Below are 288,358 nucleotides of genomic sequence, written 5' to 3'. Positions count from 1 at the left end.
CATGCATTTCTGGCATTAATCAGGACACGGCTTAGGCCAGTATTTCCTCTAAACCAGATTCAGCTGCACAAGAAAGTGTATGTGTATGTGTGTGTGTATGTGTGTGCGTGTCAGAGGTTCTCACTACCCAAGAAAGTGTGTGTGTGTGCGTGTGTGTGCATGTCAGAGGTTCTCACTACCGAAGAAAGTGTGTGTGTGTGTGTGTGTGTGTCAGAGGTTCTCACTACCCAAGAAAGTGTGTGTGTGTGTGTGTGTGTAGATCAGAGGTTCTCACTACTCCTTCCTCAGGTTTGATTAATTTGCAGAGCAACTCACAGAACTCAGAGAAACATTGTACTTACTAGATTACCAATTTATTATAAAAGAATATAACTCAGGAACAGCCAGATGGAAGAGATGCATAGGACAAGATATGTGATAAGGGGCATAGAGCTTCCTTGCTCTCTGGGAGCACCATTCCCCCGTATCTCCATGTGTTCACCAACCCAGCGATCTAAACCCCATCATTGGGTTTCTTATGGAGGCTTTGTTACATAGACATGATTAATTAATCACTGACAATTGGCAACTGAATCGAACTCCAGCCCCTCTACCCTCCTGGGACTGACTGAAAGTTCCAACACTCTAATCACATGGTTGGGTCCCCTCTCAATCTTAGCGTTCCCCCTTAGTATTAACATAACTCATTCACATAAACTCAGATGTAGTTGAATGAGGTTATGAATATTGAGACAACCTTATTGCTCTTATCACTTAGGAAGTTCCAATGGTTTTAGGAGCTCTATGCCAGAAATGGGAACAAAGACCAAATATATATTTCTTTTTTTTTTTTTTTTTTTTTTTAAGATTTTATTTATTTATTTGACAGAGAGAGAGATAGCGAGAGCAGGAACACAAGCAGGGGGAGTGGGAGAGGGAGAAGCAGGCTTCCCGCCGAGCAGGGAGCCCGATGTGGGACTCGATCCCAGGACCCTGGGATCATGACCTGAGCCGAAGGCAGACGCTTAACGACTGAGCCACCCAGGCGCCCCAAGACCAAATATATATTTCTTATTATAAATCACATTATGACAGTGTGTGTCTATCAAAGGATGGAGAAATTCCAGCAGAAAGGAACTGGGATGACGGCCGATTTCTAAAGACTGGGATAAACTGCATCTGCCTAGGTCAAAGAAATTGTAGACAAAGGAGCCTAAAGGGAACCTTTGAATGTCCAGAGGAAAGACTCCTTAACACAGTCAGCTTTAAGTATCTGTGAGGCCCAGGGAATGAGATCTAGCTTCCTGTGGAAAATCTTTTCCTGCTCCTTTCCTATTCTCTTACATTTCTTTTCCATGTACCCTTGATAGAAACCGGCTAATTAGATGAGAGAACAGGGGGCGCCTGGGTGGCTCAGTTGGTTAAGCGTCTGCCTTGGGTTCGGCACCCCTCCCCCACGTGCTCACTCTTTCTGTCTCAAATAAATAAATAAATAAAATCTATAAAAAATATATTAGAGAACAGGAGAAGGAAGAGGAGAAGCACCATGGGGAGAAAGAGACAACAATGGAGTCTTAGCCTTCATTCCAAGTAAGGCTTCTATTGACAACAGGCTTGAGCTAGTTGAGAGGAGGTTTGCCATTAAGATAAGTTCCAAGTTTGCACTAATAATTTGTATTCGAAATTTCAATTTCTTAACTGAGATTATGTTTGTAATATTTAGGAAAGATATTGTTTATTTAGGTACTCAAGGGAGCAGACACCAAGATTATATACATATATTTGGGCAAATTTCTATGAAGAAGAATTGGAGCCAGAGAAGGCTGGGAGAGGCTTCAGACTTGAAAGCAAGGCCTGTCTCCCTGAAGGAGCCAGGGTGAAGGGTCTCAGCCTGCAGAACATCTCTAAGGAAGTTTTTTTCCAGGCAGATGGAAAATCTTTGAGTCAAAGTCGCCCATTAGGGGAGTCCTATATCCTGCATAAGGATAAGATCCCTGATGAGTGCAGCCTCTGGCTATGAGAAGCCTATGGAACTCAGCTGGTGGATTCAAAAGGACTACAGCTGGCAACTATCAGAAAATTAAGCTGTTGGCCACAGTAAGAGATCTGAATGACATATTTTTATAACCATCAAAGTCACATACTTGCTTGAATTTTCACATGGGCAACAGGAAGTGACTCACACCAAACAGATGTTAAAGGAACGGTGGGAGATAAAATGATAAGGTATTTTTATTCTATCAGGAGGCATATGTAATGCAAATACCTGTAGCCTAGACAGCCCCAAGTCTCCCAGCACCCTGTGGTCACTATTTTATTTAACAGAAAAATGAAATGACTCAAGACCCATTCCACATAATAGCTATGTGGTATTGGTTCTAATGCGTTACCTACTCCCTCTGCTCCGACCCCCCAGTAAAGGAGTAAAGGTCAATTTACTTCGTTAATTTGGTGAAAATGATTTGCTGCATATGTGTTCCTGAGTTATTATATCCTATATGCTGCTATTTGGCTTCCACTCTTGTTTCCTGGAGTTTCTAGGACATGATGATACACAGTAATTTACCAGAGCAATTTCTCTTCAAAAGTTTGAAAGTATGTCTCTGGGAGTTGCTGCTTAATTAGTCAATACAACAGCAGAAAATTCCAGTATTTCTAAATTGGTAGATTTGTTTGGAAAACACAGTCATGGCTAGATAACCAAACTACTTTTTGCCATAGCACATCTATGACTTGATGAAGGAAAATGCAAGAATTCTTCCTTACCCCATGCCATACCATAAAATTGGATCTAGACCACAGGTTTTGGTCAAAGCAGAAGGAAACTTTTTTCTCCCCCTAGTAGTCCCTTTCCTTTGCTTTCCTTCTTGACTGACCTTCCTGTTTTCTTTCAAGCTTCCATCTGCCTTTTAATTAAGAGTCAGAATGAACCTTTGACCTATGAAACCTAAAAGGCTTTTTAATTCTAACTCATTTGTTTCCAGACATGAGATTTTTTTAGTAATGAATGCCATTACTAAAATTTAGTTTCTAAAATTTGTCCCAGGAGACCACATTCTGGAGCCCTTTACTTGAAGAGCAGCTGCAGGGCATTATTTTGTTTCTGGCTCAGCCAATCAGCACCCTACCATGGGCAGCTGGCTCCTTCACCTTTTTTTTTTCTTTCTTTCTTTTTTTTGGCTTTCAAAGCTTTAGTCACTTTAAAACCTTAGAAACACAGTTCTGGTCTGGGGGTGGGCTCAACCTCCAGAGTGGCTCTGATCCTACTCCTTCCCCAGGCAGGACAAACCAGACCTCCTTCTCCCTGGCAATGGATGCAAGCTAGGGGTCAAGGCCTGACTGCGGAGGGGGACTTTGGCCCCCAAAAGCTCACCCCAGAAGGAAAGATTTGGGCCACTATAATGAAGGATTAAAGTCTGGGGCTCCCCAGCTTTCGTTCACCCTGCAAGAGGGGCAGGGAAGTGTCAGAGGCTCTTTGGGGGAGGAGGGAGCAAGCACCCACCTCTCCTAGCTGCAGAGAGCAGTGACAGAGGCCAAGAGGAGCTTATCTGTCACCTCAGGTTCTGTCAGCTCCTTTGAGGTGGCTGGGCTGGGGCAAGAAATGGGAGACAGCTGTCTGCCCTGGTCTCAGGCCAAGATGGGAATAGGGCTACTTCAGGAAGGTGGGAAGTTGGAGTGTTTTTGTTTTAAGGACTATTTTCTTTCACTTCTTAAATATATATATATATATATATTATTTTCTTTCACTTAAATATATATATATGCATATATATATGCATATATATGTGTGTGTATATATGTGTGTGTATATGTGTGTGTGTATATATATATATATATATATATATATATATATGGGAAGGGTGGATCGGTGGGCAGCCTGGCTTCCCAGCATCACTCCCTATCGAAGTTCTGACTCAGCAGGAAGTTGACAGCCAAATTCTCTACCCCCGCCCCGCCCCCCACAAGAGAAGTAGGCCTGGATCACCAGGTTATCTGAGAAGCCCAGGGCCTTCAATCTCCTTATAAATTCTTTCTACTGTGGCTTCACCTAGATGTAGTTTATCTGCAGGGCCTCCTTGCCTATGGACCTACCTCACCTTCCACATCTGAGATGTCTGCCAGCTCCCCAGGGGTCTCATTCAGCATCTGGATGAACTGCTCTTGTTGTTGGCTAATCTGCTGCAAAAGCTGAGGGTTCTTCTGGCCAACAGTTGAATGAGGAGATGGGCATGGATTTTAACTCACTACTGACATTCCACAGCAAAAGCCAACTTCATAAGGTAAAAGGGCATAAATGAGCAATGAGCATTTCTCAAGCAAATATTTTTTTGTTTGCTCACTTACATTGGCAGGTATAGGATAATATTTAATGGGTAATATTTTATTCATACATTGTAATATATATTCTGACCAAACTTTTATGTGGAAGGCATGGATCTAAGCATGGGGGAGGCAGCAGTGAATAAACAAAAACAAAAACAAAAAAGGTCCTGTCTTCCTCTTAGGCTTACATATGATTTGGGAAAAAGAAACAATATTTAAATTACGGGAGAAGTACTTTGATGTTTGATGTTTTGATGATTTTATATATATATACACACATACATACACATACACACATTTATTAACAGATTTATAAAATATTGACACTTTGGACTTTAGGAAACAGGCTTTAATGTCATTTGTTAGATAGGTATTAGAAAAATATACATTTACGTAATAATTAGGAAACTAGATTGTACTATAACACAAGGTAGATAAAGCCATTTTAAATCTTTTTTTTAAAAAAACATTGCATGCTTTTCTGCCATGGGAAAAGCTTATTAAAGCTAAATTAATTCTTAATAACAATATATTGTTTGAAATAAAATACAGAGGCCTTCTTAAGGTTGTTGAACAAGGACACTGCTCATCCACTAAAAAGCAGTAGTCGAGTTAAGGTCAGAGGATCTCTTGATTAGTGAATTTAATGAATATTATTTAGGTGAGTTTATATCTTAAGCTTTGAGTGCACAGAAGGCTCTTCACTCTGTTTTTTTAAGTTAAGTCAGTTTCAATTCAGTTTTCAGAAAACTGACAGTAGATAAAAAACTGACTTCTTGGTAGGTCAGGGATAATGCCTAACATATGACTTGTACATTTTATTTGTAGGCGTCATCTGTTCTTAATTTGCAACTATAAATGTTGACCCTATTTTACTCATTAGAAAATTGTGTTCAAATGAATCTACTCTAAGGGCATGAAATAATGTTGATAATATAAATGTGAGATAGATTTTACCCATCTAGGCCTTCTCTTTAAGTGTGTTCAAATTTAAATGAGGATACCTCAGGATTAAATGAATAACAAGGTAAAAAATGGAGTTCTCCTTTTCTCTCCACAAAGGGACTGAATGGCTGCCTGTACACCACAGACATTTTATTACATTTATTACAAACCTTTACCCATAGACCTTTCCCAGATAAGGCCAGTGTCCACTAGTTCCTCATCTCACTTGGGCATATACTAAGGATATAAAATTTGGTGCAGATTCCCAACTCCTAATGCTTCAAAGTGTAGACCTTTTACCCCATGCAAAAGCCATACTATGGGCCAAAGGGGAAAAACCACCATTATTGCGCAGAGCTGGGGAAGTCCCAAAGTAACAAAAGATGGTGTGACTATTGCAAAATCCATGGACTTAAAGGAGAAATATAAAAACACTGGTGCTAAACTTGTTCCAGATATTGCCAGTAACACAAACGAAGAAGCCGAGGATGGTACCACGACTGCTACTCTGCTGGCATACCCTATTGCTAACGAAGGCTTGGGGAGATTCGCAAAGATGCTAATCCAGTGGAAATCAGACGAGGTGTGAGGTTATCTCTTGATGTTATAATTGCTGAACTTAAGAAGCAGTCTAAACTTAGGACAACCCCTATAGACACTGCTCAGGTTGCAATGATTTCTGCAAGTGGAGATAAAGGAATCGGCAACATCATTTCTGATGCAATGAGGAAGGCTAGAACAAAGGGTGCTGTCAGAACAAAGATGGAAAAATACTAAATGAGGAATTAGAGATTATTGAAGGCATGAAGTTTGATTGAGGTGATATTTCTCCATACTTTTTTTAATACACCAGAAGGTCAGAAATGTGAATTCCAAGATGCCTCTGTTCTATTGAATGAAAAGCAAATTTCTAGCATCCAGTATATTGTATCTGCTTCTCAAGTTGCCAGTGTTCACCATAAGCCCTTGGTCATAATTGCTGAAGACGTTGATGGAGAAGGTTACAACTAATAGGTACATTAGTTTTGAATAGGCTAGAAGTTGATCTTCAGGTTATAGAGGTCAAAGCTCTTGGTTTTGGTGAGAATAGAATGAGATTAAAGACATGGCTATTGCTACTGGTAGCATCATGTTTGGAGAAGGATTGACTCTAAATCTTGAAGATGTTCAGCCTCATGACTGAGGAAAAGTTGGAGAATTCATTGTGACCAAAGATGATGCCATGCTCTTGAAAGGAAAATGTGGGAAGGCTCAAATTGAAAACTGTATTCAATAAATCATCAAGCACTTAGATATCACAACTATTAAATATGAAAAGGAAAAACTAAATGATCATCTGGCAAAACTCCCAGACGGAGGAGCTATGCCAAATTCAGTGGGACAAATGGTGTTGAAATGAATGAAAAGAAAGTTAGAGATGTCCTCAATGCTATGAGCTGCAGTTGAAGAAGGCATAGTTCTCGGAGGGGTTTGTGCTCTGCGCCAGTGCATTCCAGCCTTGGACTTAATAACCCCAGCTAATGAAGATCAAAAATCAATATAGAAATTATTAAAAGAACACTTGAGATCCCTGCAATGACCACTGCTGTATTTGGAGATAAGTGAATATGATGGAAAAAGGAATCATGGATCCAGCTATGGTTGAAAGAACTGTTTTTTTTTTTTTTTTTTTTTTAAAGATTTTATTTACTTGTTTGAGAGAGAGAGAGAGAGAGAGAGCACATGAGAGGGGGGAGAGTCAGAGGGAGAAGCAGACTCCCTGCTGAGTAGGGAGCCCGATGCGGGACTCGATCCTGGGACTCCAGGATCATGACCTGAGCCGAAGGCAGTCGCCCAACCAACTGAGCCACCCAGGCACCTGAAAGAACTGTTTTATTGGATGCTGCTGGAGTAGCCACTCTGTTAACTATCGCAGAAATTGTAGTCACAGAAATTCTCAAAGAAGAGAAGGACCCTGGAATAGGTAGAATGCGTGGAATGGCAGGTGGCATGTTCTAATTTCTAGAATCGTGCTTTCCCATTATTAATGAACTATGAGAGGAAGCTCAGGGCAGTGCTCCTCACCAATAACTTCAGAGAAGTCAATTGAAGGAAATGACTGAAGAAAAGGCTGGCTGATGTTTAAGAAAATCACTATAATCATGAGTTACGGGTTTCAGTTGACAGTAAATAATGGTTTGCTGCTGTCATTGTCCATGCTGACAAATAATTTATCGTGCATTTTTTAATAAAAAAGACATTTGTACATTCCTGATAACTGAATACAAGAGCCATGTTCCAGTGTACTGCTTTCAACTTAAATCACTGAGGCATTTTTACTATATTTAACTATTCTGTTAAAATCAGGATTTAGGGCGCCTGGGTGGCTCAGTTGGTTAAGCGACTGCCTTTGGCTCAGGTCATGATCCTGGAGTCCCTGGATCGAGTCCCACATCGGGCTCCCTGCTCGGCAGGGAGCCTGCTTCTCCCTGACCCTCCCCCCTCTCATGTGCTCTCTCTCTCTCTCATTCTCTCTGTCTCAAATAAATAAATAAAATCTTAAAAAAAAAAAAAAAAAAATCAGGATTTAATACTTGCCATCACTGGATGAGAAGTTAAGAAATGGCCTTCCTGTGGAGAATAACAATAATTGTGTACAAAGCAGAGAAATAGTCAATTATGTGGCAACACTTCAGTAGTAAAAATTTGTTTCCAGTTTAAAAGAAATTTAATTTGATTTGTGAAGAAAATAATATTCAATTTTTGGCATAACCATAAATATTTCCACAATAAATGTGAATTTAATAGTAAATGGAATAGTATTTCTGTTGATTAAAATTGTAGATAACATGGAAATGCAATATATTTTGGTAGGTTAAAAACTGGGCAATTATTTCTGTGTATGGTAACTGATTCTAGCAATTAATATGCCACTCAGATTGATTACTAATGTAAAAAATGAAAACCTTTTCCTCATACTTAGAAATTTTCATGCAGAAATAGAAAAGCCACATATGTACAACCCTCAATACAATTAATCTGCATACACTAAAAATTTTAGACTTTAATTAAACATTTTAATACTTTTAGCACTTTAGGGCTGTTTAATTTCTATTATACCAGTGGAAAAATTAAAACATAGTGTATCAGTCTTAGAAGAACTCAATTACTGAAGCACCAGAATTCCTGCCACAATTCTTTATTCATTTTCATTAATTTTTATGATATTAACCATTTTTCTACCATAACTAGTTAGAAAGCATATCAAGGAAAGCAGTGCTCCAGAACTGAAAAAGACATAATCTTTACCTTCCAGTTTGAAAAACTAGAAAAGGCATACAAAAAAGTTTAATAATAAAGAGCTTCCTAAATGTCTTCTCTGAGAATATAAGGAAGGGAAAGATTGAACCTAACTGAAGGTGAGGAAATGGATTACTCTGGTCCCTTTTGGTGAAAGTGCCAGTCCAACTCAAATGATTTTATGGGAAAAAATATTTTGGCTCATATAATTGCAAAGATAAAAAATCAGACTAAATATAGTTTGCATAAAGATGGATCTAGAAACATAAAAGAAACAATTAAAACTCTCACATCAGATTCCTTCTCTTTGTTTTATTGCCAAACAGCCTATTGCAATGTAATAGAAAACGTGAATTTTGAGGTTTGCTATCTCAAAAAAAAAATCGATACAATTGAAAATTCACATTACAAAGCACACACATATATAGATATAGATATGAAGATATGGAGAATACTTGAGTAGTAGTTGCATGTTGAAGAACTAGTATGTAGATAGTCATATGGGCAGTATGACAGTCTCCAATCTAAAAAAATATTTTGAATATACCTCTCTTTTTGCAAATCAAAAGATTTGCTCATACTCATATTTCCATTTACTCTACTTGCACTGTGTTTTAATCCCATTCTGATATTACTGTTATATCTTCCTACACTCATGTATAAACTGTAATACCGTAAGCTCTTGGTAGTGGAATGGTGAGGGTATAAGCATATTCAGTTTTATTAAATATTGCCAAATAGTTATTCAAGTGGTTGTAACAATTTGCATTTCTAATATTAGTGGATAAGGGATTCTGATATTCTGTATTCATGCCACCACTTGATACTGTTAAGTTTTTTGTTTGTTTTGTTTGCTTGTTTTTTGTGCATGTTTACTTTTGGTCATAATAATAGAATGATAATTCATAATTTCAAGCTTTTGCTGATTACTACTATAATTGGAAGTAACTTTCTATAATTATTTCTATGTATTAATTTTTAATATATAGTCATTGATTTACTGATTACCTTCATATATTTTGGATATTAATTGCTTGCATGCATTCAAAATGTTTTGTCAGTGGCATGCTTTCCCTATCATATTTTGACACAAAGAAGGTTTTAATATAAATAAATAAAATTTATTAGCTTTTCATGATGGTTTATGCTTTTCATCTTCTTAAGAAAACCTCCCTCCCCTGAGATCATCAAGTTATTCTTATATGAATGCCTTTAAAACTTCTGAAGTTTTTCCTTTCACATTAAAAATTTTAATCCAGCAAGGATGATTTTAATGTGGAATTTGATTTAAATTCCCTTTGTCTAGTTAACTAATTTTTGCGTTTGTACTAATCCATCCTTTCTCCATTAATCAGGAGTGTAATTTCTGTCATATATTCAGTGCCAATATATTTGTGCACTCTCTATTTATTCTGTGTTTGAACCAACTCTACACCTTTTGATATCTAATAACTTTAACTAGCAATAAATAATCCAATATTTATCCAAAAAAAATAAGATTAAAGAATAAATGGAGTCTCAGAGAACTTTTGGAAAACATCAAATACAAAAATATGTGTAATGGGAGTCCCAGAGGACTGGAGAAAGAGAAGAGAAGAAACAGAAAAATATTGATTAAAAAATGATTTAAAACTCCCTAATTTGATGAAAAACATCAGTGTACATATCCAAGAAGCTCAATAAACTCCAAATGGGGTAAATACAAAAATCATCCATAGAAATTTATAGTCACACTGTTTAAAGTGAAAATCTTGAATGCAGAGAGAGAAAAATGATTCATCATCTATAGGGAAACATCAATAATATTGAAGCCTATTTCATATCTGAAATATCGGCAGTCAGAAGGCAGTGGAAGAACATATTCAAAGTTCAGAAAGAAAAAAACAAACTCTTCCTAACTTTTCAAGGTGATGGGTATGTTTATTACCTTGATTGTATGATGGTTTCACAGGTGTATGTATGTCAAACATCATAAAATTATATACTTAAATGATGTGCAATTTTTTGTATATCAATTATACCTCAATAAAACTGTTACAATTTTATCTCCAGAAAAATAATACTTCAAATATGAAAGTGAAATAAAAAGCTTCCCAGATAAAGACTGATAATTTCTTGTTAATAGATTTATATTACAAGATAATGCTGCTGTAAACATTGGGGTGCATGTATCCCTTTGAATCAGTATTTTTGTATCCTTTGGGTAAAGACCTAGTAGTGAAACAATTGGTGGATCATAGGGTAGTTCTATTTTTCACTTTTTGAGACACCTCCACGTTGTTTTCCAGAGCGGCTGCACCAGTCTGCATTCTCACCAATAATGCAAGAGGGTTCCCCTCTCTCTGCACCCTTGCCAACACCTATTGTTTTCTGTCTTGTTAATTTCAGCCATTCTGACGGGGGTGAGGTGATATCTCATTGTAGTTTTGATTTGTATTTCCCTAATGATGACTGATGAGCATCTTTTCATATGTCTATTAGCCAAATTATGGAAATAGCCCAAATGTCCTTCGACTGATGAATGGATAAAGAAGTTGTGTTATACACACACACACACACACACACACACACACACACACACACACGGGAAGATTAGTCATCCATAAAACAGAATGAAATCTTGCCATTTGCAATGATGTGGATGGAGCTAGTGAGTATTATACTAAATACAATAAGTCTGTCAGAGAAAGACAAATACTATACAATTTCATTTATATGTGGAATTTAAGAAACAAAACAGATGAACATAGGGGGAAAAAGAGAGAGAGAGAGAGAGAGGCAAGCTAGAAAACAGACTCTTAACTATAGAGAAAAAACAGAGGGTTATGGGAGAAGAGGTAAGCAGGGAGATGGGGTAAACGGATGATGGGTAGTAAGAGGGTACTTGTGATGAGCACTGGGTGTTGTATGCAAGTGATGAATCACTAGATTCTACACCTGAAACTAATGTTACACTGTATGTTAAATAACTGAAATTTAAATAAAAACTTGAAAAAATATTTATACTATAAGAAATCCTAAAGGAAGTTCTTCGGGTTGAAATGAAATAACACCATGCCATTAATAGGAAGATATGAAGAACACCAAAAATGTTAAATACATGAATTACTTACAATTAGGGAAGGTTTCCTAAGGCTAAAAATGGAAGAAGGAAATAATCTGAATGAATGTTAAGGCAACTCTTTGAGGTGATGGTAATATTCTGAAACCAGACTGTCATGATGGTTGCACACCTATACACATTTCCTGAAATCACTGAATTGTAGACTTAAATAGATGAAGGGTCTTTTGGTAACTAAATTATACCTAAATAAAGCTATTTTTAAAAATAAATCAACATAATCTATTTACAGAATAAAGAAGCAATACCAAATGATCATATTAATATATGATTAAAGGCATTTGACATAATTTGATATGCATTAATGATAAAAATCTCTCAGCAATTTAAGAATAGAAGAAAACATCCTTAACCTAGTGAAAAGCATCAACAAAAACTTACACCTAACCTCATACTTAAAAAAAAAAAAAGACTAAACAGTTTTTTCCTTGTAATTTGAAATAAGTCATAGACATCTAGTTTCACTCTTCCTATTTAAGATTTCGCTGGAAGTCTTAGCCAATGCCATAAGTAAAATAAATGATAAAATAAAATGCATACAGATTTAAAAGGAAATTTTAAAACTGTTTATATTCACAAAAAACATGCTTGTTTACATAGAAAATACCAAGAAATGTATCCCACAGTTCCTAGACATAAAAAAAATTGTTAACAGAATACAAAAATCAGCATACAAAATTGGTTATATTTCTTCTATTTATTAGCAAAGACCAATTGAAAGCTGAAATCATTTTTCCTTCATTATCTCCCATGTATACATAAATTATGCATACTTATAAATTTATGTTTGTTTTCTCTTGTTAATCTGTCTTTTGCTACAGGGACCCTACCTGAGAACTTAGAAGGGTAAAAGGAAAATTACTTTTTCCTCTCCTACCATAGCAAATATTTTTCTATTTAGACAGGAAAGATCATATAAGAAGTGTACTTTACATGTGGCTGATATAACTAAATTTATTACTGTTTATTCCAAGAAGTGATAATTATGCTGATCAGAATCCTAGCCAATGAGCCATATTGTATATGAAGATAGGGAATGCATGACCTAGAAGCATGTCCAGAAGCAGAGAAGATATGCTCCAAGTAGGTCACACACATATTTGGCAAACATGAGGGACAGGTTTATCAACCTGGAATTGTCTAGCTAATGTGAATCAATCCAAAATGGATAAACACATGGGCTTGAATTTAATGTGAGCATAGTCGACTAAAATGTTTCAAGTTGAGTAAGGCACAGAGAAAATTCTAAGAATAAAGAACTGGAGATGAAAAAAATGGGTAATAAAAAGGAACACCATAGAAAAAGAAAGGAAAGAGAATTTATTCAAACAACCTTCTTTAAAAATGTGACTATGTCATTACTACAAGTCTCTCCCCAGTTGCTTCACCTGTGAAGCCTAAAGATCTTCATCAAACCTCGATTACACTTTATTTCTGTGCCCTCCTTGTCTGGAATATGTTCGCAGAATGGCACGAAGAGTTCTATGCTTACCAACAGGAACAATCCCCTCCCCACACCCTGCAAAAAATAAAATTTCAAGGGGCCCTGGGTGGCTCAGTCAGTTGAGCATCTGACTCTTGATTTCAGCAGATCATGATCTCAGGGTCTTGAGATAGAGCCCTGCAACCGGCTCTGCACTCAGAGGGGAAGTCTGCTTGAGATTTTCTCTTTCCCTCTCCCTCAGCCCCTCTGCCCCCACGCACATGCACTCTCTCTCAAATAAATAAATAATAAAATCTTATAAAAAAATAAAATTTCAAAATGTGTCATCCTATATTGCAGTTTGCTAGAAAAGCATGTCTTTGCAGATTTGTACTTGTTTTGTTTTGATTTTGTTGTTATTTACATAAATTAGTAATAAGTGAAACAATGATTACAAAAGAACATTTTAAGTGTTTTTAAACGGAATAAACATTTTAAGTAAGCTAGTGACTTTAATTGTCTTATTTATCTATTTTCTTCTTACTTCCTGGGATATTAAATAGTTCTTTCAGCTTACATAATGATTTCTTAAATATATTTAAGAATCAAACCTGATTAATGAAGTTTTTTAAAAAATGTACAATAGCAATTATACTAAATGACAGCATGACAAAGGACATGCAGGGTTTATAAAGGCATTAATTTGAAAGATATGAGTACTAAGATTTATTAGGATGTTATTTTGTATTGATTTAACATATTTCCAATCTTTAAACCAATTTTCTTTCAATCACATTTAGGGTTAAAAGAAACCATCATAAAACATGGGCATATGTGATTATACCATAGTTGAGTAAGAACAATTATTTAAATATTTACATAAATGATTATTTTGAAATATTGAAGTATAGACTTGCAATTATCCCATTTGGTCACAAGCCACATCTGGTTGATTTTTATCTGCTTTGATCACTTGCTATAATTGGTGATAATGATTTTAATTAAATTAAACAGACCATTTCAAAATTTTATGTATACAGTTATAATTCCTCTAATAAAAGTCATAAGCATATGCCTAAATAGTTCATATTTATGAAAAGGTTTTTGAATGTTATAATAATTAAAAAACACCTAGAATCCACCATTGAAAAAATTAATATTTTTCTGAAGTATTTGTAGTTTACCTAGGAGCACAAAGCTAGGTCTTTACTAATTGGAACAAAACTGGAATGAAAACACATTTATTCAAGTGAGAATAAATAAAATAAACTCAACATGATTATTTCAGGATATACAATAGCTAAGGAATAATTTACAATAGAGATGTAATGCTTCTGAAGCTGTTGGCTCATTATTCTGACAAGGAATGAAAAGATAATGGCTGTTGAAAATTCCTTGTACATGTCATTATATTCTAACTTCAAATATTTCAAACCCTTTACAGACTATTGAATCCATTGGTTCATTCACTGAATTCTCTCGCTTTCAAGCTCACAGAGGAATTTTTTTGCACATGCCTATGCCAAATTTTCAAGTCCTTTAATTTGTTGTTCTCTTATGTTGTTTACTGGCATTGACCCTCACTCTTCTAAATACACCCTCAAAATACATTGCTAGAGTAGGTCAATAATTATTAAATAGGAAGAATAAAAAGTGAACACTTTGTGGATCTTTAGAGTAGAAAAGCAAGTGTCTAAAATAAAGGTACAAAAGTATGGGACTGAAAATGTAAGTATCAATGTTGTGAGGAAATTAAAATTTCTACTAGTTCAAATCTGCTGGTTTATAGACCATCATAGTTTTAAAGCAAAATATTTATTGAATAAACACACTTTGAGACTACCTCTGTAAATCAGATCTCAAACTAATTGTCTGAAGACAGGCTTTCCTACAGCCATGTTCCAATGAAAATGAAAAGTAAATACCTCTCTGAAACATACACTCTTAGTGGGACTCCACTGTTGTCTATAATCTGACATCCTTCCATTTCACACATTTTATGTTAGTGTCTACTTTCTTTAAGAATATGAGTTTGAAATCCCTGCAAACCAAACCAACTGATTGAAAAGAAACAAGATCATGCCTGTGCTATGGGAAAAATCACTTTGTTCCCTTATAATCTTGAAGCTTGCTAGTAGTTACAATGACAACTTTAGTTACCTTGTATTTACTACTGACAAGCTACAGGTATTTTTACCTAATTCTCTCATTTATTTTTCATAACAGCATTGTAGATAAAGTGTTTAAATTGTCCTTGTCCAGATTTGGTAGCAAAGGATCAAAGGGATGTGACATTGCCAAGGTCACACAGCTATAATTCAAGATTCTGGATTTCTCAGACCGAACAATAGAATGAAGAAGCTATGATAAAATGATAAACACTCAAAATGATAAACACTAGATAAAATATAATCTCTCTACAGCTGTGTTAAAAATTATTCTTTTCTATGAATATTTATATAACTCATCCCTTATGGAACGGTTTTAATGACTATCAAGACACTGTCTTGGTGGCCAGGTTCAATCACAAATGTAACTAAGTAAGAACTGTTAGGCTTCTGATCAAGGTAGCAATTTGAATTTATACTCTAAACATGTAACCATGGAATACAAAATATTTAAAAAAACATTCAAAATGATATAAATGAGATTAAAAGTTCATACATTTGTCTATAGACAAGAAACAGGAAGGCATTTCCTTTTTTTTTTTTTTTAAAGATTTTATTTATTTATTTGACAGAGAGAGACACAGCAAGAGAGGGAACACAAGCAGGGGGAGTGGGAAAGGGAGAAGCAGGCTTCTTCCCGCAGAGCAGGGAGCCCGATGCGGGGCTCGATCTGAGGACCCTGGGATCATGACCTGAGCCGAAGGCAGACGCTTAACAACTGAGCCACCCAGGTGCCCCCAGGAAGGCATTTTCATGAGTGGAGTTTAAAACGCAGGTTCTGGGGTGCCTGGGTGGCTCAGTCAGTTAAGCATCTGACTCTTGATATCGGCTCAGGTCATGATCTCAGAGTTGTGAGATCAAGCCCCAAGTCAAGCTCCACATTCAGTGGGGAGTCTGCTTCTCTTTCCCTCTGCCCCTCCTCCTGTTTGCTCTATCTAAAAATAAATAAATAAATAAATCTTAAAAACAAAACAAAAAAACCCCACATGTTCTGGGTCCAGGATGAATTCCTGCTGACCAGGAATTCATATTTACATCAATGCAAATCCAAAATTCTGTGATCGCTCTCTCTTTCTCTCTCTCTCTCTCTCTCTCTCACACACACACACACAAACACCCCCATATATATATATATATAATAGTATATATATACTATCATATATCTAGATCTAGGTCTAGATACATCTTTTATCAAGAGTAAAGTAATAGTTGAAGCCAGGTGGACTGATAAGAGGGTAATCTGTTCAAAATCTACTTGTATAAGCTAAAATTGTATCAGGAGTTGGGTTGTTTCTGGTGATATGGATATCTATGTCTCCAGAGACACCAGTAAAAAAATTTCAGTGATAAGACAAACCTAGGACCCACTAATTTTGAAGGTGATGATGGCTAAACCCAAATTGCCTGAGTTTCATGTCAGACACAATCAAAGTTTCTATGTAGGAAGCACTAGAAAAGGGATATATTGAAGTTACATATGTATAATTTCATTATATCATTTATAAATATCAGTTTCCTCTTATTTTTGTCACAATTTTCATCTATTAATAAATACTTCATCTGATTTATTTTTCCATTAAATTATAAATTAACTGAGGTAAAATAATATGTCCCTATATTTCAACATAGTTATTTCATTCTTATTTAAAACAACCAATGAACTAATTTTCAAATACTGCCTAATGACGATTACAATGATGATAATGGTGATAATCATTCAGGAAGCAATACAAAATATAATAAAAGAAAAAGCATTTTAAACAGGATGTGAGTATAAATAGATTTGGTATTTGTTTCTTTGATAGAAGCATATATACTTAGTTTTCCAAAAAGTTGTAATGCATTACAAATAAACACATACAAATATATTCTGTGATCCTTATATGCATAAATAACCTTTTTTTCATTTTTTCATAGCATATGTAAATATATTTTTATATAAATAAAAAAGACATATTCATGACTTCCTCCATATTCTCTTTCATAGGTATGTGAAAGCATTATTTTCCTAGTCAGAATTTAGTCCAATCACAATTATCTGCCTGAACAGAAGCACAGATAACCCCTAAACAAAAGAAATATAAAAGCCACACACATTGACTTTTCAATGTGTTATGAATTATGTTTACAACATTTATAGCTTGCTATTAATGTTACATTTAAGGGGGTGTTAAAAATTATTTTATACTCCTGAAGTGCACACTAAATGATAGAGAGGAAATAAGAAAAAGAAACTGGCTTGTGGTGACAGAAGCCTTCCTGACATTAAATGTATGGCATAAATCATGTCCTTATAAGATAATCAATGAGAAAAACTGGCTGATTATTCTACTGCAGTTTAGTAATTAAGACAGGTGCTTGGAGCCAAGTATTTGATCCCTAGTTTATTTATAAAATGCTTGATTTTGGAATATTCTACAAAAAGAGCTATACCATTATAGTACCTTTCTCACTTACCACAAGGGAGTGGTAAGCATGGTGGAAAGTGCTAATTTTTTCGATGTCATTTTGAGACCAACTCTTTACCCTATGAAATTCCCCCCCTTTTATTTATGACAACTGATTTCATCCAGGCATAAAATTAACAAGATCTTCTTTCAACAAATTCATTTTAATGCCTGAATGAATGAGCCTTACTATGTCCTCAATACTCTGGTAATTTGCATTTACAAGAGGAAATAAAGTAATGTGTACATTTTATATTTAGTAGAATTTTAATCATCGAACAAAAGCAAAGTGAAGAATTTTACCCTGTGGGTAATGTTCAGAGTATGGTGTGGGTAGGATATCCTTACATTATCTTTTTGTTGTTTCAAGCTTTTATTTAAATTATAGTTAGTTAACATATAGTGTATTATTAGTTTTAGGAGTAGAATTTAGTGATTCATCACTTACATACAACACCCTGTGCTCATCACAAGTGCCCTCCTTAAAGCCTATCACCCAATCACCCCATCCCTCCATCCACTTCCCCTCCAACAACCCTCAGTTTGTTCTCTATAGCTAAGAGTCTGTTGTATGGTTCTCTTAAATCTGTTATTATATGAAGGCAACTATTCCATCTGCACATAAAGCAAGAGTTGAAATCATCATATTTCATTTTTCTGTTTCACTAAGTAAAATTATAATGTACTATGTTATTTCTTTTTTCCTTTCTACTCCCCCCTTTTTTTTAAATTTCCCACACTTCAAATCTTGTTTATGAGATCAAAACTATGTCATTATATAGCTTTAGTACTTAGTTAGAGTCTAGTATGAATTTCAGCCACTACACAATTTGAAGTACTTGAAAGAATGCCAGTTGCATGCACTTCATGATAAAGCAAAATCATTGTAAGAAAAGCAAACCTAGGGTTTTACTTCATCCACAAGGTTTTTGAAATTTTTATCGATTTGTTTCTGAACAAGGCTAATAAGACTGCATTTTTTATCTGGCAGTATGTTAGCATCCCAGATAAGCAAGAGGCCTATCCATTTTTAACTTTTATAATAAATTCACCCTGGACTTGAATACATTAAACAACCACTACTAAAGTTACATCACTGTACGTGTAATAAAATGTTACTAAGAGAGGAAGAATATATGCAGTTGATGTGTGAAGCATTATGGAACAGAGATAAAAAACTATCAGGTATTTTTAAGCACTATAGAATCTACCAGTTTTCATTTAAATCCAAGAAAGGAAGGAAACACACACAAACATTCACACATAGGTAAACATTTTTGTATAGGTGTCTCCCACAAAGTTTAAGTTCTCTCACTCTAATTAAAGTCCATAAAATGTCATCCTACCTTAGCATTGAAGAAGGGCTATCACTAATAGAAGGTGAAAGTGATTTCTTGAGATCACCTTCCCATGTGAATAAAGACTTCAGATTGGTATTCAATTCTATCTTTGTCAACCATGCTTCTAGGTGACTTCTACTCTGAGTGTTTTCTTGGCTTAAGCAGAAAAATGGAAATTTTGAGAAAAAAAAAAAAGAAGCTTAGAGCAATGATTTCTAGTAGCTGGGATTTAACAAAAGTAAAACATTCTAAACCCCTTATTTTATAGAAAATGAAATAAAACAGATAGAAAAGTGATTTTTTCCGAATTTGGACATAAAGATTTCCTATCAGAACTTGAAAGAGAGCCAGTTCTCTGCTGCTGAAGTCTCCAAATCTACACTGTGATTAAAACTAAAAAATGAGAGGGGTATGTAGAATCATTGATTTGGCAACTGACAAATGGCCTTCCAGGCACTATAGTGAGCACCATTATTAAATAGAATAAGGTTACACCCTCACTTTAAGTTCCAAACTTCCTCGAAGTGATAAAGTGACAAAGGAAGTTCCAAACCTTCTTCAAGTGATAGCACCAAGAAGTAGAAGGTATTGACTAGATCCAAAATTTAAACATTGATAGTATGAAAGAGAATCTTTCTTTGTACTTTATCTTTTAAAATGTTATATTTCCTAGACACCATTTTGCCCTTTCTTTCATTTTCTTTATATATTCTGCTCTTGACGGTTACTGGAAAACAAGAAATGTCACTTTGTTCAAGGAATTCACAGTTTAATTGGGAGCAAAAGAGTAAACAGATAAATAAAAATTCAAAGCAATTAAAAATATCCAAAGTAATAAAGAGCTCTTAGTGGAGTAAGAAAACTTTCTGTTAGACTACAGACAAAAGGAACTCAGCTCTTAAGGGAATTAAGAAGTCCTCACAGAGGAAGTGATTTGTGAGTTGGGACTTGACCGTTGAATAGAATTTTGCCAGAGATGGAGAGCAAAGTGGGCCGTGAGAGCTATGCTGTTGCTGGAGCTCAATGCTAGAACTGAATGAACCCAACTGGCATGCTAGGTGGCTATTTGTTCACTGGGGCTTTTGTTATCATTAAATCATAAAGCACATTAAATCATAAGTCAACGTGTGACGTCCAAAGATCTCAATGCATATTCCCTGTCCTTCAAGAATAGTTAAGTAGCAAGGAAAGATCCTTGAAGGAGAACAGAGGAAACTATATTCTCTTTTATGCATGATGAGGCATGTTTCTTTCTTTGATGGGTAGAACTTACCTCAGCAATAGAAGTCCCAAGAGGAAATGACTTTCATTCTCCACACTGACAAGGAACCTGTCTTTATTGCCCTCTGCATCACTTAGCACACTGTGGATGTTTAATTAATGAAGCCTCTCTTACTATAGTGAGTAATGTTGAATTCTAACATCCAGGCTTATGTTTCACTGGTCCTACAATGGAAATTTAGAGCTTCTTCTCAAGTGCAGAGTCAAATGACAAGTTGGTAATTCTCTTCCTTCAAATGCAGGGTCAATAACACTTAACAAAAGGTTCTTTCTTTTAAATCATCTCGTTCAGTGGCTCCTAACCTGGTAAGTGTTTCTCATAGCTATAAATTAAAATCTGATTCATTTATACTAGACTGACTACAATTGATGGGTAACTGTGGATTTTAAGAATATTAAACATAAGACTCTCTTAAAATGTTTGTCACAAGAACATTCATGATTTGGCATTTAATCTTAGTCAACAGTGGAACATATTCTACATTTAATAGACTTCCAAAGTTTTTATCCTTGAAAGAAAACATAAAAGTGATTAACACCTTTACAAGAATGTCTAGTATTAAATGAGGTTGGTTCTACCCTAATATTGAGCCATATTAGTGTTCAGAATTTTAAATGAGAATCAATGAAATAAATTTATTCTATACTAGCGTATTTTTCTTACACTGTTGGTGTAAGTTTATAAGAGGTGAATCCTAAGTAGCAAGTCATGGCAATCCTGGACTACAAAAAGGCCCATACGTTCCCATAAAGATTTGAAAGATTCACATATCTGACCTAGAATTAGATTACATTAAATTTTTGTGACTGGTAAAAACACATTTGAGGTAGTTATAATTAATAACAGTACAAACATAGTAAAACATGTATAAATACATACACATATATACCAATTAACAAACACTATATTCTTTCTAGAAAAGACATGCATTATTAACAAATTATAAAGCATTTAAAATATAAACATGTTTCATTGTTGAATTGCAATTGTGGGATATATTTTCTCAGAAAGAAAAAAGGGAATAAAATAATCAATAACAACAAAGAAAACAAAAATAGAAATTTCCAAGTAATATTTATACTGACCCAAAATTTAATATTTTCTTAGCAATATGTAGGCTAATTATAATAATTGAACACAATGAAGCCCAGGTGTTAATTACACTTGGATAGTTTTTCAGATATTGTGACTGCATATAAGAGTCTCCAGGAGAAATGTAGTCTTACTTTTAAACCTTAATCTGATCAATTCACTTAGAATTTCATGTTCTTCTGCCATTCCTTGTATAATGTCAACACTACTGTTTCCCTGAATTTCCTGCCTAAAAGAAGTATGGTTATGGGATGTTTATTCAGTAGTTTTAAAACATTTTTTTATTTAAAAATGATTGTAGATTGGGGTGCCTGGGTGGCTCAGTTGGTTAAGCATCTACCTTCGGCTCAGGTCATGATCACAGGGTCCTGGGATGGAGTCCTGAGTCTGGCTCCCTGCTCAGGAGGGAGTCTGCTTCTTCTTCTCCCTTGGCACCTCCCCCTGCTCCTGCTCTCTCTCTCTCGCTCACTCTCTCTCAAAAAAAATTTTTTTTTAAATGATTGTAGATTTATAGAAAATCTGCAAATACAGTACAGAGAAATCCCATCCATCCTTCACCTAACTTATCCTAAGGTTAGCAACTTACATAACTATAGTACAATGATAAAAATTAAGAAATCAACATTGCTATAATACTGTTAACTAAACTACAGACTCTCTTCAGATTTCACCAGTTTTCAATAATAATTTTTTTCAACTCCAGGATTTAATTCAGGATCTCACATTGCAATTAAATATTCATCTCCTTAAATAGCTAGATGTAATGGCTGAATCACATTGTAGGTGTACATTTCACTCTTTAAGAATTGAAAAGAATGTTTTCCAAAGTGACTGTGCAATGCACATTCCCAACAATAACATACAAGTATTCCATTTCTTCCACATCTCTGCCAACATTTGGTATAGCCAGTCTTCTTAATTTTAGTGATTCTAATTTGTGTCTAGAGGTATCTCACTGTGATTTTAATTTGCATTTCTCTAATGCCTAATGATATTAATCATCTTTTCATGTGCTTATTTGCTATACTTATATCTTCTTTGGTCAAGTGTCTGTTCACTCTAATTTCTGATTGTTCATTGTTGGTATATATCAGTATGCATTCCTGTCTGAAGCAATCATAATTTAAGAAAAAGATATATTAAACAATAGATTTCAAGACACTGGATATTAGGTGACAAAGGATCATGATCTCTGAAAGATGAGAAAGAAACAAATAGCAGGCACTAAGAATGCCCCCGCTTACTCCCTTAACAGAGTCTCTATTCTGCTGCAAATAGGAGGGGACTCCTTGAGTTGAGGAAATAGAGCTAAGAGTTTGGAGAATACAGGCTAGAGTTCCAAGATGGAGTATGGGAGGGGAGAGAGATACACAAAGGGAGGTGTCAGAAATCTGCAGAGGGTGTTTCTGGAGCATTCACCAGAGTGCTAGAAGCACCTGCATGTGAGGAAACTGTCCATGAATGGGGAAGAAACGTGTTTGAAGGCATTATAAAACTTCTAATCATTCACATCAGCCAGGCTGGAAAAAAAATACAATTCATGGGCATTATTTGCCTTATCTGATTTTAATTGTGTTTTCTTTATGATTTGATTTTGTTTCCTTGATTTTTTGGGGGCTGGGGAGAATTGGCTATTCTAATCTTTAATTATTCAGTCTTTTCAAATAATCTTGTCTTACTTTACATGTAATATAATGTCCTTAAAACAGTATATTCCCAACTTCCTCCTTCTCATCATTTGTATAACTGTTGTCATACTTGTCACTTTATATATATGATAAACACACAACACATTATTTTTTAAATTTTTTTAAATTTTTAAAATTTTTTTATTTTATTTTTTTGGAATATTTCTTTTTTTTAACTTATAATGTATAATTTGTTTCAGGGGTACAGGTCTGTGATTCATCAGTCATACAATTCACAGCACTCACCATAGCACATACCCTCCCCAATGTCCATCACCCAGCCACCCCATCCCTACCACCCCCCTCCACTCCAGCAACCCTCAGTTTTTTTCCTGAGATTAAGAGTCTCTTATGGTTTCATCTTGTTTCATTTTTCCCTCCCTTCCCCTATGATCCTCTGTCTTGTTTCTCAAATTCCTCATATCAGTGAGATCATGACACTTGTCTTTCTCTGATTGACTTATTTTGCTTAGCATAATACCCTCTAGTTCATCCACGTCATTGCAAATGGCAAGATTTCATTTTTTTGATGGATGCATAATATTCCATTGTGTGTGTATATATATATATATATACACACACACATACATATATGTGTATATATATATGTTTATATATATATATATATGTATATATATACACCACATCTTCTTTATCCATTCATCTGTTGATGGACATCTAGGCTCTTTCCATAGTTTAGCTATTGTGGACATTGCTGCTATAAACATTGGGGTACAGGTGCCCCTTCGGATCACTACATTTGTATCTTTGGGATAAATACCCAGTAGTGCAATTCCTGGGTCGTAGGGCAGCTCTATTTTCAACTTTTTGAGGAACCTCCATACTGTTTTCCAGAGTGGCTGCACCAGCTTGCATTCCCACCAACAGTGTAGGAGGGTTCCTCGTTCTCCACATCCTTGCCAACATCTGTTGTTTCCTGACTTGTTAATTTTAGCCATTCTGACTGGTGTGAGGTGGTATCTCATTGTGGTTTTGATTTGTATTTCCCTGATTCTGAGTGATGTTGAGCACTTTTTCATGACAACACATTATTAATTTTTTTCAGAGACTGTTAATTATTTTTCTGATCAATCAAAAAGTTGGTAAAAAAGAATTCTGTTTTACATTCATGTATTCCATTTCCAGTGTTCCTTATTTCTTTGTGTAGATTCAAGATTCAGTTTGATACCATATGTCTTCTTCCTAAAGAACTTCCTGTAACATTTATTCCTGCAGTTTTTGTTTGTCTGAAAAATTGTTATTTTATTTTATTTTTTTAAAGATTTTATTTTTATTTATTTGACAGAAAGAGAGAGCACAGGCAGAGGGAATGGGAGACAGAGGAGCAGGGAGCCCTATGTGGGGCTCAATCCCAGGAACCTGAGATCATGACCTGAGCCGAAGGCAGACGCCTAACCGACTGAGCCACGCAGGTGCCCCTGAAAAAATAAAGTGTTTATTTCATCCTTGTTTTTGAAAAATATTATTTCTGGTCATAAAATCCTGAGTTGATTTCTTTTCTTTTGGACTTTGAAGACAGTATTCCAGTTTTCTAACTTGCATGATTTCTCAACTCAACATTTTCACACACTCCTGGCATTTGAAGTTTTTTCCCTACTCTTCCCTTCTAACTTCAATGAGTTTGTTGACCCTTCCCTCCCAAATGAAGTTTTGTTCCAGAGAGGAAATAAGAGAGAAGGGTCCCAGGAATTGTTTAAAAGTGTTTGCTCCTCCGCAGCTGTTTGTTTACTTCCCTTCCTCTAATTCTATACCGCAGTAGAGACTCGTTCTGTTTTCTCAATTTTTTTCCAGTGAGGACTGTGGAGAAAAAGCCTGTAAGAAACTGCAAGATGGTGGACACTCCTCACTGTATTTGCAGCCCCAGAGGCTCTACTCTTTTTTTTTTTTTTAATTTTTTTATTGTTATGTTAATCCCCATACATTACATGATTAGTTTTAGATATAGTGTTCCATGATTCATTGTTTGTGCATAACACCCAGTGCTCCATGCAGAACGTGCCCTCCTCAATACCCATCACCAGGCTAACCCATCCTCCCACCCCCCTCCCCTCTAGAACCCTCAGTTTGTTTTTCAGAGTCCATCGTCTCTCATGGTTCTTCTCCCCCTCCGATTTCCCCCCCTTCATTCTTCCCCTCCTGCTACATTCTTCTTCTTCTTTTTTTCTTTCTTAACATATATTGCATTATTTGTTTCAGAGGTCCAGATCTGAGATTCAACAGTCCTGCACAATTCACAGCGCTTACCAGAGCACATACCCTCCCCAGTGTCCATCACCCAGTCACCCCATCCCTCCCACCCCACCCCCCACTCCAGTCAAACAGAGAAAGACATGTATCATATGACCTCACTGATATGAGGAATTCTTAATCTCAGAGGCTCTACTCTTGCATTTGACCGTCCTTCACCAATATGTCCAAATCCTAGCTGAACTCACAGGGCTGGTGTCTGACTGCGTCTTGCTGAGGTATGTCAGCTAGCACTCTGATGGGTTCAAGATTAAGTTGTGAACTTGCTTTTTACCAGGTTTTTTCCACTGCATGGTTGGGGGTGATGCATGGTGAATCCAGCAGATTGTTTTTAGTCTCACAAAGATCCTTATGTCCCAGGTCTGTCAGGAGTATAAGTCTTTCTGAAACAGGAACCAACACCTTTCCACCTTCATGAATATTCAAGGCATTAATGCACCAAAGAGAATGAGTCTTAAAGGGGTCATGGTGACAGCGAGTTCAAGCATGTCTCAATAACAAGGCCTGTGTTGATAGATGACTCAATGATCAGACTTCCCATCACCACACCCTGTGCTCTCAGTCTCTCAATAAACTAACACTGAAAAATGTCCAATTTAGAAGAGGAAATTAAATTTTGCAGCCCAGAAAAAATTGAATTTTATTTGAAAGAAAAATTTATTTAAGAGAAAGAAAGAATGAGATAGAGAGGGGAGAGAGAGAGAGATTGAGAAAGAGAGAGAGAGAAATTTCATAAATATCCAATTCAGAAATATGAAAAATCTTTCTTACTGCACAAGTAAGGTCTCTCCCTTGGAAAGAATGATGATGCCCAGATACTAAACATGGGGTACAAAATCAACTCCTAGGGGAATTCAAACTCAATCTTAGAATGCTGTACTAGAGTTTGTTAAATTCTTCCCCTCAGTGATCAGGATTTTGGGGGTAATGTTGCAGAACACACTCTCTAGAGGAGGAAAATATTTGTAACTGTGGGAAAAATAGGTACACAAAGATGAAAAAGTTAACAGAGGGTCCCAATATTTACCATATTTTGCCATTTACTTCACTAATGGTGATCAGATAGTATAAAATATGGAAGTAATTTTCAACATACTTCTTGAATCATAGATTGTGAGAAAGGGTTATAAAATTTTAATTTACCTATTGATATTGCAATATAGTATCCAGTACTGAAATACTGTAGAGAAAATAACTTTCAACATTAATGTGCACAGTTGTGTTAAAGAGTAGATTTCTTAAGGGGACAAATGTGTTTGGAGTGTCTTATATCCATTTTTTTTTTTTAATTTCCAGTAGAAATTGGCAACTCTTTGCTCCTACAGTGATATATATTTGTTGAAAAAGGAAAGAATGAATACACGAGTGGATGACTGACATGGAGTGAGATAAGTCAACACATAGCTACAAATGTTATTATTCCTTTCTTGCTTTATTTTCCCTTTGCAGCATAACTTTAGAAAGACTGTATTAGTCAGCTTTTGCTGTGGCTAGAAAATAACCCCCAAATCAACAATAAAAAATTGTTGTATTTCAACAATAAAAAATAATTTCACACTCACAATTCTGTAGGTCAGTTCTGTTCTGTCCTGCTCTGCTCAGCTCTATTGTGTTCAGCTCTGCTCCTCCGGTCGTCCTACTCCGTGACCCAGGAACAGCTTTGAACTGGAGCAAGCTGTTCTCATGGAAGAAGAGGGGAGAAAGAAGACTAACTGAACTGTGTGAGTGCATTTAAATCTTCTATTCATAAATGATATACCTTATATAGGCTCCCATTCTTTTGGTCAAAGCAAGTCACCTGGCTAAGCCAGAAAAAAGGCAAGAGACTATACTGTACTTACAAGTAGACCTGGCAAGAATGAAAATATATAAAAAAAAAAATTAAAAAAAAAAGAAAATATATGATGCTCCTACAGGAAAGAGTGGATTATTGAGGACAGTAATACAAAGATCTTGGTGCATTTTTATGTTATCTGTACCTAGAGATTCTCTAGGGTCAATTTATATGAGTGTCATAATCCTCTGTCATGAAGGACGTAAACACCAGAATATTAATTTCCAAAAATTTTTAGAACCATCTTAACTTTGTGTGAACAAATATTTGCCAGATTTACATATTGTTTGAGTTTTGAGGATGCATTTTAAAAACATATTTGTCTATTAAATAAGAATGCTCCTTTCAGGTATTTCCAATATTCATGGGATATAAATATTTATCATAATTGATCCAGTTGACATATTCAATTGAAGCTCAAAAGCACAAAGTTTTAGGAATATAAATATAAACCTGTAAAAACTTCTTTAAAATAAAAGAAAAAGAGAACATTACCAAGATATATGAAAATGTTTTAACAAATAACAAGTTTTACTGTTAAAATAAGAGCGAAATAAGTCAATCAGAGAAAGACATGTGTCATATGATCTCACTGATATGAGGAATTCCTAATCTCAGGAAACAAACTGAGGGTTGCTGGAATGGTGGGGGGTGGGAGGGATGGGGTGGCTGGGTGATAGACATCGGGGAGGGTATGTGCTATGGTGAGTGCTGTGAATTGTATAAGACTGTTGAATCACAGATCTGTACCTCTGAAACAAATAATACATTATATGTTAAAAAAAAAAAAGAAGATAGCAGGAAGGGAAAAATGAAGTGGGGGAAATCAGAGGGGGAGACGAACCATGAGAGACTATGAACTCTGAGAAACAAACTGAGGGTTCTAGAGGGAAGGGGGTAGGGGGATGGGTTAGCCTGGTGATGGGTATTGAAGAGGGCATGTTCTGCATGGAGCACTGGGTGTTATACGCAAACAATGAATCATGGAACACTACATCAAAAACTAATGATGTAATGTATGGTGATTAACATAACATAATAAAATAAAAAAAATGGAAAAAAACCCACATTTCTGGAAAGTATACCTTAGAGACAGAAGTCTTATTTATTTATTTATCTATTTATTTATTTAGTAGGTTCCACGCCCAGTGTGGGGCTTGAACTCATGACCCTGAGGTCAAGACCTGAGCTGAGATCAAGAGTCGATCCTTAACCAACTTAGCCACCCAGGCACACCAGAAGTCAAACATTTTTAAATATGACTCTCCTTCTCCAACTGTTCCTAGGATACTCAAGTGCATGTTTCTTCTACATAACTTGTAAAATTTAAAGTATTAAATACAAAAGATAATTTATATTAGATTGGTTAAGAGAAAAGTGAGAATTCTTTCTACACATCCTTGAAAAGTGAGAGAAATATAATAGTTAAACAACCTTATATGACAGTATAAAATTAATATTTAAATGAGCATGGCAGTTTATTGCAATTGATTGTGGAGATGGACACAATTCTGTGACTAAATGGAGAGTCACAGAAAGTCTTTTTTTTTAAAAGAATAATTTATTTATTTGAGGCGGGGGGGAGGGACTGAGGGAGAAAGAGAGAGAGAATCTTAAGCAAACTCTCTGTTGAGCATGGAGCCCAATGCGGGGCTTGATCTCTGGACCCTGAGATCATGACTTGACAGGAAATCAAGAGTTGGCTGCTTCTCTGACTGAGCCACACAGGTGCCCTGAGTCACAGAAAATCTCAAGGAGAAACTTTTCTAGTTACATTAATGGAAACATCCAATCTTCTTTAATCAGTGACGGTTTAAATTCTTTATAATAGTGTTAGAACCATGCAAAATTATTTTTAAGATAAAGACAATTTTTATTTAAATAATCCCAATATTTCTATTTAATAAAAAATTATTCATGTCAAGTTATATCAGACTATCTGTAGAGTTTATTAGAATAATTGGACAGAGCAGATTAAATAGTAACAGCTTTTTTTTGTCTCATACAAAAATATTTTTTATTTTGAATATAACCTGTTTAACTAGAAGCAAAATTATTTAAAATGATCTGCTGCTTCTTAGGGAAGTGGACCCTGTTAAATGATAACTATAGGAGCCATGCTTTATAAATTGTGGTACATATGATATTTTTTTAAGAACTGTAGAATAATATGTTTTATGCAAAGGGTGTGGGAAAGTTGGGCAGAAACAGGAGGGACCTAGGACTTAGCAGGGAAAACAAGACTGGGAAGCAAAGACTGATCAAGGGCAAAACTGACACCAAACCCCTACCACCATTCCTAGTCAAAAGTTAGATTTGGGAGAAGAGCCGTGTTAAATGGGCATTTATGAAGTTGTTCGCTCTGAGATATATTATGTTAAACCCTCTTCTGTCTCTCATTACCAATGCAAGTAAATGTATCATATACACTAGTGCTTATGGTATTAATACTGTTTTGATGTGCTGAAAGGACGCTGACTTGATTACTACATAATAGTTGGTTTTGGATGATAGCAGAGTGAACATGTGAAGAAGTCAGATATCTGCTGGATGCAAATTCTAGTATCTGTCTATCTAGAAATTGTTATGTGTGTTTCTTCATATAAAAATAGCACACACAATACCTAGATGAAAATAACTCATGTTCATATGGCACTTGAGAATTGCAAAGTATTTTTATGTATTTAGTTCTCACAGTAACCCTGGGAGTAAATATTTATATTACCTGATTTCACAAGAGTGTTATTATGTATTGTATACAGGACTGGAACCCGGGTCTCCAAAAAAACAAATTCTTACAAATCACTTAAAATAAAGAGCAGTGTTTGAAAAATACATAAGCGTTGATCACTGTATAAATATTTCCAGTGGAGAACATTATACTCAGGCATCTGTCATTCTGACCTTTAAAGAGGTACTAGAAATGTTATGTCTAACCTAAACAGCATATCCAATACATACTGAAGTGTTCAACAAAATCTAAGCTGGGGACAAACAAGGACAATCTGTCAAGCCAGCTGTTCCTAACATTTGACAACACACTCTCCTTCAGAAAAAGAAGCTTGTCTCTGATACTGTTCTCCGCTCACTGGTGATAAATGCCATTATGTTAGTTCTTCACATATTTTGAGGATTTCCACATATCTAATCCAACACAACATGCGGGGTCTCTACTCAACAGAGCAAACACAGCCCTGCCAAGCCACTTTGGTTTAAATGTAATTAGAACTTGAATTTGTAGATGATTTGATATTTATTTATTTATTTATTTATTTATTTAATTTATTTTTTTTATGGGTCAGGGAGAAAGAAAGAAGAAGTAGGGCAAAATGCCACTAGAACAATTTCATACTTTTCTTTTCCCCAACTCCAAGTCATTTATTACTTCTTCTAATATTGTTATTTTCATTTAAGTTGAATGTTCAAAATGCCAGCATTATAATAGGAAAATACTGATTATATTTTGTGTTAGGCTAATCTCTATTAAGATACCTCAAGCCACTTTCTGCCTTTTTTATTAGAGAAAAACGCTAAAGAAATGAAAATATGAAGAGTATGATTACTGTATAATTAATAACTGAATAAAATATAGGACGTGATTAATCCAGAAATTCTTTTAAAATTAGCTTTGGAAAATATATTTTATCAGATTCTAATACAAAATTAGCCTAAGGAGAAACAAAAGAAAAAGGAGTGATCAGGAATGGAGCAGCAATGAAAGGGAATGAGGAAAGAGAAATCAGGATCTGAATCAAGCTGTGAGGAGGTTTGCAGGTAAAGTAAGCAAAACAAATGCTATTAATCTTTTTACATTTGGTAAAGTCCAATTAAAATATAGAGAATATGCAACACATATTTGTTGAAAAGGAAATGAATGCATCGATGAATGACCTTTGGCTTTGTAATGGTATGGCGGAGACTGGTAGTTGCCTTATCCAATCCTCATTTTCCCCTTCTTCTTCATTACTGGGCTTAGGGATGTGCCCTGTTAAAATATATTTGTCGGTACCTCTTAAAATTAGATGTGACCAGCTAACTAAATTCTCACCATGAGACATAAGTAGAAATATTGGGTGATACTTCTAGGAAGATCCAACTGTATTAAGCTTTTACTAGGTTACCCTGAATTAAAACAATGATTTCCCAATCTCAGTGATTTACAACATGACTCACTGTAAATAAAGATTCGTAACTAGCTCATATTATGTTATGTTGGTGTTTCAGCTATTCTTCACACATACTTTATTCAGGGAGCTCATTTAAAGAAGCTTTTCCAATCTGGGACATTCTGTTTTCTTGAAGAAAAAGAGAAATTTCAGAAGCAGCTGATGATTATTAAAGCTTATGTGGCATAAATGACACCCATTCTCATTCTATTGGTCAAAACAAGTGTCATACCCAAACCTAACTCCATGGGTGGGGAAATACACTCTACTTGGCATAAATATGAGAAAAATACATATTTTAAAAGAAAATCTACAGTGGTTTATATTTTATATGAAAGATAAATAATGATTAATGTGAAAACATGAGTTACTGTGTATAATTACAGTTTTGAGTACTGGTTTTCCTCCAGCTTTGAGGATGTGACATTTTCACTTAATTTATACATATTTATGCTTATGTGTGTAAAGAATTAGAAAACACACAAGATTTTATTTATATGATTCTCCTGCATCCCACTCTAGGAAAAAAGTACCTATGGAAACCACATATTGTGAAAGACCTTTGGGCAATGGTAACCAAAAGCATTCTGGCATTCCCCTACATTATAGAAAATGATATAAAGCTAAATGTAATTGTCAAAAACAACCATTTTAGGTAATAAAAGTCACCCAAAGGAAGGCAATAAACTGAGAAATGTTTATTCCTGAAAAACAACAAACATCTGGTGTAAGAAAAGCAAGTATTTGTGGCCATCTTAGCTGGTAAATCTCAACTCAGGTGAAAACTACAGGTGTACCATTTTCAAGCTGATAGGGCAATCCACCGATATTGCTATAAGCAATGGCAGACTCAATTAATCACTGGAGGGGGTGTAGATGGAGTAAAAATCTGCAGCTTTGCTAGCCAAAAAATTATCAATTCAGGTTCTAATGAATAGGAACAACCCATATGATTGTTAGCCTGAAATTATGAACTTGGTTCAGGATGTCTGGAAGTCCAACCAGAAATTAATGGATAGTGGAAATGAGAGAGATATAAAAGGGCTGTGATAAGCTCTCTACATATTCCTCACAGATGTCCAAAGTATTCAAGAGTGGGGATGACTGAAGAGGTACCAGTGGAAGGTGAAAGCCCAGGAAGACCTGAGGACAGGCAGAAACACTGAATATGTTCTTCAGCCACACACAACTGGATGAGCAGCTGGAAAATCCTACTCAAAATGTAAGTTCACATTTACACATAGGTTTCATACATATAATGTGGTACTTTCAAAGAATGTTTAAAAACTGATGACAAAATGCTATTTCAAGCCTCAAGGAAATTTCTGAGTTGTTTGGATAGAAAGACATTTTAATGAGATCCTAATCAGAAACAAGAGAGATAATGAAACAATGCGGAGCTAAATGCTCTGTATAATGATATAAAAATTATCTTTCTGAACTGTAGTCCTGAGTATATCACCAAGCTAAAGGCAGTTCTGAGAGAAGGGAAAACTGATTTAATTTTCTCATCTATTTGAACCCTAGAAGAGGTTGAATACCTAATTTTGGGGTGTTGATAATAGTCACTGGTAGTTGTTTGGGGGGTGTGTGGAATGTGGAGAATTGAATCCTTTTAACATTGAGCATGTTTGGAGAGAGATTAGCCGAAAACCAGCCAAGGAAGAGCAAAACCTAGAGCAGTATCAGTGGTCTCGTTTCAGGACTTTCTCATTGTACTTCCCATGTGCTATGTCTAAGATTTCAGACATGCTATTTCCAACACTAATTAAAGCTTTAAAAAAAATTACCTGTGACAATAGAAATTGACCTAAGGGTCACCTTAACAATGATTTGCTAGGGGATTGGAAGGACATTTAGGATGGATTTCTAAACCATGTAATCTCTCCCTTAGAACTCTTGAACACAAAACAAAACAAAAAGCAAAAAAAGGAAGAAAAAAATAAAAAAAAAAAATACTGTGGATGGAAAGCCCCATAAAAGAATGGAACTGTTGTTGGATAGGACCTTAAGCTTTCATCTGGGTATTAGAGGAATGGATTATATTCTGAAAGATGGAGGACTTGAGAATATTTATGTTTCATTTTGTGATCTTCTCTACCATTATTTTGAACAATGATGTACCATCTGCCTATATGTTAGACTAATCTTTGTCTTTCATATTGACCAGAGAATGCATTTCAGTCTCACCCATGATGGCCAGCGTTGGATAAATGGGTTAAGGCATAAAAGCCAGGTGTTTCCAGCTATTGGATTACCACCATAAAATAAGATGCTAGCTGTTAAAATTATATCCGCATGACAATGCTAGGTGGGTGCATTATTTGAGAGTGATTTTTCAGAAGTAATATCTAAAGATCATGGTATATACTCTGATTTTTAGGGTTCTTTGACGCTACCTTCCAAAGGTGTTTTTCTGAGGTTTTATTACTCTGATAAGCAATTGCACCTGTCATATGGAAAGTACCTGGTGCCAGATTATAATAGTGCCCTCAAGTAAGTGCTTTCTTGTCTACCTCTCACTTTTTCTCTCCTCCTTGTTTCAATCTGCAGGAATCAGAGGTACCAGAGTGAAAAGAGAAATCATGAAACAGTAAGGTAGGAAAAGAATAAAGGAGTTGATCACACATCGCTTTATTTATAATCATTTTTTAAGCCTCATTTAGGCCCAAGGGAGAGATACTTTTAAGTGAATGAGAGGTAAACATTTTGATTTAGATCAGAATGAATTTTTTAATAATTGAGAATGAAGCTTTTAATAACTGAAGCTGCATTGGAAATCTATGGTTTCTGCCTAAATTATTGCTCAGTGACAGAGAGGAAAATTCAAAATATTATTGAAACACAGTATTATAAGAAAAATAATGCTGTTTTATAATCTCATCCCAGGGAATCTTTCTCATTTAGGATAATGATTTTTATAGCACTCTGAATGAACTGTATATTAGATATATCTATCTGCATGTGTATAGTTTTTAACATAATAAGAATATACTAGCATGTAGGCTCCACAGAGCAAGAAATCTGTTTTGTATACTGTTGTACTTATAATACACAGGATACCACTTAGTATATTAATTTTGTTGCAGAAATAAATGTTTTATCTGTGATTCTATAACCTGATTTTTTCCTAGCATTATAATTATGAACAAATATATTACACCAATTATCAATTTGTTGCCTTTCAGCTCCAAATTTACTCTTCAATTTATGCATGATTCTCTCCTGATTGGATCTAAATTGTTACATATGTATATCCATAAAAGAAGAACTCTATAATAATTTTACAACTGTTTAGTATTCCATTAATATATGAATTTAACAATATATGGAAGCAATTTGCTAGTGATAAAAATTCTACTTGTCGTTTTACAACTATGGCATTATAAATGATATATGCTGAATATGCTTTTATATATATATTTGATCACTGGTCATTTGATAGTCTTAAGTTATAAGAATTAAAAGTGCTGGATCAAAAAGCATATTAATTTTTACAACCTGTTCTATGTAATTAACATGTAAGAGGAAAAAATATCTTATAGATAAGCATTTATGAAAAAGGAAGAAATGGGGCACCTGGGTGGCTCAGTCATTAAGCGTCTGCCTTTGGCTCAGGTCATGATCCCAGGGTCCTGGGATCCAGCCCCGCATCGGGCTCCCTGCTCCGAGGGAAGCCTGCTTCTCCCTCTCCCACTCCCCCTGCTTGTGTTCCGTCTCTCTCTGTCAGATAAATAAATAAATAAAATATTAAAAAAAAAAAAAGAAAATCCAAACAAAAATAGTAGTCAGAATTTAATAAGGTGTTATGGATTTTTTGTTGTTGTTGTTTTTCTTACATTATAAACATAAGATAATTATAAGTGCCTTTATCTTCTGTTTTCTTCTTCCTTTTTAAGAGTTGAGCAAAAAGAGGTATTTCAGAGTTTCATTTTGAAAGAAGACTTTTTTCAGTTTGCTTCTAAAGTTATTGAACTTAAAAAACAAAAGATACAACAAAATTTTATGTCTGTCTTGAGTTACTTTCTTAGTTCTGTGCACTGATATATATTAATTCATTTTAGTGGAATGGCTATGTTTTGAGAATTTGCCTAATGATTTACAATCTTACAAGATATTCCTCCCTAGCCTTAGTGAATTCTTTTTTTATAATTTGTTTCTCATAATTGCTACTTTTGCATATTACTAGGTCATACACAGTATGCTAAATATCATCCAATATTCAGTATGGAAAATGACCACATACTGGTAAAATGCACCAAAAATCTTATTCTGAACTTCTTTTTTTTAATTATGAGAGATTTCAAAATTGAACTTTGGCCTCTCTAAGAATTTCATATTATATTGTACTATTCTAAGCATATCCACCTTGAGTTTCTATAAATTAACACTTAACTACACTCTTGTTCACCTCTAATATAACCTTTTTACTTTTCTCTAGATATTTTCACCCATGATTAAATTCTACAAATGTTAGAAGCTGACTATATCTTAATTTTCATAAAGTACTTTTATGTTTATAAAGCTCTATCTTGTCTTATGAATAGAATAAAATTAACCTTGTACATCATAAAAGGCTACATTAGTTAAGACAATTTATGTAGACAAATGAAAAATAGAAAGTATTCTACTATAAAGAAACTAGAAAATTGCAAGACTGCAAATAGGTAATAAAAGGAATTTTAAGTAATTTTCCATCAAAAATAATTTACAAATCCTAGCAAGCAGTTTATTATACTTGCCAAATAGTGGAAATTATATTTTCTATGTCTCATGATTTTGACTTGTTTTAGGAGATCATTTTTTCTAGTTAATTTTTTATTGTGTCAATAATAATTTTTTTTTGTAAATTATTTAGGTTATTTTTTAAAAAATTGTCTTTTTGCAGTAGGCAGCTTCTACATTATCTCCCAATTACCCCCACCTCCTGGTGTTCACACCATAGTGTAATTCATAACCTTGAGTGTGGGTTTAACCTAGTTCTTGATTCTAGCAAATATAATAGAGAAAAAATGAGGTGTCACTTCCAAGACTGTTATAAAAAACTGTGACTTGCATCTTATTCACACTTTCTCTCTTGCTCTTTTTGTGTGTTCACTCTGATGAAGCAAGCTGCCTATTGTGAGGTATGGAAGTCATTGGTTGAAGCAAATCCTCCCCCAATCCAGCCTGAAAATAACCGCAGCTCTGGTGCAAACCCTGATTGCATTTCTGTGAGATACCTTGAGCCAGAGGACCCAGGAAAGGGTTAGGTTCCTGACTCATATAACTGTGTGATAAATATGGCTGTCCTAAGCTGCTAAGTTCTGGGGTAACTTCTATTAGGCAACAGTATATACTCAATGCACTCATCATGTGCTTTGTTCTGTGATTTTTTTTTTTTTTAAGATTTTATTTATTTGACAGAGAGAGAGATAGCGAGAGCAGGAACACAAGCAGGGGGAGTGGGAGAGGGAGAAGCAGGCTTCCTGCCGAGCAGGGAGCCCCATGTGGGACTCGATCCCAGGACCCTGGGATCATGACCTGAGCCGAAGGAAGACGCTTAACGACTGAGCCACCCCAGTGCCCCTTTTCTGTGATCTTGAACAATTTTAAATTAACTTTTTTTTTTTTTTTACCAGACAGTGAAATGAATTATCTCTAAAATTAATCAGTATTGCAATTTACCAGCAAAAATGGCAAGTGTCTGAAATGGAAAAGCGAAAGGCAAAAACAGAAGTATTTTTCCTATCTACTGGGTTTATTAACATTATCCTTGGACTCCATTTCTACATAGGTTCTAGTAACAGGCTATTTAGAAAACAAATACCTTTAGAGAGACCTGTTTAAAAGATTCCAAAAGATCCAATCTCAACCAATATGAGATCTTGTGGAAGCGATGAGATATTTTGAACTTCCTTGTGTTTTTAAGATGTAATGAGAATTATGTTGGCTCATAACACTGACCATACACGATATAGATTGGTTATAAGTGAGTTATACCAGCAAATGGTCTGAATGAATTAAGGGGATCAACTAAAAGATACTTTCTTCTGTCTAGCAGAGGTAACATTCTGTTATTTGTAAATAAAATGGTTATCCTGTACAAAATGTTAGTGGTCTTGGTGGTGGCTTTCAGAATTTTTCAACTGAAATCTAGGGAGAAATAAAAAAATTGAAAGTGGGATAGCAGTTGGGGAATGGAATGTATACTAGTAGAAGAACTGAATAATGAATAGTGAACATAGTTGTGTATGTGTATTTTAAATAAACTTTGAATTGTATTGTATACTCATAAAAGTGCACAAATCGTAAGTGTTCAACTCAATAAATTTTCACAAAGTTAACACACTATCTACACAGCATTCAAATAAAGAAACAAAAACAGTACCCGCAATCTAGAAGCTACTTTTAAACTCTATTCTAGTCACCACATTCCTGGAAGGTTAGCAACACTAATACGGCACATTATTTTTTGCCCACTTTGAAATTTTATGTAATGGAAATATACAGTATGTACTCCTGAGTCTGGCTTTTTCACAATGCTATCTATATTTGTGAGATTTGCTTTTGTTGATGTATATAGCTGTAGTTAATTCATTCTCATTATGGCACAGAATTGCCTTGAATAAATATACCATAATTTATATATCCATTTTGCAGTTAATGGACACTGGTTCCTAGTTTGGGGCAATTACAAACAGTGCTGGAATCAACATTTTTGTTAAGTGTCTTTTGGTATACATTTATATACAATTTTGTTGGTTATAGACTCGGAAGTAGAATTGTTGAGTCATTAGCACGAGAATGTTCTCATTGGTAGATAATACCAAATGGTTTTTCAAAGGGGCTATGTCAATTTACATTCACAGTTTATGCAAGTTTCATTTGTTCCACATACTAAATAACATATAATACTATCCATCTTTTAAATTTTAGTCATGGGGATAGGGGAGGTAGATAATGGTAATTAATTGTGATACTGATGTACGTTTTCAGGTGAAAAATGATGTTGAATATTTTTCATGGTTATTGGCCAAATTTGATATCTACATTTATAAAGTATCCTTTTTAATCCATTTGCCCATTTTAAATTGTGTGTTTCCCTTTTATGGATTTGTTAAAATTTATTATACATTTTGAATATGAGTAATTTTCTGATATAAGCATTGCCCTTTCTTTAAATGTTTGAAATAATTAAACAGTGACAACCTTAGGCCTGAAATTTTCTATTTAAAAATATTTAATTAAAAAATAATTCCCTTGAAAGATACAGGAATATTCAGATTTTTCATATCATCTTGTATTTTTTTTGGAAAGTTGAGATTTCAAGAGATACAACTATTTTATCTACATTGCAAATATTTGCTTAGGGAAAAATAGTTGTAAAAGTATAAAGAAAATAGAGATACTTCTAAATGCAAACTGAGGCCTTATAGTAGTATCAGCAAAATTAAATTGGAGAATGATAAATAAAATAAATTATGGCCAAACTGATCTTAATGAGTAATATAAGAGAAGCCGTTCTAAAGAAATGTTTGTAGCTAAAGCAAACATTCTATACATGTTCAGATTTATAGAGCTCTGGCTAGCTACCCAGAAGTAGTCAAGAGCATCATTAAAAATTCTAAAGTAACGAAATGTCTACAGCCCTCCAAATACCCTGCCTGGCACATGCTAGAGAGGTACTTGAATAAAAATCATAAATGACTGCAAAATCAGTACATGCATTTCAAAGTCTTTTCTTTCCTGGACTTTGGAGGCTCACTTTTGAGCCATTCTTTCTTATCTCTGCCAATGGAGCCAATATACAAAGAGCATGTCCTCTCTAACAAGAATTTAAAGAATCCTTTTTGTGTCTAAGTTAGCTGAGTTGAATGAGAGCTTTTTTTTTTTTTTTTTTTTTTTTGAGAGCTTACATTTGAATAACTTTGGAAGAGCTCTTGGCTGAAAATTTTGGAATTCTGTTATTTTCTCTTAACCTTGAGAATCCTTCAATATATCAAAACAATTAGAGATTTCCAGAAAAAAATTAAAAGTGGGTATCAATTTTTTGTAATTAAGTATTGTTTAAAATTATTAAGAATCCTAAAGTCCCTGAAGTTCAAGAGTGACCATCATATTTGTCTTCTAATATGTTGTAGAAATTTAAAATGTAAGGGCATTAATGGGTCCTATTTTTTAGAAAGACCCGCCTTATTGATCATTCTCAGTAACCACACAGTCTCAGCACTGCTCATCAGATACCCTATGATCAACACTTTCTCCACATGGATGCAGGTTAATTACGTGATAAAATGAGAAAATGGTAGGTCCCTTGCCTGAGAATGCTTATAGAACACTGTGCTTAACTTTGCCCTAAGATCCATGATATTGAATTGTATATAGGAAATTAACTTTTCCCTATTGGTGTAAGTTTAATGAACCGGTGAGAAAGATTTAAAAATTACTTTGTGGTATAGATTTTTCTCAAACTTCATAATCTTTCTTGAAGAAAAGGCATAATTTTTCATACTTCATACATGCATAACCTATACTTCTTTCAAATATGAGAGTACTTAGTTCCAACTAAGGAGCAGAAATGAAAGATGGAGTATTTTCCATCCTTAACACAATTCTGAGGTCAAAGAGAAGAACATTCTTTCAGAAAGTACGCTTGTAATATCGCTAGAGAGTAGAACCATGTTGATTACTATATTTTATATGTACATAGGTATTCATAAATGTAAATTCTATATATGGCTTTGGCCTTTCTGATTTCAACCAGAATCTATGTGTTGAGCTGATTATTATTTTTAAAATTACAAATGATCTTTTAAATTCTCAGAATTTTGCATGTAATTTTTAAAAAGATTTATTTATTTATTTGGAGAGAGAGAGCAGAGGTAGGGGCAGGGAGGGAGAGGGAGAGAGAGAACCTCAAGCAGACTCCCCACTGAGTGTGGAGCCCGATGTAGGGCTCAATCTCATGACCCTGAGATCATGACCTGAGCTGAAACCAAGAGCTGGACACTTAACTGACTGACCTACCCAGGTGCCCTGAGAATTTTGCTTGTAATTTTAACTTAAAAAACTCAGAAAATGGAAATGCCTTGTGATTTACTGACATTATGAATCAATTATTTAAGGAATAAGTCATAATCCTTGGCAAAAGAATATAAAACATATGTCCTGATTCTTGATAATTTTCATTGTTTTTCTCAAATTTTAATTGTGTGAAATTTGATTGCTTTTGATGATTGGCTACATGAAATTAATAGCTGTGTTTTCTGTTTATTTGTTTCCTTTTATTTTAAAATTGGCAATTATTTAATTCCAAAATTGTGTATTTATTATTATTTGCTTAGCAATGGGAAAGTATGAAAGGAAGATAAGACATAGTGCCAGATTTAAAGAATTAAAGGACCCAACAACTTAAATCACAGTTCACATACAGGTAACTATATGTAAAATTAAATTAAAATAATCCATTTTTGTGGGTATAAATATTAGCCTTCAAATAATTCAGAGCAGAAGCAGCAGTGGATCAGTGATGTCTATTTACCTACCTACCTAGCTATCTATCTACCCAGAGAATGACCAGAATATATTAACAGCATATTTAGAAGTGTTTTCTTATGCATACAATATGATATAGATAATACTAACAACATTCTGTCAGTTTCTATTTCAGATATTACCACTAGTTAGGCAATTTCACGCTTCATACAAGGACAAGTAAAAGAGTGCCCAAAATACTTTTCGAATCTTTCTCTGTGCTACAGACATAAAACAGATTCCATAAATTATATCTTGCTTTTATATTTAATCCCCAGATAACCTAAACATGATTATCACATGGCAGGTAGCCAATACACATTTGCTAAATTCTGATTTAATCAATTCGTCACAGTTTGATTGAAATATGGTTTGTAACTACAACAAATTTTCCTTCTTCCTTTTTTAAGACTGAGTATAACTAGTAATCTCTTGGATATGAGGGAAGAATAGAATCAAAAATGTATCAATTCCAATTAAGTATGGCAAAAGTTCATATAATGATTTGTGATTGAAACAAAAAAAAACTTTGAATAAGAATGCACTCGATTGGTTTTCTTGAGAAACATAATATGATCATTATATTAATAAGCTTATTCACAATCTGAATATAAGGCATTCATGTCCCTTCCAATACTGGAAACATTTAGAGAAAAGATTTATAAATGACAAACGCAGGAAACTGTATCAAGGCAGAAGTTGTACTACTGCAAAAAAATGTTTTTCCCTTTCCCTTTATGACTTTCCCTTTATGACTCAGTATGGGTTACACACTTGCTTTCATATTTGATCTCTTATGACAATCCATTGCTGGTAAAAGCCAAAGAACTTATTTCCATGGTAAACAGATTTAGTAGCCATGAGCTCATGAACTGATAAGTATTTTTTCTCTAAACATTCTACTGTATTGTGTAAATGTACAAGGGTTTCCAAGAAGTTAAACATGATTCATTATATCTAAATCTAGACATTAAATACAATTAGATTTACTATATGCAATTAGTTACCTTATACTTATCTTCTTGATGTTTTAAAATCATTTTCATAATCTTTTCATAATCTATTTTAGTCCTGATTTTTAGTACTTTACTCATACTAAATTTAAATGTTTCTTTATAACTTCCCTATGTTTTTAGATAATGTGATTTTTTACTTTTTCTTTGACATTTCATAATCAACTTGTGCTTTATAATGACCAAATTGGGGACAAATTTAATTCAGAGGTATGCATTTTGTAAAATGTTGAAACATTAAAATTTAGGATGTCATTTATAATCCATCAGATGCATTTGGAATAAGGTTTGCCATTTATCTGATTTACATGATAAACGGTGACTGTTATAAACACATTTGATTTAGGGACATGAAGGTGGTGGCCTTATTCTGCATGAATTATGAATTATTTTCTTTAGCTGTATCGTTACAATGGTCATTTACACATGTATTGGGAAGGCACTACAGTGTCAATGAAATAATGGGCTATTAGTTTCTATACTTTTTTAATGAATAATTTTTGGACCAACACCAGCATATTCTTAATTGTGTTAAATTTCAAAGAACATATAATATATATGACATATATATAATAAATAGCATACATTTGAAGAAAATATAGAACATATAATAAATGATCTGTAGGATATCATTTTACATATATATATACACACACCTATATATACATATGTGCATATGAATAATATGTGTGTAAATATGTTATATATACATATAAACATACAGTATATTTTGAGAGCACACCAAAAACAATAAAATACCTAGGAATAAACCTAACCAAAGAAGTGAAAGACCTGTACTCTGAAAACTGTAAAACCATAATGAAAGAAATTAAAGAGGACACAAAGAAATGGAAAAACATTCCATGTTCATGGATTGGAAGAACAAATATTGTTAAAATATCTATACTACCCAAAGCAATCTACACATTTAATGTAATCTCTATAAAAATACCACCAGCATTTTTCACAGAGCTAGAACAAACAATCCTAAAATTTGTATGGAATCACAAAAGATCCCAAAAAGCCAAAGAAATCTTGAAAAAGCAAAGCAAAGCTGGAGGCATCACAATTCTGGACTTCAAGTTATACATATTACAAAGCTTAGTGATCAAGATAGTATGGTATAGGTACAAAAACAGACACATAGATCAAGGGAACAGAATAGAAAACCCAGAAATGGACCCACAACTATATGGTCAATTAATCTTCGACAAAACTGGAAATATCCAATGGAAAAAAGAGAGTCTCTTCAACAAATGGTGTTGGGAAAACTGGACAGCAACATGCAAAAGAATGAAACTGGGCCACTTTCTTACACCATACACAAAAATAAGTTCAAAATGGATAAGAGACCTAAATGTGAGACTTGAAATCCTCTAGGATTTTAATGTCGGCCACAACAACGTCTTACTAGATATGTCTCCGGAGGCAAGGGAAACAAAAGCAAAAGTAAACTATTGAGACTACATCAAAATAAAAAAAACTTCTGCACAGTGAAGGAAATAATCAACACAACTAGAAGGCAACCTACTGAATAGGAGAAGATATTTACAAATGATGTATCTGTTAAAGGGTTAGTATCCAAAATGTATAAAGAACTTATAAAACTCAACACACTCAAAGTGAATAATCCAATTAAAAATAGGCAGAAGATATGAATAGACATTTCTTCAAAGAAGACATCCAGATGTAAAGATGCTCAACATCACTGATCATCAGGGAAATACAAATCAAAACTACAATGTGGTATCACCTCACACCTGTTGGAATGGCTAAAATCAACAATACAAGAAACAATAGGTGCTGAGGATGTGGAGAAAGGGGAACCCTCTTGCACTATTGGTAGGAATGCAAACTAGTGCAGCCACTCTGGAAAACAGTACGAAAACAGTATGGAGGTTCCTTGAAAAGTTAAAAATAGAACCACCCTATGATCCAGCAATTGCACTACTAGATATTTACCCAAAGAAAACAAAAACACTTGCACTGATGAGCACTGGTTGTTGTATGGAAGCACTGAATCACTATATTGTACACCTGAAACTAAATTTACACTGTATGTTAACTAACTGGAATTTAAGTAAAAACTTAAAAAATACATAATGAAATGTGTATGTATATTGTAGCATAAAGCACACTACCAATTCTTCTATCAATTCTTTACTGAAATTAACCACTAAAATATGATCTTCCACAATACCATCTCAGATTTTCCAATAGGTTTTTATACTTTCCCTACTGGGTTTTTAAACCGTCCTTTCTATATTCAGTCTGAAATTTACCTGCACACTTAAGACAATTCTGATTAAGTCTACTTGAATCTAATCATTTATACTTTGAGGATTCAAGTTTGTTTCTGAGTTGCTGGCAGTTGTTTGGGAAGATGATTTAAGTCTTTAGAAATGTCAAGTTCCTTGTGCTTCTGGCTTATGTGGGTGAAAATATTGAGTAGCTTTTTGGAAACATGAACTATAGAGCTCAAGAGAAATAGAAGTATTTGTTGTGTATGTAGTTGTCTGTGGTAGTGGTGCGTGTGACTGAAACATTGGAATTTAATATGGAACCATGCTGAGTAAGTTAGCAGAGTGAAAAGTAAAAAAAAACAAACAAACAAACAAACAGAATTCAAGGAATCACCAATATCGGAAAGATTGGTGATAGAAGCAGAATTTGAGAAACAATGCTTGATACTAATAGAACCAAGAGAAAACCTCACCTCATTGTAGAAGTCAAGACACATGATGTTTCAAAATGAAGGAAACTGAATTGCCTCATTTCTTCTTGTGGTAAAAAAAAATATGTGATCTAAGAAGGGGTTATTAGATTTAGCAATTGGGAGATAGTATTTTTAGTCACTACAGAACAAATTGGAAACCAGATTTTGGTTGATACTAGAATGAAAAGGATTTGAAGAACTTAAGATAGTCAATTTAATCTATTATTTTTACTAGATCTGTCCTGTGTCACAATTCTATAATAATAGTCAAACCATGAAAAACTTAATAACTTTGTACCATAAATTATATGGAGCTCTTTTAATGTGCTAATTTTAATTCCACTTTCACAAATACTCCATGACTTAGGTACTATAATCTTCATTTTATCTATATGAAAAATGGGAAGGTTTAGGAACTTACCCAAAAATTCACAGTGAGGAATGATGGAGATAGGATATGAATTCATGTACATAGTTGGACACCAATGTTTTTGCCTGCTAATGCTTAAAATCATCCTTCCTTAGTATTCTGAATCTCCTCCACTGGGCTCTATTCATCAAAATTTTGAGTTGTGAAAAGTACTGACTCCACCATGTTATTATTTTTTCATGAAAATAGCTCTTTACTCCAGATTTTCCCTACCAAGTCAATATCAATGTCTTCCCTAGTTAATGGTGCCTAAGGTACTTATGTCTACTGAGTGGGAAGCATTCCAGGAATAATTTTAAAAATACTTAGCTTGTCTTCAGCAATTCCCTTCCACCCAAAATACAAAAATACTTAACTTTCTATTATTTTGTGTTCTCACCAACCTTCAGATTATCTATAGTTACTTGCCTGGAACCTTCTCGGTCTGTGCTTTCACTTCTCTTTCATAATTCTCTTTGTTGTTCATGTTCTTAACTCTGCTAGTGGAGCATTTTGAATGTATCTCATTATATCAAGGTCCCAAACTCCTTAAATATCATGCATTGTCTTGAGATATTTTGATGATCATCTATTGTTACAGTTTTCAAAACAGATCTGTTGCAGTAATTCTGACCCAATAATTGGTCTTTCCTCCCTCTATATTCTAATGTGAACTAAGAAAAAGTATGTGGATGCCTGTCAATGACCTTTCTTACACTCGTCTTCAATTACTCTGTTCATCTTTCTCCACACAGTGATACTGGGATTGTTTACCTATTTGCAGAAGCAAAATAAAAAATATATCTTTGCTAATGTTGTTGAGCCTGCTAAACAAGCCACATACCAGCTACCTTCCTCAAGACTAAAAAAAGAAAAATAGAGTTAAAGTGTATGGGGGCATATTTCTTACATAATTATTTATCATATTTTAAATTACTCTTTTGCATTTCACTGGGCTGTCAAGGTGCAGAAGTAAGAGCAACATGGGATGATGATATGCAGTTGGACCTCCCACTGAGATGATAGTTTTTCTGGAGTGGTCTCTACATATCACAAGTTGATAACTGACTTTGGACCTCAGATCTCCAAAAATAGAAAGATGGCTCTGACAAGCATTATGAGCTAAAGTTCAAAGCCTAACAAATTATAAACCAATTTGCCTCCTCAGTTCCAATCAGCTCTCCAACTTCCCATCCATAAAATCAGAACCAACAGATACCTTCCCATAAGGTCCCATGACCAAACATAAATTGTGGTATTGACACAAAACAAATATCAGGTATTCCTAAGACAGTGGGATATGTCATGAAAACCTATACATTTTTACATAAAGCAATTATAGGAATTAGAAAGAAAAGTGAATTCTAATGAATATCTAGAAGAATACAGAAAGGAGATACTCCTACATTGATGACTATCAAGAGTCTGGTAACAGCCGCCTGTTAGCTGTTTCAAATTGTAAGTCCAACAAGCTGTAGGTGCAAATACCAGCTGATTCTAGAAGGCCAGTGGAATATGTACATCCCAGATGTTGGATTTAAACAAGCCCAATCCTTCAAAAGTCTTGCCTCATGCAGGCTCCCAAGAAAGAGAATGTCACTGAAAGAGAAACAGCCAAGACCTAAGTATAGAAGCTGCAGGAAATGAACAACAATATTTTTGTAGACACATGACATGAGGCCCCAACAATGTCATTCATGAAATCTGTTTGTGTGTGTGTGTGTGCACACTTTAAGTGCTTTAAAGAGAAGCACTGATTTCAATTAACTATATAGGCCAGAAGATCTGCAAAAAAAAAAAAAAAAAAAAAATCCTAAATCTTCAAGTCTTTTTTCAAGCTCTCTCAAAGAGATATACCTAATAGGGAAGATTGTATTTGTGATTAATCATTTCAGAGTGAACCATCAAAACTGATGGTTATAAAAAGCTCTATGATCTTGTTTCATGACCTTGAATTAGTAGAATTTATAAGGTTTTTTTGTTTTGCGTCTCATGTCCTATTTTTGTATTTGGTACTGTCATTATTTATACAAATATGTGTATAAATATTAATATATTGTTTACACAAATATATAGAAATATTCCTTTTTTGTCCAGGAAAAATATATATTAATTTGATATTTTAAAAGCAAGTAATATGAGCCTATTATTTACACGGTGATTTTCTCAATCGAGAACATAAAAGCCTATAAAAAAAAAAAACTACATGAAATATTTACCCACCTAGCACAGTACATTCTAATGGGAAGGTACACATGAATACAGAAATGAATGAATGAATGTACACCTAGATGTACAGTCTAGATGCAGACAATAGAGTGATGATGATGGGCCACTCAAACTTATAATGGAGAAGAGTTTAACAAAAACAAGCTATTCACAAAGGGTTTAGGGAAAGGAAGGTACAGTTTGTCAAGGCTAGTGACAACAGAAAGCTGTGACACCTCTAAGCCTGAAATCACAAGGGGGAAGGAGCAGCCTCTGAACCCAGAGACATAGCTGTCCACACTAGAAAGGTAAAGCTTGTGCACAGGAGCCCAGTGAAAGGAGCCTGGGTAACAAATACCCTGATCTTACTTTCTTCCCATTTTCTTAACTTCTGCTAATGCCTTCCACAGGGGACCCAAACTGAAAAGCAGGGAGCAAAGAAAGCACTCAGGACACAGATCAAAGCTGAGACGTGTGGGGAGTGGTTTGGGGGAGAAAAGAAAGTATCTAGTACAATGGTAAAATGCATTTTCAGTGAAAGTTTACTCTTCCACACATCACACAAGTGAGATTATATTTAAAAGTCTGACCACTGGAGGGGCGCCTGGGTGGCTCAGTCATTAAGTGTCTGCCTTCGGCTCAGGTCATGATCCCAGGGTCCTGGGATCGAGTCCCACATCTGGCTCCCTGCTTGGCAGGAAGCCTGCTTCTCCCCCTCCCACTCCCCCCTGCTTGTGTTCCCTCTCTCGCTGTCTGTCTCTCTCTGTTGAAAAATAAATAAAATCTTAAAAAAAAAAGAAATCTGACCACTGGAAATGAAACTGGATAAGGGAAGACAGGACTTTATGTGCCTCTTAGGCAAAGAAGGAGTGAGACAATGGGTAAAGATATTTTTAATGTCTTTTTGATATTTTCTATGTTTACCAAATTCCCCTTATGAAACAAACACTAAGTTTGAAATAAAAGTTGACACATAAAATGGTAAAATTGTGTCTAACTGAGGTTTTATAAATTCACTTTAGTTCCAACATAGTAGAATAAACCATCACTACATTTATCATTTGGCAAATTCATTTTTTTTAAGTAAGGGCTTTTAAAAACCAATCATACATAAATAATTCACAGCATATATCACATTCATAGATTGAAAAGATTTAAGAGAAGAGGAAGTCACATTTTTTCCTATATGCTAAAAAATTTGTTAAATGCTATTATATAAATTATCTTAATATATAAATCAATCTTAGAAGGTAGGTATCTACCTTCTCTATTCATATAAGTGAAAAAAATTAAGTCTACAAATTTGGAAGACTGTTAATGTACTAAGGGAAACAGAATTCCTGACTAAGTTGTATTTAACATATATTTTTGAGAACTTAATATTTTTCAAGTATGGGTCTAAACAGGCAATAATGATTCCAAACGGAAGTAAAACTGTATACAATGATTTTCATCCACTGTGTGCCAAATATTTGAAATGAAAAAAAAAAATGCACAAAGAGGCAGTGAAATACCAGAACATTATCACTGACATTATATGGATAGATTTTTGGGGAAACAACATTTTTGTGAAATCATGTCATTCAATTGAATAACTGACCAAGTACTTTGGAAAACGGATGCAAGAATTGTTTGCAGTAGATTGTAGTATACAGATACTAACGACCACAGGGGGAAAAAGGTTATTTTGAAAAATTTATATGACTTTTTCAGAATTTTTCTACATTGATATCCTACAGATCACTGTATTAAAAAACGTAAAAAAGTATTTTATTTTAAAAAGCCTATTACTTCAATATTTTAATATTCATAATAATGTCTTTTTAGTTTTATTTTATGTGGGTGTTTCATAGATAACACAGAATTGAGTGCATTTTGGACAAAATTATTTGCAGTGATTCTTAAGATCAGAGAATGAGAGTATTTAAGGATGAATTTTAGGAAGATCACGAGTAGTTTAAAACAGTACAAAACCCATGTATATAAATGTGTGTGTTTGTGTGTAAGATTATGTGCATTCTTCCTAAGGAGGTGATTCATAGTTTTTATGACATATTTTAGTGTAAGCCCTGACAGTTGGTTTTTCTTTTATATATTGCAAGTACCTGACTTAAATTTTGATTGCTGGGACATCCACTGCAGGTGCTATCTTGAATAAACACACTGCCAGGCACAGGACTGGATAGAGAGCCAGGGCATCCAACCCCCACTCCCAGGCTCTTTAGGAGACTGACTATTTAGGCCACTTGTTTTTTGTTTTTTGTTTTTCCTCTTCTTGTCCTTTAAATTCCTGCTCTTTTGTTTTAAATTGACCAGGAAAGAATGAGCTGACCAAACCCTATACCCCCATCTTTGACCCCCAAAAAAGCAGAACCCCAGGCCTGCGCTCTCAATCTCTCTCTACTGATGACCTCACTGTGTAGTCCCAGCTATGTCATGTAATTTTTACAACTTGTAATTAATAAACCTTGTCTCTTTCAAATTTCCCTGGTGCTTAATCCTGAGGGGATCTTGCAATCATCATACGAACCACAAAGGCAGTCAAGCCACAACACTTATCGATATAGGCTAAGATCAGCACAAAGCACATATTCAAAAGTTTACAGTATACAAAAGTTTATAGAAAGCAGTAGCTCTGAATTTTGGAAATGTTAGCAACAAAGAACTGCTTTTGCCATATTTGTATTTTAAAATATTTAAAAACAAAAAAAGATACAAATTATAGCAATACATCATGCTGAATGAAGCTCGAGAGTCACTAAACAAAACTAAACCAAAAGTTTAAAGATACAAGATCTAGGCAATCTGAGACCAAATTAACAGTATGAGCAACCCCTGGGTGTACTACCAGAGTAAATGGTAAACGAATGATGCCCTGTTTTTCATAATTGATACGTTCTGTGAATTGCAAAGAGCTGGTGACAGGTTGTAGTTTGAGTTTTAAATCAGTTCATAGTGTACATTTTCTTATAAAATTTAAAAAACTTTAAAAAAATAAAATTTTAAAACTTTGATTAGCTAAATGTAGCAAAACAAAACAAAATATAAACAAAACAAAACAAAACTTGTTCTTATATGTTTTGGGTTTCTTCCCTTCTCTAATATCATAAAATATGTGGATTTCTACTTTTTTCAATTTTTTTGTCTATAGTTCTTTATTCCAACTGGTATTTAATTTAGTATATAGAATAATGGACCCCAGTGTCAACAAATTATTCTATAGTTCATTACAACACATACAGAGTCATCTCAAGTCAACATTTTTCATGTTATTTTTGGTGTAATTTTATTCCACTTTGCTAACACGTTTTTGAGGGGGGAGGAAGGCAGTCTAATATCCCAAGATAACTTGGGGGGAATTAACACACACCAGAGCATCCTGCCCCTACCAAGGATTAGCACACTTTGCTCTTATCCAAGAATCACGTATAGAAAAATTGGGCCCAGCTTCTCTGATCATGTCACACTTTTACAAATTGTGCACCATGGTGTCTTTTAATTAATGTATTAGTTTCCTAGGGCTGCCATAATAAGTTACTTCAAAATTGGTAATTTAAATCAACAGGAATTTATTCTCTGGCAGTGCTGGAGGCTAAAAGTGTAAAGGCAAGGTGTCAGCAAAGTTGGTTCCTTCTGGAGGATCTGCAGGAGAATCTGTTCCATGACTGTCTCCTAGCTTCTGGTGGCTACTGGCCATTCGGGGCATTCCATGGCTTGTAGCTATGTCACTGATCTCTAGCTCCATCATCACGTGGCCATCTTTCCTGTGTGCTTCTGTGTATCCTCTCCTCTTCTTATAAGGACACAAATCACTGGATTTCCAGCCCAATATAATCTGGTATGACCCCATTCTAATTACTTCTACAAAGACTCTATTTTCAAAGAGGTCAAATTCTAAGGTTACAAGTGAATGTGAATTTGTGGGGGATGCTATTCAACCCATTGTAACTAGGAATCGTTTTATGTGGTCAATAATTAAATAGCTTTATTTCTACCATTTGTGCAATTTACAGAATAAAGGACAAAAACCCACTTATTGTTCCCTTCCATTATCTTGTTTTGTAACAGAATTTCAGCATTTAATTTGGTGTCATTTCTTTTATTATTCCCTTTCAAATGTAAGAACTCTGTTTTTTAAACAAGCCAATTATTGCTATGAAATTCATGCTTCAGATAAACCCTAAAGTGACATAACTGCAATATCCATGTTTCTCTTTACCAGATTAATTAAAAAAAAAAACAAACCCACAGAAACCCTGAAGTTATTTTGGGACAGTAAGGCAATAGATTTATATACAAATTTGTAAGGAATATATGAACCTGGATCGGCTTTGTCATCCACTAAAACAATAGCTGTGTTCTGTCTAGGTCTGCGTTTATCATGTGTGAATTCTTTCCAAGAGATATCTTGAGTGATTTTACACATTTATCAAGTGAGAGTATCAGCACCTTGCCTGTCCTCATCTGTTCTCACTCCGATCCCAGGTGTCAATCTAGATATTAATTTGAATACCAGCACATGCTAAAAAATACACTAATCAGTTAATTTGGGAATTTGCTATCTGTGGTGGCTGAAATTTCACTTCAGAAGAACATCAGTGCTTTTTAATTTGGGATACAGTTCAACATGCATCCTGCAAAGTCTCCTCGCTTCTCCAAAGAATGCCCACTTCTTTCAGGAACAGATAATTAGTCACAAATTCTGAGTATATACATAAGAAAATATAACTATGGTTACAATAGGGAAAGAAGACAGGGGGTGTTTTGGCAGCTAGAGAGAGCTTCTCCTGCTCCTCTCTCCCAGTGTGAAGAAGAAGCATAATGAAGTCAGGCCTCCAGCTGTTCCAGGTCCTTAGGACATCAATTAAGCCATGTATTTCTGAAATCTGTTTCCATTCCTCAATTGCATGCATTTTTTGGATACACATTTATCACCCTCTAAATCACATTCCAATTATGCTGAGGAGGATGGAGAGAGCATGAAATCTAAACCCAAGCCCCCTTGCTGGTTAAAAACTAAGTGGCTCTCATACCACTCATGCTGATACTTCTATAAATATTGTACTAATTTAACATTGTTCTGGACCTTCAATTTTGGCAATGACACTTGCCATGTTTCCACTTAAGTGGTATCATTTTCCAGATTCCTCATATGTATTGTACCTAGAGGAAAGGCTTCAATAACACTTTTATAATATAAAATAGGAAGGCAAGATCAAATATTAAAATGGTAATTAATTCTACACTTCAAATTTCATGAAATTGTAATTGCATATTAATAACTACAAGTAGCTTTGGGTCTAATGACAGAATTTAATTTTTATGATGAAGAAAGATTGTTTCCAGAAATAATGTTCTTTTGCACTGTGGTCAAACTAGCATAAGTTACCTTAATAGGCAAGGTGTTTAATCTGTCATTCTAGGCAACTCCAATAGGTATGGCAGAACCTGTATCTTCAAGTAAAGATTGCACACAAAGTCTCATGAGAACACAGCAGTTTGTAATTCCAGAAAATAGTCTTCTGACAATAGACAGCTCTTGTAAAAAAAAATGTAACTGGAAAAATTTATTGGCCTAATTTTTATCCACCGCAGCAATCTAATTTTCACTCCTGCAGTGACCTATTAAATCCAAGGGGAAATATGTAAGTTCCTTTTAAGACAGAGACAGAAGAAAAGACAGAGAGAGGCTTTTTGTTCAAATAAACCAGGAAGCATAACTTGGAAACTTGATACAGTTCAAAGATTGAGGCTAGGCCAAAAGAGTGAAGTTACAACAATAATGGTTTGTTTCTAATTTCTTGAAACCAGATCCCTTTGTACCTCTTCAGTGAGGGCCACTATACCCTCTGGCATATGTACTATAGTCTTCCCTTGGCTCTGGGATCAACCTGGCACCTAGAAAGGCAATCAAGAATTATTCCCAGGGTGCCTGGGTGGCTCAGTTGGTTAAGCATCTGATGCCCCACATTGGGCTCCGTGCTCATCGGGGTATGCTTGAGATTCTCTCTCTCCCTCTGCCCCTCCCCATGCTCATGCTCTCTGTCTCGCTCTCTCTCAAATAAATATATATATTTTTAATTTTATTATGTTATGTTAGTCACCATACAATACATCATTAGTTTTTGATGTAGTGATCCACGATCCATTGTTTTCATATAACACCCAGTGCTCCATGCAGTACGTGCCCTCCTTAATACCCATCACTGGGCTAACCAATCCCCCCCACCCCCCTAAAACCCTGTTTGTTTCTCAGAGTCCATAGTCTTTCATGGTTCATCTCTCCCTCCCATTTCCTTCCCTTCATTTTTCCCTTCCTTGTCCTAATGTCCTCCATGCTATTCCTTATGTTCCACAAATAAGTGAAACCATATGATAATTGACTTTCTCTGCTTATTTCACTTCGCATAATCTCCTCCAGTCCCATCCATGTTGATGTAAAAGTTGGGATGTGGTCCATATATACAATGGAATATTACTCAGCCATCAGAAGGGATGAATACCCAATTATCAAATATTTTTTTAAAAATAATTATTCCTAGTCCTAGAGTTTAACATCTTAACTTTAAGGCATATGGTCATGTAATTGTTACAGACATTATCAGATCTAATAATGGAATTCTTTAATATTCCATTCTATGGTATTATGTTCCACCTTGTGCAAATAGTATAGAGATCCAATTCTGGTCTTGCTCCCTATAAACTGTGTGACTTCAGGAAAATCCCAAGTCGGTTGAATCTTAAGCTTACCATCATTGTAATGAAGCTAGTACTACTTCTTGTGTTCACATACAGAATCAAATGAATGCAGGTGAAAAATCTGTTTTTTTTTTTTTAAAAAAAAGGGTCATATTAAAAGGATAGGAATTTCTATAACTCCAGAGAGCTTATATGCATTCAGCATTTATTCACTCAAAACATGTTGAATACTTAGTATGAGTCAGGCTCTGATTTGTTTGGTGTGGTTAAACGGTAAACAAAACAGGCTAACAGCCTTGTCATTGTGAAGCTTACTTTTTAATTTAGAAGGTAGTGTGACAATAAATAAGGAGAGGTGATTTCAGGGAGTAGTGCTCTGTGAAAAGAAGGAAATGAGAGAATGAGAGGGAACCAGATTAGATAGAGTGCTCATTACTGAAATGAAGACAGTTGGATGGATAGAAAAACAGACATAGATATCTGTACATATATTTCTGTGTATATACATCTTATACATGTACTCTACGTACTGTATAATGCAAGGGGAAGTTCTGTATGCAAAATATTTAGAGGGCCTAAAGATGAGCCCTGGTGTAGTCTAACACTCAAGTTAGCAGAGAAAGAAAAAATAGCTAATATGACAGAAAAAGCTAGTGAGACAGGATGAAATCCTGATTGGGAGGATGAAATCCTTATTGGGAGGATAACAGGGAAATTAAACAGAAATTCTTTAAATTCTTTTTTTTTTTTTTTAATTTATTTAATAGAGAGAGAGAGAGCACAAGCAGGGGGAGCAGCAGAGGGAGAGGGAGAAGCAGGCTTCCCGCTGAGCAGGGAGCCCGATGCGGGGCTCGATCCCAGGACCCTGGGATCATGATCTGAGCTGAAGGCAGATGCTTAACTGACTGAGCCACCCAGGCACCCCCCAAAATTCTTTAAATTCTTAAGAAGAAGTCCTTTCAAAGAAGAGTCTAAGTGATGCTGAAAGGTAGAGTAAATGAGGAGAGTGATATATATTTGGGGTAATTTTTTTTCTATTTCCACTTTTATTGGTATTGTTTTAAATTCATATATCAATTTATAGAGAACTGATATTTTTATATTCAAAACTCCACACTGAATATCCTTATTCCAAAACAGAATGGTTTCTTTTTCATTATTTCAGAAAGCAGTTCATGTTCCCCAATAGTCTTTTAAAGTGTTATTTATATATACATCTCATATTTGAACTTTATTGGCCTCTATTAAAAATGGACTGTTATGCCTATATTCCTACAAACAAAAGTCCTGTTAGTCAATCTGTCAGGTCTCTTTGTTCCAGAATTATGCCTGCAAACTCTTAAGAGTCTGAATTTGCAGTAGGTAAGCTGATTTAGGGACTAATCTGGAGAGCCTCATTAAATATATCACTACATAGAAAGAGATATTTTCCTTGAAACTAGACTCAACCCTCATTTCTGTCCACAAAACATCCTTAAAAATCACTGTGAGTGTCTTGGAAGAGAAGAGAGTGGATAAACTGTGGTCTCTAAAAACAAATGCAACTCAGAAATAAACTTAACAATGGCATCTAGAGATATTTCATGGTGTTTAATGTGAAATAAAGCCCTTTGAATCTGGAAGGCCAAGGATGTTAAGACAGCAGGAAGACAACAGAACAAAAGCACAAAGAACATGCAGTAACAAGCTCCCAGGGTAGTCCTTAACTCAAGTTTTGATAACATATGGAAAAGGCTCAGCTGAGAAGAAAAATATAATAATTTCTAATTGCTACCTGGGAAAACATCATATAGTTTGATTTAAAAAAAACATCTAAAATCAAACTGTTTTATTATTTTTTTGTAATAAATTAAATAAATTGTACTTAGTTTCACATTACATAAACCAGTTTTGTTGGAGTGGCAATATGACCAGATTTGGAAAAAACAAACAAAAAAAGAATAAAAACCACTTTTCTGGCTTTTTTATAGACGGGCAAGGCATTAAGCCTCAGTAATGGCCACTGCATTGTATGTTAAATTTGTTAGGTTGAGTTTTTTAAAATCCTTTAAAAAGTATCCAGGCTCATTTCGGTGGGTCTCTCTCTCTCTCTTTTTTTCTTTTGCACTTCTTCTTCTTTCTATTCCAAATGTAGATATAATGGCTCCAGCTGGGGAAGATAGAAAGGACTACAGAAGCCTCAGCCCTAAATGCCCTTAAAACTGTAGCCAAGAAGGTCTTAACATTCCCCTCAATTGCCTAAACTTTAGACAGATTTCTTCCTGTCTAAAATGTGTAATTGCAAATTATTTCTCTGCCCCTCTAAAATGTATACAAGTCTCTTGACAATTTTATGAGTCTGGGGGGATGTCTTTCTCAAGGAACTGGGAAGCATCTCTTTGAAATATAAATGTGGAAGGAAGATAGCACCCCTATCTCCCAGTCTCTGTGGAAGGATAGTGTTAAGAGTTAGTTGGATAGTTAGGTAGTCAGGGCTAGGGTCCCCAACAAGAAAATATGGAGTCAGGACAGTTAAAATAAAATAGCACTGACATTCTTTTTTGCAGCTTAGACAGGACTGCACTAAAATTCTGCTTTGCAGCCTCTGCAGAAATGACTTCTGCAAAATGTCCTAAAATAAGACAGTTAACCACAAAAGCATTTGGCAATATCATGGGCAAGGGGCAGTTAAGACCTAAGGCCCAGATGTCAGCAAAAAAAGACATTAGGTTAATGTCCATGTGCTGATGGACATTAACCTAATAGGTAGACAGATACGTGACCAAAGCCCTGATTGACACGACTCAGCACACCCTGATTGCTTAAGATAGTTCTGCAAAAGAGCTCATAAAACCCCCTAGACTTAGAAACTCTGAGGACAACCAACCCTCTGGGGCCCTCCTGCCTCTCCAGGAGCTTTATACTATTGCTCAATAAACTTTGCTTTGCTGCTCACCACTCTTTGTCTGGTCTACCTCTTCGGTTCTTAAAAGTAGTGTTACCAAGAACCATAGGCACTAAGGGGACACAAATCTTGTAACAGTAGGAGCCTACCTGCAGTGGGTTTCTTGTTCTAGATAATAAACTGCCTCCTGTCATGAAGATATATAGCCAGCTAACAAACACAGGTAGCCCAAAATCCTTCCACCTAGCTCTTAAAAACTTTCCTGCTTCTGTTTGGGTGGAATTGAGTTCAGTATCTCTCCCCTGTTGTAATACTATGGGAACAAAATTGACTTTTATTTATTCATCTTGTCCAGCAGATTTTTCTTTTTCTTTAATAGTTGCCACCCTGGACCTTGGATGTCTACCCCTGGATTTATTTGTTCTTTGAAAAAAAATTAATCTCAATTTTATTCCAAATACTGTTATTTATGAAAATCTAATCCCTAACTCATATATAATTCTCTAAGAAAGTCAGAAATTTTAAAGCTGAATCATAGCTTATAACCACCTGAAGTTCAGTCTTTCTAAGCACATAAAACTAGAGAGAAAAGAAAAGAAAAAAAGGGAGAGAAAAGAAGAAAATACAATGCGAGTAGTGAACTAAGATTGACAATCAATCCAACTAAAATTATTTTTTAAAAATAGTGGAGGTGGGGGGGCGCCTGGATGGCTCAGTCAGTTAATCAATGTACTCTTGATTTAGGCTCAGGTCAGGATCTCAGAGTCCTGAGATCCACCCCGGCTTATTTGGGCTCTGCACTCAGAGGGTCTGCTTGTCCCTCTCCACCCCCCTCCCCCTGCTCTCTCTCTGTGTCTCATAAATAAATAAATAAATAAATGAAATCTTAATAAAAATAGTGGAGGTAGGGAGGATTAGGCTTTCTACAGTGAAATTTAACTCCTACTACTTCAAAATAATTTAGAAATGTACTTCTTGAGAAAACTAAATTTTTTTGAGGGTTGTCTTGTGTTCTAATAGAGAAAAATACAATTATTTGCCATGTATCATAAAATATTTTAAAAAACTGAAAAAGCAAGTAAGATCATTTAGTTAGTTTTAGTTTGTTTTCTGTTTACATATGCCTATCCAATAAAAGTGCAGAGAATCTTGTGTAAGGAAAACACTAGCACCCAAGTATTAGTCATTCAGAAGGGAAATACAGAAAAGCAATGCCATACCTAATTAAATTAGCTAAGTGTTGCTGTCTGGATTTATCTAGCTAAGTGTTGCTGTCTGTAATTTAATCAGAGCTAAATAAGATCATCGTTTAATTAAAATTGAAACTAATTAATTGTTCCAATTGTTGTTTCTATGAAAGATGCAATTTCTTAACAAAGCCACTGTGATGAAGAGATTCACTTAGAACATTGCCTTAGGACCATTGCTGTGAATTGAAGTCATTCACAATATAATCATCTTCTTACTTCGGATTAACATACAACATTGAAGAGAAAATATTTACTTTAAGTATCAGGCCTTCTAACTATAATATTTTCTAAAACAAGGAAGTTATTTATTTCCTAAAATAACTTCTTGAAGGAATAAAATGGGAACTAAAACAATTACAGAATTTTGATTTAAAAAATTTACTCACCTCCTATTTATTCTTTGATCCAAAATGGTCTGATTTCCACTGTACTGACATTGCTCATAAATATTTTTTTTTTTGTTTTTCCTTTTACAAAATATTTCTGTTAGTTGACTTGACTGATCTTTCTACCTGACTTACCTGATTTCTGTTGCACTACTCTGTCCTGATTTTTCTTCCACAATCTCTGCTTTGTTTAAGCATCATTCATCCTAATCCCCTGAAAGTATGTCACTTCCTATCATTTCTACTTTTAAATAATGTGTTGCATACTGAGGGTGTGGACCAGAGAGGGGTCAGGATTTGGGTGCATGCCTGACATATGCAGCAGTTTGAGCAAAGCCAGGATGACACTTGCTAACATGTTTGGGAATCTACAAGCTGTTCCAGCTAGAAGAAAGCCCAGATTTAGAAACAAAGTTAAAAACAATAGTTTTATTCTTTTATGCCTTTGTTTCCTCTTCAATAAGTTGAAGGAACTGACACTATTTCTATGACCAAAAATAAAACGTACAATTCTTGCTCTATTTTCTTGACCACATCTCATTATCATTTCACTATCCTTTTGCATTCTGAGATCAAGTTTGCCCTTCCACGTCACCCAGATGACAAGGCAACCAAGAGAAATGTGACTTAAGACAGAATTGCCTCACTCTCCACTGTGCATGAATGCTCTAGTCCTGTGTACCTTGGTGGAAATGCGATATTCTTTCTTAAGTTTAGCTCACCAAAGTATCAGTGTCCATAGTGTGGATGAGAAAAATAAGGAGCTTGACTCATGAACCTTAAAGGCACAGTTGGACTATCTTTGTATAATCACTCGTCCCTGGCTGAAAGTGGGGGACTGTTGAAAATTGCTTTCGGCTAAATGTCAGCCTGTCCAAGTGAGATGAGTTTTTTTTTTTTTTCTTTTTTAAACAAAAATATTCAAACATAATATAAAACATCAACATTCTCAAGGTAGAGAATGCTTTAGGATGTAGAAGTCTTTTTCTCCCTCTATGATTTCTATTTAAGCAACTGAGTGTATTCATAGCCCAGGGGGAAGGAAGAAATACACTGCTGTCAGAATTCCAAGAAGGCTTTTGCCCTTAATTCATATGCAGTCTTTGGGCTCACTTCAGCCTTTCAGAGACTCAACAGCTACTCTCTTTTGTTCAGGTTGTGGCTGCCTGAGGGATAGAAGAGTTGCAGCTAAAACATACACCTGAAAATACACCAGAGGAGAACCAACCTAATCTCATTTCTGACACCAAATGGCTTGTGATCTTAGACAATTATACTACCTTTTAGAGCATTTCCTTATCTCTGAATGAAAGAGATGATTAAATCATCTCAAAGACACCTTTCATTGTTTAATATTATTTGCTTTTTATTCTAGAATGCACAGAGAGTGTGTGTGTGTGCTGTAATATTGGCCATACCGGGGAAGTAGCTGGTAATAAAGAAACATACAATTTTTCCTCTGCTTCCAAAGAGTCCATGTTGTAATGGGGGAACAATGAGCAAGATAGGTCTTCCTAGAGATTACTTTTTTTTTTTTTTTAAAGGAGGCGGGAGGGTCAGCGAAGGGGGGAGGGGCAGAGGGAGAGGGAGAATCCAAGCAGGCTCCACACTCAGGCTCAATCTCAGGACCCTGAGATCCTGGCCTGAACCAAAATCAAGAATCAGGCACTTAACTGACTGAGCCACCCAGGTGCTCCCTAGAGGTTACTTTTAAACAGACTTCATATTATATGGTTGGTATATGGTTACACAACCAATGAAGAAAAAATGGGAATACAAAGACAATTATAAAATTTCCTATCCTTAAGCAGTGTATTGCTCAATGGAGGATACAACATGTAAACAGATAAATTCAGTGTGGAGTGACGTCTTCTAGGATACAGGTATACACAAACTGCAGTAACAAACACATGACAGCTATATTACCTAAATTAGAAGGTCTAGGAAGATAGAATCTGAAGCTGCGGTTTGAGTCAAAGCATATTTTTGTAATACCAATTATTTCTTTTTTAAAAAAGATTTTATTTATTCATTTAAGACAGAAAGCACAAACAGGTGGAGAGGCAGAGGGAGAGGGAGAAGCAGATTCCCCGCTGAGCTGGGAGCCTGACGTGGGGCTCGATCCCAGGACCTGGAGATCATGACCTGAGCTGAAGGCAGATGCTTAACCCTCTGAGGCACCCAGGCACCCCCCAATTATTTCTTAAAGAAAAATTCTCTGGAAAATCAGAAACAACTACAAATAACCCCCAAGTATTTGCTAGGCTATTGAACCACAGCTCAGTGAGCTAAAGCAATAGAGTCCAGAAGAGAGACTTGTTTCTCCTTAGTAACCATATAAATACATAGCCAAACATATACATATGTATTTTTATTTAGATATTGAACACATTATCCCACACACTAGGCATAGTGCACAAAAAGCATAAGTCTTTATTAAACTCATAGTTCTGGGGGGGGAGGTACCAATAGAAACCAAGTAAGCAACTAATGAATATAACATTGTAAGTTATGGTTACTGTTATATAGAAATTAAATAAAATGTCCAGATAGAAAATACTGAATGGGCCAAACAACTAATTTTAGCTTGGTGGCCAGCAAATTCTCCCTGACGAGTTTACCCTTAAGCTAAGACTTGAAGGAGGAGTTCTCCATAGATAATAAAAACTGGTATCTGCATCATAGTACACAGGAATGTGTTAATAGGAGTGAAAAAGGGAAGGCAAACATCTAGAACACTGTTTCTCAACTTACTATTCTGGAAGAGATAAAGCACTTCATTGGAGAAATTTTTGTTAAGGATATAACAAAGCAAAACAAATAGCTGAGCATAGTTAAGTGTTTGGTTTATATTCAAATGACTTACCTGTTGATCTATGAAATATCATTTGCTAACTGGTAAGCAGTCCATCCACGGACAAGTCTGCTTGTCTAGACTACACGAGATATAGAAAATAAAATGTGTGAAGGTCTTTAAAGAAGAATTTGGCGTGCTCTCTGAGCAGACAATGACCACCAAGTCCAGTGTGTAGCAAGTTTGATGAGGCAGCAGAGGAGAGCATGAAGGGGTCAGATTTCTCATGACTCAGTTGGACATATTATAAAGTCTGTATTTGTTTTTACATAGAACCAGAAAGCACAGTTTTCAGAGGGGAATTATATGTTCCAATTCATAGTTTTTGTAAAAAAAAAAAATGATTATTTTGTTGACAACCTTCTCTGCACAACTAGCATAGGTTCTTAATTATTTCTGCTGAGGTTTATTCACTTCATTGATCAACTTCATTGATACAGATAACTAAAAATTAACCAATCTTCAAAAGCTTGTGCCCAAAACAGATACCTAATAAAAATATGATATAAACAAATATCACACAGTAATAATCACATATAAGAAGTGAATTTATGAACATATATTTGAGTAAAATTAAAAAAAAATACTTCTGTTTATAGCCCATGTATTCAAGTTTAAGTGAAGAAATTGAGAAAAAATACCTGCAAGAGTATAATCTGCCACATTTGTTCCCAGAGATAATTTCCCTGACCGCTAATTTTTGTGGAAGTGTTTCCATAAGCAATCTCAGACAGAGATACGATTAGAGGAGGAAGCAGAAAATTCGTTGCTGTGCTTCAGCTTTAAAATATTTTTCTGAGAATTTTTCAGGCAATGTCTTGTCACAGGAGAGTTAATCTCAAGCAGTATGTCAATTGAACAATTTAAGCAACTATCAAAGAGAATTAAATAAGCAATAACATTAAATAAGTAAATGCTCATTTAATCATTAAAACTATAAGATAGAACTTCACAAAGTGCTTAGGTATCCAAGTTATTTGCAAAATTCTGAATGAAGGGACAAAAACTTGGAAGAAATCATTTCAATACCTAGCATGTGGGTTTCTTTTTCCTTTTTTTTTTTTAAGATTTTATTTATTTGAGAGAGAGGGACAGAAATAGCAACAGAGATAGTGAGAGAGAGCACAGGCAAGGAGGAGGGACAGAAGGAGAGGGAGAAGCAGGCTCCCCACTGAGCAGGGAGCCGGATGCAGGACTGGATCCCAGCGTCCTGGGATCATGACCTGAGCCAAAGACGCTTAACTGACTGAGCCACCCAGGCACCCCTTGGGTTTCTTTTATTACTATTTTTAAAAATTTTTATTTCAGAGAGAGAGAGGGTGATGGGAAGACAGAGGGAGAGAGAGTTTTAAGCAGACTCTGCTGAGCGCAGAGCCTGAGGCGCGATCCCATGACCTGAGCTGAAACCGAGAGTTGGCCACACAATGGACTGTGCCACGTAGGCACCCCAAGCATGTGGGTTTCTGAAAATGTTGGTCACACCATCCAATCCCACTAAAGAGTATTAATTAAATATAAACAAAGATATAATTATTTTGTAAGTAGACAAATTGTACTTAAACACCTAATTTTACTGACATTTTATTTTTCTTTCAAAAGGTAGAAGGCAGGCAACTGTCACTCGGACATAGATATAATTAATGAGAAAAAACAAATGAGCATTAGAAGACCTGGCAAAAAGTATATGTTGCTAAAATGCATGTTAAATGACTGAATTGATTGGAAATATGGTAGTTACCTGAATCATACACAATGGCAGGTAGCAACTTATAACAGGAGAGGAAGAAAGTACAAAAAGTGTCAGACACACCCTTTAAATGTACCGTGGATTTCTTCTGATATTCAGACCACTGAGTATATCATTTCATATTGAATAATTACAAGAGAAAGAGACTACCATTTATAAATCTTGTAACATTTAAATTTACTTAAACTTTTTGAGACTCACTTTTTTTTATTTATAAAAAAGAAAAGACAATATTTAACTCAAAAGACTGTGGTAAATATATACATATACATACACAGACACACCATTTGTGTGTGTACACACATACACCCACACATACATACTGATCCTAGAAACTTATAAGTTCTTAACAAATAAAAACTACCACTTTCTTAAATTATAAACTCTAAATTAATAAATTTATTTTCTATTTTAATCAGCACTACTTTTGGCTTAAATCTGAAATTAGGTTTTGGCCATAAATTCAGTACTCAATTCCAACTTCTTAATTCATAACACAGTTTGAAGCAGAGATTTTTTTTTTTTTAAAGATTTTATTTATTTATTTGACAGACAGAGACACAGCGAGAGAGGGAACACAAGCTGGGGGAGTGGGAGAGGGAGAAGCAGGCTTCCCGCAGAGCGAGGAGCCCAATGCGGGGCTCGATCCCAGGACCCTGGGACCATGACCTGAGCCGAAGGCAGACGCTTAATGACTGAGCCACCCAGGCGCCCCTGAAGCAGAGATTCTTTTAACCTCCACTGTGGATGGCCAATTCCAAATGACTATTAGTCTACTCCTACCCTTACTTTAGTGGTTTACTTTACTGTTCTCCTGTTCTTTATAATCATATCCAGTCCTGAATGCTGACCCAGTTGATGAGGGACCGGTCAATCTGCTTGTACTTATGAATCCTCTGTCCTCAGGGACTGGCTTTTATCTGTGTTCCCCAGCTACCGGTGAGGCCCTTTTTTAAAGCACAATGTTGACATTTACTAGAAGAGAAGTTGATACTGACCAGAAATTCCTGCTAAAATTGTACCCTAAAATTTTATCTTTTCCTCTCATCTCTCCCTCTAATAGAGTGAATCTAGATTTTTCTTACACAGGAGATATCACTTCTTGTAGTAGAGAATCCTTGTATCATCTTGAAAATAATCCTGTGTAAATATTCAGATATATTTATATAGAACACTTAGGTAGTATTTACAAGGACAATCAAATGGACAGAATTAACTGGATAATAATTAACCGTTTATTTAATCAACATTATTGCCAACCTGTAAATAAGTGACTCTGAAAGAATGACTGATTAGGAGCAGGTTAATGTCAGGTTAATAAAATAAAAATTATAAAATCACTTGTGCAAACAGGTCTAATCTCAACACTGAGCATTAAGTGTTCATTTATACTCCATTTTCTACTGCTACAGAATATATATTACCAAACTTCTACTATGTTGAAAGAACCAATTATGTATTTACAAGTGGACCTGCAATTTTACATTAATAAAAACATAAGTAGTTTTGTAAAGTCTTTATTGTTTTTGGAAGTAATAATCTTTATTATGACAGAAAAGCTTCAGATTTTCTGAGGATTAGGATTCTAATTTATTTATCTCTCTATCAATAATGTTTTGCACAGAGCCTGGCATATAGTTGATATCTCATATAGTCATGTTTTTTGCAGCTTTTTCTGTACTTCAGTACAAATGTATTTCTTATTATGGATATTTTATTTTAAGATTTATTTATTCATTTGAGAGAGAGAGAGAGAGAGAGCACAAGTAGGAGGGGCAGGGAGAGGGAAATAGAATCTCAAGCAGACTCCTTGCTGAGCACAGAGCCCACGGTGGCTAGAGCTCACATGGACCCTGAGATCACGACCTGAGCTAAAACCAAGGGTCAAACTCTTGACTAACTGCACCACCCAGGTGCCCCTTGATATTTTAAAGTGTGAGAAACATGGCATAGAGATATTTATTGAGATTAAACAATGAATTACTAAATTCGTGCACCTTTCCATCACTTAAACCTAGCATACATTTGAAAATGTGTGAAATTTTATTTGAAAAAGTTTTATATTTAAGGTTTCTCAATTCTACATTTTCTAAATTCCAGATTTTTGTCCAGTTACAATAACTAAAACTTGATTTAACATTTATAAAGTACAATTGGGAAAGGGAAAAATAGATTTAATCCCTTTATAGTCTAATAATGACATACTATTTTCATTCTTCTTAACATGCAGGAGTTTCAAGTTGATAAAATTATAGAACATGGTAAAATTATATAGCATACAGCATTGACTAGGAAAAGCATAAAATATGAAAATAAGTAATAGTACAGTAAGTTTCTTGGATTGAATTGAATGGAAAAAGAACAGATAGAGGGTACTTTTCTAATTTCTCAGATGCTTTGGATATTAATCTCTGGCCTGAGAGAACTATCCTTGTTTGTAAGGCTTTGTGCCTCGGTAATCTCTGCTTCTCTTTCCCTTCTTCCGCCCTATATCATAAGTGAGATATGAAGAAATATGGCAGATTTTTATGATAATCTATGCAAGTCAGAAGACAATATTTGGAATATTTGATATTTTTGGAACAGTTTAATATTATTTGAAAAAGATGAAATTAGATACATACCAATGGGAAATGAGCAACAAAATTTAAATAAGTGTATACAGGAGATAAAAATTAAATCATAAAATATTCAATCAAAAATAAGCCTTTCAAAGGGGAAAAAAGATAAAATAACAGAGCTAAAAAGATCATAGATTTTTTTTTAATTTTTTTAAGATTGTAGATTTTAATCTAGTTGTATGAATTATTACATTAAATGTAAACAGTCTTTGGAGTAATTAACCAATGGGACTAAAAAAGAGGTCCTACTTTTATGCTGGCAACAATAAACTCACTTTAGATATGAAAATAGGTCAAAAATAAAATAATGGGAAAAAAATAGTATGGAGACACCAATCTAGAGAAAGCTGACATGGCTGTATTACCATTAGAAAAAATATATACTTCAGAACAAGGAAGATTACACAGGATAAATATTATAAAATGATAAAGTGTTCAATTTACCAAGGAGATATAACAATCCCAAAATTACTTATGGACCGAACAAATGAGTTTCAGAATACATGTGGGAAACAAGTGAAATAATAAAAAGAGAATAGGTAAATCCACAAGTGTAGTGGGAACTCTCAGTAATTGATCACAGAGTATCAGTAAGACTATAGTAGACTCCATCCCACAAAAGCAGAATATATACTTTTCAAAGGCACGTGGGATATTTGCAAAGCTATAAAACAATCAAAGACAAAAGAACAAATTTGAAAGAATTCAAATCATGAAAAGTATATTCTTAGAATGTAATTAACAGAAAGGTATCTGGAAAATTGTTAAATATTTAAAAATTAAACAGTACAACTATGAATAAACTATGAGTTATTAGAAAATAGAAAATTAGGATTGAATAATAATATTTGCATATATATTTAATTTAAGCTTCCAACTTAAAGCACAGAGAAGGAAATAATATAGAAAAGAGCAGAAATCAATAAAATTTAAATAAATTATTAATATATATATTTAAGCCATCAAGTTTGTGGTGATTTGTTATAGCAGCCTTAGGAAACTACTATATAGTGTATTCCAATAATTGATTTTTTCAGGTGCTAAGCCAACTTTATATTCCTTGGGTAAATCTCACTTGTCCATCTTACATAATATTTTTATATATTGTTTTTCTGTTCCCTAGTATTTGTTGAGTATTTGTTTCTATATTCATAAAATATATTGGTCTGTGCTTTTCTTGAATTATCTTTGTCTAATTTTGTATCAGGGTAATACTTGCCTCATGAAATAAGTTGGGAGATATTTCCTCCTCTTCTATTATTTGGAAGAGTTTGTGAAGGATTAGTGTAAATTATTATTTGTATATTTGTTAGAATTCACCAATAGAATCATCTGCACCTGGAATTTTCATTGTGGGTAGTTTTTGTTTTGTTTTGTTTTCCTGTACTTTTATGTCTTTCTAGGAATCTGTCCACTGCATCTAAATTATCTAATTTGTTGGCATTCAACTGCTCATACCATTCTCTTACATTTATTTTTTATTGCTGCAAGGTCAGTAGCAATGTTCCCCCTTTCATTCTTGATTTCAATAATATGAGTCTTTTTTGTTCTTGGTCAGTCTAGCTAAAAGTTTGTCAATTTTGTTGATATTTTCAAAGAACTAATTGTTGAGTTTTTAAATTTTTTTCTATTAGTTATCTATAATTCATTGCTTTATATTCAAATCCTCATTATTTCCTTTCTTGTATTTCCTTTGGGTTTAGTATGTTCCTGTTTTTCAGTGTCTTAGGGTGGAAATTTGGTTATTGATTTAAGACCTTTCTTCTTTTTTTAATGATTTTTTAAAATTTAAATTCAATTAATTAACAGTGTATTATTAGTTTCAGAGGTAGAGTTCAGTGATTCATCAGTTGTAATAACACCCAGTGCTCATACATCATGTGCCCTCCATAATGCCCATCATCTTGTTACCCCATCCTCCCACCCCCTTCCCTCCAGCAATCCTCAGTTTGTTTCCTATGGTTAAAAGCCTCTTTTTATTTGTCTTCCTCTCTGATTACGTCTTGTTTTATTTTTCCCTCCCTTCCTCTATGCTCCTCTGTTTGTTTCTTAAATTCCATACATGAGTGAAATCATATAATTGTCTTTCTCTGATTGACTTATTTCACTTAGCATAATACCCTCTAGTTCCAGCCACATTGTTGCAAATGGCAAGATTTCATTCTTTTTGATTACTGAGCAATATTACATTGTGTGTGTGTGTGTGTGTGTGTGTGTGTGTATACACACCACATCTTTATCCATTCATCTGTCAATGGACATCTGGGCTCTTTCCATAGTTTGGCAGTTTGGCTATTGTGGACATTCCTGCCATAAACATATAAACATTAGGGTGCAGGTGCCCCTTCAGATTACTATATTTGTATCATTAGGGTAAATACCTAGTAGTGCAATTGCTGGGTCATAGGGTAGCTCTATTTTAAACTTTTTGAGGAACCTCCATACTGTTTTCCAGAGTGGCTGCACCACTTTGCATTCCCACCAACAGTATAAGAGGGTTCCCCTCCACATCCTCGCCAGCATCTGTTGTTTCCTGACTTATTAATTTTAGCCATTATGACTGGTGTGAGGTAGTATCTCACTGTGGTTTTGATTTGTATTTCCCTGATACCAAGTGATGGTGAGCATTATTTCATGTGTCTGTTGGCCATCTGTATGTCTTTGGAGAAATGTCTGTTCATAAAAGAAATTAAGGAAGACACAAAGAAATGAAAAAATGTTCCATGTTCATGGAGTGGAAGAACAAATATTGTTAAAACGTCTATGCTTCCCAGAGAAATCTATACATTCAGTGTAATTCCTATCAAAATACCATCAACATTTTTTGCAGAGTTGCAACAAATAATCCTAAAATTTGGATGGAACCAAAGAGCAAAGGAATGTTGAGAAAAGAAAAGCAAAGCTGGTGGCATCATAATTCTGGACTTCAAGCTATATTACAAAGCTGGAACCATCAAGACAGTATGGTACTGGCACAAAAACAGACACATAGATCAAGGGAACAGAACAGTGAACCCAGAAATGGACCCTCAACTCTATGGTCAACTAATCTTCAACAAAGCAGGAAAGAATATCCAATGGAAAAAAGACCGTCTCTTCAACAAATCATGTTGGGAAAATTGGACAGCCACATGCAGAAGAATGAAACTGGACCACTTCCTTACACCCCACACAATAACAGACTCAAATGGATGAAAGACCTAAATGTGAGACACGAATCCATCAAAATCCTAGAGGAAAACACAGGCAGCAACCTATTTGACCTCGGCTGCAGCAACTTCTGGCTAGACATATCTCCAACGGCAAGGGAAACAAAGGCAAAATGAGCTATTAGGATTTCATCAAGATAAAAAGCTTTTGCATGGCAAAGGAAACAGTCGACAAAACCAAAAGACAACCTACAGAATGGGAGAAGATATTTGCAAATGTTTTATCAGATAAAGGGCTAGTATCCAAAATCTACAAAGAACTTATCAAACTGAACAACCAAAGAACAAATAATCCAGTCAAGAAATGGGCAAAAGACCTTTCTTCTTAATCAATGTAGGCATTTACAGCTATGTATTTCCCTCTAAATACTGCTTTAGCTGACTTCCATGGATTTTGGTATATTGTGTCTTTTTGTTAATTTCAAATCCTTTTCTAATTTCCCTTGTGATTTCTTCTTGACACACTGGCATTTATATTATTTAATTTCCACATTTTGAAATTTCCCAGTTCTTCCTGATGTTAATTTCTAATTTTAGTACATTATGGCCAGAGAACACAATTTATATAATTTTATTCCTTTTAAGTTTGTTGAAGCTTTTTTATGTTCTAGCATATCATCTATCCTGGAGAATATTCTGTGTACACTTGTTAAGAAAATATATTCTGCTGTTTTGGGTGTAGTGTTTTACAGATGTCTGTCAGGTCTAGTTGGCTTATAATAATGCAGTTTTAGTATAAGACTGAACTACAAAGTTGTAGAATTTTCCAGAAATATTATCCTGACAAATGTCTCTTCCAATTTTAATGTTTTCTTATAATCAAGGACTGTGTTTTATTCTTCTTTGCCTTCCTAACTATCATAGTAAACACATTTATTAGGTTTAAGGGAATTACTTTTTTTTTATGTCTCCCAATTGCTGGTTAAGTACCTCCACTATAAAATCAAGGACCAAGAAATACATATTAAAATGCAACTACATTATTTAATGATATTGTAACTAGTTGGTATAAGGTTGAACACTCATGGTAAATGATTCTTGTGGCTTATTTCCAAAATCCTTTAATCTTCATGCTTACAGGACCAAAAATTCTTTCATTCATTAAATTGTGAAATATAATTGAAAATATATTTATATTAATTTGCTCTTTAACATAATACAATTAAAACAGTTCATGTACTTTTGATATACTCTAAATTAAATAATAGGCCTACAAAAGCCATTTTCTCATAGTTAAGTTGAAACTATGACATTTATATATCTCTCTGTCCGTTATAGTATGCAGTTCCAATCCCTACTTTTTAAAATAAAAATACTTCAGGAACTGTAAAATTAAACAAGCTACTAGCGATAGCAGAAAGTAAAAGAGCAAAGATAAAAAAAATATATAGTAAAATAGATTGGCAAGTCCCTGTAAAATTGCTGCATGCACAGAACTTCCCAAATTAGAAGTCATGATCTTAGGATAATATATCTGCAACAGCTGACTTAAAGGACATTAGTTCAGAGCTTTATGGATATTTATATCTTCTATAAAAATTATACTTTTTGGAATCAAAAGTCAGTCATCAAAACATACCACAGATGTATTTCCTTTTGAAAAGTGAAACCCAATGATTTAAGACAGAATTTACTTTATTCTTCTTTTAAGCAAGAGAAATTTTCTCAGTAAAAAGGCATTTCCTGAGCCTCTTGAAAATAACTTCTAATTACATAAAATATCTTTCCTAATATATTAAGATCTTAGTGAATTATTATACTATGGACAGTAAATAAGAATATGTAAATATACTTTCACAATATTTCTGAATGACCTAGACTAAATTTTAGGCATTCTAAATAGATATTTTTCCCCTTAATCTTTAAAGTTCAGTTTGTAATGTGAAAGTCACTTTTCATAATAAATATCTGTTGTGCACAGAATAATGGCCTCCCAACAATGTCCATGACCTGATCCTAGCAACCTGAAAATATGTCAACTTATATGGCAAAACAGACTTGCAGATGTGGTTGAGGTTAAAGACCTTGAGATGGGGGAGATTATGAAGGATTATCTGAGTGGACCCAGTTTATCATATGATCCTTAAAAGAAGAAGAAAGAGGCAGAAGAGTGGGTCAGAGAGATAAGACATGAGAACCAAGGCCATGAGGCAAGAAATGTGGGTGGTCTCTAATGCTGGAAACAGCCCTCAAACGAGAGCAGCAAGAAAACAAAGACCTCACCCTGCAGTTGCTAACAATCCGAACAAGCAAGGAAACTGAATTCTGCCAACAACCTGACTGAACAGAGAAACAGATTCTCCCCTAGAGTCTCCAAAATGAAACACAGCCTACCAACACCTTGATTTTTAACCTAGTGAGGCCTGTATTAGACTTCTGTCTGTAAGAACTGTAGATAATAAATTGGTGATTTAAAGATGACAAATAGGGGCACCTGGGTGACTCACTCAGTTAAGCGTCTGCCTTGGGCTCAGGTCATCATCCCAGGGTCCTGGGATCGAGCCCCATGTTGGGCTCCCAGCTCGGCAGGGCATCTGCTTCTCTTCCTCCTCCCTGCCTGTGCTCTCTCTTGTTACCTCTCTCGCTATCTCTCTTCCTCAAATAAATAAATAAAAATCTTAGAAAAAAAATAAAGATGACAAATAGTTAAGGCTCTTCTACAGTGAACTGATGAGTGTTAGATGTAGACATCCTGCTGGTGCTGCTTTAACTTTCTCCTCCTCTCATTGGGAGAATCATTCATGGACAACCTTGGTAGAAGGTTGGAGATTTCAGCTAAATAAAAATTTCTTGAGAATTTGGGATATTTGAAAGTGAGGACTTAAAAGATAGTTGGTATTTGAAGGAAAAACAAAATAATTCAGAAGAGCTGTGTGACTGGTCAAGAACCCTCTAATTTCCTGCATTTCATCCCAGGATCTGGGAGTGAATTTAGAGATTATCCAGCACAGATGCACCAAGCCACTGGGAGGGTAGGGGAATAGTCCAAGAGCCTGAAAGTAATTAGATAGAAGAGTTCATGTCACTCCTAGCTAAGCCTCCTCTCTTTCTCTATAAAACACTGGCTTTCTATGCAACATTGTATATCTTCCTTAAGAAGAGAGGAGAGGTGGGGCGCCTGGGTGGCTCAGTTGGTTAAGCGACTGCCTTCGGCTCAGGTCATGATCCTGGAGTCCCTGGATCGAGTCCCACATCGGGCTCCCTGCTCAGCAAGGAGCCTGCTTCTCCCTCTGACCCTCTCCCCTCTCATGTGCTCTCTCTCTCTCTCATTCTCTCTGTCTCAAATAAATAAATAAAATCTTTAAAAAAATAAAAAAAAAAAAAAAAAAAAAAAAGAAGAGAGGAGAGGAATCAAGGAAAAGATTCTTTATAAAAATTTTATAATAGTCCCTCATTGTAGCTAAAAGGATATAGAAATAGAAAGGTTACAGAGAACACTTCTTTAAAATCATTCATTCTAATAGGACTTTGACAAATGACCTAATATTTCTTTCTCAAAGCTCTCATCTAATTCAGTTGGTATAATCTTTTCTAAATGCATTACCCCAAGTGGTATAACTGACAATGGTTCATAAAGTTCGTGAATTTAATAGTTATAAATTGCTCTATATTTATTTCTTAAGATAAGTTTAAATAAAAGAAGAGTCTAGCATAAAAAATTGTGTGTTTTAAGAGATATTTAATTGTAGTACACTGCTCACTCCCTTAATAAGAAAACCATGCTATCCAATGGCATATTACTTGGAGCTTCAGCTGGGCACAGACCTCAGGGTGGAAAACAGGCTTGACTTAGTGCGTGGTAACATTTGTGTCTTCTAATATCCCTAAAATCTGACAATTGGAATAAACCTGAATTTCTCAGTTTGATGCTAGGAGATTTACTGGAATAAAAGCATATGATGCATGAAAGAAGATGTGGGTGGGGGAAGAGATGTATGCTCATTTCTTAAATTCATATGTGCTGTTGCTGGAAAATATTGAGCCTGAGCATGAACACCAGCAAATAAACCATCCTAAAGGTAAAAGCAAGACAGAGGCTACAATGTTCGCGTCACTACTGATTTTGCTATGTCCGCGTCACTACTGATTTTGCTATGTCCAGGACCCTGCATTATCCAGTTGAGTTACTACTGCACACTTAACCCAGGGTGCTGATTCTTTACAGCTGACAACAGTGGAGGCAGGAACGGTGTAGATTAAAAAGGGATTTTTATTCTACACAGGAAGTCTCACAGTTCTCCACTAACTGCAGGGGAAAAAAACTACCAGCATTAGTATCTCCCAAAGTACAAAGGAAATTTCAAACTCTATTAGTTATCAAAACAAAATTTTCAGCATTCTCACTTTTCAGGTCTTAGGGTATATGTAATGAAGTTTTACTTCTTACTCCACACATACCTTAATGTGAATCAGTTGTGAAGGTGGGAGAGACTCTCTGCTCCATGCAGTCATCTGGGACCTAGTTCCACTCCAGCTAAGGGTTTGGTCATTCTGCGGGGCTTGAGCATGTTCCATTGGAAGCTGCATCCCACAAGCCAGTGATGACAGAGAGAGATTCTTTTGGAAAGTATGAGGGACATTCGAGTGGCCAGCATCTCTTCATGTTTCACTGACTAAAACTTAGTTACTTAGCCCCATATACATGCAAAGACCCTGGCGATGTAGTCTGAAAGTTTCTAAACAGAGATCATGATATTGATAAAGAACTCTCTGTTCCAGTAAATGTCATTAAATTACTCAAATAAGCAAAATTAGCTCACAAAGCGATTCCACAACCAGCAGATATTACTCTCTATTCTCTTGATCTTGCATGTATTTCATTACTACAAATATTCTAAATGACAATGTAATTCCCTGCCATCTACTATTACTAAAACTCGGTATTTGCACTCCTTTTAAAGCCTGTGAAATCAGCTATAATTTTGTTGCCCAATAACTAAAATAGTTGGTGACACCTATAATCCACCTCTAATTCAAATACTATAGGCAGTTACTCCAGGTATCCCTGAAGATTCAGTTGAACAATTATCCTTGATAAGCAGATTTTTAATCAAGGAGATAGGCATAGTTAATTATGCACATAGGCTGTGCTTTAAATGATTCTTATTAACTGTGTGCTTTACCTCCTAGCACACAACCCAGGTGTGACATGGCAGTTCTTCCTTTAACTGATACTTGCTGAGATTACAGTTAGAGGCAGACTTAATCCAATTAACAAAGCCATCCTCATGTGAAAAGTGAAAAACTGCTGACAGTTGCGGAGTCCCATTAGTGATTTTCTATTGCTGTATTCTCTAATTATATCCCTCCACTACCACTCAGGTACCACACAAGGCCAGTAAACAGACAATGAAATACATTTGAATACAAAAAAAGGCTGCTTTCTGATGGAAAAACTGTAATCCCTCAAGGATCTGGGGTACAGTATTAAAGTAGGGATTCCCTTGAAAAAATTGATTTTTTAAATTTCCCCTCTAACTTGCTTGCCTTTTTTTTTTTTTAATGCTTACTATGGGGCGGAGAAAAATGTTATAAGAAAAAAGAATCAATGGAGAATAAAAATCTGAAATAGCGTGGAGTTTTCTAAATTCTACTTGAATGGATTTCACTGTGAGTGCTGGATGCATGTAGTGTAATTTATTCTTAATGGGATTACTAGAGTAATTTTTTTAAGATAAGATGTGCATGTGATAGCTCGTAACAGTGAACATTATGCCCTATTGCTAAAACAAGAAGGGAATTCAAAATGGAAGAGTCGGGTTCCTCGCGTTATGGTCTTTATAACGTGTTTCACATCTGGTACAAAAGCAATATAGATTGCTGGGAAATGAGAGTCCCTGCTTTGTATTTAATATAAAATGCTACTTGTTTGACCTGATTATGTCACAGGTCCCCAAGAAAATGTAATCTATGCATGGTATTTTTTTTTTAAGATCTAAAAATCTGAATTTAATATCTGAAAAATATGTTCAAGAGACACTTCCAAAAAAACTGAGATTGGAGAAAATGGCATGGCTTTTAATGCTTCTCTGAGCCTCCTCTTTTCCTTTCCATTTTCCTTCCAATCTTCCACGGAAGAGAAATGAAAATTATGAGGTATACCTTTCTTTATTTTAATTATGTTTTTTCACTGAAGACTGTAAGCATCCTGGATATACTCATTTTCATATAAACTATGGAGATTATATTCTTCGGTGCAGATAATCGTGAGTTCTGCCCAATGACTATATTTTCTGAGAAATGTCAATATCAAGGTTCAAATAATCAAAATAACAGAAACAGTGGGTGATATTTTGTGAGATGCTAAAAGCAGGGAAGATATAATACATAGATATGGTTTTAGATAGATAATAGATAATGATATGCATATGATCATATATAATAACCTATAATTGTGGATATACTATACCACATATATTTAAATACATAAGTAATAATTACATTTAGATATAATCACATACATTTTAATATATGATATCTAATAATTCATATCTATCTATCCACATCTTAAAACTTGAAAATGAGACTAGCAATCTTCTTGAACTCTCAGAAGACCTTATTATAATATTCAATGAGTCATTGTAACACACTAAGGATTGGTGAGTTGGAATTGATAGAAATTAGGAGACGAGAAATACAGTTAAAGTAAGTGATGAAACTTTCCAAAAATTATTCTGGGTGGTACAATGCTCAAGCATACAAAGAAAGCCACTGTGAAGGCAGTAAGTTAATTTTACAAACATAATATGGGAAATAAAAGTTTTGCCCTTTCTGGGGCTAGTGTGTGTGGTTTAGTTGTTCCATGGATATCTAATTGAATGATCCAGAGAATCACATAAAACTCTTACCTAATCACAGTGCAAAATGCATTGATGTGTGATGTAATTAAAGCAATAAATTCTAAATGTACTCATTAAACAGGAAATGAAAATAAATATGATTTTAGAGTCAAGTCCTTTAAAATCTGAGTCAGTACTAAAGTTTAATCCAGCAAAGTTGCAATAATTATCTCAGCAGTTAAAATTCCATGAAGTTCAAAATATTAATCTGCATTTCCAATGTATCCTCTTGATTGAGGAGAATGCTGCAAAAGTGTTGGTTACCCTTACAGAAACAAAAACAAAACCCAAAACATCACTCATCTATTTCCATATTAAATTTAGTTTTAACTACGTTACTGGTTTACATGAGAATCACAGTATATGGTAGAACTTTGATTTTTATTATAAATAGCAATTCTCATAGGATGATAAAGTTATGTAAATGGTAACACTTTAAATATCATATAGCTGAGAAAATTAGCATGCTTTAATGAAAAAATTCACAATGAGAAAAAAAACCCTTATTTGTAGTATATTTTATCTTATGCCAGTATATTTTTATTCACTGCAAAATGCTCGTTTTGCATGAAATAAAATAATTCCAAGAGATTCCATCCATACAAATACTTACTCTAAAATAAAATTTTCTTCCTATGAGCCAATGGAGGATCAATTTTCCCTCTATCACCTGGTAGATTATTTGACACTACAAGATCTACTTTAAGTATTGCAATGCACATTGAAAGGTTTCTGAGACAGCTCTAGGGTGTGACTGAGAGGAAGTATAGGCCCCAAACTGGATGAAAACTCACACACACACACCCCACACACATATTATTTTCCTACATATATAAAAAATTATGATCATAGAATCATAAAATTTTGGTAAGATATTTAGAAATCTTCTTCCAAAGATTCTCAATTTTTTTTAAACTAACCTCGAGGTATTTATTACTAAATTTATTAATGTATTTAAAACTTTCAAATTGTATTAAAGGAAAGTATAAAGAAAATTTGAGAAACATTTAAGAAACATTTGGGTAAAAAATGAAATTTCATTAAAGGCAAGTCAATGGAAAAATTAAAATATTTGCTTTTGATACTTGTTTGTGATAGGCAGATTTTAAAATAGAATTTAAAAATGTATTCAATAATAGACACTTTAAAAATTATTTAAAAAATGATTTTGAAAGATAACTACTATAATTTTTTTCTGTTTGGATTGAGTAGAAAAAAAAATGTTAGTAATTATCCATCCTTGGCTATGCCTCATTTGGCTGAATACAGATCGACTCACACATTCCTAATTGTTGAGAATTTTACAGCCTATTATTTGATGCCTAGTAAATACAGAAAATACTTTATAATGAAAGGTGAAGATATATTGATGCAACTCCAAAAAAATGTGAAATACGTTGAATATATCAGCTTGAAAGAAATAAAGAAAATAGAAGTCACATCTTGAGTGGAAGGGTGGGGCTATTATTAGGAACCAAAATCTTCACCTTAAGCACTAATCTATGAGTAAAGCCATTCTTGCATTCGTATCTTTACTGATGTTTTTGATGCTACCTGGAGGTCTTACTCCCCTCACTTACCTGCTTGCTAAAATTTACTACTCAACTTGCCTTTGAAGACCCAGATCAAATAGTATTTCTTTGCCTTTTTTCCCCAAAAATCATTGATCCATTTACTCCAGAATTGACCTCTCTTTAATCTATACTCTATAGACCTTTGCCTGTTATTTGATTGTCATATTAGTCACAAAGCATTTTTATTTATTTGTCTTTCTACTTAACTATAACTATAGTTTGAGATCCTCAGGATAGCACATGGTTTTTAGACACAGACAGAATTAAATTGAAAATCCTAGTCAGCCTCTTACCAGCTAGTTGACTTTGGATGAGTATGTTAATGTATAATTTCCTCGTTTGTAGCACTGTGATAATAAAATCAGTTTCACATGGTGGTGGTATTATACTAAGTGAAATAAATCAGACTGAGAAAGACAAATACCATATGATTCCACTTAATGGGATCAAAAAAATGAATAAACAAACAAAAAGCAGAATCAGAACTATAAATAAAGAGAACAAACTGATGGTTGCCAGAGGTGAGAGGGGTGGAGGGTTGGGCAAAATGGGTGAAGGAGAGAGGGAGATACAGGATTTCAGTCATTCCATAACTGAATAGGTATAAAAAGCAGACCAAAGGAATAGTTAAGGGTATTGTAATAACAATGTAATGGGACAGATGGTAGCTACACTTGTGAACATAGCATAATGTATGAACTTGTCACACATCACTAAGTTGTACGCCTGAAACTAATGTAACATTGTGTGTCAGCTATACTCAAAAAAGAAAGGAAGGAAAGAAGGAAGGAAGGAAGGAAGGAAGGAAGAAAAAGAGGCAGATTTAGGAATTATACTACTAAAGTGAACAAGGTACCCAACGGGGGATTTAAAATTAGTGATATAGCCATATGAAAGGGGTGATGAGAGCGGAGGGGACAACAGTTAGCAAAAATCCTTTATGTTACCAAGTCAAGAAATAGTAATAAAAGCATAATATTAAGGGGAAAACGAGGTAACCACTAGACAGATATGTGTAAAAGCTTTTGCCTCTGTCTTAGAGAATGGAGTTGAAAAGGATGGGCAGGGATTTACTGCTTTTCATTATATGCCCATTTTACTATTTGATTTTTTAAAACTATGTATGCATGCATTGTTTGATTAAAAATTAAAACATAAGGGGCACCTGGGTGGCTCAGTCAGTTAAGCATCCAACTCTTGATTTCAACTCAGGTCATGATCTCAGGGTTGTGAGATCAAGCCCTGCCTCAGGTTCCGGGCTTAGAGGGGAGTCTGCTTGAGATTCTCTCCCTTTCCCTCTCCCTCTACCCCTCCCCCCACTCACATTCTCTCTCTCTCTCTCTCTCACTCTCAAATAAATAACTAAATCTTAAAAAATATTAAAACATAAAAAGAGAAAGACAGGATTGCAAAAAGACTCCCAAATCTGAGTACTTCTAAAGCTACAAAATAAAAATTCTTTACATATGGGAAAAAAAAGAGACAGATTTAGATACAATGGGTAAACTGCTTAAGGTGATGCTTGGCATAACATAAATGGGACCACTTCCCGATGCAACTCCCTACACTTATTTGTTCAAACTGAAATGCCCAGAACATCAATCACTTGCTAAGTGCTGAGTATTCTCCTTCATTCTCCTATTTATCTTCAAGTCAGAGCACCAAAGAAGTGTCTGACAAACTGTAAAAAAATAATTGCACTGAATTGAATTATGTGTGAATATTTTTTTTGCTGGTCTAATTTTAATAACTCTTATAAAATAATACGGAAGTTAAAAAGATGAAAAATAAAATGAATAATCATACCATTGTCTTCAAACATCACATGCAAATGCACACACTTTGCATATATACATATGCATACATACAATGACTTTTTTCTGTATCTTTTATTTTATTATAAAAATGGATTATATGTATTATCATTTATAATATGATAAAATATACAGTATCCATAGTATATATATTGTACTATTTGTATATCATACATGTATAATTTTTAAATACACATTTAAATATATAATTAAAATATATAATACTATGTATGCTGTCATATGTATATATACACATTTTAGCTTACAATTTTCACCTTAATACTATATTTCAATCATTCACATGGTTAAATATAGTAAGACACGTTTTTATAATGCCTGAATACTATTGTATCAAGTGATGTACTATCATTTATTTAACCATTCCACTGTTTTGGTGAGATAAATGGATAACTTTGTTAAGGCTTTGTCTCTAAAATTTAACATCCAGATTTGCTCCCCAAATTAATGTTTTCCCTCAATATAGTCATATTTTTTTATGTTTATTTAATGTTTTGTTTGCTTCTCTTTTTTGAGGAAAGTGTGGACTACACTAAAAGCTTAAAGTGTATTTAAGGTGCCTGGGTGGCTCAGTCGATTAAATGTCTGACTCAGGCTCAGGTCATGATCTCAGGGTCCTAATATCGTGCCTGTGTTGAGTTCCATGCTCAGCGAGATGTCTGCTTGAGATCCTCTCTCTCCCACTCCCTCTGTCCTTCCCCCACTGTGCCTATGCTCGCTCTCTCTCTAAAATAAATGTTTAAATGAAATATTTTTTTAAAAAGCTTAAAGTGTATTTAAAACTTAAATACAACCTCTTTTGTTAATCAAAATAGTGTTGATAGAGATACACCGAGCAGATACACACCAGAAATGTCGGATGCATAAAAAGCTATTCTAAGTTTTGAGGAAATTGCTGTAATCACATGCAAAGAAAGAAAGCCAATCAACACACAGTCATCAAATGATTGGTTTACCTACCGAATGTTTTTTGAATTCAAACACCGTAGGTTTGTTACTAATGAAAGGTTACAGCAATAGTATTATTTGAGTTATAGATTCATCCTGTTACCTTATTCAGAGTTTTATAATTTATTTTAGTTTTCCTTTTTTTGTCATTTTTCTTCCTTTTGAATATTCACTTTTAATACATTTTCCTTACTAATTTATGAAATGCTTCACTGAAGGGTTCTAAATAAGAATATCATTAATTGAAATGAGTAACTATAAGTGTATGTACCAACATCCATGGATTTTTATTTCTACTATCAGCATGATATTCTCAGACCAATTTCCTCTTTATTCATCTATTTAAGCCAATATAGACAATGTTTTTCTAGTTTCTATCTGGATAAAATAACACCATAAATAAACTAGGGTGCTTGAAATACATTAATGACAAATCAGACTAAGAACTAAGAGCTTGAAATGTAGTAGCTTACCAAAATTTTGATTTTGTTTTTGTTGTTATAACTGCTAATTTTATTTTAAATAATACAGATGCTAACTAAAGTAGATGCTGTTTTAACAAGGACAATGAAAAAAAAAAATCCTAAAAGAAACCCAAAAAAACAAAAAAATGGAGCATCTGTTAGACATTGTTCATCAGGCAGAGAGGAAACTGATAACAGAGCTGGAAATGTGGAAACCCAAACTCTTTATTGGTAAAAGTTTGAGAGGTTCAAAGTTGAGCAGGTTTCCTTCTATGACTGATGCTGTGTGGGAAAACATTAAGAAACAGAAAGTTGAATCATGCATTTGCTGTAACTGGCTGAGTTCATCCAGGATTAGAGGAAAGAGATGAGCTCAGACAAGACTGAGCAAGTTTCTGAGCAAATAACAAAAGCTAACAGAAAGAAGCCAAAATCTTGGGGCTTCCAATATTTGAAAAACCAACTACTTCTAGGCCTCAAAAGTAAAAGATATGACTGAAAGAAGTTGGATAGTCGAGGCCCATTAAGATCTATACCTGCAGAGTTAGATTAAGAATGGTGCCTTCCTTGTCCAAACCTGGTCTTTCAGGCAGCCTCAAGGTATCCATTTTTTTTTTTTTTTTTTTGAGACAAATAACCAAGGGAGTTAAAAACAGAGAAATAAATGAGTTTTTGGAGTTTCATCTGGAAAGGATTTTTAGTGTGGTTATTGGGTGACTGAGCCAACTAGAAATAAATAGATCTCAAGCCCACTAAGTTTTTAAGGAAATCATGTTGTCAAATAAATTACTGACTTGAAAAAGCCTTGAATATTTGAATCTCAAAAGAACACTTGGATCCCCAAACTTGAAAAAATAGTAAGCCTCTGTAAGAGCGTTCATCAAATATGTCTATGGAGGAAAATAGACAAAGAAAGTCTCTCAGACTGTTGAGCCTAAAACATGGACAATAGAGGGAGGAATTCTCCCTAGAAAGCAGAAGCAAGGGGTTCCCAAAGAACATTACCACTGCCATAAAAGCAGGATCCACCTGAATGAGTCTGTCTTTGAGATATGGTGGATTTTAATAGAACCAGTGTCACTTCCTAATGAAAGTGTTTACTGCGATTATGGTTTCCTGGTACCACCAATGGGCATGAGTATATGTGTGTCTGTAGTGGGGAAGGTAGAGACAGATCAACTGATTTTTCCCTTATAGAACACCAGATGATATGTAGCTGCATTGAAACATGAAGGAAAGAAGTGCACACTGGACTTCTTGATCTTTGAGCTGAATAAAATAACTATATAGGACTGTGGATTATTTGTGAAGATGTTCCGGGTGTAGGAAATATCTGCATGTTGAGTTTTGTTAGCCAGAATGAGAAGCCAGAACACAACGTGTTCTCTACCAAAGATTTATGCTCTTTCTTAGGGTCATCTTGCTGGGGTACAGCTTCCCAGAAAAAGATTACTTTTTTCAACACACTTGTTTCTTGGGGACTTATATGAATAATGTAATCATTCACTAAGAAGAGAAAGCATAGGTGAGGAAGAATATTGGTGTAGAGGGGGAGTGAATCAAAATAGCTGTTTTGGACAGGTTTAATTTGAGATGGCTATTATGTATCTGGGTGGAAATGTCAATGTCAAATATGCAGTTAAAGATACTGTTCTGGAGTTTTACTTATTAAAATCCTTTTGACTTCTTAATGTTTATTAAGGCATATTCCCTAGCCTGATGGTAAGGGAAGTACTAAGGTCATGCTTGGTTTCTTTCTCTATTTGTATAGCTAGTATTAGAACTCTATCATTTTAGAAACCATTTGCCCTAATGGCAAGTGCCATTTTCCAGAAAAGACAGAAACATACATGATAAAGACTCAAGACAATGTAGCCAGGGTGTCTGGATTTATATTTTGTTGTGAAACTTTTTAGTGGTATAACAATAACAGTTACTTCAAAGTTTGTTTCTTCCTATGTAAAATGGCATAAACACTTGTCAACTTGATGTAAGGATTAAATGAGCTAACATATTTAATATGATTTAATATGTTAACATAGAAAGTGCTTGAAATGTCATAAAAATGACATTAATTCTGATAGGTATATTTTTTTAAAAGATTTTATTTATATATTTGAGAGAGAGAAAGAGAGAGAGAGAGAGCATGAATGGAGGGAGGGGAGGAAGAGGAAGAAGCAGACTCAACATGGGGCTCGATCCCAGGACCCTGAGATCATGACCTGAGCCGAAGGCAGATGCTTAACCAACTGAGCCACTCAGGCACCCCTCTGATAGGTATATTGATCACTCCCCTCTCTATTGTGCAAAAATTCAGTACTAAATCACATTGCACACCTCTGAGCAAATGGTTCATGGTTTGAGGAATGGTAGCATTTTATTACAATGCCCAATGAGTTTTCTTTTAAAACCATGATACCAAACTCCTGGCTATATTTTTTAATTTGTAAGTGATATCTCAAAGCCATAATCTTTTAAAAATGAAGTTATTTTTGCTGAATACTTTTCCTTGACAGAAAATAAAATCTGTTTATATTCTACCTATTTACATAATGTTGTGAAATATTTCTACAGTTTAGACCATTAATTTTGATGAAGGGAATAGCAAGAAAAGGGAGCTGCTTGTTTTTGTTTTTGTTTTTGTTTTTTGACACTATTAACTGTCATCAATGTCCTAGCTTTCAATTCAAACTAAAACTCTTTTTCATAGTTATCTTGTGGATACAGGCAAATTTTTACAGTTTATTCTCATTTTCATTTCACAATGTAAGGAGTATAATCTGTGGAATTCTGCCTTAAAATTTAATATCATAACAAATACTTGATTTTTTTTTTTTTTAGCCCATACATTTAACTTCCCTATTACTAGAATGCCTATCATCCGGTAACCTTGCCTACAACTAGTTTCTATGTGGCATATTTCCAATGATGAGAGATTAAAAAATTATTTTCAGGTGTTCTTTGTCTTCCCCAGAAAAAGTTCTCACCACATATAAAAATGGCATGATGACCCATTTAAAATTAGTCCAACTTCCAAAAATAGATTATAAATGATCCATGTATATATAATGCTCCTAAAGTATAATAAGTGGTGCTATTCACTGGGAACATTTTGATACTTCAACATTTGGCAAACAGAGGCAACAGATTTTAAATCTACTTGCTCTTAGAAATAGCAGTTTTGATGATTTTAAATTTGGCTGAATTTGCTAAAGTCACTAAATAAACAAACTATTGAAGATGTATTTCATGCATATAATAAAAATGCAAAATTTCAAAGCAAACAAACAACAAATATATTCCCAGGCAGGTGTTTCCTAAAGTTTATTAAGAGAAGCAGGAATGGTACAGATGCTCTGGGAACATTCAAAGATAAATATACTCCTGCTGCCTCACTTTCAACAGGAAAGAGTCAAGCAAAACTGTCTCGCTTTCTTACTTTGCACTCTAAATCTTTGGTGAACTGGAAATTCTACAAGCATAAATTCTTTCCAATTAATCCTAATACAGATTGCAGTAGGTACCCTACCTCCTCTGTAATGGCAAAACTTCAGTCAAGACTACTTGATCCTTGTCAAAATGAAATAAAAACAAATTAGTGTTGATATTTGGGTAAAGCACAAAAGAAAAAGAAAAAAACAATTTCCTTAATTACAAAGTATTTAACTACTTTAATTAATAAATATGAATATTTCATGTTATACAAGATACAAAGTGGTTGAGTCAAGTAATTTAGATGACAAAGATAGACCTGCACAAGTATGAAGGGTACCCATTGACGAAGTACTTCCAGAGGTGTATGGAACTATAATCCTGGCTGCATAATTATACATGATAACAACTGTTACTTGTTCAAGCCTTGGGATTTACAGAGAACTTTAATACATGTATTTTATTCAATAATTTATTCATATATTCAGCATATATTTACTGAGGTCCTACTATATAAATTTGAAGCTAAGTTGGAAATTAAGATTTGGTGATATTAGCATATAGATGGTTGTTGAAATCAGACAAGTGGTTTAGTACTTCGCAGGAGAGTATGTATTTAAGATGATAAAAAGAGTAGGCCGACCAAGACACTGTGAAAAATGCTAATATTAAAGATTTGGGTAGAGAGATGGAATTGTTGGAAAAGAGGAAAGGTGACAAATGAGTATGGAGTTTCAGACATCAAGGGTATTAAGAGTATGAGAGAGGGGTGAGCATCAAATGATTAAGAAGTTCAGTAGAATAAAGACTAAGTTTGGACTTCACAATTTTAAGCTGGCTGCTGATATTGGCAAAGTACTAATTTGTTGTATTTTATAATTAGATATGGATAATATATGACCAAGAAAGCTAGTAAACCAGCCTTCAAACAATCTGTATATCATCCACAGGACTTAGCTGATTGATTCAGAAATAAGCATGTGATCTAAGTTCCATCCAACAGAGATCTTCTAGGATATTTTCAAAGAGGACCAATGAGAAAATAATTATTCCTATTCTAGTGGTGATGAGAGCCATAGGAGATGTGACATATTGATTTTTTAAATGGCCAGAAACCATCATCCCTCCTAATAATCATAGTTTTTCATTTTCTTTTTTTTTCTTTATTCTTTATTATTTTTTTTTGCAATGTGACTTTTCAATAAGAAAAGAAAGATATTTTACCCTCGTTTGAATTAGGCTGGCCTTATGACTTTCTTTAGCAAATATAATGTGGAAGAATAGATGGTGTGCCATTATGATCCTAGGACTAAAAAGGCCCTGCGCATTTCTACTCCCTTTACTGGATGCCTGTCTCCATGAAAGCAAACCTGGATAGCCTGCTGGATGATGAGAAAGCATGCAGAAGAGAATCAAGCTGCTCTAGGCAACAGCAAACCAACAAAATCTCAGAAGCAGAGTTCAGAACTTGCCTAGCTGACCTATAGCTCACTGAAGATACACGATGATAACCAGCTGAGATTAGAAGAAAAAAAAAAAAACGACTCAAGAACTTCTCAATTAAGTTGAGTAAAATAATTGCTGATGGTCAAAATCACGCTTCGGAATTTTGCCTTTTTATTATGGGCATGAAATACATTCCCAATAGTTTGTTTATTGAGTGAATATGGCTTTTGTTTAGTGCCATAAACTTCAAGAAGATTTTCAGGGGATTCTCAAGTGTTTTTAAGAGTAATACACGGAGAGACATTACCAGTTTGGATCGAGGTTGACCGAGAAGATACAGAATGAGAAACAACCTTGGAGCCCCAGAGTTCTACTGGCAGGAAGCAGACTGAGACAGCTGCTCAGCTGTAAATATTTGGCACTTTTAATATATAAGGAAAGATGATTTAGAGGGTAGAACCAAGAGCCAAGAGAATGGAGATGAGAGTCAGAGTATTTTTCCCAGGCCTTGAGATCTAATCAAGAAACTTTCCTACCTGGATTTCAGAATTGCTATGAACCAAAGACTACTTTGTACCACTCATTTTCCCCCTTTTAAAAGGAATGCCAGTGTTACATATCCAATATAGATGTGTGTGAAAAAAATACAGATGACTTATTTTGTAGGCCTTCAGATAAAAACAAATGGTACATGATGAGTTGTATATAAGGAATTACATAGAAGGAGCTTCATTCATACATGGACATGATCTACATGATGAGATTCTAGATTCTGAGTTAATATTGTAATTTTTATTTCCTTTAGGAAAGTGTGAGGGTATTTTGCACATGTCAGGGATGTGCATTATTGGGGGCCAGAGGACAGATTGTGTCAAGTATCCTCTAAGAAGATCCTCAAAGATTTTGACTTCTTGGCATTCATACCCTGTATGATTGCCTCTCCTAATTTATGGATTAGACCCAGTGACTCACTCTAACAAATAGAATACAGTGAAAGTGGTGGGATGTGAATTTCAAATTAGATAATAAAAATAATATGGATTCTCTCTTGGGTGATCTCTCTCATTCTCTTACTCTCTCTCTCTCTCTCTCTCTCTCTGATCACTCTGGGGATGTCAGCTGCCATACTGTGAAACAGCCTTGTGGAAAAACTCACATAAAGAGAGTTAAGCCTGCTAGTAACCATGTAAATGAACTTGGAAGTAGATACCCCAAAGTTGAGCCTTCAGAGGCAACTGCAGCCTTGGTGGACAGCTTAAATGCAGCTTTCTGATAGACCTTGTACCTGTAGAACCCAACAAGTTATGCCCAGGTTTCTGACACACAGAAACTATAAGATAATAAATGTTTGTTGTTTTCAACCACTAAATTTTGGAATAATTTATTCATTTCAATAGATAACTAATTGCATATTTTATTCCCCCCAATTTTGAAACTAAAAATCATTATTAACAAATGGAAATAAGACTGAAAGAGAATAGTAATGTTAGTTATGAGTGGATAGTCATATATTAACTGCAATCATTATTAGTTTTCTTTCTTGGTATTAAATCTATCTTAAAAATTACCATAAGAATACTCTTTCAGTAATTTTAGACTAAGGTTTTTGTCTCAACCAGAGAGTAATAGAATTCTGATAACTTACATTCCCTTTCCTGTTACTAAATAATGTATTATAACAGTGCTCCCAATATTTCCAGTTGTGAATGTAATAAAATATGCTTAATGCAATTTAAACTCTATGAGCATTTAGATCACATAAATATTGGTTTTTACTCGTCATTGTAACTGATAATTATAGTACATGTAAGTACACCATAATTTCTGTTTGAAAACTGAATGTATGTAACCATTCACTAATAAAAAAGTGTCATGAGAAAAGAACTGCAATTTGGAATTAGCTTCAAGTCAAAATTTTAAAAGTATTTCATCTGAACTGTTGCATATAGTACAGTAACTCTCAGTTTTTTAAAATGAAGGCATATTTATAATGACAATAATTTATGTGATAATAGTTACTCTATTCATTTATTCAGCATGTAACCATGTTCAATATTCAGATAGATTGCTGAATTTCTTAGAGTAACTCCATACTTTTCATGAAACCCAGTGATCCACAGTCAATAGGTCAGCAATCACTGTTCCTTAGAACTCTTTGCAATCAGAAGCATGGAATCCAAAATAAGCTTTACTAAAAATTTTTTTTTAAGATTTTATTTATTTATTTGACAGAGAGAGACCCAGCGAGAGAGAGAACACAAACGGGGAATGGGAGAGAGAGAAGCAGGCTTCCCGCAGAGCTGGGAGCCCAATGCGGGGCTTGATTCCAGGACCTGGGATCATGACCTGAGCCGAAGGCAGACGCTTAATGACTGAGCCACCCAGGCACCCCTAAAATATTTTTCAAGAGTGTTTTTATATTACCTTGAATATGTCATTGAATTTAACTTAAGCTTTGAAGAGATAGTTACATTGATAATCTGGAAGTTCTCCTTCAGTTCTAGACTGAAGTTTTCCTTCACCAGGATACTACCGATAAGAAATGAGGCAGATTTTTTTTCCTACATGTTCCACAGGGTCTTACTTGAACATTATGATTATTACTCCAGCCTTCATTCCATTATGCAGCAGGCATTTAGTTGGGTTAGGATTTATCCTATTCCCAGCTCCTGTATTGGACTCTAAGTCAATAGGAGCATTCTAATCCTATCTCAGAAATTCAGGGAGTCCAAGTCTCAGCCAACCATTTGGAATTTCTCTACTCTACAAGGGAGGCCTATTAGTGCCAAGCTCAATATTTGTTTCTATGAATTTTGAGACACAGAAACTCTCTTTAAACAATGCAGACATGAAACTAGAAATAATAGCAGCCATGTTTCCATGTTGAGGCATGTGATCTTGAGGAACTAAGATGAGCATAGCTAAGATAATCATATATAAATGAAACTAGATGTCTGATCAAACCTGGCCAAAACTCCATTCTATCTCTGAATGTCTTAACCATTGAGACAATAAAACCCATTCATAACTTAAGCCAGTTAGAGTTATCTTTTATAGTATTTGAAAATATTCAAATTGTGAAAGGGTCATTGTGAGAAACAAATGAAAAAGTTTTTTAAACTTTAATACACTATTTGTTAAATAATGTTTACCATGTCATAACTAAAGATAGAAAAGTCTTAGGGAAGGGGCACCTGGGTGGCTCAGTTGGCTGAGCATCTGACTCTTGGTTTTGGCTCAGGTCGTGATCTCATTAATCATGGGAAGGAGCCCCCAGTCAAGCTCTGCGCTCAGTGGGAGTTTGCTTGAGATTCTTTCCCTCTACCCCTCCTCCAACATGCACACATGCTCTCTCTTCCAAATAAGTAAATAAATAAATCTTAAAAAAAAAAAAAAGTCTGAGGGAAAAACAGTTGGCTTATTAGAAGAACTGATCTCTACTAAGCAGTTAATATATGCTAAATATTTTCACCTTCATCTTTTCATTTTAAATTCTTAACAGTCTGTGAATTAGATGTCAATTAACTAATGGTAATAAGTGAAATCTAAAATTAAACTGTTAGTAAGCATCAAAGCTAGGATATAAATGGATATCTTCCTCATTTCAAACTCTATTTACTTTTCACCACACCAGGATCCCACAAAATCAGTGTTACAGATATCTCCCACTGTAGTTACAGGATATGTTTTTATATGCAAATATGTGTATTAGCATATGCATATGTGGGTTGATATATACTTGCTGACACTATGAACATAGAGTATGGCATTAGATTTTTTACTTAAAAAAAGATGACACACATTTTATACATTCACAGAAAAAAGTGGGTGAATAATACGAAGATACACGTAATTTATTAGTCATTTGCTTATGTTTCCAAATAGGATGTTACTGAAAATGAGATAATTTGGTTTAAATATTCTAACTCATATTCCCCCAAAGACTTTATCTCAATAGCTTGACATTCAAAGATATTGATGACTGTACTTGCATATCAAAACCACTTCTACAACTGCTTTAATCAATTTTCCTATATTTATCATTGTCCATTATATCCTCTCTATCTTAAGTCTAGAGAAATAATAATAAGACCCTGCCCTTCACTTTTTTTTCTCACACTTGACATTTCCACATATATTTTGCCATTTATTGTTCATGACATCCTATTGGAGAGTTATGACAAATTTTTACCTTCACTCATTTAACACGTAGGAAACAACAGGCATTGGAAAAAGTCAAGTGTCAAAAGCTAATTACTGATTGCTCCATTATTAGAATGTAATTATAATTATTAAATATGCCCCAGTTTAGGGTTTCTTATATGACAGGAATATTTTGTCCTAGTTTGTTCTTTATAACTCTCTTCTCCCATTATTTGTATAATTTCCCACATCAAGAAGCCACAGTAAGCATGGAGACCACCTCATAGTGGTCCCACTGTTCCATTGGTATAGTTGCATTATTATATATTTATATATATTATATTTGCATAATTACATATTTCCATTAGTATATTTTGGACCCTGTAATATCAAAGAATGAAACAATGTTTGGAGTCACAAACAAAACAAATGAAATAAACACATTTCAAACAGCATGAGTGATATTTTAAACAATTGATGAAATTCAGTTTCCACTCACAGCTAAAATGTAGGATACACATATTTGAAGCCTCTAGAATAAAACAGTTCTCAATTTTAACTATACCATTAGTAACAGCAGTCCGCACTCTTAAGAAAATCCTGAGGGAATTCTTTTGTGGCATCTCTTCAGGGGTAACTTGTTCCATTTTACAAAAGGCCACGGACTTAACTGCATCTTGTTTCTATAATGACTACTTAGTTTTTTAAGAATTGTGACACACTTTCATTAAGTTCATGATGCTTGCGGTTGTCTATAGAATAGTCCCCTCCTAGCCACAGTGTCAGTTACACATGGTCAACCATGGTCCAAAAGCAGATGATCCTCCTTCTGAAATATAGTCAGAAGGTCAATAGTAGCCGAACGCTACTTCACAATGCTTACGTCATTCACTTCACTTCATCTCATCAAGTAGGCATTTCATCATCTCACATCATCATCATTGTAAGAAGCATGAGATGAGTACAGCACAAGAAGATATTTTGATAAAGAGACCACATTCACATAGCTTTTTTTTTTTACAGTATATTGTTATGACAGTTCTACTTTATTATTAGTTACTGTTGTTAATCTCTTACTGTGCCTAATTTACAAATTAAACTATGTCATTGGTATGTATATAGGAAAAACATAGTACATATAGGTTTTGGTACTCTCGGTCCTTTCAGGAATCCACTGGTGATCTTGGAACATATACCCTGTGGATGGGGGGGACTACCATAGCAAGGCAAAGGTTCCAACATCAACATACAAAGAACTTCCTTTCAAGCCTATAATCAAATAGTTGCCAATGATGAATAAACATCCATTATTAAATATGGATGTGGTTTAGGTTTTACTTATGTCTGCTTTTAGAGTACTTGTAATGAATTGCTACTGCCAGGTGCATCCATTAAACAGAGCTCACGCTCTTGAAAGCACAGAGAAGAGTCAGAATTGTTGACAAGAGATGTTTAATAATCCAAGATTATCTTTTTTTAATTCAAAAATTTACTCTCTGTGATATACCAAAATACTTGGCTTACAGATGGATATATTATTTATAAAAGAAAGAAATATTAGGGTTATTACATGTATTCAGATTTTATTGAACTTGCAATAAATTTCTACAAGATCAGAATTTGCCGAAGATTAGACATATGGATTTTCCCATAGAGTATTCCCAAATAAGATTAAAAAATTTTATTAAAATAAGGGAGTAAGTTATGAACTGAGCTGAGATAGAATCTTGGCATGAGGCAGTACGTGGTAGCATTACAGTTTGGAGATAAAATACAGAAGGTGATTTTTTTTTTTAAAGGGTATTATCTAAAAACACAGGAAATCAGTATGGAGCAAAATTTCAGACTGCAATTTATCCAAAGTATAAAGGCCATGTGTGAAAAAGAAAACTTTAAGCAGGACTCACTTATATATTCAAATTAGAAACCCAATTAGAATAAAAGGCAGGCAAATGGTAGAAAAACACTGAACACTTGAGTTTATACCATGACAGAAAATGTGTCACAGTGTAAAAGCAAATGAGAAATACACATAGATATGATTAGCTTTTCTGCAAAAGAATGATGAAAGAGTTGGACATATTCGAAGTGAAATAAATAATGATGGAATTATTTATTAAAAGCATATGATTACTAATTCATAATCAATTATATGTAATAAGTATGTTCCAAGTTCCTTCTAGTTTTCTTAAGTATAAGGTATTATCTTTAATCGTTAAAACAACTTTGTAAGGTAAATGTTAAAATATTTATTCCATGTGGGAAACTGAAGTTCAAAGATGCTTAGTAACAGGTCCAAGGCATTACAGCTAAAAATGAATAAAATACAGTTAACTTTGTTCTCTCTTATCTAATTCATGGTTTAACATTGGTGTCTTCTGTAGCAGACAGCCAACACCAAGGGTGGAACTTAAACTATAATATCAGATTTCCCTTATAATTTGCACTTTCCTCAATATCCCAACTCTTGCCTGCATCCATTGCCTAGAAATATATCAAGGCATTAAATGAAGCAGAACTGCATTTAGCACCATTAATTTCTGGTTTGATGCATGGTATCGAAATATATTTCCTCATTATCAAATTCTAACTCCAGAATTTCTACCAGGAGTAGAATTTCTACTTATAGGAGTAGCTGAGGTTGTAGGTTGTCTTTCTTTGACCTGAAATATGCTTTCTTCCAAACTTTTCTATGACAAATGTTAGGGTCTCTGACACACAGCTCTGATTTTTCAAGGCTGGGTAAACACTCTGCCCTTGTGTGCTTCTCAGACTACTTCACTCCTTCTGAAACCTACTGAACGTACACAATGACTGGCAGTTTCAAAAGGGAGATTTTTGTCCTCATTTCTCACAGGGGATTCTGTCCCTGCATTCTGCCAAGAGATTAGATATTTAAAACTTCCACAGACATCCTTCTTTGATGGCTTTCCATGGTACCTTTCCTCTACCAAGACTTATGTTTTGATTGGTTTAATTACATTAAATTTAGAATCCTCAAAATCTATTTTTTTAATTATATAAGCTAATTTCTCCATTTTTTTTTTTAAAGATTTGTTTATTTGTTTGAGAGAGAGAATGTGTGCGCATGAGCCAGGGTAGAGGCAGTGGGAAAGGGAGAGGGAGAGAATCTCAAGAAGGCTCTGCACTGAGCTCAGAGCCTGACACAGGGCTCCGTCTCAGAACCCTGAGATCATGACCTCAGCCAAAATCAAGAGTCCGACACAATCGACTGAGCCACCCAGGTGCCCCTAATGTCTCCCCTTTTAACTATTTATTGATGTAGAATATCACTGAAGTACATATTGAGAGAACTAAGGTTAAATATAACTGATACCTAAAAATTAAATAGATCTTTTTATAGTATCATTACAATTTTTAAGAGTTCATTTTTACAATGGTTTAAAACACTTGATTAAAACATGATTCTCTTTTATATATTTAAATAGCCATCACTTTTTGTTTATTTATCTGAATAAGTGTTGAGTCATCTGAAGATATTTAAATAAGAATTTACCAGTCAAAAAAAAGTTTCAATGTCAAATTGTTTTTGTCCTCAAAGGTCTATATAATTAAAGTTTAATTCTGTAATATAATGAGCCTAATATTTCCCTTGGATTTTTCTCAAATAGTCCCAAACCATATCTCTGGAGAAGCAGGTTATTTTAAAAATGGAAAAATATGAATTTATTGTTTGTTGGATTCACCCAGTTAAATATCTATGGAATAAAGAATAAAGCCTAATATAGATTAAAGAGTTAATTCACTTATACAAGAGAAACTCTTCTTTCAAATGGTCTTATTGTAAACTTTACTTATTTTATTGGCTTTTATATATAATACAATTAATCTCCAAATATTACAAAAAAATGAAACCTAATATCCTGATAAAAATCACATCGAACATATATTTTCAAACGCCGGGTGTTGTAGAGAATTTAGTTTGAAGATTAAATCATTGTGCAATTTCTCTAAGATTAGAGATCTAAAATGTTTTCTTTCTGAAAATAGAGAAAAAAGTGCTTTACTATTTACCTTTGGGAATACTAGGCATTTCACACAGAGAACATGTATTAAAAAAGACTGAGAGTGTGTTATCTGAACCTTTCCTCTGTGGTCAGATGCTTTTTGCCATAAACTGAAGTGGTTCTACAATTTTGCGTCACTCTAAAAGAATCAAACATGATCATACTTCCATCTATTCCATTTCTTAAAATTAATAGTCTTTTCAGACATTCTTTAAGTTGATATAAGCATTTTAAATTGTTAAATGAGAATGGAAACTAGTTTTCTTTGAAGAACAAACTATAAAAATTATGCTATATTTGGGAAAGAAAATGAAAACTTCTTAACCATACAATATCCTCCATAATATATTAATTACTTAAATTTTAAAGAGATGATGATAATATATAATATCCTATTATGCTTTTAGAGAATTAAGTCATTAAACTGAAACACCGTGTAAACAAGAAGCACCGGGGATCAAACCTGGAATTTGGAGCAAAAGATAGTGTTTGTTAGGAAGACAGAAAATATTTAAGTGAAAATTTTAGCCTGCATGTTACTAATCCCAGTTATTTTTATTTTAACTGATTAATGAAAATTCATACATCACAGGAAAAAATATAACTTGTCACTTTTTCTACCAATATATTGCAATGTTATTCTTTTTTGGCTAGGAAAATAGCAAAGCATTTATATAGTCTCAGGTTATTCTCTGGCTTTTTCTTTTAATTTTTTTAAAGATTTCCCCTATTTCCTAGGGGCAAAATTTTTTAGGATATTTTTCTCCATTTCAACTATGTTTATTTGGTACCTAACACTGTGTTGATATTACAGTGAGGTCTTACTTATTACTAAATAAATAAACAAATAAACCAATACTACCTTCTTTTTCCAAACTATTTAACTGAATCCCAGAGGGGAAAATAGTTAAAAGCAACATTGAATGTAGCAACATTCCTGTCCATGATGAGGATGGTAACATCTTCTTGAGAAGACGGTCTTTTGAATTTCAACATGTGTTACACTGTCAGAATTTTTTCAGAAATAAAAAATGAGGCCCTTTCTACTTGGTCCTCTAGATGGAGATGGTGAAACTGATTCTCTGAATGAGAAATAAACAGTAAAGAGAAAGTTTAGGTCAGCTAGCAACACATTCCTAGTTTTCCTTCTCTGACAATGCAGTGATTTCTTCATTCCTGAAAATTTTCCTGGATATAGAATTCTAGATTGGCAGTTCTTTCCTTTTAGCCAGTTCCTTCTGACTGCAATGGTTTTATGTGAGAAATTTGATGTCATTCAAATTATTTCCCCTGATATGTAAGATATTGTTTCACTGTCAATACTTTCAAACTATTTTTTCTTGGTGTTTAGTTTTCAGAAGTGTGACAAAGGATGTGTCTTGGTGGTTTTTCTTTGAGTTTATTGTTTGGAATTTGTTCATCTTCTTGAATCTGTAAGATTAGGTTGGTTGCTAAATTTCAGAAGTTCTCAGGCCATTATTTATTCAAATGTATTGTCAGCCCCAGCCCTTTCTCCTATTTTTCCAAGACTCTGATGACACAAATGTCAATAACTATGTAGTTATAGTCCCACATGCTCCTGAGACTCTATTGTCTTTTTTCAGTCTATAATCTTACTGTTGTTTAGATTGGGTGATTTCTACTTTTATTTCTTTGCATTCATTGAGTCACTCCTCTGTACCCTTCTTTCTGCTGTTGAGCCAATTGATTGATTCAAAAAAATTCTTTATTACATTTTTCATTTCTAAAATTTCAATTTAGTTCTTATATCTTCTATTTATTTGCTAAGATTTTCCTTTTTTGTTTCAAGCATTTCAATAATAACTCATTAAAACATTTATGATAGATGCTTTGACATTGATAAAAGGTAATTTTAACCTAAATGTCTATCAAAAGATGAATAAATAAGTAATGCTATATGTATAGAGAAGTTTTTTTTTATATTTTATTTATTTGACAGACAGCGAGACAGCGAGAGAGGGAACACAAACAGGGGCAGAGGGAGAGGGAGAAGCAGGCTTCCCAAGGAGCAGGGAGCCTGATGCAGGGCTCAATCCCAGGACCCTGGGATCATGACCTGAGCCGAAGGCAGACGCTTAACGACTGAGCCACCCAGGCACACCATGTATAGAGTAGAATGTTCTTCAGTCTTAAAAAAGTAGATCCTGCCATTTGTGACAACTTGGAAGAACTGGAGGACATTATGTTAAGTGAAATATGCTAAGCGAAAGAAAAAGAAGTGTATGACCTCATATATAAAATCTAAAAATGTCTAATACATAGAAGCAGAGATTTGAATGGTGGGGGATTGGTGGGGGAAATGGGGAGATGTTGGTTAAAGGGTACAAAACTGCAGTCATATAGCATGAATAAGTCTAGAGATCTAATGCACTACATGATGAATATACTTAATAATACTGTATTGAATACTGGAAATTTGCTAAGAGAGTAGACTTCAGGTAATCTCAAAAGAGCGAGAGAGCAAGCAAGAGAGAGAGAGAGAGAGAGAGGAGGAGGGAGGGAGGGAGAGAGAAGGAATAGGTGAAAATTGAAACACTGGCAGTGGATGATGTCATCCAGAGTCAGAAGAAAATGTCCAAAGCAGAAGACCTACTTAAAAAAAAAACAAACAAAAAAACAGGTAGAGAAAGATGAATTAGTTATAGAAATTATTTTTTTGTTTGAAAAAAACTGTATTAGAAACATCAGAGATGCTGGGGCGCCTGGGTGGCTCAGTCGTTAAGCGTCTGCCTTTGGCTCAGGTCATGATCCCGGGGTCCTGGGATCGAGCCCCGCATCAGGCTCCCTGCTCGGCAGGAAGCCTGCTTCTCCCTCTCCCACTCCCCCTGCTTGTGTTCCCTCTCTTAGTGTGTCTCCCTCTCTCTCTGTCAAATAAATAAATAAAATCTTAAAAAAAAAAAATCAAAGATGCTGACACCTGAACAGTATTATTTTAATAAAACGTTCTACTGTAGAAACCTATGTAGATATTCAGACATCAACATGTCCCTTCACATATACGTATTATCTTTTTTTTCTTAATAAAATGAGGAGTTTCTGCACTGTTGAACTGACTCACATATCTTGGATAAAAGCTTTTAACAGACAGCTGGTTTATATAGCAATGTCTTTGAGAATACCCAAAGCACAACCCTTGTAATTGCAGACACATGACTCATGACTTATCAGCACAGTCGATCCATATTTGAACTGGCTCACCAGTGACCCAGAAGCCTATTAGAGCTAAGTCCATATAACAGTGTGTTAACTTCCCTAAAGCTCTTTCAAAATGAAGTGCTGTCCCACAGTCATTAATTTTCACTATTCCTGATTAAATAGTTCTAATGGAAAGTGCATTAAAATTATCAGCTAAAATTAGACTTTGGGAATTCCCACAGATTTTCTTTACATGGTTGTCAACATTCTGTATCATATGGGTTAACTGAAGCTCATCGTCTTTGATTCACTTTAAGGATACAATGATTGCTTTTTGTTCAGTTTTGTTTTCTTTTCTGTAATTCATGCAGGAGCAAAAATAAAAATGACAATTGCCTGCATTCAGTGGGAAAGAGTGTTAGGTGCTTCGTGGCAGACACTCAAAGTGAAAGCCTTTTCCAGCAATGTAAGTCCCTTTCATTTTTGGTTGTGACAGTCTGTGTCTCACATTTAGAATCCAGCAAGTGCAGGACCATTAAATATGCTTTGATTCTCCTTTAAACATCAAGTTTTAAGTTTAAGATTTCTACAACAAAATAGCAGTGCTGTCTTACAATTCTGCACACTTAATAAATATATAAAACATGGAACAAATTAAGATTTATAAGGCACATTTTCTGACTCTTAAATTTAGTAACCTTACATGTTAATCCCAGATGCTAAAATCAAGCAGAGATGCACTGTAAAAGTGGAGATTGAATATATTTCATTGTTACTCACTGTAAAGATTAATAATGAAATTCAAAAGAAGAAACAAAAATTCTTGGAAAAATGAGCATATGCTGTGCATGGCACATGTATATTCCCTTGCCTCATTAAAAAAACTTCAAATAATATTAAATGAAGTACACATATTGAGATACATATTGAGTTTTTTATATGTATATGTCAACAAATATTGAGCAAAATCTTTCTAAAATCTAGTCAATAAATCTACATTAAGCACATATCATGTGCAAGGCATTACTTATTCATTTGATCATTTGCTTGCACATATGATTAGTTTTAAGTAAAAAAATGTCACAGTGTTGTTCACTGCTATGTTTGGTCCCATAAATTAACCGATTGATTGAGTTTTCACTAATTTATTTATGCAAAATTCCTTTCACCCACATCCATGTCTGTTCAAGTCTGACTCAGGATCATTTTCCACTTTCTCCCTTTATAAATCTTTTGCTAGAGTTTCTAAAACTATTGTGTTTGCTATCCCATGAATAAACCACATTCTCTTAGTCATTTGTGTTTTCCATCTCTATTCTCCATGGCTGGTGAGGACTGTACTCTGGTCTCACCCACCTTACCTCTCCACCTACCTAACGTGCTCAGAGTTGATCTTTCTCTAAAGACTTCTCTGAGGAGGTAATGATAACACAGTGTAATTCTGGTAGATTAGTAGTGGCTATAGGTCTTTGCTGAGAAAAATTCTGCATCCTATCTATGTTCAGTGAAATAGAGTTTTGTAAAGTTTTTTTCAGTCTTTGCTTTTAATGCCTGGAGGTCAAAAAGCATCGCTGGAGGGTACATTCACAAAGACTCTGTGATTAAAGGTTAAGACAGTATTTTTCATAGCTTTGAAATAGGAAATTTTAGTTTCTAATCCTGGATATGGAGAATCGTGTGTCCTTAGGCAAGCTAATTTGACTCCTTGTCCATGGTTTCCTCATCCATTAAATCCAGTAATAATACCGACCAAAGAAGTTTAGCCTAAGCACAAATGAGAGAACTCATGTATAAAAAACACTTAGTGCAGTGCTTTGCATGTGGTAAAGTAAAAAAAAAAAAAAAAAAAAAAAAAAAAAAAAAAATATATATATATATATATATATATATATATGTCCACTGACCACTGAGCCACTATCTCTCCTTCCTCTGTGCTATCAGAGCATTTTAAACATAACTCTTAAATATGCATTCCACTCTGCTGTGACTATATATCGAGGCATGGATTTCTACCATTAAACTCTGAACTTCTCTAGAGTAGAGACAACATCTTATTCATTTATATATTTCCAGCATCTATTTCGGTACTGGGAGCGTAGAAACACTCGATAAATCTTAAAGAATTGACTAAATAAAATAACAAAGAAACAACTTATTCCTGAATCTGGTTCAAACCCTCTCTCACTTACAGGATTTTCCCTATGACACATTTTATCCATTTTGTATCTTTCTTCCATCTCAATGGCAGTCCTTATTTTAGATTACCATTGCAACATAAAATTCAATGTACATTTTTCCTTTAGAGGAAAAATTGAGGCGGCAGAAACTTTCACATTATTCATCTTTGCACGTTATTATTTGACATATAGCATACATGCAGTGAGGTAGAAGGCACCGAAACAAGTCAGTGTGGCGCAAAGCAGAATCAGACATGTATTATAATAAGAATATAGAAACCAAGCAAAGTACTCTGGAATAACAAAAGAAGAGGACACTGGTTCCCACTGGAGATCTTAGGGAAACTACACTTAATATATAGCATTTTAAATAAATTTTGAAGCAGGAGTATGGTTTTGATAGACACAAGATATAATTTATTCTCCCATTCTTTTTGTTGAAATGCATTATTATAATAAAAATGTCTTCATATCTAAAGTTTATTTATTTATTATGATTTATATTAAAAATCTTCCTTCCATAAATATGGGCTGATATTTGGATGAAGATAGCAAGAAAAGGATACATGTCCCCTTTCTTTCTCTAAAGTCTTACTCAGAAGTGAATGTCATGGTATGACAGTGAATATAGAAACAACTACATTCTGGTTTGGTTTTATATATCCTATTTAATAGAAATATGGCCATTATTTGAAAAGCAACAATTTCCTCAAAACTATGTTAGACAAATATTTTATTGAAATAAAATGTGCACGGGTGGCTCAGTCGTTAAGCGTCTGCCTTCGGCTCAGGTCATGATCCCAGGGTCCTGGGATCGAGCCCCGCATCGGGCTCCCTGCTCTGCGGGAAGCCTGCTTCTCCCTCTCCCACTCTCCCTGCTTGTGTTCCCTCTCTCGCTGTGTCTCTCTCTGTCAAATAAATAAAATCTTAAAAAAAAAAAAAAAGAAAATATGCAGAATGGAAAATGTATGCATGATATGTATATAGCTTCTTGAATTTTCACAATGAGAACACAAGTGTTTGAAAACTCACATCATAATCCAGAAAATTACCATGAAAACCAGAAACATTTCTTGTGCCCCTGGACTTCATGCTGCTCCAAAAGAACCATTATTCTGAATTCTTTCAGCAAACATTAGCTTTCCTTGGTTTTGAAATTTATATAAATGAAATCATACACTATGTGCTCTTGATTCTGGATTCTGTCACTGAAGATTATAATCTAAAATTCATCTATATTATAGTTGCATGTAGCAGTGATTTGTGAGATTCTTTCATGCTGTTGTGCATCGCAGTGATTAATTTAGATTACTAAACTATATTATATATGAAATATCACAATTTATTTACCCATTCTATTACTGATGGCATTTGGGTTATTTCCGGTTTGGCACTATTACAAATAATGCTGCTATACACAGTTTTATACATCTCTTCTGATGTAAACATATACATATACTATATATATATGTAGGGGTGGAATTGCTACATTAGAAGTTATGCATACATTTAGCTCTACTAGTTTTAAAGTGGTCATGCCAATTTACAAACTTACAAACAATATATGTAATTCCAATCACACTATACCTTCACCAACACTTTATATTCAGTTTTTTTTTCTGTTAGTTTAAATAATTTTGGGGGAGATATATATATACAGTTGTGGTTATGACTAACAATGTTGAATATCTTTTAGTAATTTGTAATTTTAGTATCATCTATTGAAAAGCATTTCCTAGTCATTTTCCCATTTTCCTATTACATAGTCCTTTCTCATTTATATGTAATAATCTTCATATATTAATGGATATGAATCTTTGGTCTGAAATATGTGTTCTAAATATATTCTCTTATTCTCTATTTGAATTTTCACTCTCTTAATTGTGACATATTTTATAAACTCAAGTTCTGAATTTTATTTTTTTTTAAGATTTTATTTGAGAGAGAGAGACAGAGCACAAATAGGGGGAGGGGCAGAGGGAGAGGGAGAAGCAGACTCCCCGCCCGAGCTGGGAGCCTGACAGCATGGGCCTCCATCCCTTGGCCTGGAGATCATGACCGGAGTCGAAGGCAGACACTCATCCATCTGAGCAACCCAGGCGCCCCTCAAGTTCTGAATTTTTAACAAGATCCAATTTGTCAATATTTCCCTTTGTTATCATTTTTGTTTGCTGTCTTATTGTTTTATCTTAAAGAAATTGCTTATCCCAAGGAAAGCAGAAGATATCCTTCTATTATTTCTAATGGAAAATTATTTTCTTTTTCCCTTTAGGCCTATAATTCAATTGGAATCAATTTTTAATGTATGGTAAAGGTAAGAATCAAGGTTCACTTTTCCCCATCTGAATATTGAGTTGATCCAGCATACACAGAGAGGCAATTATTGTTATAAATGAAGTTACTATATAAGTAGATTTGTATCTACTTTTTATTATCTTCCATCTGTCTGCTTCTTAATTCTTATTTCAGGGACACTGTTTTAATTATTGTAAATTGAAAATAAATCCAACAGTGCAAGTCCTTCAACTTTGCTTTTCCTCACAAGTGTCTTTACTTTTCTTGGTACTTTGCATTTCCATATAAGTTTTAGATTAATTTTGTCAATTTCTTTAGGTAAAAACAAACAAATAATCCCTAGGAATTTTATTTTAAATTGCCCTTGATAATTACATATTTGATCATTTTAATGCTACTACAAATATATTCTTTTATTTCATTTTCTAATAACTTGTTGCTGATGTACAGAAATGCAATTTAATTTTGTATATTGGCATTGTATTCAATGATTATGCTAAATTTACTTAATAGTTGTAATAGTTTACATGTATATTCTTTGGATTTTCTATGTAAACAATAATGCTTCATGTTAAGACAGTTTTATTTCTCCTTCTCTTTTTATCATACTTGTATTTATTTTTCTTGCCAGAATAACACAAAACATAGTGATAACAAATAGACTTCTGTAATTTCCTGGGGCAAGATTCCATAATTCTACTTTTTAATATGGTATTTGTTACATATATATTCATTTATTAAATGAAGGATAACCCTTGCTATTCATGGCTATCTAGATTTTTTATATGGCTTATTTTTATTTTCTTTTCTTAAACCATGATTGGGTGCTGAAGTTTACCAAATATATTTTATGCATCAAATACAATTTTTCTCATTAATCTCCTAAGTAGTTAGGTGAATGATTTTCAAACATTTAAAGAAGCTTGCATCCTGGAATCAACTATAGTTGACTTTTATTTGAGGTATTGGTTCTGTAAGTCCTGGATGCCTTGGTAACTCAGAAAGACTGCCACAAGTTCAAGGTTTCTGATTTCTGATGGCCAGAAGTCCCGAGAAAAAAATACCTGCAAATATACAGGTCACTCCAATGTGTTTTGTTCTTCTTGAATCTTGGCCCCTTGAGTACTCCAGAGCTTTCACACATGTGTGTTTTGTTTTGCTTTGTTTTGCTTTGTTTTGTTTTGTTTGGATTTCCACCCTCCTCCCTGCTTTTTTTCTTTTCTTTTTTTTTAATTTTCTAGCATTTATGGTCTAATTATATCCACACTGTTGAAGCTGGAAACAACATCTTTAATAATTTATTTCCATTATAAGAATTTATAAATTCCTGAGACTGGGAAACTTAAAATGTCCCAAATCTAATTTTTGATAGGCACAATGACAATGGAAGATACATTTTGTTCTTAACCATCCCAGGATTTTAAACTTTCTTGAGGGACCAATCACGTAGAAGTATGTGCCATAAAAATCTTTATAGTCAGACACAATAAAGGGAAAGATAAACGTCGCAGAGTCCAGGAAACTGCTTAAACCTGCATCCTATAAAATCTCCTCTTTGGAAATATTTACCATAAAAACAGATCCTCATTTTTGGAGAAAAATCATATGCTGGTCTTTCTAGAAGGTGTCCATGAATGGTTCTGGATTAGGAGAATAGTCAGCCATTGTAGAGTGCCATCATTTATTGATTTCAGAAATAACAGCATCTACTTTATTTTGGGGTCTCTTTTTACACTTTTCATACATCAGTTATAAGACAAATACAAGGGTCTTTTGTAATCATGCATAAATGTAGCATATAAATACAACTGTCATATCTGCATAAAAATTTTAATCAAAAACACAGAATCTGAAATTGATAGAAATCATATTGATCTCTAGTACTTTACATTACATTCATATTAATAATGAATGTGACAGGAGCATCATAAATATGCAAAAAAGCAACACATCAGCCTAAACATCGCCAGTAATTTGTAGACCTACACTCATAGGAAACCACTAATGGAATATAGTGCATTTTCTTTTCTATGAATAGTCAAATGCCATACATAATGTAACAGTGCAACTGCTAATAGCAGACTCAGGAAGGATCATTTAAACTTGTTATTATGGGCAGCACAAACTGATCTTTGAAGTGGCCTACAATAAAATACTTCTCTGCCTTTACCCTGTTCTGATTGTTTGGTTATCTTTTTTCTCAGAGCTTATATTTACAGGAAGCGCAAAAATGATTACTTTGATATTTTGGAGATACTTATCATGCTTTTTCAAATGTAGGAGAATAGTGACCAATTAATACCTAACAAGTCAAAGTAAAAAGTCCCTGAAGCATCTGTTCAACCTTTTTTTATGTCAGACTATTAGAGCATTCTTTCAGAATATCCATTATCATACTACACCCTCATGGCATATATTACCAAAAGAGCCTGTGTGCAAAAGGTCTTACAGAAATGGTAATACTAAAGTCATCTGCAAATAAGTGGGAGCAGGAACTTAGTTGTTGGACTTCACAGGATGACTGACTGCACCTAAACCTAGGATCCATATGGGAAGCTCTAGGAAAATGCTCACTTATAAAGGAATCCTGTTTGACATAAATATCTTGAGGATTCTGCTCAGGCACAGCTTATACTAGTTAACATAATAATGTATAAACTAGATGATCTTAGTATTTTAGCTCTGTTTGGAACCCTGTATAGAATTCTGGAGTTTACCTTTAATTATGGAATGCCATTCCACATCCTATTCTCAAGGCTAAGAAGACTATCTTGAGCATCTATTTGGCCTTGCTATAAGAGCATTACAAAAGAAAACATTAAGTTGTAGAGGATCCCCAATCTAAAGGTTTTAATGCTTTGTATGGGAGATTAATAATGCTTTATTGTATGGTCTTATAGCACAATATAAAATTTTACCCTTAATAAAGACATTTAGTGAATGCCTTTAATATGTAATATCAGAAATCACTGACTAATTTAAAATTCTATAATATATAATATATTCATAAAATGGTTTCAATATTATCAAAATATAAAATATATATTTTAGTATGTAAAGAGATAACGCCCCAAAGTTCAGTCTACTTAATTAAATTATATTAAAATATGCAAAATCCTAAAATCTCTGGATTAGAAACTTATTAAAATACAATCAAATAATATATTGAGATTCACTCCAGATAATCCAACAGATTTTTGTAAGATGTGTTTTTAGAATTTAGGTTTACCTCAAGGATATTTTATATTTTCTGTTGAAGTTTAATTTTAGTACACATAAATTATCTTCACTACATTCCTAATAAATATTTTCTCTGCAAGCTTACTCCCCCGTCAAAAGCAGTACTACATGCCTTCATCAACTCATTTACCCTGCTTTGGTGTTTTTCATTGAACACTTATTACTTGAAATCATATTGTGTTTTTATTTTGTACCTTTATTGTGTGTCTCCATTTCTGAAAGAATGTGAATGCCATGACGGTAGAGATTGCTTCCTGATGTTTGCTTCCATTTTACCAGGACTTAATATAGTCCCTGGTGATAAAACAATATTTTTATGTATATGATAGATGTCATGCTTAAATGACATTTAGTTAGCATCTTTATACATGTTTTTCTGAGCTGGGAAAAAATTTAAGAGTTCAATTAATTACAGAGGAATGCGGTATTTACATTCTATTAATTTGTTTTCTTATAAAGCAGATCATTTCAGTAGTAAAGCAGTGATGTAGGATTCAAAATACTTTTATTCCAGTCTTGGCTCTGCTATCATCTCATTTTAGAAATTTAGTCAAGATACTGAACCAAACAAAATCATTGTTAGCTTCTCCACTCTTAATTTCTTTTTATGTAACTGGAGCCAGACTACTCTTTTTAAAGCAAATTTTATTTTTAAATATGTTTGGAATAGTAGATATAATATGGTATTCTAAAGACTTTTCATTTAATCCAGAAGAAAGCAGCTAAATAGGAAAAACGTGACAAAGAATAGATAATATAGATTTTACAAAGTAAGGTGGTTGATATAAATCAAACCATATTTATCATTACACTAAATGTTATTTTTCTAAACACTGGATAAAAATACAAGAGCCAACTATATGCCACCCATACCTACTTTAAATATAAAGACAAAATGGGTAAAAAGTATGTGCACACACACACAAAAAAGATGGACTATCCAAACACTAATCGCACGAAAGCTGGAGTGGCTAAATATAAAACAAAGTAGACATCGGAGTGAGAATGTATTACCAAGTATAAAGAAGATTTTAGAATAAAAAATGAGGTCAGCTCAAGGCGAAGCGTAATCGTCTAGATGTGCATTCTGAATATAACTGGAAATGTGCATCCTTAAAGTAATAGGTCTTCAAAATGCATGAAGCAAAAACTGACATATGTACATATTAACAATTATATTTAGGATTTAAAATCTCTTCTTTCAAGGTAACTGATAAATAGGTAGAAAAGAAATCATTAATTATAGAGAAGACATGACAAAATATCAACCATATTAACCTAATTTACTTTTATAGAACACAAAACCCAAGGACATCAGAATTTCAAATATTTTCAAATGAAAATGAGACATTGAGAAAGATTCATAATATGCTGGACCATAAAACAAGTCTCTCTAAATTGAAAAGAACTGTAATTATAATTTCTTCATTGACTCTAACAGAATTAAATAGATAAGCAATAATTGAACTGTATATAGACAATTTCCAAATACTTCAAAATTAAATGATATAAATAAATCATGGGTCAAATAAAAAATAAAAATTTATATTAAAGATATTCTGAACTGAATGATTAAATTAAAATGAAAACACAACAGAAAAAAAAAAGATGAATATATTTTGGTATTCTGTGAGATGAAGATAAAGCATGGCCTAGAGGGAATATTTTAGCTTTAAAATCATTAATATTATAATAGAAAGATGTAAAACTAAAGATCTAAGTTTCCATCTAAATTTTATAAAAAGAAACAAGCTGAAACTAAAGCATGTAAAAGAAAAAATAACAATTATATAATAAAAAATAACAAATGGGTAAACAATAGAGAAAATAAATGACACCAAAATTATTTTATTAAAAAATCAATAAAATTGGTAATCCTGTAGCTAGGCCAATCGATATAAAAAGATAAAATACCCATGACTTACTAACAGAAATGAAAGAGGGGCACTGTATAAAGAAGAGTATGAACAGCTTTCTGCCAAAATTTTCAACAATTTAAATGAATTTAACAAATTTCTTCACAAATTACTAAAACTAACAAAAGAAGAGATAGACAATTCAAATTACCCTATATCTGTAAAATGAATTATATTTCAGTAAAAACTTCCCATAACAAGAACAACAAAAATTAACCAACCAACCAAACAAAAAAAAACCCAAGCCCAGATCATGTCACAACTAAATTCTATGACACATGTAAGGAAGAAATAACACCAATTCTAGGCAACTTTTCAGAAAACAGAGAAAGAAGAAATGTCCCTGAGCAGATAATTTTGAGAACAATATTGTCATTTTCCAAAACCAGGTAATAATAATAAAATAAAAGAAGAACTTCAAGGAACTATTACTCAAGATTGTAGATGTAAAAAAAAAAAAACTTAACAAATTAATGGCAAACAAACCAGTGACATTTAAAAAGTATAATTCATGAAATGTCTGATTGAACATTTGAAAATCAATTAATGTTGTTTGGAATATTAACAGAATAAAGAAAAATATAATTATCTCAATACAGAAAAATATTTTTTTAACACAGAAAAATATTTTTAAAAAGTGAATATACATTCATAATAAAAAACCCATGTACAAAAGAACATAAGATTCCAGAAATAGAATCACATATTTTTTTTTTTTTTACAAAAGTAACAATGATAGAGGCAAAGTGTTCAACACATAACATTGTACAAAGTGGATATCCGTATGGATTACGTTTAATGTAACAATAATCGGACAAAGAGTGAACTTATAAAAAAGTAAGTAATTGCTGACCTTTATACCTAACCGAACTATTATTTAAATTAGAAGCACAGGTGGAGATCAAGAGATTTTCAGATCAGCAAAAAATGAGGACTATTTTTGCCAATAGAAACATAATAGAAAATGAATACTTAATTTAATACTTAATATTAATGATGTTAAGCATTAATCATTTTAATGATGTTTCTGCTGGCAGTAATATATATTAAATATGTATATATTTAAATTTCAGAAGTGTTTTAGATTCATAGTAATACTATGAGGATGACAGAGTTCCAATATATCCTACACCCAGTTTGCCTTATTGTTAACATCCTATGATACCATGGTGTATTTTTCACAAATAATGAACCAATATTTATACATTAATAGTAACTAACTTCTAAATTTTATGGATATTTTATTGGTTTTCTCTGATGACATTTTTCTGTTCAGGATCCCATGTACAGTCCTACTGAGAATATTTGAATTGCTGATTTAAAGTTTTTGTTTAGAAATTTCAATGTCTGGGATTCCTGAGAGATAGTGTCCATTGACCGTGCTTTTTTCCCCACGTATAGGCCATATTTTCTTGTTTTATTGGATGTCTTATATTTTTGTTGTTGTTGAAAACTTTTCATTCTAAACAATATATAATGCCTCAACTCTGGAAATTAGATTCACACCCCCTCCCAAAGTTTGTTGCTGTTGATGCTTATTTATTTTTATTGTTGTTGCTACTGTTTGTTTTGTGACTTTTGTGAACTAATTTTGTAAAGTCTGTTTCCTTTGTCACTTGTGGCTACTGAAGTTTCGGCTTAAGTTAGCATAGTAGTCAGTTGATAAGTAGACAAAAAACTTCTTAAGTGCCTTGAACCTGTAGACTCCTAGCTTTTGCTAAGGGACTCTGTTTTCAAAGCTCCTATAGGCATTTATGACTTTACCTTAGTTTTTATCCCTGCTTTCACAGAGCCTTGATGCCAGCCGGAGGGGGGAGAAGTAGGACATCTCAGGTCTTCCCTGTACAAGCACACCAGCCCTGCACAGGTATGTTGCCTTCTAAATTCCCAGAAATACGTCCCAGGTTTTAAAATTCCCCAATGAACATCTCATTCCCCAGCTTTTCCTATTAGGTCATTTGCCAGGCTGTTATCATTGCCTCTTGCAAATGTAATTTAAAAAAAAAAAAAAGTGCCGTTGATTGTTTTATGCAAACACCTTGTGGAAAGGCTATTTGAAGTAAGAAAGCTCTAAGTCAGGTCAAATAAAAGGTAGTCCTATGTGTGTGTGTGAGGGTTTCCAGTCAACTGAAAGACAGATAAAACAATGACAAATATCAGGAGATGGGGCTTTTGGGAAGAAGCAGCTCCAAATACGTTTTGCCTCTCCAGTGGCTACTAGGATGCTGGCTTTCACTGCCATTCTGATTGTGAGGCTGTTGGTTTAAAGGCTACTGTGGAGCTGGAGAGAGGGTGATAGAAGTGAGACCATTTAAAATGCCACAAAGTTCATTGTTTTTACCAAGATTCAGCCAGTTTTCTTGAATCAATGCTCTTCAGATTGTTGCAAACTCTGTGTGAATTTCCAGAGTTCAGGAAAAGTTCATTTTGAAACTATTTTGATCTGCAGCTTTATTCCACTTTTAAGATCAAGGGAATTATTTTTCCAAATGCTAGAAATGCCATATTCTAACAGCCCTCAGGAATCAGCCCTATCTGGGAATTGTCCTTGGGTAAAGAGAGCTATTTTGCCTAAAGTCACACCCAATTCCCAGGGACTGTCTACATTCGATGACTGACAAACGTAAAGATGGTAAGTCTAGCCACCCAGTCCCAAATTGGGACATCTTAAAAGAGCCATCTGAGATCTGGAGCTACTCATATGTTCTGCTGATATTGCTATGCAACTCAAATTTTTCCTCTTTCCAGTTATGCTCCCTTTATTTTTCTCCCAGATAGAGATTTCAAGAATACTCCCTTATAAACTTATTGCTGAATGCTAATCTTCATCTCAGAGTTGGCTCTCTGGTTAACTCAATAACATTTGCTGCACATCCTCTGAGAAGCAAATATAAAGACAAATAAATACGCAAGGGTTTTATTAGGTTAAAGCTTGTGAGAACAAATGGAGAGAGACCCCAAAGAAGCTTGGATAGTCATCAGACTTCAAAGGAAGTCAGACTCCAAGTGAAGGAAAAAGGGAAAGATATAAAGGTAAAAAAGTTTAGACCACAGAGCAGTATTTTGACAAAGTCACTGGTGATTCTGAAATCAGAGTCAGCACTCAGAGGAGTCCTGTTCCTCTCAGGAATTGGCTTGCTTTAATATCTCTGCTTTAAGATACATAGTTTCTACCTTTGTTTAATGCTCACAACAAACCTGTGAGATCAGTGTCCATCAGCACCTCCTTTAACTGAGTACAACCTGTTCCACTGGAATAAACGTTAACTGCCTAAACTTACCCACCCTGTGAGGTACAGAGCACGTGCTAACCAAGGCAGTCTGGTCCCAGGGTTTGTGCCCCTAAGAACCACACTGTCATGACACCGAGCCACTTCACAGACTTGGGATTCCTTGAAGGAAAATGAGACTAGGTCACCTCAAGCAGGACCCTAAGATCCTTCTGGTTATATATGTACATCATTCTCCTAACCTTCCTGTCATGAAACATAAGACCATTGTCAGAATGACTCTGCAATGAGAAAAGGGAAGTTCCAAACTTCTCAAAATTATTAAACACAAGCTTTGAATTGACTAAGTAATCACATACTCTTAATATTGCATGTTAATTAGCATTTTATTTCTGAATGCATACTTGGAAAAGGCAAAGTCATTAAGGCAGAATTCCCATTTTAGACCCCGAACCATCACATGAGGAAAATGAGAGACTACGTGGAAGCTCCTGAAAGTTCTCTACCTTACCAGAAGAGCAGTAAAAAAGAAAATTACCACTTTGTCTCTGAACGAACTGCAGTGGTTAGTGCTATCCTCAGAGATTTTAAAGAAGCTATATTGGGAAGAAAAAACTTGAGGAGCGATTAGGAGGAGAGAAATAACCATGAAAGGAAGTTTAAGTGTTGGATTGACTGAGTGATTAGCCAAAAGATACTGTTTTAACCTGAAACAATGTTTTGTTGTTGTTATTTTATTTTTTTAAAGATTTTATCTATTTGACAGAGAGAGACACAGCAAGAGAGGGGACACAAGCAGAGGGAGAGGGAGAAGCAGGCTTCCTGTGGAGCAGGGAGCCCGATGTGGGGCTCGATCTCAGGACCCTGGGATCATGACCTGAGCTGAAGGCAGACGCTTAACGACTGAGCCACCTAGGCATCCCGCTGTTGTGTGTTTTAAACCAGAAGTGACTCTTCCATTTATTTGGAAAGTTCAAGTGTTTCACAACTTTGCTGTGTCCTTCTTAATCCCCACCCTCTCTGCACAACAAGCTCAAAATTTGGAGCTTCCAGCATGAGAAGCCCAGGTAGAGAAAATAAAAATATATTTGTTGCAACATTTTATTTATGCTTTAAGCAATAATTCCTCTACAACTCCATATCTATATCTCTGTACCTTTATCTCTGTATGTAATATTATCAATCAAATTTCAGCTAAGAAAACTGAGGCTAAGACCTACAAAGTAAAATAAATGCTCCAAAGTTCACAGTTAGTAAAGAAAATAAAACAATGTTTTGCACTCTGTGAATTAACTATAGAGCCTGTGCAGGCACTTGGTAGGCAGTTAAGACTGTTTTCATTCTTTTGGGAATATGAGTATATTAGTAAATTTAGTCAAAGCTTAGGGGCCAGGTATGATGAGAAATTTTATTAAGAACTAAAGCAGAGCTTAGGATTTACTGCTTTTTTGTTTAGAAATATTGTCTACTTCTAAATCTATTTTGAGTCAATATGCACAAATTGTATATACACATTCATATATACCTATATATTATTCAAAGACATAATTAACTTTATTGATAAACAATTTAAGGTACTAGCTAGATTCCATGGGCATCAATTACAATTCTACAAGGATCTAGCACGGATTTACAGTTACAATTAATGGCATGTCAAATTGTTGGAAGAAAGGTATTGATGTTCAATAATAAAGCAATCTGATTCTCAGAAGGCCAGATAGTTTAAACATCTTTAAAAAAATGTCATTTATCTAAGCTGACATGCAAAATGCTCTCATATTTCAAACAGAAATGGTAAAACTATCAAACTAAGTATATTTATCTTTGTGGCTGTGTTTTATGGAGCAAGAAAAATACAGAATAAAGGTGAATATTCCAGTCTATCATCCGAATCTTTGGCTACTCGTTAATAAATATTCAGAAACATTTGATTTGCTTTTATGTGGTGATACAATAGTGTTATACTAATAATTTTCATCCAGGTGTTGTGGTATCACTTGCCATTTGCTACCATCTTATTGTAGCAAGCTGACTTCTAAGATGGCCCCCAGTGACCCCTGCCTCCTGGGATGTGTATGTGTAATTCTTTCCCTCTGGCTGTGGGCTGCACTTAGTCATTTCATTTTAACCAATATAACATGACAAAAATGATGCGATATCACTCCTGTGATTAGGTTACCAAGGATTGTGACTTCTGTTTTTCTAGCATACTCTCTCTTTCTTTCTGGCTTTGATGAAGCAGTTGGCCATGTTGAAGAAACCCATGTGTCAAGGAACCGTTCATGAGCCACTGGCCAGTGAGGAACTAAGCCTCTCAATCCAATGACCCTCAAGTAACTGAACTAACCAACAGTCACATGTGTGAATATGAAAGCAGATTATGCCCCAGAACCATCAGATGACTGTAGTCTTGTGAAAGACCCTGAAGTAGAAGGCCTAGTTTAGCTGGGCCTATTATCCTGACCCACAAAGACTGGGAGATAATAAGTAGGTGTTGTTTTTGTTGTTTTACTGTGATAAAATATACATAATGTTTCTCATTTTAACCATTCTCAAGTGTACATTTGAGTAGAATTATATATATTCATAATGTTGTGCAACCATCACCATTATTTATACCCCAAACTTTTTTCATTGTCTTTCAAGAGAGTTTGTACCCATTAAACACAAATACCCCTTTCCCCTGGGCTCCTAGTAATTATGATTTTACTTTTTGTCTCTGTGAATATGCCTATGCTAGGTACCTTGTATAAATAGAATCATATATTTGCCCTTGTGTCTATGGCTTATATCACTAAGTACAATGATTGCAAGGTCCTTGCTATAGGATATACCAAAATTTTATTCCTTTTTATGGCTGAATAATATTCCAATGAAGTATGTACCACATCTTGTTTTCCATTCATCTGTTGAGGGACCCTTGGATTGTTTCCATCTTTTGGCTATTGGGAATAATGCTACTATGACATTTGTGACAAGCATCTGTTCCAGTCCCTATTTTCAATTATTCAGGATATATATATATCAATGAGTGGAAGTGCTAGGTCATATGGTACACTTCTGTGTTTAATCTTATGTGAAATTGCCAAATCATTTTCCACATGGCTGCAAATTTCATATTCTCAACAGCAATACATGAGAATTCTAATTTCTCCATATCCTTCCCAACACTTGTTATTTTCTGGCATTTCTGATTTGTTTACTTATTATTATTATAGCCATCCTAGTTAGGTGATAAGTGGTATCCCAGTATAGCTTTGATTTGTATTTCTCCTGTAACTACTGATGTTGGGCATCTTTTCATGTACATATTGATTATTTATAAATCTTTGAAGAAATGTCTCCTAAGTCCTTTGTCCATTTCTTTTTTGGTTGCTTGTCTTTTGTCATTGAGTTTTAGGGGTTCTTTATATATTCTGGATATTAATCCTATACTTAATCTGAAAATATTTTCTCTCATTCATTAGGTTGTCCTTTTGCTTTCTTGATAGTAATCTTTGATGCATAAATGTTCTTAATTTTGACAAAGTTCAGTTTATCTATTTTTTTCTTTTGTTGACTGTCCTTCATCTCCATGAAAACACTTCCAAATCAAATATCATGAAGATATTCTCCAGTGTTTTCTTCTAGGGGTTTTATTGTTTTACCACTTACATCTAGGTATTAAGTTAATTTTTGTATTTGTTATAGGTGAGGTTAAACTTTACTCTTTTGCATGTGGATATCTAGTTTTCCCAGCACCATTTGTGAAATAACTGTTCTTCCCCCAATGAATGGTTTTCACACTCTTATTAAAAAAAAGTGACCATTAAGTGAGGGTTTACTTCTGGGCTCTTTAGTCTACTCCACTGTTTTGTATGTCTATCTGTATTCCAGTACCATGCTTTAAAATTATCATAGCTATGTTATAATTTTTGAAACTGTGCAGTGTGAGTCCTCCAATGTCATTCTTCTTTTTCAAGATTGTTTTAGCTAATGAGGGCCACTTGCAATTCCATATGTATTTGGGGACTGGTTTTTCCAAAAAAAAAAAAAAAAATTGTGAGAATTTTGATAGAAACTGTATTAAATCTGTAGATCACTTCGAGTAGTATTGACATCTTAATATTAACTCTTCCAATACATAAACATAGATATCTTCCATTTATTAAGTCTTCTTTAATTTCTTTCAGTAATACTTTGTAGTTTTCAACATATAATTCTTTCACTTCCATGGTTTTATTTATTTATAATTATTTAATTCTCTTAGGTACTAATGTAAATAGAATTTCTTAATTTCCATTTTGGATTGCTTGTTGGTGTATGAAAACAAAAATTACTTTTGTGTGTTGACCTTTTACACTGTAACTTTGCTTAATTTATTTATTGGCTCTATTAGCTCTCTTACAAATTTTTTGGATGTTCTTATATATGGTCATGTAATTTGTGAGTAGAGATAGTTTTGTGTCTACTTGATACAAATACTAATTTCACTTTTAAGATTGAAGTGATTATTTTTCTAAATGCTAGAAATGCTATATTCTAACAGCCCTCAAGTTTCACCCCTATCTGGGAGTTGTCATTGGGTAAAATAAGCTGTTTTGCCTAAAGTCACACACCATTCCCAGGGAACTGTCTACATGCAAAGATTGACAGATGCAAGAGTGTCAAGTGTAGCCACCAGTCCATGTCTCCATGTCTTTATCTCATTGAGCATATTTAAGACAGTTGTTTTAAAGTCTGTCTGGTAAGTCCAAATTCTGGGCTTCCCTAGTAACATTCTCTGCTGATTTGTTTTGTTCCTTTAAATGGGTTATTCTCCCCTCTTTCTTTGTATGCCTTGATATTTTTCATTGGAAACTAGATATGTAAAATCTTATAATATGGTAAATCTGGAACTTACACACTCCTCTTCCCCATGGTTTGCTATTACTTATTTATTTTATTGTTGTAGGGTATCTCTGTGCTGAGCATCAGCCTGAGGTGAAAGCTTAACATCTTTTCAGGTCTTTTTCTGAGCTTGCATCTTTTTATAGGCATGTGTGGTCTTTCCAAATTTTCCCATATATGAGATTGTGTTGGAATATCCAAAAAATAGGTGCAGCAACTTAAATCTCCTGGAACCTGCTTCAGGTGGTAGGACTGCAAAGTGACAGCCCACCTCTATGTGTACACCTCTGCAATCAGAAGCAGTAATGCACAATCTAAACACAGAATCACAAGATTTGGAGAAGTTCCTTATTGTGTACCTTGGCTCCAGCACACTGCACCAGAATCTATGGTCAACATACCCTGATATAAAGCTGGGGGGTGTGTGATAGATAGATGACATCACATTGATTGATAAAATTGACAGAAATTAACTATCCAAGCTCTCCCCTGGAGGCTGAAATGTTCGCATGAACTCCAGAGTGAAAAGTAGTCACTTCAGACTGTTTCTGCTAGTATAACTGTTGTGCAGGTGGAGAGGTGAATTCCTGGTCCTTTTCCCTCCACCACCTTCCCTGAGATTAATCAAAATATATTTTCTTTTTAAGCCATTAACATTTAGAGTAACTTGTTACATAGCAATAAATGCCTAATGCACTTATGAATATAGATTGAAACAGGTTCAACAAGAAGGTACACGAATAATATTATGTTGCTATAAAAATATGCTATCTTTAAGAGCAGATATGTGAGAAATATAATAAGTTCTTAGAAGATATACAGGACCAACAAATGGATTAATATGCAAATAGGAGACATGATCAACATTCCAGCTGCATTAGAAGTCAGTATACATGCTTAGAGCAAAGTCCGTCTCTCCATACACAAAATTAGTATGATCAGTTATCTAATAAAATCTCAGGACAAACCTGGTTCTGGGAAAGAGCAGCATAGGATAGTTGAAATATGATTCCACTTTTATTACATACTACATATTATACTTAAATCTCTCCCACCTAATTGCATAGAAATATTTTTTCTTCAGAAACTTTCAAATATGGTTACAGTTTCTAGAAAAGTTGGACAATATATTTATCTATGCATTTGTTGACTTAATTATATTATTAGGCACTTATGATATATAAGTCACTCTGTTGGTAATGCTGGAAAAATTGGAGTTGACGAATGATGCTGTCCTATAAAAATGTAACTGATAGCTTGGTATATAATATTTGTCCATATTTGTCTAGTAAATTGTTACAAGGGTATTTCTACAAAAAAGACTGTGGGACATCTTCCTACTTACCTTAGGACAATTCCAATATCCTAAAATTACATGGAAGTTGCTAAACAAATAGCAATTTTTAAAATCTCAATTGTTTTCTTATAAAATTATAAAAACATTTACATCAACACTTCACATATATAGAGAAATAATTGCAAGGCATTGTTATGTCTATCTTCTAGGAAATCATTTCCATTATCTTAGTATGTGCATAAACAGTAGCATGGCGATTTTACTGCCAAGTTATAATTATGACTCAACAAGATTTATCAGACTGTTGAATGGTGACTCCCATAACAATGTGAATCAAAGTTCGTATATGGCTCATTTAGGTCTGAGTATGTCCTTTTGTATTCTGTCATTTCATGGAGCATGAGATACAATTGACCATAAAGTTGCTAGATGCTATAATGGAGTATTTCTTGTTTTTCAGCTCTATACTCACCCTCCTAGATTCCTGCACTGTGTTCTATAACGTTGGGGCTATATTCATACTCTTTTACCACTAGATTTTCTGGTAGGAGGCTCATGTGGAATATCTGAAAATTTGAAAAAGGATATAAACTAACTAATTAACTCTCTTTCTCCTGCCTTTTCTTTTTTATGTAGCATCATTAAACTGTGCCTCTCCTTTCAGTAATTCTGTTTTATCCATAGTAATGAGCATCCTTAACACCACTCACTGTTTTTTCATATTCATAACTACAGTCAATTCTCTTCATGCCAATGTCTCACCTTGGAAGAGATGGCTAATATTCTAAAATGTTTTCAAGATTTTACTTATATAGGTTAGAAAGAATCTCAGTAATACTTATTAGATTAGTATTAGTTATCTTTTTTCCCTTTATAATTAATTCAATTTAGTAACCTAAAGAATCTAAAACTAGAATTAATTGAGATACTATTCGATTTTTCCCAATATTATAAGATTTAAAATCAACAATTGAGAGAATGCCCCATAATATAAAAGTCCAGGTAAATTTTCAAAAATAAGGTAACCTCTTCCTTTCTGAGAGATAATTTTTTGGGAAAAATGCCTCCTTATATTTGAACATTTTTTCTTATGAAATTAGTTGAGAACTTCTCACAGAGTATTAATGATAAATAATATCCATGGAGGTTAGTTTAAAATAGATCATGCTTAAAAAAAAAAAAATAGATCATGCTTGGGGCACCTGGGTGGCTCAGGTCATGATCCCGGGGTCCTGGGATTGAACCCTGCATTTCATCTGGCTCTCTGCTCAGTGGGGAGTCTCCTTCTCCCTCTCCCTCTGCCCCTCCCCCTGCTCATGCTCTCTTTCTCCCTCTCTCTCTCAAATAAAATCTTTAAAAAAAGAACAAAACAGATCATGCTTATAATGTATAATAATTATAGATGTTAATAGTGCATACTGCTACAAATATTAAGCAAATGTGAACATGATTAGAATCCTACTGAAAAAAGAAAAAGGGCAACAAATTCAAACACTGAAATATATCAAAAGTGATTACTTATTTAAAAGAAATGAAATGTAATTGTACTTTAAAACTTCTGGTGAATAAACTTTTTGTCCTTCAATGTATATGGAAACAGAAAATTGTTTTTATAAACATCATGTATTTGTCTTGTAATACAAATCTGGTTATAAGGGGAATAAACTGTCTAGATGGAAATGTGTATATAATTGTGGAAGATGGTATATAATGGTTGATGATTATTATTCTTATAATGAAAGATCTGAGTTATGATTAACAATGTCCCAAGATTCTTCTTCTTTTTTTTTTTTGTTAAATTTTTTTTTTTTTTTTTAAGATTTTATTTATTTGCGAGAGAGAGAATGAGAGACAGAGAGCATGAGAGGGAGGAGGGTCAGAGGGAGAAGCAGACTCCCTGCCGAGCAGGGAGCCCGATGTGGGACTCGATCCCGGGACTCCAGGATCATGACCTGAGCCGAAGGCAGTCGCTTAACCAACTGAGCCACCCAGGCACCCCAGCAATGTCCCAAGATTCTTCTGAAAATAGGCTAGTATATGGCAATGAATTTTTAAAGCAAGCATATTTTGGTGATTCTGTAAATTAAATATATTTTTTAGAGCATAATCTGGGTACAAAGTATTTTATTTAGTTTGTTATTAAAAATCTTCACACATACATAACTATTTCAAGTAACAGACATTGGGTTTTAAAGAAATATAAACAAAGTAAAGAAAAAATTTAGCCCAACTTTTTCCACACTTTGAAATATTAGAAATTCTACAGACTGTCATCATTTTATCTAATATATTCCACTGCCCAGGACCTATTTTTATCAAGCCAATTATTGCTAACTTTAGCTACCATCCCTGCTACTACTAATACTGCAGGCCAAGAGAATACATACACAAATGCTTAGAAATGTAAATTTTCAAGAAATCTTAAGATGGCTGGATTTTTAGGACTGTTGGCTTATTTCTTTAATTCCTGCGTGAGACTTACATTATTTTTATGCTTACCATGAATTTTTTTCTTTTTTAATTTTTTTTTATTAACACATAATATATTATTTGTTTCAGGGGTACAGGTCTGTGATTCATCAGTCCTACACAATTCACAGCGCTCACCATAGCACATACCCTCCCCAGTGTCCATCACCCAACCACCCCATCCCTCGCACCCTTAATATTTTCAATAAGAACATATTGAATATATAGGACCATTTCCCCCCTACTATTTAATAAATAAGAACTTATTTTAAAAGCATATAATTGCAGTAGTAGTAAACTTTAAAATCTGCTCTTGGGAAATCCTAACATGCATTTTAATAATCATTTAATGAAGGGGCGCCTGGGTGGCTCAGTTGTTAAGCATCTGCCTTCTGCTCAGGTCATGATCCCAGGGTCCTGGGATCGAGCCCCGCATCAGGCTTCTGCTCAGCGGGAAGCCTGCTTCTCCCTCTCCCACTCCCCCTGCTTGTGTTCCCTCTCTCACTATCTCTCTCTCTGTCAAATAAAAAAAAAAAAAAAAATCTTAAAAAAAAAAATAATCATTTAATGAGCATTTAAATTTGTGTTATAAAATATTTTAGTCAATATCTATTATAGCATATAGTACATTCATCCTACCAGTGTATGATAATTTTTACTGATATAGTTACCAAAGAACAATAAATGAAATCACAAAAATAAGTGTATGATTCCTTTCTCTTTCCCATCACTAAGTATCAAAAGCATTTCCCCCCCAGTCCATATGTCAATCAAAGATAATTATCCCAAAACTTTGTCTCATAGGAAATCTAATTTCTAGTCTTGACTTCACTTTCTTCCCATCCAACTCCTCTAAAGTTTTATTGCTTTATAGATGATAATAAACAGGAAAAAATTAAAAAGACAATATAAAGATAATAAACGTATTGGCAACAAGACAGATCATTTTTCACTGGCTTGATAACAATTGCTTTATCTAGATTTCCAGAGGTCATCCTGACATGAGGTGAATTAGGGACTGATGACTGTCCAATAAGTTGAAGCTATGTGAATTATTAAAAATTTATATAACTTTCTTGTTTCACATGTAAGAACTTTGAAGTCCCCAATCTATCCTAAAAACAAGTAAAACACTGAACAGCCTGAAAAATCAATAGCTCTTCTTGGATCCCTAAGAGAAGGGAAAACATAGGGCAAACCACTGTCCCCAAGATTAAAGAGACTGACAGGCAAATTGAGGGAGTCAGAGCTTATTGGAGCAGACACAAGCAGAAAACATCACAGGAACCAGTGCTGGGATAGGGAAGAATCTAAACTGTAATTGGCAAATTGCTGGAGGCTCAGTGTAGACAACTCTGAGAATTAACATGTACAGGGGTCCCAGTCACAGAAGGATCTCCAGAAATTAAGAGACTTACCCCCAAGAGTTCAACCAGGTTCCCACAGTAAATATTGGAGAAAAATCCCCCTGTGCTTCCATTAGAAGGGGCAAAGAAACTATTTTGAAACACATCAGAGTACACTGTTCTCCTTAAGAAGGAGAACTAGTTTCCTTAGGGGAAACTAGTTAACCAAAGTCTAACCTACTTGAGTATTATCAGAGCCTAATTGACCTGAGGGAAAGGAAATACCCAACTTCAGCCTACTCTAGCCATCTAAGGGTGAAAAAAAAAAATGAGAAACACCTGGGAACTTCACAGTCCAGGGGCATAGGTTTACAGGACACCTAACCACAGGACTATAAAATGCTTCCTTCCCCCACTTCTCCCCACCACATTACTAATTGACAGCATTCCATCATGTCTGGCTATTAAGAAAAATGACAAGGCATACCAATAGGCAAAAGACACAATCTGAAGAGAGAGAGCTAACATCAGAACCAGACATGTCAGGGAAGTTGGAATTATCAGACTGAAAATTTTAAACTATGATTAATATGCTAAGGGCTCTAATGGAAAAAGTACACAGCATGCAAGAACAAATGGGCAATGTAAGCAACAGATGGAAATTCTAAGAACCAAAAATAAATGTGACAGATTAAAAAACAGGTTGCAGAAATTTTCTTTGATGGGAAAAAGAATATAAGGAAAGAATCTGAGATGGAGGATGTATCAATAGAATCTTCTAAAACCAAAAGCAAAGAGAAAAGAACTAAACAAACAAACAAAAAAACAAACAACCAGAATAGAATATCCAATAACTGTGGGACAACTACAAAAGGTATAACATACAAATAATGGGAATCCCAGAAAAAGAGAAAAAGGAACAAAAAGATATTTGAAACATTAGTAACAGAATTTCCACAAATTAATGTCTGACACTGAACCATGTTCCAGGAAGCTCAGAAAATACCAAGCAACATAAATGCCCCCCTCCCAACCACAACAAACAAACAAGCAAACAAAAAACAAAAATAAAAACAAACAATAAAATAAAACTCAGACCACTATGGAATTAAAGTAAAAATCAATAACGGAAATATAACAGGAGAATCCCAAATACTTGGAAATTAAACAACGCACTTCTAAATAACACATGGGTCAAATAAGAAATTTCAAGGGAAATTAAAGAATATTTTGAACTAAATGAAAGTTAAAGGGCAACTTACAAAAATCTGTGGAATGCAACAAAAGCACTGCTTAGAGGGAAATTTATAGTACTGAAGGCATATATTAGAAAAGAAGAAAGATATAAAGTCAATAACCAATGTTTCTACCATAGGAAATTAGAAAAAGAACAAACTGAATCCAAAGTAAGCAGAAAACAAAAAAGATTAGAGTAGAAATCAATGGGGAATATCAATAAAACCAGAAGAGAATGGTTTTTAAAACATCAACAAAATTGATAAACCTCTAGCCAGATTATATAAGGAAAAAAAGAGAAAGGACATAAACTACTAATATTAGAAAGAAGGGGCATCCCAAAGATCTTATGGATATTAAAGGATAAGAGAAAAAATACAATGAACAACTTTATGCCCACAAATTTGAAGACCTAGATCAAGTAGATCATTTACTTGAAAAATAAATTCTGCAAAACTCATACAAGAATAAACAGATAATTTGAATAGCTGTCTATCTATGAAAGAGACTGAACAAATAATTACTAACCTTCCAAAACAGAAAATAGAAAATAATTACTAACCTTCCAAAACCCCAGATAGGTTTGCTGGAAAATTCTACCAAACATTTAATGAAGAAATTGTACCATTTGTCTACAAACTCTTTCAGAGAATACAAAGGATATACTTCCTAGCTTATTCTATGAGGCCAGCCAGGCACTGCAGTAAAATAAAACTACAAACCAGGGGTGGCTCATCTGGTTAAATGTCTGTCTTTGGTTCACGTCCTGATCCCAGGGACCTGAGATGGAGGCCCACGTCAGGCTCCCTGTTCAGCATGGAGTCTGCCTCTCTTTCTTCCTCTGCCTCCACCCCCCTCATGTTCTCTCTCAAATAAAAAAATAAAAATCTTTTTTTTTAAAGAAAACTATAGTCCCATATTACTCATGAACATAGATACAAAAATTCTCAACAAAATATTTAGCAAATTGAATTCAACAATGTAGAAGAAGAATTATATACCATGACCAAATGGGATTCATCCCAGGTTATAAGCCTGTTTCAACAGTCAGAAATCAATTAATGTAATCCATTACATTAACAGACTAAAAAAAATCAATTGATGTAGAAAAACCATTTGACAAAATCCAACACGCATTTATGATAAAAACTCAATTAAAATGGGAATAGAGAGAAACTTCCTCAACATGATAAGCAATAGTTACAAAAAGCCTACAGCTAACATTATCCTTAATGGTGAGAAATGAAGTCTTCCCACTAAAATCAGATACATGGCAAAAATGCCCCTTCTCACTCCTCCTTTACAACATTGTCCTGGAATTTGTAGGTAATGTAATAAAGGAAAAAAATAAAAGGTATATAAATTGAGAAGGAAGAAACAAAGCTGTCTTTCTTCATAGATGATATGTTTGCCTGTATAGAAAAGTCCAAAAGAATCATTAAAAAATTCTAGGAACTAATAAATTATTACACCAAAGATACAGAATACAAGATTGATATACAAAAGTAAATCACCAGCAACAAACAAATAGAATTTGAAATTAAAAATATAATGTCATTTACATTAGCACCCCTCAAAATGAAATATTTATACATATATCTAACAAAATATGTACAAGACCTATATGACAAAAACTACAAAACCCATATGAACGAAATCAAAGAACTAAATAAATGCAGAGAGAGTCCATGTTCATGGATAGAAAAACTCAATATTGTCAAGATGTCAGTTCTTTCCAACTTAATGTATAGATTCAATGCATTCTCAATCACAATTATAGCAAATTATTTTATGGATATCAACAAATTAATTCTAGAGTTTATATGGAGAGGAGAAAGATCCAGAATAAACAACACAATGTTAAAGAAGAATGAAGTTGAAGGCAAGCACTATCTGACTTCAAGACTTACTATAAGTCTACAGTAATAAATATAGTGTGGTAATGGCAAAAGTGTAGAGAAATAGATCAATGGAACAAATAGAGATCCAATAAGTAAACCAAAGTAAATACAGTCAACTCATCTTTGACAAAGGAGTTAGGGCAATAAAATGGGTCAAAGATAATCTTTTCAATAAATGCTGCTGAGACAACTGAACATCTACCTGCAACAACAAAAAAATCTAGACAAAGACCTTACACCTTGCCTAAAAATTAATTAAAATTAGTTAACATGGGAGAAAACTTAGATGACCTTGGTTATAACAATGCCTTTTTAGATAGAACAATAAAGGTATAATCAATGAAAGAAATAGTTGATGAGCTGGGCTTCATTACAATTAAAAACTGCCCTGTGAAAGACAGTATCAAGAGAATGAGAAAAAAAACCCACGGACTTGGAGAAAATATTTGCAAAGGATATACCTGATAAAATACTGTTATCCAAAATATGCAAAGAACTCTTAAAATCAATGATAAGAAAACAAAGAATCTGATTAAAAATGGCCAAAGACCTTAATAGACACTTCTTCAAAGACGATATACAATGGCAAATAAACTTATGAAAAGATGCTCCCCATCATATGTCATCAGGGAAATGCAAATTAAAACAACAATGAACTACCACTATACACCTATTAGAATGGCCAAAATCTGGAACACTGACAACACCAAATGATGGTGAGGACATGGAGCAACAGAAACTACCAAAATTTATTGCTGGTAGAAATACAAAATGGTATAGCCACTTTGGAAGACAATTTAAAATTTCTCACAAAACTGAATATACTCTTACCATGATCTCCAGCAGTTGTGGTCCTTGGCATTTGCCCAAAGATGTTGAAAACGTATGTCTATATACAGGTTTATAGCAGCTTTATTTTTATTTGCCAAAACTTAATAGCAACCAAGATGTCCTTCAGTAGATGAAGGGATAAATAAGCTGTGGTACATTCAGACAATAGAATATTATTTAGTGTTAAAAGAAAAGAGTTATCAAGCCATGAAAAGACAGGGAGGGATCCTAAATACATATTACTACATGAAAGAAGCTAGTCTATAAAGGCTCTATATTGTATGATTCCAACTATATGATATTTTGGAAAGGGCAAAACTATGGAGTCAGTAAAAAGATCAGTAGTTGCTAGGGATTTGAGGGTAAAGAGGGATGAATAGGCAGAGCACAGGGGATTTTTAGGGCACTGAAATTATTCTGTATGATATTATATGGGTGGATATAGTCATTATATATTTGTCCAAACCCATGGAATGTAGAACACAAAACTGAATCATAATGTAATTATGGATTCTTGGTGATCATGATGTGTCAATGTAGGTTCATCAACTGTAACAAAAGTACTGCTCTAGTGGGGTTGTTCATAATGGGGAAGGTTATGCAAATGTATGGGCACGGTGTATATAGGAAATCTCTGTACCTTCCCTTTAATTCTCCTGTGAGCCTTAAACTGCTGTAAAAAAAAACAAAGTCTTTTAAAGATCATCTTAGGCAGTAATCTCTTTGACATTGACCTTAACAACATTTTTGTAGATAAATTCCCTCAGGCGAGGGAAACAAAAGCAAAAATAAACTATTGGTACTATACCAAATTATAAAGCTTTGCACAGCTAAAGAAACTATCAACAAACCCAAAAGCCATCCTACTGAATGGAAGAAGATATTTGAAAATGATATATCCAATGAGAGGTTAATATCCAAAATGTATAGAGAATTTATACAACTCAACACCCAAAACCAAATAATCCACTTAGAAAGGGGCAGAGAACCTGAATAAACATTTTTCCAAAGAAGGCATATGGATGGCCAACAGACCCAAGAATAAGTACTCAACATCACTAATTATCAGGGAAATGCAAATCAAAACCACAATGAGATATCTTTTTATACTGTTGCAATCGCTATACTTTTGCAATCACAAAAGCAAGAAATAACAAATACTGGTGAGGATGTAAAGAAAATAGAACCCTCATACACCACTGGTGAAAATGTAAATTGGTGCAACCACTGTGGAAAACAGTATGGAGGTTCCCCCCCACCAAAAAATTAAAAACAGAAATACCACATGATCTAGTAATCCCACTACTGAGTATATACCCCAAAGAAAAAAAAAAACATTAATTCAAAAAATATATGTACCTTCATGTTTATTGTAGCATTATTTATAATAGCCAAAATATGGAAACAAGTTTCCTTGAACAGACAAAAAATATATATAATGGAATATTAGTCAGCCATAAAAAAGAATGAAATCTTGTCATTTGTGACAGCACAGATGGACCTAGAGGGTATTATGCTAAGTAAAATATGTCAGAGAAAATCAGATACCATATGATTTCATTTATATATGGAATCTAAAAAACAACAAACCAAAAAAACAAACTCTTAAATAGAGAATAAACTGGTGGTTGCCAGAGGAGAGGTGGTATGGAAATGGGTGAAGTAGATAAAATGGATTAAAAGGCACAAGCTTACAGTTATAAAATAAATAAGTCATGGGGATGAAAAGTACAACATAGAGAATACAGTCAATAATATTGTAATAATGTTGTACAGTGACCGATGGTGACTATACTTACCGTGGTGAGCACTGAGGAAGGTATAGAATTGAATCAATATGTTGTACACCTGAAACTAATATAACATTGTATGTTAATTATACTACAATAAAAATACATCTTAAAAGTAAAAACAAAACAAAACAAAACAAGACTCATGAAATTTGGGATGACTACAAGCAGTGACAACAAGATCTTGGGCTGAGGGTGAAGACCCTGAGCACTCTCAGAAGTGTTAATGTGGATCAAGTCCATTCTTATTTTACCGGTTTACACTGTATACTATTACCAAATTGTTAAGTCCCAAAGTATATATGTAATTTTGGACCACCATAGGAAAAAGAAAACCTTTAAATGTACCAGGAAGAAAAGACTGGTTATAAAGTCTGTGGACTTATAGCAGGTATCAGAAGTAAAGAAGAGTGAAAAGAAAGAAGTAAGTCATTTACAAGTTTCCAAATTATACTTTTGAAGAAAGCAAATATGTTACTTCTAGACAAATTATGTTTAGAAAATACATTTCCCCATCTTTAAAATAATGTCTAAATTTTACAGTTGTGCAATTTTATGAATTACATTTCTATGTAAATCATTGCACTTTGTATGTCTAAAAGTCTTACTTTAAAAAAATGACCTTAAAATATTTACATAAATGTTTGTTTGAGTTTACTTATACATCGTTATCTTGTTTGTTAGGAAATCTTGGGCTGGCCACTTTTATTCCTGCATAGTCAATTTTGTTATTTTACAACTTTCAGATTTATTTTCAACTTGTAACCAAGCCACTTATATTGTTCTTACTCAATGCGTGTGTCATCATGGTTCTTAGTTGCAAATTACAGACAGGAATTCAAATTAATATAGTTAAAAGATGGATTACTGGAAGTATAACATGAAGCTCACAGAATCTATGGAAGGCCTATTAAAACAAGCATAGAAAGTGGAAGGGAAGAGAGAAAAGCTGAGGACATAGTGAAATTTTCCAAAGACAGAACACCACTGTTTATGATGGGGCACAGAAGATTGTTACAGCTGGATAACCACCCTCATGAGATACTTAATATAGCACCAATGGGCTTTTTGATTCTAGGGTTACCACCTTCAGTGTATTCAGGATTCTGGCAGTCAAAGCCGTGACTGGTGGAATGAATCCTAAACCATCACTGATTTTTTTGGGTTACTAACCCCAGAGTCAGAATTGGATATTTACTCCAGGCTTACTGTTCCAAGTGATACCATGTGACTGACTTAGCTTTAGTCACATACTGGTGAGCTGGATGCCAAGGTCTGAAGGAAGCAGAGCACAGTGTCCAGTTCCTGGCCAACGTCACAAGTAAAATTTCCCAATGCAGTTTACCACTTTGGCTGCCCAACCTCCATATACATGCTTCTTTGCATAATTAAAACTCTTTCTTCCTAATTTAATGCAACCATTCTGCATTCTGTCCAAAATACATTCACCTATCCACAATCTATTATAACCTATTGCTCATAATTCTGACATGCTCTCAACTCAATATTCTTTGTGTCATAAAATTAAGCATCATAGTACATCTTACACAAGATCAGTGAACACTTAAGCAGAAGACAAGAATAAGTTATATAAATATTCACAGGCTATAGCAATAAAGAAAATAAAGGTAGACTATAGTTTTCATTTCTATAAGTCAGATACCAATTACTTTGTGGTAAATTGGCTTTCTTAATTACCCTTAATTTACCCAAGGTCACAGCTAGTAAGTAGTATTGCCAGGTTCCAGACCAGGTGGTCTAGCTTCAAAGCCCATGTTTTTGGTCTCTAGGTATTACTGTTTCCCAGTCCTACTAGCTTTCAGTCTCTTTTCTGGTTTCTGTAATAAATTATTTTCAGATGCTTATCTGCCTTAGGAACTTCAGGATGACATTTCCTAGTCTTCATTCATCTGTGAAATTTTCCAGTGTTCTCACATTCCTTCCAATTTATCTTTATTTACTAAAATTCAAATGTGAAAAACTGTATTTAGATTTTATGTTTACAGATTGGCAGAGTATGTGATACTCCCCTGCACAATTTTTATCCCTCTGATAGCTTTCTCGCCCTTTCTTTTGAGTTTCCCCTTTGCTTTTCCCTTGGTGAGAAATTGTGCTATTTCTCTTATGGACTTCCAGACCCAAGTGGTGTGTGCAGGGTAAGACTACTTTAAATTTGTCAAGAAAGAGTGTATATGTAATAGAAGACTGATTACAAGAGTAACTGTTTTGACTTGATTTAAATGGAGTGATTCTAGAATCTGATAAGTATAATGCCAATTGTTACTTTTAGAAGTGCTTTATGTTGGTGATGTATCCATTTAGATCTAATTTGTCATGAAATGTTTAGATAAGAATGTTTTAAAATATTTTCTTTCAAGTTCCCTTTTGGTCGATTTTATTCCTCTCCTTTTTCACACTCAATTCCCAAGGCCTGGCATTTCTTCCTTAACCTTTTTCAAATCTGAACTTCCTTTTAATCTGTTATCCTAGATTGGAACTCTATCATCTCTTGACTGTACCATTCTAACGGTTTCCTTTGAGATAGATTATTAGTACTATGAAAATGGGGACTGTCTCTCTCTGGTTCTTCTTTATATCCTAAATGCTGAGCACAATGCCTACATGTAGTAAGGAGGCTTTTAAAATATATCACAGATTGATGAATGAATAATGAAGATTCATTTTCTAATTACTTTTCTCCAATAAATGCCCAATAAATAATCAGACTAATCAACTGCTTACATGGCAGCACTTTTCTGCTAAAAATATATGTATTGGATCACAATTTTCTCACAATAAATTACATTTCTTCCACTAGTTTGAAAACTCATTGAATTTTTTAAATTATCTAGAAAATTAATTCCATCAGATTTACTAGATTTTTCTCTTCACATAGTGGATCAGACATCTGTAGACTCTTCAAGATATCAGAAAAATACCCACCCCATGTGTAAAGAATATAGGAGGTAACAAAATAAGCAAACATTTAGATTAATGGTTACTACTGATGTTCAGAAAATTAATTTCTGGGTATTGCAAAAATCCTTGAAAATTATAATTTTTGATTGCATGGACCTAATTTCCTCTCCCATGTTGCTTTGAAACTTGTCTTTATAAAAGCTTTCCTCTTCTATTTTCTTCTGTATGTATTCCACCATTCTTGAAAGCTACATGTGAGAAAAGTGGTGCAATTCAAGTTGCAATATTAAGGTAGTAAAATATAATAGTTAAGAACATGAACTTTGAAGCCAGACCACATGAGCTTGAATTCTCACTGTGCAACTTTGACACTTTTCTTAATCTCCATGTACCTCATTTTTCTGATCTATAAAGTACGAATATAATAGTACTTACTTCAGGGGGCTCTGTAAGAGTTAAATCGGTACCTGTTACACAGATGATTCTCACATACTATCACTTGTTGTTTTTCATTTTAACCCTGGTTTAGTCTTTATATGCAGAATAAAATAAGCAATAAAATAACAAAATACAGTAAAATTGAAAGGGAAGATTGCCCTTTTTAAAAATATATTTCAGGGGCGCCTGGGTGGCTCAGTTGTTTAGCGTCTGTCTTCGTCTCAGGTCATAATCCCAGGGTCCTGGGATCGAGCCCTGCTTCGGGCTCCCCGCTCTGCAGGAAGCCTGCTTCTCCCTCTCCCACTCCCCCTGCTTGTGTTCCCTCTCTTGCTGTGTCTCTCTCTGTCAAATAAATAAATCTTAAAATATATATATATATTTCAACAAAAACCTTTTTTAATGTATAAAGTACCCAAATTATCACCTAAATGTGTATTGTTCTTAATCAGGAATAACTGAACAGAGCATAAATGTCTAATTCTGGTGTTATTCCCTATTTTCTCTCAATCAACTAACATTAAAGAAGACCAGCATTCCATATAAGTAATAAAGTATGAGTTTAATGTAAGTATGTAATATTAATATATGCATTCTTATATGTACATACTGCTGAAAAATTCTTCAAACCATGAGTTTCTGGGTTTCATTAAATAAACTCAGCAATTGCTTCTTTTTTCATTTAGTAGAGCATCACATTGTGTGACTTGGGCTTTAATGCTTCATGAAAATTTGCCTTGTGTTCCTCTCATAGTTTGAGATTGTATACTAGAGATGATAGGGCAGATAAGCCTTGGAAAAGTTTTCTCTCACTGCATTTGGTCTATTATCTACTGACCAGCAATGCTAATGATAATTTGTTATTCCTATAAAAAGGGAAAGGAAAAAGAGCACACTGAAATACCAGGACCAAAATATTCCTTGCTCTTGATGTCAAAAATCTATTTGAAGGTAGTCTACAAATAGAAAAATCTCAATAGGCAGCAACTCTATGTTTGCTTATATACTATTCAACTGGAAGTAAGTTCCAGGGAGAAAATTCAAGCACCTTGCTTCTTCCAAGCATTATTCATTGTAAATCAACAAACATCTGCCCTAGTCCAAATGTAGGTTCCCCAGTGGACATAATGGACCAGAATTTAGATATTCACTTTTTCCAATATTTGAGGAAATTCAAGATGACTGGGCTTTGGGCAGTGACCTTTTCTTTAAAGCATATATACCATGTTAATGCCATATTATTATCATTTTTTGCTTTGAATCAGCTTCTTCTATGTTGTTTGAAACAAAAATAAAGTTAGAAATATTTTTGATAAAGTAAGATTATGTAATTTTTATGGAATTCTTTGACTATTCTACCTGTAGAGGCAGAGAATTGAGTTTAAATATGCTTCTACAACACTGAGAAGCTGATTCTATTAAACATAAAGTATATTTTTGATAGAGTAAGTCCTAATACTGACACTACCATATTGTTCACATAGAATTTTTGTTCACAAATCACATACAGAATCCAATGCATACATTTCAATAATAATAAGCATTATATTAGGTTAAAAATTTTTATAGAATTTCAGTGAATAAACTTACCTATCAAACTTTCTATGGATGAGTAGTCAAAAGAAGATCAAGGAATTTCCTCAAATTAATATAAATCCCTATGAAAAAAGTGTCAGATAAGAGCATTTCTAGTTTTAGTTTCATGTTCGTTTTGTTAGGACATGCTGACAGAGTCCAGGACATGATGTCAGTTCTGTCTTACAGGAGAAAGGGTAAAGCTATTTTTTTTTTTGCAGAACAATTCAATTCCCTTTTTCTGAAATCCAAAGAACTATTTGAGTATAAAAAAATGGAACATAATCTTGTAAACCTCCTAAAACAAATAATGCGCATGTCATCCAAAACATGAAAACCATAATGTGTTCTAATAAATCATATTATCTATTGATTATCCAACAATGGGCTGTGCCAAGTTAAGATTAAAAGATCATGTTTCTGACTTACAGAAGGAGAAACATAAAAATGTGAAGAAAGGACTAGGGAGATTTTTAAAAATTAATTCTCTTATCCAGCTTAACATTTATTTTTTTTTTAAAGATTTATTTGTCAGAGAGACAGAGAGAGCAAGCACAGGCAAGGGGAGCGGCAGGCAGAGGGAGAAGCAGGCTCCCCACTGAACAAGGAGCCCCATGAGGGACTCGATCCCAGGACCCTGGGATCATGACCTGAGCTGAAGGCAGATACTTAACCGATGGAGCCACCCAAGTGTCCCCAACTTAACATCTATTAAACAACAGTTGCAGGGAAATTTTATTTCTCTATTTCTATCAGAAGGGAACTTTTCTTGATTTTATATGTCTTCATATTAAATTATTTTATATACTCTAGAAATGCCATTCATTTGCATTACTTTGTATCATTTCTGTCTATATGGGCTGGTTTTAGAAATAATAGAAATAACAGCCAAAATGGTTTATATATTTATTAGGTATTTACCACTTGCCATGCTGTGTGCTAGGTGCTGTCCATTCCTATCACTTTATGCTGCCTTTTGAGGAAGGTAAAATCTGTATTTTTCATATACAGAAACAGAAGTATAGAACAAATTTAGCATGTAGAAGAGATCTAATTTGAACCCAGGTAGTTCTGGGACTTATTTTTGGCACAGATTCATGTTTGGTTACATGCCTGAATTATCGTTGTGCTTCTATGGTCTCCTAGGGACTTGTAAGAATGAGGCAATGGGATGCCTGGGTGGCTCAGTTGGTTAAGCGTCTGCCTTTGGCTTGGGTCATGATCTCGGGGTCCTGAGATTGATTTCCACATCAGGCTCTCTGCTCAGCGGGGAGCCTGCTTCTCCCTCTGCCTGCCACTCCCCCTGCTTGTGCTCTCTTTCTCTGACAAATAAATAAATAAAATCTTAAAAAAAAAAAAGAAGAATGAGGTGACACTTCTTGCAAGGCATTCTAGAGGAAGTCAATAAGTACTGAGTTCTTCCTAATACCTACCTAAAAGGTAGTTCCCAGGAAGACTGTATTGTTAATACACAGAATAAAGGCTGTCTTGGAGTGCCTTCACTCCCCAGTATTATTTTTCAACAAAATGACAGGCTGGTTTCATTAGGTGATAGCAAAGGTCTCTGGGTTGTCACCTTTAATCCTTCCCACTGCCCATGCTCCAGTCCAGAACTTAATTCCTTGTTTGAATTTTCCTTTACATATCTCTCTCCAACCTCTTCCCATTCCAATCCAATCCCACCTTATTTGTACTTACTAGATTGTAAAACCCATCATATCACTCTGTGACTTAAAATTTTTACATGATACTTTGCTGCTTAACATAGTTGAAAACTAACCAGCTGGGCAAGTATGACCCTTGGACTGTTTCATTTACCTAAGAGAATATTTGAATTCGAAGTTGAATGTCTTGTGTCTGGGCATACATTCTCCTCTTCCAGAGCTCTTAACATTCTCCAATTGTTTTGTTGTTGTTATTTAGAATCATACATGTATGTTAGCTGCTGGACTCTTGTAGGCAGAAGATTTTCTGATTTTTTAATTAATTAGATAAAATTTATGGTCCAGAAGGTGATATGGTCTCTGAAGTCATATTACCTGGGTTCAAATCCTCGGTTCAAATCAAGGAAGATGAATTTACCATGTGTCTATAATAGTTTTGCTGTGGCAATACAGTGACCCCGGGCAACTAACTGAATCTTTCTGTTTTTCAATCTCTCATCCAACAAATGGAATAATGTTACTTACTACAATGTCACAATATCATTGAGATTTTGCAGCCAAAGAGCTCAACATAGTCCTTGGTTCATAGTATGTGTTCATCAGACAGTCATTAAGTTGTTTATGTTTATACTCCCCCAATTTCAAAGTAGTAAAAGTGATCTCTATCCCTTGATCAATATGAATGTCTTATATTCTAGAAACAGAATACTGTTCATCACACCCAAGCATATTGTTCCGTTTATGGTCATTCTCGTATTTTCATCTGAAATTGCCTTTCCTGCTTTTTCTGCCTAGATTTCTCTTCATTCTGTAAGTTCCAGGTCAAATGTCATCTCTTCTCTGTAGTTTTACCAGAGCCTTCTAGGGAGAATACTTTATCCTTTATTCTCATAATACTTTTGCACACTTCTTATATGCCATTTATCACAATGAAATACAATTAATTATTTATAATAATAGCTAATATTTGTTGAACACCATGTGCCAAGTATTACGCTAAGTACCTTGCATTCATTATTTCAATTTAAGTTTCAAAGTAATCTTCAATGGCATCTATTGTTATCCTCATTTCTCAGATTCATATATTTAATTCAATTAATTTCATCCTATGTGTCAGAAAGAAGTAAATAGCTCAAGTACATACTCTTTGTAAGTGACTGACCTGGGAGTTAACAATATGACAATATGACATCAGGGCACATCTCTTACTCTCTATATGAATAGTAAGTACCACATCCATCCCCAAATCCCCAGAACAAGGATTATTCATCATATTTAAACCTCAGCCATCTAGATGAGCTTCTGACCAGCATAAGCACTCAAATATGTGGTAGATATGTGAATCACTTGATTAACTTGTCTTCAGAGGAGCTGAAATATCTGAAAACCACCAATAAAAGTTTTAGTAAATAAAGGCTCTTTAGCATCCTTGGAAGAAATTTTGAGAAGACCACAGTGAGATATAAGATTATCAGAGAGACCTAAGGATCATATCTAAGTAGTCTTTGTTTCTAATAGAACTAATGTCGACATCAAAACAGAAAGTCAAGAGAAATAGTGATGAGGGTATACTATGGCAACTTTCAAGACAGATGAAATAAAGCCAATTTGACTGAACAGAGCTTATAAAAGCAATCAACTACTACAGCAATTACTATTATTGTAAAACAAGCCATCACAAAATGTTGTATAACCTGTGCTGGATCTTGCTGATCTTGATTGGGCTAACTCATATATGTGTAGAAAGCTGGTGAGTTGAGTAGTTGCTGGTGGAAAATGGCCTTAGTTAATACTAGGTATGAAGGTGCAATGATCTATCTTCAAAGAACTTTGCAAATAGTAGAGTATATGCTATGTAAAGAATCAATTCTAATTCATCACATCACATCAAATATTTACACAATGCTACCAGAGTTAGAAGAAATATTTTCATTATGATGATTGGAGATGATTTCATGGAAATCATTACTACAGATCTTAAAGAGAGGCTAGATTTTTGACAAATGGATATTGTAGCAGATGGAATGACAAATGTAGCTATAATGAGACTACAAAGTGCAAGACATATTCAGGTAATGGCAAATTGTCCAAACTGGGCAGAACACAGACAGGTAATGGGAAGAGCTCAGCTGGGAATGGTAAATTGGGGTTTAGTTTATGCTGAGTTATTTTGGATACATTTGACATTCCTTATGTAGTTTCTTCCTCAGGTATTTTATGTATAATTGTGGAGCAAAAAAAAAAAAAGTTAAAGGAAGAAGCAATTACTCATTTGCTAGTAGAGAGATGGCTCATTAGCAGAATCATGCATAATAAATGGATAGTAGTTGTGTGCCAAATTTCAAAGTAACAATAAAACCTTGCCTAACCTTTTCCTCAAAGTTTTGGATGAAAATGTTTGAACCAAATAGAGCTAAGACTGTTAGGCACTAATAAGAATATATAAGTGCTCTTATTTCATAGAGGTTTTCACTATTAGGAAACATGAGTAATAATATTATAAAAATGCCATGTACTTTCTCCTGTTAAACTTTTCCTTACTGCTGCAAAGTGATTAGTGTTGGGATGTCAGGGACAAAAACTTCTCTGCTGATGGAGCAATTAAATGATGTGGAGCCTGTTTTCACCAGCAAAGGTGATAACTGCATGGAGGAAAGTGACAAAAGCTTAGTCCATATCCATGGAACGCTCTCCAAAACAAAAACATGAGAAACAAGATGCTTTCATTGACACTGACTGCTTTTCATTACTGCCCTATCAGACTTCTGAAATTGATCCCTTTCATGAACTATCATGAAATATAACAACAATAAAAAATAAAAGTTGTTGAGGAATTTTAGTGTAATCAATTCATTCCAGTCTTGCCTTACCTGACACATTGAAATTAACTACTTGAGGTATCATTAAATTCAGCCAACATCTAAATATAAATATTTTTACTCCAAAGTTTCAAATGAGATGGTAGTTTCTATGTTTATTTTATATTTTACTTATATTTTATGAGATATAGCCAAACCCTCTTCAACAAATATTACATGCTAAGGACTTCATGTTTTGTATTTAGCGTACATATTACTTTTTCATTTTTAGGAGCTCTGACTATTCACAACATGAGCTTAAACTTTGTTCTTCATTAAATAAACAGGAAGATTTAACATAGTCCCTGGCTATTCTACACAACTATCCAAAGCAGAATATTAACTTATCATTTACATTTTCTTCCAATTCTTTTTTCAATTTTACCTACAGAAAAGAAATTAAAGAGATCCTTCTTATCCCATTGGACATATTAAGACAACATTACAATATTTTAAAAAGATTCACTTTAACTAGGTGACAGATTTTTGAGACCCATAAGCTTTTTCTGACTATTGGATTATCAATGACCTTTGTCTGAATGACAATAAGAATTTCTAGAAGTCATCAGAAAAATAATTTTATTATTATAGTATTTTTTTCTCTTTTAGGAACCATTGCATAAGTATTACAACCTATTCCCCACAACAGTTTTGTGATTACATTTTTCTAGACTTTTTTTTTTTAAGAGTTTTTATTTATTTATTTGGCAGAGAGAGAGAGAGAGAGAGAAAGAGAGAGAGAGAGCACAAGAGGGGGGCAGCAGAGGGAGAGGGAGAAGCAGGCTCCCCGCTGAGCCCGATGTGGGGCCGAAAGCAGATGCTTAACCAACTAAGCCACCCAGGTGCCCCTCTAGGCTTTCAACATCATTAGAAATGTGTATAGTTAAATACATAAATTTGCTTGAACTTCTATCATTGAAGATTTGAAAATGTCTAATTACTGATTTCAGTAACATAAAAGTTTGTTGAAAAAAACATAAGAGGTTGTTGAACAAAAACTATTAGTATCTTTTATTTCAGGTTTTTCATCGTTATGCAACACATTGCTATTCAGGCCTTTCTCTTATATTATACACATTTATCTATTTATATAATCATTTCCTAATTATGTGCCAGTGAATAATGAATTCTACATTCCTATGATATTTAACTAGAGTTTGAAAAAAATAAATACTGAAATGATTCCTTTCATTTTAATCTATCTATACATTTCTTTCTGTTGATATCACTAAAAATTGTATTCATACACTTAACTCTGTGTTTGGTTCAAAATAGCTTCTGCCTGGTAGAAAGATATCATTGGTCTGAATTTTGATAACTTAATATGTTTGTCAAATAGCACTGGCAATCTGTGTCTATTGTAAATATGTTAATCTCACATGCTGAAAATGATCCAGAACCTTGCAAGGGGAAAACAGCCTAGTAGGTAAAAGCGCAGACTCTAGAACCAGACTCCGTAGGTTTGCCTTCCGCCTCTGCCACTTACTAGTTGTGTAACCTAGGACATGTTACTGATCCTCTCTGTCCCTCAACATGTTTATGAGTAAAAAAATATGTTGTTACATTGTAAGAATTAAAAGAATATGTGTGCATGTACGTGGTATATGTATCTGTGTATATATGCGCATTTATTTATAAACAGTGATATCTAGAATATCTGGCTTCTTAAACCATAGTTTCTATTGTCATTATTCATTGTTGTTTTTTCTTGCATTAACTGCAAACCAAGGATCAATCAGTAGCGCCACTAATTCCTACAAAGTGCTCATATTAAAACTTGAGGGAGAAATCTCTAAAAATTTAAAATTTTGATATGATTGTTTTTAAAAGTGCTCTATCAAATGTAGATTAATGACCATGGGTAAAAATGACAAAAATAATTTCCTTTGAGGCTCGGAGTCTAGAATTAGACATTAAAAGGACAGTGTACCAAGAGGCCTTTCAACCAAGGCAAAGTGAGAGCAACTCTTGCTCAAACTTCAAAGGTATTCATTACATCTTCTGAGATGGAGAGAATAAGGCTTATTTTATTCCTATTTTATTCATGATTAATATGTTGCATTTTCTTTCTGTCAATAAGAATCACAAAATTGAAACAAACTCTCAGTTATAGTGCTGTTTCACGCTTCCAGAGGACACTGTCATTTCCTATGTATTCCTCTGATCCGCTCTGCTTCTAATCTCCATAGCAATAATTAATAGTTTTCCTACTCTTCTCAAAACACTGAATCAGCTTTTTCTCAGTCAGGATCAGTGGATGGCCCTAACCTACCTCACAACAAAATGAAAAGATAACAAATAATTCTTACCTCAGCTTCTGAACACCAAATTCTAATAAGACAATCCCTTCCTCTTTTCCTATTATACTATATCTTCTCACATTCAGTTTTCTTACTTAAACACTATTTATTTAGTGTTAGATAGAAATGTCACTTCTCTTTCCTGGAATAATGATGTGTTTTCTAGATTGATTTCTACTCAGTAGTACCTAAGACTGTTTACAAATTAAACAAAACAAAAATTAAGCAAAACAAAATGTCAACACCACCAAAACAATCAACAGACAACCCCAAAGTACTACCTAATTCCTCTATTCTTCTATCACTTAGCTTTTGTTGCATAATAAACTACCCAGAAACTACTTAGTGTTCTAAAGGAGCAAACACTTATTATTTTAAAATTTTCAAGCTGGACTGGGTGGTTCTTGTCTGGGTTAACTTCTCTGTGGCTGAATGGTCTAGAGGGCCTCATTCAAATATCTCACAATTTGTGGCCTGATTAATCTCATGACTGGGTTCCCTGGTTGCAGTGGCTCATGTCTGTTCTCTCATATTCCATCCAATAGCTTTGCCAGACATTTATAAACTTCATGAATACTAGCACCATCTCGGGAGCTTGATTTCTTCCCATTCCAAGAGATATCTGATGAAGAACTGCTCCATTTTGTGGTTATACCAGAGGATCATAATATTGTTATTTGCACAAATATAATTTGAACAATCATGCTTGATTTTATACCAGATAGCGCTCAAGAAAGATATATGATAAAACAAAAGTCAAACCTCACAAAAAAGCTAAACAAAGGGTGAAGAATTGCCTTAAAATTGAGCCACAGGACACCTACTACTGAAAATTCCAAGACATAGAAATATTTATGATTGATCAGCATTTTTACAACTTATGAAAACCTCTGTGGCAGAACAATTAATACCAGTTATAGAATGCCTTAAGAAGATTTTGCTTTGATTTCTGAATCAAATAAAAGGACTATTACTATCTCAGTAGTAGTATTCCCAAGTGTACACATAATGCCTAAATCCTGCATCCTAATTGCAAGTGTAATTCAGGAAGTTCAGTTAAATGCAGCCAATGCTTTGTAAGGTATATGCCAATTAATCATTTCTCAAATAAATTAGCTAACATTAAGCAATCCAGAGAGAGTAGCTTCTTCCCTTAAAAAATTTAGCATAAAAAGCAATGAACCTCAGGTATATAGATAATTATACTAGAAAAATAATATTTCTATTATAATAGAAAGTAATACCAAGGAAAGAAATAGAACTGCTAAAATAGATATCAGTTCTTTCCCTAGTCTTTTTCAAATTGACATTTCTCTTACAACTTCTTCTTGGAGACCCAGATCCCTGTTGAGTCACCCTCTGTGGTGGGCGTGCCCTTCAATAAATTCATTCTTATAATTTAAATGTACTCTTACCTATCTCTGTCTAAACCTCCCATTTCCTCTTAGCTCAATGTTAAACTAAAGAAATAATATAATCACATTTTAGAGCAATGATAGGATTGTCAAATAGAAATTGAGCAGCAGAAAAAAGGCCTGGGAAGTTTGGGTTGTGCAAGACCGCAGAGTTAAGACCAAATGAGGACTATAGACTAGTGCCTTTCTATTCAACTGCACATTAACTTTGTTGAAGTCCTAATAGTGACCCCCCAAATGTGCTTCCCATCTGGATTTTTGGGCTATTTTTATCTTACCAAGGTCTTCTGGAGTTCAGTATATTTTTAGTAAAAAGTGTCATTCATATTGTACTTTATGAGTCTTTGCTTACTCCAATCACATGTAATAACAGTTGCAGTCACATGAATATGAAATCATCCTCAGGTAATCATTTTAAATACATAAAATAATATATATTTGGCTGCAAATAAAATCAATTATATTAAAATGCAATTGTTAGAACATAAAAAATGTGATATGGTAACACATATTCTTACATGACCTAACAAGAAAATGCATTTAAAATATTAGCAAAATATGAAGTCTATTGGTTAGATAGAATCAGAACATAACACTGTAGTCTTAACCTCCTCCCTCCACATATTGATTAAACAACAAATGAAGTTAGGGAACACGAAAACAGCATAGGAAAATGTGACTTTCTATGAAGTTTGGTGGCTGAATAATGACTATGAACAGAGTTGCTCATTGTTGGCCATCTATGTCACATGAGCTTCTATAGACAAGAAGACAGTGATCACGTGATCACGTTATTTCAAAGTAGAAATGAGTCAATGTTATTTTAATATAACATTGTAACATGATATGTAACATAATATGAATGTATTTAGTATTTATCTCGGTAGCAAGTTTATATATATTTCTATTATTACTATAGTTTGTTGCCTACATTCATATAAAAGGCAATGCTAAAGTAACTTAATAAAAAATAACAATGTAATTTGTTTTCCAAATTCTGATCTAATTCCAGGTGTAAGATGCAGAGCCGTAGTATCTACAAATATCACTATGAGGGTAGGGGCTGCACATTAAGAAGATATTTTTAAAGTAGAACACTAATAGAATCATGGAGTTGAGTGCTTATATTCAGTCAAAGGATTATGCAGCCTTCAGAACGGGTGGTACTTTGAATAACACCAGTTGTTATGCCATTTTATAAGTTAAGTTGAGGCAGAAGGAAATTAAAAGATGATTTGGAATCAAAACTATACATTAAAATTTCAAAGAACATGATAACACACATTTATGTTTTAAATCTAGTTGATCCTTTTTATAATTGTCCCTTCTACTTAATTGTACATGTGTCATTTTCTCACCTCATTCCTCTGCTCAATTCATAATTGTTCTTCTCCATGTTTGCAGATAATGTCAAAAAAAAAAAAAAGTCACACATTTTGCCATCCTTCCAGTTAACTGCAATCGCAGCAGCATAGATGTTCCAAAGCCACACATTTATTCTCCTTGCCCCAGTCTGAGTCAGAAACACATTGCCTCTCACCTGCACTAATGAAATAATCTCCTGCTTTAGTGTCCTGATCTAATTAGACAATTAATTAATTGGAATTAATTCATAGATCTCCCCATTTTAATCTAGCCTACATGGTGCTTATAAATCTCCCTAAAATAAAGATAAGGTTATATTATTCACTACAACATAGCAAAAGCTAAACTCCTTCAATCCCCAAATCAAACTCCTCCATTATATGGCCCAAACTTATTGCCCCTAATCTCTTGAAGCCCCATATGATTCCCCCAAAAGATGTTTTCACTATTTTGATATGTGTTCTGTGATTTCTTCTGTTAAAACATTTCAGTATGTTGATTCCCCTGGTTTGAAATCAACTCACCTATAATCACTTGAAAAAAATAAGCAGATGGTACAAAGCAACTATCTTTGAATGTTTTTACATACATTTGGCAGCACTAGAAAATATATTTAAAGCTAATTAAATTTCAATTATTTAACAAAACTTCACTTAAATCATTCTATTTAATGATCAATTTGACAAATTGCTAATTTTTTTAAAAAACCTACCTTTTAAATGTTTGGGATTTAAAAAAAAATCATTCACTGGAAAATCGTTTTAAAAAGCAAGTGTAATTTAAGTATAATTTAAGTATAATTTTGACTACAATATCATACAAATTGCATACTTAGTATGATTAAAAGCAAGTGAAAATAGAAAAAAGGTAACTCTCATCCAAGTACACAACAATCTTTTCAGTCTTAAGATGGTAAAAGTTTTGATAAACGTAAAAAAAAAAAATTATCTTCAAACAGGTTTTACAAAAAGTCCCAAAGAAAACCTGAACAGATACTAAAACAGAAAAAGGTGATTGAATATAGGTGAAATGTCATTAGGTACCTAGTCAAACATATCATCAAGATAAATAATGGTTGAGTCTACTGGTATCAGGTAATTGTTTTCTGTTAGCTGGTTTTGGGTGGTTGTGCTACTAACAATTTCTGGCCTAGGGTACCTTTGTTTTCTCTCTGAATATTTAAATCCTATTTCCATTTCTTGGTCAGGTACATCTCTTCCATACAGTGGTCCCTGATTCCACGAGCCTGAAGTAATGTTTTCTTCTTGCCTCTATAGTCAGTTTCACTTTGGATACATGAAGTTGTCAGACAAATCACATTGATTCAGTGAGATATCGCCCAGTGTATGAATATGTGAATATGTGAATGTCTCTCAGTTTGTGAACCAATAGATTTTAATCTGTTATAATAGATCTACTTTGAGTCAACCTGTAACAACTACAAATCATTAACCATATTATATGAGAAGAAAGAGGATGAGGACAGTCTGAATTCCATTTTGATGATGTCACCCAAATCTCTTATTTCAATATTATTTTATACCTGTTACATACAATGCATAGTATAAACCACTGAAGGGCAAAGATTGCAGCAGTGTTCATGATTATTGTCACTGGCCAGTTTGACAATCTACTACTCACACACACAAAAAAAACAAAACAAAAAACAAAACACCTCAACTATATTATTCTAGGTGATCGATTCTTTTTCCTGGTAATACTTACATGTATATATTTATACAGATGATGAACTCTACTATTTAAAGGACATGGGATATCTGGATAGCACTGTTAAGTGGTAATTAGTGCCTACCTTTTAAGCATCTTCCTTTCTATACACATCAATGGATAGTTGATTCATCTGGAAATAAAATCAACATAAATCACTAGATTTCATCTAAAGAATATTGTCAACTTGTCTCAAAACTTTTAGAAATAGTTCTCCTCAAGAGCACTGACAGTACTAGGAACACCTAGATCTAAGATTTGATACTCAAGCTACTGTGATGTTTTCATCTGAAGAGCAAAGACCAGCATTTCTGATCTAATAAACCTTCAATTTATTGACCATTCAAACTAGTTAAAGAATAAGCCATGTTCTCTTTGAAAGCCCACCCATAAGCCGGTTCTTTTTATTTGCTTAGTGGCTTGCATTTATGAACTTTCTTAAGTTTTATGGTGGGTATAATTCTAAGACTTTAAATCTGCTGCTGGCCTTTAAATATAAGATTAGTGCGTAGTGAATTGGTTCCATCTAAAAATTACCCAAAAGGGGGAAGATTTTTCTTTTGCTAAATATGATTGTAAGAAAGACAGCTGAGGAAAGGACATTGGTTAATTAATTGATCAACTGATCTTAATCTCAACCACAAGTGGAGTGACCACTAAACTGTTTGGATCTCTGTTTAAAAGGAGGCTGTCAGCTCAAATAACCTTTACATTTCTTGTCAGATTTAACATTTTACCAGGACCTTCATGATCCAGAAGTTCTATCTGTGACTGTATCCGACAGAATTTCTGAGATTCAAATAAAATAAAATTTTATTCATGCCAAGGATATTCTAGCCTTGTCTTCACTGACTGTTTCTGTCATGGGCGTCAGTGGCCCAAATATCAACATCTTTAATATGTGAGCTGCTTTCTGTAGGAATTTGGAAACTTAATATAAATGTCTTTTCTATCTATCTATCTATCATCTATCTATCTATCTATCTATCTATCTATCTATCTATCTATCTATCTATTTATTTAACAGAGAGAGAGAGAGAGAGAGACAGCAAGAGAGGGAACACAGGCAGGCAGAGTGGAAGAGGGAGAAGCAAGCTTCCTGCTGAGCGGGGAACCCAACGTGGGGCTCGGTCCCAGTACCCTGGGACCGTGACCTGAGCCGAAGGCAGGTGCTTAACGACTGAGCCACCCAGGCGCCCCTATAAATGTCTTTTCTTTAACTTCCCCTTCTCCTTCATTGAACTTTGGCATCTGTAACCTGCTAATAACTGCTGGCCCCAGTTACCTTGCCTGTGAAGTATCCGAGAGGGAAAAGGTAAATTGGCTCCCGGTAGAGAAACTTGGCAAATCCACCAGCAATACACTTTTACTCAGATCTCAACTCATACCACAATACTCAGCACTTAATGAATTGATATCACATTTTATGTCTTTCCAGACATCACTTGATGTTTCCTTGGTTGCTGGTGCTTTTAGAGATTTCCCTTGTTGATAATCCTTTTGTGTTGCTACCAAGCCTAATTTGGCTTTTAGCAGAGCCTTTGAATTTTTTATAATAAAGTCATTTACAGATGCCAGTAGATAAATTAGCACCACAAATGCAGCTAAATTGCATAATCGCACCAATTGATTTTGTGTTAGCCTTCAAGATGTATAGATACCTGGTGGCATCTCTGTCAAAAAAAGTAGTGAAAGCCAAAGTGCTTCAGTTTCCAGAAAACAGGGAAAGCATAACAAGGGACCAGAGAAAAACACAATTCTCCAAATGAAACTCCCACCTGTTTATAGATGCTAAGCAGAGTGACATCACCTTGCTATGACATTAGCATACATGTGAAGACTGACATAGACACACACACACACACACAATTAAGGGAATATATGAGCATGTAAGAGTCTATTAGAAATAACTGCCATAATCAACCTTGACTTATTTATGAATTATCAAGGTAAAAATTAATTGATATTTTAGTTAATAAAGATTTGGGTGAATTTTTTTGTTATCTCCCCAAAAGATCTATGCTTCTTAGTATAAATAGAATATTAGAAGATTAGTGGGACTGTTGTTGAATCTTCCCAAATTAACCCAAAGTACACAGTGACTTCTTTTTATAGCTTAACAATTAGACAATTCTATACTATATACTCTGAGATTGGAGCTGTGGAATGGTATGGCTGGCTACTGGAAATGATCACATTTGAAATCTCTTGAAAATAAAAAAAATTGAATTCATAGTCTGTGTTATATAGAGAAAATCATATTATTAGTACTTCTCATACTAGCTTTCCTTTGGGACTATCTGCACTAAATAATCCTAAAGTGTTTTTGAATCTAGTTTCTGGAGTACTTTTAAGTTATAGAATCACTTTCCCTCAGACTAAAATGAATCTGTTTATGGAATTAAAGTGTCATATGTTCAGAAAAGAATACCACAAAAAGATGGAGTAGATGGAAATAAACTAAAAAATAAGCTTTCTACCTAACGTTTAAATATATAATTTTCATCATCAAATCTCTCTTAAAGTTAGTTTAATTCCTTACTATTCTAGAAAAAGCATATATAGTGGAAAGATGAAAAGCTTGGGAGTCACATCAATTTAGGTTTGATTTCCAGCTTTAATATTTTCTTGCTAGTTTACCTTTCAGATTCTCAATTTTCTCATCTACAGGAATGTGATAAGAATGCTCACTTTATATGATTATTGTAAGAATTAGTGTCACAAACTATTTAATAAATGCATAATTTGGGACAAACAAGCACATACAACTGGTGCCATTTTCTATTACTCTATTCCTAAATAAACAAAGCATGCACAGGTGACACTATGTTGTTTTCCTTAGATCACCTTCTGGACTGAAGGACTTATTCTCCTAGCTACTAGAAGTGCTCCTGATGGACAGTCCTCAACTTTTAGACTTCAGCTAAAGCAAGCCACCCTACCCAAGGTCCAGCTCCCCTCCCAATGACAGCCTACATTCAGTAACAGGTTGATGAAAAGTTCATAAAAGCCTAGCCACCTCACTCCAAATACAGCAACTCTGAAGGGCTTTCTCAGCTTCATTCCATGTAGGGAGCGGCCTGATCCCTCATTCTAACTGAGGTGTAACCCAACTTTCCCCTTTTCCATACCTGCTTCCTTAAGTATTCCCCTCAAAAACTCTTGAAGCTAATTTCCATCTGAGTCTGCTATCTAGAGAATGTGAAACCTACAACCTGTTGCAAAGTCTCCTTTTTATATTTTGTATTAGATTTCTTCTGGTTAGAGTTTTCATGGTATGTTTTTCTATCATTATACTTCTAACCTTTCTATATCATTATATTTAAGAAGTGTCTCTCATAAGCAGCATATAATTAAGTTTGTTTTTATCCACTAATGTATTAAGTCCATTTATATTTAAGGTAATTACTGATATATTTGGTTTCATGATTATCTTTTTACTATTTGTTTTTATTTGGTTCTATCAGGCTTTTTGCTTGTTTTGTTATTTTTTTTTTCTTTCTTTTGGGTTAAGTATTATTTATTATCTATTTTTCCACTCTATGAACTTGCCTATTATATATTATTTTCCTATTTTGACATTTTTAACTGTTGATTTTAATCAATAAAGATTATAGTCTTTTGCCACATCCTATACAATGCAAGTCACTTAAAATACTTTCAACCCAGTCTTCTCCCTCTTGCCTTTGTGATCTTATTCTTATATATTTTAGTTCTACATAGTTTTAAACTTCAAAAGGCATTATTATTCTTGTTTTATACAGTCAATACTCATTTGTATTTATCCACATCTGTATTATTCCTTTTTTTCTTCATTTCTGCCTGCATTTACATGTTTTCATGTGGGATCAATTTTTATCTGCCTGAAGAACTCCTTATTAGGTCCTCTCTCCTAATTTATATTCTCTTTTGTTTTTAAAACTATTTTTCAGCTTTATTTTAAAATGTCCTTTTGTTGGATACAGAATTAAAGACTGGCAGTTATTTCCTTTTTGTCCTTTAAAAGACTATTTTGTTATATTTGGGTTCCTTCATTTCTGTTTAAAAGTCAGTTACCATTCTTATTTTCTTTCCTTAAAAATAGTCTTCTTCCCCCCGCCCCTCTGGCTGCATATTTCAGATTTCTCTTCATTATGGTTTTCAGCAATTTTACTATAAGGTCCCTCAATGTAGTCTTCTTCAAATTTATCTTGATTAGAGTTCAAACTCCTTTACTCATTCTTAAATATATGCATTACATAGGTTTTGGAAAATTCTCACCCATTATCTGTTCATATATTGCTTTTTCCCTGTGTACTTTTCTTCTCCACATGGAAATCCAGTCACATGCTGTTTAGCCTATTCTTTAGGTCCTGTACGTACCTTACCCATCTTTTCTGTACTTTCAGTCCTCTTTTTTCCTCTCTGTTAAACCTCCATATTGTAATCTCTAATTAATGAATGGCATTTATATTAAAATTATTTTCTGTTAACTCCAGTATTTAGACTCACCTCTTGTGAGTCTATTTAAGTTATGTGGGTTTCTTTCTGCTTATTTAAGTGCCTCATTTATTTACTTTTTGTATGTCTGATTATATTTACAGAGGGCTAAATATTATAAGCTGTAAGATAATTTAACACTTTGTGTGTATTATTTTCTTCATAGAAAATTTACTTTTGTCGGGTACCTGGGTGGCTCAGTCGTTAAGCGTCTGCCTTCAGCTCAGGTCATGATCCCAGAGTCCTGGGATCGAGTCCCACATCGGGCTCCCTGCTCAGCAAGAAGCCTGCTTCTCCCTCTCCCTCTCCCCCTGCTTGTGTTCCTGCTCTTGCTATCTCTCTGTCAAATAAATAAATAAAATCTTTAAAAAAAAAAAAAAAAAAAGAAAATTTACTTTTGTCTTAATCTATCTTATCTAGTGTAAAGGAAGATCACCTTAATCCATTTCAGATTTGGCTAATTTGAAACTCAGTTTTAATATTGTTCTCTGTATAGTGTATCCTCTTCCTAGAGTGTAGCTTTTAAGGGTCAAAACTGAAAGCCTGGGGTTTTTACTCATTCCCCTCCACTATGATGGGTCTTGAGCAATCATTTTTTGTCTCCCTATTCCCTTTATTATGTAAATGCTCCATTCAGCTTCTACGTTTTTCAGCTTCTCAGCTACAGCTTGATAAATACAATTACCTTGAGGGAAAGAGAGGATCAGGATGTCGGGCTCCTTGCCTGAAATTTCCCTTCTAGCCAGGATCTTGGTCCCTCAAGCCTTGACCATCTTAGTAGTTTTCCAGTGTCTTCAAAGAGATCTTTCTTTTGTTTTGTTTTTATATTTTATTAAAATTTCCTAGGTGTTCTCAGCAGGAGGAATTCTATATACAAGCTGATCTACCATAGACAGTAGTTTCAGACTTAACTCATTTTTGTTTCTCAGCACCTCGTAATATGCTTGTCTCAGAAGTCATGCAATCAATATTTGTTAAATGATTTAAGGCAAGAAATAACATTTTGCTTCAAGAGAAAGGAGAGTAATTCAGTTTTATTGTTGCTTAAGTTGTTAAGGATATACCAATCAGCTATAAGGCTGGTACAATAATCAGAGGCTAGACTTTCAAGGGCTTTCCATGTGTTGGGACATTATTGTGAAAATAATGGAAAACACTGATTTTCTTTCTTCTATACATTGCAGTGGAGTCATCAATTATAGACCCTTGGTCAACAAGAACTTAATTTGGGTCCATGATGCACTGTGCATTATGTCGAAGTAGAAGCCAGGACCATAAATAGGATATTAGTTCTATCTTTAAGAGTCATAGAGTTTATAAGACAATGTGGGGAATAAAAAGTTTGATTTGTGTACAAAGAAGTTTAACATTCATGTATGCTGAAGTTCTTAAATGCAAGCAACAGAAAGCGATCCTGGCAGATATAAAAACAATTGTCATTTATTAAAATAATACTGAATAACTCACAGATTCTCAAGGAGGCCAGGGAATCAGCCTCAACAATCAATAAGAATCATTTTCCATTTCATGTTATATTACTGGTCTGGCAAACTGTCAAATCTCTCTTGGCCCCTTTCTTATAAGTACACTTTTGATGGCATTTAGGGCCCACCTAGATAATCCAAGATAATCTTCCCATCTCAAGATCCTTAATCACATTTACAAAGACCCTTTTTCCATATATACATGTGAAAACATTTACCATATATTATATATACATATATAAATTTACAGGTCTAAGAGATCAGGACCAAATAAATTTGAATGGTCATTATTTAGCCTATTGCGAATATTTTCCCAGAATGATTGCAGAAGCAGACATGAGAGAGACTGTCTTCTGTTAAGACACAAATTAAAGAGATTTGAAAAAATGTAAAAGTGAACCAGTTTTTAATATTTTTTTATTTGGAAAATACTTTTTATTTTTTTAAATTTTATTATGTTATGTTAGTCACCATACAATACATCATTAGTTTTTGATGTAGTGATCCATGATCCATTGTTTTCGTATAACACCCAGTGCTCCATGCAGTACGTGCCCTCCTTAATACCCACCACCAGGCTAACCCATTCCCCCACCCCCCTCCCCTCTAAAACCCTCTTTGTTTCTCAGAGTCCATAGTCTCTCATGGTTCATCTCTCCCTCCGATTTCCTTCCCTTCATTTTTCCCTTCCTTCTCCTAATGTCCTCCATGCTATTCCTTATGTCCCACAAATAAGTGAAACCATATGATAATTGACTTTCTCTGCTTGACTTATTTCACTTAGCATAATCTCCTCCAGTCCCATCCATGTTGATGTAAAAGTTGGGTATTCATCCTTTCTGATGGCTGAGTAATATTCCATTGTATATATGGACCACATCCTCTTTATCCATTCATCTGTTGAAGGGCATCTCTCTTGCCACAGTTTGGCTATTGCAGACATTGCTGCTATGAACATCAGGGTGCATAAGGCCCTTCTTTTCACCACATCTGTGTCTTTGGGGTAAATACCCAGGAGTGCAATTGCTGGGTCATAGGGTAGCTCTATTTTTAAATTTTTGAGGAACCTCCACACTGTTTTCCAAAGTGGCTGTACCAACTTGTATTCCCACCAACAGTGTAAGAGGGTTCCCCTTTCTCCACAACCTCTCCAACAGTTGTTGTTTCTTTCCCTGTCCATTTTGGCCATTCTAACTGGTGTAAGGTGGTATCTCAATGTGGTTTTGATTTGTATTTCCCTGATGGCTAATGATGATGAACATTTTTTCATGTGTCTGTTAGCCATTTGTATGTCTTCTTCGGAGAAGTGTCTTTTCATATCTTCTGCCCATTTTTTGACTTGATTATTTCTTTTTTTGGGTGTTGAGTTTGAGAAGTTCTTTATAGATCTTGGATACCAGCCCTTTATCTGTAGTATCATTTGCAAATATCTTCTCCCATTCTGTGGGTTTCCTTTGTTTTGTTGACTGTTTCCTTTGCTGTGCAGAAGCTTTTTATCTTGATGAAGTCCCAAAAGTTCATTTTTGCTTTTGTTTCACTAGCTTTTGGAGATGTATCTTGAAAGAAGTTGCTGTGGGTGATGTCAAAGAGGTTACTGCCTATGTTCTCCTCTAGGATTTTGATGGATTCCTGTCTCACATTGAGGTCTTTCAGCCATTTTGAGTTTATCTTTGTGTATAGTGTTAGAGAATGGTCGAGTTTCATTCTTCTGCATGTGGCTGTCCAATTTTCCCAGCACCATTTATTGAAGAGACTGTCTTTTTTCCATTGCATGTTTTTTCCTGCTTTGTCGAAGATTATTTGACCATAGAGTTGAGGGTCCATATCTGGGCTCTCTATTCTGTTCCATTGGTCTATATGTCTGTTTTTGTGCCAGTATCATGCTGTCTTGGTGATCACAGCTTTGTAATATAGCTTGAAATCAGGCAATGTGATGCCCCCAGCTTTGTTTTTCTTTTTCAACATCTCCTTGGCTATTCGGGGTCTTTTCTGATTCCATACAAATTTTAGGATTGTTTGTTTCAGCACTTTGAAAAATGTCATTGGAATTTTGATCGGGATGGCATTGAAGGTATAGATTGCTCTGGGTAGCATAGACATTTTAATAATGTTTTTTCTTCTGATCCATGAGCATGGAATGTTTTTCCAGCTTTTTGTGTCTTCTTCAACTTCTTTCATGAGTGTTCTGTAGTTCCTAGAGTACAAATTCTTTACCTCTTTGGTTAGGTTTATTCCGAGGTATCTTATGGTTTTTGGTGCTATTGTAAATGGAATCATTTCTCTAATTTCTCTTTCTACAGTTGCATTGTTAGTGTATAAGAAAGCAACTTATTTCTGTGCATTGTATTTTGTATCCTGCCACATTACTGAATTGCTGTATGAGTTCTAGTAATTTGGAGGTGGAGTCTTTTGGGTTTTCCACATAAAGTATCATGTCGTCTGTGAAAAGAGTTTGACTTCTTCTTTGCCAATTTGAATACCTTTTATTTCTTTTTGTTGTCTGATTGCTGTTGCTAGGCTTTCCAGTACTATGTTGAACAATAGTGGCGAGAGTGGGCATCCTTGACGTGTTCCTGATCTTAAGGGAAAGGCTCTCAGCTTTTCCCCATTGAGGATGATATTCACTGTGGGTTTTTCATAGATGGATTTTATGAACTTGAGGAATGTTCCCTCTATCCCTATACTCTAAAAAGTTCTATCAGGAAAGGATGTTGTATTTTGTCAAATGCTTTTTCTGCATCAATTGAGAGGACCATATGGTTCTTCTCCCTCCTCTTATTAATGTGTTCTATCACATTGATTGATTTGCAAATGTTGAACCACCCTTGCATCCCGGGGATAAATCCCACTTGGTCATGGTGGATGGTCCTTTTAATGTATTGTTGGATCCTATTAGCTAGGATTTTGTTGAGGATTTTGGAATCCATATTCATCAGGGATATCGGTCTGAAATTCTCCTTTTTGATGGGGTCTTTGCCTGGTTTGGGGATTAAAGTAATGCTGGCCTCATAGAGTGAGTTTGGAAGTTTTCCTTCTTTTTCTATTTTTTGAAACAGCTTCAGTAGAATAGGTATTATTTCTTCTTTGAATGTTTGGTAGAATTCCCCAGGGAATCCATCAGGCCCTGGACTCTTGCTTTTGGGGAGGTTTTTGATCACTGCTTCAATCTCGTTACTGGTTATTGGCCTATTCAGGTTGTCAATCTCTTCCTGTTTCAGTCTTGGCAGCTTATAGTTTTCCAGGAAGGCTTCCATTTCATCCAGATTGCTCAGTTTATTGGCATATAGTTGTTGATAATAATTTCTAATAATTGTTTCTATTTCCTTGGTGTTAGTCATGATCTCTCCCCTTTCATTCATAATTTTATTAATTTGAGTCCTTTCTCTTCTTTTGGATAAGTCTGGCCAGTGGTTTATCGATTATTAATTGTTTCAAAGAACCAACTTCTAGTTTCGTTGATCTGATCTACTGTGTTTCTGGTTTCTAATTCATTGATCTCTGCTCTAATTTTAATTATTTCTCTTCTAATGCATGGCTTAGGCGTCGTTTGTTGCTTTTTCTCTAGTTCTTTAAGGTGTAGAGTTAGTTGGTGAATTTGGGATTTTTCTATTTTTTTGAGTGAGGCTTGGATGGCTATGTATTTCCCCCTTAGGACCGCCTTTGCAGTATCCCACAGGTTTTGGACCAATGTGTTTTCATTCTCATTGGTTTCCATGAATTGCTTAAGTTCTTCTTTGATTTCCTGGTTGACCCAAACATTCTTGAGCAGAGTGGTCTTTAGCTTCCAAGTGTTTGAATTTCTGCCAAATTTTTTCTTGTGATTGAGTTCCAGTTTTAAAGCATTGTGGTCTGAGAATATGCAGGAAATAATCTCAATCTTTTGGTATCAGTTGAGACCTGATTTGTGACCCACTATGTGGTCTACTCTGGAGAAAGTTCCATGTGCGCTCGAGAAGAATGAGTATTCTGTTGTTTTAGGGTGGAATGTTCTGTATGTATCTATGAGGTCCATCTGGTCCAGTGTATCATTCAAAGCTCTTGTTTCTTTGTTGATTTTCTGCTTAGATGATCTGTCCATTGCTGAGAGTGGAGTATTGAGGTCTCCTACAATTAACTTATTGTTATCAATATGACTCTATTTTGGTTAACAGTTGGCTTATGTAGATGGCTGCTCCCATGTTGGGGGCATAGATATTTACAATTGTTAGATCCTCTTGTTGGATAGACCCTTTCAGAATGATATAGTGTCCTTCTGTATCTCTAACTACAGACTTTAGTTTAAAATCTAATTTGTCTGATATAAGAATTGCTACCCCAGCTTTCTTTTGAGGTCCGCTGGCATGGAAGATGGACCTCCATCCCTTCACTTTCAGTCTGGATGTATCTTTAGATTCAAAATGAGTCTCTTGTAGGCAGCATATGGATGGGTCCTGTCTTTTTATCCAACCTGCAATCCTGTGCCATTTTATGGGAGCATTTAGGCCATTCACGTTGAGAGTGATTATTGAAAGATATGAATTAACTGTCATCATGTTGCCTGTGAAGACGTTGTTTTTATAGATTGTCCCTGTAAATTTCTGTTGTATATCACTCTTGGGGTCTTTCTCCTTTTATAGAACCCCCCTTAATATTTCTTGCAGGGCTGGCTTAGCGGTCACATATTCTTTCAGTTTCTGCCGGTCGTGGAAGCTCTGCATCTCTCCATCCATTCTAAATGACAGCCTTGCCAGATAAAGTATTCTTGGCTGCATGTTCTTCTCATTTAGTACCCTGAATATGTCTTGCCAGGCCTTTCTGGCTTGCCAGGTCTCTGTGGATAGGTCTGACGTTATTCTGATGTTCATCCCTCTGTATGTAAGGAATCTCTTCCTCCAACTGCCCTTAAGATGGTTTCCTTGGTTCTAAGATTTGCAAGTTTTACTATTACATGCCGGGGTGTTGGCCTGTTTTCCTTGATCTTGGGAGGGGTCCTCTCTGCTTCTAGGACGCGAATATTTGTTTCATTCCCCAGATTAGGGAAGTTCTCAGCTACGATTTGCTCAAATACATCTTCTAGTCCTCTCTCTCTCTCCACTCCCTCTGGGATTCCAATTATTCTGACATTGGAACACTTCATGGTGTCACTTCTTTCTCTGATTCTATTTTCATGGATTCTGAGTTGTTTTTCCCTGCCCTCCTCTTTTCCCTTTTTATCTATTATATTGTCTTCCAGATCACTTATTTGTTCTTCTGCCTCACTTACCCTAGTTGTTAGATTGTCTAGAATGGATTGGATCTCGTTGATAGCATTTTTAAGTTCTTCCAGTTCAGCTTTCATTTCTGCCCTTAGAGACTCTATGTTGCCATTAATTGATTTCTCCATTCTAGCTATTGTCTTCACAATTGCTAGCCTGAATTCCATCTCCGACATCTTGGTTATATCTGCATCCATTTGTAAATCTTCAGCATAAGTCATAATCTCTGAGTCTTTTCTATTTTGGGGGTTCCTCCTCCTAATCATTCTGTTGATGGGTGGTTGAGGGAATGTATAGAGTCCAAATTATTGACCAGAACCCAAGCAAGATGCACCTGTTTTATTGGGACCTTAGGGTTGCTGGCCTCTTGTTTTCCCAGCCTGTCTTCTGGGGGAGGGGCCTGCTGTGCTGTTACTCAGGCAATCCTGTTTGGGCGGAGGTGCCCTGCCCCCCTGTGGCGGGGGATGGGCTCAGTGGGAATCAGTTTTTGGGGCTTTTGTCTCTGGTGGCCTTCCCTGGTGGCTTTCCGCGTCTCTTCCGCGAGTCAGAGCAGAAGAGATGGTTTCCAACCCTCTGCCTCAGAGCAGAGAGATCACAGTCTGTTCTTCATTGAGCTCTCCAGGCCACACTGTCTCCGTTTCTGTCCATGCTGCTATAAACGGCAACGTCCTGGGTTTTGTGCACCTCGTAGTGCTCCCAGTCCTGCCTCCAGGTCTGGGCACATCTCTGCCCTTTGTGCTTCTAAAACTGCCAGCCACTCCCAGTTCGCATGCGTGATCCCGCCGCTCTGGGTTTCTGCCCCAGGGGCTGCCCTAAAGTCCTTTCCCCACTGCTACCGGTCTGCGAGTCTGTGCCCCATCCCCAGGGAGCGAGGCTGTCACTCATCAGCGGTATAGGATCCCCACAGCCAGGCACCCTCCCGCTGCCGTTTATCCTCCGATATCTGCCCACAGAATCACAGCTCCCCACATTGTACCTCGAAACCAACCATCTGCGATATTCTGTTTGTAGAGATCCAGATCTTCTTACATCTCAGGCTGGTTTCGTGGGTGCTCAGAGTGGTCTGGTAGATATTCAGCTCAATTCCAGGGACCAGTTGAAATAGGGTCCCCTACTCCTCTGCCATCTTTTTTATCTTGGAAAATACAACTTTTTAAATTAAAATATGCTATTGAAATTAACGTACTGGGTGTACTATTGTTATTTATTATTATGTTATTATCTTAAGTGAATTAATAAAGAAATATTTTAAATGTCTTAATATCAATAGATTTTTAGAATCTTCAATAATTTGCGGGGTGCAAACCCCAAAAAAGTGGGGCCATTTGCATTACCAATACTTATATAAGAGTAAATGAAGAAAAAGTAAGTTCCTAGGAGGCAAGTGGTATGTGTTTTATTGCTGTTTAATATGTGCCTTATATAATGTCTAAGTCCAAAATGTTAAACCACTATCATTTACTGTGTGACTTGATGTTATATATAATGTTATAAACAGGAACACTAAGTCAAGATTCTAAATATCTTTAAAACCAAATTCCTTGAGTAGCTTTTACAATCTCTCCAAGGATATTATGGAATTTCCTTTAGTTGAAAGCTTCCCGTATTACCTACTAGGTTATTTTCAATCTCAGTGTTGTCTAATAATGGGCTTCTTAATTGCTGCTTGCCTTTTAAATCACAACATCTTTAATCCCCTCCTGAGGTTACCAATGATATACTTGAAATTTCTTCTTAAATTCAAGAGTATTTTGTGGTCTTTCTAAAGGAGTTACAAGAATGTGTAAATGAGAGAGTTTTCTTTTGCAAATACATGTCCTTTAGCTGCACAGAAATTTCTGCAAAATCCTGTGACATTGTAGAGATTTCCTTTGGATTATTCAGGACTTTTTGTAGGGTCATACAAGTCTATGTTCATACTCACTAGACTGTCACTTAAGAGCGTGTATGCTTAATAACACAAGTTCATCTAAGTGCTTTAGTCTGATGTTGGGCCAAGTCCTATATCAGCCATTTCCTAGTTGTGACCCTCCTTAAATCACTCAGCTCTGAAGCTGTTTCCTCTCTTGTAAAAGGGAGAAAACAGTATCCAACATGTATAAAATTTAAGGATGATAACATAAGTAAATCAGGTGTATTCAAGTAACACTATTATTACTATCTTAGGATATTCCTTTTTTTCTATTCCCTTCTACTGGTTCCATACATGTCTCTATAGCTCAGCCCATCAGTAGTAGTTTTAGTCAGTGTCTCAGGGAAAAAAAGAGAAACACCTGCTCAGTCTTATTAAAAGTTAGTATTTCTGACTAAATTTATAGCCTACGTGAAGGCCAAAATAGGAAGGAAGTACACTTTGTATTCCTGTAAGTAAATGATCTCCTTCTACCTCTTTGATTTTCATGCTCAGCTCACTTATTAATTACCTTGTCCAGGGTTCCTGGTTTGCTGCTTCAGTTCACCCATCTTTGGATACTGAACACAAAAGCCTTTGTTTAAGCCACAAAACTAAAGAAGTATGACATACATCAGCCACCTCTGCTGAAGAGTGCAAAGGAGTGTTTCCCAATAGATATATTAAAACACATATAACACATTGTTATATACCTGGGCCCCTAAACATTTGAGGGTAATCTGTGGGATAGAGTGCTTTGATTTTACATTTTTCTGTGCTCTAGATTACTCTTAGCTTTTGGATTGAAGAGAGGCTTCAGCTAACAAGGAGTAGCTATCAAAAAGTTCCTCTAGGGGCACCTGGATGGCTCAGTTGGTTAAGCTTCTGACTCTTGATTTCAGCTCAGGTCATGATCTTAGGGTCGTGGGATTGAGCCTTGTGTCGGGCTCCACACTCAGCAGGGTCTGCTTGTCCCTCTCCCTCTCCTCCTTTCCCCCCCATCTCTAAAATAAATAAATAAAATCTTAAGGATAAAAAAAAGCTCTGGACCATAAATTCATTAAGAGCAATGGGCAGGTCTTGATAATCTCTGTATACTTCAAGAAGTGATTGCTGGATAAACATATAAGCTTGATATTTCCTTACAGGTACTGCTCAGCCTTAAGGATTTCCATCATCAGAAAACTATTACAGAATATGTGATAATATTAAATATCTAGTCAATTAATAAAAATCAGGGCCATCCATCCTATTTAGATCTTCTCTTCCAGGGAGTATCCTGAGCGTCAGATATTCCTATATACGTTTTTCTGATCCAAGCGTGGGGACTCTTGGAATTTCTGGGTTTAGTAAGTTTACTGGATTCATATGCCATGTTGACTTATGCTACCATATATAGATGCTAATGGACACTTGTATTAAATGCCCCAGGTTATATTCACTTGACAAAAGAATTTTTAATATATTAACTGAGAAGAATGAATTATCCATAACTTCCAGATACTTTTCAAAAACAGAGAACACATTATAGGGGAAAGAGGATTTTAGTCTCTCAAAATACAGAATAATTAGCAAAAAATAATAACTATTGTTAAAGGGATTCATGGATAAATAATAATTAACATTTATACATTTAGAATGGTAAAACCTATCTCTGATTGACTTATTTCGCTCAGCATAATACTCTCCAGTTCCATCCACATCATTGCAAATGTCAAGATTTCATTCCTTTTGATGGCGGCATAATATTCCATTGTATATATATACCACATCTTCTTTATCCATTCATCTGTCGATGGACATCTGGGCTCTTTCCATGTTTGGCTATTGTGGACATTGCTGCTATAAACATCGGAGTGCACGTACCCCTTCGGATCCCTACATTTGTATCTTTGGGGTAAATACCCAGTAGTGCAATTGCTGGGTCGTATGGTAGCTCTATTTTCAACTTTTTGAGGAACCTCCATGCTGTTTTCCAGAGTGGCTGCACCAGCTTGCATTCCCACCAACAGTGTAGGAGGGTTCCCCTTTCTCCACCTCCTTGCCAGCATCTGTCATTTCCTGACTTGTTAATTTTAGCCATTCTGACTGGTGTGAGGTGGTATCTCATTGACTGGTGTGAGATGGTATCTCACTGAGGTCAATCAGAGAAAGACATGTATCATATGACCTCACTGATATGAGGAATTCTTAATCTCAGGAAACAAACTGAGGGTTGCTGGAGTGGAGTGGGGGGAGGGATGGGGTGGCTGGGTGTTAGACACTGGGGAGGGTATGTGCTATGGTGAGTGCTGTGAATTGTGTAAGACTGTTGAATCACAGACCTGTACCTCTGAAACAAATAATACATTATATGTTAAAAAAAAAAGAAGAAGATAGTAGGAAGGGAAAAACGAAGGGGGGGAAGTTGGAGGGAGGGAGATAAACCATGAGAGACTATGGACTCTGAGAAACAAACTGAGGGTTCTAGAGGGGAGGGAGTGGGGGGATGGGTTAGCCCGGTGATGGGTATTAAAGAGGGCACGTATTGCATGGAGCACTGGGTGTTATATGCAAACAATGAATCATGGAACACTACATCAAAAACTAATGATGTAATGTACGGTGATTAACATAACATAATAAAATAAAAAAAACAAGGAATATTAAAACTTAGAAAATTCAAAGAATAAGAAAGAAAGAGAAAGAAAGAAAGAAAAAAAAGAAAGAAAGAGAAAGAAGAAAGAAAGAAAGAAAGAAAGAAAGAACAGAACCCATAAATTCAGAGAACTGATAGGTGCCAGAGGGGAGGCACTTGGGGGATGAACAAAATGGGTAAAGGGGTTAGGAAGATAAAGGTTTCCAGTTATAGAATGAATAAGTCACGGGGGATGAAAGACACAGCATAGGAACTATATTCAGTGGTATTATAAATAGCACTGTATGGTAACAGGTTGTAGCTACTCTTGTGCTGAGCACAGCATAAGGGATAGACTTATAGAATCACTGTATTGTACACCTGATACTAATGTAACATTGTGTGTCATCTATATGTCAGTAAAAAAAGAATCAGACGTTTTAAAAGAACAAAGAATATTAAAGAATATTAAAGCTAAAAGAATAGCTAGTCTCCTTTTCCTATCAAATCACCTATCCATCCATTAATTTACACATCCTCACATTCAATAAACTTTGTTTTGTAGTGGGTAAATGCAAGAAATGTAGTTGCAGAGATTAACTATAAGCAAATAAATACAATTAATTCTTAAAAACAACAAAATAGTACTGTATAGAAAGTCTTCTGAAAGCCTGGAGAAGGGAAGTGTTCACACAGATGAATACCTGAATATTCACAAGGACATGTTCACACATTGTGAATATTTGAATGAGATTAAGGGTACTTTAAGGCCATTAGGAATATTTGTGTGTCTTGAATGGCAGGGGATGAGACTGTAAACTTTGCTTGATACCAGATAATGAACTTTACAAGCAGGCAATGAGTAACCACTGCTGGTTTATAAAAATCGTGTAGTGACATCCTCTAAGGTGGCTCCCAGGATCCCCACCTCCTGATATTCACACCTTTGTATGATCCCTTCCCTTAGGGTATGGGTGGAACTGATAACTTGCTTCTAAACAGAATAACGAGAAGGTAACAGGATGTTAATGATGTTACATAAGAGTACAATGTCTCCCTTACCAGGAGACTCTCCCATACAGGACTAAAGAAGCAAGCTGTCAGGTAGCTAGCTGCCCAAAGAACAGGACCACCTGGCAAAGAACTGAGGGCAGCCTATAGCTTCCAGCCAACAAGAAACTGAAGTATTCAGTCCAACAATCCACAAGGAACTGAATGTAGCTAACAACCACGTGAACTTGGAAGCAAATCACCACCCTGCCCCCCACTGAACCCTTAGCTAAGAAGCTAGCTCTAGCCAACACCTTGATTGATGCCTTGCAGGGAACAAAGCTAAGCTGTGATTCCTCACCCACAGTAATTGTGAGATACTGAAGTATGTTGGTTTAAGCCTTTAGGTTTGTAGTAATTTGTTACACAGTAATGGATAAATGTACAAGGATATTGGTCTATTTAGATTTATTATAAACATACAAGGTAGCAGTAAAGAAGATGCCCTAGTGTTCTCAAATTTGAACTCATTAGTCCACCTTTCATAGCTAGTGTCTGTTCTTTAGCTCAGATTGAAATATACTCCAACGAATTATGTATAGTTTAGAACAAATAAAGCCAAATAACATTTTAACTGTTACCCCTACAACTGAGGAATACCACTAAGTAATTTAATGGGAAATAATATATTGATGAGACAATATTTCTATTAAATGTCACTGACTTCTGAAAAATATTATTTAAACATATTGTTCTTTAGTAATCATATACAATATCATGTACCATTGTATTTGTTATTGTACGCTATTTATGGGGAATTCTTGTATCACATTCAAAGCAAAAAGCTTTTTGTTTTCACCTGAACATTTATTAAATTAGCCTTTCTTTCTCAGGAAATGTTTGATTTATGCTTAACACTGTTCTGAGATACTGGCAAGAAAAGCAAGAATTTTGTGACAGTGTTTTGTGAACAATACATGTTTGACAGCAGGCATCATGCTTCATCTGAATGGAAAGTTACTAGATTCTTGCAGTCAGTAATCAAAGTTCAATTGCATTTTCCACAGGAAAAAGTTCCAGTAATAATAGCAATTGTTTAGAAATAAATGTATCAAAGAAATAAATTCACTATTTAAACATATTTCTGAAATGCCGTCCACATAATGATAACACTATTAAATTCTGAAGTTTAGGCACTCTGTGGTCCAAGCTGTTAAAACACTTTCCTCTTGAAATTATAGTGTTTTATATATATATATATTTTTTTCGCCTTAGGAAAATGTTATTTAAAAAACACAGCAAAGGAAACAGAGACATTTCCTAGAATCACACTTATGTTTTGAAGGAAGCCAGTTTTAATCGTCTCCATAATTGTCATAGAAAACAGTTCTCCCACCTTCCACGCTGGAGGCTTAATTCCAAAGAGATCCAGCAGTGCTTTATTTCATCCTCCTCTTTAAAAGAATTCTGTGTACCAACCCTCAGCAACACAAAGATATTCCTTACTGAAATGTTTAATGCTGAATAAATGTGTTAATGGTCTTTAATGATATAATTTCAGATAATTAATCCTCAAAATTAAATACTAACATGGTTCTGAATATGTTATTGTAATAAAAACATTATAATGATCACGGGTCATGCATTTTTAGAAAAGTTGGACAATTCAAAAACTCTCTTATTAAATAAATGGTCTTGAAAAACTTATTTCATGAACCACAGCTGAAGTGTGCTGTTAGCTGAATGTGGTTTTCCCTCCCTCAGTTACCCAGGTCCCTCATCCCTCCCTTCCCACTCCAGATTTGATTCCTTCTATAATGCTGCTCTTAGGAACAGATCTGAATTGCTTTCCCTTCCTTGGAAAAAACCTCTAAGTCTTATCCTGCCTTCTCCAAACTGCTCTTTTCTAGCTGTGGTAATTATTCTCCAGGGCAAACTTGGTTCTAGGGCATTGAAACACAAATTTATCTCACCCCATTTAAGAGCAAATGACAGCTCCTCAAAGCAAACTATAACATCTGAGAAGCTTAAGGATCTATCTCCTCACTCTAATTTCTTGAGTAAGACTCATCTTAGATTTTATATATATATATATATATAGACACACACACACACACAAATATATATATCTTCCTGAAAGCATTATACTGTATATACGTACATGTGTACACATATGTAAATGTGTATATATACATATATAATGTATATATGTTCACATATACATGTGCATATATATATATATGTATTTTTTGGTGTGGAAGGTAAACAACTGTCTTTTTTTTTTAAGATTTATTTATTCATTTATTTGACAGAGAGAGACACAGCGAGAGAGGGAACACAAGCAGGGGGAGTGGGAGAGGGAGAAGCAGGCTTCCCGCCGAGCAGGGAGCCCGATGCGGGGCTTGATCCCAGGACCCTGGGATCATGACCTGAGCCAAAGGCAGATGCTTAACGACTGAGCCACCCAGGCGCCCCACAACTGTCTTTATTTTTAGTAAATTTTCCTACAAATCTTTGGTCTCTTTATTAGTTCACACCTTTGAATGTATGATAATTTATGTACATAATTCTTCCCTAACCCAAACTCTTTTTCCTTTTTTTTTTTTTTTTTTTAAGTAGGCTCCATGCTCAGTGTGGAGCCCAATGTGGGGCTTGAGCTCATGACCCTGAGATCAAGACCCAAGCCAAAACCGAGAGTTGGACACTCAACTGACTGAGCCACGCAGGCCCCTCCACAAACTCTTTTTCCATGCATATAGAGAAATAGTCTTATAGACTGTATTTCTAGATATACAAACATGTTAGCTATCAATATCACACTTGTAATAAAAATTTTCACACAAAATGTAAAAGGATTTTCTTCTCACAAACAAAATTTATTCTCTTAATATGTGGAAAATGAAACTGAAATAAAAGAAAATAGTCTTTTTGTTTTGTTTTCTTTTACCACCTAAAACTAAATACCATATTCTGGTTCCCCCACCATGTTCCTCTTTCCACATGACGAATAAGCTACATGTAAATGTGTGATAGTTGGGAAGTTTCCACTTCTAAAACTCTAATTTTCTTGACAGAGATGTTCTATAGTCAGAAATTTGCTTGCAATACTTAATAAATTGAAATAGCAATTGCTTTTTCTTGAGTTCTGCCTGAAGCTCAACATGTAGGTGTACATAATTCACTCCTAGCAGGAGCTAAATTTTGGAACTATAAAAACAAGATGAGCAAACCTCAAATTTCTAACTGTAGTGAATAGGAAGATTGTTTTGGAAGAAAGTGTAGTAAGGAGAAATGAAAACCACACAGGTACACTGCAGAAAATACATATATACTGGCTAAATTTTGATGAGTTGCTTTTTCTCTATAGAATTTTTATCTCCCCCCCACCAAATAAGGCAATAGTAATAAATTTTTTAATTTCCTTATTTACTGAAAAATGAGATTTTCTTTTCATCTTTTCTTTGCCTCTCAAACTATTTGAAATAGACTCACCTTTCATATACATTTATCAGCCAGGAAACCTATGTCTCCTGTTTATACATGTTAAACTTTATGCTTCTTTGGTTATTCCACTCTTCTCATACAGACACATGCATATGTACACACGTAAAAACACATGTATATATATTCATAGGTTAAAAGAAAAGTGTTACCAACATAATTTCTGTTGAATGTGTTAAATGGTCATGAGGGAGGATAAAAATCTTTGAATTCTTCAAAGATCTATGATCCTCCAGAATTGTTGTAATAAGAATGCACTTCCCAGAATTTTTAGACTGTTTCTAGCCTTGCCCCATATACCTTTATGACAGGACCTACTGCAATCAATGAGTACTCAAATGACCCTAGACAATGCTACAAACTAATATAAAATATAATATAAATAAAATATAATATAATATATATAAAATATAATATATAAAATATATATAAAATATATATAAAATATAATACTTTTTCTATTTTCTTACTTACTTTAAAGTTAAAAAACATAAAAGACAGGAAGGTGTTACAAAGGAAGCCTAGACTAAAATCTAATGGGAAAAATAGGAGATAGGAACAGAACATGTATTTTTAAGGTTTTGCCCTCTTTATTATATTACTACATAAGTTTCCTCGAAGTTGGAAAGCATGCTCTTGTCAGGTAATTAAACAAACAAATCTATAAAAGGCCCATCAGAAGCTGGGAAGCAAGTTTAAGCTTATATCTATGGGAGCATTCTAAAGCTTTTATAGCTTTGTTATCAATACAGTACCACTGGGCCACGTGCAGTTATTTAAATCTAAATTTAATCAAATCAAATAAAAAATTCATTTCTTCAATCATGCAAGCCAAATTTCAAGTGCTTAATAACAGTCCATGCGGCTACCAGCTATTCTATTGGAGGATGCAGATACAGAAATTTTTCATCATTGCGTAATGTTTTATTAATCAATGTTTTATAGATATAATCTGTGTGTAACCGGACGCAAGCAGTGGTGATTTATAAATGCATGCAGTGAAACCAAGCTATCACACCATATAGATTGTAGATAGTACAGAAGAAAGTGCTAGCTGTTCCTAGTATCTATTTTTCCTTTTCCCACAGTTTTTAGCTGGGCATTTAATTGTCCAGAATAAAGGCCACGTCCTCCAACCTTATTTACAGCTAGGTCAAACATAGATATAAATGGAAGTGTTATATGTCAAATTTCTGGAGTTTTCCATTAAAGACAGTGGGCTCTAATTTTTGTTCCATTTTCCTAGGCCCTTTCTACTAATCTGCTACCTGAATGTAAATAATGTGTTCCAAACCCATATTCAACAGGGTTGCTGAAGCAGCAAGTGGAGAAAAGCTTGTATTCCTGGGGACCTTGAGGAGGAAAGCCATCAATACCAGTCTAGAACTGCCTATATCCTGACTTTTATATGAAAAATAATACATTTCATTTAATTTAAGCCTTTGTATGTATCTCTAGCAGTAAAATATAAGCCTAAAAATAACTCTGATTGTACTGCCTATGACTGACCACTTTTGGTTTTGGATTTTTTTGTTTGTTTTTATATTTTTGGCAAGGTGGGAAACATATTTTGAAATGGTCTTATTGCAAAGTTAGTAGAAATAGACAAATCTACTGGATTTCTATCTTACATATATTAGTCTTTCTGGATACTCTTTTTGTACTTTCTGGAAGAGATCATGGAGAATCAGTATCGTTTGTATCTGAAATTCATCATCAAACAACATTCCTTAAATATAAAATCCACCTATAAACTGGGATAGATGCTTTTTATTTGAAGTGTATTAATTTTTATTCTATTTCTTTACCAGGTAAATATATTTTGTTATCTATTTCTCCTCTGTGGGTTATGGTAGTTTTTGTCTTTCAAAGAAATGGTCCACCTTATCTACTATATCAAATTTGGAGGCATACAGTTTTATAGTATTCCTTCATTATCCATTAAATAAGTGTCTATTGGATTAGTAATAAAGGCCCCTAATTTATATAGATATTGGTAGTTTCTGATTCTTTTTTTTCCAGGTCAGTGTGGTTAGAGGTTTATCAATCTTACTGAGCTTTACAAATAATCAGTTTTTCTTTCCTTTTTTTTCTTTTAAGATTTTATTTATTTATTTCACAGAGAGAGAGCACAAGCAGGGGGAGCAGCAGGGGGAGAGGGAGAGGGAGAAGCAGGTCTTCAGCTGAGCAGAGAGCTTGATGTGGGACTCAATCCCAAAATCATGACTTGAGCTGAAGGCAGACGCTTAACTCACCAGCTACCCAGGTGCCCAACCAGTTTTTCATTTTATTGATAATCTCTATCGTTTTCCTGTTTTCAAATTAGTTATTTTCTACTCTAAATTTTATTATCTCTCTTCTACTTGCTTTAGACATTAATTGCTCTTCTTTCTCTAGTGTCCTAAGGTTGAAGCTTAGAGTACTGATTTTAGATCTTTCTTTCCTAAAATATGCATTAATGTTACAAATTTCCCTCCAGACGTACCACAAATTTGGTAAGTTGCACTTTCATTTTAAAATAGCTAAAAATATTTTAAAATTTCTCTTAATACTTCTTCCTGGACCTCTCTGTTCTTTAGAATCATATTTTTTAATCTCTAAATATTTGGAGATTTTTAAGTTTTTTTACGTAATTAATTTCTATTTCAATTCCATTGTTGTCTGAGAACATACTTTGCATGTCTTCTATTCCTTTAAATTTGCTAAGATTTGTCTTTCTACCCCAAATCTTAACCATTCCTTTTTAAAATATTTTTTCTTCTCTACTCTCTTTCCTTCTGCTGGTATTCCAGTTATGCATATTATACTGGTAGTTTATCTGCCAACTTGAAATATTTGACGGGTCCAAGGAATATTATTAAGTTTCATCTTTTTCTTGTGGTAAATATGGGAGCGATGACTTTCACAACGTTTACATGTTGGAGTTGAAACTAGAAGTCTTCTGAATGTTTTAGGAATCAATTATATAGGAAGCTCCACCACCCCTCATATTTCCTTTTATTGCACAAATATCTAAATAGAAGGCCATAATGACATGTTGACAAAACTGTCTTTTTGTCATTTGAAAATCCTTTAGTTCAGTCCAGTAACAAGAGGTATTTTAGGTCAAGGAGATATGCAATCATGAGGGATGATGTACTGTGACTTAAACCTTAATTTATTGTCATGGAGAATAGTATTTATGAGTATTAGATTCTGGCCAGCCTCAAAAGTTACTTATGTTTTCAAGAAACACAGGGTTTGATGTAAAAACAAAACCAAACAAGGGGCGCTGGGTGGCTCAGTCAGTTAAGCATACGACTTCAGCTCAGGTCAAGATCTCAGGGTTCTGGGATCAAGTCTTGTGTTGGGCTCCCTGCTCAGTGGGGGAGTCTGCTTGTCCCTCTCCCTTTTCCTCTGCCCTTCCCCCTGCTTGTGCTCCCTCTTTCAAACAATTAAATAAAATCTTAAAAAAAAACCCACCCAAACCAAACAAAACACAAACTGGTTGGAATATTCACTGAGCCACTTCAAAGATGATTGGCTTTGGAAAATTTAAGCTTCCTCTTTTTTTGTGGAAATTTTTTTTAATAACAAAAGAAAGTAAATAATATAAAGGTATGCATGGCACATAGAAATCACTCAATATTAACAATGATGATGATAGTAATGATAACGGTAGAGTTTCTTTGGTGTTTCTATAATATCAAGCTCATCTCACAGAAATCTTCAGGTGTCTCAGTGTGTCTTATAATGCTCTCTAGTCTATTACTAAGGGTTCTACAAGAATCGGAAGTAATCTTTAGAGAACAGGGCCAATTCTCATTGGTCTCCTTTGGGAATGGTGAACTAGTACACAACTGATTGTTAATGCAGCAAATAAGCACAGAAATTTTAACCAATTTGGTTTCTTATGTTGACAGAAGCTCTCTTGAAGGTTTTAGAGAGCATGTGATTATAATGTATTACAATATAGGTGTGTGTTAAATCACTTTCTAATGAACAATGACCAGGGAATTACTGGTCTCATTCGAAGAGGAATTATCTAAATCATGGCTCATCTTCATAAGAGATATTTGTTGTCAGATAACTGTGTTTCCTTTGGGAATAAAGATAGATGTGATAAAGAGATAATTTCAGGAATCACCGGTGTCTAAGCCTAAATGTCACTTCCCTAGATAAGCGCTCATGAAACCCCAAACTAAACGAGGTCCCTGGGTTATAAACTCCACAGCTCCTTTCATTTTTTTCCTTTCTACCACTTACCACTGTTTGCCATTATGTCACAAGATTAGGTTTTTAATTCTTTCATAGACTAGATATATAGCTTTTAAAAAATAGAAAAATAGTTATCATGGAGAGACCAAAACATTAGCTATTTTGGTATGGGTTTATGACTTTCTTGTAAACAACAAAAGTGGCAGAAATTATGCTGTGTGACTTCTAGGCTACTTTAGGAAAGATGATGCAGTTTCCACTTTAGTTGACTTAAGCACTCACAGTACTTACTACCCTAAGGGCATGCCTCACAGAAAAGCCACATGGAGGTGCGTCACTCAGCATACTTGGTTTTTAGCCTCCAAGCCGAGATGTCAGACATGTAAATGGATGAAACTTCAGATGCTTTCAGCCCCCAGAGTTAGAACCTTTGCAGCTGAGGGTCTAAGTAATCTGTAACAGTGTCAAACTGCCCCTACTATATCCTTTCTAAATTCATGAGCCTCAGAATTCTTGAACATAATATGATTGTTGTTTTAAGTCATTACGTTTGGAGACAACTTGTTACACAGCAATAGTAACTGTAACACAGAGGATAATGGAGAGATACAAGAACACTGTAATTTGGACAAAGAACTTAATAGGAATTTAGGATTCACATGATGGTCTTTGAATACAGAGTTTAATTACATACAAGAGGAACCACATAATAAGTGCTTCATCTATCCTAAGTGTTACCCCAATGACTTTATATACACAATCTCGTACAATTCTCATAACTCTGTATTTATATACTATAAATATCACTATTAAAAAAAAACAAACAGAAGCTCAGAGAGGTAAAATAACTTGAATGTCACAGAGATAACAAGGCCTCGCAGGTGCCAGCAGGAAGCTGTGAAGCTCTAAGGCCCTTCAGAATTGTCCCAAGTGTGAGCGGGGAGGGAGTTCAGAACTTTACACCTGGTGCCAACCAATCATTGGGTGAGGGTTGCTCTAAAGAATCCCTTTAATTCATATGAAGTTCAAAAACAAGAAGTTATACTGTGATATGGTGACAGATATCAGGAGAGGGTTTCCAGCTGATGGAAGTATTGACCGGAAGGGGAGACAGTGTGCTTTTGGAGAAGTTTAGACCAGTCTGTATATTGATCTGGGTTTTGGTTACAGGAATGTGTTTGGCTTTTGAATATTCACTGAGCTACACACTAATAAATTGTAAACTCTTTTGTATTTTTTTTTAAATCTTCTATGCAAATCCTGATTACCTATCATTACAAAGTTGAGTTTATTCCAAGAATGCAAGGTTGGTTTAAAATTTTAAAAAGTCTTACTACCATTCACCGGACTAGCAGAATGAAGGAGAATAACCCCATATGACCATTTCGATAGATATGTTCTTCTCTAATTGCCTTTTACTCCTGTTTCTCTTCATTCAAGATTCAAATCCCCCAAGAGAAAACCTGAATGATGGCCTTTTGGTTATGTTCACATTCCTCTAATGAGGTAAAAGAGTTACTCTGGTCCCTGCTGCACAAAAAGTGGACTAAACATTAAAAACTAGGCAAAAATAAGAGATGCTCACCTCAACATTTATTTAAATAAATATTCATTTGAATAAATCAATTGACTACCAGGTTCAAAGGCACAGATTCATAAAACTAAATTCATATATTCTGAATTATAAATGTGTCACTGTGATTAGAAAGAAAGATATAAATGAGAAAAATTACTGGATATAAAAGAGCAGAGGTAGACAGGAACCAGACCTCAATGACCTGTTAGTCCATGTTGGTAATATAGATTTAATTCTAAAGCACTAGGAAATCAGTGAAGCATTTAAAGCAGAAGGGACATGAACTAATGTGTGCTCTAGTTAAGAAAGAGCATGCTGGCATCCGTGACAAGAATGAATATAAGAAGAAGGAAACTCAAGCACAGAGATTAGCTGTAATAATCCAGGTGAGCAATGAAGAGGACCTGAATTAATTGGTAATGGAATGAAGAGAAAGGGATAGATTTAATTGCAATTTATAAGGTACCATTCATAAGGCTTAGTATCTAGCTGATTACACAGAAGTAAGGGAGGATGAAGAATCAAGGTTGAAGGCTGACAGACTGGAGGGTGAGTCTAATTACCAACAGAGGGGATAGAAGAGAAAGATGGCTAAATGGGAAAAGGTAAAGATAATGAATCCATTTGATCTACTTTAAGTTATCTGTTGGTCATTGCAATGAAGATGCTCGGTAGGCATCTGGATATATAGGTCTGTTTTGAATTTAGGTATAAACTATCAGAAAGTGGTGAGCAAATATTTAAATTGTTACTTTAGTTTGGAACTTCTTTCCCTAATCCTTTTCTTCTTGAATACAACTGTTTTTTCTTAAAGAATAGGTTCAAACATCACTTCTGAGAAGCTTCACCTGTCACGACTCCCCACACCATAAGAGACATGAAGGGCACTTTCTATTCTTCTCTACTGTGCTTTCCTTAGTACATCCAGAGCTGTCCATATGTGACTCTAACATGGGACTTAGCACAATGCATTATATTCATCCAAAGTTCAAACTCTATAAGGGCAAGGATTAAGGCCTGGCACTTTTCTTCTTAGATGATGGGATATGATAAATAACATTTGGTGAAACAAATAATGAAACAATGAGTGAATGAATCTGTGAACAAATACAGAGACTCATAGCAGCCCATTATCCTTAGTACTTCTAGTGCCTGACACATAATAGGTACACAATAAATAATTTTAATTATGAAAGACCAAATAACTACAAAATTCCTTACTTTCCATAATTCATAAATATATGTGAACTGCATGCATTTTTTTGTTATAATTCCCAACATTGTCTCTCTTCAGCTAGAAACACTACATATATTTGTATCTTAGCTGAAGGAATACACTTAGCTTTATGCATATTTTAATAATATACATCATGTCAGGAATGTGCTTTATATTCGTCCTGCCCATATGTGTAATTTGCCCATCATTTCAGGGCACTAGAATTTTGCAACATTCTTTTGCACTCCATTGCAACAATGGCCACTAATAGATACTCTACTCTTTTCTTCATTATTTTACACTTTAGCTATCAATAATATTGAGAAATAATGACAAGTAAAAAGCTAAATGGCATTCTAATTCACTCTGGAAGTGGCTCTTTAACCACTCATCATCTGGCTAATGCACCGTAAGGGGAAATGTACGGCAGGTGCTGCATTTCCTAGACATTGGCTAGCCATTGAATCTTGCTACATTTACAAGCACAATCCTGATTTTATCTTCCTACATTCCAGTTGTGGTGGGAGACCATCCATATATGGGATTATATGAGAGAATGGGTGTATTTGCAGGTATAACATTGCTGGAGAAAAATATACTGAACATAATGAACTTTCCAAGTAAAATGAGGCTTAGTTCTATTAGTATTACTTTTGAAATGGGAATTCATAGTGATCCTAATCAAATGGATTATAAATATAATGGTCTTTAAAAGCAGAGCACACTGCTTTCGCATTTTTTTTTGTTTGTTTTCATGACTCAAGTTCTAATTTTGAAGATCACGTTTGTACCACGTTTATGAAATTTTATTTCTTAAATTCGTCTCATATTCTGTGTGTCAATCATTGAAAATTCAGGTAATGATGTCTTTTCTGCTGCTTTTAATCTCTTGGTGGCTAGTAAAATATATATCAAAGCTTCTTTTGAGTTATATTTTTATATAAGAATCAATATAGCTCAAAATGAAGCCATATGAGTTGAATTCAAGGCTTTAGTTGAGAAGCTTTGAAATAAAGATTTTTGTTCCTAAACTTTTTCTCTTCATATGTTTTCAGAATCATGTAATTTGTTCCATGGGACTGAATTTGCGAAATCAAATCTCTGCGTGGTGTTCCTCTATTGAAAAAAAAAGATTTACATGGGAATAATTTCCGAATTATTCTGTGGCTGAAATTATTAATTTTTTCATAAATAGGAGGTAGAATAATCTAGTGATTTAGTACCTGCTCTGTCATCAAAAATATGAATTTAAAGCACAGAACAGATAATTCATTCATTATGTTAACATATGGAAGTTAAACTGTGAACCTCAATTACTTACCTATAAAATGGCACAACTATGTCAGATTGTAAAAATTAAGTGAAATGTCATTAGAAAATACTACCATGGTGCTAGTTATGTGCCAGGGTAGGTTCTAAAGTCTTTATATATACTAATTTATGTAAATCATGTGTATTTTATACATATATAATTTTAGGTTAAAGTCTAGTATACATAATCAGGATAAAACCAAGTAGCCAATAAGGAAAGTTTATGACATTTTGAACCTATAAATTACATGAGAATTAAATAATATGATCAATGATGTTTGGAGAATGAAACACCAAACCTATTTTTTTTTTCAATATTAGGTAGGCATAAACACATAGTTCTTGTTATTCATGAGTGATCCTTAGGTACCATGAAAATTGACAATTATTTGATTCTTTGATATGAAGCTCATCTACAAAGCCTAAAAACCCCAGAGTGGCTCAGAATGCCCAGGATTGGAGAAAAAGATGAATCTAGGATGAGGTCTACAGGTAATTTTAATGCGAATTTCCTGAAGACCTCTAATACTCACCCTTTGCATAGAGGTAGCCAGAACATAGCTGCAAGCGTGAAAATAAACAAAAGCCCTCATCCTGGTTAGCAGGTTTGTGAATAATGCCTGGAAAAAGAAAGGCTCCTATCCTATCAGCATCCAGGATGGGACACTGAAGATAATGATTCAATTGTGAAAAGTTCAGAAGTTTTCTTTGTTTTGTTTTGTTTTTGTTTTTTTTGGTTGCTTGCTTTTTTGAAATGGACTCAGAATATATGTGAAACTTGTAAGATCTCACACCCAATTATTTTATTATTATTAAAGATTTTATTTATTTATTTGACAGAGAGAGACACAGCAAGAGAGGGAACACAAGCAGGGGGGAGTGGGAGAGGGAGAAGCAGGCTCCCGTGGATCAGGGAGCCTGATGTGGGGCGCGATCCCAGGACCCTGGGATCATGACCTGAGCCGAAGGCAGACACTTAACGACCAAGCCACCCAGGCAACCCACATCCAATCATTTAAAAAAAAAAAGGATTTTGGGACGCCTGGGTGGCTCAGTTGGTTAAGCGACTGCCTTCGGCTCAGGTCATGATCCTGGAGTCCCGGGATCGAGTCCCGCATCAGGCTCCCTGCTCGGCAGGGAGTCTGCTTCTCCCTCTGACCCTCCTCCCTCTCATGCTCTCTGTCTCTCATTCTCTCTCTCTCAAATAAATAAATAAAATCTTTAAAAAAATAAAAAAAATAAAAAAAAGGATTTCGTTATCAAAATGTCATACATACAAGGATTAGAAATCACCTGTCTCTCTTCTATTCCTGAGGAATTTCAAAAACATCCAAAGCAAGAAAATTATTCTAATATTTTTATACAGTATGTTCTGTACCTTATTATTCATTATTAGGGATTTACATCTGCCCTTAGCTCCTGTCTGAGAATTTCTTTGATTACTTGCTAAGCAATTATCTTTTTTAGCAATAAAAAATGATAAGGATGAGAAGTGTAATTCAAATTAACTATTTTTCTTTTTCACTAATTTTTAACACTTTCAGCAATTTCTGTTGCTAAACAGACTGAGCTTCCACTTAATGCTGCAAATCAGCACTACCTAGCAGATGTTAACAGAGATAGTAACAGTTAGACTCATGGAAATACAATGTTCCCATGTGCCCAGAACCTTATTCCTGAATAAGTTTCTAAAGACACAGAAATTGAGGGGCAGTTCTTTCAGTCTATTTTCAAATAGAACAGAAGCATAAAATCCTGAGGACAGAGAAAGAAGATCAGAGGTCAATCTGATGTGCCAGAGTTGTAGACCCCAAAGGGAAGTCAGTGCCAGCGGTAGGATGAGTGATGATTCACTCCTCCCACTTACTGTGTGCACTTCACATGCACCGTAACTTCTTTGCAAAATGTCTTATTACATCCAACAAAAAATAGACCATGATTTGACTGGATAAAAGCAATGAGAAAAAACTAAAATTATCCTAGGTTAAATCAGAATCAAATTGTGGTCAAGAACTTTAACTAGAGAAATGTGATACAAAGGAAAATAAAGGAACAAAGCTATAGCTATTGGTTATACAATGAAATAAGATCCTGCCTTTTGGTGGGAACATGTCAACTCCTTAAGTATCTGTAAATAAGAATGAAGCATAATGCACAGATAACAGAAAGAGAAAACCTGCTACAATTCCCAGGGGGCAGGGCCTCCCTCAAATAGTGAGGTAGGTGAATATTTTTAAAGATTATTTATTTATTTGTCAGAGAGAGAGAGAGAGACAGAAGCAGGCTCCCCACTGAGCAGGGAGCCCGATGCCAGGCTCGATCCCAGGACCCCGGGATCATGACCTGAGCTGAAGGCAGATGCTTAACCGCCTGAGCCACCCAGGTGCCTTGGTAGGTGAATGTTTAAGGAGTACAAAGAGAGCCATCCCTGAATAAACTCTGGATAATTTGGGTAAAGGTTATTTGTCTGGTACATACATTCTAATATTTTGAACCTCAATTTCCTCATCTGCAAAACAGTGTAGATAACAACATATATTCTCTTAAAACTTTTGTGTGAAGGGCAACTGAGATAATGTATGAGAACCACCACCAAAAAAATAGAAGGCAGTAATTATGGATGCAGATGTATCATGTCTGTTTTAGTGAGAATGATGCAATGTAGAATACAATTGAATCCCAATACAATTAAATCTGTAATAAAATATTCCCATTTTGTTTTTACCAGAATTATAAACAAAATCTGATTATTAAATCCCTACTATTTTATTGGTGTTTAAGCAAATATGTTATATCTCAAACTTTTACTAAAATATGGAACTATCATCTCTATTTTTGTATTTTTTTCTTTTTTTAAAAAAGCACCAAGTGATGAAGCCAAGACTACCATTATTTATGGACCCCACATATTTATTTCAAAAAGGAACCTAAATATGGATGAATAAACAACTCTGAAATTAACTGCCAATTAAACATGTAAAATCATCACATAATTGGGAATTTCACACATACTCTTTTGTATTTAACAGTCTAGCATGTGTGTGAAAGAGACAGAGAAAGAGAGACAGAGAGGGAAAAAGCAGGTTTGGCTTCCTTATTCAGTTGCAACGGATCGCTTTCCATCTGTCATGCCCCACATTATTTTTTATCAGCCGAATCAATTAGTTCACACAACAGAATTCATTGCCTAGCTTAGTTTTATTTCCTTACACACCCTCTTGAAAGGAATATTGTTTTACATGAATAAACCCCTTTCCTGAGCAAAACCCAAAATGTATACTTTTGTTTTCTGCACTGAGGGGAAAAGCCCATACACAGCACAGCATTATTTATTTGTGTTTGGTGTTTTGTTTGCCACAAAGCAACAATCATAAATAACAGCCAGTAGAGGACAGAGACTCAGCCTTTAATAATATTGTTTTGGGAATATATCACCTAGCATTGAAAATGTCATATAAAATTCATATCCATAGTTGTTTACAGAGGGAAAAAAGAACAGTTGCACTTTGCAATGCTAGCACAATTCTCCAAAACACTGAGAAAGATGCCGCATGCTCTTTTTTTCACACTTATTTTTGGTATCTGGAGCTATGTTTCAGGGTTATATTGATTTTCATTCTGGCTGTGGTTGATTAATGTTTCAGGAAGGGGTCTTGTGCATTAATACAGAGCTGAATAGAAATATCAGTGCATTTTCTCAAGTCAAAGTCGGGTAGAGGTTCGACAAAACGAACCCACCTACTGGTTTTATCTGGTAATGTGTTCACACGATAAAATGAATCTTTAAAATTGACAACCACATGGACTGGTTAACAGGAAGCTTGACACTCTTTTCAACACTTGCTATTGTTATTAACGACCTGTCAGCAACTTCTGGCAACCAATAAAATGTTAGTGTTTTGTGAGAACAAAGTGATCTTTTTTTTTTTTTTTTTTTAAGATTTAATCTCTAGGTTAAGTGTGTTCACCTTATAAATTTGCTTCCCAGAAGGTACATTCTTCAGTAATTGCTTTTCCTTGATAAGGATTTCTCACTCATTACAGGAAAACTGCAAATGTAATAGTTAAGGGACGATTCCATTGTAGTAACATTTTTCATCCTGACCCTATTCCCAAGGTTGAGAAATTGCTCGTCAGTTTAATGTTTTCTATTTGCTTCTTTGCCAGCTGCGTTTTTCTATTTTAATAGCTCATTTTCTACCATCCACAATTCCCTTCCTCATATCAGCTTGGCTTTTTCATTATATGACTATTACATGATGCTCATAGATTTCTCTGAACCTATTAAAATGTCCAACATATTGTCAACCAGATAAACAATCACACCTAATTAATGTGACTTGCAAACTCCTATTCATGTCTAAGAAGGAAATACATTTTGTAGAAATAACAGATAACCATTTTGACCCACTCGTTATTACTGGGTTTGAAATATTACATTTTATTTAAAGAAATGTTAATGATTATAGTGAATAAAAATACATTTAATAAAAGTCTTAGTAATTCAGTTCAGCTGTAATCAAAGGTTATCTTAATTAGAACTCTGAAAGAAATAAACATTTTTGTTATCTTTGTTCTCACATTTACTAAAATTATACAGCTTACAGGGAACATGATTAAAAATTCAACTTAAAGATGCCTTAATACTGTCAAAGACTAATAAACTTCAGAAAGTCTAGTAGCCATATAATGAGAAACTGATTTGGAATGAACTCTCCATAGAATAAATATAAAAAGTCCCAGAATCAAGGTCAAATGCATTTGCTTACCATACCCTTCAGTTCTATAAAATAATGCCACGTTTGTTTGCTTCAAATGTAAGCCAAGGTTTTTGTTTTACTGAAATTACTGAAAAGCTTTCATTTCTTAATGCTGACCCCAAAAAACACAAGGAAGGTAACTTCGTAATCAACTCATGTTTATCTAGCCTTAAAATCATATTTCCTATTGAATGAGGTCCATTTACTGTCTCAGAAACATCTCTTCTGGAGTCCTGAAGTTTTGATCTGGACTGACTGCTTTCTTGAAATGTTCCAGAATTCTTCATGTGAGTATCTTTTGGATTTACTGGAATCTCAATCATCTTTTTTTTTTTTTAACATTGTTTTCTTGTGGCTTATTGTCAGCTATCTCCTGAAAGGGTTACAAGAAAGAAAATCTGTATGTTCTTGCATGTCTGAAAATATATTTATTTTGACTTCACACTTGATTATTCTTTGGCTGGGAATAAGTAAATAAGAAACATTATTAAGGGGCGCCTGGGTGGCTCAGATGGTTAGGCGTCTGCCTTCGGCTCAGGTCGTGATCCCAGGGTCCTGGAATCAAGCCCCACATCGGGCTCCTGGCTCAGCGGGGAGCCTGCTTCTCCCTGTCCCTCTGCCTCTCTCCCTGCTCATGCTCTCTCTCTCTCTATCTCTGTGTCTCAAATGAATAAATAGAACCTTAAAAAAAAAATTATTAAAAAGTCATTGAATCTCAGAGATTTGAGTGGCACTCTTGTGTTCCACTGGTTTTTTTTTTAAGGGATTCTGAATGTTCTGTTACTATTTTATTGAGATAATTATAGATTCACATGAGGTTGTAAGAAATAATGCAGAAAAACACTTTACCTAGTTTCCACAATTGTAACATTTTGTAAAACTATGCTATAATATCACAACCAGAATATGGGCATTGATATAATCCACCAATCATATTTAGATTTCTCCTGTTTTACTCATACTCCCTTGTGTGTGTGTGTGTGTGTGTTTGCATTAAATTCTGTATAATTTTATCACCTATGTAGATTCCTGCTTCCACCCCCACAGTCAAGACACTGAACAGTCCCAAAGCTACAAGCATCCTTCCTACTGTGATTTTATAACTACAACCACCTTCCTTCTACCTCCTATTCCTCCTGTCCCCAGTTTCTGGACACAACTAATCTGTCCTCCATCTATAAAACTTTATCATTTCAAAAATATTATATAAATAGAATCATACAGTATGTAATCTTTTAGGACTGACTTTTTTGTTAAGCATAATTCACCGAAAATTCACCCAACTTGGATGTATCAATAGGTTGTTCCTTTATATTGTTGTGATTAACCATTCACTTGCCAAAGGATATCTGGACTACCTCCTTTTTTACTATTAAAAATAAAGCTGCTTTTAACATTTGCATACAGATACTTTGTGTAAGCACAAATTTTTATTTCTCTGGGATAAAAGCCCCTGGATATAAGTGCTTGGTCACTTGGTGGCAGCATGTTTATTTTTTTTTAGACTCTACTGTGTTCAAGATTGGTTGTACCATTTTACATTGCCACCAGCAATGTCTGAGCAATCCAGTATTCACATCATCATTTGGTGGTATCATTATTTTCTTGCTTTAGTTATCTCAATAGATAGATCATATCTCATCATGGTTTTAATTTCCATTTCCATTATGAACTTACGACTTAGAACACTTTTCAACATGCTATTTGTCATCTGTATATTTTCTTCAATGATAAGCATGTTCATTTCTTTTGTCCATCTTCATACTGGATTTTTTTATGTTGAGTTTCAGGATTTTATATATTCTAGATATTAGTGCTCTGTTGGATATATGGTTTGCAGATATATTTCCCCAATCTGTAGGTTTTCTTTTCATTCTCTTCACATGGGCATTCACAGAGCAATTTTTGTTTTAATTTTGATCAGGTCCAATTTTTTACTCAATTTTTCCTTTTAGAGATTATCTTATTATTATAAAACCTAAGAACTCTTTGTTAAGGCCAAAATCACAAAGATAGTCTATTATTTTTAAGTCTATTTTTTTTATGTTTTACAATTAACTCTGCATTCCATTTTGAGATGCTTTTTGTATAACATATGGTTTTATGTCAAGGTTTATTCTTTTGTTTGATTAATATCGAACTGGATTGAATTGCTCCAGGACCATTTGTTGAAAAGGCTATCTTTCCTCAATTAAATTGCTTTCCACTTTTGTCAAAAATGAACTGAGCATATTATGTGGATATATTTCTGCTCCATTGATCTATGTGACCATCTCTCTATCAATAATACACTGTCTTAATTATTATTGCTAAATATTAAACTTTATTATTATGTAGAGTAATCCTTCCAACTTTCTTCTTCATCACAAGATGTTTTGGCTATTCTGGGGCCCATGACTTTCTATTTAAATTTAAGAATTAAATTGTCTATATCTACAAAAAAACTTGCTGGGATTTTTTTTTTATTATTATGTTATGTTAATCACCATACATTACATCATTAGTTTTTGATGTAGTGTTCCATGATTCATTGTTTGCATATAACACCCAGTGCTCCATGCAGAACGTGCCCTCCTCAATACCCATCACCAGGCTAACCCATCCTCCCACCCCCCTCCCCTCTAGAATTTTTCCACAAATTCATTGTGGGTATATAGAAATACCATTGATATTTGTGTGTTTATCTTGCATCCTGCAGCCTTATTAAACTGATTTTTTGGTGCTATGAATTATTTGTAGACTCCTTAGGATTTTCCATGTAGACTATCATGTTATCCACAAATAGAGATAGATTTATTTCTTAATTTAAATCTGTTTTCTATTCTATCATTAGAAATTACAGTACTATATTGAATAAGAGTAGTCAGAGAGGACATTTTGCCTTGTTCCCAGTCTTTGGGGAAAACAGTCTTTCACCATTAAGTATGATAATAAAGGTAAAATTTTGTACATGCTTTTTTTCTTTCCAGTTAATTCCCCTGTATTTCTAATTGGCTGAGAGTTTTATCAGCCATGGATGTATATGGAATTTTGTCAGGTTGCTGCTATAAAATATTCATAAACTTGTTTGCTTAAAACAGCACATTCATTACCTTACAGTTCTAAAATTTAGGGGTCCTAAACAATTTGTTGGCAGGGCTGTGTTCATTCTGGAGACTAAAAAACAAAAGATGTTGCCTTGCATTTCCAGCTTCTAGAGGCCTCTTCCTCTATCTTCACGATTAGCAGAACAGCATATTTGAATCTCTCCTTCAACCTCTGTCTCAATCTTTCTCTCTCTGTCTCTATCTCTGCTTTTCCTACCTTTCTTCCATTATCACACCTCATTCTCCAACTCTAATCTTCCTGCCTCCATTTCATGAAGACTCGTGTGATTCCAATGGGTCTACTCAATAATCCAGGATAATCTCCCCACCAAAATCTTTAATTTAATCATATCTTCAGAGCTACTTTTTCTATATAAGTTAATATATTCATAAGTTTGGGAATTAGGACATAAACATCTCTGGGATAGGAGGCATTATTTTGTCCACTACAGATGATATAATTTCTCCCCCTTAGCTTGTTAATGGATTACACTAATTGATTTTTAAGTGTTGAACCAGGCTTGCATACCTGGAATAAATATCACTTAGTCATCTTTTGTCTAATTATTTTTATATATGATTGGATTCTATTTGCTAATATTTTGTTGAGGGTTTTAAAGTCTAAGTTCATGAGACATACTGGACTATGGTTGTGTCTATGTGCATGTACATGTGTGTGTTTTGTCTTGGTCTGGTTTTGATATTAGGATAATAATGCCTCATAAAATATAGGAAAGTGTTCCCTCCTTTTCTATTTTTTTAAGATATTGTGTAAAATTGGTATTAATTCTTTTAAAGTTTGGTAGAATGCTCCTGTGATACCAAACTCAAATTAGAAATTCAATTTTTTGGATGGGTACAGGTGACTCAGATGTCTAATGCATCTTGCTTGAGCCCTGGTAGACTGTGGTTCTAGAGGAATTGATTTGCTATTTTGGGGAAAGGGAGTTTTTATTTTTATTTACTTTATTTTTTTTAAAATATTTTGTTTATTTGAGAGAGAGAGAGTGAGAGAGAGAGCACAAGAGCAGGGTGAGAGGCAGAGGGAGAAGCAGACTCCCTGCTGAGCAGGGAGCCCAATGTGGAGCTCCATCCCAGGACTCCGGGATCATAAACTGAGGTGAAAGCAGTTGATTAACCAACTGAGCCACCCAGGTGCCCCAGAAAGAGTTTTTAAACTATGAATTCAATTTAGTTCACAGTTTTAGGGTAATCCATATTACCCATAATCCTATTAGTATTAGAGGAGTTGTGGTAGTTTGTGTTTTTTGTTTTAGAAATTGGTCAATTCATCTGTTTTCAAATCTATGTAAAGTATTATTAAATAATAAAAGTTTTCATTAGTTCCTTATCATCCTCTTGATGACTGCAGGTTCTCTAGAGATATCCCTCATTTCATTCCTAATATTGGTAAATTTGTATCTTCCCCCATTTTTTGTTTTGCAAGAGGTTTGTCAATTTCACTGATCTTTTCAAAGAATCTGCCTTTGTTCCATTGATTTTATTTTAATGTTTTTCATCTCATTGATTTTTGCTCCTCATTATTTCCTTCCTTCTGCTTCTAATCCCTCCCAAACTTTTCCAGCATTACCCTGAAACCAAAAAGGACACTACAAGAAAAATTATAGGCTAATATCCCTGATAAACATAGATGAAAAATTCCTCAACAAAATACTAGCAAACTGAATTCAACAGCACATAGAAAGGATCATGCATCATGATCAAGTGTGATTTATCCCTGGGATGCAAATATGGTTCATCATACACAAATGAATAAATATGATGTACCATATTAACAGAATGAAGGAAAAAGTCATATGATTATCTCAACAGATGCAGAAAAAGCTTTTGACAAAATTCAGCATTGTTTCATGGTAAAACTCCCAACAAATTGGGAGGAATGTATCTCAACATAATAGAGATCTTATATGACAAGTGCACAGCTAACATCATACTCAGTGATGAAAAGCTAGCAGGTTTTCCTCTAAGATCAGTAACAAGACAAAGATATCCACTCTCACCACTTCTATTCACCATAGTACTCAAAGTCCTAGCCAGACAGATCAGGTAAGAAAAAATAATTCAAAAGCATCCAAATTGGAAAGGAAGTAACATTGTCTCTCTTGAGGCTTAGTGTATTTCTGTGTGTTGTGGTACCAATGACAATTTGATTTTCTGGCTTTTTCAGTATTATTTTGAACTGCTTCATTTATCTGATGCCACTGGGGCATCCACCAGTCCTTACTTGTGATGCATGAGAGGACAGAAGGTTTTACCCCAGGCCAAGCTTCCAGATATCTCTTCAGTAGGGAGGAACATGGGATCCTCCTTGCATTTTCCCCCCATACCCTCTGCCACTGCCCCACATCTGCCCTGTAGTCTCCAGGCAGGAGAGAAGAATTTCTGGCCCAAGGGGACAAAAAAGCTTCATGGTCAGTGATCTACTGATGTAGTATTTCTCTCCTGTTGGCTCTGCCCGCCTTCCTTGATATCTCTTAGTGGAAAAGGGCAGTCTCAAGCCTGGTTGAGGAGAGAACCTCCCTTAGCTAATTATTTCTGGTAGAACTCCCAACTCATCCCCCTTACAGTTGGTATCAGGAGAACACTCATTCCATCAAGGGTAGGAATGAGTCTACCTGAGCAGTTTTCTGTTGCTAGGTAGAGGGTAGGGAAATATCAAGTCTGGGTGGTATTCTGTTGAGTAGGATCATAGAAGATTTCCTGCTGCTATGCTGTCCTACTAGTTCGAAGGTCCCAAAACAGCCTTTCAGAGTTCTCCTTTGGTTCTCTTTTGTGCCCTTTCTAGGGATTATGCAGTTGTGCTTAGCGAGGAAGTTTAGGGAAAAACAGGCCTATACCATCTTATACAGGCTGAAATTCTTTAAGTTTCTTTTACTTTTGTCTTCCCTTGTTACTTTGAAATTTTACTAGTGCATGTCTAGGTGTCAATTTCAAAAATTATATTCATCTATACTGGGTAAACACTTAAGGCTTATGTTTTTGTCTTTTTTGTTTGTTTGTTTTTCAGCAGTGGGAATTTTCCTCAATCATTTGTTAGCTTTTTCCCCATATATTTTTACCTATTCTCTCAGCCTGGAACTCTTATTACTTGAATATTGGCCTATCTGTACTGATTATAGTTTTTTAATTTTGTTTTCCTGTGAGGTGTACTGTATCTTTATCATTTTGTTGTATGTTCTAGGAATGTTACCATTCTATGCAGATACTTGTATACATTTTTTTTTCCAATTGGCAACCAAATTTTTAATCTCTAAAATACTCTTTCCCCCCATTTTTTTGTAACACCATTATATCGTTTCTATAAATCAATGGCTTTGAAAAGCTCTGTAAACCAATTATAGGTTTTGTTTTTAAGTTCTTTTCTGTTCCCTGAATTATCTCTTATTTCTCCAAGATTTCATTTTTTGTTCATTTTCTTTTGTATTTTATTTTTATTCTGTTGCTGTTTTGAGCCTCTTCTGCTAAATGGCTATTTACCATGAACCTTGCTGATTGTTAACTTGATATATGAGAGGGGCATTTTCTTCCATTTACAGTGAGTTAGGTTTGCTGTCTATTGCTGTGGTTTCTCAAATGCTGTAATGATGAGAACAACAGCAACTCCCCACAGGTTTACTCAATTCTTCCAAGACTACCTCTACCATTTTTAGTCCTGGGGCTGAATGCTAGACTGACTGGTATTTTTCACTTATATAGTGTCCGAAAAGATACACCTATTTTCTTTATTAAACTTCAACCAATTCCCATTTTCAGCACTCCTTCACACCTTGGCCCTACAACAAACTGCCACAGAGAAGCCCAGAGCCTTTTCTGGGTTTGGCCAAGCAATCTGCATTTCATGACCTACTGACATCTTCCTCTCTCCTTCATCCATTAACATTCTCCAGAGTCCAGCTTCAGAAAAAGACTCCTTTATTTCTCTTTGCTCTTGTTGCTCTGTTCTTTTTCTATTATTTCTATGGAGCACTGGGTGTGCAGTCGAGGGATAATGGGATGTAAATGCTGGTGCTAAGTCTTCCATCTTAAATTGCAAGCCTATACATAAAGTTTAAGTGCTAAATTACATTTGTTATAAAGATACATTTGAGAGCAGAGAAAATCTCTTCAGCATGATATTTACCAATAATTTTTAGAAAAGAGAACAAAAATTCTGCCTGTTATATTATTCTTTCCATGACAACTGAATTACAGCAACAATTTCCCCAAAGGGTTAAAAGGGAAAGTAGATACTGGATTATCGTAGGGTCATACAGATATTATATCTTTAGAAATCTACTTTTGATCTACTTTGCATCCATACAGAATAAAACATTCTTTATTTTTTCTAAAGATTTTATTTATTTATTTAATTGACAGAGAGAGAGAGAGACAGCGAGAGAGGGAACACAAGCAGGGAGAGTGGGAGAGGGAGAAGCAGGCTTCCGGCCGAGCAGGGAGCCCGATGCGGGGCTCGATCCCGGGACCCTGGGATCATGACCTGAGCTGAAGGCAGTCGCTTAACCAACTGAGGCACCCAGGCACCCCAAGAAAGAGCCTACAGCACCTGGTATTCCCAGGCGGTCTCCCATCCAAGTACTAACCAGGCCCGACCCTGCTTAGCTTCTGAGATCAGACGAGATCAGGCGTGCTCAGGGTGGGATGGCCATAGACAAACATTCTTTAATTTATAAAAATTGTTTTTTCCTGATTTTATTAGGCTACTTACATATTTATTATTTAAAAAACTGAAACATGTAAGAAGAGTGCCACATTAAGTAATTTAAATATTTGTTTGAATACTATGTCCATCCATATGTGAAGGAGTATACATAAGAAAATGGTATCCTCTTTCATATATATATATGTATATATATATATTAAATTAGACTCAATGTTTTTACTATTTGATTTGCCATTGACTAGAAGTGTGACTAAGGGAAGTCATTTTACCTTCCTGGGTTCAATTTTCTGCCTGAGAAAAGAAGGGACTATTCTAGGTAAGTATGCATTTTCTTAGGATTTTACATTTTATAAAGTTATGTTTTGGTCTGTATGTGCAATCTATGTTTGGAACTTCAGCAGTTAAACTGGGGAACTTTTGGTTTCAGTGTTCTACCTCATTTGCTAACATTTTCATCGATGAAATATTTGGGGTATTCTGGAATTTTTTTTAAATGTTACTCAAATATTTAATTAACTTCAATAAATGTTATTGTCTTTATTTTTGGCAAGGCACTGAACTTATTTTATGAACAGTGCCAAAGGCAGTTTAGAGGACAACACAACATATAGGTCAAATATACATTGGGAAATGCATACATTAAGAAAGTACATGAATGTGCTGAAATCATTTTAAAATTTATACACAAAGAAAGATTAAAAATCAGTGTATTTATTTTGCAAGACTATGTGTGATAGATAATTCAAGGTACTTACTACATGTCCATTCTCATCTTTTTTTTCCCAGTTGAACTCTGGTATTTTTCAGGATGATAATGCACCAAGCAAAAATCATTCAATCTTCTAGATTCCCATGCATGCAAATTCACATAAATGACCCATATCTGACCAATTAGATATAAGCTTCAGTCTACTGGGTAGCACTTCCAAAAAGCTATTGATATCTACAAAAAATATCAAACTTGGTACTTTTTTTTGCCTTTTACGTCCTCCCTCTTTCCCTGCCTCCTTCCCTCCCTTTCTTCCTCCTTCCTTCTTTCCTGCTTAAAAATAGATATAGCAATTAATCTTCTAAGCATAAGGCAACAAGCAACAGAGTAAGGATACTGGAAGACAAAGACAAAACCATCCTTGGAAACTGTACCATATCAGCTCTGTTTTCCTTTATGTCTGAGGTTTCTTGATTCATGAGAAAAATAGATCTCCATTTAGCTAAATCTTAGCTGTATCTCTATCATGTGAAGCTGAACATTTTAATTATGAAGTTTTTTCATTTTCCAATTAAACACATTCTGATGAAATGACATATGAAGAGTATAATATTAAAATGATCTGTTTTTATTGTGAATAAGGACAGTCAGATGACACATATGTTACACAAATTCAACTAACACCATATTTTAAAACTTCTCAGAGAAGTGGCATATACTTGCTAGGAGGTGTCATTTCTAAATACAGGTAACCGTATTAGCAAATTAAGTGAAATTCACAGCTTTAGAAAAAAATAAAACTAGACATCTAATCACTATACAACTTGACCAGAAGGATAAAGAACAGTTCTTTAGGTGGTCTAAATATGGAAGGACATTTAAAGTAGAAGGAACAATATGTTCAAATATATAGACATAGAATTGTACAATATATTTAAAGAATGTCAAATCATTCAATAATTGTCTTTCTTAGTGATGTATAAACTCTGAGCATAGTGGAGATCTAGCAAATTGAGTTCTCTTAGCACCTAGTACTGTGCCTGGTACATAGAAAGTGCCCAAGCTATTTATGAAATAAGTGAGTAGATAAATGCACTTATGAAAAATTCCATATAGTTTGGAGGTGATAAGGGAGAAAAAGACAGGGAATATATTAATTCATAATGATTACTTTTTTTCCTGATTGTGTCTCTCATAACCAGGTTCTTATTATTTAACATGATGAGAATAATCATCTCAGGAAGGCTATCTTTCTGTGAAAGATAAAGCCATATGCCAACATACTCCAACATTAATGAATGAGTATAAATTGTAGGGGTTTACTAAACATGTAATATTGACCATGTTAGACATCATAGAATTTAAAAAAATGTCAGATAATAACTAGTTAATTCACTAAATTACATCATTAAGATTTTAGTAGTTTATGCAATTTTTAAAATAATTTGATAGTAACAGAAATAAGATATAAATTTGAAATGTTTCAAAAAGAGGTTGCTTAATGAAGTCATATTTAAGAAATATATGTGACTACTACTACATCAGATAAATTATTTAAACCAAATAATTTAGAGATTTGACTTTCTTAGTTTATATAAATATTTCTTGCAAGATAACATATATTCTTAAAAATTAAATCTGTCTGTCTAGCCAATCTCCATTTCATCCTGAATTATAGCTTACTTTTACATAAAGTCATAAAAATTGTATTCTTCCAATTTCTATTGGTAATCAACTGTGACATTAAATGGCATAAATCTTTGTTCAATTCATTTCCTGCTTCTTCAAAGAAATGAAAATAAAGTACATCTAAAAATGGTGATTACAGCAAGCACAAGAGATTCTAACTTTTTTGCTAAGTTCTTAGAAGTTTTCATTTAAATTTAAACCTTCCCTGCCATTCATCTGTAGCAATAAGAAAACTTGCTTCATTCTTGACTAAAAGTTTAAGACTAAACTTTTTTATTTTGTTTTTTCAGATCAATTTGAAAAGCATCATTCATAGTCCCGTGTTTTCTAGCTCAAACCTCAGGCAATACCACTGACTATAACAGTCTAATGTAAGGGTACTGGGCAGCCAGAGAAAATGAGTCCAGACCAGTAACTCTTCTGAGACTAACTCATTCTACTGCATTGAGTGTATTTCTAGAACAATCTATACCTAAAGTTTTTCTTACTCATAAAAGTTAAATTATGCATAATATCTATGATGGGAAGATAATCTGTAGATTTGTGACTTATTTTCTATAGCACTCTTGAATCTGAAAGATTTTTAAAATTATAAACTATGGAGTATTTTTAAAGCAAAATTTCAAACATGTCAAATGCTTAAAAGAGTAGAATTAAATATCCAACACATTCAAAAATTCAAAAATTGTTAAGATTTCTTTTTCTCCATTGTTATTAAAACTTATTTACTAAAATTTTAAGGGAAATCTCAGAACTTATATACCTTCACTCCTACATACTTCAACATGCAGTTTTTTTTAAAAAATAGGAAATTTGAATTGTGTAAGACTGTTGAATCACAGACCTGTACCTCTGAAACAAATAATACATTATATGTTAAAAAATAAATAAAAAGAAGAAGATAGCAGGAAGGGAAGAATGAAGGGGGGAAATTGGAGGGGGAGATGAACCATGAGAGACTATGGATTCTGAGAAACAAACTGAGGGTTCTAGAGGGGAGGGGGGATGGGGGGATAGGTTAGCCTGGTGATGGGTATTAAAAAGGGCACATACTACATGGAGCACTGGGTGTTATACACAAACAATGAATCATGGAACACTACACCAAAAACTAATGATGTAATGTATGGTGATTAACATAACATAATAATAAATAAATAATAAAATAAAATAAAAATAAAAAATAGGCAATTTGTTACAAAAGAACTCTGTTCATATGACATATACACAACAACAAATCTTTGGAATCATTAAATATCCAGTTCACTCTAGGACAATCACTAAAAAAAGAGGGGAAAAAAAAGTATAACAGATATGTTAAGAAAGGAGAAAAGATGGAATCATAAAAAATGGCCAATTAAAATCAAAAAGTCACAAGAGCAGAAGACAAAATAATAACCAATAAAAAGGATAACAAATAGAAAAAAGCAGCACATATTTTAGATATTAATCCAACTATGTCAATAAGCACTTTGAATATGAAAATTTAAATGTACCAATTAAAGGAGAGATTGTGAATGGACCAAAAGAACAAAGCACAACTATATGTTGTCTACAAGAATCTCACTTTAAATTAAGACCCGTATAGATTAAAAGTGAAATAGATGGAGAAAATATACACTATGCTGACACTAACCAAAAGAAAACAGGAAAAGCTACATTAATTTCAGCCAAACAAACTTCAAACCATGGAAAGTCATCAGGTAAAGTGAAAGGCATTTCACCATTACACAATGGTGAAAGAGTCAATTCCCTAAGACATACAGTTCTTAACATGTATGAGCTTAATACTGGAGAATCAAAATATGTGAGGCAAAAACTGATAGAATTCCAAGGAGAAAGAGATAAAACCACTAACATACTCAAAATTCCAACACCCCCTCTCAGAAAAGAATAAATCTAGCAAACTTCTGCTAAGGACATAGAACTCAACACCATCAATTAACTGGATATATTTGACATCTAAAGATTACTTTATCTAACAATAGCAGAGTTCACATTCTTCTCAAGCTCACATGGAATGTTCACCAAGATAGACCACATTCTGGGCCATAAAACTCATCATGACAAATCTAAAGAATTGAAATCATACAATGTGTGCTCTCAGACCACCATGGAATTAAACTAGAAATCAGTAACAGAAAGATAACTGGGAAATCCCAAAATACATGGAAATTAAACAACACACTTCTAAATAACACGGGATTCAAAGAAGAAATTTCAATAGAAATTTTTAAATATTTTGAACTAAATAAAAATGAAAACAGAAATTATTAAAACTTGTGAGATGCATGGAAACAGTACTCAGAGGGAAATTTATAGCACTGAATACACATATTAGGAAAGAAAAAAACCTAAAATCAATCATGTATGTTTCTATCTTAAGAAACTATTAAAAGAAGAGCAAATTAAATCCAAAGTAAGCAGAAGAAAATAAATAAGAAGAATCAGAGTAGAAATCAATGGAATTGAAAATAAGAAGTCAATAAAGAAAATCAACAAAGCCAAAAGGTAATTCTTCGAAAAGAACAGTAAAATCAATAAGCCTCAAAGGCATCTGGGTGGCTCAGTTGGTTAAACCTCCAACTCTTGACTTCAGCTCAGGTCATGATTTCAGGGTCCTGGGATTGAGCCCCACTTTGGGCTCTGTGCTCTGCAGGGAGTCTGCTTGATGATTCTCTCCCTCTCCTTCTGCCCCTACCCCTACTTGCACACACACAGACTCACTCTCTCTCTAATAAATAAATAAATATTTTTAAAAATCAATAAGCCTTTATCTCTAAGCTCCCTAAAAAAATAAAATTAAAAAAAGAGAGGATACAAATTATTAATATCTTAAATGAAGGAAAAGACATAACTACAGATCCTATGGACATCAAAAGGATAATAAAGAAATATTATGAACAACTGTGTCATCACAAATTTGATAACCTAAACAGAGCAATTCCTTGAAGGACACAATCTGCCTAAATTCACACAAGAATAAACAGAAAATCTGAATAGGCCTATATCAATCAGAGAAATCAAATCAGTAATTAATAACCTTCCATAACAGAAAGCACTAGGCCCAGATGTGTTTACTGGTGAATCTACTATATATTTAATGAAGAAGTTATGCCAGTTATCTACAATCTCTGTCAGAGGATAGAGACAGAGGAAATCCTTCCTAACTCATTCTATAAAACCAATATTACTCTAGTAACAAAACTAGAAATAGACATAAGAATAAAAACTAGAAACCAATATATTTTATGAACATAGGTGTAAAAATCCTCAACAAAATATTAGCAAATCAAATCCAACAATGTATAAAAAGAATTATACACCATGAACAAATGGAATTTATCCCAGGTATGCAATGTTGGTTCAACATTCAAAAATCAATTAATGTAATCCATCATACAAACAGGCAAAAGAAAATAACATGATCATAGCAATAGATTCAGAAACAGTATTTCACAAAATTCAAAAACTATCCATGATAAAAACTCTCAACAAACTAGTAATAGAGGGAAACTTCCTCAAGTTGGTAAAGAATATTTGCAAAAACCTACAGCTCCATCTGCTCCATCTTTTTTTTTTTAAAGATTTTATTTTTATTTATTTGACAGAGAGAGACAGTGAGAGAGGGAACATAAGCAGGGGGAGGGGGAGAGGGAGAAGCAGGCTTCCCGCTGAGCAGGGAGCGCAACGTGGGGCTCGATCCCAGGACCCTGGGATCATGACCTGAGCCAAAGGCAGACGCTTAACAACTGAGCCACACAGGAGCCCCGCATCTGCTCCATCTTATTCTAGTTCTTTATCTCATATGCCCTTGCATTAGCCTCCTCTCCCCCCAAAAAGATGGAAGAAAAAAAAAAAAGACTTCTCTTCCCTCTTAGAAAGCCCCCATATATATAATATCTTAAAAAGCCCCCATATATATAATATCCTTAGGGATCACTGGCCCCTCACTTTAGTATCAGATTTTGTTTGGTTTCTGCTGGAATATCCTAGTAATGAACACTAGGTGGTATTGGGTGAATAAGAAAAGACATATATAATAAAATGGACAATATAACAAAAATACATTCATAATTTAGATTGGCTAAAAATGATATTTCAAATCAGTGGAAAAATAAATGTGGGGGAAAAAACTTGGTAGTCATATATTTAAAAAATAATGAAAGGTATAAACTTTACTCTTTACATTAGAATTAATTTCAGGTACAAGAAAAATTTGGATATAAAAATGGAACCATATATTTTATCATTATAATAAAATATTTCTAAATTCAGATACATAACAAAAGTTATACAAAGACCAAACATACATGCCACTCATTCCAGTCTTTTTTCTAATATATAAAGAGTTTCTAAATATCAATTATAGAAAAATCAATAATAATAGAAAAATGAGCATATACTATAATGAGATTTCTCAGGGAAGGAAATGCAAAGGAATCTTAAAGGATGAGAAATGTTTATTCTCAATCATAACAAAATAAATGTAAATTAAAATTATACATATACCATTTTTTCTCCCTCAATACTGGTGAAGATTAAAAAGCTTGAGACACATTGTACTGACAAAGTTTAAGTAAAAGACTTTCTTTTACATTATTGGGGGATTAGAAATAGCAAAAAACCCCAAAACAATCTAAATGTCTATCAATAGCAGAATGATTAAATTGTGGTGCTTAATTCAATAAAATTTTATATAGTTGTTTAAAAATATATAAGGAAGCTTTGCACATAATGAAATGATTTTTAATACATATCATTAAGTAAAATAGTCAAGCTGTACAACAGTGTATATAGTATAATCAGTTGTGTGAAAGAAAAGGAGGTGAGCATGCATGTATATGCACATTTGGTTATATAAACATAAAATATGGGTGGGAAGTAACCACTGAAAATGATAATACAGGTTGCATTCAAAGAAAGAAAGTGTTTAATTGGAGATCAGTTACATCAAATGGGCTTCTACACTGTTATTTTGCATATTTAGAATTTGAACTATGTCTATGTATTACATCAACAGAAATACTAGTTATAAATTTACAAGTTTCAAATTTGATATTTGGAAAGTGCAAAATACCAGCAGTCATAAATGTTTTTATCACACTGGAAATCTATTTATTCAAACTGGTATATTCATTTGCTTTTCTGCCTCCCTCTTCCACATTTAAAGGGCCTTTGTTATTATATCAAGCTCACCCACATAATCCAGGATAATCTCCCGATTTTATGTTAGCTGACTAGCACTTTTAATTCTCCTTTACCATGTAGCATAACATTTTCAAAGGTTCTGTGAATTAAGATGTAGACATCTTGATAGAGCCAATATTCTGCCTCCAACAATAGGTAACTTTTGGGAAATATCTGTACTTTGCTCATGTGTAAAATGGAGATACCACAACCTCAAAAACAATGGGCCTTCAGCTCTTCCTGCTTTTTGAAATTATGAACTATGCTATATTAAGCAGTATAGTGAAAGGATAGAGAACCATCTTTCATGTCAACGGACCTCAAAAGAAAGCTGGGGTAGCAATTCTCGTATCAGACAAATTAGATTTTAAGCTAAACTCTGTAGTTAGAGACACAGAAGGACACTATATCATTCTTAAAGGGTCTATCCAACAAGAAGATCTAACAGTTGTAAATATCTATGCCCCCAACATAGGAGCAGCCATCTACATAAGTCACCTGTTAACCAAAATAAAGAGACATATTGATAATAATGTTAATAGTAGGAGACCTCAACACTCCACTCTCAGCAATAGATCATCTAAGCAGAAAATCAACAAAGAAACAAGAGCTTTGAATGACACACTGGACCAAATGGACCTCATAGATATATACAGAACATTCCACCCTGGAACAACAGAATACTCATTCTTCTCGAGCACACATGGAACTTTCTCCAAAATAGACCACATACTGGGTCACAAATCAGGTGTCAACCAATACCTAAAGACTGAGATTATTCCAAGCATATTCTCAGACCACAATGCTTTGAAAATGGAACTCACTCACAAGAAAAAGTTTGGAAGAAATTCAAACACTTGGAAGCTAAAGACCATTCTGCTCAAGAATGTTTGGGTCAAAATCAAAGAAGAACTTAAACGATTCATGGAAACCAATGAGAATGAAAACACATTGGTCCAAAACCCGTGGAATACTGCAAAGACAGTCCTAAGAGGGAAATACATAGCCATCCAAGCCTCACTCAAAAAAACAGAAAAATCCCAAATACACAAACTGTCTTTACACCTTAAAGAACTGGAGAATCCACAACAAAGGAAGCCTAACCCATGCATGAGAAGGGAGAGAATTTAGAGCAGAGATCAATGAATTAGAAACCAGAAATACAGTAGAACACATCAACGAAACTAGAAGCTGGTTCTTTGAAAGAATTAATAAGATTGATAAACCACTGGCCAGACTTATCCAAATGAAAAGAGAAAGGACCCAAATTAATAAAATTATGAATGAAAGGGGAGAGGTCACGACTAACACTAAGGAAATAGAAACAATTATCGGAAATTATTATCAAGAACTATACGCTAATAAATTAAGCAACTTGGAAGAAATGGATGCATTCCTGGAAACCTATAAACTCCCAAGACTGAAACAGGAAGAAATTGATAACCTGAGTAGACCAATAACCAGTAACGAGATTGAAGAAGTGATCAAAAACTTCCCAAAAAACAAGAGTCCAGGGCCTGATTGATTCCCTGGGGAATTCTGCCAAACATTCAAAGAAGAAATAATACCTATTCTCCTGAAGCTGTTTCAAAAAATAGAAACAGGGGCACCTGGGTGGCTCAGTCGGTTAAGCGACTGCCTTCAGCTCAGGTCGTGATTCTGGAGTCCCAGGATCGAGTCCCGCATCGGGCTCCCTGTTCGGTGGGGAGTCTGCTTCTCCCTCTGACCCTCCCCCCTTCATGCTCTCTCTATCTCTGTCTCCCTCCGTCTCTCAAATAAATAAATAAAATCTTTTAAAAAAAAAAAAAAAATAGAAACAAAAGGAAAGCTTCCAGACTCATTCTTTTTTTTTCTATGAATAAAGCTATGTGAGATTCTTTTTTATTTTGTATGAACAGCAACACAGTTTAAATGAGGGGTTTTTCTCACCCTGAATAAATCTAAAGTAGATCTGAAATACCATTAGGACTTTATGAATTTTCTAATACAGTATTAATAGTTACCTTATTAACAGTAAATTCAACAGAGTAAATATCTACATCCAAGACTGCTAGCAACAAATTATTTATTTATTTATTTTATGCAGTGTTCCATGATTCATTGTTTGTGAATAACACACAGTGCTTCATTCAATACATGACCTCTTTAATACCCATCACCAGGCTAACCCATCCCCCCGCTCCCCTCCCCTCTAGAACCCTCAGTTTGTATCTCAGAGTCCATAGTCTCTCATGGTTCGTCTCCCCCTCTGATTTCCCGCCCTTCATTTTTCCCTTCCTACTATCTTCTTCTTTTTTTTTTTTTCTTTTTTAACATATAATGTATTATTTGTTTCAGAGATACAGGTCTGTGATTCACCCTAGTCATTCCATCCTAGTCATTCCAGACTCATTCTATGAGGCCAGCATTACCTTGACCCCCAAACCAGGCAAAGACCCCATCAAAAAGGAGAACTTCAGGCCAATATCCCTGATGAACACAGATGCCAAAATTCTCAACAAGATCCTAGCTAACAGTATCCAACAGTACATTGAAAGGATCATCCACCACGACCAAGTGGCATTTATCCCCAGGATGCAAGGGTGGTTCAACATTTGCAAATCAATCAATGTGATAGAACACATTAATAAGAGGAGGGAGAAGAACCATATGGTCCTCTCAGTTGATGCAGAAAAAGCATTTGACAAAATACAGCATCCTTTCCTGATTAAAACTCTTCAGAGTATAGGGATAGAGGGAACATTCCTCAAGTTCATACACTCCATCTACGAAAAACCCACAGCAAATATTCTCGATGGGGAAAAGCTGAGAGCCTTTCCCTTAAGATCAGGAACACGACAAGGATGCCTACTCTAGCCACTATTATTCAACATAGTACTAGAAGTCCTAGCAACAGCAATCAGACAACAAAAAGAAATAAAAGGTATTCAAATTGGCAAAGAAGAAGTCAAACTCTCTCTCTTCACAGATGACATGATACTTTATGTGGGAAACCCAAAAGACTCCACCCCCAAATTACTAGACCTCATACAACAATTCAGTAATGTGGCAGGATACAAAATACAATGCACAGAAATCAGTTGCTTTCTTATACACTAACAATGTAACTGTATAAAGAGAAATTAGAGAATTGATTCCATTTACAATAGCACCAAAACCATAAGAAACCTTTGAATAAACCTAACCAAAGAAGTAAAGGATCTATACTCTAGAAACTACAGAACACTCATGAAAGAAATTGAAGAAGGCACAAAAAGATGGAAAAATATTCCATGCTCATGGATCAGAAGAATAAACATTGTTAAAATGTCTATGCTGCCCAGAGAAATCTATACTTTCAAAGCCATCCCAATCAAAATACCAACAGCATTTTTCAAAGTGCTGGAAGAAACAATCCTAAAATTTGTATGGAATCAGAAAAGACCCCGAATCGCCAAGGAGATGTTGAAAAAGAAAAACAAAGCTGGGGGCATCACATTGCCTGATTTCAAGCTATATTACAAAGCTGTGATCACCAAGAAAGCATGGTACTGGCACAAAAACAGACATATAGACCAATGGAACAGAATAGAGAGCCCAGATATGGACCCTCAATTCCATGGTCAAATAATCTTCAACAAAGCAGGAAAAAATATGCAATGGAAAAAAGACAGTCTCTTCAATAAATGGTGCTGGGAAAATTGGACACCTATATGCAGAAGAATGAAACTTGACCATTCTCTTACACTGTACACAAAGATAAACTCAAAGTGGATGAAAGACCTCAATGTGAGACAGGAATCCATCAAAATCCTAGAGGAGAACATAGGCGGTAACCTCTTTGACATCACCCACAGCAACTTCTTTCAAGACACCTCCCCAAAGGCAAGAGAAACAAAAGCGAAAATGAACTTTTGGGACTTCATCAAGATAAAAGCTTCTGCACAGCAAAGGACAGTCAACAAAACAAAGAAGCAAACCAAGAATGGGAGAAGATTTTTGCAAATGACACTACAAAGTGCTGATATCCAAGATCTATAAAGAACTTCTCAAACTCAACACCCAAAAAACAAGTAATCAAGTCAAAAAATGGGCAGAAGACACGAACAGACACTTCTCAAAAGAAGACATACAAATGGCTAACAGACACATGAAAAATGTTCATCATCATTAGCGATCAGGGAAATTCAAATCTAAATCACATTGAGATACCACCTTACACCAGTTAGAAAGGCAAAAATTGACAGGAAACAACAAATGTTGGAAAGGTTGTGGAGAAAGAACACTTTTACACTGTTGGTGGGAATGCAAGTTGGTATAGCTACTTTGGAAAACATTGTGGAGGTTCCTCAAAAAATTAAAAATAGAGCTACCCTATGACCCAGCAATTGCACTACTGGGTATTTACCACAAAGATACAGATGCAGTGAAAAGAAGGGCCATATGCACCCCAGTGTTCACAGCAGCAATGTCTGCAATAGCCAAACTGTGGAAAGAGCTGAGATGCCCTTCAACAGATGAATGGATAAAGATGTGGTCCATATATACAATGGAATATTACTCAGCCATCAGAAAGAATGAATACCCAACTTTTGCATCAACGTGGATGGGACTGGAAGAGATTATGCTAAGTGAAATAAGTCAAGCAGAGAAAGTCAATTATCATATGGTTTCACTTATTTGTGGGACATAAGGAATAGCATGGAGGACATTAGGAGAAGGAAGGGAAAAATGAAGGGGGAGAAATTGGAGGGGAAGATGAATCATAAAAGACTGTGGACTCCAAGAAACAAACTGAAGGTTTTAGAGGTGTGGGGTGGGGATGGGAGGATGGGTTAGCCCGGTAATGGGTATTAAGGAGGGCAGGTTTTGCATGGAGCACTAGGTGTTATACGCAAACAATGAATCATGGAACACTACATCAAAAACTAATAATGGGGTGGGAGGATGGGTTAGCCTGGTGATGGGTATTGAGGAGGGCACGTTCTGCATAGAGCACTGGGTGTTATGCACAAACAATGAATCATGGAACACTATATCTAAAACTAATGATGTAATATATGGGGATTAACATAACAATAAAAAAATTTAAAAAAAACTAATAATGTACTGTACAGTGACTAACATAATAAAAAAAAAGTAAAAAAAAAAGATTTATTTATTTGAGAGAGAGAGAGAGAGAGAGAATGAGAGCGAATGAGAGAGAGTGGGAGGAGGGGCAAAGGGATAGAATCTTCAAGCAGACTCTCCACTGAGCATGGAGCCCATACACGGCTGGATCCCATGACCCATGAGATCATGACCTCAGCCAAAACCAAGAGTCAGATCCTTAACCAACTGAGCCACCCAGGTGCCTGGAAAATATCCTAATTCTTAAGTCAGGGGGTGAACTCACAAAGGATTAATTTATAGTTTTATTATCATATTTCTAAACTTATAAATAGACTATCAACACCTATCTATCCTTTTGTGTTTACCAAATGCTATATAAGAAAAATTTTAATTAGTAAAATTTTAAAAAAATTTAAGTCCACGATTAGAATGAATAATTACAAAATGGTAGAGGAGAAATGTCTATTTATTATGCAAAAATAATCACTGTATGACCTTCCTAATATATAAATTAACCTATTAGTTATTTAAATATAATGAGAATAAGATCCTGATATAATAGCAGTAGGAAATTGGATAAAGGCAAACAGTCTCATAGAAATGTTGATTCCATTCATTTAAATCTTTTCAATTAAAGCATTTTTCATTAAATTATCAATACTTCTCTTGATCCTAATTTCCTCTTTTGGATTAGATCCTACAGTCCAGTTCATTCTGGTAAATTTTACCAGAGTTTACCCTACAGTAAATCCTTGTGAGTGAAATCAGCATACACTTCAAATGAGGAAAAGAAAAATGAACCTGAAGAAAATTGACCTGCATCCTTCAACTGACTTTGAAACAACCACAGGGCATTTTAAAAGTCAAGTTTAGAACTATTTATCCCAGTGAGAAACCTAGAAAGAAAATGCTGTTTACACTAAAAGAAAAAAAAAAAAGCTGGTTCCAAAGAAACATACAGATTAAAAGCTTTTTATCAATAAAAAAGATCTAATTACTATTGTCAGGATCGTCTTTTATTGTAGCACCTCAACCCTCAAGAGAGGATACCATCTGGGCGGATTTCAGTCAGATAGTGAAGGTAACCTAGCAGAAATGTCAGCAATAAAAACTGCTTTCTCAAATCTTTCTGATTAAATACTCTAGCATAAATTCACTCAGAGTTGTTAGGGAAACCACTGAAGTTCATTTGTTAATCTTTGAAAAATTTCATCCTGAAATCCACAAATTGTTTGAAGTCTATTCTGTAATCTGATTCATGTCATACACCCTTAATTGAACTATAATTTTCTGTCTTTTTCAGTAATGTAATTAAATCAGAGTGATTCACCTCTCTATGATGATTGAAGGAGGATGTGGCTTTAGTTCCTCCTTCCTTTTTAAAAGGTGGTTTGTCAATGAACTGAAATCTGTGGGACAGGATTAAGACACTTAAATAGATCTGCCTTCCAAGTAAAAATATTTTGTGGAATAAACTGGTTATCCTTGCTAAATCTTTCAATAGCATTGAAATACTCTAAGATATTTCTACCATATGAAGTTTACTGCTTTTATTACCCTTATAAAAATTCTATTTATGGAATTATTCCATCTCCTTTACTTCAGGAATCAGAGTTTGATTTGAAAGTATGCCAGTGATGGGGTGTCTGGGTGGTTCAATCTGTTAAGCAACCAACTCTCAATTTCAGCTCAGGTCATGATCTCGGGGTTGTGAGATCAAGCCCCATGTCGGGCTCCGCACTGGACATGGAGCTTGCTTAAGATTCTTTCTCTCCCTCTCCCCCTCCCCACCCTCTGTCTCTCTCCCTCTAAAAAAATAAAAACAAAAACAAAAGTATGCCAGTGATGATTTATAAACTCAAATTGGGATTCAAGTAAGATTTAGGAACATGCAGGAATGACTCCCAGATATCTTTAGTAATAATATTCTAATCTAACCTGTGTGCCCTGAAAAGATGAGAGATTTTCCCCTTTTTAATCCATTGGGAAAGACCTATTTTTCAAACTTCCACTTATTTTGCTATTAAAAAGTTCCATACCTGTCCATATTAATATATAGTTGTTTGAAAAGATGGACTTTTCCTAAATTGAATTATCTTCTCATTGAGCAGGCTGCCACTAAACTTGATTGTGGTTCTTAAGGTGTGTTCATCAAGAGAAATAATCTAAAGACAGATTCTAAAAATTATCTCCATACAAAATCATTTACTATCTTTCTTAAACAAAAATTGCAATGGCCAGTCTGGCGCTCTTGGCTTCCTTTACTCTTTTTTTTTTTTTTTCCCTTTAGAGTAGGGAAGAGAGAGGGGATGGGAGGGGCAGAGGGAGAGGGAAAGAGAGAATCTCAAGCAGGCTCCATGCTCAGCGCAGAGCCTGATACAGGGCTCAATTTCACAACCCTGAGATCATGACCTGACCCAAAATCAAGAGTCAGATGCTCAACCAACTAAAACACTCAGGTGCCCCTCCTTTACCCTTATTCAGCCATTTACTTTTCCTTTTGCCTTCATATTGAATTTCATCATGTCCTTGGATCAACTGTGTTCTTAGTACCTGTAAGGAGATCTTTTCAATATTGACCAGGCTTAAAAAATAAAGTAAAAATCAACATGTCATCTCTTAATACCAGGAAGCAGACCTGGGATACAGGGTCCGCACCTTACCAGTCCTGCCCTGAAACCCCATCTGTAGCCTGAGGTCCACTCCTTGCTCCATTTCTTCCTAGATTGGATGCTCCTGGCACTGTGTGTACCTGCTCATAAGCTGATTTGTCTTTGTTGTGCTTTTTTGCCTTCTGGGACATACACCTGTTCTTTCTTATTAAACTCTAACAGATCAACTGCTGGTATGAATCACCAAGTTATCTGTCATATTTTTCTGGATATCAGCAGCTAAACTGGACTTCATATCTGGCTCACCCTAGTAAAAATCACTATTTTCTTAATACTTGACTCCACTTACCTGACTTATCCCATCCCTTACAAGAGCTTTAAAACACATTTCTAAAAAACACTGAATCAGGTGTTTTTATTGAATTTTCCAGATAATGACTCCTTTTCCATTTTAATATGTAAATCTACTGATGACAACATGGATGTTATGAACAACCTCTAGAATGTGTATTAAGGGATGGGTTTCATCCAATATTTATTCAGAAATACACGAGTATCACCATGTACTAGCTACTAGAGCTACACAAGGGATATGACAATGTCTCTGCTTTTAGGGGACTTTGTAGAGTAATACAGACAACATGCTATCAAAATAAATTAATATATGTAGAAATTAAGAAACAAATGAACGGGGGGGTGGAAAGAGAGAAGCAAACCATAAAATATATCTCTTAACTATAGAGAACAAACTAGGTGGCTGGAGGGCAGGTGGGCAGGGAATGCGCTAGATGGCTGATGGTTATTAAGGAGAGTGCTTTTGATGAGCACTGGGTGTTATATGTAAGTGATGAATCATTAAACTCTACTCCTGAAACTAATATTACACTGTATGTTAACTAACTGGAATTCACATAAAAACTTGAAACTGAAAAAAAAACAAAAACCTTCAAGCTTATAATGATTCTAAACAAAAAATAAATTAATTAACATGATGATCTTTGAGTAATTTTAATAGTATGAAGTAATAAATCAGAGAAATATGAGAGAAATTGCTAAATATTAGCAGTGAACAAAGGCCTGAATGATGAGAAGTCACTAGCTCCAGGACAATCTGGGAAGAGTGTTCTAAGAGAGAGAACAGCAAATGCAACATTTTAGAAGGAAAGATTTAAAAAGTTAGATCACAGGGTGCCTGGGTGTCATAGTCAGTTGAGCATCTGACTCTTGGTTTAGGCTCAGGTCTGATCTCAGAGTCCTGAGATTGAGCCCTGTGTTGGGCTCCATGCTCAGTGCGGAGTCTGCTTGAGTTTCTCTCTCCTTCTCCTTCTGCCCCTCCCCCCTTCTCTCTTTCTCTCTCTCAAATAAATAAATCTTTAAAAAAGTTAGATCACATATAACATGAAGAAAGTTGTATTTTAAAAGAGGAAATTGACATTAGATTCTTTGATAAAGCATAATTCTGGAAAAGAGCCTAAGGTTACATTAACATGAAGTATCATTAATAACGCTAAATACACTTTCTTCTAACAACAGCAAAGAAATATAGAAGTTTACAGACTCAATCAGAATAATTATTGCTCTCCAGATTATATTCGGACTTCTAAAGGTCCCTGGAAAAAGTTTATTGGTGTTACTTCATTTATGTTTTCTTTTTACTCTATAATTATTTTCAGAAAAATGGACACAACTCCTCTAAAATATAAGCTGGAATAGTATAGTTTAGATGGACTAGGCTTCCATCTCAACAATTGCACATTAAAGGTTATATACCTGAGGATAAACCTGACTAAAGAGAAAGCTCCTGATGCAAACTGTAGAGGTCCTCTGCTTTCTTTGGTGTGAGTAACCACAAAAGTGTAGAAAGAAATGACTGAGGTTTATAGTGATGAAACATGGTCATCATCTTTCAACTCTAACTTACTACCCTGAAGATATTGTACACTTATACCAATGAACAAGATACTCCAATATTATCTTTGAAAGATTGCTGAGAGAAATGTTTAAATCTAAACTGAACACTCTGTCATGGGGGAAGGAGTTTGTAAATAGTGGTGGCAGCTGGAATATTTTAAAATATGGACTGCAAACAACAAATTGTTCTTTCTGTCTTTGATCATGGCTAACTTAAATTTAGGAATAGCATTTAAAAGGCATTATACTAGTTTTCAGTACAATGGGTTAGGCAAACAAATCTAAGTTCAATTTCAACCTTTGCCACTTCTATCTTTCTAACCATCTATCCATATTTCATTCTATTGTAAATGTTCAATGCTGATCATGATCAAGAAAATCTAATTTAAAACCTTTATTTCACAAAGAAGAGTTTAGTGACTGGACCAAGGTCACAAGCCTAGAGCAATGACAGCAATCCATAGCCCTATTTGCCCTCTCCACATCTATCAAATAAAATTGATGACTGCCCCCCATTAGCCCATCAAGAATATGCTAGGAAATTAGTATTTTTCTATTACTTCATTTCTTTGATACCACTTTTAAAAATTTTGCCTTATTAATAATGACTGACTATAAAACAAGAGTCCTCTTCTTAAAAATTATCGCTATCTTCTGGGAATTGGGAGGACTGTTAATTCATCAGTTTTAAAATGAGTTGCTCCTTAGCAACCTCAAAAGGTAAAACTGAGGTTTGGGCTAGGTATATATGGATGTATGTATTTGCTTTTTGTTGTAATTATGAACTATGGCTCAAACATCTTTTATTCATTTTAGTTCTTGGGGTAATTATTCTCATCAGTTCACAAATTGCTATCATAGTTTGTCCTCATTGGCACATGAGTTCTTTTGTCATAATTTAGTAATTTAAGAGCTTTCTTGTTTTGTTGTATGTCAAGATATTCTAAGCTCTTCCCGAACATTTCTGTCCCCAGACACTTAATCAGCCATTTCTTCAAAGTGTCTTATTTCCCTTCAGTGAAAAATACAATTTAAAGACCACAATTTATTTGCCATAATGTGCTCATTGCTACTGAGTTGGTCATTGTTTCCAGCCTTTTTAGTAATTAAAGCTAGGAAATACGTGCTTTCATTAAAATATAGTTTGAGTTAACAATCATTCCAATTTCATAAGAGGACTTCAGTATTTTCACTTATGGGTATATATTTTTAGTTATATTTGATATCATAGTTTTCAACCATTTTAATAGCTATTTTCTAAAAACTGCTCAGCGTTTACTTAGCCTGCCTTCATTGTAGAACTTAAAACCGGAATCCATATTGAAGTTAAATTCTTCCTACCACTACATGTACTATAAGAAATGCCATAAAATCCCATGTGCTCATTTCTTATTAAGGAATAGTTGGAAAATTCCCCAAGGTATGCCTAGGAGTGCTTATTATAATAAATTCTAGTATATCTTAATAGTTGAATCAGAGCCTGCATCTAATCAAGCATAATGCTTTCATTGAGGATTTTACTATAAGTCTTCTTGTCAGAACATCTTGGGTTAAAAAGACTATGATTGCAGGATAGATGGAGTATTACCCAGAATATATTAGTTGTACCTTATGTCCCGTTATTTTATTTCCCATATGAAATAGCTTTTCCTGACATGGTTTACCTGAGTCTGTAGGCATGGAGTCACATGCATATGAAGGAATTTATTTATAAAACTTGTGACTAAAATAATATCTCATATTTTTTATTCTTCACTCTATTAATAGAGTACTTATGCAGAGAAACAAAGAGGATGGGGAAAACTGAAGGAGATGGAGCTCTCCTAGAAAGTATGGAAAATTAAATGTGTAAGAGATTTAAGTGATTATATCGTTCGGTGTTTCTAATACCTTGTTATACATAGGAGCATCCAGGGAGCTTAATAAATAAAAATCTTTGCCTGGGTTATACTTTCACAGAGTCTCTGATTTATTTGATTTGGAGTAAGATAGGGTATTTTTTAAAGTTCTTCAGATAAATCTAATGTGTATCCAGAGCTAAGAACCAATGATGTACTCCAAGCTCCTCATAAGATAATTTAAGCCAAAGAAGTATAGTGTGAAGAACATACGTCTGGTTAATAAGAGCCAACTTTATGCACAGGCCAATAAACATCATATATTATGTGCCTGCATGGCATGTCACCTTTTTTTCCTTTTTCAGTTTCTCTGCTGGGTAAGCTAACACTATTTTTGTACCTTTTGTATTACTGCTCATGTAGGTCATCATGTGTACTAGATATCCATGCAATAAGTAAGGAGACATTTCCAGTAGGAAACAATAGACTGAACTTGGCAACAGTTCTTTGGCTGATTTCCACTGGCAGCCCTTCCTATCTGGCTCTGTGTTGGCAAGGTTGAGCATAGAGCAGGTTTAGAGATAACCAGCTTCTACTAATCAGGCTGTTCCTTACACTTTACACTGTAGGTGCATCACACTGATAAAAGGTTTTATTTTATACTTCTCAGTGTTCTTTGCATCTCCTAGAAATATATTAGCTTCTGTTAACTTACTGCAAGTAATAACAACCAAAAGAAATGACAATCTGCCAGAAATTATGGCATTCTCAGGAGGGATTTTCACAGTTTACAAGAGCAAAAAATAGCCTAAATGTGCTCATTTATTATGGGTTTTTTTGGGGTCTTTTTTATTCTTTCTTGCTCTACTTAAATACTTGAATACTGGATGTTATAAAGCACAGGGCATATATTCGTCATCTTGCTAAACTGAAATATATGCACTACAATATACTGAAATACGTTTTACTAAGAAGTCACTTAATTTCACCAAACCTTTATCCACAGTTTTCCAGAATTATCTAGAGAATTATTAAACATATTATGTCTAACTGAATCCCCACAGCTTAAGTCCATGACTATGATTTTCATTTAATTGAAGTAAAGAGCTGGCAAGTCTCTTTTTTAAAACCAGAAGTGGTGTTTTCATTAGATAATATGGTCTGGACAACAAAACTCAAATTTTATATGTAATTACATTAAAAATGATTATGATTTGAGATCAGTTTGTACAGTAGGCAAGAGAATCCATTTACTAAAACCAAGGTTATCATTTGTACCGAATTTAAGGTTTATCTCAATCTTTTTCGAAATCACTGTTGCTCTAATGCAATAGTTCTTATAAAGTCTAATTACCTATAAATCACCTGAGGATCTTAAAGTCTTCTTCTAATTTAGTACTTTTAGACTGAGTCTTGAGATTCTACATTTCTAGAAGCTGCCAAGTGCTTCCTGAGCTGCTTATACATGGCACTTTCAGAAACATAGGACTTTCTTGAGTAGGACGTTACTAGGATGCAGACAGAAGGTCACAAGTCAAAGATTAATAGTTTTCACTGTCAAAAAATACAGTCAAATATTCCAACTTGTCTTTTTTAACACTCTCTGAAGTTACCTATATGTATTGGGAGCTTGTGGCACTTTTATTTAAAAAAAAAACAAACTATATAAGTGATACCTGAAAAAAGTAGCAAAAGTGGAACAACCATTTAATAGCTATGACTTTGTCTTTTTTGTATTGAGATATAATTGACATGTAACATTATAATAGTTTTAGGTGTACAACATAGTGATTCAATATATGTATAGATTATAAAACGATCACCACAATAAGTCTACTTAAAATCTATCACCACACAGATTTTTTTTCCCTTGTGATGAGAATTTCTGTTTTTTTAAAGATTTATTTATTTGACAGAGAGAGACACAGCGAGAGAGGGAACACAAGCTGGGGGAGTGGGGGTGGGGGGGAGAAGCAGGCTTCCCGTGGAGGAAGGAGCCTGATGCGGGGCTCAATCCCAGGACCCTGGGATCATGATCTGAGCCGAAGGCAGACGCTTAATGACTGAGCCATCCAGGTGCCCCTTGATGAGAACTTTTAAGATTTACTAAGCAACTTCCAAATAGACAAACAGTATTATTAACCATAGTCACCCACATTACACCCCTAGGATTGACTTATTTTATAACTAAAATTTATACCTTTTGCTACCGTCACCCATTTCACTCAACATCTACCCCCCACATTTGGCAACACCAAACCGCTCTTTGTTTCTATGAGTTTTTTGTTTTGTTTTTCAGATTCCACATATAAGTGAGATCTTAGAGTATTTGTCTTTCTCTGTCTGAAATGGGTTTTTGTCTGCCATGGCTTTTTAAAAGATAGGAAACAGCCTATATTTTCTATGCTATAATAATCTATAAATTTGCTAACTGAAGTGAAAGGGCTTATGTCAATGTTTTACATGCATTTACAGTACATTAAAAAAAGTTAAGACCATATCTATCTATCTATCTATCTATCTATCTATCTATCTATCTATCTATCTATATATATAACTCAGGTAACAAAAGATTGATCTACATTGCTTTTCCAGACAAGAAAGTGAAAATATTTGACACCTTTTTTTTTTTTTTTTAAAGATTTTATTTATTTGAGAGCGAGAATGAGAGAGAGAGCATGAGGGGAGGAGGGTCAGAGGGAGAAGGAGACTCCCCGCCGAGCAGGAAGCCTAATGTGGGACTCGATCCCGGGACTCCAGGATCATGACCTGAGCCGAAGGCAGTTGCTTAACCAACTGAGCCACCCCAGGCGCCCCTTGACACCATTTTTTCTTGACTACAAACCAGGATCTCTCTAAAACCATATCTGTTTTCCCAAATCCAGTACTATTTTATTTTTTTTTAAGATTTTATTTTTATTTGAGAGTGAGAAAGCATGAGCAGTGGGGAGGGGCAGAGGGAAAGGGAGAAGCAGACTCCCTGCCAAGCAGGGAGCCTGATGCGGGGCTTGATCCCAGGACCCTGAGATCATGACATGAGCCAAAGGCAGATGCTTAACCAAATAAGCTACCCAGGCACCCCTCAAATCCAATACTATGTTAGTGCATTTAACCCCTCAAGTTGTTTCTAGAAACAAATAATGTACCAGAGAGTGGAAAAGTAACAGATTTAAGTTTCTTTTCTCTCCCATCCATCTCCCTCTCTTCACCTGTCCCTTCTCTTCCTCCTCCTCCTCCTCCACACACACACACACATGCTTTGAACATACATGGCTTGCTTCCTAAACAAAGTTTCTGTTCACTTTAACTGCATTTTTTCCTAAATAACCCTTCAACATTTTGAGAGATGGATATTTGGAAATGACTGAAATTCCCTGTGGAAAGAAAGTTGAACCAAATTTAGTATGGATGATGCTCTAGCTAAGCATAAAGTATTTCCAGTGAGGAAAGTAGTAACAGTAAACATGCTCCAGTGGTCTCATGAAAACATGTGATTATAAGTTAAAGTCCAAAAAGTAAAAAGGTTCAATCCATATGCCAAGTCCTTTATATAACACATAAATTTTACAGAAGTAATTAGATTTTGTGTTTTTTAATAAATAAAAAGAACATTACAGTTGAGATTATACTCCAACTACATTTAGTTGGATCTAATTAGAGTAATGATCATCTATCAATGTGAAACTAGGAACTTTTTATTAGATTAATAGATTTTCCAAGCAAATAATACTGAGATATCATGCAAACCAATATTATCTGTACCAATAAATCCCAAAGAAGTTGATTTCCTAAAATAATGTTAAATATCTTCTTATTTACTTGGAAAAAAACCATTATGAATGTATTTTCTATATTGGGTAAATCAAAAGAACTTAATAAGGAAAGTTATTCATATTTTTAATCTCTAAAAATATCTGCCAAATTTTTATAATGTGATAGAACATGCTTGACTGAAATACACAATTCCAGGCTTCAGGCCTTAGGCTCCTCTATAGTGTTAAGCATTTGGATTTATAATCTAATAATGATAATCATGAATTAAAAAATAATCAATATATCTTAATAACTATTACTTCAGCTTATCTTAATGTGTGAGGGTATAATCCTTATTTTAAAAAATAAATTTCTCCAACCCATGGAAGTTTCTTTAAGATAGCATCTTAAAATGAGGAAATCTTTTTTTGTTTTGTTTTGTTTTTCCTCAATGGCAGAACGCTGGCTTCATTCTGCACTCTCATAGTGTGAGATGCATACTGATTTGAAGTGCATGGGAACTTGAAAGACTAAACACACGGTAAGTGAGCAGAGATATACTTACTTTAGTATAAATTTTCACTTTGAATAAATATCATGGGTTTCACATTTCAGAACAGCACAGAATATATATGGAATGAGATTACTTTAAAACATTTAATATTTGAGGGAAATTCAAAATTCATTATCTTTTATCACAAAAAATTGAATGGAAATAATATGATAAAAAAGAAAATCATAAGCATAAAAAAAGACTTCTGTATTTTAATTATCACTGCATTTTTTTGGTATTCCTTATTTTTTATTATTTTGTGACAAGGAAAACTGTCACTTGTACTAACAGTATAAATGCACAGACAGAATAAAACACTATATATTTCCAAGTAAGTAACTATGAACAAGAGAAGATATTTACTTGGCTTGGTAAAGCTTCTCATACACAATGGTAAGAATTATAAAGCCATAAACAAAAATTGAGAAGTGTCTTATTAAAACACATGCACGCACAACAACAAAAACCTAATGTAGTTATCCATGATACCAACTTCAATAAGATCTTTTTTATGGAATATATCTTTGAGCTAATACAATTTAATAGTTTCCAGTGTGCCTGGGTGGCTCAGCTGGTTAAGCAGCTGCCTTCAGCTCAGGTCATGATCCCAGGGCTCCCTGCTCAGCGGGAAGCCTGCTTCTCCCTTTCCCTCTGCCCCTTCCCACCCCCAACCCCACTTGTGTGTTTGCTCTCTCTCTCTGAAGTAAAAAATAAAATCTTAAAAAAAAATAAGTTCCACTTATAATAACAAAGCATTTGTAAAAGTACTGTGGAGTTTAAAACAAAATAACTATCTGATCTCCACTTTTTATTTGATATATAAAATGAAATAGAAAGGATCAACTGGATACGTTATTGTGTTTCATGGATATTCAACTCATGCTTGCTACCCACAGGGGAATTCAAACTATGAGGTAAGGAGAATTATTTTTTTTTTTAAGATTTTATTTATTTATTTGAGAGAGAGAATGAGAGAGAGCACATGAGGGGGGGAGGGTCAGAGGGAGAAGCAGACTCCCTGCCGAGCAGGGAGCCCAATGCGGGACTCAACCCAGGGACTCCAGGATCATGACTTGAGCCGAAGGCAGTTGCTTAACCAACTGAGCCACCCAGGTGCCCAAAGAGAATAATTCTTAAGTTATAGCACTAGCATTACGCATCTAAATTAGTGTTTCCTCTTTCAAAATAGTCATCTTTCTTTTCTAAAATATTTTTAATTATTCTATTAAAATTGTCTTCTGTGCCACAAAAACAATTCTATGAATAGACTGAAGGACAGAAAAACTTTCCTTTGAGACTGAACTTAATTTTATGATTAATAGTTGAACATAATGAAGATAATGCTAAGCTCAAGCACAGCATTATCATTGAGGGCCAAAGATAAGGTATAATGGAAAGGCTGAGGAATTTTTATTTATTTTTTTTAAAGATTTATTTATTTATTTGAGAGAGAGGATGGGGGAGGGCAGAGAAGCTGGAAAGGAAGAAAGAATCTCCAGCAGACTCCTCACAGAGTGGGGAGCTGGAGAAAAGGCTTCATCCCATGACCAAGATTGTGACCTGAGCTGAAACTAAGAGTCGAGGCTTAACCAAATGAGCCACCCAGGCACCCCAAGGCTAAAGAATTTTTAAATGTGGAGTAGAAACTAGTTCTGAAAGCACTTCCAAACAGTGTTAGGAAACATTCATCAGAAGAAGCACTACAGGAATATTAAGTTGCTTCCCAAATGCCTTCCTTAGTGGATATCACTAATGGGGATATACATGTTCTGGACATCACATTTTAAAAGTGAGAACCACTTATGTCATTTAGAATCCCATAGAAGTATGTGTATTTAGAATAATTAAGATTTTCATTTCTCTTGGAGAGGCTAGAACTAAATTTACATGCAAAGTATAAAAAAATGGGGAAAATGGAGATAGACAATTATGGCTAGCCTTACTACCTACCTCCTAATATTTCTTCTCAGGACAATACAAAACAATACCATAGAGAAATAATCCTATGTGGAAAATATATTCTCAGCATACATGGAAGAAAGAGAATAACACACTTCAAATTAACGCTGAGCAAAAAAGAGAAAAGAATACAAAATCCTGGCCTCAACCTTTTGGTTCACAACCTTGGCCTTTCCCCCAGGTGAAATTCACAACTGCTCCCTGACCCAGGAGGGAGGGCAGGGAAAGAATGAAGAAAGAGGTCGGCCACCCCGGACGGGTACATGGAAGGTTTAGTAAGCAAAGAAACTTAGGAGGCTTGTCTTGGACAGCAGCAAGACAGTAGTTCTTTGTACCTATCCACCTGAAACTTAAAAGGTTATATGGAGGCCTTACTGGGGTTCAATCACTGCAACATCCAGACAGTCTCAACAATATCTTGCTCTCTCAAGGTTCCAATTGCCTGGACCAGCTCACGAGTCAACTGGTGGTCATGTCCTCTCCATGACCTTCTTCAACACAACCTCATGCTGTCAGGAGCTTTTACCTAGCAACAGTAGAGAAAAAAAAAAGTAGGGGAGGGAGGCAGATGAAGAAAGGTATGGTAAGGGCCCAAGTGTGATCAGACACCACCACCAGAAAGATTAAGTCCATTCTAAATCTGAAAATACTAAAAATGTAACCATACACATTAGAATACAAGCTACAAGGAGTAAACCTTAAACTGCAGTTGATTCTAAGGGACAGTTATATAATTTAGAGGGAGGGGCATAATTTTCTTTTAAATATTTTATTTACTTGTCAGAGAGAGAGAGAGAGCACAAGCAGGGGGAGCAGCAGAGGGAGAGGGAGAAGCAGACTCCCCAATGAGCAGGTTGCCCAATGCAGGACTCGATCCCAGGACACTGAGATCATAACCTGAGCTGAAGGCAGATGCTTAACCATCTGAGCCACCCAGGTGTCCCAGAGCCAGGTGCAAGTTAAAGGTTAGTCTTCAAAACACACAGATTCTAGGGAGGAAAAAGACAAAAATAAAAGGAGAAGCATCCTTTAGAACTGGAGTAGGAAAGGAACAAGAAGAAATAAGGACAAATTTTAAGATCCCGCAAGACAATTATTAATAAATCCATAAAATAAGGCTTACAACCACAGCCATACCACCACCAAAACAAACAAACAAGAAAAACTCTGACAGAAAGAGTACCTACCATTAAACTAGAAATTCTGTGAAATGCTTGGAAATGTTGAAAATGAACATTAGGAAAATAAATTCATACACAGTAACTGCATAAATTCAGCAAACAGAATTTCATACAATTGAGGAACTTCACAGTTCTAAAAAAAAGTCCACATCCCTCACCAAAAAACAATAAATAAAAGTCCATGAAATGAGAAAATTTAAGTCAAAACTACAAAGAGAATTAAATGTACTTGAGCAAGCACTTAATGACATGAGATCACCTTGAATCAGAAATTTACAAATTACAAAGAGAAATGGATAAAAATCTGGAAGAAAGGAAATGGTTTGAATGAACTCAGCAAAGAAATATAAAAAAGACAAAATTGGCTTAGAAATAAATAATTAATTAGAAGATACCCAAAGTAGAAAAGAGTCAATAATAAAGGGCATCAAAAAAGCCAGAAAACCAAGGAAACAAAGTGACATAAATAAGTAAAAATGATCAGAAAGGAGTAGAAATGGAAGTGACAGTAGTATTAGAACTAGTGAAAATGCGCAGAAGAATTATATTTATAGTATTAGAGTCCCTTGAAGAAGTAAAATAAAACAATGGAATACAGTGATTATGTAAAATTATAATCTAAGAAAACTAGTAATAGAAAAGACCTGAATCTATCACTAAACTTTCACTGGGTACCTAAAAAAAAAATTAACCTAAAATGATCAACCCTGAGACTTATCAGAGTAAAACTTCAATTTCAAAGGTGAAGAATAACTCTTCTAAGCCTGCAGGAAAAGAGTTCGAATAATTAACAAAGGCAAAATATTTTGTAGTCCTTTCAACCTAACTTACAGGATTTCTTGCTTCAGCACCAACATGGAAAGGGCTTGAACTCATCTCTCCAGTACTTACAACAAGGAAAAAAAAAAAAAAAAAAGCTTAATAAACTTAAAGTTAATGACTGTTCTTAAACCCAACAGAAAATTGAAGTTTCAGGACAAAATGTCATGCCCACATATGGAGAGATAAGCAAATCCAGAAAGAAACAGGCAAAATCTACTTATTTGGAACAGAAAGTGATGGAGTCATAAATTGTTTGGAACACATAAATAGTAATTTCAATAAATCACTGGTGTCTGAGAGTGGATTGGTGTAACAATGAGAGACTTCAATGAGTCGCAAATGGGAACCTCCATAGTTTTTGAGTGTTAAGAAACCCCACCAGGTTCTCATGGTAAAGATCTGATAAAGATCTTCTCCTGGTTCTGACCCCCACACCAACAGAAATTCAGTATATCAACAGTGGATTACAGCTGAAAGTTTTAAGATACTGACTTTCTGAGGAAGAATACTTTGTGAAACCCAAAGTTGATAGTGAATGCAAAAACAAACTTACCTACAGGAATATGAACCTATGGTACGGTATCCCCAGTTACAGCAAGCATTAAACACAGCTCAAATACTATCCAGATAAACAAAGTTCCTATTACCCAACATAACATGTGGCTTTCAATAAAAAAATCAAGAGGCATGCTAAAAGGCAAAGAAAAACAGTCTGAAGAGACAAAGCAAGCATCAGTACCAGATTCAGACGTGGTACAAATATTGAATTTACCAGGAGGAAATTTCATATCACCATGACTAATATGCTAAGGATTCTAAAGGAAAAGCTAGACAACTTGAAAAACCAATGGGTAACTTAAGTAGAGACATGAAAACTACTATTCATACTATTTATACGGATAAAAAAGAATGAGTACTCAAACCATGCAAATGCCTGAACATTGAATCCATATTGCCAAATGAGAGAAGCTAATCTGAAAATGCCATATACTGTTTGATTTCAGTTATACAATATTCTAGAAAAAGCAAAACTGTAGAGATGTTAAACAGATCAGTTGTTACCACTAGCATGGGAGGAGAGGAAGAAAACTGAACAGGTACGGTTCGGGTTTTTTTGTTTTTTGTTTTTCTAGTGTGATGAAATTATTTTCTCTGATACTGTTAGTGGTGGATACATGACACTATACATTTGTCAAGATACACAAAAAGTTAAACCACCAAAAATGGACCTTGGTTTACACAAATTTAAAAAAATAAAATCATTTGGGAGATTATAAGATCCTAGAATAGAATGCAGAATATGACAAACAATGTAACTATATTACAAATATGTGAAACAACTTCATTGAGAGAAGAGGTGGAAAGACATTAACCTAAATAACTTTGTAAATGAGTGGAGTCTGCAAGACTAAAGGCAAAATAAACTGTACATAAGCACTGCACTCTACTTGATAAAACTGTTTTCCACATGGATACAGGTTAACAATTTTTTACCAATATTCACAATTCAAGCAACAAAATAAATAAAATAGTATTGGAATATACTCCAAAGTATATAATCCACTTCCATGAGTCTATACAAATATACATAAAATACTGAATACATAAATATAGGAAATAGACAAATCTATGCAGAATGATTATAAATAATTTATGTAGATAGTCTCCCCATGAAATGCAGTTTAACTCTCCACTTCTTAAGTGTGGACTGCATATAGTGAGTTCTTTAAAGAGTACAGTATGGGGGGTAAAACAAAAACAAAAACAAAACCAGTTACTTTATGGTGGAGAAACCTGATAAACACCACCTCAGACAATTGATCAAGTTTTACATCAACAGGGATACATCATGTTGGTAGCAACCGTGATATGATATACTGAAATCAATATTTTACCTCTGTGGTGCTCCTCCTAAAAGCACCTACCCAAAGTCTAAGCATGTAGAAAACATCAGAAAAACCCAAACTGAGGGTTGTTAAATCATCAAAAGCAAGGAAAATATGAGAAACTGTCAAAAGCCAAGAAAAGCCTTAGTGATAGAATGTAATGTGACATCTTGAATGGCATCCTGAACAGTAAAAGGACATTAGATAAAAACTAAAGAAATCTGAATAATATATGGACTTTAGTTAATAATAATATATCAATATTGGGTCATTAATTTTGACCATGCTAAAGTTAGATATTAAGAGCAGAAACTATATGGAGAACATGAGAACTCTCTGTGCTTCATCATTTTCTGTAAATCTTAATTTACAATCTTATTTGATGGGGAAACACTATATATATTACAACTGAGATCAGGAATAAGGAAAGGATGACCACTATCTCCGCTACTATTCAACATTGCACTAGAGATATTTGCCTTTACAATTAGAAAAAAAAAAAAAATCTATTCCATACATAAAAATGCATAAAAAAGAATTAAAACTATCTGTATTTTCACATATGCACTAGAGATATTTGCCATTACAATTAGAAAAAAATAATCTATTCTGTACATAAAAATGTGTAAAAAGAATTAAAACTATCTGTATTTTCACATATCAAATCTTAAAAACTCTAATCAATGATAAAATGAGTTATTTCAGTAACATAGCAAGAAACAAATTAGCATTCAAACAAAAATTAACAGCCTTCGCACATACAAAGAGTAAGCAGTTAAAGGACATAATGGTAGAGAAAAATATTTATAATGGCAAAAAAACAAGGACTAAGTACTTAGGAATAAAACAAAAATGTACAAACCAATATGAAGGAAATTTTACAACTAAACAACTACAACTAAAAAGCACAAAATTAGACTCAAACAAATTGAAAAGCATTTCCCTGCTTGTGCATAGAATGACTCAGCATTATATAATTTCAGTTCTCCCTAATTTACAAATACAATGCAATCCTAATAAAAGCATCAACAAGTTTTTTGAGGAATTAGACATGTTGATACTAAAGTTTGCCTAGAAAACTAAGCATGGATATATATAGCCAGAAAAACACTGAGGAAAATAAACACTCAGTAGAACTACTTCTTCCAGATATTAAAATGTAATATAAAGTCACTAATTAAGACAATGTGGTATTGATACATGAATAGACAGAAAGACCAGAAACACTGATTAGAAAGCCCAGTAATAGACCAAAATATATGTGGAAATTCATATATAGGATAAAGATGGTTTATCAAGTCACTGGGTCAGAGCCAAATGTTTTCTAGGTGGTATGGAACAACTGGGTAATTACATGGAAACAAATCAAATTAGATCCATACATCACACTATACACAAGAATAAGCTCAAAATAGATTGGCGATCTAAAGGTTAAAAGCCTACAAGTACTTAGCATAATACATAGATTTACTGAATTACTATGTTGTATACCTGAAACTAATGTCACATGTATCAACTGTACTTCAATAAACAACAAAAACATACAAATACAAACATACAAAGAAAAAATGGGTTAAGTTTTCTTTAACCTTAGGCATAGGGAAAGATTTTCTACCTATAACAAATATAAATTGACAAATTTGATGTGTGTGGGTGTGTGTGTGTATGTGTGTATGTGTGGTATCCTGCATGGTTTAAAAAATCATAAATACATTAAAAAGACAATAATTGACAATAATTAGGGAAAATATTTACTATATGTATTATATATAAGAATATAACATACATATGTTATATATGGAAGACTAAGAGTAATATCCCTTATATGTAAAGAACATTAAAAATTAGTGACAAAGACCAAAACTGCACTTAAAAGTGGGAAAAACATAGACAATTCAAATAAGAAATAAAAATGGCTTTCAGACAAAATAAATAAATTCACTCAGAATTAGAGAAATACAAATTAATATAACATTAATAATATCATTTCATCTGTCATCATTACATCTATCGAATTGTAAAAGATCAAAAAAAATTCTGTGACACTGGCGAAATAGCCACTCCAATACACTGATGTTTGAAATATAAACCGGTAAAACTCTTTTAGACTAGAATTTTTCAAGGCCTAACAAAACCACATATGCACTTACTGTTTCACCCAGATCTTCACTTCGAGAAACCTATCCTGAAGACACATCTCCATCTGTATGAAAATAGATGTGTATGAAGTTATTATTTGCAACACTGTTTCTGAGTACAAAATATTAGAAATATCCTGTCTGATCATGCAAAAGAAAGTGGTTGAATCAATACTGTCACATTGACAAAATGGAATTCTAAGAAGCTGTTTAAAAAAAAAAAAAAAAACAAAGAGGGATAGTTCTGTCAATTTAAATATGAAGTGTTTTCCAGGATATTTTGTTGTTATGCGCTGAATTGTGTTCCCTAAAATTCATATGCTGAACTCCCACTATTTTAGAATGTGACTGTATTTGGAAATAGGGTCTTTAAAAAGTTAAGTTAAAATGAGGTCATCAGGGTGGGCCCTAATCCAATATGATTAGTCCTAGTAAGAGGAAATTAGGAGAGAAGTACACACAGAGAAGATGATCATGGGAAGTCACAGAGAAATGATAGCTATTTACAAATTAAGGAAAGAGGTCTCAGAAGAAACCAACCCTGTCAACATCTTTATCTTGGACTTCTAGCCTCCAGAATTGTGAGAAAATAAATTTCTGTTATTTAGGCCACCCAGTGTGTGTACTTTGCTATGGCAGCCCCACAAATTAATATAACTGTTAAATGAAAAAGAACATGCCATCCATCATGTAAGGAAGAAGAGGACATAAGAAAATGCACATTTATCTTCTTACCTTTGCAAGAAAAGTGCAGGGAAAATGAGCCAGAAAATAAAAAGGTTGGTTATTTAGAGGGTCTGAGAGGAAAGGACTGGAAAGAAGAGAGAAATAGAATGGGGTGGTAGGGACTGAGAAAGAGTGACACTTATCTTAGTATACATTTTTGTTTAGCCATGATTGTTAATATTTCTAGTACAGTTTCACAAACCCTCAAAAAATTAAACAAAACAAATGAGAACAGAAGGGGCAAAGTGGAATAAAAACAGTAACAAATGAACTGAACTCCATCACAGATGAATAAATAACTACACTGAATAAGAAAGGAGTTAATATTTTACTTTGGAAAATAGTGTCTTGACTAGATACTGTAAGGCTAAAGACAAAAGGAACTGTCCAGAAATACTAAATTCTATTAGTAAATTGGTTTTTCACATAGGTATGGTTTAGCAATTCTGAAATGCCTTTATGTATTTATTAGAATTGACAACATAAGGATATATATTGTATATAATGAACTTAATTTTCCATGTTTAGAGAAAGAAGTTACAAAAGAAAGGGAGAAGGCTAGAATAAACTTATGTTACTGGATTAGAAACAAAGATATCAATATAAATTCATGTTTTTAAATATATAGATAAATATAGAAGTAAAAATTGATGTGTATATTTGGCTGGATTACTCTAGGTGTATTTCCTAGTTCTGTCCGCTGATAGAGTCTAGCTGCAATGCCAACCCCAGCAGCACTAAACACTCAACAGCAACCACATCTGGCTTTCTAAACATAATTATCCAATAAAAAGATTCAGGGCTCTTAATTGTAGCATCTATCTATAGACCTTATCTGTAGCAATTATTACTATGATATTTTCCTAAAGATGACTTTTTTAGTTCCTTCTTTCATTCTACAGGTATTATTTGGAATTTTTCTGTAAACATGCATATCCTCATTCCAACTATGAGAAAGTAACAGACAAAGCCAAAATGAGGGATGTTTTACCAAATAACTAACCAGTATTCTTCTCAAAGAGCCAATATCATAAAAGATAAAAAACAAGACAAAACAAAAAAAACCTGAAAACTGTCACAGATTAAAGAAGGTAAAAAGACAAAACTACTAAATATAATGGGGGATCCTGGATCCCAGAACATAAAAAGAGAATTGGTGGAAAACTGGTAAAATCTGAATAAGGTCTATAGTTTAATTAATAATATTGTGCTAATGTTACTTTTTACATTTTGATCATTTTCCTATGGTTATGCAACATGTTAATGTTAGGTGAAGCTAGTGATGGGTATGCATGAATTCTCTGTACAATTTTTGCAAACATTTTGTAAGTCAAAAAGTATTTCAAAACCAGAAAAAAGGCTAAATTGGTCTCTGAGGACAGAGATTTAAGGTAATAGTTCATCTTTCACATGAACTAGAAAACTCATTGAGAATCTTCACTACAAACAAGCAGAGTAAAAATAATCATGTTATGTACTGTGTTAGAGAAATAATTATGATGATTAGACTATGGTGGGTTAAAAGCTATATTATAATTATCTTTAAATATTTGAAGTGCTGACCAATGATAATTGTTTTGAACTAGTCTATTCAATAATGCCTCCAAGGAAGTGTTGGTGGTTTTAAAGCCCATAATTTCAGTAAGATTCTCACTATTCATTGATATAGTCAATCCATTTTATGAAACTTATCGGATGTTCTAGGAACTCATGGCTTCCAGTCCTCATTCAATTTATGAGGCAGGCAATGAAATCCTTTACAGAAATTCTGGAACTGACACTAACTCTAAATCCTTTTTAAAGGAAAAAGTTTATAATAAGTCTTTTTATCAACAGTGTACTGCCTTGTGAATTTTTTGTTGTCCAAAGATATATAGGGATTTCTGAATTATGTGAGAGATTGGACTCAATGACATTAAATCTCATTCCGGCTAGATTTACTTACTAATCTCAGAGTGTGTGCTAAAGGGGCAGAGATCTATAGACTTCTCCAAAAACAAGGGAGCTGGCAGGCACAATTTCCCTCCTCCATCCTCCAACCTAGACACAAGGACATGTGTGGGAACCAGCACAGCACTAACACTCTTCACCTAACTTGCTAACATTGCATGCCTTACCACTATATTCTCCTGTGGATCTACCTCCTCCAATATTCCCTCAGCCAAGCCCATCCAAATGAAGTGCCACAAGCCTGGAAGTATATTAGCAGCCCCAACAGGGGCTAGTGCCACTCCAGAGTGACTCCTGTTCTGTGCAGAGAGGAAGATAACCCCACACACCAATTTGACTGTGGCCTCACAGTGGGCTGAGGCAGACATCTGGTCTGAATGCAGGCCCCATCCACCAATAAAAGCTTCTCAGGGGACAACACAGGGAGAGCGCCCTGCAGTTCAGTGCTACTCTATCTCTGGCAAAGGTGGGGTGTGACCCAACTCAAGCCTAAGGTGGACCCAGACTAGCCCACTAACAACACAGGGACCAAACCCTACTCCCAACAAGCAAAGATACACAGAAATAAAGGAAAAAGTGGCTCAGCCACAACAGTAGGGTACACACAACACACTAGATGCTCCTGAAGTACCAGTTCTGGTGAACAAGGCACTATAGAACCTCTTCTTAATAAGGCCACTACTTTCAAGAGCAGGAGATGTAGCTGACTTTCCCAACACATAGAAATAGACACAGAATAAGACAAAATGAGGAGCAGAGGAATACGTTCCAAATGAAAGAGCAGGACAAAATCACAGCAAGAGAGCTAACAGAAATGAAGATAAACAACATGCTGGATAGAGATTTTAAAGTAATGGTCGTAAATATAATGGACTTCAGAAAAAAGTGGATGACATCAATGAGACCCTCAAAGAGATAGAAAACATAAAAAAGAATCACAGATGAAGAAGTCAACAACTGAAAAAAATGACTAGATGGAATAAATAATAGACTAGAGGAAGCAGAATGCCTCAGAGACCTGGAGGACAGCATAACAGAAAGCAATTAAGTTGAACAGGAGAGAGAAAAATAATAATAAAAAATGAAAATAGACTTAGGCAACTCACCAACACCATCAAGTGTAATAACATTCACATTATAGGGATCCTAGAAAGAGAAGACAGAGAAAATGAGGCGGAAAATTTATGTAAAGAAATAATAGCTGAACATTTCCCAAATCTGGGAAATGAAATAAAAATCCAGATCCAGGAGGCATGGAGAGCCCCTAACAAAATACACCCAAGGAGGTCCACACCAAGACACAGTAATTAAAATGGCAAAAAACAGTGATAAAGAAAGAGTTAAAAGCACCAAGAGAAAACTGTTATATACAAGGGAAACAACATAAGCTATCAGCTGAATTTTTAGCAGAAACTTGGAAGCCCAGAAGAAAGTGGTATGATATGTTCAAAGTGTTGAAAGAAAAAAACCACCAGCCAAGAATACACTATCCAGCAAGGCTATCATTCAGAATAGGAGAGAGAAAGAGTTTTCCAGACAAACAAAAGTTATAGGAATTCATGACCCCTACCAACTCTACAAGAAATATTAAAGGAGAATTTTTGGGTGGAAAGGAAAGAACATAAATTGGAGTAAGAAAAGTAGGAAGCACAAAATCAGTAAAATTAAGTGTATATTATATATATATATGTATATATGTGTATATATATATATATATATATATGGGTTCAAACTTAAGCGATCATCTACTTACTATGGACTGCTATATGCATAAGATGTTATATATAAACTTAATGGTAAACACAAATCAAAATCCGGTAATAGATACGTAAAAAATACAGAAGAAAATCCAAATATATCGCTAAAGAAAGCCAACAAGCCATGGGGGAAGAGAGAAAGTGAAGAAAGAACAGAGAAGTACTACAAAAAGACATAAAACAAGTAATAGAAGGACAGTAAGCACATACCTACCAATAATTACTTTGAATATACATGGACTAAAGGCTCTAATCACAACACATAGGGTAACAGAATAGATTAAAAATGTGAGACCCATCTATATTTTGCCTGTAAGAGACTCATTTCAGATCTAAAGACAGATGCAGATTGAAAACAAAGGGATAGAAAAACATTTATCATGCAAATGGAAATGAAAAGAAAGCCAGCACAGCAATACATATACTGGACAAAATAGACATTAAAACAAAGATTTTTAACAAGAAACAAAGAAGGATACTATATCGGGCAACCTTGGTGGCTCAGTCAGTTAAACATTGGACTCTTGATTTCAGCTCACGTTATGATCTTGGGGTCCTGGGATTGAGCCTCAAGTTGGCTCTACTCTCAGCAGGGAGTTGCTAAAGGGTTCTCTCCCTCTCCCTGTCCCCCACCCCCACTCACACATGCACACATGTGTGCTCTCTCTCTCTGTAAAATAAATAAATAAATCTTTTAAAAAGTACTATATAATCATCAACAGAACAAACCAACAAAAAGATACAACAGTGGTAAAATTTATGCACCCAACATGGAACACCCAAATACCTAAAGCAGCTATTAACAAACAGAAAGGAAGTTATCAATTGTAATACAATAATAGTAGCGGATTTTAACACCCCACTTAAATCAACAGATTATCCAAACAGAAAATCAACAAGGAAACCATAGCTTTGATTGACACATCAGTTGGATATAATAGATATATTAAAAACATTCCATCCTAAAACAACAGAATACACATTCTTTTCCAGTGGACATGGAACATTCTCCATAATACATCACATGTTAGGTCACAAAACAAGTCTCAATAAATTAAAAAAGATTGAAGTATGCCATGCATCTTTTCCAACGTTATGAAACTAGAAGTCAACCACAAGAAAAAAATCTGGAAAGAACACAAATACATGGAGGTTAAATAACATGCTACTAAATGATGAATAGGTCAACCAAGAAATCAAAGAGAAAATCAAAAAAATAAATGGAGGCAAATGAAAAGGAAGACACAGTGGCGCAAAATCTTCAGGATGTTGCAAAAGCTGTTCTTTGTGTGTAACCTCCCAAAATTGAATCAGAAAGAGAAAATTTGAACCGATTACCAGCAATGAAATTGAAACAGTAACCAAAAATTCCCAACAAACAAAAGTCCAGGACCAGATGTCTTCACAAGTAAATTCTACCAAAAATTTAAAGAGTTAGTATGTTTCTTCTCAAACTATTCCAAAAATAGAAGGAAAGCTTCCAAATTCATTCTATGAGGCCAGCATTACCCTGATACCAAAACCAGATAAAGACGCTACAAAAACAAAACAAAATAAAACAAAAACTATAGGCCAATATCTCTGATGAACATAGAGGCAAAAATCCTCAACAAAATACTAGCAAACTGAATCCAATGATACATTAATAAAATCATTCAACACAATCAAGTGGGATTTATTCCTAAAATGCAAAGGTGGTTCAATATTTGCAAATCAACATGATACATCACATTAACAACAGAAAGGATAAAAACCTTATGATCATTTCAATAGATGCAGAAAAGGCATTTGACAAAGTACAACATCCATTCATGATAAAAACTCTCACCGAAGTAGGTTTAGAGAAAATATACCTCAACATAATAAAGGCCATATCTGAAAAACCCACAGCTAATATCATACGCAATGGGAGAAAACTGAGAGATTTTCCCCTAAGATTAGGAGCAAGACGTGGATGTCCACTCTCACCACTTTTATAAATACAGTACTAGACATAGTAGTAGAAGTCTTAGCCACAGCAATCACACAAGAAAATGAAATAAAAGGCATCCATATTGGTAAGGAAGAAGCAAAACTTCCACTGTTTGCAGATGACATGATACTATATACATATAGAAAACTTTAGACTCCATCAGAACACTATTTGAACTGATAAATTTCATAAGGTTGCAGGACACAAAATCAATATACAGAAATCTGTTGCGTTTCTATATACTAATAATGAAGTAGCAGAAAGAGAAATTAAGAAAAAAAATCCCATTTACAACTGCACCAAAAATAATAGAATACCTAGTAATAAACTTAACCAAGGAGGTGAAAGACCTGTACCCTGAAAACGATAAAACACTGGTGAATGAAATTAAAGATGACACAAACAAATGGAAAGATATTCTATGCTCATAGATTGGATGAACAAATATTGTTAAAATGCCCATACTACCCAAAGCAATCAAAATTCCTATCAAAATACCAATCACAGAACAAGAACAAAAAATCCTAAAATAAGTATGAAACCACACAAGACCCCAAATAGCCAAAGCAATCTTGAAAAAGAAGAAGAAAACTGGAGGTATCACAATCTCAGGGTTCAAGATACACTACAAAGCTAATACGATACTGGCACAAATACAGACACATAAATCAATAGAACAGATGAGAGAGCCCAGAAATAAATCCACAATTATATGGTCAATTAATCTTCAACAAAGGAGGTAAGAATATGCAGTGAGAAAATGACTGTCTCTTCAACAAATGGTGTTTGGAAAACTGGACAGTTACTTGCAAAAGAATGAAACTGGACCACTTTTTTCACCATCCACAAAAATAAATTCAAACGGATTAAAGTCCTAAATGTTAAGACCTGAAATCATAAAAATCCTAGAAGAGAGCACAGGCAGTAACTTCTCTGACATTCAGCCATAGCAACATTTTTTTAGATAAGTTTCCTAAAGGAAAACAAAAGCAAAAATAAGTTATTGAAATTACATCAAAATCAAAAGCTCCTACAAAGCCAAGGAAAGTATCAACAGAACTAAAAGTCAACCTACTGAATGGGAAATATTCGCAAATGACACATCTGATAAAGGGTTAGTATCCAAAATATAGGAAGAATTTATACAACTCAATACCCCAAAACCAATACAATTAAAAAACGGGCAGAACACATGAATAGACATTTCTCCAAAGACATCCAGATAGCCAACAGACACATGAAAAGATGCTCAGTATCACTCATTATCAGGGAAATGCAAGTCAAAACTACAATGAGATACCACCTAATACTTGTCAGAATGGCTAAAATAAAAAACACAAGAGACAATAAGTGTTGGTAAGGATGTGGAGAAAAAGGAACCCTTATGCACTGTTGGTGGGGATGCACACTGGTGCAATCATAGTGGAAAACAGTGTGGAGGTTCTTCAAAAAATTAAAAATAGGGGCGCCTGGGTGGCTCAGTCAGTTAAGCGGCTGCCTTCGGCTCAGGTCATGATCGCAGGGTCCTGGGATCAAGCCCCGTGTCGGGCTCCCTGCTCAGTGGAGAGTCTGCTTCTCCCTCTCTCTCTGCCTACTTGTGCTATCTCTCTGTCAAATAAATAAATAAAATCTTTAAAAAAAAAATTAAAAATAGAATTACCATGTGATCCAGTAATTCCACAATGGGTATTTACCCCCAAACTACAAAAACATTAATTCAAAGGGATACATATACCCCTATGTTTATAGCAGCATTATTTACAATAGCCAAATTATAGATGATAGATAGATTAGGTAGATAGATATAGATAGATAGATGATAGATGATAGATAGATGACAGATAGATACACATACAGAGAATGGAATATTACTTAGCCATAAGAGTAAAACCTTGCCATTTGCAACAACATGGATGGATCTAGAGAGCATAATGCTAAGTGAAGGGGCACCTGGGTGGCTCAGTTGTTAAGCGTCTGCCTTTGGCTCAGGTCATGATCCCAGGGTCCTGGGATCAATCCCCGCATCAGGCTCCCCGCTCCGTGGGAAGCCTGTTCTCCCTCTCCCATTCCCCCTACTTGTGTTCCCTCTCTTGCTATGTCTCTCTCTGTCAAAAAAATATTTTTTAAAAAATGTTAAGTGAAATAAATCAGAGAAAGACAAATACAATTATGATTTCACTCATGTGTGGAATTTAAGAAACAAAACAAATAAAGTGGGGGGAGGTTAGTGAAATAGGTGAAGGGGACTGAGTACAGTTATCAAGATGAGCACTGAATAATATACAGAATTTTGAATCATTATATTTTACACCTGCAAGTAATATAACACTATATGTTAACCATACTGGAATTAAAAAAATAATAAATTAAAAATAAAATAAAATAATTAAAAAGTAAAAAAAACCTAGGCTACATTTTGGAATTACGATATTTTTTTTCTCTTTAAGTGCAACTATAATGATGTGAAGAAACATATTGTTCAATAGAAAGCAGAACTTAGAATACACAGTGTTTTCCCAAATTTTATACGTAAGAACTCTTTGTTTTTAAATAATGCAAATTTATAATACAATTCTATCCAAGAGTTATGATTCAGTGATAACAGGGAATATTCTTGACAACAGAAAATAACAAATTTTAAACATATTGCCTTTAGTGTTGACAGTTGAAGATTTGTAAACCATTGGCATTAGTAATCTACATAAGCTATACTTAGTAGATATTTATTTTTGACAGCATTTTTGACAGTGTAAACTATTTTATCTTTAATGATAGTAGCAAATAGAATGTTTAGCTTTTTTACTTACTTTAATTTGTGGTGAAAGAATTAGACCCTGAATGCTTCAAGAACCCACTATGGTCAGGCACTCTACTATAAGGTAACTTCTACTTCTCTGGTACAATACTGCCATACCTGGATTTGATCAGTAGCATCTTTTTTCCTTTCCCACCCTAACATTGTACACTCAAACTCCACTAATCTTTCATTATCCCTGTCTCTGGCATAGCATTCTCAGATTTCTAGGTTAATAAAATAGAGTTTTGCTTACAAAACTTTGGAGATTCAGTTAAAATTATCAGCAATATAAATTAAACTTCAACAGCTAGAGGAACAATATATATTTTTGTAGGATATATAATTATTTTTTGTTTTTCAACCTCCATTTCCATTCTCCAAAATGTTAATATGTCTTGGGTCAAGCAGAGAAAGGCAGGTACACACAAAATAAGCTTACCTCCCTGTTAGGATTCAGAAGAGTTTAAGAGAGTTTTTGGCACTGGTTTCATGTACCATGAATAGACCAGTTTTTGGTGTCTATTTTCTGATTCTGCAGTTGGACCTGTAGTATGCTATAATGTTCAAATTACATTTGAGTTATTAGTAGCTTTTCCCATTCAGGGTTCTTGGCTAAATCTCAACAGGCAACCTAAACTGTGGTAAGATTTACTATGGCACCAGGAATACTAAATAAGGCTATGCTACACAAAGCAGAACATAATTAGTGCCAAAGCCTAGTTCTGCCTGCACATTTACAGTTTATTTGAACTACTGAAAAGTGCTAGACTGGTTCAAATAATAAAGTCCTGCTTGAAATTTCAGTGACCTAATATCATGGAACAGAATTGTGCTCCAACTGCTATCAGCAAAATGTCTTCAGTTGATTTACAAAATATTGATAGAGCAAATGTTATAACTGTTATCGGGAATGCTCTGGGACATTTTTCTGAATTTATCCATTCTTCATCTTGTCATTTGTACTCAGTGAGGACAAAAATAGGCACAGTTTCAGGGATGCTATGGAGAAACATACAATTTCCATGGCTAAGCCAAGTTCAAAGCATTTCATTTAAACAAAGTTTGAATTTCTTCAGGATGGTTTACAAAGATTCAAAATGCTCTTAAAAATTATGAGAAAATTTAATTATCATGTGCCAACTGATTTTCATTATTTTAAATTTTACACAGCTAATCCATGCTTACTTTATATAAATTCAACAAATACAGATAGCAAAAAAGGGAAAAATGCATTATTTCCTCACCCCATGAGATAAAAAGTATGACTTTGATATATATCCAACCACAATTTTCTAAAAATATATTGCTTAAAAATATTAAACATAGTGTTTCCATGGGCTACAAATTGTTCTGACATTCATTTTTTTCACTTACAAATGGCCTTTAAGTTTCCTTACATATGCTTGCGTACTTATTTGATTATAACCTTAGATTTATAAAATTAAAAAACTTGGATCACAGGGAAAACATGTTTTTAAGGGTTTTTTTTAATTTTATTTTGTTAAGTTAGTCACCATACATGATTAGTTTTTGATGTAGTGATCCACAATTCGTTGTTTTTATATAACACCCAGTGCTCCCTGCAGTACGTGCCCTCCTTAATACCCACCACCGGGCTAACACATTCCCCCACCCCTCTCCCCTCTAAAACCCTCAGCTTGTTTCTCAGAGTCCATAGTCTCTCATGGTTCATCTCTCCTTCCTATCCCCTCCTTCATTTTTCCCTTCCTTCTCCTAATGTCTTCCGTGCTATTCCTTATGATCCACAAATAATCATCCTTTCTGATGGCTGAGTAATATTCCATTGTATATATGGACCACATCTTCTTTATCCATTCATCTGTTGAAGGGTATCTCGACTCTTTCCACAGTTTGGCTATTGCGGACATTGCTGCTATGAACATTGGGGTGCATATGGCCCTTCTTTTCACTACATCTGTGTCTTTGGGGTAAATACCCAGGAGTGCAATTGCTGGGTCATACGGTAGCTCTATTTTTAATTTTTTGAGGAACCTCCACACTGTTTTCCAAAGTGGCTGTACCAACTTGCATTCCCACCAACAGTGTAAGAGGGTTCCCCTTTCTCCACAACCTCTCCAACATTTTTTGTTTCTTTCCATTTTTGCCATTCTAACTGGTGTAAGGTGGTATCTCAGTGTGGTTTTGATTTGGATTTCCCTGATGGCTAATGATGATGAACATTTTTTCATGTGTCTGTTAGCCATTTGTATGTCTTCTTCAGAGAAGTGTCTGTTCATGTCTCCTGCCCATCTTTTGACTTGATTACTTGTTTTTTGGGTGTTGAGTTTGAAAAGTTCTTTATAGATCTTGGATATCAGCACTTTATCTCAAGTGTCATTTGCAAATATCTTCTCCCGTTCTGTGCATTGCCTCTTCGTTTTGGTGACTATTTCCTTTGCTGTGCAGAAGCTTTTTATCTTGATGAAGTCCCAAAAGTTCATTTTTGCTTCTGTTTCACTAGCCTTTGGAGATGTATCTTGAAAGAAGTTACTGTGGCTGATGTTAAAGAGGTTACTGCCTATGGGTAGTAACCTACTGCCTCTAGGATTTTGATAGATTCCTGTCTCACATTGAGGTCTTTCATCCATTTTGAGTTTATCTTTGTGTACGGTGTAAGAGAATGGTCAAGTTTCATTCTTCCGCATGTGGCTGTCCAATTTTCCCAGCACCATTTATAGAAGAGACTATCTTTTTTCCATTGCATATTTGTTCCTGCCTTGTCGAAGATTATTTGACCATAGAGTTCAGGGTCCATATCTGGGCTCTCGATTCTGTTCCACTGGCCTATATGTCTGTTTTTGTGCCAGTACCATGCTGTCTTGGTGATCACAGCTTTGTAATATAGCTTGAAATCAGGCAACGTGATGCCCCCAGCTTTTTCTTTTTCAACATTTCCTTGGCAATTCGGGGTCTTTTCTGATTCCATACAAATTTTAGGATTGTTTGTTCCAGCACTTTGAGAAATGTCATTGGAATTTTGATCGGGATGGCACTGAAGGTATAGATTGCTCTGGGTAGCACAGACATTTTAACAATGTTTATTCTTCTGATCCATGAGCATGGAATGTTTTTCCATCTTTTTTGTCTTCTTCAATTTCTTTCATGAGTGTTCTGTAGTTCCTAGAGTACAAATCCTTTATCTCTTTGGTTAGGTTTATTCCAAGGTATCTTATGGTTTTTGGTGCTACTGTAAATGGAATTGTTTCTCTAATTTCTAGAGTTGCATTGTTAATGTATAAGAAAGCAACTGATTTCTGTGCATTGTATTTTGTATCCTGCCACATTACTGAATTGCTGTATGAGTTCTAGTAATTTGGAGGTGGAGTCTTTTGGGTTTTCCACATAAAGTATCATGTCATCTACGAAAAGAGAGAGTTTGACTTCTTCTTTCCCAATTTGAATACGTTTTATTTCTTTTTATTATCTGATTGCTGTTGCTAGGACTTCTAGTACTATGTTGAACAATAGTGGCTAGAGTGGGCATCCTTGACATGTTCCTGATCTTAAGAGAAAGGCTCTCAGCTTTTCCCCATTGAGGATTATATTCACTGTGGGTTTTTCATAGATGGATTTTATGAACTTGAAGAATGTTCCCTCTATCCCTATACTCTAAAAAGTTTTAATCAGGAAAGGATGCTGTATTTTGTCACATGCTTTTTCTGCATCAATTGAGAGGACCATATGGTTCTCTCTCCTATTAACATGTTCTATCACATTGATTGATTTGCGAATGTTGAACCATCCTAGCATCCTGGGGATAAATCCCACTTGGTCATGGTGGATGATCCTTTTAATGTATTGTTGGTTCCTATTAGCTAGGATTTTGTTGAGGATTTTGGAATCCATATTCATCAGGGATATTGGCCTGAAATTCTCCTTTTTGATGGGGTCTTTGCCTGGTTTGGGGATTAAGGTAATGCTGGCCTCATAGAATGAATCTGGAAGCTTTCCTTCTGTTTCTATTTTTTGAAACATCTTCAAGAGAATAGATATTATTTTTTCTTTGAATGTTTGGTAGAATTCCCCAGGGAATCCATCAGGCCCTGGACTCTTGTTTTGGGGGAGGTTTTTGATCACTGCTTCAATCTTGTTACTGGTTATTGGCCTATTCAGGTTGTCCATTTCTTCCTGTTTCAGTCTTGGCAGCTTATAGGTTTCTGGGAAGGCATCCATTTCATCCAGATTGCTCAGTCTATAGGCATATAGTTGTTGATAATAATTTCTAATAATTCTTTCTATTTTCTTGGTGTTAGTCATGATCTCTCCCCTTTCATTCATAATTTTATTAATTTGGGTCCTTTCTCTTTTCTTTTGGATAAGTCTGGCCAGTGGTTTATTGGTTTTATTAATTCTTTCAAAGAACCAGCTTCTAGTTTTGTTGATGATCTACTGTGTTTCTGGTTTCTAATTCATTGATCTCTGCTCTAATCTTAATTATTTCTCTTCTAATGCGTGGTTTAGGCATTGTTTGTTGCTTTTTCTCTAGTTCTTTAAGGTGTAGAGTTAGTTGGTGAATTCGGGATTTTTCTGTTTTTTTGAATGAGGCTTGGATGGCTATGTATTTCCCCCTTATGACCATCTTTGCAATATCCCACAGGTTTTGGGCCCGTGTGTTTTCATTCTCATTGGTTTCCATGAATTGTTTAAGTTCTTCTTTGATTTCCTGGTTGACCCAAACATTCTTGAGCAGCGTGGTCTTTAGCTTCCAAGTGTTTGAATTTCTGCCAAATTTTTTCTTGTATTTGAGTTCCTGTTTTAGAGCATTATGGTCTGAGAATATACAGGGAATAATCTCAGTCTTTTGGTATCGGTTGAGACCTGATTTGTGACCCACTATGTGGTCTATTCTGGAGAAAGTTCCATGTGCGCTCGAGAAGAATGAGTATTCTGTTGTTTTAGGGTGGAATGTTCTATATATATCTATGAGGTCCATCTGGTCCAGTGAGTCATTCAAAGCTCTTGTTTCTTTGTTGATTTTCGGCTTAGATGATCTGTCTATTGCTGAGACTGGGGTATTGAGGTCTCCTCCAATTAATGTATTGTTATCAATAAGACTCTTTTTTTTGGTTAACAGTTGGCTTATGTAGATGGCTGCTCCCATGTTGGGGGCATAAATATTTGCAATTGTTAGATCTTCTTGTTGGATAGACCCTTTAAGAATAATACAGTGCCCTTCTGTATAACTACAGTCTTTATTTTAAAATCTAATTTGTCTTAAGAATTGCTACCCCAGCTTTCTTTTGAGGTCCACTGGCATGGAAGATGGATCTCCATCCCTTCACTTTTAGTCTAGATGTATCTTTAGGTTCAAAATGAGTCTCTTGTAGACAGCATATGGATGGGTCCTGTCTTTTTATCCAAGCTGCAACCCTGTGCCGTTTTATGGGAGCATTTAGGCTGTTCACATTGAGAGTGATTATTGAAAGATATGAATTTATTGTCATCATGTTGCCTGTGAAGACGTTGTTTTCATAGACTGTCCCTGCAATTTTTTTTTATATCACTCTTGGGGTCTTTCTCCTTTTATAGAACCCCCCTTAATATTTCTTGCAGGGCCGGCTTAGTGGTCACATATTCTTTCAGTTTCTGCCAGTCCTTGAAGCTCAGCATCTCTCCATCCATTTTAAATGACAGCCTTGCCAGATAAAGTATTCTTGGCTGCATGTTCTTCTCATTTAGTACCGTGAATATGTCTTGCCAGGCCTTTCTGGCTTGCCAGGTCTCTGTGGATAGGTCTGACATGATTCTGATGTTCATCCCTCTGTACGTAAGGAATCTCTTCCCCCTGACTGCCCTTAAGATGGTTTCCTTGGTTCTAAGATTTGTAAGTTTTACTATTACATGCCAGGGTGTTCGCCTGTTTTCCTTGATCTTGGGAGGGGTCCTCTCTGCCTCTAGGGCACGAATGTTTGTTTCATTCTCCAGATTAGGGAAGTTCTGAGCTATGATTTGCTCAAATATACCTCTCTCTCTCTCCACTCCCTCAGGGATTCCAATAATTCTGACACTGGAACATTTCATGGTGTCACTTATTTCTCTGATTCTATTTTCATGGATTCTGAGTTGTTTTTCCCTGGCCTCCTCTTTTCCTTTTTTATCTATTAATTGGTCTTCTAGCTCACTAATTTGTTCTTCTGCCTCGCTTACCCTAGCTGTTAGATTATCTAGATTAGATTGGATCTTGTTGATAGTATTTTTAAGTTCTGCCAATTCAGCTTTCATTTCTGCCCTTAGAGACTCTATGTTGCCATTAATTGATTTCTCCATTCTAGCTATTGTCTTCACAATTGCTAGCCTGAATTCCATCTCCGACATCTTGGTTATATCTGCATCCATTTGTAAATCTGTGGCATAAGTCATAGTCTCTGAGTCTTTCTTATTTTGGGGATTCCTCCTCCTAGTCATTCTGTTGAGGGGTGGTTGAGGGAATGTATAGAGTCCAAATTATTGACCAGAACCCAAGCAAGATGCACCTGTTTTCTAGCAACCTTAGGGTTGCTGGCCTCTTGTTTTCCCAGCCTGTCTTCTGCGGGAGGGGCCTGCCGCACTGTTACTCAGGCAATCCTGTTTGGGCAGAGTTGCCCTGCCCCCTGTGGTGGGGGATGGGCTCAGTGAAAACCGGTTTTTGGGGGCTTTTGTTCTCTGGAGGCTTTCCCTGGCAGCTTTCTGCTTCTCTTCTGAGAGTCAGAGCAGAAGAGACCATTTCCCACCCTCTGCCTCAGAGCAGAGAGATAGCAGTCTGTTCTTCAGTGAGCTCTCCAGGCCACACTATCTCTGTTTCTGTCTGTGCTGCTATAAACTGCAGCGTCCTGGGTTGTGCGCCCCTCAGGAGTGCTCCCAGTCCTTGCCTCCATGTCAGGGCATGTCTCTGCTCTTTGTGCTTCTAAAACCTCCAGCCGCCCCCAGTTCGCACTTGTGGCCTGCCGCTCTGGGTTTCCCTCCGGGGGGCTGCCCTAAAGTCCTTTCCCTGTTGCTACCAGTGTGCGAGTCTGTGCCCCGTCCCCGATGCGGGAGTCTATCTCTCACCAGTGGTATAGGATCCCCACCACCAGGCTCCCTCCCCCTTCCATTTGTCCTCTGATATCTGCCCGTGGAATCATGGCTCCCCGCTTCATAACTTGAAACCAACTGCCTGTGATATTCTGTTTGTAGAGATCCAGATCTATCTTCTTACATCTCAGGCTGATTTTGTGGGTGTTCAGAGTGGTCTGGTAGATATCTAGCTCAATTCCGGGGACCGGCTGGAATAGGGTCCCCTACTCCTCTGCCATCTTTTCCCCCTCCAGATGTTTTTAAGGGATTTGATGCAAACTAGTCAAACTTCTTAAAAATTATTTAATGTGAATTTTGCTATTCTCAAATATTCTTTATAAATATCTAAAAATCTTTTTGTTAATAAAATAGTTTGGTAAGATTCTCCCCATCATTCATCTGGGGGAAATGTTTTATATATATGATTTAAAACAAACTGCAGTAAATTCTTAAATATGCAATTATCATAAATAGGAGAACATAAAAAAGATATATTTCATATATGGAGAAAATAACAAGGAAATAGCATGGATTGAATGACTTCTGGGAGATAGGAACAAAACTTAAGTGTTTTCATATATCTTATTCTATTTTATTTAATTACTTCATGAGTAATTTTTTTTTTCCACAACATGGAACAGTGATTTTAAATAATGACCCTATTGACTTAACAAACTAGGAATAGAACAAAAATGCAAACTCGTATTTCCAGTACCCCCAATTTCCTGTTCCTTTATATTACTCCACAAATGTAATTTTAAGATGCCTTTTTTTTCACTATAATACTGAAGGATTTAAAAATCTTTCATACAAACAAATTGGATTTGAAGCCTGGAGAGAATATCTAATAAGAATAATAAAATTCTTTCCAAACATCTGAAGGGCTATTCTAAGTAAAGCAGAATAATTAAGATGGCATTTCTCAAAGTGTGTTATGTAAGATGTGAAATCATATCCTACTACAAGTAAAAAAAGAAATAAATGAATACATGGTTAAATAATTTTGGGAAGGTCTGAATTACACATTATAATCAGATTTGTTTGCAGCAGGAGATTACAGAGCCTTTAAATTTCCAGTATGCTCTGCAGATTTCAAAGTGAGGGAAATAATATGTGGAATTTCATGAATGTGTATTTATAAGGAAAGTTGTAGGTCCAGTGCTCCAAGGGACATATTTTGCTAAAAGCTTTGGTTGTTTGAGTGAATGGGGCTCTCCTAATATTATCAGGTCAACCTTCCAACCCAGAATGAAGGGAGACAGGGCAGAACCTTTTGCAATGATAACCACTAAGTTAAAAACAAATGATAACTACAGACCCACACCAGCTCCTGCTAAGAACTCCTAGTGCCCCTGCAGTTCTACTTATCTCCCTCTGCATCCATGAAGAATAATTTTCCTTTACCCAGGTTATATCTACCTGCTGCTACTCGATTTGTCCTTTTGTAGTTCTATCTGTTAATTTGTTTTAAGCTTGATATATCTGATAACATTTTGCTTACCCCGTTTATTTTATTTTCATCTTCTTCTGTCTCTATTCTCTTAGGTCCTACCTTATAGAATAATCCACCTCTGAACCATAGGTAAGCTTATTACTGGTCCTTCTTAACTCTCCTGCTGTCCTGAATTCCTTCAGAATCATGCACTCTCTCTTCCTGCTTTGGTAGACAGTTCATTAAAATTATGCCAAGTTATATGTGTTTGTATCTTCTTAATTAACAGCATATTATACCCTTCTAATTCCATTTTTAAGATATCCCAAATCTCATGTAAAAGATTAAATAACATCTTATTAAATTAACCTAAAATGAGATTAAAATCATTGAATGTTAAAATAATTCTATCTTTTAAAATACATTACTTTTGTAAATATATATTGTCTTTCTTAGCTTTAAGACAGCAACATCAGGCAAAAAATAAGAATAGCACAAGTGCTATTTACTTTACCTGCAGAAGCTGAAAACATCAAGAGGTACCCATACTTTTCGTTCCTGGAGGACCTAAGAATAATTCCCACACACCGGTCTCAACTGAAGAGCATTATGATTTGCCACCGGAGCAGTTTCACGAGTGTCTGGGTAAATGCTTTCTTAGCCTCACAGTAAGGACCAGGCCCACAGCTAATTAAGTTAACAGTGAGAAGTTTCAAGTAAAAAAAGTAAAAGTATAGATTTAAGGATGAATAAAAGTTGCATGACTTCACTTGAACAATAGGAACAACACTAAAAGTGTTCAGTATACCCTGCTGATTAGTACTATAGATACACAATAATTTATATCTCCTTCTCTGAAGGAACAGTCCATTATGTTGCAGAACCAAGGATCCAAGTCATTGAAAACATCTCATTAAGACCAAGGGGATTTGAAAAAGGAATATATCCCTACTTTCGAGAGGCTTTGGCTGGATGTGAGGCATATACTTGGAAAGCCTGCAGACAATAACATTAAAATTGTATAATATCAATTTTTATATGGCTCTTCTACTTGTCCTCATAACAGAATTTATGCTCTGATTTACCTTTTCTTCTTTTGTCTTATTTACACCATCTTAGAAATACTCTTCAAAAACTTTCCAAGTTACAAATATGAGATCTAAGTATAGATAATTTACTGAAATTTTTATGTGCCATGAGTTTACCACTCAGACATTCTGCCTTTATGTCTATCTCTTTTCCTTTTACATGAATACTTTCTCTACTGTTTGCAAATGCAGTATGTAGTTCAGTTGTTAGCTGCTGTTTAAGCAAGCATTTATAAACAAACACCTTCAAATTATGTTTATTTAATATAAATACTTATTTTTCATCAAAATTACATAAGTAAAATGGGCTGTTGATACCTTGAAAATCTAAGACATGTTCTGTTGTGTTTTGCTTTAATTTAGATAAAATTATTTTTAGGAAAAAAATGAAAATACGTTTTTTGTTTTTTGGTTTTTTTTTACTCAGAAAGATGTTTGTGTGTTTAGAAAACTTAGATAGCATCTCTTATTCATGAATCAGAAAGAACTACAGTATACCCCTGAACATAGGGGTTAGAGACACCCATCCCCACACAGTTGAAAATCCACATATAACTTTTGGGTCCCCCAAAACTTTACTAATAGCCTACGGTTGTTGACCAGAAGCCTTACCAATAACAGTTGACATTTTTATGTGTATTATATACTATATTCTTACAATAAAGTAAGTTAGAGAAAAAAAATTAAGAAAATCATAAGGAAGAGAAAACGCATTTACAGTATTGTACTGTATTAGTAAAAAAAAAAAAAAAAAATCTGCATGTAAGTAGACCCAGGCAGTTCAAATCTGTGTTGTTCAGGGTCAACTGTATATAATTTAGCCATAAGGCTAAGTACTTTTCCACCCAATTAAGAAATCAACACACTACTGGAATATAAATCTAGATACTTAGAAGTAGGAAATAGTAAATAATATATATAATATATGCTTAGAAAGTTAGTTTTCTTAATTAGAAGAGATATGAAGAAATAAACCATTCATACTCAGAAAAATAGTATATTAAATTTAAAAAACTGCAATAGGAGCTATAGGCAACAAATCCTAATTTAGGGACCTAAGTAACTGTTACTAAAATTAAATAAATGAATATATAGTGAGGAAGTAAAGCAATTAGCTTAATACCATGTTCTCAGTTGATCTCAGGGATTTTCAGCCTTGGACTCCTCCAATTTTTATGACAATCAAACTTTTCAGTGAATAAAATAATGTTATGGTTTGACACATGGAGTACAGTCTTCACATAAAATGTACAAAAATGTTAGATAATGGTAATAATAATATTATAAATAAATTCTTCCACATTTTTTATAGTTGTTGGCATATACTACTACATTCTTCAAAGAAATTTCACCAAGGGTTTCAAGAAAATTAGTGGAAAATGAAGGTTTCAAATACATACATCCTGATGTTACACTATTGTTTACTGAGAAAACAATCTCTAAATGTTAAAGAAAATTATATTCATAATATATGTCACTATGGAATGAAAAAAGAATTCCCCAAATTATAAGTGCTTTAAAAGCCTATATCACGTTGTATTCAAAAGTCCAATTTTCAGCAATAAAAATATGAGACATGCAAAAATTTTAGTAAATATTACCAATATGGAAAAAAAAATCAGTCAATAAAAACTGTTCCTGAAGAAGTTCAAATGTTAGATTTACCAAAGACTTTAAATCAACTATTACAGATGTGTTAAAGGAACTAAAGACTGCATGAGAACAATGTCTCACCAAACATGGACTATTAATAAAGATATATATATATTTTTAAAAAGAACCAAATAGAAACTCTGGAGTTGAAAAGTATACAAACTGAAAAAAAATCATGAGGGGGCTTGCCCAATTTCACCTGGCAGAAGAAAAAAATCAGTTAATTTGAAAATTTCTCAATAGAGCTTATTCAGTCCATATAACAAAAAGAAAAAATGAAGAAAAATGTACAAATCCTCAGGGATCTGTTGGAGACCATCAAGCACCTACACATAATAAAAATATAAGGAAAGGAGAAAGATAAAGAGACATAAGGATATTTGGAGATATATTGCCAGAAAATAGGTCAATTTGTTGAAAAAACAATAATATATGCATCTAAGATGTTTATAAAGAATTCCAGGTAGGTTAAAGAGATTCACACTTGGACACATCATATTCAAATTGTCAAAACAAAGGACAAAGAGTACCATGAAAACAGTATACTATTAATAGCTGATTTCTCTTCAGAAACTTTGGAGGTCACAAGTCAGGGTTGTTATATTCAAAGTAATGAAAGAATACCAATACATATTGGTATTATGCCAACCAATAATTCTATATTTAGCAATAACATCTTTCAAAAATTAAAGAGAAATTATATTTTGAGAAAAATAAAAATGCAATTTAGGATTATTATACCTGGATTATAAACTAATGACTGCATAAAAATGTTCAACATGTTTAGACACTAGGGAAATGCAAATGAAAACCATGATGAGATACCATTACAGAAACACTAGGATGCCCACAATCAAAATGAAAGGCAATAAAAGTATTGCTGAGGATGTGGAAAAATTGGAACAGTCACATTTCCGGTGGGAATGTAAAATGGTGCAGCTGCTTTGGAAAACATTTTGGTGGTTCTTGAAAAAATAAAATATGAAGTTACCATATGAATCAGCAATTCAACTTTTAGGTATATACTCAAGGGAACTAAAAGAATATATCTGCACAAAAACTAATGAATAAGTATTCATAGCAGGATTCTTTATGATAGCCAAAAAATGAGAAAACCCAAATGTCTATCAGTTAATGAATAGACAAACAAAATATATCCATTCAATAGAATATGAGTCAGCCAAAAAAAAGAAAAAGAATAAAATAATGACTCATGCTACAATGTGGATGAAACTCAAAGATTACACTAAGTAAAAAGAAAGGCATACCAGAAAAAAAGGCCATATATAAATATGATTCTATTTGCCTAAAATGTCTAGAATAGGAAAATCCTTGGAGAGAGAATATATATTAGTGGTTACCAGAACTTGGAGGAACAGGCAATGGGGAATGACTGCTAACGGGTATCGAATTGTTTCCCGAGATAACATAAATATGCTATAATTAGACAGTAGTGATGGCTGCACAACTTTATGAATGCAGTAAAATCTATCTAATGTTCACTTTAAATGAAATAAAAAAATAAATTCTGAAAAAGAAAATTTAATAAAAACAATCAAATCAATCAAATCCAAAGGTTTGGCTAGAGACATCAATAAAATTGATAAAACTCTAGCCAGACTGACCAAGAAAAAAAGGAGAAGACTCAAATTGCCAGTATCAGGAATGAAGGAAGAGACATCACTATGGAGTCTGCAGACATTAAATAGGAAAAAGGAATTATTGCAAACAATCTGATTATACTCATAATCTAGACAACTTAAATTAAAATGTACCAAATTTAAAAAAACACAAACTCTTACTCAAAAAGGAATAAATAATATGAATAGCTTTATATCTGTATCTGTTAAATACACTTAATTATGGTTTAAAACACTCCAAAAATATCAACCCCAGGTCTAGATTCTTTTATTAGTGGGTACTCCCAAAGTTTGAGAATTCTACTAAACATCAGTGAAAGAAAAATAATAATTCTACAGTCTCTGAGAAAATAAAAGAGGCAGAAATACTTCTCAATTTATTTTTATGAAACATTCATTACCCTAATAACTAAACCAAAGACATTGCCTATTACTGACCAACATCACTTCTGAATATCAATCCAAAAATTCTCAACAAAATCTTATTAAATCGAATTCAAGAATATATAAAAAGTATGTGTTACAACTAAATTGATTAATGCTAGGAATACAAGTCTGTGTCAACAAAAATAAATCAATGAAATTAACCATATTAGCAGATTAAAACAAGAAAAATATGATTTTCTCAATAAATGCAAAAATGATATTTAAGTATCTAGTCATGATAAAAAGTTCTCAGCAAACTAGGAATAGGAGGGAACTTCTTTACCTAATAAAGGATGTTTACAAAAACTTACAGCTAACAACTTAATGACGAAACACTGCATGCTTTCCCCCAGGGATACTGAACAAGGCAAAGATGTTCTCTCTTACAGGTCCTGTTTAATTTTATACTGAAATCTTAGTGAAGGTAAGAGTGAAATAAAAAGAAATTTAAAAATTCAGGTTGAAATGGATGAAAGAAAGTTGTTTCTATTCACAAAATATTATCTATGTAGAAAATCTTAAAAATTTACAAAATAGCTCCCAGAAATAATAAATTTAACAAGCAGCCAGAATACAAGTCACTTATATTATGTACTACATACCAGCAATCATCAATTTGAATTGGAAATTACCAAAACATTACCATTTATAATGGTGCCAAAAAAGTTAAAAACTTAGGAACACATTTAACAAAATTTGTGAAGTGTCCCTATGCTGAAAAACACAAAACACTTGTGAAAGAAATCAAAAAAGATCTAAAATAATGGCGAGATAGACTGTGTTCATGAATTAGAAGACTCTCAGTATTATGAAGATGTCATTTCTCTCCAAACTGATCTTTTGATTTAATTCATTTGCAATCAAAATCTCAGAAATTTTTTTTGAAGATATTGACAGAATTGATTCTAAAATTTATAAGGAAAGGGAAAGGAATCTAGTAGTTTATTGAGAAAATGAACAAAATTAGAGGACACACACTGCCAGTTTAAAGTAATAGTATAATGTCCTCCCAGTTAGCCAAACATAGAAAGAAAAATACTGCCTGACAGATGGTAGCTAGGCTTATCATGGAGATCACTCCATAATATATAAAAATATCAAATCATTATGATGTACGCCTGAAACTAATAGGATATTGTATGTCATTTATACTTCAATTAAAAAAAAAAAAAAAAAAAGAAAAACACTGTGACTTCAATTATATGTGTAATCTAAAAGAGTTGAATGCATAGAAGTGGGGAGTAGGAAGGTGTTTTTGCCAGGGACTGGAAGTGGGGTAAATGGAGAGATGTTGGTCAAAGGATACAAAGTTGCAGTTATATGAGATGAATACATCTAGAGATCTAATATACAAGATGACTTGTTATTATTATAGTTAATAATTATGTACTGTATGCTGGCAATTTGCCAAGAGAGTATTCAGATGCTCACACAGCATGCGTGGACGCACGCGCACACATGAAACTAATTTTTGGAGATGGATATGTTAATTAGCTTGACTGTAGTAATAATTTCACTATGTACATGTATATCAAAATATCATGTTATTCACCTTAAGTATATATGATTTTTATTTCAAAAAGTAGTAGCCAACAAAGTAATTATATTTACAGTAGACATACAAGGTCAATAGAACAGACTAGAGATAAATCCAGCAATAAAACCACACAAAAATCAGGAATCTGATTTTTGACATAGAAACAATCAAATGGAGAAAGAATAGTCTTTTCAACTATGGACTCTGAAAAACAAACTGAGGGTTCTAGAGGGGAGGGGGGTGGGGGGATGGGTTAACCTGGTGATGGGTATTAAGGAGGGCACGTTCTGCATGGAGCACTGGGTGTTATATGCAAACAATGAATCGTGGAACACTACATCAAAAACTAATGATGTAATACATGGTGATTAACATAATAATAAAAAACAGTCTTTTCAGCAAATAGTGCTGGAACATTAAACATCCATATATTAAAAAAAATCTCAGAACATACCTCATACCTAGTATGCATACAAGTTACCTCAAAATGGATAATAAACCTAAGTATAAAATGAAAACTACAATTTTAGAGAAAAATATAGAAGAAAGAATATGGGAACTTGGGTTTGGCAAAAGAGTTTTTAGATGCCACAACAAAAGCATAACCCATTAAAAATATTGACAAATGGCACTTTTGATATTAAAAACATTCACTCTTCAGGAAACATTGTTAAGAGAATAAAAAGAAAAGTCACAGTTTGGGAGAAAATAACCACACATCACATACATGATAAAGGACGCCTCACCCCCAATAATACATGAAAAACTCTGAAAACTCACAGTAGGAATAGAAATAACTAGATTTAAAAAAAGAAGAAGAAATATCTATAAAGACACATCACCAAAGAAGAGATACAGATGGCAAATATGCATATGAAAAGATGCTCAATTTCATTTGTCTTTATGGAAATGCAAATTAAAAACATGCCTACTATTATTACATGCCTATTAAAATGACAGATATAAAAAATACCGACAACACAGAACTGGTGGGATGCGGAAGAATTGGAACTCTCCTACATTTCTGGTGATAATGTAAAATGGTACAACCATTTTGGAAATCTATTTGGCAGCAAACACAATCAACATAAGACCTAGCAATCTCACTTCAGGTATTTACTCAAGTGGATTGAAAACTTACGTTCACACATGCACACATAAAACATATATGCAAAATTTCACAGTGGTCTTATTCACATCACCAAAATTTGAAGGCAACCTAAATATTCTTCAATAGATAAATGGATAAACAATCTACAGTACAGCCATGCAATGGCATAATTCTTAGCAATAAAAAGGAATGAATCTATACAAAAATATGGATGAAACTTACCTGTATTTTAAGTGAGAGAAGCTAGTCCTACGAATTCCAGTAATATTTTTTTACAAATAAAAAGCAGACCCAGAAAACTGAGACCATTTAATCCAGAGAACACACATTCAAAAGTTTGCAAGAGATGCTAACTTACATGTGTGAAGCCTTCAGGTAAAATGGTAGGCACTAAACTGATTCTATCATAATCCAATTCTTACAAGTATTATGCCCTTTTAAAACACAAAGTAGACATTAAAACAAAATATTTTTTAACAAAACAGCCTCCATACACAAATTGGGCCTCAAGTTAGACTTCTAACCTAGCCTAGAGAAGAAAAGACTCATGTATAAGAAAGGATACTAACTTCAGAACATGGTTCTTTATTTCCGCTCAGGTGAAGATAAAAATCAAAGCATGAGAATATTTATGGGGAAATATTTTAAAAATATTTTTGACCACCAGTATGAGTTATCAAAGGATATTACAGAATACCTGCCCTGAAATGTTTACAGCCATAATAATACATATTTCCTAAAGCAAACTCTAAGAAATTTCTATATGCTCACTTTAGCCTTCAAGTTCTATGAATTTGACAATTAATTGAGATGGCCGAGTATGCATACTCAGTTGTTTAACTTAAATCAATTCTGATATTGAATTTCTTTAAATATGCAACATGCAAGCCCGCATCAAAATCAATAGGACTGGCCCCTCATTGTCACCTGCCAAGAAAACATCAGTGAGATACAGCACAACTCCCCTCCCCTGCTTCATTCGCAGCTCTAGCATGCTGCACGTAACATTCACCCTAACACTTGGAATAAATGAGTGCCATTCAAGTGATAATTTTTCAAATGTGAGATCAGTTTGCATTCGACAATTAAAGGAATGTGCTATCCTTCAGGAAATAAAACAGTAAGGCCAAACTTCCCTTTTTTTTTTTCTATTTATCAACAAAATGATTATGTATTGAGGTATTTCAGATGAAGGAGCATCATTCGTAAAATTAGATTTGATCCAAACCATGAAACATTTTTAATGCACTGCATCAAAAATACCAAAGCAACAAGTAATAGGATAGGTTTCTGAAAATATTTGACTTTCAGGGGAGAGCCTGGATATATAGAATAATTATACAAACACTGTAGCCATACACTATTAATTCTATGTTTATCCTCTCTTCATTGCGACTACTGAAGCAATTGGTGGAGGTATTCACCATGCTGTAATCAGGTTCTTTGCATAGGCTGAAATAACTAGGTCAATGGTGCCCTGCATAGTTAATTTTAGTTAAAAGTTCAAATTACTGATTCTTTGAATAATGACTATTCATAAAAGAAATAGCCTTTAATTTTAAACATCATCAACACAAAACTGAGTATTTATTCCAAGTACATAAGTCAGGCTTCAGGCTTTTTTGTTTTTCTTATAAAACCTTCTATTACATTTCTTTTTTCCTCTGGTTCAAGATAAACATCAAACTTGAAGCTTCACAATAATTACACTTGGTGACAGTGGAGTGAATTTGTATTATTTGAGAGTAAGTTCTTTCACGAAGAAAATTCAATGAAATTCAATAAAATACAATGCAATTCCTATATTAACTTTAATGATGCTCTCCCGGAGCTCAGATGCTTGGAGAGGTTTTAAAAGCAGGTAGCTTGGATGCCAGCTGGGGTTTTCTCGGCTCAGTCAGATTAAGCAGAGAACACTTGTGCACCTTTATTAGCACACACAATTTAGCAGAGTAAGAGGCTTCTCTATTTCATGGGTTGGTTGCTTACTGGTAATACCATTCCTGGGAGAATGCAGGACTTTTAATTATGCTGTGAATAGTTTACAGTATTGAGCTACGGAATGGAAATTAAACTGAGGACATTTTATTTGTACACTGGTTAATTAAATAGCAGACAACAGCAAGCTAGTCTTACAGAAACCTCAGCAGATTTGGTTTGCCGACCATGTGTGAAAATATATTTTTTTCTTTTTAATTTCAATTAGCAGTCCAGGGTGTTAAAATAAAACTGAGTTAAAAGTGGGTTTTGAAGTTTTACCTAGCACACAAAATGATCCAAGTACTTTTAAACATTCAGGAGGTATTCATAACTCCCAGTTATGAAACTACCTTTTCAAGTTTATATTAAATGGATAAATCATGACTCCTGAAAAGTACAACTCATTGCTAACTGATAACTGATAATAGATCTAAAATAATATAAAAAGAAAAGAGTGTTTACATGAAGTAATGCAATTTTACAGAGCTGATGAAAAAAGTATTAGAAAGTAATAATAAAATTCACTAAAACTTTATTATTAATAAGTAATGTAGCTCCGAATAATCTCACATATATAGAAGGACATTTTTGAGCTTCTACTGTGTACCATGTACCATGTGCTTTGCTAGATGGGAGATAAGTAAGATTCAATTTGTTTTTTTGTTGTTTTTCAAGATTTTATTTATCTTTTGAGAGAGAGAGAGTGTGCACGCAAGTGGGGGGGAGGGGCAGAGGGAGAAGGACAAGCAGATTCCCCCCTTGAGCAGGGAGCCCCTAGGATGCTGAGTTTGATCCAGGACCCTGAGACCATGACCTGAGCTGAAGGCAGACGACTGAGCCACCCAGGCACACCTCAATTTGTTTTCTTAAGGGTATTTTCCAAATTAAAATCTGATTATGTAGTGCTTAATATCCTTCAATCCCCTCTCATTGTTATTAGGATAAAGATCAAAATCTTTAATGAAGCCCTTTAGCTCAAAGGGCTATGGAGGATTCTGGCCCTACCCATCTTTAGGGCCATATTTGCAACACTTTCCTGTCATGTGCTCACATATAGCCACAACACCTTTTTTTTTTTTTACATTGACACCTTTATTTAATCCACTGTGCATATGACAATTGTGTTGGTTAATCTAATAATGTCCTTCACAGACTGTCTTCCTTTTCTCTAACAAGTATGAAATCAAGTTTAGGGGTAGTTATTGCATGTAATTGTCATATTGTTTTAATTTTCTTTAATCTCAACCATGTCCACAACTTCTCTTTGTCTTTTATGATAGTGGCATTTTTTTTGAAGAATAGTCTCCCATTTCATTTTTTAAATAGAATTCTCCTCATTTTGAGTTTGTCTGATGATTTTGTGTCATTAGATCACATTCATGTGATTAGATTAGATATACATTCTCAGCTATATTGTGTCCTTCTCAAGTTATCATATCTAAGTGTGCACAATGCGGAAACACCTATTTATTCATTTGAGTAGAGTTGACACACAATGTTACATTAGTGTACAAATTAGTGATTTGACAAGTTCAAACATTATGCTACATTCACAAGTATAGCTAGATATGTCCCATTACATCATTATTATAGTTATTGTTGATTGTATTCCTTAAGCTGAGTTTTTTATTCCTGTGACTTTTTCCTTCCATAACTGGAGGCTTGTATCTCCCACTCCCCTTCACTCATTTTTGCCCATCTCCCACTTCCTCTCTGGTAACCATCATCATCATAACCTTTTTTTAATTCCTCAAATGTGCTGGGCTCCTTCCTGACTCAGAGTCTTTGCTGAGTCTGTTCCTTTTCCCTTGAAAGTTCCCTGTTCCCACTCAATTTAAACTTTTCCCCATATTCATTCTTCAAATTTCACTATGAATACCACTATCTCATGGAAACGTTCACTGACCACCCCAGATCATACTCGCATTACCTCTTCTAATAATGGATCATATGATTTTTTTGTTGTTGTTTTTGTGGTTGTTGAGCAGGTAATTGGGTAGATGTGTCTAGAGTTTTGGGAAGAAGTCCAGGTTTGAAATATAAATCTGGAGTCATTAGTATTTAAATGGTATTTAAAACTATGAGGCTAAACAACATCATTGCACAGGAATGAGTATAGACAAAAAAAAGAGTCCTGGTATACTCCAAGTCTTTATTATTACGTTTGTAAAATTCTTGTCTTTTAACTGGTGAGTTTAGTCTATTTCTACTCATTGTTTTTATCAATATATTTAGATCTGCCTCAATAACAATAATTTATCATGTTTGTCATGATTTTTTATACTTTTCATTTTTTCTTTTAAAAAATTGATATCTTTATTTTTCAGCCTAAAAATAAAATAATTTCCTACATTCTTAAGATTCTTGATCTCCTCCCAACTTCATCATACTATTAGATAGATTTCTAAGACTGAGTTAGGATAGATTTATAAATACAGGAACAGATAGGTAGACAGGATCTAATAAATATTCATGTAGATAGATCTAGATAAATACAGATATGTATATTTTAAGAAAGTAAGAAATGTTATAAGGTATCTGCTCATCTTTTTTCAAATATCTGCTGAATTGGTGTCTACTCTTACTTATATGCTTCTTGCACAACTGTGTTCAATGTGGTTTTTGTGTAGCAGAAGTACTGCGGCCCTATATAGCCAAGAATATATTTTCATACTCTCTATTTAAATGGCAATTTGCTGGAATAAAATTCTATTCTTTTCCCTCAAACTTTAGAAATACAATTCCATCATCCTCTTTCATTCATGTTTTAAGCTATTGTTCACCTCCTTTGTCTTGCTCTTTTATCTATAATCTTTTTCCTTATAATCTTCTGCCTTTGATGTTTTAAATTTCACTCTATATTAAGGACTACAGTGTTTCTTATCTCTCCTCTACTTAGGAGCCTTGTATGGGCCTTTTCAATAGCATAAGGTATCTTACTGTTTAATAAGTATCTTATCATTTTCTCATTTTATTTTTTATTACATTTATCTCTGTTGTTTTTAAAATATTTTTTTTTCAATTTTATCCTCCAGTCATTCTGAAACTCCTATAATCTGCATATTACATTTCCTTTTTTATACTTCATATCTCTTATGTTTGATTTCTAATTCTGATTTTACAATTTTCTAATTTGTCTCTTGCTATATCTAATTCCATCTATTGAATTCTGTGTTTCAACTCTCACGTTTTCCATTACTAATATTTTACTTGGTTCTTTTTTATCTTTTTATAATAATGTATTTCCTTATATAATTTAGTATGATTATTAAGTTACTATGAAATAGGTCTTTTTGTATTCATGTTTCTGCTCGTGATACAAATTGTAAGATGGTGTACTTTTGTGTTTTTCTGCTTTATTGAGGTATAACTGACAAGTAAAATTGTATATATTTAAAGTGTACATAATTTGGTATATGTATACATTGTGAAATTATTATAATTAAGTTAATTGACACATCCATCTACAAATTCAGTGCAATGTCTATCATAATTCCAATGGCATTTTGGGCAGAAATAGAAATAACAATCCTAAAATTTGTACGGATCTTAAAAAGTCCCAAATAACCAAAGAAATTCTGAGAAAGAAGAACATGTTTGGAGGCTGCACACAATTTCAAACTCTATTACAAAGCTATAGTAATCAAAATGGGTATAGTACTGGCATAAAAACAGACACATAGACCAAGTGAACAGAATAGAGAGCCTAGAAATAAACCCATGCATACCCAGTCAACTAATCTTTGATAAGGGTGACAAGAGCACAAATGGGAAAAGGACAGTCTCTTTAATAAATGATGGTGGTAAAACTGTAAGACTGGGGAGGAAACATTTGCACTTACTTAAATGAACCTGAGTCTGAACCCTTCTTACATCAAGGCTATACTCAGGCCTGGCTGGGCAACTCCCACCCACCTTTGGGTCTCCTGGATTCCATAAGGAGGGTCAGACACCTCTTTTATGCTCCCATATCCTTGATCTTTAGCATTTATAGATCTTATTAAATACTTATATAGTGCTTACTTTTACTATGTGCCAATTACTGTTCTAAGTGCTCTACTTAAATCCTCAAAACAATCTATGAGACAGGGACTACTATTATAATTCCCATTTTACAGAGAAGAAAACAGAGGCATGCAAAGGTTAAGTCATGTGCCCCAACTCACTGATCTGGTAAGAGGAAGAGACAGATTCACAACCTGGGCGTTCTGGTTCCAGAGACCCCAGGTTCTTAACAGCTATGTTATGCTGTGCCTCTGTTGTAGCGACCTGTTTTCTTGTCTGGTAAACTTTACTGAATAGGGATTGTGTCAATTTTTCATCTTTACCTTCTTAGTAATTGGCATAGTGTCCAGGTCCTCAATAAAAAAACAAAACAAAACAAAACAAAGAAGACATACAAATGGCCAGCAGGTACATGAAAAGGTACTCAATATTACCAATCATCAGGGGAACACAAATCAAAACCACAATGAGATATCACCTCACATCTGTTAGGGTGCCTATTATTAGAAAGACAACAGATAATAAATGTTGGCAAGTATGTGGAGAAAAGTGAACACTTACACCCTGTTGGTGGGAATGTAAACTGGTACAGCCACAATGGAATACAATACGGAAGTTCCTCAAGAGATTAAAAATAGAACTATGATATGATCTAACAATCCCACTTCTGGGTATTCAAAGGAAACAAAATCATTATCTTGAGAAGATATCTGTACTCCCATGTTTTTAGAGCATTATTCACAATAGTCAAAGTACAGAAACAACCTAAGTGTGCACCAATGAATGGATAAAGAAAATGTAGTACATATCTATAATGGAATATCATCCAGCCTTAAAAAAGAACATCCTATCATTTGCAACAACTTGGATGGACCTATTATGCTAAGTAAAATAAGCTAGACAGAGAGAGACAAATTCTGTATGGTATCACTTATTTGTGGAATTAAAAAAATACATCAAACTCTTTATGAGCCAATATCAAAGTTCTTCTCCAGAATGAGTTGGTCATGTTAAACTTCATTAACTAGCCATTTTATTTTAATTTGTAGTCTCAATATATTCCCTACAAGTTAGCACTGAAGGTATATTCTTTATTTATGGAAAAATTACCCCATTTTTTCTATTTCAAAAATATACATTTCATTAAAAATGTTAAGAAAGCTTGAAAATATATAATTTCATATTTATTTTTGACTATAAGGTTTCTTATTAACTATCCATATAAATTTTGTAAATATTAATACCTTCTGAATCCTTATTCTTTTTCTTTTTTTTTTTAAGGATTTTATTTATTTATTTGACAGAGAGAGACACAGCGAGAGAGGGAATACAAGCAGGGGGAGTGGGAGAGGGAGAAGCAGGCTTCCCGCCAAGCAGGGAGCCTGACACGGGGCTCAATCCCAGGACCCTGGGATCATGACCTGAGCCGAAGGCAGACGCTTAACAACTGAGCCACCCAGGCGCCCCTGAATCCTTATTCTTAACACTGTTTCCAACTCTTGTTTTTTTAACAAATTGAGTAATTTGAGAAAGCAAATCGGAAAATGTGTCAGTGCTTATTTAATTGCCATTCAACTTTAATACATGCTGATATATGCCTGTTTTGATTCTAGTTTAGCATGCCATTAGGAAATAATGTGCTTGTACATATTCATTGTTATAACTGTCCTGTTGCAACAACTGGCTAACAGTAATGCCAAAACAAAGATTCATTACAAACAGGCTAATTTATTTAAGTGTCTCACTGTGTGACCCCATAATCATTCACTTTGACATACTAGCTAAAGTGTCAAATAATTCTCCCACTACATCATTTATTTTTTATAAATAAATAGTAAGTGTGAGCAATCTTGCCCTCTCTGCCTTCATCCCACAATTGTTATGGTTGTATCTAAATCTTTAAGTTGGTGGGCACACACTATGGGTAAGTGGGTGTCTGCATGTCTCCAGAACGGCTCTGAAGGCATATAATGACAAAAACACTAATTAGTCAAGCATATTTCAAAGTAAATAATTGGTGTGGAGACTTTCAGCAAGTCTTGCTCATGAAACCAGACATATAATTGGTAATACAGATCAGGTGTTGCTGTTATCTTCTCAAAATCACATACGCAATTCTAAGCAATCAATTCTGAACTGATATATGCTGCATATTTTTCATTTGAAAAAACAAACTTTACCAAACTAAATTCACACTACTAAATAAAAGGGGAAAAAAGGCAAATTTCACAACATAGCAAAGTTAAACTCCCCCTCCCTCCCTCCTTCCCTCCTACTCAGAATCTTTAAACTTCTCCTATATTTGTGGAATTCTCTTATTTTGGTGATATCTATTCCTTATAATTATCTCAAAATATACTATCTAAACAACAATGTATTATGAGTTTTCATGGTTGTATGGATTTTGTGGGCTTCCTAGGTTCAGTTGACCAGTCCTTGCTTGTAATCTCTCAAGGAGTTGCAGTCATATGTTAGCTGGGACTACAGTAGTCTTAAAAGTTTGACTGGTCTGGATACCTAAGACAGCTTACTCACATGGCTGACGATTGAAACTGACTGTCAGCTGGAAGTTGAACAGAGGTTTTCTATCAGAGCATCTACACATGGCCTCTCATGTGTTCTGTACTTATCATTATATGATAGATGGGTTTATTTATTTTAAAATATTTTATTATTTATGTATTTGAGAGAGAGAGGGAGGGAGGGAGGGACAGAGGGAGAGGGAGAAGGACAAACAGACTCCCGGCTAAGTGCGGAGCCCTATGCAGAGTCCGATATGGGGCTCACAGCAGAGCTTGATCCCAGGACCCCGAGATCATGACCTGAGCCGAAGTCAGGTGCCCTGATAGATGGGTTTTAAAGTGAGCAACTCAAAAGTAAATGTCCCAGCAGACTCAAGTAGAAGCCATAAGGATTATTTTTTTTTTTTTTTTTACCTCACTTCTATCACATCTTATTGGTAAAGAACAAGTTGCAGAGTCAACCAGATTCAAGGGGAAAATTCTACAAGAAGACAGATAAACAGAGAGGAAAAATAGTATCTTATAGATTGACTACTAGATCTCCTTTACCTATTTTGGGAGAAATAGCACCAAAAATAAGTTGAACATGCCAAATACAGGCATACCTGGGATATATTGTGGGCTTAGTTCAACCACTGCAATAAAGTGAATATCACAATACAGCAAGTCAAATGAATTTTCTTTGGCTTCCTAGTGCATATGAAGGTTATGTTTACACTATACTATAGTCTATTAAGTGTGCAATAGCATTATGTCTAAAAAAACAATGCACATACCTTAATTAAAAATACTTTATTGCTAAAAAATGCTAACCACTATTTGAGCTTTCAACAAGTCATAATCTTTTTGCTGGTATAGCATCTTGCCTCAGTCTTGATGGCCACTGATTGAGGAGGGTGGTGATTGCTGAAGGCTGGAGTGATTTTGTCAATTTCATAAACTAAGACACAATGCCGTTTGCTGTATCCATTGACTCTTCCTTTCAAGAATGATTTTTCTGTAGCATGCAATGTTGTTTGATAGCATTTTACCTATAGTAGAACTCTTTAAAAATTGACATCAATCCTCTCAAATCCTACCGCTGCTTTACCAACCAAGTTTTTGTGCCATTCTAAATCCTTTGCTGTCATTTCAACAATCTTTACAGTATCTTCACTAGTAGATTCCCTCACAAGAAACTACTTTGCTCATCCATAAAAAGCAACTCATCCATTACAGTTTTACCATGAGATTGCAGCAATTCAGTCACATCTTCAGGCTCCAGTTCTCATTGTAGTTCTCTTGCTATTTCCACCACTTCTGCTGTCATTTCTCCCACTGAAGTCTTGAACCCCTCAAAGTCATCCATGAAGGCTGGAATCAACTTCTCCCAGACACCTGTTCATGTTGATATCTTGACCTCTTCCTATGAATCATGAATGTCCTTAATGGCATCTAGAATGGTGAATCCTTTCCAGAAAGTTTTCAATTTACTTTGCTCAGATCCATCACAACAATCACTATCTATGGGAGCTCTAGCCTTCAAAATGTATTTCTTAAATAATAAGACTTAAATGTTGAAATTACTCTCTGATCTTTTCAAGGTTTCAGAATGGATGTTGTGTTAGCAGGCATGAAAATAACATTAATCTCGTTGTATTATATCCATCAAGGCTCTTGAGTGATCATGTGCATTGTCAATGAGCAGTCATATTTTGAAAAGAATCTTTTTTTTTCTGAGAAGTAGGTCTCAACAGTGGGCTTAAAATAGTCAATAAACCATGTTGTTAACAGATGTGTTATCATCCTGGCTTTCTTATTCCATCTATAGAGCAGAGGCAGAGTAGGTACAGCATAATTCTTAAGGGTCCTACGATTTTCACAATGGTCAATGAATATTGGCTTAAACTTCAAATCACCAGCTGCATTAGCCGCTAACAAGAGTCAGCCTACTCTTTCAAGTTTTGAACCCAGGCATTAACTTCTCCTCTTTAGCTATGAAACTCCTTTGAATAAAATGACACCTTCTTTGAATAAAAGGCTACTATATCTACATTGAAAATCTATTGTTTAGTGTAGCCACCTTCATTAATTATCTTAGCCAGATCCCGGGATAATGTGCTATAGGTTCTCCATCAGCACTTGCTGCTTTACCTCATACCCTGATATTATAGAAACAGCTTCTTTCCTTAAACCTCATGAACCCACCTCTGCTGGCTTCAAGCTTTTTTTCTGTAGCCTCCTTACCTCTCTCAACCTTCGTGAAACTGAAAAGTTAGGCCCTTGCTCTGGGTTAGGCTTTGCCTTGAGGGAATGTTGTGGCTGGTTTGATCTATCTAAACCGCCAAACCTTCTCCATATCAGGAATAAGGCTGTTTCACTTTTTTATCATTCAGGTGTTCACTGGAGTAGCACTTTTAATTTCCTTCAGGGCCTTTTACTTTGCATTCAAACTTGGCTAACTGGCATGAGAGGCCCAGCTTTCAGCCCACTTGGCTTTCAACATGCCTTCCTCACTAAGCATAGTCATTTCTACCTTCTGATGTAAAGTGAGAGACACGTGACTCTTTCACTTGAACAATTAGAGGTCATTATAGGGTTATTACTTGGCCTAATTTCAGTATTGTTGTGTCTCAGGAAATAGGGAGGCCGGAGGAGAAGGAGAAAGATGCAGGAACAGCCGGTCAGTGGAGCAGTCAGAACATACACAACATTTATCGATTAAGTTTGCCATCTTATATGGGCATGATTTGTGCCACCCCAAAACAATGGCAATAGTAACACCAAGATCACTGATCACAGATCACCATGACAAACACAATAAATTTTTTTTTAAGATTTTATTTATTTTGAGAGAGAGAGTGAGTGAGCAAGAGAGAGAGCACAAGCCACGGGGAGAGGAAGGGGAGAAGCAGACTCCCTGCTGAGCAGGGACCCCGATGCGGGACTCGATCCCAGGACCCTGGGGTCATGACCTGAGCCGAAGGCAGACGCTTAACCAACTGAGCCACCCAGGCGCCCGACAAACATAATAATGATGAAAAGTTTGAAATGCTGTGAGAATTACCAAATATGATACGGAGATAGGAAGTGAGCAGACATTGTTAGAAAAATGGCACCAACAGAGTTGCTTGAGGCAGGATTGCCACAAACCTCCAATTTGTAAGAAGTGCAATAGCTGCGAAGTGCAATAAAGTGAAGTGCCATAAAATGAGGTAAGCCTATACTTATTTTTTTGATCACTTGCTTTGAGAGCACAGACATATGCCTTAGACGAAGCCAAAACATACAGCTGCCCTGGCCTTAGAATCTGTAGCTAAGAGCCCAAGAAAGCATTGCTACAGAAAGTGGTTTCAACAGCGGCAGCCACACTTAGTTTTCAAGGGCAGCAGTGCCTGCGTCAGTGGCAGTGAACAAATCAGAACAGTCAGAGTCAGGGCACAGGTAGGAGCGTCTGGTCCTCAGGTGGCACGGATCACGCCCATAAAAGATGGCAAACTTAATCGATAAATGTTGTGTATGTTCTGACTGCTCCACTGACCGGACAGTCCTCGAACAGAGCAGGCTTCCCTCGTCTGTGTCTTGAGAGTAGATGTGAGTCTGCCCTTACGTTTTCTGAGTCTCACCCATTGGCTTTTCAATGATTCTTTTTGCCACCAATGATCTTTTAATATACTCAATTTTTGCAATGTTGTGCAACATATTTGTATAATGTTAACTTTAGCTTTTTACTGTTTTACCTTCAAACTTTTTGCTTTTATTTTTTATTGTTAAAAATATTTTAGGAGCGCCTGGGTGGCTCAGTCATTAAGCGTCTGCCTTCAGCTCAGGTCATGATCCCGGGGTCCTGGGATCAAGCCCCGCATCAGGCTCCCTGATCGGCGGGAAGCCTGCTTCTCCCTCTCCCACTCCCCCTGCTTGTGTTCCTGCTCTATCTCTCTCTCTGTCAAATAAATAAATAAAATCTTTAAAAAATATATTTTAGAGGAATCCTGACAGAAAAAAACTTGAGGCAGTGAACCTGATGAGTAAAATTCTGATAGCACTGAGTCATCTAACCCACCTACTGAAGCCAGAACACTAGATAAATGTAGGACTTGTGTTGCCAGGAGTGAAGAGTGAAGGCACATACTGACCCATGGAAGTAAAACAAAAGGAAATGATCCAGGAAAGATTCATCTTAAAGCATTTGTGGCAAGTTACTTAATAGTTCTACATCAGATTTTTCTCTCAGTATGGAAGATGTAAAATAAACACCATGTAGCAAAATACCAATAGCAAAAGCATATTGTGATTTTAACTCTTGTTCTGATATGCAAAGAAAAATTGCCAATAATATGAAGCCAATTTGGAAAGCAGAACTGGAAGTAAAACAAAATGGGGAAAGCTCTTAACAAATACCACTTGAGTCCAGTAGTCAATTGCAGGTAATTCACAACAAACATCATACAAGCATTGAGCATGCCCAATGTTTGAATACAATTCTAGAGTGCTGAATTCTTCTGACCTTATACTCTTACATGGCTTATCTCTCAATGAATAGACCATTTAGAGTCTCTGTTCAGAATACTTTACATCAGATGAATGTATGTGTGTTTGTTTGTGTGTGTGTGTGTGTGTGTGTGTGTGTGTTCAGGAGGGAGAGGAAGAAAGAGGTAGAAAAGACCGTTAAGACCCAAAATAAATAATGCAAATTTCATTCATGTAAATCCCTTTCTTTTTTCAGCAGCAGGTCATTTACCAAAGCATGAATATCCAGGCATCATTAGAGCATAATATTTCCGCCCCCCAAAAATACTTGTAAATTGACAGTTTTCCCCAAGGAGGCTGTTCACTAAGTTTCATGAAGGAGTTTCTCAGTTTTGGTAAGACATCTGAAAATTCATTAGTAAGTGAGAATAAATATCATAAAATATAACATTAATAATGTTAACTGAGTTAACCTATGACTGACTTCTGAAAAATAAATTGTATTTTGAAAATTCTTCTATTCCTTAGGGGACCATGATCATGGCAAAAACATTTTTTTATGTCCTCTACCACTTCCTTCCAAGCACTTTCCTCATTATTAGGCATGAGGTATGGTTAGTAAATATTTACAATGGTCATGTCAATATCAAATGGAACTATGTTGAAGAGTAAAGAAGGTGAGGATGTCTTATGAAATCATCAGCAGAATATGGATAACTTATGACTCTAACATTGACCATCTTTAAAAATTGACTTAGTGATGCTCATGTAGATATTTATTTTAATGAATTAATTACATAGAAATATTTCTTTTCTTTACTTTTTTTTTGCTGAAAACCAAGAATGAATCATTACATAGAAATATTTCAAATTAACTGGCTAACATAAATGATCAAAACAACCTCAAATTCCCAAAATAACTGGCAAATTCTGTTAAGATGAAATAGCTATTTTGCATACTTTTTAAAAAACTTTTCATATGCTGCGGCCCCTGGGTGGCTCAGTCGGTTGAGCATCCAACTCTTGATTTCAGCTCAGGTCATGATCTTGGGATCATGAGATCGAGCCTCACACTGGGCTCTGTGCTGAGCGTGGAACCTGGATGGCTTGCTTGGGATTCTCTCTCTCTCCCTCTCCCTCTGCCCACCCCCAAGACAAAAACAAAACCTTTCATATGCTTGTAATGAGCCAGATGTTCTATTTAGTTAATTCTTAAGATAACTTCTATGTCTGGGTATTATTATTAATCCCTGACTTATTTATAAGGAAATTAAGACCAGAGGGAGTTAAGTAACTTGCCAAAGATTACACTCTTAGTGTGTGGTTGAGCCAAGATTTGAATGTGGGTAGTCTGGTTCCAAAGTCAATCTCTTCAAAACCTCAGTATCCTATCTTTAAAGAGATCACAGCATGTGGCACCGTCTTCACAGGTCTCTGAATGCATTTATGAAGATTTACTGGCTTGAAGTTTTTTTTTTTTTTTTTTTTTTTACTTTCACTCATCATTACAAGTTGTTCAGTTATTTAACATTTCAAGCACTTAAGAGTGCTTTAGTTATCGAAACAAGGATTCTACATGGGAAATGGAACAAAAAGATCACAGTTTGAAACAAAAGCCCTATTTTGATTTGAGAATGTGGTGAATTAATGGAATAATGTTTATAATTGTATTTCTATACCTGATACTCTCCGACTATGATACTATTATCTCTTATAGAAAGTCAAGAGGGCTCTTTAGTCTAAGAGGGTAGTCTCAAAGGCTTTGTTATTTATGACATATTCCCTCAGAGAGAAAATACTACATGTTTACTACTTTCTTTAATCTAAAGAAAGACCATAAAATATGAATATACAAGAGTAGCCATTTGGGCATTAGCATTTTTCAGTTTGTTTGCACAGCTCACACAATTTAACTGGAAGACAAAATAAGAAATCTTATTGCAGTGGCATAATCCAAAACATGATTATCTTATCTTTCAACTCAGGAAATGTTTGGTCATTAGATAATCAGAACAGTATATAAATTAAGATTTAGGTCAGGTAAAATGTCATGTCCCCCTTTATTTCTAAATACACTCATCTTCTTTAAAATAGGAATAAATCATTGTTTAGCTTTTAGAGCAATTTTTAATTTTTATTTTTACTTTGATGCTTATATTGACCCTCCCCAGTTGCTCCATAATCCAGTGATGATATCCAGCTCAATCCCCCACTTAGGGATAGTCTGTAAATTTTGGAAAATGTTACTAATAGTACTGTAACTTTTTAAAGTATGTATGTTTGGTTGATGTTATCTGTAGAAGGTACCAGTTTAGCTAGTTACAATGTACATATATCAAAATTTTTTGCACAGAAATTTCATCTGAATTTAAACAAAAGTTATCGGTCATAATCATTCAGCCACTTAACATGTATTAATTGACTAGTCTTATATTCTAGGGGCAAGTGACATTACAGCGAACAAACAGACAAAGCTCATGCTTCAGTGGAATTGTACTCTAGTAGAGAAGACAGACATTCACAATTTAAGTAGATATAATTTCTGTTTATTATAAATGCAATATTAAAAATCTAACAAATTGGAGTGATGGGATGGTGATGATACTTTAATAGATGCAGTTACTGGAATCCTCTCTAATAGGTGACATTTAAGTATATCTGAATGAAGAGGACATTGGTCCTCTGACAAGTTGGGAAATGTGGGACAAGAAAGATAAAGTCCTATGATGAGAGAAGCTTAGTGTCCAAAGCACAGCACAGAGACCAGGTGGCTGAGTAACATGAGGTGAAGGGGGAGTTGTAAAAGATAAGAAGAATGATTTGAAATTTCATGACACACACACACACACACACACACACACACACACACACCCCCATAATGAAAAGCAACCTTTCCAGTGACAGGTAAGAGGCTAGCTTTGTAGTCATGTAATCTCTAAAGTGTGAATTCATATCTCTTCCCATCAAAAGATACATAAAACACCACAAAACCCACTATTAGAACATTATATATGATATGATATGCAGACATCATAATTAAAGTATGACAGGAGCAAAAAGACCAAATGATAATAGATGGGTGCTTTTGATGTCTCTATATTTCTTAGACAGAATAAGATGTGACTGAATATTCAAATATGACCTCATTTCAGTACTGCAGTATATTTTTAACTGGTCACCACACCTTCATTTCATTCCCTCTTAAAAGCCACCATGCACCCACCAATTCATCTTTTTAAAGTTTACTTTGAGTAGTATCTCTCCTTTGTAGAGCATATAGATAAGAGGTTAAGACTTAGGTGCCAATAAACACAAATATATTGTTATAAAATACCACTTTTAATGTGAAGAGCCATGAAAATACAATAGCAAGCTTTTAATATGGTCTATTTATACTTATAAACATTCTACCTGGGACCACATCATTTAATTCCTATAAAAATCCTATGAAAATAGTTTTTAAATACCCATTTTCTACATGAGTAAGCTGAGGCAGAGAGATTATCCTTTTCTTTGGTGAGTGACTGGGTTAGAATCTGAACCAGAGCTTTCAGGCTTCAGAATCTGTACTTTAACCACTAAATATATGCACATACACATATGTTATTATTATATATGAATATATTATTATATATGAACATATATTAATATATATTATAACATATATTATCTCTATAATACCATGTTGAGTAATATACCATTCTTAATTATTTGTGATGATTCCAGAATTGCAAAAATATATATATATTTTTTGCATGAAGGTATCTCTACTCCCTCAGAACATTATTTTGAGTAGATATTCTAGACAATGGGATTAGAGTGTCTAAAGATACAAACACATTTAAATCTCTTGATACATGTGCTGTTTACAATTTTTTTGGCTTACCATTTATTATACGTAAAGCCAGATGATAATCAATAGCTCTTCTGCCTAAACATTTCAATAATATATTCTGTCTGCTAAGGTTCATTCCCAGAAGCTGGGCCAGTCTCTGAGTATTTTGCCATAGGAAAGCAGCAGTGCAGGTAGTAACATGTAAAGTCAGCATGTAACAATGAGTAAAACCTTAAGAGCTTGAAGGAGAGAAGTGAATAGTATTCCAAATTGAGAATATGGTACCTCTCTTCTGATTGTTCTCATGTTAGAAAACATCCACCTGTATACTACCTGTTCTTTGATAGATACCTCTATTTTCAAACAGCTAGATAAAAATTTAAAGATCAATGCATTTCAAAATCACAATGTTTTAAACAACCTTCTTTTTCTTGCAATGATCAACATAGCGATTAACTGGAGCTATTTTACGTATCGCCAAAAATATTGTGCATCACTTAGACTAAATATATTGGTCTGCATTTCCTGGCATGAACGTGACAAAATGTGTGCTTTTCCAGAATGTCAAAGCAAGTTATCAGTCTTTCCATAATTTTTAATATTTAATGTCTAGTGACTCATGTTGACTGTTTTTTGTCACGATATATTATTATATGTGTTAAAAATTAAGAGTGGTGCTGTCAGGAAACTTCATGAGGCATTTAACATATGAGCTAATGCTTTCCATAAATATATCCATGCATTCACATTCACATCTTTACTTATCTCAGATGAAAGCCTATGGAAAGAACTTCATTAAAGCATTATGAAAAAGATATTTACTGAGAGAAAGACAAAATGATTAATACACAGCCGTCATGAAACACATTGGAGCTGATGGTCTTGCCATTAAAAGGAGCTATAAACATTTCTGCTTGAAATGGTGGTGTTCGTTAATGTAACAGCGCCCTCTATGTTCGAGAGTGTGCAATAGGGAGAAGAGTAATACATTCTTTGAATAGCTGATGAAACCTGATTTTTTCCATATAAGTTTTTACACATAAAGGTAAAATTAACTTCTTAACTTGTTTATCAGTCAATTTTATAGTCTGGATCCATAAAGCCAAAAGGATACTGTTAAAATTTTATAAGCAAAAAAAAAAAAATAGAATTTTAAATCCATAGTTGTTAATTTCTTTGGAGAACAGCCATTCACCTAACGTGCTTGAATATTAAAAGCAGAAATAATTTTGAGTAGGAAAATAAGACATTTTAATACTGAAAATTAATATTTAAAAGTCTTCAAAGTAATAGAAAAATACTTGACTTTGACATAAACCATAATCATAAATTATAGGTTTCATTTATAAGGCATCTTTTTACAAATTATAAGGAAAGCCTACTGAATTATATAGAAACCTTCTACAAGGGAGATTTTATCATAGAACTAATACCAGAGGAACAGATAAAATGTACTCTTTTAGAAACAACTATCCAGAAGAAAAGCCTTTTTTCTTCCTGTCCTTTAGTATTTATCTATATGTATCCATCAATTTCCCAGTGTAAATCTTCAGATTCTTTCACAAAGTTTGCCCTCAAGGTGTTAAAGATAAAAATTAGAATAAAGAAGCCCAACTTTGTTGAGAGCTTACTTAAATAGGATAGTTCTAAATTCTTGTTTTTATTAATAATTTGAAATGTTTGATCTTTTAAGGTACCTGTTAGCTTCCACTAATTATTGTAGGCTATAAGCACTTATAAATATTGAATTATCTGACACAAAAATGCAATGCACAAAATGGAACTTTTGATTGAGGATTTTTATTCTAAATTTTCCATTTATGCAACTGTGCTGCTAAGTATATTGCTAAGAATAAGAAGAAAAAGAAGTTGGAAAAAATGGATTGGGCAAATAAGGTTGAAATTTTTCATAAACAAAGTGTTTCTCAAACTGGAAAATGGGAGTGGCTTTAGGATGTCTAAGAAATATCAAACGTTTCTGTCATACACTTTAAATTTTACACAGTCAAGACTTTTAAAGTACTATGATAATTTAAAGAAATAATTCTACCTTTTTTTCCTCCAAAACTGTCAAACTTTTTCTACATCATCTATAACGTATTGCTACTGAAATCTGAATGTATAACACTTCAGATAGAGAATAGACAGCCAAACTAAAACAAATAAGACTTTAGCAGAAGAAAAGTTAAGTACAAATATAGTCAAATCCAACCTTGTGACTTCCACCAAATGCATTAATAGGCTATAACATGACTAATAAAAAATTATGCATAGACATAATTGTCAGGGGGCTTAAGAATAGAACTTATTCTGAAGTTTCTTTCTGTCAGATCTAAATATAAAGTTGGAACCTTTCAAATCTCCAAATACCATTTTTTCCAAAAGAATGAGGACCAGAACATAGGGAGTATGAATAAAGGGCCCATGTTTTTGTTTCAAGAATGTGGTGGAAGAATGAACTGTTTTGCAAATTATAATTACATTCTAACTTTAATATTTAGAAAATTATTAAATTGTTGAATATATTTCCTTTTTTAAAACCAAAAATACAATTTTAAAAGCATGCACTTTATAAACTTAATATAACTTTAAAAACTAAGAAAAACAGAAAAGGAGCAAATTTATTTACTTTCTCCTTCAAGGGTAGGGGAGAAAACTCAAATACTGTGAGCGAGTGCCAGCATTTACAAATGAAATATTATAGAGCAAACCTGTGTAAACAAGAACAAATTGCACAGTACAAAAAAATAAATGCACAAATAGTTCCTAAAGTAGGCTGTCAATTTGGGAAGTGACCAACTTTTACAATTTTTTTAGTAGATTAGTAGATATTTGGGGGAAAGAGAGATTCACTAACCACTCATTAACATGTTATGCAGTCTTTAATTGAATGTGACTATAGCCCTGTAATACTGAAAAGAAAAATGTCCAAAAAGTTAACGAATTCATTATTCAGAAAATAGCACTTATTTGTAAATTTTAAAAATCAGGAAAAATACCCCAAACCATCAAATTTAGTCCCAACTGTAAGTTAAGCAGATATTGAGTACACGCTAAAATCAAGAATGCTTGTAATCAATGATCTGGCAAAGATGATGATCTGGCAAGGTTAAATTAGTAGACAAGGACTGGAAATATAGTGATAAAGATATACAGTACCTGTCCTCCATCTCATTCTAACTTCATAAAAAGAAGTTGGGGTCTAAATGCCTCCTCCAACCAATATATCCCCATTTCTGCCACCAATGACTTCTTTGTTGCTAGATCCTAAATCTTCAGCTCAGGCAATCATCTCTGTTTGCTTCCTATTCCAGCTCCTTCTGTCTGGTCTTTCCTTGCTACAGTTTATTATTTATGTTGCAGCAGAATGACCTTTCAAAACCATCAATCCAGATAATAAGCTCCATGAGGGAAAGGACCCTGACAATGACAAATTCACTGCAGTCTAGCTCCTAACCCATGGGCCAGTACCTGGCACAGTGCACAAAGCAAGCCTTTAATGAATATTGTTGAATGAGTGAATGAACAAATAAAAAACCTACTCATTGCATTCCCTTCAGCGGCACCACATAAATTTCAACTGTATTAAGGCAACCTAGAAGGCACTGCATACACACCCTTTTTAAAGCTCTGCCTCCAAGTGCTCCTTTCCCAAATAATGGACTCTAACATCCAACAACAGTGCACTTCTTTCAGTTCCTTAAAAACAAAAAAAAAAGCAAACTCTGCTTAATTTTCAGTTTTTATTTATTTTCATCTAGAATATTCCCACACTTTTGCTCTCTTTTTCCCTCTCAACTGCCCCTCTTAAGGCTAACTAACACCTACTCATCTTTCAGCTTCAGGTCTCTGACAATATATCACCTCAAATCTCTCTCTCAAAGCTCTCAAAATACCAAGGACAAATGTCATGCTAAATTCAGCATAGAATACAATGCCGCACATGATGTACTCTCAACAAATGTGCATTGAAGGAATGTAAGTAAAAGAAAGGTCAATTGATTGATAATTGGTTGCTTCAAGATTGTTCCGTCCATTTGTTGATCAAAGTTAACTCAGTTTTGCACTTGTTTTGAGATTTGACTACTGCCCTTGTGACAAAAGCCTATACAATCCAAGCCTTCTAACAAAGTTTCTAGGATAAAATTAGTGCCTAAGAAAATGATCATCATATCTTGTTAATATTCAATAAAACTGTTACAAACACTGCAAATATTCAGACATGAATATATATTCATAATAATTACAGATGAATTTAATAAACAAAACATCACTAATTGATGGTGTGTCAGACTAGGACAAACATGGAACCTCAGTTATGCATCCACCTGGGCTGGAATCTTAGGTTTACAAATTCAATTTTTCTGATCTTAAGCTAGTTACATAATCTCTCTAAGGCCCATTTTCCTCATGTATAGAGGTAAAAGCAACTTGTGGTATGATTGGAAGGAATACAGAGGTTAGAGGTGTTCAAAAATGGGTGTCATTATTTCAAAGTCCATGTGTTAAAATCTATACCATAGAATGTTTTATTTTAGTGGAAAGGGTTATTAACAAATAAGAGAGAGTACCACTCAAGAATACCATAGTAAGTATCTTGATAAGCCTGTTTTCCTACTTAAGGAGATAATTAAGATTTGACCATGACTAATTACCTTAGAGATAGGTTTCCTGCCTCTATGGCAAATTAATTTGTGTCACATAAAGTGCACTAAAACATGCATTAAATCAAGTATTCAGTGTCTGATAATCAATTCATCTTAAAAAAAATTAAACACTTGTAAGTGTATCACCGATGCCTTTTATAATTTTTTTAAAATGTTACCAGAGATTATATAAGATTTTTAGATGGACTCTTCAAACATTTAACCCTTAATCCTTTACTTAACTGGATTTACAGCTAAATATCTAGAGTGAGTCTATAGATTAAAATAGTCTCAAACTATTCACAGTGTTTAGTTTAGCAGGTTAATTGGAATTATTTCTAAAATGTTTCTTATATTCCAGGCATAATTCTAGACACTAATAACAATAAACAAAATGGGGAAAATACCTCTACTCTCATAACAGCTGAAAACATCACCCATTAATTATTTTGGTCCTGCAGGCCAAAAGTCTGACTGGTATTGGCTGGGACCTCTATTTAGGTTCTCACAAGGATGAAAAAACAAGATGTTGGCAGAGGTAGGCTCTTATCAGTACTCTCTGGGAAATAATCTACTTCCAAGATCATTCATGCTGTTAGCAGAGTTCATCTTGCTGTTGGAGGACTGAGGTCCTCATTTCTTTACTGACTATCAGCCAAGGATCACGTTCAGCTCCTTGGGGCTGCTGCTTGCACATAACCCACTCCATCTCCATAAGCACCAATAGCACTTCACATTCTTCTCTCAATTTGAATACATCTGTCTTTCCTTTCTTCTACCGGCCAGACAAAACTCTGCTTTTTAAAGGGCTTACCTGACTGAGTCAATTCCACCTGGATAGAGGGATAATCTCTTTTATCTTAAGATCAACTGGTTTGAGATTTTACTACCTCTGTAAAATCCCTTCACAGCAGTACCTACATTAGTGTTTGATTAAATAATCAACAGACAGAAATCTTGGGAAGAGGGCATGTGCCCTAGCTTCTGCCTACCGAAACAGGGGGTACCAACTTTAAAAAGAAATAAGTAAAATGCATATTGTGTCAGATGATGGTAAGGGCTGTAGGAAAAATAAGTATTTAGACTGTAAGAAATGATCATGTGGAAAAGTATTGTGAGCTCACATTCTATAGTCTGAAACATAATACATACCTAGGGAGACCTGGGCTTCTAGAAGTGACAGGCTAAAAAGAACATTGAGAATCTCCCTGGAGTTTTAAAGCAGAGCAGTAGTGGGATAATGCTGAATATGTCAGAGCGGAAGATAGAGGGAGAGATCTTAGCAGGAGTATTTAGTGTTTGGTAACTCCACTCAACTCTTATCAGTGTTTGTTCAGAGGCCAAGGGAGGAAGGAGATCTTATAAAAAATATAAACTAAGCTGTACCAATTTAAGAAAAGTACAAATAGAAGCTGCACCTATTCTCAATTACATCTTTTTCCTATAAACCTGAGTGTGGTGTTTATTACTCCAATGCATGTTCTTATACTGCACCCTGAAACAGAAACCATATTTCCAAAACTGTATGAGGACTCACAGAACAGATAAACTGTACCAAGCATGACATGCAAGATAAACTAAGCCCAAGCCCTTTAATATCAGTTTATTTAGACACATTCATTTGAAGCTATAGTAACTCTATAGAGACATATATTTTAAAGGTAAGACCACTCATCTTCCAGTGGCTCATTTCACAAAATCCATTTAATTCCTGCGAGTATCATTCTATGACTTATTTCAGCATCCAAAATGCTATAAAATAACCTTCCTTGACTCCCCATTTTAAGGGGAAACCATGGTTCCTCATGGTTTGTATTTTCCTTTGCTATAGCAAGCTAATTAACCTAACAGTAGACTGTCCCTAATGGTCTCAGGCTGGTGAAGCCTAGCAAGCAGAGTACTCGGCAAGATTTGGCCAATCCCTCAGTGATGCTAACAAGCAGCTCAGTCCTATAGTAGTGTGCACATCTGGGATACCTGGAGTTTCCCTCTGCTGAGGGCTATCCTATCCATGAGTATGAAGTTTTATTTTTAATCTGAGCTCCAATTATTTCACAGACTTCTCAATATTTGTTTTTCTTCTCTGTCCTGAGAAGAGAGTCCCCCCCCCTCCCCAGACTTCCAGGTCATTGGCCAAATTTGTGTACATTTTCACTTATGTGGATCTTCCACAGCATTAATTTGCCACCAGCCATCCTCTCTACTTGTCTATTGCCTATAAGGCTTTATGTCTCTTAGTAAGGTTCAATAAATATCTTTCTACAAAAGGCCAGATAGTAAATATTTTAGGCTCTGTGGTCCAAACAGTCTTTGCTGCGACTCAAATCTGTATTACAGCATGAAAACAACCAAAGACAATATGTAATAAATGCATGAGGTTGTGTTCCAATAAAACTTTATTTGTACAAACAGATGTGGGTCTGGATTTAGCCTGTTCACTGAAGGCGCTGACTCCTGGTTTATAAGTTGAAGTTCAAAGGACAGGAGACAGAGTTCAGAAAAACTGGCCTCTCAAGTGGATTAGAAGCTGCCAGTTTCAAAATCTCATGTCACACTAGTGTGTCACACTAGTGTCCTTTGGAGAAATGTTACAACAATTTAGCTTTTCCAAAACTTATAAGGACATTCCTCAGTATTGTCTTTACGTTCCTGAAAATATTTTACTCAATTCCCTCTGCCGGGGCTAGAGGCTTCTTCAAGCTACTAGTGTTTGGCCAGGTCTTGAAGATACGTGGTTTCACAACTATGTCCTTACTGACTATTGCAGTTCTCGTGGAGTTTTTTAAAATCTGTGTTCTTTCCAAACTAAAAATCTGCTTTCTTCATGTTTCATGTTACAATCCTAACTAATATGCAAATCCCTCCAACTGGCATAATTTCAGTAAGGGCAATTTGGAATTGTAGTGACAGTTTGAGGAACTTTTGATATGAACAAATTTGTTCATTTGAGAGGCTCCATAAAACAAGCATTCAATGAAGCAAATTTTAAGGTCTTTTACAATCTGTTGGATCTCAAATTTGAATTGATACTTTTTTAGGATTTATATAAATTAAAAAAAAAAGGAATTTTTAAAAAATGTTTAACTTTCAATGCTTTACATATTCTGACTCTTCTAAATAAAGCTTTTTTCCCCTTCCTAAAACAGCTCTGTAAAAGGCTAGATACTAAATATTTTTTTGTAAAAAAATTATTCTAGAGTCACCTGGGTGGCTCAGTTGGTTAAGCGTCCAACTCTTGATTTTGGCTCAGGTCATGATCTCAGGGGTGTGAGATCGAGTCCTATATTGGGCTCCACACTGGGCTTGGAGCCTAAGATTTTCTCTCTCCCTCTGCTCCTCCCTCCCCCCAAAAAATATTCTCAACTTCAGTGAATTAAGCTAATAGTCTTGGTCTTGGTTAGAGGTAAGGATATATATAAACATATAAACATAATTTAAAGAGTCTTTTAAAATATTATTTGTGAATATAGGGATTTATAATGTGGGCTAACAAAAGTTAATTTAGTATTTCTGATAAGTAGAAGGTTCTTTTTAAAAATGAGAGTTACTGAGTTTCAAAACAACTCTTTATGTCTCTTCCTAATTTTATCACAGTGTAAATAATATTCTACTTTGTCTAAGACTAATAATTGTAAGAATTCTTTACACATTTTAGATATTAACCCATTATCAGATATGTGGTTCATAAATATTTTCTCCCATTACACAGGTTGCCTTTTCATCTTGTTGACCATTTCTTTTGCTTTGGAGAAGCTTTTCAGTTTGATGTAGTCCTACTTGTTTAGTTTTGTTTTTCTTGCTTATGCTGTTGCTGTCAGATCCATGAAATGCGTGCCAAGAACAGTGTCAAGGAGCTTTTTCCTTTTGTTTTCTCCTATGAGTTTTATGGTTTCAGGTCTTACATTTAAGTCTTCAATCCATTTTGAGGTAAATTTTGTGAGTGTGTAAGATATGGGTCAGTTTCACTTTTATTTTTTTTTGGACATGAACACCATTTATTGACTAGACTCAATCTTTTATTCATTGAGTATTGTCAAATATTTGTCAAAGATCAGTTAACCATATATACATGGGTTTATTTCTAGGTTCTTAATTCTGTTCTGTTGGTCTATGTCTGTTTTTATGCCAGTACCATACTTTTTTGATTACTATAACTTTGTAACATAGTTTAAAATCAGAAAGTGTGATGCCTCCAGCTTTATTCTCAGGATTGCTTTGACCATTAGGTGCCTTCTGTGTTACCACACAAATTTTAGAATTGTTTTTCCTATTTCTGTAAAAATACTACACTCAATTGCAAAAAAACAAAATCAGGTAACTTGATTAGAAATGGGCAAAGGACCAAAATAGACATTTTTCCAAAGATAATCAAATGGTCAGCAGATACATGAAAAGGTGCTCAACATCATTAATCATCAGAAAAATGCAAATCAAAACCACAGTATCACCTCTCACCTATTAGAATAGTTACAATCAAAAAGACAAGAGATGACAAGTGCTGGTAAGGATATGGAGAATAGGTTAACACTTGTACAGAGTTGGTGGGAATGTAATGGGTACAGCCACTCGGAAAACAGTATAGATGTTCCTCAAAAAATTAAAAATAGAATTGCCATATGGTATAGCAATCCCACTTCTCAACAGAAAATAAATCATTTCAAAGAGATATATGCCCTCCTATGTTTACTGTAGCATTTTTTACAATAGCCAAGTTACAATAGTCAAAACATGAAAACAACCTAAGTGTTTGCAGATGCACAAAGAATTTGTGATACACACACACACACACATATAATGGAATACTATTCAGCCATAAAAAGAAGGATATCCTGCCACTTGTGACAACTGGATGGACCTGGACAGACACTTGAGGGCATTATACTAAGTAAAATAAGCCAGAAAGAGAAAGAGATATACCTATATGATTTCACTTATATGTGTAATCTAAATAAATAGATCTCCTAGAAACAGAGCACAGATTGGTGGTTGCCAGAGGCAGGGGTGAGAGGCAAAGGTTGTCAAAGTGTACAAACGTCCAGTTATAAGATGAATAAATTCTGAGAATTTAATGAACAGCATGGTGACTGTGGTTAATAATCCTGTATTTTATACTCAAAAGCTGCTGAGAGTAGATCTTAAAAAATAAAAATAAAATTTAAAAAATTATTGTATTATGATTTTAATTCTAAATTTCCATATTTACTTTATGAATCAAAATATGTTGTTTCTAAAAATTATTCATAAACAAAATATTGTGTTCATCTAAGAAAAACTGTAATAAAGAAAGCCTTTTAAAGGAATTCATGCTTATAAATTTCTTTACCTTGTTCAAGCCATAAGGATAAACACAGACATGTCAACTTAAGTAGTAATTTCAAGATTCTTGTTAACTGTAAGACCTTAAACTAAATTAATTTTTAAATTACATTCATAGAAAATATAATCTGTGCTCATATGTAACCCATTATAATCTTCAACTAAAGAAGACATATAAATGTGTTTGGGTCATGTTACATACCTGTTCATTTTGAAGAAATGTAAAAAAAAAAATGTGTGTAAGGTATCAGAGTATATATGTAGAGCAATGCATATTTATTATCTAGGACAAGAAGAGAGATAAAAAGGAAATATTTTCTTTTAAAGGAAGACAGGTGTGGTTGCTTCAAAATGTAATAGTAAATAATGAAATATAGTTGAAGACGTACAGTAAGTGCAGAGGGTATGAATGAGGTGAATTTTGTGTGCTTGATTTATAGCAAGTGAAAATAATGAGAGATGGAAGCAATGAAATATACTTAAAATTTAACAAAACTGGCTAAATATAATAGGTATATTCACAAGGGGTGAAAAAGGATTGTGATTCCTTTACTGCAAATTGTTAAATGGATGATATGCAAATAAAAAAGGAGTAGGCAGAATTTGAGCTTTCTCTTTGTTAAATACTAGTTATTTTGTGCCCAAGTAACAGAGTTTCTTTTTATCATAAATATATGTTTAATTCTCTGTACTTTTTGACATATTTATAAATTATCTTTGATAACTACTGATTTTTGTAAAAGTTAAAAATGCCTAATATTATAGTCACTTATTGCTGAGCGCATATGTGCATGTGTGTGTTTGTGTGTGTTTTAAAATACTATGTGTACTGTTCCTTGCACAATGAATATTATAACTTATACTTGGATACCTGTGGCTTATGTTTGTAATTTTTTCCTATGATAATCTTTTTATTTTACCTTTCCCAAATTTAGGTCTCAAATTTAAGATAATAAAACTTGTCCTCTATACCTAAAATAGCTGTTTTCTAAATGACCATTGCTAACACGAAGCTATGCTACTTTATTAAAGGATGGTAAATTAGAATAATTAGGTTTATCTATCATGCTCTAAATTTTAATTAAAAATTAAGCTGAGGCTTTACACAAGCTGAGAAACACTTCTGGAGCTTCTAAATGCATGTCTAGGACTTTATTCTGGACACTGTCACAATGAGAAAACCAATGGACAATGGCCACCCAATGGAATGAGTGGTAGCAACCAAAGAAATTGCAGAAGCTGTCAGCAGCTCTGGGATACAGTATTTCAGTACTGGATGGAGGAAATCCAGTATTTTGTGCTGTTGATTTGGTCATCCTGGATATAATTGTAAATGAAGACCTTCAAGGAAATGTCACAGGAGAGGGAATTATCTTACTGATAACTTACTGAGTTACCAAGTAAACAGAAGGCTAAACACACTTTGACAGGAGATATCAGGGATGTTAGCCTTTTTATTAAAATTGACTTAGGGATGGTCAGAAGAGGACTCCAGCCACAGCCAAAACTCAACACATCATCTACAAGATGAAAGAAAAGTGGTTCTCAGTGCTGATAGACCTCACAGAAATGCTTAAAACCATGTTCATAACAAGAAACATACTTCACTGAAGAAGATACAAAGTTTATGGTAAACCAATCTGATGGAATTTTAACAGCTTTAGGAGAAGCCATGGGAGCCAAAAATGAAAGTGTGATCTCTGAGAATACTCCATGTAGAACAAATATACCTAACGAACCACATTCAGAATTGTTCAGTGATGGCACCACTGACTCTAAAGAAAATCCCAGCAGGAAGAGAAATGGATTGTGCACAGATAAACATTCACTGCTCAGTAAGAAGCTCAAGGCACAAAAGATTAGCATTTTAAAGCAAGATAAATGTCCAGGGACATAGCAAATGTGTGGATCTGTCTCTTCCATTAATATCTCTACTGTACCATCTAAAAGTAGAATTTTAATTGTTTAGATTTGTAAATAAAAAGCCAAATTTGTAATAAGAATAAACCAAGTGATGATCAAACCATGGTAAGATTATTAGTTCAACCTCTAGCCTGTTAATTTCTGACTTGAGATTTCTGAAAGTACTTAATTTATTCTACAAATTTAAGCCTCAAATTTAATATGAAGGTGCAGTTTTACTTCTCATGTTTTAATGTTTGAAATTAGAGAACAAAGTACAATAGGTACCTTAATTTGGGAGACTTGAGTGCCTTAAAATATGAATTCTGTAATGATTTAATGTATGTAAGTACAGTCATAGACTGTAATAAAAGATGATATAAACAAAAAATAAGTCTATTTGGTCCCTTAATTTAGGACAAACAGAACAAACCTGACCAGTCAAAAAGCACCTCAGTCTTATTTTTTTAATCACCTACTACTTATTAGTGGTTAGCAAAACTAGACATAGTGTCTACCTTTTAAGTCAAGTGTAGATAATACACACTATTCATATAATCAGGTAAGTATAAAATTGGCATTACGATAAATGCTTAAAAATGTAAATAGCAATAGTCTCAGAAGACTACATAATTAAAGATACTTGACTTAGATACTTGACTTATTTTGAGGAAGTGTGTTCAGGGAACTTTGAGAAAATAGCATTTGGACTGGTGTTTCCAGAGAACAGAGAGAAAGTGTTCCAGGTAAGAGAATAGCACTTAATAGAGGCTCTATGTTGAGAGGAAATGTGGCACTGAAAAGTAATTAATGGGGACAGGCCTTAAAAAGTAAGAGAGTGCTTGATACTAGAGATGTGAGTGAAGAGATATGTAGGGTTGAGATCACATTATGGACTTTATTCCTTTTCACCAAAACAGTAAGAGAAGATTCAAGGATTTTAAGTAGGGGTTTTAAATAGGGGTGTTCATAACAAGAAACATAGCAATAGTAAAACTGGATAACATAGGTTGTGCCTTACTGAATGCCAGGGATTGTCTTAAGGGTTTCCTAACTCATTTAAGAACCATTGAGAAGCTCAGATTAGTTCATCAAAACTCACAGAGGCTAAGTAATATTCTTGTTTGAGTCAAGATTTGTGTATGCAAGTCACTTGTGATGACCACTTTTTAAAAAGCAGCAGTATATTCCTAGTTCCTGGAGCTTCTCATTCTGTAAGTCTACAAATGAGGCCCAGGAATCTGAATTTTAATAAGCATGATCAATAATCCTGACAGACTGTCCATGGATCATAGTGGGACAAACAATGGGCACCTATTATATAATGCTTCTTATTCCACACACATACAAATGATCTGATCCCTTGGGAAAAGTCCCAGAGACTACATAGTCTGATCTTTCACTACTAAATTCCTATATCCTGCCTTCAAAGATTGGAATATGCAGAAGACAGCTGTTTATAGATCTTCAAAAAACCATGCACATCAAGCTAAAACAATGTCACTAAAATCTTAGCAAATATTATGCAAGAAGATCAAGATGGTAAACAAATTTCATAAACTGGTAACCTCACCAGTTACAAGATATTCCTATCAGAGGTACTGAACTTTCTGAAGTTTCCCTATGACAAAAAAATTCATCTAAGTGCTGAATTAAATTAGAAGAGTGGTTGCCTGACATGGGGTGGGGGTGGGGGTGGAGGTTGATAAAAAAGTGGCATGAGCAAACTTTTACAGGTGATGGTAATGTAAATCTTGGAAAGGTTTTAATTGCACCATATACACATTTGAATTCACTGAACTTATACTTAAGATCTATACATTTCACTGTATTTAAGTTATATGGTAATGAAACCAATCTATCAATCAATAAATAAATATAAATACCTGTGACATAATGACCTACTTCATGCCCCATCCTTACACCTCTCAACTCCAGTTGTCCTGGCATTTTCTATTCCTATGACCTTCTTGTGAAGAGGTCCTTAGGCACACAGCAATTCTAGAAACACTGTGCCTTTATCTATTCTACACAAACTTGTCCACATCAAAACACATCATTTCAACTTACATGTTTTGAGTGAGAACAGCTAACAAAACATTAAAATGTTGAGAGGTTGAAATAAATTTTCATGCATTTTTTTCTTTTTTAAAAATTTTTTAATTTAAATTCAACTTAATTAACATATACTGTATTAGTTTCAGAGGTAGAATTTAGTGATTCATCAGTTGCATAATGTGTTCATTACTTCAAGTACCCTCCTTAATGCCCATCACCCAGTTACCCCACCCCCTTCCAGTCTCCCCTGCAGCAACCTTCTGTTTGTTTCCTATAGTTTAGAGTCTTTATGGTTTGCCTCCCTCTTTGTTTTCATCTTATTTTATTTTTCCTTCCCTTCCCCTATGTTCATCTGTTTTGTTTATTAAATTCCACATGAGTGAAATCATATGGTATTTGTCTCTCTGACTTATTTTGCTTAGCATAATACCTTCTAGTTCCATCCATGTTATTGCAAATGGCAAGATTTCATTCTTTTTGATAGCTAAGTAATATTCCATTGTATATATAAACACTTATGGAAGAAATTGAGGAAGACAGAAAGAAATAGAAAACATTCCATGCTCATGCATTCTTCAATTGAGCTTGTATTTGTTTAATAACTTTGTGAGAAGCAGAAAAAGATAGAATTATACTTAAGCCGCAAAAGGGCTAAGCTAAGAATGACCAGTGCCAGTGTGAGTGAATAAGGTTGACAGTGGGCAGGAATTTTTGACCATTTCTGCTGTTTTTGGAGGTAGAGAATAAATAATATGCATATAAGTTAGCTTTTCCCCAGAAAAATTTCAAGTCACTTTTATTCTAGAATTCAACCTGAGGATCAACAAGTCTCTATACAGCACAAACTGAGTCACTGATGGAAAATGTACTCAATATAAAGAGAAACACAAATTATGATCAAACTATATCCAATTTAACTTTATTTTTTTATAGTAGACAAAATTAATGATTTATTTTATTTTTATTATGTAATTGTTTAAAGATCAACTCTTCATTCTCACCTTTGACTTTTAGAAGTTTTCACTTTTCCACTTATTAAGTGTAAAATAGGAACTGAGTATATATTTTTATTTAAAGGTCACATAAAATGCAAGATAATGTAAAAAACATAATAACTATAAAGTTATAGAATTGATGAAAACTTTAAGAAATTCAAATAATTCACAGTATTAAATCCTTTTTGTTTTGGAAGAAAAACAGTATTTTCATTTTCAAATGTCTGGACTACAACAAAACAGGGTAGGTAAACAACACAAAAAATACTCGAGCCTATTAATTTTATTCAAGTTTCCTTCCTTATAATCAGTGCTAACCACCTAAGTCCAGGACTTCAAAATAATGGCAATCAATAGTAATGTCCTTTGAAATTAAGTCTATATAGATTTATTAATATTTATTCTTAAAAAATAAAAATCCATTTTCGTGAAAAATAATTTAAGTCTCAAAAAACAAAAAGGAGTATGACTGGGATCCAGATATACAAAGGAACAAGCATGGCATAACAGGATTTTGAAGTTTGTTTATGGATGAAATAACCTATAAGTTGATTATCAGATGCCAAGACAAAGAGCTTGAAAATGTAAGAGCAAAATCCCTGCATGTTTGATATAAATGATATTGTGATAGCACATTTCAAATGACGAGCAAATATGATATCTATTACAGAAGAGAAACACATCAACGGATGAATGAAAAGGAGCATAAATAAACCAGAATATAGCTCTATTAAAAAAAAAAATAAACTGATACAGGGAAACTATAATGGTAGACTGGTGAGAACAACTTTACAAAAATTAAATTTGAAGTAACAATTTCTCTAATATGGACTATAAATGACATGAAGAGAATAAGTTGTATACATGCATAATAAAAAGAAAAGCAAAAAGAAAATAATATATAAAAAAACCTTGAATATATGCATCATAGTCACAAAAAAATTTTTTTTAAATCAGAAAGGATGAATAAAGAAGGATCACTGAAATAGTGTCCTCCTTAGATTTACAAAGAACCTCCAATGATACTTTGTCAAATTTCCTATCTAAAACTGCTAAAAAAAAAAGTGACCTGTGGTATTACATTAATTTTTCTTTCAATATGCCTTGAGTATTTCAGATACAGTTTGCCTGAATCTTATACTTCATAGAAACATTCTTACTTCACATGACCAAAGTGGTCACAAGGCTCATGAGGCTGCTTCTCTAGAGAAGCAGGATGGAACCCCACCTAAAATCTGGTTAGGATGTCCAGATTATTGATGCACCCTTTTGCTAACAGAGTATGAAAAGTTGTGTTTTGTTTTTTTTTAACTCACATAAAAAATGTTTCTGGGAAGAGAAAGACAGACTTAATAAGTTGTTCTCAAAAATTATTTAAGAAAGCAGAGAAAGAGGATTGGTTTACTGTTTTTATAGTGAGTAGGGAGTGGGGCCAGAGTGAGGGTTCCTGTACAGGTTCTGAACTTTGAACTTCATGCCAGGGCTACAGGGAGTAGCACTGGGATTTTCTTATCAGCTTGATTAGATGTGGGACAGAAAGGGAACAGGGAGGGGTAGGGCTTCAAAGCTGCCAGTAGTCAAACATCAAAAATGGAGTCAGACAATTAAAGTAAAAATAAGAGCAATCTTTTATGAATAATTTATGATTTCTCAGGTCCTATGATAATATCTTCATCTCCCTATTCTCATTTGAGTATCCCTAAAACCCAATTTTTTCAGATTGATTGATTGATTAAGAGAGCGGGGAGCAGAGGGTGGGCAGGGAGGGAGGGAGAGGGAGAGAATCTCTCCCTGCAAGATGGCAGAGGAGTAGGAGACCTAAATTTCATCTGGTCCCAGGAATTCAGCTAGATAGGGATCAAACCATTCTGAACGCCTACAAACCCAACAAGAGATTGAAGGAAAGAGCAGCAACTCTCTGAATGGAAAAGTGACCACTTACTGGAAGGTAGGACCTGAGGAGAAGTGAATCTGAGGCGATATTCGGGAGGATAGACGGTGGGGGAGGGGGCCTCCGTCGGCCACTACTGGCAAGTGACAGAGCAGTGGAGCACAAACTCGGAACTTTTAGAAGTCGGCTCTGCTGAGGGATGTCACTCCAGTGGCTAAGTGGGGGGTGGAACCCTCGCTGGGACAGTGTGGTCTCAGGACCCTCGGAGTCACAGAAAGACCGGGGATGCCTGAGTGCGGCAGAACTCCCAGGTATTGGAGCAGGGAGGCCAGCTGCAAAGAGGAGCCAGGGAGTGGGCTCTCAGCTCGGGGTTGCCATAAACCATGATCCACTGTACAGTCGGGCCACTACTCCTCCAGCAGGGACCCAACAAGTGGCAGATCTGGAGAGACTCCCCTTCCTCCCCTGGGAGGAGCAGTGCGGGAGCGAACCGCAGGGATCTGCTGGGTTTGGAGACTCCAAACAGTGTCATGTGCCAGAGACAGAAACGCATGGTCACAGGCCGGGTGAGCACGGAGTGCAGGCAGAGACTGGGGAGATGGGAGTGATGGACTGTTTTTTTCTGGGGGCACACTGAGGAGTGGGGCCCCGAACTCTCGGGTCCTCCGGGAGGAGACTGGGGGGCCACCATTTTCACTCTCATCCTCCAAAGCTGTACAGAAAGCTTTCAAGGAACAAAAGCTACCGAGAGCAAACCCGAGCAGATTACCCAGCCCGGACCCTGGCAAAGGCAGTGCAATTCCGCCTCTGGCAAAGACATTTGAAAACCACTGCAACAGGCCCCTCCCCGAGAAGATCAGCAAGAACAGCCGGCCAAGACCAAGTTTACCAATCAATGAGAATGGCAGAACTCCAGCACAAGGGGAATACACCACATAGAATTCATGGCTTTTTTCCCCATGATTCTTTAGTCTTTCAGAGTTAATTTTTTTTCTTTTTCTTTTTCTATTTTTTTTTAATTTTTCTTTTTCCCTTCTTCAACCAACATGTTATCAATCCTTTTTTTTTTAAATCTTTATTTTTCATTTTTAGAGTCATATTCTATCCCTTCATCGTAGTTAACCTTATTTTTGGTGTGTGTGTGTGTGTGTGTGTGTATATATATATATAAAGTTGTTCTCTTTTTAAAATTTTGGGATAGTTTCTTCTAACAGACCAAAATATACCCTAAATCTCTAGTGTATGCTTTTGTTCTAGTCTCCAGCCTGATCACATTCTCTCCCTTTTTTTTTTAAATTTCTCTTTTCTTTTTTCAACCAATGTCTTATCTTACCAATTCCATCTATAAAATCTTTTATAATTTTCATCTTTACAGTCATATTGCACCCCTTCATCATATTTACCCTTATTTTTGTACATATATGTTTTTCTTCCTTTAAAATTTTGGGAGGCACTTTCTTCTAACAGACCAAAATATGCCCCAAATCTAGTGTGTGGCACTGATCTATGCACCAGCCTGATCATATTTGATCATATTCTTTTTTTTTCTTTTTCTTTTTTCTTTCTTTCCCTTTCTTTCCCCCCAGTTTTGGGTCTCTTCTGATTTGTTTAGTGTATATTTTTCTGGGGTCATTGTTACCCTGTTAGCATTTTGTTCTCTCATTCATCTATTTTCCTTTGGACAAAATGACAAGACAGAAAAACTCACCTCAAAAAAAAAAGAACAAGAGGCAGTACTGACTGCCAAGGACCTAATCAATACGGACATTAGTAAGATGTCAGAACAAGAGTTCAGAATGACAATTATAAAGATACTAGCTGGGCTTGAAAAAAGCATGGAAGATGCTTTTGGGACAAATAAAAGAACTAAAATCTAACCAAGTCAAGATCAAAAAGGCTATTAATGAGGTACAATCAAAAATGGAGGCTCTAACTGCTAGGATAAATGAGGCAGAAGAATGAATTAGTGATATGGAAGACCAAATGATGGAGAATAAAAGAAGCTGAGAGAAAGAGAGATAAACAACTACTGGATCAGGAGGGCAGAATTCGAGAAATAAGTGATACCATAAAATGAAACAATATTAGAATAATTGGGATCCCAGAAGAAGAAGAAAGAGAGAGAGGGGCAGAAGGTATACTGGAGCAAATTACAGCAGAGAACTTCCCTAATTTGGGGAAGGAAAGAGGTATCAAAATCCAGGAGACACAGAGAACCCCCCCGCAAAATCAATAAAAATAGGTCAACACCCTGACATCTAATAGTAAAACTTACAAGTCTCAGAGACAAAGAGAAAATCCTGAAAGCAGCTGGGGAGAAGAGATATGTAACCTACAATGGTAGAAACATTAGATTGGCAACAGACCTATCCACAGAGACCTGGCAGGCCAGAAAGGACTGGCAGGATATATTCAGAGCACTAAATGAGAAAAATATGCAGCCAAGAATACTATGTCCAGCTAGGCTGTCACTGAAAATAGAAGGAGAGATAAAAAGCTTCCAGGACAAACAAAAACTAAAGGAATTTGCAAACACAAAACCAGCCCTACAAGAAATATTGAAAGGGGTCCTCTAAGCAAAGACAGAGCCTAAAAGTAACATAGTCCAGAAAGGTACAGAGACAATATACAGTAACAGTCACCTTATAGGCAATACAATGGCACTAAATTCATATCTTTCAATACTTACCCTGAATGTAAATGAGCTAAATGCCCCAATCAAAAGACACAGGGTATCAGATTGGACAAAAAAACAAGACCCGTTGATATGCTGTCTGCAAGAGGCTCATTTTAGATGCAAAGACACCTCCAGATTTAAAGTGAGGGGGTGGAAAACCATTTACCATGCTAATGGACATCAAAAGAAAGCTGGGGTGGCAATCCTTATATCAGACAAATCAGATTTTAAACCAAAGACTATAATAAGAGATGAGGAAGGACACTACATCATACTTAAATGGTCTATCCAACAAGAAGATCTAACAGTTGTAAATATCTATGCCCCTCACATGGGAGCAGCCATTATATAAGCCAATTAATAACAAAATCAAAGAAACACATCGACAACAATACAATAACAGTAGGGGACTTTAACACCCCCCTCACTGAAATGGAAGACCATCTAAGCAAAAGATCAACATGGAAATAAAGACTTTAAATGACACACTGGACCAAATGGACTTCACAGATATATTCAGAACATTCCATCCCAAAGCAACAGAATACACACTCTTCTCTAGTGCCCATGGAACATTCTCCAGAATAGATCACATCCTAGGTCACACATCAGGTCTCAACTGGTACCAAAGATTAGGATCATTCCCTGCATATTTTTGGACCATAATGCTTTGAAACTAGAACTCAATCACAAGAGGAAAATCGGAAAGAACTCAAATACATGGAGGCTAAAGAGCATCCTACTAAAGAATGAATGGGTCAACCAGGAAATTAAAGAAGAGTTAAAAAAATTCATGGAAACAAATGAAAACGAAAACACAACTGTTCAAAATCTTCGGGATGCAGCAAAGGCAGTCCTAAGAGGAAAGTATATAGCAATACAAGCCTTTCTCAAAAAACAAGAAAGGTCTCAAATACACAACCTAACCATACACCCAAAGGAGCTGGAGAAAGAACAGCAAATAAAGCCTAAACCCAGCAGGAGAAGAGAAATAATAAAGATCAGAGCAGGAATTAATGAAATAGAAAGCAAAAGAACAGTAGAACAGATCCACGAAACTAGGAGCTGGTTCTTTGAAAGAATTAATAAGATTGATAAACCCCTGGCCAGAATTATCAAAAAGAAAAGAGAAAGGACGCAAATAAATAAAATCATGAATGAAAGAGGAGAGATCACAACCAACATCAAAGAAATACAAACAATCATAAGAACATATTATGAACTATATGCCAGCAAACTGGATAATCTGGAAGAAATGGATGCATTCCTAGAGATGCATAAACTACCAAAACTGAATCAGGAATAAATAGAAAACCTGAACAGACCCATAACCAGTAAGGAAACTGAAACAGTAATCAAAAATCTCCCAACAAACAAGAGCCCAGGGCCAGATGGCTTCCCAGGGGAATTCTACCAAACATTTAAAGAAGAATTAATGCCTATTCCTCTGAGAGTGTTCCAAAAAATAGAAATGGAAGGAAAACTTCCAAACTCATTTTACGAGGCCAGCATTACCTTGATCCCCAAACCAGACAAAGACCCCATCAAAAAGGAGAATTACAGACCAATATCCCTGATGAACATGGATGCAAAAATTCTCACCAAAATACTAGCCAATAGATTCCAACAGTACATTAAAAGGATTACACACCATGGCCAAGTGGGATTTATTCCTGGGCTGCAAGGTTGGTACAACATCTGCAAATCAATCAATTGATACAATACATTAATAAAGAACAAGAACCATATGATCCTCTCAATAGATGCAGAAAAAGCATTTGACAAAGTATAGCATCCTTTCTTGATTAAAACTCTTCAGAGTGTAGGGACAGAGGGTACATACCTCAATATCATAAAAGCCATCTATGAAAAACCCACAGCGAATATCTTCTCAATGGGGAAAAGCTGAGAGCTTTCCCCCTAAGGTCAGGAACATGGCAGGGAGGTCCACTATCACCACTGCTGTTCAGCATAGTACTAGAAGCCCTAGCCATAGCAATCAGACAACAAAAAGAAATAAAAGGCATCCGATGGGCGCCTGGGTGGCTCAGTTGGTTAAGAAATAAAAGGCATCCGAAATGGCAAAGAAGAAGTCAAACTCTCACTGTTCGCAGATGATATGATACTTTATGTGGAAAATCCAAAAGACTCCACCCCAAAACTGCTAGAACTCATACAGGAATTCAGTAAAGTGGCAGAATATAAAATCAATGCACAGAAATCAGTTGCATTTCTATACACCAACAAGACAGAAGAAAGTGAAATTAAGGAGTCGATCCCATTTACAATTGCACCCAAAACCATAAGCTACCTAGGAATAAATCTAACCAAAGAGGCAAAGGATCTGCACTCAGAAAACTACATAATACTCATGAAAGAAATTGAGGAAGACATAAAGAAATGGAAAAACGTCCCATGCTCATGGATTGGAAGAACAAATATTGTGAAGATGTCAATGCTACCTAGAGCAATCTATGCATTTAATGCAATCCCTATCAAAATACCATCAACTTTTGTCAAAGAAATGGAACAAATAATTCTAAAATTTCTATGGAACCAGAAAAGACCCTGAACAGCCAGAGGAATGTTGAAAAAGAAAAGCAAAGCTGGTGGCATCACAATTCCAGACTTCCAGCTCTATTACAAAGCTGTCGTCATCAAGACAGTATGGTACTGGCACAAAAACAGACACATAGATCAATGGAACAGAATAGAGAACCCAGAAATGGACCCACAACTCTATGGTCAACTAATCTTCGACAAAGCAGGAAAGAATGTCCAATAGAAAAAAGACAGTCTTTTCAACAAATGGTGTTGGGAAAATTGGACAGCCACATGCAGAAGAATGAAACTGGACCACTTCCTTAAACCACACACAAAAATAGTCTAAAAATGGTTGAAAGACCTAAATGTGAGACAAGAGTCCATCAAAATCCTAAAGGAGAACATAGGCAGCAACCTCTTCTACCTCAGCCACAGCAACTTCTTCCTAGAATCATCGCCAAAGGCAAGGGAAGCAAGGGCAAAAATGAACTACTGGGACTTCATCAAAATAAAAAGCTTTTGCACAGCAAAAGAAACAGTCAACAAAACCAAAATACAACTGACAGAATGGGAGAAGATATTTGCAAATGACATGTCAGATAAAGGGCTAGTATCCAAAATCTATAAAGAACTTATCAAACTCAACACCCAAAAAACAAATAATCCAATCAAGAAATGGGCAGAAGACATGAACAGACATTTTTCCAAAGAAGACATCGAAATGGCCAACAGACACATGAAAAAGTGCTTAACATCCCTTGGCATCAGGGAAACACAAATCAAAACCTCAATGAGATACCACCTCACACCAGTCAGGATGGCTAGTCAGGAAATGACAGATGTTGGCTAGGATGTGGAAAAAGGGGAACCCTCCTACACTGTTGGTGGGAATGCAAGCTGGTGCAGCCACTCTGGAAAACAGTATGGAGGTTCCTCAAAAAGTTGAAAATAAAGCTACTGTATGACCCAGCAATTGCGCTAAGATACAAATGTAGAGATCCGAAGGGGTACATGGACCCCAATGTTTATAGCAGCAATGTCCACAATAGCCAAACTATGAAAGAGCCAAGATGTCCATCAACAGATGAATGGATAAAGAAGATGTGGTATATATATATAAAATGGAGTACTTTGCAGCTATCAAAAAGAAAACGAAATTTTGCCATTTGTAATGACATGGATGGAACTAGAGGGTATTATGCTAAGCAAAAAAAGTCAATCAGAGAAAGACATGTATCATATGATCTCACTGATATGAGGAATTCTTAATCTCAGGAAACAAACTGAGGGTTGCTGGAGTGGTGGGGGGTGGGAGGGATGGGTGTCTGGGTGATAGACATTGGGGAGGGTATGTGCTATGGTGAGCGCTGTGAATTGTGTAAGACTGATGAATCACAGACCTGTACCTCTGAAACAAATAATACATTATATGTTAAAAAAAAAAAAAAAAAGAAGATAGTAGGAAGGTAAAAATAAAGGGGGGATAATCAGAGGGGGAGATGAACCATGAGAGACTATGGACTCTGAGAAACAAGCTGAGGGTTCTAGAGGGGAGGAAGGTGGAGGGATGGGTTAGCCTGGTGGTGGGTATTAAAGAAGGCACGTATTGAATGCAGCACTGGGTGTTATACACAAACGATGAATCATGGAACACTACATCAAAAACTAATGATGTAATGTATGGTGATTAACATAACATAATAAAATAAAATTAAAAAAAAAAGAGTCAGAGGCTTAACTGACTGAGCCACCACGCACCCCTCTATTTTCATATGAAAAAGCCAACTTTAAAATTGTCCAAGGTGACATCAGGGATTCTAACTCAGTTTTCTATGATACCGTTTTCTTTTGTTTCACATTCACATTGAAGTTTCCCACAAACACTCCATGCAAAGTGACAGAAGCCTTTCCATGGAGAACGATGGGTACTATTATTTTCAGTGTCCATTTATTTGTAGTGATACAGCCCCTGATAATCTTAACTAGCATTTTCTGAGCATTTGGTATGTACTCAGGTATCATTCTAAGTTTCTTATAGGGATTTTCTCAATCAACAACAAATCTGTGAGGGAAATAGTTCATAACCTTCATTTTACAAATGGTGAAACTGAAGCATCTAGTGGTTAAATTAGTAAAATGTGGATTAGAATTAAATAACATGACAGTCCTACTCCAGAATACAAGTTCCTAACCACATACCACATTGCTTCTTGGCAGGCATTTCAAGTTCTACACTACTTTCTCTTTGGGGGTCATACAAACAAGGTTTGCTTCAGTCATGTGACCCTGTTTCTAGTTAACATTACAGTTCACACACCGCTTTTGCGTCAGGTCTCTAACTTCTAATCTCAAGTACAGGTTGAATGTGTCTGTTCTTGGACTCTATCCATGAGAGATACAGTCCCACTAAAAATGGCTAAAAAGTTAAATTCCTGTATAATAAACCTAAGGAATATATAAAGCTATGATAAAGTAACCAAAGGAAATGTCTTGTCACTCAAAAATGAGAGTATTTGATGTCTTTGCTCTAATTCAAGGAGTTGAATTTCTGACACATCCTCAGAGCACAGGTTTTCAACAGGTAGAAGAAAGGAAGTAGTACATATCCCTATCTTTTCTGACAATGAATAAGCAGTCAGAGAAGGCAATTAACTCAGCTCCCCCACTTAGTCCCTTTCCTTAGCACATTTTACTTAAAAATAATGCTAGATAAAAGTGTGTTCCTTGTTATCGTTCCATTTATCAGCAAAAAGGTAAGTATAAGCATATATATATATATATATATATATATATATATATATATATATATATAATTTTCTATGTGGGACATTTGTGTTTGTCTCCTTATTTACATGTTTACCTAAACTATAATGTATGAAGAAGTCTTAATTTCACAGTCATCATTTTTCAGGAAAACTTATGAGAGTTTCTCTTCTCCCTTATGCTTTTAATTCCTTAGAACAGTGCATTTACCCCATCCTCCCTTCCTCTCTCCCTCCCTTCTTTCCTTTGGCCTTCTTTTCCTTCTCTTTCTCTTTCTCCTTTTTTCCCCCTCTCCCTCCCCTTCCTTCCCTCTTGTCTCCCTCTTTATTATTTCCCGAGGAAATTTTTTTTTAAATAAAGTATTTTGCCAACAACTCTAATATATTTATTAAATTTACACTTCTATTAATTAGTGCGGGTCCTGGAGCCTTTTCCTGTAGTGCCCCCATTCCTTGTGCATCACAGTAGGTCCTCTGACTCTATAGTAATAATTTGAAAATCAACAGTCTAGATGACTGGCAAAAGCAATCAGTAGACAATCTACTTAAATATCCTAATCAGAGATGTAAGCATTTCTGAGGCACTCATATTTTGGTGCATAGGGTATTAATAACCCAGTAGAAAAATATGTCTTTTAAATGGCTTTTCTGCTGGCTTCACAAAATTGTCATGAGGATCAAGCTGTAGAATATTAGGGTAGAGATGTCTTAGAAGTTAATTCAATTCTCCACCTGATGATTGGATTCTATATGCAAACATTTTAGATGCAGATCATATCAGTTTGAAAAGTTCTAATTTTTTTTTCTTTTTCAAAGATTTTATTTATTTATTTGACAGAGAGAGACACAGCGAGAGAGGGAACACAAGCAGGGGGAGTGGGAGAGAGAGAAGCAGGCTTCCCGCGGAGCAGGGAGCCCGATGTGGGGCTCGATCCCAGGACCCTGGGATCATGACCTGAGCCGAAGGTAGACGCTTAACGACTGAGCCACCCAGGCGCCCCTGAAAAGTTCTAATTTTGATAAAATTATTCTTTATATCATCAAGAATTTTTTCAAAATATTTCATAAACTGAAAAGGGCTCTACACATAGAAGACATTATTACTCTATTGTGCCAGGTAACACAGGGGCTACAAAGATTGACAAGACATAATTCCTGGGTCTAGAAGCTTATAATGTTTTGTGGGGAGGAAGCATATGAACATGCAAATAACTAAAGGGAAAATAGGATTTGATTTGTGCTATCAAATAATAAAAAATTCATTCTGAGTATTCAAAAAGATATTTCACATCCAGTTGAGAAAATCAGGAATGATCTTGTAAAACTAAGGTGGACATTATTTGATGTGTAAGGTTTTTTAGAAACTGAAATGCGTAGAGGTGCAAGGCATCATTTCACTAAGGGTGTGGAGATGAGGAATGGTAAGATCTTTGAATAGTGATAGGTCCAATATGTCCAAATAAAAGCATATTGAGAAATCAGATATAAGGTACTCACGGTAAATCAGCATTAATCATGTTCAGTGCAGATATAAAACCACAGGCATTGTAGAAACATAAAGACTTGGGTTCAAGACACTTCTCCAAAGAAGACACACAAATGGCTAACAGACACATGAAAAAATGTTCATCATCATTAGCCATCAGGGAAATTCAAATCTAAACCACACTGAGATACCACCTTACACCAGTTAGAATGGCCAAAATTGACAAGGCAAGAAACCACATGTTGGAAAGGTTGTGGAGAAAGGGGAACCCTCTTACACTGTTGGTGGGAATGCAAGTTGGTATAGCTACTTTGGAAAACAGTGGGAAGTTTCCTCAAAAAAATAAAAATAGAGCTACCATATGACCTAGCAATTGCACTACTGGGTATTTATCCCAAAGACACAGATGTAGTGAAAAGAAGGGCCACATGCACCCCAATGTTCATAAAAGCAATGTCCACAATAGCCAAACTGTAGGAGGCAAGATGCCCTTCAACAGACGAATGGATAAAGAAGATGTAGTCCATATATACAACAGAATATTACTCAGCCATCAGAAAGGATGAATACCCAACTTTTGCATCAACATGGATGGGACTGGAGGAGATTATGCTAAGTGAATTAAGTCAAGCAGAGAAAGTCAATTATCATATGGTTTCATCACTTATTTGTGGAACATAAGAAATAGCATGGAGGACATTAGGAAAAGGCAGGGGAAAATGAAGGGGGGGGGAAATCGGAGGGGGAGATGAACCATGAGAGACTATGGACTCTGAGAAACAAACTGAGAGTTTTAGAGGGGAGGGGTGGGGGGATGGGTTAGCCTGATGATGGGTATTAAGGAGGGCACGTATTGCATGGAGCACTGGGTGTTATACGCAAACAATGAATCATGGAACACTACATCAAACCTAATGATGTACTGTATGGTGACTAACAAAACAAAACAAAACAAAATAAAATAAAAATAAAGACTTGGGTTCAAATCCCTGCATAGCTAATTACTATGTAACACTAACAAGGAATCTACCAGTATATTTTTCTTCTAAAAACAGGGAATAGGTTACAACTAACCCACTGGCAAACTAGGAAATTAGCATGAGCAAATGAAATGTTAGTTATTACCAACAACTTTATGATTAATAATGACATGAATTATTGTTAATAATATTCCATCTTCAGGGCACCTGCATGGCTCAGTCGGTTAAGCGTCTGCCTTCAGCTCAGGCCATGATCTCAGGGTCCTGGGATGGAGCCCCACATCAGGCTCCCTGCTCAGCAGGGAGTCTGCTTCTCCTTCTCCCCCTCCCCCCTGCTCGTGCTCTATCTCACTCATGCCCTCTCTCTCAAATAAAATAAATAAAATCTTTAAGAAATATAATACTGCATCTTCGAGTAGATGAAAATCTAGTGACATAACAGGTTTTATTTTTTTCTGTTCATTTTTATCTATATAATTAGTGTTAATTTTACTGTTAAAGCTTTATGAAACAATAGCCACTAATCCCTCTTTCAATTTATCTAGAAGCATTTATTAGAATAAAGATGACAGTTTTAACTCAAATTCTGTCAAACCAAATCATTACTGTAATAACCTTGCAAATACTTATAACCTTTTATTTATACTTTTAGTCATGTCTTCAAAAGTAAAAATTAATTTATTGACAATACTGTTTTTCCATTTATAATAAATATACAGCTTTTTAAAGCCACATGTAATGGCAAAATTTATCAAGGAGTAGCATGAGTCCTACAATTGCAAGCAACAGTCTTACAATTCAAATAAGACTATACATTTATTCTACAAATTTGTACTGAGTATATACAATGGACCATGAGTTGTGTTAAGTACTGGAAGCTGAGGGATAAAGGCACTCTTTATCATTAGAGTTCTCAGAAAAAATAAACTGGAAATAATGATAAAGACTTTAATAGTAATGTTAATGTGAGATACAGGACATAAACAGCTACAATTAACCTTCCTAGGTCTGATAATAGCTAACATTTATTTGAATCATATAACAATGATATACTTTTTAGGTAAGATGACAACTGTATTGAGCCTTATAAAAACTTTCCTTCAATTTAGAATAAGGAGCTAAAATATATGCAGATTATTATCAGTAACTGCTGTTACCTCCTACCATCTACCATTTTTTCCTAACCAATGAAGATAAACCAGTGAGGCATAATACATTCTTTTGTTTAGGAGAGTCCCATTTGAAAGTGAAATGCATTTGCAATGACCCCTTCTACAGAAATGCTGGTTACCCTTATTCAACTTTAAGACAATCCTAAGACACTTCTACCATTGGCTCTGACTTCAATTCTACTATTAGGAATTATTTACTATGGGCAGTGAACTAGTGTATTGGTTAATGTGAGGAATTTAAAGCTGAAGAAACCACAGTCCATGGTTCGCAGTATGATTTATAGGCATGTCCACAACAAGATAACTAAAAAGAACACAATATTCTGATCTTGGGGAAATTTTCACAGAGGAGCAGACATTGAAATAGAATGAGTAGAGATAGGCTTTGCACATAGCATGAATGAAGGCACAAATACTAAAATATTACTAATAGAATTCTATCTGAAGAAATAAATAGAAGAACTTGGCAATGCTATTTTATTTTACTCAGAATATACATTTTCACAAGATATAAATTTATAATTTTATAGGTAAAAGTATAAATACACAAAATGCATGTACATATATATGCAATAATATTTATAATACTAAAAGTGTTACCAAAAAGATATGCCAAAATGTATAACATTTTATTGGATATGATCATAATAGCAAAACAGTTTTATTTCCTAAGAAGGCAGAAATAAGTTAAATACAGAGTAGATATTAGACATGAGTAACTTGAAGAAACACAGGCCATATTTGAAAATATTTCATCTAGTATTTGTTTCTGGTCAACTTTGTCATGCAAGCAAAACTAATGTTTCCTGTGGGTATGGTTCTTAGTTATAATCTTAAACTTCTAGGGTATTAAAAATATACAAGCTTCTATGGTGAGCTCTGTGAATTGTGTAAGACTGTTGAATCACAGACCTATACCTCTGAAACAAATAATACATTATATGTTAAAAAAAAAAAAAGATAGTAGGAAGGGAAAAATGAAGGGAGGGAAATTGGAGGGGGAGACGAACCATGAGAGACTATGGACTCTGAGAAACAAACTGAGGGTTCTAGAGGGGAGGGGGGTGGGGGGATGGGTTAGCCTGGTGATGGGTATTAAAGAGGGCACGTACTGAATGGAGCACTGGGTGTTATACGCAAACAGTGAATCATGGAACACTATATCAAAAACTAATGATGTAATGTATGGTGACTAACATAACATCATAAAAAAATATACGAGCTTCTAATATATCTATAATCATAGCTTGATAACAATGGTGTTACAGACTACATGGTACTCCTAATTTATAGTGCTATGTTCGACTAAAAGGTCAGATTTTTCTCTTCAGTCACCTCACACAACGATGGGAAAATAGGATTACTTAAAGTATTTCACTCATGCTCTGAAGCAGTCTATTGCATAATAGGCATGTAAGTTAAATAGTTAAAGCCAGCTGATATCATGTAAACGGAAACAAATGACTAACTGGATATTTTTCATTGAATTCAACTTCGTAACTGTCTTATATGTGTAGGTGATATAGACTTTTAATATATTTATTGCCACCAAAAAAGGCAAATTAATTTTTCCTCAAGTATCATACAGTCTATAATACTGGTTTTATGAAAGTTAATTTTACCCCCTAGCCTGGAATCTAGAAAATTTGTGGGTAATTAAGAATGTTTAGAAATTTTGCAAACAAATTGCTGTTTCCTAGAGAATACAGCCATAAAAAATAAGAAGAACATTTTTGTTTTTTTCTATTTACTTAACAAATGATAAAGAGATAACAAAATTATATTTTCAGAAGTCAAAAGTCCATGTTAATAATTTCTCTTTTTTAAATTTTATTATGTTATCTTAGTCACCATACAATATATCATTAGTTTTTGATGTAGTGATCCACGATTCATTGTTTTTATATAACACCCAGTGCTCCATGCAGTACGTGCCCTCCTCAATACCCATCACCGGGCTAACCCATCCAGTCACCCCCCTCCTCTCTAAAACCCTCAGATTGTTTCTTAGAGTCCATAGTCTCTCATGGTTCATCTCTCCCTCCGATTCCCCCCTTTATGATTTCACTTATTTGTGGAACATAAGGAATACCATGTTAATAATTTCAATGTATAAACAATATCCTTAATTGCCTATTTTTGAGGCATTCTATAACATGGTTGGAAAGTGGAATCCAGTTGAATTGATGGTGTTAATTTTTTTTAAAGGTTTAATTTTTTGAGAGAGAAAGAGTGGGGGAGAGGGGCAGAGGGAGGGAGAGAATCTTAAGGAGATTCCCTGCTGAATGTGGAGCCCAACATGGGGCTTGATCTCTTGACCCTAAATCATGACCTGAGCCGAGATCAAGAGTCAGACACTTAACCTTAACACTGAACCACCCAGGGGCCCCAAATTCATGGTGTTTAAATGCCTATTCATTGAAAGAACTACTGCTAATATTTTTTAAATTTTTGTTAAAGGAGATCAAAATATCTCAGGTAAACATGGAGAATTCTGAAGAGATAAGAGGTTTCCTTGGAGTTGAAGACTATATGTTCTCACCATTTCTTCCTGAGATTCTAGGTTATTACAATACCGCTATGGTGGGAAGGATAATAATTATATAATTAAATATAACAGCGCTTTGATTTTTTTATTTATATTTATTTTTAATTTTTAATTATATATATAATTATATATATTTAATGATATGTAACAGCCCATATAATTAAGAAAACAGATCACTCTGGGAAGAGAAAGAGATGGGACAAGCAGGATTGCTATTGCACTGAGTAGAGAACAAGATAGTTATTTTGGGTCAGAGAGCTCACCTAATCCATTCAGTGGACAGACTTTACTTTGAAAATGTGGCAGTGTGAGCAAATCCAGGTTCTGGTTTTGTTAATATTAGGATTTTAAGTCAGTTTGGGCATGGGGTACCACTTGGCTGAACATTCTGAAGTGAGGGAATTTATATTATTTCACATCTTGAAAAACTCCTATATGCTCCTAGTCTGAGCAACATTTTACCTAGAGGTGGAGGAACTGGCCTGAGTGTGAAGCCTGCCCAAGGACTTCAACTTGCATATGTGGTTGTAAGTTCCAACTGTTGTGGCAGCTGTAAGAGCATGACCAACAGTGCAGCAGCAAACAAATTTCTTAAGTTTTTATGGGATTCAGCTCTAGAACTTTAGTGTAGTACAAGAAGTTCAATGACTCTTTGATGAAAGGGCTCATGCTAGAATAAGCAGCTTCTAGGAAAAACTGAGAAATCCTCTTAGTTCATCTGGTTCCTTTCTCATCACAGTCAGACAAGAGACAGCAGGGCTATCTTTGGGGACACTACGAAGCATCCACACAGTCCTGGACATATTAGGAAAAGAGAGAAAGAACTGGAAAATGGCACTGATCACTGCACTTTGAGATTCTTTGAATGGGGTGGAAGCATTATTCTCACCCCAGTTTGTGAATCAAAACATTCTTGTTACTGCTAAAACATGGTTTTAACCTTGCAGGCTTCATTGTGTTTTCTCCATTGTTAAAAACAAATTTCATTCGACTTTTTTTTCTTTCTTTTTTGCTGTCAAGCTCTAATGGGTACCGGTTGATTAATGATTAGCTGGTGGATGGAAATGTTTCTAAAGATAGACATGCAAATGGTATGCTTACTTCTAAGGATCAGAAATATATTAATAGAAGTAACTGTTGTACAAGTATCATTATTTGTACTCATTATAATAATTAGAGAGGGAAAAATGAATGCTTCCAAACTTTTTTACAATGCACTTAGAAGCAAAGTAAACATTAAAAGTCAACCATTTTAATAACGTAGAACAAGACACCAGCAAACTTTCTTCTCTTCTGAGCATACTTTTTGTGGATCAGCACAAGAACACTCTTTCGTTGTTGTTTTTGTTATTAAACAACTTATTTTTGTCTCTTTGGGCAAAAATATTCATCTATAACAGTAATCAGTGTTTCAGTAATGTGGACTCTTTGCAATTGTGATAATCAGATAACCATTGTGTTTTCTGCCTTAGATATTTTTGAGGAAACCAATTTTGTTTTTTTTTTTT

General features: G+C 34.7%; 1 long non-coding RNA gene, 1 other non-coding gene and 2 pseudogenes across 2 annotated transcripts; 2 read left to right on the top strand and 2 right to left on the bottom strand.

Moving 5' to 3' along the window:
• The first annotated feature begins 5,371 nt into the window (after positions 1-5,371).
• LOC118540687 (60 kDa heat shock protein, mitochondrial pseudogene) lies at positions 5,372-6,852 on the top strand (annotated as a pseudogene).
• A 54,448-nt stretch (positions 6,853-61,300) lies between these two features.
• Positions 61,301-256,776, bottom strand: LOC144382139 (uncharacterized). The gene is made up of 3 exons (XR_013448570.1): positions 256,696-256,776; positions 213,953-214,005; positions 61,301-61,372 (listed from the first exon to the last, which is right to left on the bottom strand). It is a non-coding gene; the product is annotated as an uncharacterized LOC144382139 (long non-coding RNA).
• On the bottom strand, positions 182,480-182,598 carry LOC118523981 (5S ribosomal RNA). The gene has a single exon (XR_004911370.2). It is a non-coding gene; the product is annotated as a 5S ribosomal RNA (ribosomal RNA).
• Positions 256,777-265,007: 8,231 nt separating the features above from the next.
• LOC118523973 (ethanolamine-phosphate phospho-lyase pseudogene) lies at positions 265,008-267,732 on the top strand (annotated as a pseudogene).
• Positions 267,733-288,358: the final 20,626 nt, after the last annotated feature.

Source organism: Halichoerus grypus, chromosome 6, assembly GCF_964656455.1.
Source record: "Halichoerus grypus chromosome 6, mHalGry1.hap1.1, whole genome shotgun sequence".
In the NCBI taxonomy this organism is placed as follows: domain Eukaryota; kingdom Metazoa; phylum Chordata; class Mammalia; order Carnivora; family Phocidae; genus Halichoerus; species Halichoerus grypus.
The sequence above is the reverse complement of the archived record's forward strand: the minus strand, read 5'-3'. Positions and strand labels throughout refer to the sequence as shown.